Source organism: Myotis nattereri (genome assembly GCF_964212035.1).
Source record: "Myotis nattereri genome assembly, chromosome: 1".
In the NCBI taxonomy this organism is placed as follows: domain Eukaryota; kingdom Metazoa; phylum Chordata; class Mammalia; order Chiroptera; family Vespertilionidae; genus Myotis; species Myotis nattereri.
In genome coordinates, this window is record NC_138075.1 from 21,385,575 (window position 1) to 21,667,217 (window position 281,643).

The window sequence follows — 281,643 nt, forward strand, 5'->3', positions numbered from 1 at the left end:
AGGGCTCTTAGGGGAATAAATGAGCTAATACAAAGAAGCTACTCAGGGTAGTGTCTGGTACATAGTAACTGCTCAATAAACAGAAGTTGTTAACCCAAGGCCTATAGTTCTCTGCCACAGGGTGGGAATTTCTCCCCATATCTCAAATCAGTACCTGGTGATCACCTATTCTCTTAAGAGGTTAAGAGGCCATGGAGAGTGGAAAGCAAAGGATGCCACCTCCACCAGTGGTTTGCTGACTCTGTTTATGCCAGAGCCAACCCGCCTTTCCTTTCCCTCAGTGAGAGGAGCAGACCAATCTGCCAGCCTGCGGTATGAGGCCAGCGCAGGAGTGCTTGGAGACAGGCGAGTCCCCTCATGCCTCTTAATCACATACGTTTTTCCAGAATGGAGGCAAGGCCTCATTTCCGCCGTTTTTTTAACAATTCAAAACCATCAAGGGAACTCTTAGTACCAGCCACCCAATCAACACAGGTTCCAGATATGCACATTTTTTAAATTATGTTTATTTAGCATATGTACACATAAAAGAGAAATTGCCCTCTGATCCCTCCCAGCGGAAAACATGCACAAACCCAAGGTATACGCAAGGGAAAGGGCCCCGGCCCCAAGTTAGTGGTTGGGATGGTGCAATCCTGTGAGTCAAGCCTCAGTCAGGAGAGGGCTGGACTGAAGTGTCAGGCGGGCTGCAGCTCCCGCTGCTGGCTCTAAAACAAGCGTGCGCCGTAGCCAAAGGTCTGTTTGATGCCATCGAAGTAGTAGCGCTGCCAGCCCTGCCGTGTCCTCTCCTCCTCGGGAGCAGGGATGCCTCGGCCTTCCATGCACAGTTCAGTCTCTCCATTCTTATCACGGAAGGTCAGCGTGATGGTGGCAAAGTGCCCTGGAGAAAGACAGGGGAGGGGGGCTTCAGATCCAGGGTTTCCACCTGGGTTTGAGATTAAGGCGAAAATAAAAAGTAAATAAAAATCCTGGGGTTAATGGCAGTAAACAAATATGCTTACTGCCCAGCTGGTGTGGCTCAGTGGTTGAGCACCAACCTATGAACCAGGAGGTCACAGTTCGATGCCCAGGTGGGCACATGCCTGGGTTGCAGGCTCAATCCCAGTAAGGGACGCACAGGAGGCAGCTGATCAATGATTATCTCCCATCATTGATGTTCTATCTCTCTCTCCCTCTCTGAAATCAATAAAAATATATTAAGATAAAACAAATCAAAAAGCACAAATATGCTTGCTTACCTTCTGGCCAAGATTTGAACCTCCACTTCATCGCAATATGTTTCTCAGGGACCTAAAAAACCCAAAGAGATCAGTCTATACTAAGAATTTTCAACACTTCTCATCTCGTGGCATACATAAACTATTACTAAACTTTTGCGGCACACCCAAAAACATATTTTGCCAATCTAACGATAAAAGCAGGTATAATTTTGGTTCATTCACACCAGACAGTTATTGTTGTGTTGGCTGTTGTCATTTTTTAACTTTAAGAATTTTTAAAAGAGAGGAAAGGAGAGTGATAGATAGTAACACTGATGAGCAAAACATCATTGATCAGCTGCCTCCTGCATGTCCCCTTCTGGGAATCAATCCCTCAACTGGAAATCAAACCAAAAAAAAAAAAATCAAACCGAGACCTCTCGGTTCCTGGGTTGACCCTCAACCAATGAGCCACACCAGCCAGGCTGTTGTCATTTTTAAATATGACAATCTAAGGGAAAAGAGGTCAGTGCCCCTCATGAAACAGTCAGGTACATATTGCATGTTTTGAAAATTCTTGTGGCTTACCAGTTGAAAATCGCGGCTATAGACCAATTGAAAATCGCTGCTTTAGACCAATGTGCCCAAGCCTGGCTAGGTTAGCTATCTGCCTTACATACAGAGTCTACCATCAGTGCAATTATACTACTTATGAGGGCAAAGTGGACCACAGAGTTCCTAATATCTCCTCTTAATCCTAAGTGGGATGTGCTCAACTGTGCCCAGGTGAAATTTCAGTGCAGCAAATGGAAAGCCATAGTCACCAATATATACAACCTCTCTTCCATTAGTTCTTCTAGAAAGAACTGATTTTTAACTCCGTTAAGGAAAAAATTCTAGGAAAGCAAGAGAATTGAAATGGCAGCATTATTTTGAAAAACAAAACAAAAGAGGTTACTAACCAAAGAGATAAAAGCCTTAAATTTTACCCACAGAGTGGAAAAAAGGAGAAATAATATTCTTCTGACCAGACAGGGGCTGCATCCTGGGCCTGGGCCAGGAGGTACTCACCAGATCAGTGAATTCCCCAGTGACATTGCCATCTACCAGGTGAAACTTCCCACCTTTGTCTGCTTCTAGCGTCGCAGGAGCATGGGTAAAGGCCTGCACCAGCTGTAGAAAAAACAAAGTAGGGAGAAGATGCATGACTTTCAGTGGGATCCAGGGACAAATGGCAACCAACACCTGCATGCCTCCACGCTTGTTCCAGACACCACTTTGCCCAATGACCGTTCCAGGTTCTATTCTATTCCATTGCAGACCAGGCTTTGACTTGAGTGAGTGGGAATCCATGACATTACTTCAGCCTCACTGTCTAAAATGAATGATTCCTAGTGGTTTCCAATTAGAGGACCCCAAACTAATATATATGAGAACAAAGAGAGCAAACACACTTTGAGGAGTAGGTTGAACAAAAGTGGGTTTTCCTTTGCCTCTGCTTGGAAGAGGAAAGCCTCAAGGCTCTACTCACTGGTACTTCCTCTGATGATGGGGATGCACCCACAACCCAAGTCACCTGGCCTGGCAGGTGCCACGAGGCCGACGGACAGGCTACACTTACCTCCTGGGTGGTGAGCACTCTGTAGAGCTCCTCTGGGGACGTCAGGAAGGTGTCTCGCAGGGTGATCTTACAAGTGGGGATTTTGACACCAACAGGTCTGGTCTGGGTTTTTGAAGGAGCAGATTTAGCCTGTGAAAGTCACAATGAAGTTGTTAGAGTAACGGTGAAACCTCAATTAACATGGCTTCCGGGGCAAATGTGCATTTATTCTCACAAACTTATTCACCTCCAAGGCTAATTGTTCCAAGGGGTTGGAGAGAACTTGATGGGTGTTTCAGTCACAAGGGGAACTTTTCCAGAAAATCCTTAGTTCCCACTGAAAACAACCACTTTAGGTGAGGGAAGACCACTACTGTTTTAAAAACCCATCAGCAGAAGGACATGTTAAATCACTAGGTATTTGCCGAAACCGGTTTGGCTCGGTGGATAGAGTGTCGGCCTGCGGGCTGAAGGGTCCCAGGTTCGATTCCGGTCAAGGGCATGTACCTTGGTTGCGGGCATATCCCCAGTGGGGAGTGTGCGGGAGGCAGCTGATCGATGTTTCTCTCTCATCGATGTTTCTAACTCTCTGTCTCTCTCCCTTCCTCTCTGTAAAAAATCAATAAAATATATATTAAAAAAAAAATTAAAAAAAAAAAATCACTAGGTATTTCTGAAGAGCACACTGTAATTCTCAAACAGAATTTCTATGCTTAAATAGCTCAAAACAGTACCTCCAACCCCACCCCATCTCCAAAATATCCGCCACTGTGCTGACAAAGGGTAATAGGGCTGAAAACTGAGTGCTGAGCCTGAATTATGCAAGTTCCATTTCCAGAAAAAATGTATTTGCTCACCCTGCCAATGGGGTGAAATCAATCAATTCTCTGATAGGTGAAGTTAGTGGCCTAACCCAATACCTTGATGAGACCTCTAATAACGAAGTATGAGATATTAACACCCAGTTAGAAATAATACTGAAGACGTATATGGGTGAAGACCATGCTGTGTCCACAGCGTGCAACCAAGGGTGAGACTCTGAAATCCCTAAGGGCTTACATTTGCTCTAGCAATAGTCATAAATGAATAAAAACCAGGTGAAAGATGGGTAGACAAACAACTACATATTGTGGACTCTTAAAAAGCACCACACTAAACAAAAAACAAAACAAAAAAGAAAGATAAAAAAAAAAAAAAAAAGCACCACAAGCTGCTCTGGCTTAGAGGTTAGTCAGAGAGCAGCAGAAATGTGGCCTCAGGAGGAGGCAGTATCCCACCCCCACCCCCGCCCCGCACACATGTTGGAAAACCGTTTACCTTGCGCTCCTCCGCTTTCGGTGCTGGCTGACCAGCTGGGGCTACTGACTCTCCATTCAGCGTAGGCAAGATCATGCCCTGTGTGAACTCTGAAAAGATAAAAAACCCCGCTCTGGAAAGTTACTTCTTAGTTGAGATTTGGGGTTTCAAGCAGCTTAACAAATATGGCCATCTTAATCCAGAATGAGCTGATGACGAGGACAGGTCTATCTACTTTACATTTTTAGCCCTGGTCTAGGCCAGGCAGGTATCTGAGTATATGTTATATAATGTAGCATGTTCACTGGAATTATTTTAAACCCGACTCAACTGGAAGCATTACAACTTGTTAAATGTACGTGAAGTCTATTATGGAGGGTAGCCAATGAATGTCGTTGTACTTCCAATGACTTCCAGAGTGGGGCAAGTTACCTAAGGATGCGTGTTTACTACCCTTTTCCACTCTGCGTAGGTAGAACGGCCACAACTAGTTTGGCATCAGAGCACAGGTTCCCACCTTGTAGGCTGGTTCCCTCTGATGGTCATTACATGTGCTCCACCAGGATAAAGCCGTACTGGCAGCGCTGGAATTCTAGGGAGAGCTGAGCTGGTTAGTATTCTAGTCACCCCCTAAAGGTCCCTGGAGAATGCATATCAGAGATACTCCAGGACTGCTCAAGCAGTGAGGCTGGGGATGCAAGTCTGTACACCAGCACTGTCCAAGAGAAGTGTAATGCCAGCCTCAGGTGTAATTTACAATTTTCTAGTAGCCACACAAAAAACTTAAACAGGAAAATTAATTTTAAAATATAGTGAACCCAATGTACCCAAACTATCACTTCAATATATTATCAATATAAAAAATTTGATATTTTACATTCTTTTTTGTACCAAGTCTTCAATCCATTGTATTTTATACTCAAAGTACATCTCTATTTGAACTAGTCACATTTCAATTGCTCAACAGCCAGCATATTAGACAATGCACCTCTAGATCTTTTCTTCCTCAGAGTGTATACATTGACTTCAAGATGAAATAAGGCCCCTCCCCCCAAATCTTTACCCATTTGCCAAAGAAAAGACTGTCAAGCCCCTTTATCAGAGTCTGACAGGTGGAAACTACCTCAAGGCATACGTAACTACTCCAGGGATACCTGTTTTGAGGGTGCTGATGTAAATTCCCATTGCTTCTCTGAGAAGTTTCACCCCTTCTTCTTTCATTAAGGCCACGAGATTTGTGTCAGGCTCATCTTTGGCAAGGCTCACACTAATCTGAGTGAAAGATCAGAAGTAGGTGGTAAATCACTTGAGGGGTACCTGCGCTGTGGACTGTGGGTGCTGAGCAATCAGATAATTGACATTTCCAAAGGAAACGGGTGAAGGATGGGGCATTCGTACAATCCCCATGAGTGTCCCTTCTCAGGTTCTCTCTGCCAAGGCAAAGGTGGCCAATGTTAGAACCCACATCACCAGCTAAAGCAAAGCAGCTAAAGAAGCACAGGCTGCTCTGGAGGCTGCCAGTGGCACCACTGACCTAGAAAGTCACCCAAACGGGGGTTCAGAACGTGTGGGCCCAGCTGGCCTTTACTTTTGAGTGACAGCTCATTTTTCTCCTCTGAGAATAAGAGGATGTGGAAGCACAGATGAGGAGTTAGGAAGCACAAACCTCTACTTCATCCACGCTGTTTTCATCAGACAAATTGGGGATCTCCACATGTCCCTTGTACTGCACTCCAGACTTAGAGGTACCTGTCAAAAGCAATGCAGTGTCACTTGTCTCCTCTGCACGAAAAGTCATCTGCTCTGGAGCCCTAACTACTACCCTGCTTACACTCCTTTTGGACAATTGAACTGACCTTCTTTATTCTGAGAAAAATGCGACACGACACACCAGATGCAACTGACCTTCTTCCCTCGTCAAATTTCTTGAACTTGTGTGTTATTACCATGTGGGACCAAGAACTGCCAAATTCTGCCAGGGAGGACTCGAGTCAATAGCCAATACAGTCAGTTCTGCTAGAATGCTTAGTTAGAAAACACAAATTTGTCCCAATGTGACTGATACATTAGGGGACACTGGATCATAACATGAATTTCACATTGGCTCATATGTGATTCCCTCTATGAGAAACACTAGGTGAACATAAAAAACCACACCATTTAATTGAGCGGCACAGGAACACACAAAACACATCTCAAACATCTCCTTGCTAGTGACTTCAGTGCACTATGCCTGTTATAAGCCACGCCATTCACAAATGGTGTTATCCAGTTCCTTCTGATTTTAGATGACCCTCCTCCCATCACTTCACAATAACACCCAAGCCACAATTCTTCTGCCACCCATTTTCACAAGTAAACTTCAGGTCTTTTTCAAGTAAAGCACCATATTTATTGTATTATTTATGTATTTCTTATAATTTAACATGTTTAAAACTGTGCTATCCACATTTACGTTCCTAAAATTTCTTGTTAATCCTCACCCCAAGGATATTTTTCCCATTGATTTTTAGAGAGGAAGGAAGGGAGGGGAGGAGGGAAGGAGAGAGAGAGAGAGAGAGAGAAACATTGATGCGAGAGAGGCAAATTGATTGGTTGTCTCCCACAAGTACCCCAAGCAGCACGGGATTGAACCTGCAACCTAGATATGTGCCCTTGAGTGGGAATTGAACCCCAGGGCCCTTCAGTTGCCTGGGCCAATGCTCTAACCACTTAGCAAACACTGGCCAGGGCTTGTTCTTAAATTTTCAAAAAGAGTCATTGATGAAATTTTTGCATGTTGTATGCCTAATCCTCTCTTCTCCATTAGCCCTGTGGTTTTCCTTGAGCAACTTTGCATAGTGCAGTGACTTTTAGGAATACATTATAGCAGAACTGACTGTATTTTAAAACATTTATTTACTTTCACTTCACGAGGCCTCAGTTTCTCAATCTATGAAAAGAGGATGGGGCAAGATGATACCTAAGGTTCCTTTTAGACCACTATGCTTTAGTAGTTAAATCAAACAAAAAAACCACAAACCTGATACATCTACTTTCCCCCTCTTTATTACCATTCATTTGAGAAATATTTACTGAAGCATAAATTTATTTTATGATTTGCCTCCTACACATAATTCTTTAGCTTTAGGGCCTTTTAAAATTCAGCCTCCCAACTGAAGGACCTTCTAGTAGGGCTTACGCATGGTCCCAATTCTTTGCTAGTATCACCGAAGGGACAGAGGATAAAGCTGCCCCAAAGTAGTCACATGTGAACTTCGCCAGCACAGTGGTTTAACCTGCCAGAATCACACTGAAGGCAATTAATAAGAGCAAGACCAAAAAAAAAAAAAATATATCCCTCTCCCCACTTTCCTATCATCCAAGTGACAGAAGTAGCTACAGCCCAAGCCCCCAAAATATAGGTGCACAGCGGCTTCCCGGTGGCGACTGAGACTCACAGTGAGGAAACCCACTTGGTGTCCCAGCATCCCACACTGCTTCCTGTAGGTCACGAAGCAGCACACCTCCCCTGCAAAGTTCATGACCTCTTAAACCTTGTGCCTGGCTCCTTAACACATCCGCCAGTGCAGCCCAGCACGCTCACCTGTCCAGTTTAGTTTGATGCTCCACTCATAAAAGAAGATCAGTTTGCCTTTGCGATTGTTAATGGACGCCTCCCCATCAAGCTTGTTCACTTCTGTCACCTCACACTTGCCGTCCTCATTGTGCACCCGCACTGCCAGGAGCAGTGTTTTCAGCTTATCCGTGGACCAGTTTGAAGCATCCCGCTCTGTCCTGCAAAACAGAAACAAGGCTATGGACCAGCAGCCAACTGCAGAGCACTCTGCTTGCTCCAGTCAAGGGAATGACAGGCTAGCGGAGGCCTGACAAATGGTTTGAAAACGACAGAAAACCCTCAGTCCCATTCCGGTATGTCCACAAACGTGTCACTCTCTTTTAAGAAGACAAGGAGTCACATACTGTCAATGAGGACAACTGCTGCACAGAACAGTTACAAACTAAATCAGCATAATGGTTCTGGGTGGGTATTTGACAGGGCACCTTCACGCCGCGCACAGTGCCACTTGACCCCGTGGAAATCTGTGCCCATCTTACCGAAGCAAGCGGCACAGAGGAGGCCACAGAATGCATGAAAAGTCCAGGGACGAATAAACCAATCATCTTGACCCGATTAGCACCGTGTTCTGACCTGGCAGGTTCAGGCCGTGCCATACACGCCCTACACGTTGTGAGCCCTCTAGACGGGCCGTGGAAACAATGGAAGCCCAGAGCTTCAAAACAAACAAAAAGGAGGCCAAACACTCCGTGTCCGTTCACAGGAGCGGAGGCCGGGCTGAGATAAGGAGAAGAAAAAGGACTCTCTGCCTGGCAACTTACTAAACGAGCAGAGAGGAACGGCAAAAAGCTGCAACAAAGTGAAAAACAAACAAACAGTGAAGACAGTATGAACAGAGAGTTCAGCGAAGTCGGGAGACAGGAAACTCCCCCCGAAGATTTCATGCAGGAGAGGCGGCTTTGGAAGAGGGGTCAGGATATAAAACCACGCTTGCCCGGCAACCGGGGGCAGCCCCTGCAGTTACAGCACAACCGACCCAACAGTTCCAGGCGAGGCCAAGGCGTCCTCACCGTCCTGAGCTCTGGGCGCCTGGGGAGCACGCTCAAACCGCTCTCGGGACAGAGGCGGTGGTCCCCAGGACTTCCCATTTCATCCCTAGGCCGCGAAACAGGAATCCGAGGCCCCCCCGTCCTGCGCCCGAGCCTTACACGGCGACCTCCCCACGCGATCCGCGCCCGCCGTTTGGCCGCACTGTCTCCTCCGACCACGTGCGGGGACCACCTCTTTGCTCGGGCTGGAAGCAGGAGCCGGGGGGTTTTGCTTTCACCTCTCGGAAACCCCTCCTCTGGGGGCACCCCTCCACGCTGCTCCTCGCCCCCTAAACACTGAGACGGCAGCCGGGGGAGGCTTGGGGCTGGGACCACGGCGTGGAGAAGAGCCCACCCCCAGCCCGGGCAGGGCTGCCTCGGCCCCAGCTTGGTCCCGGCCGAGGTCCCGGGGACCCCGCAGCCCGGCGCGGCGCAGCGCTCCGGCGGCCTGGCCCGCTAGCCCTCACCAGTGCCAGTTGTTGACGTTGGTGGCGTCCGCCCGCTCTTCCACGATCCAGCGTGGGTCACCCTCGCCCCACTTGGCCATCGGCTTTCCAATCGCGCCGTCACCAGGTCTCGAGCAGCCCCAGCAACCACCTCAGTACCGCCTGATCCCGAGCAGCGCCAGCAACCACTTCAATACCGCCTGGTCCGAGCACCCGGCAGCGCCTAGAAACTACTAGAAGCGGCCGCAGAACCTTCTGGCTTGCTTTTCCCTCCACCCCCCACCCCCTCCCCGCCTTAACTTCCGGCTCCTCCTCACTCCCACCCGGTACTTCCGTCCCCCCTCGCCGGACTTGGCTTCCGCCAGTTCTAGGGTTCTTTCAGGCTGCCTTGGGTAATCAAGGGGCCCGAACCGCAACCGCTCATTCGACCTCTCCTAATCCGCAGGGACACAAAGGACACGTCTCATTGTTTTCCTGGACCCCGAGTGGCCTCTGCTGAGCCTCCTGGGAGTTGTAGTCTCGCTAAGTGACCCGCTGGGTAACTACGGAAGGTCGCGCTAGAAGTGAAGGAAACGACCTCAGCACCGTGCTCTGGAAATTCTGGGAGCTGTAGTTAATAAGCCCCGTGGTCCTGCCGAGCATTGCCTGACGCCAGAGCGGGAAGAAACTACAACTTCCAGCATGCCCTGCGCCGCCTTTCTCGCCGCAGGTGCCCTCTAGCCGCCCCTCCGCGACTGTCGCCTTCCGCCCCTATGCTATGCCGCACACCCAGTCTAGAAAGGCTTGTCTAGCAGCCGAAGAGCTTGGCGCGGTCCTGATTGGGAGGGCTCGGTGTGGAAGAGGTGAGGGTGTCCCAAACCCCTTGAGCCGCGGGTCTGGCTGAGTCCAGCCTCTTCGCACCACGATCTTTCCCCCTGTTCTTTGAGGCGTCGCTAGACACCCCCAGGCCTGACTCTTTCTGTCGGAGCTCCCCTGGTTGGGAGACCAGAGTACGCTCAGGGTTGGAGCTGGGACTCAGCCCCGACGTTTGATTTAAACGAGTATTTAGTCAACCAAGGGTCCGCCGGGCTGTGGCAACTGCGGTAGATCCTTGACTTCTTGGACGTTTGTCACTAATTAAACTCACATCCTCTGGTCTCAGTTCATAGCCTCATCCCTGTAGGCCTGGCTTGGCAGAGGATAACCGAATCCGAATCTAACTTCTCCATAGCTGGCTTCTGGGTTGTCCTGGGGCAGGGATGCTTGTTGGTTATGAATTTACTTATTTTATTTTTAATTGATGTTTTAGAGAGAGAAACATTGATTTGTTGTTACACTTATTTATGCATTTATTGTTTGATTTTTGGATATGCCCTGACCAGGGATCCAACCATCGACCTTAGCGTGTTGGGACCACACTTCAACCAACTGAGCTACTCAGCCAGGACCTGGTTTCCGGGTTTTGATCCCCGCACTCCCCATCTTTCTTGGTCATGTTCTTCTCCCCTCGTGGGCTTTTATTAAATAGGTGACCATAAGGACAAGTCTCTTAAGTATTTTTTTTAAATATCGTTTAATTGATTTCGGAGAGGAAGGGAGAGGGAAATAAGAGATAGAGACATCAGTGAGAGAGAATCATTGATCCGCTGCCTGCTGCACGCCTCCTACTGGGGATCAGCCTGCAACCTGAGCTGTGCCCTGACCGGGAATCAAACTGTGATCACCTGGTTCATAGGTCAATGCTCAACCATTGAGCCACGCTGGCTGGGCCTCTGAAGTATTTTAAACGGTGTTAAAACAACCTTTTTCACTCTTAAAATTGTACCTGCTTGCTTTATAAGTTCTTGAGCCATTAAATATTTACCCCTTTACTTGCCAAGTAAATCTAGGTTCTGATTTGGCAATAGACAAATTGATGTCAAGTATCTGTCCAAGTCTAAAATGTGTGGTTAAAAAATTCCAGCCCTGGCCAGTGGCTCAGTTGGTTCTAGTGGTTGAGTATACCAAAAAGTTTCGGGTTCAATTTCCATCAGGGCACATACCTAGGTTGCAATTTGATCCCCAGTGGGGGCGTGTACAGGAAGCAACGGATCAATGTTTCTCTCCCCCCTTTCTGTCTCCCTCTTTTTAAAAAAATTTTTTTTATTGATTTCAGGGAGGAAGGGAGAGGGAGAGAGAAACATCAATGATGAGAGAGAATCATTGATCGGCTGCCTCCTGCACGCCCCCTACTGGGGATTGAACCCAAAACCCCAGCATGTGCTCTTGACCAGAATCGAATCCGGGACCCTTTAGTCCGAAGGCCGATGCTGTATCCACAGAGCCAAACCAGCCCGGGACCCCTTCCTCTCTTACTGAAATCAGTTAAATCATATCCTCTGTGTAGATATTTACAGATTTTATTTACTATAGTGAAAGATGACCTGCCCTAGTTTTTCCTATAGTGAAAAATAGAAGGACCATGCAGGTCAAAGTGGAAATGATCCAGGAGTCAGCAAACCAGGATCATAGGAGCAATTAGCAAGGTGGCTTTGATAGCTAATCCTTTTGTGCCTCATTTCCCTCAACTGTGAAATGGAAAAAAAATCTGCCAGGCCTGCCTTACAGGGTTGTTCTGAGGATGACAAAGTGAGTGCTTTATAAATTGGCACCTGTGCCAGAGACTTTACAGTATATGCTCTATGCATGCCTACAGTGTTTGTGATGGCCACTAAGAATTTTTATATCAAAAAATTTTTTTTATCTCTAGGATTGCTTAAAAATATTTTCTTTCTAGCTTCTTCCAAGGTACCATAATACTTTATTAATAATAAAAGTTAAGGGCTCTGATTGGGTAGGTCAGTTGGTTAGAGCATTGGCTGGATACACCAAGGTTGTGGGTTCAATCTCTGGTCAGGGCACATATAAGAATCAACCAATGAATGCATAAATAAGTGGAATAACAAATGGATCTTTCTCTCTCTTTCTCTAAAAATAAATAAAATTAAATTTAAAAAATACTAAAAGAATACTGAGCATTAATTTTGTGTCAGGCATGTATTAAATGGTTTAAGCCTCACAACAGTCCTATAAGATAGGTTTCTATTATTAATTTCCATTTTACAGATGAGGTAACTGAGGTAGGAAGATGTCGGTAAGAGATCCTATACTAAAAGGAACTAATGTTGAGTGTTTACTTTCTGCTAGGCACTTTGATAGGTGTTTCCTGAGTCCTATATATTCTACACTGCAACCCTGTGTAGGTAGGATATGATTTTCTCCAAGGCTTAGAAGGAAAATTATTACCCAGTTTGCTCAGAATTGGAGAAATAAAGATTTGAACTCAAGGCTACCTGACTACAAAACCTGTGCTTGTACCACTAATGAGGGATGATTTCATTGTTTGCCAGCTTTTTAATTTGGTTTTGACTCCCTGGAGTTAAGTATACAAAAGAACTTTTAAGCACCCTAGCCAGTTTGGCTCAGTGGATAGAGCATTGGCCTGCGGACTAAAGGGTCCTAGGTTCGATTCCAGTCAATGGCATATGCTTCGGTTGCACTGGGGATGTGCAGGAGGCAGCCAATCAATGATTCTCTATCATCATTGATATTTCTATCTCTCTCCCTCTCCTATCATCTCTGAAATCAATAAAACTATAATTACAAAAAAAAATTTTTTTTTAAGGTACATCTGGGCTCAGTAGAATGGGAAGGAATCAGGCAGTAGAAAATTGCCAACCATACCTTTGCCATCCCTATATGCCCTGAAAACAGAAAGGGAAAGTAGAATATGGTAAGGGCCATTGGAAACCACAACAGGGCTGCCAAGATGAGCGTTTCTGAAGGCTCTCTTGAGAAAGGTGCTATTGTAAAGAAAGGAAGGGCACATTGATCCTTCCTTTGACACTGTGGAGCCTTTGGAGTTATTTGTGGTGCTGTGGAAATTTTGGACCTAGTTCTTGGTTTAAACCAGTTTTCACTCTATCCAGTTAGCATTGATAACTTAGTTTGTAATTCTAGGGCAAATATTTTTCAGACCAGCATCTGATTTTAGAGTAGATGAGAGAGGGATTTGTGGTCTTTCGACCAAATGTGTGTGTGTGTGTGTGTGTGTGTGTGTGTGTGTGTGTATAATATACATGTATGTGTGCATATATACACACACATTTTTTTGCTATGCTCTTACTTCCCAAGTTTGGGTAGGTACTTGTTAATAAGTTAATGAAGATTTGAAGATATAGGAAGGAAAGTTCTGCTTTTTAAAATTGCTTTTATTCTTTCAGGCATTTAACAAGCATACATAAGAGCAAGATGTTTGTCAGTTTTATTCACTGTAGTATTCCCAGAGCCTCAGAGCTGGCACTCAATATATATGTGTTGAACAAATGAATGCAGTAATGACCTGCTTGTTTGTGCTTTGATCTTGTGTTCAGCAAAGCTGATAATGAATTCTTAAAATATATATATATTTACTGATTTCAGAGAGAGGTAGGGAGAGGGAGAGAGAGATAGAAACATCAAAGATGAGAGAGAATCATTGATCAGCTGCCTCCTGCATACTTCCCACTGGGGATCGAGCCTGCAACCCAGGCATGTGCCCTGACCAGAACTCTAACCGTGACCTCCTGTTCCATAGGTCAACATTCAACCGCTGAGCCACAATGGCTGGGTGGCAATGCATTGTTAAAACACTTGCCTGCCTTGCACTGTTGCCTCTAAATACCTGTGCCGAATACTCCAGCTCTGTTATTGGGTCCTTCAGGGGATGAACTGTATCTTGCACTTTTAAAATATCCCTTATAATTCCTGAGAGAGTGCCTTGAACAAAGTAGGTATTGTAGGAATGAATGACTACTTGTAGGTAATTAGAGGATCAAAAGTATGGTTTGATCATTTGGATACCCAAGAATCTGATTTGACATGGCAGCTTCAGTATTTGCTTTACCAGATTCTTTTATACATCTCTGATTACTGCGGGGGATTTGTAGTGTTTTGGGGGGGAGTCTAGAAAGGGACATACTGTACATCGGTCTTCCTCTCACTCCAGATGAATCGGACAAAGGTTGATGAGGAGGAATATTGGAACAGCTCCAAGTTCAAGGCTTTCACCTTTGATGATGATGATGATGAGCTCTCTCAGGTAGGTTTCCATGAACAGTTGCTGAAGGTCGCACCCTTCCCTTCAGTGCCTCTAACATTCCTTCCCTTTGTGTGCTTGGTAACCTGATTCACCAGGTCTCCATTAGGCTCAGAAATCATTTGGGTCAAATCTTCAGGAAAATGTTCATGGAGAGGAGCCCTCAGAAAAGAAACAGAAGGATTGTAAAAACCAACTCTCTGCCTGCCGGGAGCCAGTCCATGCTTGCTGTTTCAAGGGACCTGGCATATATGGCATACTGTTCTTAATATGTTCGCTCACCTTCTTGGCACTATGTGTTTTAACCAAGGTCTCTGAGAAAGGTTGTTTCCCCAGGTAGGGATTTTCCCCTGAAGTTAGGGAGGGAATAAAACCTCTTAACTAAGTGCCAGGCGGGTAATTAATCACTTTAACTATGAACAATCATGCTTAAGCTACATAATCTTTACTCCCTGGAATGGAGATAAGAAACGCCCTAACCTTTGTAATAGAGATTGATAGGATTGAATCAACTGGTATAAATACAGATGTAACAAGACAGCAAGAGACAGAGAGAGAGACAGAAATTGGCACAGAACCTACACAGAACGTTCTCTAGAGACAGAAGAACTTCACTGGAGAGAACATGGCAAAAGATCCTGGACAGAAACTGGCCTCAGAACCTAGACACAGAACTTAGGAGACAGAAAGAAGACAGCACCTACACAGAACCTACATACAGAAGAACTTCGCTGGAGAGAACATGGCAAAAGATCCTGGACTGAACCTGACTACAGAAATTGGCAAGAGAACCTGACTAGAACCTGGTGACTGAACCTGGCTGGAGAACCTGGACAGAACCTGGCTGGAGATCCTAAGCAGAACCTCTCTGAAGATCCTGACCAGAACTTGGCTAGAGATCCTGGCTAGGCTGCTGATCAACTGAACGCTGTCTCCATGTCATTCCTTCTTCGCCGACTCCGTCCACACCTCTGGGGACCCCTGGACCCGCTGGGGTTGGACCCCGGCATCTGCCCTTCTTCCTTTATAGTCTTAAGATGATTCATTTCTTTCTGTTTGTTTTAAGAATCCTGTCTTTTATCATGTGATATAATTTATTCTATTTGAAAGATGGACTGGGGTGGAGATTTTGTCCGTTTATTGTGTCTGTTTTATAAATGCAGGAACATATCCTTTTAACACCCGAGAGAGTCGGTGAACTAATTCAGGTTTACACAGCAAGGCATTGCCAGGAGTATGATTAGAACTCAGAGCCCCCCAACTCCTTTGCCACGGGACTGCAGTGTTGGCTAAAAAGCAATTTGTTTTCTTGGCAAATATTTAGCAGACTAGTTTTCTGTTGCAGAAGGTGAAAGTGTTGGCCATTTTCAAGTTCCAGTTCCTCAGCCTTCTTGGTTTTCAAAGAGAAGGGTGGGCATTGCTGATTGCCTAAGTGTCCACCTGATGTTCCTCTGCAGTTAAAGGAATCCAAGCGGGCAGTGAATAGTCTTCGAGACTTTGTGGATGATGACGACGACGATGACCTGGAGAGAGTCAGCTGGACTGGGGAACCTGTGGGAAGTAAGTAGAAAAGGCCCGACGAGGGGCGTGACATTCAGGGTTCTTGTCACCAATGAAGGCCCACTTGTCTGTCTCTTCAGTGCTTGTCAGGAAAGGGAATGAGGGTAGCTATTTTCAGATGCACACATCTGGAAATTTAACCCCAGGAGAAGATCCTTGGGGAAATACAATAGTGTTTCCCATGTGGGTAGGTCTGCTGTCCTAGGGCTAATACTTAACTGGCTATTTTAGACCCATTTGGATGCTTGTTAAAATGAGGTTCCTAGGGTTCACTCCAGAGACTCTGATTCAGCAGGCGATAGGGATGGGGTGGAGGGGGTCTCATTGTATAAAAACCGCTGCAGATACTTCTAATATGAGAACTACTGACTTACATGCTCATAACTATTGGCATAACTGACTTCCTTAGCCACCAAGTCTCGCTGCCTAGTATTTATATAGTACCACTTAATACCTTTGCAGAGTCTATCAGATTTTTAAGGATATTTAAAAAAAAATTTCTTAATAGGAAATACTATCATGTGATTTAAAAATAAAAAAGTGTTGAAGGTATATAGGCAAAGGTTTCCCTCCTACTTAGTTCTTAGTCCCTGTCCTTCCAAGAAATTACTGCGATTGTTTGCTTCCTATGTATGCATCAAAAGATTCGTTTTACATTTATAAATACGTATAGGAATATACTTACCCTTTTTTTATACAAGTGATAGCATACTTTATACCCTGCACGTTTCACTTAATGCTATAGCTTGGAAATGTTTTCATATCAGTACATAAAGAGCTTTCTCATTCTCTGTTTTTTTAAATAGCAGTATGGTATTACTATATATGGATTTTCTGTAATTTATTTAATCAGCTCACTGATGATGAACTTTATATTGTTTCCAATGTTGTGTTGTTTATTTTGCTATCAATAACCTTGTATTCTCAGAGGTGACTATGAACGATCAAGTCCTATAGAGTGAAGTTATTGGCAGAGGGCATTTGCATCTGTATTGGATAGATATTGCCAAATTGTGGGTTGCGTCAATTTATACTCCCACCAGCAATGCAATGTCAGAGGGTTCCTGTGTCCCCCACAGCCTTGCCGACACAGGGTGTTATTAAACCTGGGGATCTTTGCCAGTCTTAGAGGGGACCAGTGGTGTCTCAGTGTACTTTTCATGTATGTAATTATCTTATTAAAAGTGAGGGTGAGCATCTTTTCATGTATTTAATAGCCCTTTGAATATTTTTTCTGTGATCCCTTTATTCATTTCCTTTGCCCATTTTTCTGTTGATTAGTCTATCTGATTCTATCTTTTCTCCCTGCCTTGATTTTTGGAGTCCATGTCAGCCAAAGGACTAGGGCCTCTGGTGAAAAGCCTTTAAGTTTGTTGGAATGCTTGTTATCTAGGATTTATTTGGATGAGAATGACTGATTTAGTTCTTACTTTCTCACAGGTATCTCATGGTCCATCAAAGAGACTGCTGGGAACAGTGGGTTAAACCACGAGGGGCGTGAGCAGCTAAAGAGCCGAAACAGCTTCTCCTCCTATGCGCAGCTACCCAAACCTACTTCTACCTATTCCCTGAGCAACTTTTTTAGAGGTAAAAAAAAATGCTCAGGTTCTAGCTGGTTTGGCTCAGTGGATAGAGCGTCAGCCTTCAGATCAAAAGGTCTCAGGTTTGATTTCAGTTAAGGGCACACACCTTGGTTGCAGGCTCCTCACTGGCCTGGGCCCTGGTCAGGGCTCATGCGGGAGGCAACCAATTGCTGTGTTTCTCTCACATTGATGTTTCTCTCTGTCTTTCCCTCTTTCTTCTCCTCTCCTTAAAAGCCAATGGGAAAATATCCCCAGTTGAGGATTAAAAACAACAACAACAACATCAAAATACTCGGGTTATTCTATTTATTTACTGTGGGAGATGATTATTGAAGGAAAAAGAGTTATCTTTGGAGCTGGCAGTTGGGGATCAAGAGTGGAAGAAATGAGAGAAATTCAGAGGGGTTGGTCTGGGTTTCTAGAATGTGAACACAATTGGCATTAGCCCTTTGACAGGTACTGAAGAAATTTGCCTAGGTCAGAAGTTCTCCCCACCCCTGTGCATTGCTGTTGGGAACCCGTGTGCACTGCTGGTGGGAATGTAGAACGTGTGAGAGACAGTATGCAGTTTTTAAAAAACTTAAAAAGTTAAACACAGTAACCATATGATTAAAAAATCCACTTCTAGGTATATACCCAAAAGAATTGAAAGCAGGAGCTTGAACAAATATTTATTCACCAGTGTTCATAGCAGCAATATTCAGAATAGCCAAAGGTAGAAATAACCCAAATGTCCATTGACTAATGAGTGGATAAGCAAAATGTACATGCAATGGAATATTATTCAGCTAAAAAGGAACAGAATTCTGGTACATACTACCACATGGATGAACCTTGAGAACTTTGTGCTAAGTGAAATAAGCCAGACACAAAAAGATAAACAATGTATGAGTCCACTTATACACGTATGTAGTATCTAGAAAGTCAGATTCATAGAAACAGAGGGTAGAATATGTAGTGGTTACCAGGGCTGGGGGTGAGGGGAACAGGAAGTTATTGTTTAATGGGTACAGAGCCTCATTTTGGGATGATGAAAAAGTTCTGGAGGTGGATAATGGCGATGGTTGTACTTTTGGTGTACTCAGTGGCACTGAACTGTAGGCTCAAAAATAGTTAAAATGGTAAATTTTATTTTATGTGTATTTTATCGCAATTAAAAATTTTTTCCTTCTTGCCTTTTTCCCGCATGGTGTCTTAAATTTCTGAAATTGAATAAAGTTTTTGTTAAGTCTTAAGTTCCCATAATGCATAATAAGGTTTTATACACACTACATCCTTAACCAAGTCAGAATGGGTCTGGCTTAACTGCTCACCTTCTCCCTCATGTGTTCTTTATCTTTAGGGAGAACTAGACTTGGAAGTTTCCAGTCCCTTTCTGATGGTAGGCATTGACCCTCTTTTCTTGATTACTTTGGGAGACGTTACTGATCTGGGGTATAGTCTGGGAAATCATGGAGAAAAGTGGTAATTAGACGATTTAATAAAATTTATTCTGAATCTCTCATCATTATTAGAGAAATTTTCTCATACGGAGTAAGAGGTAGATTCTGATTACAGGGGAATGGGTGACTTCTGGGATACTGGCTTTGGAGAGGTACTGAAAATTACTTTGGGCCCTAAAACATACCTTGGGAGCCTACAAGTCAAGAAGGAGGCATTGAGGAAAGGAATGACAAGAAGGTGGTGTCCTTCTAAAACACCTGCCTGTTCTCTTTCAGCTCTTTCGGACACACCTGCCAAAAGCTATGCTCCAGAGCTGGGGAGACCCAAGGGGGAGTTTAGGGTGAGTAATACCTTACACTGGGTTGACACTGGACACAGTGTAAAGTGCTTTGACATTACCTTGCTTGATCTTCCCAACTTTTTAAGCACCTGTTAATTTAACCCCGTTTTATAGATAAGAACACTGATTTCTAAACATTAGGGCCTGCCTGGGGTCTCACAGCTATGAAATGGTGGAACTTGGACTCAAAAGTATCTATTTTCTGGTTCAGTCCTAGCACACTTTCCTTCCCCGTTGTGCTGCTCTTTGAAGGCTGTACCTTGAAACTTTTGATCATCAATCTGAACTGGAAACTTGGTGAAGCTTGTACTCCCATGAAGCACATAAAAAAGCAAATGGATTCATAAGGAAGAAACTATATCCTAAAGTCTGGAAAAGGAACATGTCTCCCTCTTTCCTTATGCTGGCATAGCTATTATTTAGAGTCTCAAAAATGGGATTGATTGCATCGAGGGGTTGATATCCTAAATCAGTAGGCACAGTGTTACTGATTTTGTCAATTGGTTCATTCTGTTTTTGATTCATCTCTTCCCGTCTGTATTATTCCTGTTCTAGTTCCTTCAGAAATTCAGAACAAGACTATCTCAGTTCATTAATTTTTCTCCATTCCCTCCCACAAAATATGTCCCCCTTTAGGGACTAAGACACTGAGTTTGATGTGGGGAGCTGGCACACTGATAATTCTGATCCCTTAACTTCTTGGGATTCATGTGTTGCTAATATTCCAGGACTACAGCAATGACTGGAGCCCCAGCGACACGGTGCGACGCCTTCGGAAGGGCAAGGTAAGACCACTGGGGAATGAAGTGTTGTGGGATTTTTGGGGGAGGCTGGCACTGTTCCCATACGGAGGATTTCTTGACCCCTCTATTCAATTCGAATTGTTAAATGTTATTTTCAGGAAGAAAATAAATTCACTAAGATGAAAAGTCAGCTGCAAAATTTGAGATTCTCTAGAGCTTAGTGTTACTTTGATAGGGTAATGGGGAAAGAGTGATGGACAAGAGGGAAAAGTGCTTTTAAGAATGAGGGTGGCCATGGCCAGTGTGGCTCAGTTGGTTGGGCATTGTCCTGTACACCAAAAGGTTGCCGGTTCAGCCCGGCCAGCATGGCTCAGTTGTTGAGTGTCGGAGATCACGATTCAGTTCCCCATCAGGGCTGGATCCAGTTGTGCAGGAGGCATCCAATCAATGTTCTGCTCTCATATTGATGTTTCTCTTTCTCTCTCCCTCTCTCTTCCTCTCTAAAAATAAAAAAAATTATATATATATATAAAAGAATGAGTGTGATCTTTTATGTTTAGGGCTGAGATCCATTATGAGTTAACTTTTTTGTTGTTATTGTTAATCCTCACCCAAGAATATTTTTTTCCATTGATTTTTAGAGAGGGTAAAAGACTCGGGGTGGGGGGAGAGAAACAGCAACGTGAGAGAGACACATATGAGCCCTGACTGGGGCTGAGATTGAACCTGTGACCCTTCGGTCTCTCTCTCTCTCTCTCTCTCTCTCTCTCTCTCTCTCTCTCTCTGTCTCTCTCTCTCTCAGTCTCTCTCCATTCTCTCTAAAAATCAATGGAAAAAATATACGTGGGTGAGGATTAACAAAAAACAAACTAAAACATGAAAATATCATTATAGTTGGTAGAAAATATTTTCAAAATATACGTATTATAAAGGATTTTCATACAGAAAATATAAAGAAAGTTATTTTCAGTAATAAGAAATAATCCAATAAAAATTGGCATAAGATTTGACCGGTTATATTACAGAAAACATATATGAATGGCCAATGAGCACTTGAAAAGGTGCTCAACATAGTTATCAAGAAAATGTGAATTAAAACTGTATGATACCACTATGCAGGTACTGGAATGAATGGCTAAACTTTAAAATACTGATCATACCAAATATTAGGAGGATGTGGAACTCTTGTACACTGTCAGCCAGAAGGAAAAATAGTAAAACTGCTTTGGGAAATAGTCTGGCAGTTTCTTACAAAGTTAATCATACACTTAATTTCATTCGTGGACATTTACAGTGCATGTTTTGTATGGACAAAAACATGTCCATACAAAGGCTTATACACAAATGTTCATACAGCTTTACTCATAATAGCCCCCAAAGTGAAAATCCAAATATCCATCCAGAGCTAAATAGGTAAATAAATGGTGGTATATATAATAGACTGGGGATGGGATGGGAAGGTATGGACATTAAAGTAGACAAGGAAACTTACTGGGGTGATGGAAATATTCTGTATCTTGATTGTGTTAGTAGTTACATGGAATTCTATTCTTGTCAAAACTCACCGAACTGTACATTTAAATAGGGTAGATTTTATTGTATGTAATTTATACCTCATTATAAAAAGAGGAAGTGATCTCTACCTGTTGACTTTGGCAAGACTTCATCAGGAAATGACATACAAAGCATAAGGCTGACTAGAGAGGGTTTGGTAGGAAACTACTGTCGATATTGTTCTGGGCACCACAGTGTAAAAATAAAGTGGCTTTCTTTGGAGACATTTCCTTTTATTCTTGCCTGTACTTCGGTGTCCAGCGACAGAGGAATGTAGTGAACAGTCTTCTCCCAGCACACTAATTCTCTTCTTATTCCACCAGGTCTGCTCACTAGAAAGATTCCGCTCCTTACAGGACAAGCTACAACTCTTAGAGGAAGCAGTTAGCATGCATGATGGAAACGTCATTACTGCTGTGAGTGTGGGGGTTTTTTGTTATTTAATTATTTTTTGTTAGTTTCTGAAAATCCAATCAGAATAGACTTTAACATTTTAGGTTAAATGTCAAGTAAAGATCCTGGATTTCCTTTTGATGTGTAGGATTCTCAGTAACACGTGCTTTAAAGCCTGGCTGGTAGGACATGTGTTGTATGTGGAACTCTTGATTATAATCAAGAAGCAGTAGGTTGGTTACTATACTCTGAGGAAGGAGAGGTGTGAGAGCAGGGAGGCATCTCTTGCCAGTACAGGCACGGGCATGTGGTCTCCCAAGACACAGCGCAGTTCCAGGTGTCCACCACCTGTCCTTCCATCACATCAAGAAATGTGTTGTCTGGGCCTGCGAAGGTGCCTACTGAGTTGCTGACCTCATTCCTAGACATTGGTGCTCAGGGTGGGGCTTTGTGTTTGAAAGAATGCACTGGGTAATTAATTTTTTGTTCTCTCTTTTAAAAAAACATATTTTTATTGATTTCAGAGAGGATGGGAGAGGGAGAGAAAGACAGAAACATCAATGGTGAGAGAGAAGCATTGATCGGCTGCCTCCTGCACACCCCCCACTGGGGGCGGAGCCCACAACCCGGGCATGTGCCCTTGACTGGAATCGAACTGGGGACCCTGCAGTCCGCAGGCCAGCACTCCATCCACTGAGCCAAACCAGCTAGGGCTCTTTGTTCTCTTCCTCCAGGTTCTGATATTCCTGAAGAGGACACTGAGCAAAGGTGAGCATGGTTTGAGGGAAATCTTCATTCAGCATGATGTCTGCTGCACTTGAGGGGAGATAGGCATGTGGCTTTATACCAGAATTTACCAGCATCAAGTCTGCTGCAGAGACAGCTGGACTGGCCTGAGACCTCAGAGTTCAGCTCACGTCTCTGAGGGCAGTCGTCATCCGTTAGTGGCAACTGCATTAACTGCAACACCCCTCTATGTACTGGGCACACAGACAGCTGTGTTGGTTTGAGAAAGTCAGAGTTGATGCGAGTACCTTATGTTTGGATTGGTGAGAACTGAAAGCTGACTCAGTGGCATAGAGCTGCCCTAAACCATGGAGTGTGTTGATGGTGGATTGAGCCTTAGGGATGGGTACTGTAAAAAAAATTCCTGATTGGCTTTGAGGAATTAATTTTGTAATGTGTGAGTAGGGAGACCAATTTTACACTTAAGTAATAGCTTTAATCTTTCTCCACCTAACTTCTTCCTGCCTTTCAGAGGTCCTCTTCCGAGAGCTAGAGGTGCGACAGGTTGCCCTGAGACATCTCATTCACTTCCTTAAGGAAATAGGGGATCAAAAGCTGCTTTTAGATCTCTTCAGGTAAGAACCGATCATCTGGTCCAGTAAATAAATTAAGTGTTTTGTTCAAAGAACTCTGGGGAACACAAAGAAGACACTGTCTGTTTGTTCTGGAAATGCTTATTAGACAAGATATTGAAATGTGATGGGATAACTAGCACCACAGGCTGTGATAAGGTGACTGTAGCACGTGGTTCAGAACCAGGTTCTGGAGTCAGACATACCTGCATCGAATACTGGCTCCACCATTAATTCATAGCATGACCTTGAGCAAGTTACCCAGCCTCTCCAAGTATCAGTTTCACATCTGTAAAATGGAGATGGTGATACCTACCCCGCAGGGTCATTATAAAGATAAAGAGTTAGTGTTATGTAAAACACTTCCATAATGCCTAGTCTGTAGTGTTAATAATTAGTAAGCATTTTTAAAATGGAAGATCTATAGTGAAGGTGTCTTCTTTTTTAAATTCTCATTCAAGGAGTGAGGATATTTTTTCCATTGATTCTAGAGCAGCGGTTCTCAACCTGTGGGTCGTGACCCCTTTGGCGGTTGAACGACCCTTTCACAGGGGTTGCCTAAGACCATCCTGCATATCAGATATTTACATTACGATTCATAACAGTAGCAACAGTACAGTTATGAAGTAGCAACGAAAATAATTTTATGGTTGGGTCACAAAATGAGGAAGTGTATTTAAAGGGCCAGAAGGTTGAGAACCACTGTTCTAGAGAGAGTGGAAGGGAGCAAGAAAGGAGAAGATTGGGGGGAGAAAGAGAGAGAAACATCAGTGTGACAGAGACACATTGATTGTTTGCTTCCCACACCCGTCCCAAATGGGGGCGGGGACCGGACCTGCTACCCAGGAGCGTGCCCTTGATTGGTGCACAGGCCAATGCTGTAACCACTGAGCATACCGGCCAGGCCTGAAGGTATCTTTTATTACTGATCCCAGGGCTGAAGGTACCTTAAATTACAGTGTTGGTAACGAGAAGTACAGTGGAAGAGCAGAAGAAGCAAATGTAACTTTTAGTCAGGATACCGGAGGATAGCCTTATGGAAGAGGTTAGGAATTGAGTTGGGCTTATGAGATTAGGCAGGATTCTGATTGGTGGAGAGATAAGAGGTAGGCATATCTGCTGGGGCTGGAGAGTGGGTTGGGAAGGGGGTGTCTTCTATTTTCCTTTCCTATCTCATTCCAATCAGTAGGTTATTTCTTACCTTTAGGTTAAAATGTGTGTATGTTATGTTCTTTCTTCAGTGTCAGAGAAGGGGCTGGAACCTCTCTTGAGGCTGACATGTGGCCTAGGGTAACTCCAGTTACCAGTGACTGCAGCACAGTGATGAGCTCCCCAAAGACTAAGGTGGGGAAAGCAGGTCACCTGGTTAGAGTCAAGATTACAGATGGTTAGCCATGAGTTTTCAGAAGGCACATTGATCGAGGCAAGGTGTTCTCTCCCTCCTTCCCTCCTTCCCAGTCAGCAGGCTTCAGTAAGCCTCACCTCTATGTCAGAGCATGATGTTGAGTATAGTGGACCGTTCAGAGTGAGAAGGGATCAGAACATCAAAGTCCTTGTTCTCCAAGGCCTCACCGCCTTTTGGGAAAGGCAAAGCACACTTCACTCTGCACATGAAAACAAGAGAACAATGTAGAAAACCTGTTCAGGAGTCGGCAGAGAAGGATAGTGCTTGACTCTTCCTCAAAGGGTCCATGGCATTACTGTGGGCTAAGGAGGCTCTGACCTTCCCATGAGCCCAATTAACCCTACAGTTATTAGTGCCCTGCGGTGCCTTCTTGTCCCTGCTTTTTGCTCAGCTAGAAAGATCAGGGGAGCACTGATACCTCGTCCACCATGTGTTTTCAAAGGGTTGCTGTGGTAGAAAGTTTAAGAAGACAAGGGTTTATCTTACATGTGGAGGCAAATGAGTTTGAATTGTGTTCTCTTAGAGCAGTTGTCTTATTTTGTGAGTTATGCTGCCACATGTCAATAGATAAAAATGCTGTGTTCCTTCTGCTTCTTCCCAGGTTCCTAGATAGAACAGAAGAGCTTGCGGTAAGTGTGGCCTTTGTTTCAGTTGGGGACTTACTTAACTGAAATCTAAGCCAAAACCCAGTCGCCAGGATCCCAGAATGATTGAACATACTTATTTTCCATTTGTATTGATTATATTCAGGAGAGACAGACATCTAGGAATCCTGAAAACTTAGTCCAAATGATGTACTGCTTTATTGTTTTTTCTACGTTCTTTTAATTGGGCTGTAAATTTAAAAAAATGAATGAAAATTGGCTCATCAATTTGTAATTTTGTGTGTTTCTTTCTAGTTGTTTTCAATTCCTGGTTTGTAGGAGCTTTTGGATTTTGGCTTCTAATACTAAAGAAGATGCTGGTCCTTGGCTGGATAGCTCCATTGATAAGAGCATTATCCTGATATGCCAAGGTTGAGGGTTTGATCCCCGATCAGGGCACATACAAGAATCAACCGATGAATGCATAAATAAGTGAAACAACAAAATTGATGTTTCTCTCCCTTTCTCTCTCTCTCTAAAATGAATTAAAAGAAAAGAAAAAAAAAAGAAAAGAAAAGACACTATTGAAAGCTAAGAGGGATAAGAAACCAGATATATGTGAAGAAGGAAGATAGGTCAAGCTAGTGGCACACCCAGCACATACTTTGGCTAGAGCTCAGTGACTGAATGTTAAAATAGATTTCTGACAGATTTTCACCATTATAGAGTGAACTTCTGGAATATGAGAATAAATCTGAAATTTAACCAAAAGTTTAATTATATTACTAAAACTTTAGTGATCCATTTTTAAATATATTTTTATTGATTTCAGAGAGAAAAGGAGAGGGAAAGAGAGATAAGAGACATCAATGATGAGAGAGAATAAATGAACAGCTGCCTCCTGCACGTCCCCTACTGGGGATCAAGCCCACAACCTGGGCATGTGCCCTTAACTGGATTCAAACTTAGGACTCTTCAGTCCACAGTCTGACGCTCTATCCACTGAGCCAAATGGCTAGGGCCATTTTTTGAAATTTGTTAAAGTGCGGGGCTCAACTCCCCAGCGCTGTCAGTGGCAGGATTGTTCCTTTAGTCACTGTACAGCACATGTGTGGTGAGAGCAGTGCTCATGTTTGGCTGGCACATTTAATAATGTTGTTAAACTTGTTTACACAACAGAGTATAACTCAGGAAAATCTTTTTTATAATATTTTGTGAAAGGAACATGTACTTGATACTTTAAGTCAGCGTAAAGTCTCAAAAAATGCTTTATCTTATTCTGCTGAAAATGATTGGCAATTTGTAGTAATCATTTTGAAAAGGCTTTTTTTCTATTTTTAATCTCCATAGATTTGAAACTAAGGAATTTTTTCCATACAGCATTTTTATAAAGTTTGTTGTTTCGAAGTTTGATTAGTGAAAATAAATGTGGTTTGGGTAACTCAATTTTATTTAAAACTTTATTTTTTTTTTGCATGTACTTTATTATGTTTGAATTGAAGATGTTTTATTATAGATCAGCATGCCCAATAGAACTTCCTGCAATGATGGGAATATTCTATATCTGTGCTGTTCGATGTGGGAGCCACAGATTACTTGTAGCTGTTGGGCACTTCAAAAATGACTAGTGCAACTAAGGACCTGAATTTATTTCTTTTTAATTAGTTTAAATTTACATATAAACAAACACATGTGTCTACTGGCTACCATATTACATATTGCAATTATAGATAAACCAAAGAGTGACTTTTTTTGTAAAGATTTTTTAAATTGATTTTTAAATATATTTTATTGATTTTTTTTTTTTTTACAGAGAAGAAGGGAGAGGGATAGAGTTAGAAACATCGATGAGAGAGATCGACCAGCTGCCTCCAGCACGCCCCCCAGTGGGGATGTGCCCGCAACCAAGGTACATGCCCTTGACCGGAATTGAACCTGGCACCCTTGAGTCCGCAGGCCAACGCTCTATCCACTGAGCCAAACCGGTTCGGCTTAAATTGATTTTTAGAAAGAGGAAGGGAGAGGGCGAGGGAGGGAGGGAAGGAGAGAGAGAGAAACATGGTTGTGAGAGCAAGAAATGGATTGGTTGCCTCCTGCATGCCCCCTATCTAGGATGTAGCCTGGACATGTGCCCTGACTGGGAATTGAACTGGCAACCTTTTGGAGCATAGGACAATGCCCAAACAACTGAGCCACATTGTCCAGGGCCCAAAGAGTAATTTCAAATCACTCTTTGCTCTCTCCATTCCCACATCCAATCCATACCAAGAAGGAATCTCTGATAATGAAGAATTTACCTCTAAAAATGTGTGTGTGTGTGTGTGTGTGTGTGTGTATTGTTGTTGATTTCAGAGAGGAAGGGAGAGAGAGAAAAAGAGAAACATCAGTGATGAGAGAGAATCATTGATCGGTTGCCTCCTGCACATCTCCTATTGGGGATCAAGTCTGCAACCCAGACATATGCTCTGACCTGGAATCGAGCCGTGACCTCCTGGTTCATAGGTTGACACAACCACTGAGCCACACTGGCTTGGCAAGAATTTAGTTTTTAGGCATGGAAAGTCCGCTTAAGGAGTTACCTCCCCCTTCTAAGGAGACAGACTAGCTCACAGCCTTTCTATGTTTTTTTTCTTAAGCTGTCCCATTATCGAGAGCACTTGAGCATTCAGGACCCTGAGAAACGGAAAGAATTTCTTAAGACCTGCATTGGGTGAGTATGGAGAAGAAATGTTTTTAAGTATAAATTCTCATATGCAGAGGAATTAAGTGACTGAAAGAGGGTGGAATGGATAGATAGTTGAAGGGAAAGCCTAACACAATGGATCATACAAGCATCATTAAAAATTGGCTTACTCAGTGGTTTGAAATACTAGTCCCCAATAGGATTTTCATTGGTGGTAAATTAAGGAAAATAAAGACAGTATAGAGTTTTGTTTTTTTCTTTTGAAAGTTACATTTATTTAATTGAAAGACTGCCTTTTATTCTGGGATCCCCCCCCCCATCACCCCTACCTCCCCCCAACACACAAATTTAAAAAAATGGTCCTTGACTGGATATACACTTTTTGATAATAAAATTGGTTGTAATTATTTATGACAGTCGTTCTCAACCTTCTGGCCCTTCAAATACAGTTCCCATGTTGTGATCCAACCATAAAATTATTTTCGTTGCTACTTTATAACTGTAATGTTGCTACTGTTATGAATTGTAATGAAAATATCTGATATGCAGGATGGTCTTAGACGACCCCTGTGAAGGGGTCGTGACCCACAGGTTGAGAACCACTGATTTATGACCATATGTATCACAGTAACAGTGGGAAACACTTTACCTTATATCAGTGGTTCTCAACCTTCCTAATGCCGTGACCCTTTAATACAGTTCCTCATGTTGTGGTGACCTCCAACCATAAAATTATTTTCGATGCTACTTCATAACTGTAATTTTGCCACTGTTATGAATCGTAATGTAAATATCTGATATGCAGGATGTATTTTCATTGTTACATATTGAACATAATTAAAGCATAGTGATTAATCACAAAAACAATATGTAATTATATATGTGTTTTCCGATGGTCTTAGGCGATCCCTGTGAAAGGGTTGTTTGACCCCCAAAGGGGTCGCGACCCACAGGTTGAGAACCACTGCCTTATATATTATTTTCAATGTTACTAGTCCTTAAAACCCCAAAGTTCAATACAGGCTTTGACCCAGAATATAAGTCCCTGTGAAAACCAGCCCCACACATCACTCTTCCAATGATTGGGCACTTGCTGCTCTTGGAAGTAGCTCATTTTATTGTTGGACAACCTTCATGATTGGAAAGTGCTTCCTTATATTGAGCCAAATCTTGCTTCCCTGAATTTAAGGCAAGTGTAGAGTCTGCCCAGTGAACCTTGCTTCTCCAGGCTCAGTGTTCACAGTGGTTCCAGTCATTCCTCATGTGACGTGATTTTCAGGTTTCACATTCAGAAATTCATTTACGTCAATGCCATCTTCACTTTTAACCTTATCAAATCAAATACTGAGTTATGTCCTATGGCCTCTGGTAAACAAAGAGAAAAGTTAGAGTAGTGAAGTGACTGGAACCTATTTTCATTTCCTCTTACCTCTTTTAAAAATTGGCTGTGGCTCACACTTAATCTGGGATAGTATAATTGAATTTCAGAATTCTTCCTGGAATGAGTGGAGTAGGAGAATAAGGCCACAGTCTCTGAAGAGTAGATCTGTGAACTGGGAGTTTAAAATCTGGCTTCTGTTCCTGGCCTTACCCAGTGACTTGCCATGTGCCTTTTAGGTAAGACACTGTTTGTCCCTCAGCTTCTTCATGTGTAAAAATATAATGTAGTATTGAAGATGGGGCCTTTGACATTTGTGTGAATCTTTGACATCTATACCAGTCTACAAACATACTACCGTGCCGTGTAATTTAATTTTACCTTATTACCCTACAGTAAAACAGTAGCTCACAAATGTAAGTGACCCTGAAGGAGAGTTAAGCGTTGACATTAAGCAATAACATGAACCAAAGTGCTTCACTGGGATGCAGATGAGCAGTTGGCTGGGCTCACTCCTTAGCCAAGTGACTCACCAATCATTACACCTCCCACAGCGAGAGGATTCTAGTTCATTCCTCAACAAAGTCACTAATGGCTACATATATTTTGTCAATTTTCAGGATCCCTCTTTAGTTGGCAAAAACCTTAAATGCAAAATCCCAGCCAAAGGTCTGCTCTATTTTCTGCTTTCTCTCTCTCTGCCTTTTAGGGATGCTCCAGAGGTGAATTGAGATCAGATTTATCAAGCACCATGAACCTCTTATGTTATAGTAGTGATTTGGTTTAGTTGGGTTTGTTTCCTGTTTGAGTAGAGAAAAAGGTACTAACCTTCTGGCTCTTTATCAGTTTGCCATTTTCAGTGGAAGATTCTGCACACATACAAGACCATTACACGCTCCTGGAACGTCAGATCATTATTGAGGTTAGACTCCTCGTATCTGTGTTTTCTGCTTCAGTGCCAAAGCTCAGTGCCATCAGCCTCTGGGACCCATCTGTGCTCTGCCCACATATGTCATCTCCTGTTACAGTCTCTAAGAGCCTTTCATTTTCTCCCTCTCCACCGTAGCCCCTTCCCTCCACTATTCTTAGCATCATTTTCCTTCTCACCTGCAGTTAACCTGGAATTATTTCCTCTTCATCCCAGAATTCCCATTGCATTGCCACTCCTCTGTCTGCCTCCATCCAACTTGGATCTATCATCATTTTAGGGCTTTTAGACTCCCGTGGGTCATTCCAGCCATTTCTTTTTCTCTTCCTTGCCTCTTTCCTAGGGTAGGAAATGCAGCTACTGTAGCATTGTTTCTCTCTGCTTCTACTGCATGGACATAGTTCTTTTTTTCACTTGGCTTGCTCCACTACAGGCAAATGACCGCCATCTAGAATCAGCAGGACAGACTGAGATCTTCCGGAAGCACCCCCGCAAAGCTTCCATCCTCAATATGCCACTAGTGACGACACTCTTCTATTCCTGCTTCTACCACTACACGGAGCCCGAGGTACAGGCAACACGGGAAAGACCCCACACACTCCCACTGCACAGAGGAACCTAGCTCGAAGTCAGTATTTTGATGTACCCTGTTATCAAAGGGTGCCTGTAGTTCTTGGGAATCCACCTGGAGGCTTTCCTGGCCCTCAGGGGTGAGCCAGGAGGGAAGAGGGGTTTGTAAGGCTTGTGTGTTGCCCGGTGAACTGGCCTATAGCGTAGCACGTTCTGTCTCAGCAGTGCTGGTCCCACAGCGGGCTCTGTTCTAAGGCCAATAAATGCACATGGATTGACACAGAAGAGCAGCAGGGTGTCAGGTAACTGGATGTTTGAACACATTTTATAAAATTTAATGATCACAAGTGGACTTTGGATTAGCATAAAATTGGGAAAAATACTGTACTTATTAACCCAGTCTTGTTAAGCTGGGTTGCAGTGATACCTGATTAGACCTGATGGAGCTTTGCTCTCAAAATAATTTCTGGGTTTAATTGGTTACAGAGTAAAATGTAGAAAGTCTAGTCAGTACAAAAGAAGATGGGAGATTGGGTGGTATTTTGGGAAAGTCAGTAACACTAGAGTTTCTTCTCCACTTTCACCCTAGGGGACATTCAGCAGTCCAGTCAACCTGAAGAAGACATTTAAGGTAGATATAAAACGGTCGGTGCTTTGGTAAAAGTAGTATCAGGGTACCTATGTGGAGGGGATGTTGCTTTGTAACCCTGCACAGTAGGTGTCTTATATTCACGGTTAAAGGTGGGAAGGGAAGTGTTTGTGGGGGAGTGAGGTCAGGCTTTAATTGAACGTCCTACCTCAGTGCTGGGGCTTGGAAACTACAGGGTCTTGGGGACCTGAGAGACTTACAGATTTTTAAGAGGCAGAATCAACACTACGGTATATTTTTGCCTGTCTTCCAGAATTCTCAAGTACCTCCTCTGGCACCTTCCTACTTCCCCTTAAATTCCTCTGGTCTCTGCTTTCTAGATCCCAGATAAACAGTATGTGCTGACTGCCTTGGCCGCCCGCGCCAAGCTTCGTGCCTGGCATGATGTAGATGCTCTCTTTACCACAAAGGTGAGTGCCTGGATCTCTCTGTGCTGCTGATGCCTCAGGCACATCCTCTTGTTATCCTAGACCAGTGATGGCGAACCTATGACACCCGTGTCAGAGGTGACACGCCAACTCATTTTTTTGGTTGATTTTTCTTTGTTAAATGGCATTTAAATATATAAAATAAATATCAAAAATATAAATCTTTGTTTTACTATGGTTGCAAATATCAAAAAATTTCTATATGTGACACGGCACCGGAGTTAAGTTAGGGTTTTTCAAAATGCTGACACGCCGAGCTCAAAAGGTTCGCCATCACTGGCCTAGACTCATGGGAATCTTCTGTTCCAGTGACTGGCTTACATCTTTCCTCCAGCTTTTTATTTTCCAAAATTTCAGGCCTAAAGAAAAGTTGAAAGAATATTATAGTGAATACTAATAGTCTTTACCTACTTTACTCATTAACATTCTCGCTATATATGCTTTCTCTTTTTCTGTGCACGTAGAAAGAGAGACAGCAAATAAGCTTTTTTTTCTTTCGCTGAACCATTTGAAGGTAAGTTTTAGACATCATGCTACTTCTCTCTTAAATATTTTTCTCCTTTGTAACTCCTCTCAAGAAATGTAACATTAATCTAATACTATAATCATATATATAGTCTGTAATAAATTAGCTCCTTAGAGCGGTTTCTGTTTGTTCTTGTGTTTGTTTGCTGCCAAGGATCTTGCATTATATTTGGTTGTCATGTCTACTGGTTGACATGTTAAATACTGATTTGTTTTCATTATGGGTTTGAGAATTTTCTGTTTTCCCCCTTTGTTAGTTATTTAATTAGCTACATTAACTACCAAAGCAATACGTGTCTGTGTCCAAATCAAACACTGTATGGAAGTGTAAAGAGTGAAGAGTGACGTTTCTCTTCCACTGACTTCCTGCTCCTAGTCTCATCCACTTCCTCAAGGCAGATGCCATTCAAAGTTTGATGAGTGCTTTCCAGATCTTTCCTCACGAATTTATAAAGAAACCTCTTTGCCCTAGCTGGTTAAGCTCAGCGGATAGAGCGTCGGCCTGCGAACCAAAGGGTCCCGGGTTTGATTCCAGTCAAGGGCATGTACCTTGGTTGCAAGCTCCTCCCCAGCCTGGGCCCTGGTGAGGGCTCATGCAGGAGGCAACCAGTTGAAGTGTTTCTTTCACATTGAAGTTTCTCTCTCTGTCTTTCCCTCTCTCTTCCACTCTCCCTAAAAATTAATGGAAAAAAAAATACAAAGAAACATCTTTATATAAATGTAAGTTTGGCTCAGTGGATAGAGCGTCAGCCTGCAGACTGAGGGGTCCCAGGTTCAATTCCCATCAAGGGCACATGCCCAGATTGCAGGCTTAATCCCCAGTAGGGGTGCAGGAGGCAGCCAATCAATGATTCTCTCTCATTGATGTTTCTATGTCTGTCTCCCTCTCCAATCAATAAAAATATATATTTTTTTAAAAAAGTAGAGATGTAAAGAGTAGGACTTTTCTCCTAGATAAGTTCATACTATAAGTGTGGTTGTGTAAATTACTTACTTCATTTAGCTGTATTTCACACTTTTCTGCATTAGTGCCTATAAACCTAAGAACTTATTTTATACTTCTGACTCTCCCACCCTCTCAAGTTTCTTGACTTTTCTAAAAAACTCATCTATTTCCCTGTTCCCCACCCCAGTCCATCCACTCTCACCATCACATTATTCTAGGCTGACTGTAAAATGCAGGGAGACAGCTCAGGGTGTACTGTTCGTGTCTGGCCTACCTACTACTGCCATCTTCTTTCTCAGAACTGGCTGGGCTACACCAAGAAGAGGGCACCTATTGGCTTCCATCGGGTTGTGGAAATTCTGCACAAGAACAGTGCCCCCGTCCAGGTAATGGCTCCTGAAGAGAGTTGGGGACAGGATCCTCTAGGAGACCTACCTTGTAGCCTCTTACTGGTCAGTGATAGGAGACCTGACCTGTTCTGTTCTCCCCTTAAGGGCAACATGATGGCTGTATTGGTCTTGATGTAGGACAGGTCAGGGAGAGACGTTCTCTGCCCTTTAGAAGTAACCTGCCCTCTCTGAGGAGCACTCACTGTGTTTAGCCCGTGTGGAGTACTGCCATATTGGTGAAATGATACAAAGGAGAACTCACTGAGAAGGGACATCAGGGCACAGTGCAGATCAGGTGTGGAGCATGCCCGTTGCTGGCCTGGGTATCCAGCTCGGGGCTATGGAGGAGCATGCTCTTCCCTGCTTTCCTGGGGAGTGTGGAATGCTGCTTGGGGTCCACCTCATTTCCCACCACAGAACTGGTCCTGTGGTTGCTGATGGGAATTGTAGACATCAGATGTTGTAGATGAACTTGTCCACCTTCTTCCGGATTTTTTTCCTACTTTTCAGAGTTCTGGGAATCATTAATGAGAAGTACCTCTTCCCACAGATATTACAGGAGTATGTCAATCTAGTGGAAGATGTGGACACAAAGTTGAACTTAGCTACCAAGTTCAAGTGCCACGATGTCGTCATTGAGGTGAGTCCCCAGGAAATAAGAACCCTGAGTTAGAGCCTCCGTGGAGAGTGGGGGGTTATGGTAGTCTCTGTCCTGGACCCTGAGATCCTGCTATCAGTTTCAACGTAATGGGCAAAATGGTCTGGCAGGAGTTAGTTTGGAGGCCAGCACTTCTATGCTATTTTCCCAGCCTTCTGACTGGTTTCTCTGTGCTCTTAAAAGTCTGTTGCACTCAGAGAACTCAGAGACCTGAATCAAGTCACATAAGCTCTGTAGACTTCACTCCAGCATGAGGTTCTGAGGGGACTTGGCCCCTGTCACCCAGCCTCTTCTTGAACCTTGGCTCGAAGTGGGAGTAACAAAAAGCAAAAGACCTTCCTGGAGAAGGCTGATTTGGGGCCCACTGCTAGTCTGTTTTGGTGTGCAGACTTGCCGGGACCTGAAGGACCGTCAGCAGTTGCTAGCATACAGGAGTAAGGTGGACAAAGGATCTGCAGAGGAGGAGAAGATCGATGCCATTCTCAGCAGCACGGTGAGCAGGGCAGCTACCCCGCCACAGCCTCGGGAGACAGACAGTTCTCAAAGTAGCATCAAGTGTATAAAAGGGTAACCTGGGGACCTCCAGCTGAGACTTAACTGTAACCGCTCTGAAAATTGTTAAACCTAGCAGGTAGGAGAGACTTACTACTGGCAATACAGGAACGAATGTTAGATTCAGAGCATCCCGGGAATGGATATTACCTACCTGTTGGAAGTAAGAAGAGGGTGAAATCGATTTTAGCAATTTGGGAAATACAGCCTGCTTGTCTCTCATAGCATGAAATTGCTGAGCTTTTTGTTAATGTTGATCTTAGTTCCTTGTTAGATGTTTTGGGACCTACCTGGGGTCATTGAAAGCTAGTGAATCTTTTTTTTAAAAAAAAATTATTGTTCAGCTATTTATTTTTAATCCTCACCCAAGGATATGTTTTTATTGATTTTAGAGAGAGGAAGGTAGGGGGGGGGGTGGAGGGAGAGAGAGAAAGAGAAACATCGAAGTGAGAGAGAAATATCAATAAGTTGCCTCCCGTACACGCCCTAACTGGGGATCAAACCCACGACCTGGGTATGTGCCCTGACTGGGAATTGAGCCATACCAGCCAGCGCAGAAGCTAGTTTAATCTTGGCCCTGAGAAGGTTAGGATCAGAATAAATCCCCAACTCAGGCTTGTGAGAATCAGAATGGGTGTCTAGTTCGTATCTGAATAAATGAACTCCACTACATATTTTAAAAAAATTTCTTCCCCTCCTCCTCCATTCCTCTTGTCCTTACAGTACCTACCTGTGAGTCTTGTTTTATTGCATTTCCACTACCTCTCTGTAGGGATCAGTGCAAAATGATCATTGTTTTTTCCCACAGCAAATTCGGTGGAAGAATTAAGTGGCATCAGCTACCCTGAGACCTGCCTCGTTTCTTCCTTTCCTGCCTTTGAAAAGAGTGTACTCTCTTTTTTTTTTTTGTTTTGTTAATCCTCACCCGAGGATATTTGCCATTGAATTTTAGAGAGAGTGGAAGGAGGGGGAGAGACAGAGAGAGAAACATCGATGTGAGAGAGACACATTGTTTGGTTGCCTCCTACACTTGCCCGACCGGGGTTTGGGATCTGGCCTGCAACCAAAATACGTGCCCTTGACTGGAATTGAACCCAGGACTCTTCAGTCTGAAGCTGACAGAGCGCGCACTCTCCTTTGGGAGAGTTACAGCAGCACATCGCTTGGGCCTGTCATTAACAGGTGGCACCTGCTACTCTTGGGACAGAAACTGGCACCTGAGCACTGATCTTCTGTCTAAGGGCCATTGTCTGAGGGCCGAGATCTAAAGCTTCGACTCAAGGGAAAGATTCCCTCCACTTGGTGCTCACGTGAAAGTGGAGTCATTTCTAGACTGGGCCCGTTTGGGGCAGGATCTCCCTTGGTCTGAGGAAAGTGACTGCTCTGCTAAAGAAGTCTCCTAGACTAGGAGGTGCAGCTGTCATAGAGTGACCACTCAGGTCCTCTCAGCGACTCTGACCCTGGACTTGGTGCTGGACATGGCCAGTTCTGCTGTGAATGGAGTCACAACAGAACCAAAATGGCTCCTCGAGAAGGGTGCCAGTGTTGCAAGACCTCCTGGAGGTGCCCTCACTCCAGACTGCACGGAGCACTCCAAGTTATGACAGATGGCCCAGACGTTGTGTCTTCAGCCAGCGTCCCTCTGCTGCCCCAGTCTAGCCTCTGTTCAAGGACCTCTGGTTCCTCTCTCACCTGCAGACTGAGATGACCTTGTGTAGGTGACGAGAACATCCCCACTGCCTTTCCCTCTAACTCTCCTGCCCCAGACTGCCCACCTGTGTGGAGCTTAGATTTGGCAGTACCGGAGCTCTCCCGGATGCACAGAACTCGCTGTTGCACCAGGAGCCTCCACTAGGGCTGACCTCAGCAGCATTTCTGACTGTTAGGATATTGAGATGGAGTCTTTAGTATCACACTTGGTTTTTAAGAGGATGTTCTGTAATGCTAGATGCCTGCCCTATACAATGTTAGCCTCTCTTCTCTGTGATTGGATTGGGTTTCCCCAGACATGCGTGGACTCCTAATAAAGCTGTTTCTTCCTTGGTGCCTTCTCTTTCCCTCCAGTTGTTTTGTGCAGAACAAAGAAATAATTGCCCAGTCTCTTGGGACAACTACCTGTCTGCCTCAGTGACTGCATTCAGCAGCCTACCAACAGGTGTCAGGGTATGGAGCACTGGTGCTTCGAGAGAGCAGGGCCTTGTGGTTAACAGAAGGAGACCTGAGCCGGGGATCAAAAGACCTGGCTTCTGGTCCCGGCTCTACTGACAGGCTGTGTGATGCTGGGTGAGTCCCTCTCTCTCTGGACTCATGATTCTAATCTGTAATAGGAGAGCACAGTTCTCTCGGAGCTTGTAGGATTCTGTCTCCTGTGACTGCGGAGTGCAGAGGCACACACAGGCTTTAAGGCAATGTGGTCCTCAAGCGGGTGCAATTTTGCCCCCCAAGAGACCTGTGCCAGTGTCTGGAGACACATTTTGTTGCCACAACTGGATGGAACTACTAATGGACAGAGGCAAGCGATACTGCTAAACAGCCTACAATGCACAGGACAGACTCCGCAACACTTACCCAGCCCCAAATATCACTAATGACAATGTTGAGAAATCCGGCTTAAGGGTACTGGACTCCAACTCTCCCCCCCCCCCTTTATTGATTAAGATATTACAAATGTGTCCTTATCCCCCCAATGTGGATTCCAACTCTTGCTCCTCCACTTTGCAGTCCTCTTTGTGATTCCTGGTAACCATGTTTGGCTCCTCCCCTAATCATCTCTCTTGCTGTGAAGGAACAGGAGTTTAATTTGCTAGCTGTGCTAAAGTTATTGGCTGGTCTTCAGACATTCATAGCTTTAGTAACGGGTGTATTCGGGTTCATTTAGAGAAGCAGACTACTGGAGTGTGCACTCTGTGTCTGTCCATCTAACCTCTATGTGAGACTTACCACCGGGCTTTGACCTTATGCAAGAATGGCAGTTATTTCAACGGTCTCAGGAAGGTTGTCTACATGGCTGGCGGTAGAGCTGGGAATCCATGTGGCAGGCAGTGGGGAAGGAGGGATGGGGATACAATGAGGGGCGAGCAAGGACAAGCTGGAGCCCACTGGGCTGGACTGGAACCCGAGTCAGCTCTCACTTTTGATGAAGTGGGGGTCCTGCAAAAGCCCACTGGTGGCCTTTGTCACCGAGCTGAAAACAGCCCCGGCCCGGGTGTGTGAAAAGCTGCAGGGGGATCCAGGGGAAGGTAGCAGTTGCAGGCCCAACTGCTGCCCCATCACCAAGTGGGTCCCCAGCAGACACCAAAATGCCTGCCCCTCCCTCACAGGCATCACCACAAACTGACCACTACTTCACTTCCGCCTTCCGGACCTTGCCCAGAAATCTCTCCTGTGGCACATCTAACGGGAAATGTACGGAGATGGAAAGTCTGGGAAATGTAGGTCACCTAGTCCCTTGACGTGTTACAAAGCCACAACCACTGGCTTCCCATTTTGAGATGAGGGGAAAGAGGGCCCTGGCCTCCGGGCTTGTACAAGTTAACCTGTGCGGCGGTGGTCATGAGGAGCTGGATGTCTGGAGTTCTCTTTCCTTTGGAGCAGGAAAAATCACTCGCAAAGTAAGGATGACTTACCCACTGTTTTGGTCTAAGGAAGTATTTCTTGGACTTGATGAGAACTTCCACACTCTACTTCAAAGTGCTGGAGATTTTGCTTTTAAAGAGATCGGGAGAGTAATATAATAGCCCTCCTATAAAAAGGATTAGAGAAGCCAGATACAGGAGGTCCCCTATTGTGATTCCATTCATGGGAAATATCCAGAAAAGGTCAATCCATAGACAAAAAGCAGATTGGTGGGTGGCAGGGGCCGATGAGAGGGTCGAGTAGGGAGTAACTCCCTGGTAGGTACAGGGTTTCCTTTGTGTGGGAGATGAAAATGTTTTGGGACTAGAGAGGGGTAGAGGGTGCACAATATTGTGAATGTACTGAAATTGTTCACTTTTAAATGTCCAGGTTACGTGAATATCACCTCAATAATAATTTTTTACTTTAAATGCAGATTAGAGATGAGTAGTTTTAAATTCTGGTCTCAATATCAATATTGTTATATAATAGAGTTTGGAATATCATTGATTTTTCCCAGCTTTATTGAGGTATAATTGTCAAAGTTACATATATTTAAGGTATACAACATAATTTGATATTGTGAAATGATTACTACAATATCAAGTTAATTAACATACCCATCATCTCACAGTTACCTTTTATGTGGTGAACACACTTTAAGATCTACTCTTAGCAAACTTCAAGTATACAATACAGTATTATTAACTATAGTCACCATGATGTACATTACATTCCCAGAGCTTACCTTATTCATTGATTTCTTGAAAATAAAAAGAAGGATTTGAAAAATAACTCTGAGTAGTGCTAAGACCTGTATGGTAGCCTAGTCTACAAAAAAATCTAGAAGTCCAGAACAAAGAACTTCTGGAACCTTCTGTTGGGAAAAGCAGGACCCGTAGCCCTGGTGTAGAACTTCTAGAAGTAGTGAAAGGAATTCATGTCCTCGTGTTGCAGATGAGGAAAACCTCTAGGTGAGGCTGGCCCCTTTAAGACTCCAAGGCAAGTAATTTGGTAACTAAGGAGTCATAATGGCAATTTTTCTTGGGTAGTTCTCCCTGGAAATGTAGTTCTTACCCTGAGGACCAGAGTAATGAGGAGCAGAGCCATATCCTCCTAGGTTGGGTTGGTGAGAGGTCTATGTAAATGGGCTTACACTTCTTTGGCTTCCTTTTGTAAAATCTAGATGTCCTTGAACTAGACCAGAGAGCATGGTATTTTGTTTGGGCTCTTTTCTATTCTGTGGGTGAACACAAGGTTTAGTGAAATGGAAAGACTTTCTATGACATATGGTTTAAGTGTTCAGTCCTGTTTCTGAAACAGGAGGGAATGGGAAGGAGAAAGTCTTACCCCAAAGGCACCTGTGAGCCCCATTGCTAATGTTAATGCATCTGCTGAGAGAAGTGCCTATGGAGGAACATCGCTCTGGATTTTTGTTCAGGTTTTTCATGAATCCAGGTGTTCTCGATTAACGGGCAGTCAGTGCTTAGGACTTCTCACGCTGAAACAGAAGTGGATGAGAGCTGTGAGTTCAGGACCTGGAGGAGAGGGGCTGAAGCCCACCGCCATGAGAACTTAGGACTTGGGCGCACACACCGTCCTTCATAGACTCCCTCTTCTTCCAGGATAGGGAGCCAAATTGATCCGTCGGCTTAGAGATGGACATGCTAAAGGACCTTACGTCCATGCAGTTTGAATATGGGATTGAAGAGGAAGACCGCTGCTGGCTGTATTTGCAGGGTCGTTATCAGGGGCGGATGATCGAGGCTTGTGCCCACGCAACCTTCTTCTGCAAGGTTCTCCATAATATGAGGTGAGCAAGGTCTCCAGGGTCAGACAGATGGAGAAGAATCTCACTGCAAAGACGCCCAGTGGCTTTAACTTTTTATATTGGAGAATAACTTTGGTGTCTTCCTACCTTTTCCAACCCACAATCTATTATTCCTGGTCTGAAAACACCAGAGAAATGCATACTGAGGTCCCTTGGCTGTGGTTCTGTCATAAAGCATGGATCAGTGGTGATTTCCTTTCAGTGGGTGGATTGATTAAATAATAAATTCATTCATCCCTCCATTCATTCATTCACTCATGGAGATGACCAATGACTTGTCATCCCATGAAGATGGCATCATTGAGTTCCTTTTTATGGGGCTAATAGTGGAATGCTCCCTCATAGGAAAGCCATTTTAGACTTCAGGGTCCCTATGACCAGATGACTTGCTTGAAACCAGGAACACTGATTTACAGAGAAGCTCTCAGACCAGTCCTGGCTTCTGCTATCTTTGTACAATGTGGCTTCAGACACTTAAATAGAAGTCATGTGAGCGCCAGGTACCTAGGTCTAAGCTCTCGGGTTCTGTAACTCTAGGGTTACTCTTGGTGTATTTGAAAGCACCCCCCCCCCCCTCAGTCCACTTCTCAGTCTACTTGCATTGAAATTAGATTGACTCCTTGTTGATGGAACTAGACCTGAAATGAACTTGTTATAGATACAGCATATACCCAAGGAGGCAGGCTGCTCAAGGAGTTTGCTGATTTGTTGACTGATAAGAAGCATAAACCTATTGTTTAATTCAAGATGAGTGGGGAGAAACTGATATGTGAAACTTCCGGGAAGGATTTTATATTTGGAAGGGTCAGGCACTGAGAGAAAATGCTCTCCTGTCAGCCAAGAGAGAAGCCTGAAATAGAATGTGGCTTGTGATGCTTATATGGAAACTCCAGAACTTTGATTTTTATTCTTTTATTTTTTTGAGCTTTAATTTTTCAAAAACTAAATACGGAACAAATATAAGGCTGTCATGTAACAACATAGAACAATGCCTGCTGATTTCTGAGGTCAGACGGTTTATCTTGGGCCAAGGAAATACACCCAGAACCAACAGTAAGTGAAGTGAGCCTCTGGACAGAGAGGGCGCCAGTCCTTGACCCTCACTCAGTTTCTCAGGTCTGTTTTCCCTCATGATAAACCATTTTCTCCTATAAATCATAGGTTTAAAAAAAAACTAAGTTACCTGGTTTCCTGGATCTGTGTGAAACTGAAACAGCAAACTAGAAAGAATAGGTGTGTGGCCAGAGACGGGTGCGCTCGCCCTGGGGGCAATGGAAATGGACTGCTGTCTGCACAGAAAACAAGAACAGGCCCATGTTCCCGGGTGATGTACAACAGTGGCTGCTCACAACGATGGTCCTGAGTCAAAAAATGGTTTAACATTCAGACCTCGTGTTTAAAGCACTCAAGCAACAATGATAAATACTTTAGTGTGATTATAAATATGCATCACCAGCTCAAAACCTGGCATCTTATTCAGTGGGGTAAAACCAGAGGCATTCCCATGAAAACAGGAACAATAGACATGAAAATCCACTATTCCTACCACACATTTCACCAAGAAAAAGTTCACTTAAAAATGTTTTAAACCGGCCGCGGGCTTCTGTGCAGAGATGGCCAAGTCCAAGAACCACACCATGCACAACCAGTCACGAAAATGGCACAGAAATAGCATCAAGAAACCCCGGTCACAAAGATACGAATCTCTTAAGGAGGTAGACCCCAAGTTCCTAAGGAACATGTGCTTTGCCAAGAAGCACAACAAGAAGGGCCCGAAGAAGATGCAGGCTAACAACACCAAGGCCATGAGCGCACGTGCTGAGGCCATCAAGGCCCTGGTCAAGCCCAAGGAGCCCAGGCCCAATATCCTAAAGGGCTGCAGCCACAAACTCAGTCGACTTGCCTACATCTCTCACCTCAAGCTTGGGAAACGTGTTCGTGCCCGCATTGCCAAGGGGCTCAGGCTCTGCCGGCCAAAGGCCAAGGCCAAGGCGGAAACCAAGCCCTAGGCTGCGGGTGCGGCTGCAGCTCAGGCTCCCAAAGGGGCTCAGGCTCCCGCTCCCAAAGGTGCCCAGCCCCCCCACGAAGCCTCCACAGTAGAGGCCTCTGTCTGCCTGAGGACGGAAGGACTGGTGGGCCCCCTGGGCTGCTGTCTGTGGCGCGCTGGTGTCCTCCTGTGCTGTTTGTACAAATAAACCTGCGGCAGGAAAAAAAAAAAAGTTTTAAACCAGTGTTGGTCCTTTGAAGGGGTATGTTTTACTTTCTGGAAAATTCACTCAGGGAGCACATTTCATTCCCTAGTGATGCAGCACAAGTGCTTCTCTCGCCTCCTTAAGGTGCCCCAGGCTGCCATCTGAGGAAGTCAGAGCAGGGAATATCAGAGGTTGACAGGCAAGAAGAGCGCCAGGGTGAGCGTGGATTTATGCATGTATCTGTGTGTTCATTTTCCAGAGAATCAATACGTAAGTGGCAAACTTGCAGATATCGCTCCATTGGATCGCACGCCAGCGTTCCTAAAGATGAGTTAAAGGTGGGCATCATTGGAGGCGGCCACCTTGGGAAGCAACTGGCTCACGTACTGCTTGATCTTGTCCCCATCCCTCCTGAGAGGCTGTGGATCTCTACTCGGAGGCCAGAGGCCCTGGGTGAGGAGGAGGATACGGTAGAAAGGGGGCTTGGTGTGCCCTAGAGGTGTTGACCAGGCTGTTGATGAAAGGGGAATCCTCATGTGCAGCATGCTGAGTTCTCAGCTTTCTAGTCTGAGAAGAGCTAGAAAGATTGTTTTTAACTTGTTCCTAAAAACAATTTTCTTCTCCACTAAGATGTTTTATAACCATCTCTCTTCCTTGTGCCCTTGGTGATGAGATATCTTTCTGGATCTTGATGTAGAGCTTTCCAAATAGAGTTGAGCCCAGCTAGTGTGCTCAGTGGTTAAGCATCAACCTATGAACCAGGAGGTCAGGATTTGATTCCCTGTCAGGGCACATGCCCGGGTTGTAGACTTGATCCCCAGCAGGGAACCTGTAGGAGGCAGACAATCAATGTTTCTCATCTTTGATGTTTCTATCCTTCTCTCCCTCTCCCACCTCTCTGAAATCAATAAAAACTTAATAAAAATAAGAGTTCAAATCTAACTGGACCAGTTAGAGTCTGGTGTGTGTTAACCAGTTCCAAACATGTGGCCTTGTATTTTTATAAATAACATTTCCTGAATTTTTAAAATTATTCTCTATTGATTCCATTCACTCTGGCGATAGAAATCAGAGTGGTTGCTTCTGGGGAGACTGACTGAGAAGAGGCCTGAGGAGACTTTCTGAGGTGATGGAAATGTTCTAGTTCAAGGTGGGGAACCTTTCTTCTGCCATTTGGATATTTATAATACCATTCTTGGGCCATACAAAATTATCAACTTAAAAATAAGCCTGTTCTATTTGGTCAAACATTTAATTAACTCACCCCTAATGCCTTGGCAGAGCCAGACCAAATGATTTTGTGGGCCTTATATGGGCAGTGGGCTGGATGTTCCCCATCCTTTTGTAGATCTTGAAAGAGGAGTGAGTTACATGGGTGTATGCATATGACAAAAGTGATCAAACTGTATTTTCTTTCTTTCTCTCTCTCTCTCTCTCTCTCTCTCTCTCTCTCTCTCTCTCTCTCTCTCTCTCTCTCTTCTCCTTACCTGTGGATATTATCCCCGCTGAGTTCTAGAGAGAGTAGAAGGAGAAGGAGAGAGAGAGAGAGAGAGATCGATTGGTTGCTTCCCACACACACCCCTACCAGGACTGGGGAACCTACATCCAAGGCAAGTGCCCTTACCAGGAATCGAACCTGAGACACTTTGGTTTGTGAGCTGACACTATAACCACAGAGGCAAACTGGCCAGGGCCAAACTGTATACTTTAGACCTGCATGTTGCACTGTTTGTAAATTATACTTGAATAATTTCTATAAATGTAAAATATTATATGCATATTTTATAAAATTTTGAAAGTTACTCTACAGGAAAATAAATAATAACTACCTATAATCCCCTTACCAGGGATATTACTTCCTGTTTTCTTCTCTGATTAGATTAGATTAGATCAGGAATTGAGACTGTACAAAGTTATTTGTATTCTGCTTTTTCACTTAATATAAGCATATTCTTATTTTAGTTAACATTCTTCAAAATCATGATTTTAAGGTTGTATGGTATTACAAAGTACGGTTGTATGATAATTTATGTAACTGTGGCTTATTGGATTTCCTTGTACATGTTTTTAAAAGTAAAATTACTAGGTCAAAGAAGAGGTACAGCTTTATTAAAATACTAGAAGCCAAGCCTGCAGGGATTGGACCAAAACAAACTCTCCGACATCCCCCAAGGGGTCCCGGATTGCGAGAGGGTGCAGGCCAGGCCGAGGAACCCCACCAGTGCACGATCGGGGCCGGAGAGGGACCGTGGGAGTGCTTCAGGGCATGTTCGGCCTGTCTCACCCAGTCCTGATCAGCCAGACCCCAGCAGCAAGCTAACCTACCGGTCAGAGAGTCTGCCCCTTGGTGGTCAGCATGTGTCATAGCAACTGGTTGAATGAATGGCTGGGCACTTAGCATATTAGGCTTTTATTATATAGGATAATTTGCATATAGTAAACTGAACATTTCTTACATCACCATAAACTACACATTTTAAAGTGTAAAATTTGATGTTTTGCACAGGTGTGTATTTGAAACCATCAACACAGAATGAACTTACCCATCATCCCCCAAAGTTTCCTTGTAATTCCTATCTCTCTACCTCTCTGCAGTCCCCTACCTAGGAAACCACTGATCTGATTTCTGTCATCATCAATTATTTGCATATTCTAAAACATTACACAAATGGAATCATATAGTTTGTACTGTTGCTTGGTCTGATTTCTTTCACTTTGTATAATTACTTTAAGATATAGTTTGTTTCATGTATTGATAGTCTCTTTATTTCTGAGTAGTATTTCATTGTGTTAATATTCCAGTTCATCTAGTCTTTTGTTGATGGACATTCCAGTTGTTTCTGTTTGGGGCTATTACAAATAAAGCTGCTATGAATATTTGTGTACAAATACTAGTGTGGAAAAATGTTTTAATTTTTCTTTGGTACATACTTGGGAGTGAAATGGTGGGTCATATGGTAGGAATATTTAATTTTTAAAGTAACTTCTAATACATTTTTTTCAAACTGACTTCCAAAAAAGGTTGTTCAGATATAAACTTTCACCGGTCTTGTGTAAGAACACCCATTTCACTACATTTTTTTTTTTTTTCAATTCTGGGCCTCTTGTTGTTATTCCACTTACTTATGCATTTATTGGTTGATTCTTGTATGTGTCCTGACTGGGGATTGAATCCATAATCTTGGTGTATGGGGTTGACGCTCTAACCAACTGAGCTACCCGGCCAGGGCCTGAGCCTCTTTTATTTTTTTTTTTTTATCACTATTTTACTATGCCTTTAAAATTTTTCTTATTTTAATATGTCTTTTACTGACCACTAGAATAGTTGGATATTTTTATATGTTTATTGCTATTTTTGTCTTTTTTGAGTTCTTTTGGTCCAGTTTTTCTGTTGGCATGCCTGTTTTTTTCTTATTTGTAAATGTTCTTTCTAATTAAGGAAATCTTAACATTTTATCACTCAAGGCAAATTTTGAAAAATCTCATCGATAGGACTAGTATGTATGGTATTTCAACAAACTACATATATTTTTTGGAAGCGATATGTTTATTAATAACTAGAGGCCTGCCCTGGCTGGCTTGGCTCAGTGGATAGAGCGTCAGCCTGAGGACTGAAGGGTCCCAGGTTCGGTTCTGGCCAAGGGCACATGCCTGGATTGCGGGCTTGATCCCCAGTAGGGGGTGTGCAAGCGGCAGCCCATCAGTGATTCTCTTTCATCATTGATGTTTCTCTCTCTCTCTCCCTTTCCCTTCCTCTCTGAAATCAATAAAGAAATAAAAATTAAAAAAAAATAACTAGAGGCCTGGTGCACAAAATTTGCACACTCAGAGAGGGGTCCCTCAACCTGGCCTGTGCCCTCTTGCAGTCTGGGAGCCCTCAGGGGATGTCCGTCAGTCAGACATCCTTAGTGCTGCTGTGGAGGCAGGAGAGGCTCCTGCCACCGCTGCTGCGCTCACCAGCTGTGAGCCCAGCTTCTGGCTAAGCAGTGTTCCCCCTGTGGCAGCGCACTGACCATCAGGGGGCAGCTCCTACATTGAGTGTCTGCCTCCTGGTGGTCAGTTCTCGTCATAGCGACCGGTCATCCCGCCATTCAGTTGATTTCATATTATCCTTTTATTACATAGGATAAAGTTACAGTTTTAGAATATCACTGTCTATTGAGTAAGAAAGCAAGAATTCAACATGCTCAGCATCAGCCTCTATGTACTTTTGAGAACATAGAAGAAGGGAGGTGCCTGTTTTCTAAACTTACTACCTGGAAGCACCTGAGTACCTCAATGATCTCAGCATCAGATTTATCATGTATTCTTGCTGGTTGAGATAAGGAGTGACCTCTCCAGTGTCTAATGCTCTCTTTTCTTTTTTAAAAATATATTTTTATTGATTTCAGAGAGGAAGGGAGAGGGAGAGAGAGATAGAAACATCAATGATGAAAGAGAATCATTGATTGGCTGCCTCCTGCACACCCCCCACTGGGAATTGAACCCACAACCCAAGCATGTGCCCTTGGCTGGAATCGAACCTGGGACCCTTCAATCCACAGGCTGACACTCCATCTACTCAGCCAAACCAGCTAGGGCTCTAATACTCTCTTTTCAATACCATTTAAAACATAGGACCATGTGTGACTTTATGCTTTTACTTTTGAAAATACATATAAGGACAACCTAATGATCAAATACCAAGAGGTGTTTTTATACAACTACATGATTTATCACATTTCTCTCTACATTTATAAATATCTTAACATTAAATTGTGTATCCTTTATAGAAACTGTAAGCTTATTTCCCCCAAATCTTCCCAGCTTCTGCCCTAGACTCTTCCATTCTCTTAGTCTTTCCTACTAACTCAAGCCAGTTATCTGTGTAATTTTAGCCCAGTTATATAACTTCTTGAAGACTCAGTTTCCTCATCTATAATATATGAATAATACTAGTCTCTGACTTACCCTGGCTGGTGTGGCTGTTGGCTGACCATGGTCCTGTCCACTGAAAAGTCACAGTGCAATTCCCAGTTAGGGCACAGGCCCGGGTTGTGGGCTCGATCCCTGTTCAGGGTACATGTGAGAGACAGCTAATCGATGTTTCTCTTACACATCGATGCTTCTCTAAAATCAAGAAGAAGTATTAAAAAATACTAGTTTCTGCCTCATAAGGTCCTTATGAGAACTTCCTTCGATAATACATATAAAGTACTTTGTGTATTATCTGACACATAATAAACCTTCAGTAAATTGGAGCAGAAGGCGTCTGAAAACCTCCAGCATTTGAGGTAAGCATTTGAGAAATTGTCTCATAATCTCAAATGCTGCCGCTGTGGCTGCCAGCGCTGCTGGCAGGGCATTGCTGCATGGCTCCTAGATGGCATGAGCACATCTCTTTTGATTAATGTGACAAGAGTTGAGATAAAATAATTGTCTTCCTCTCCCTACAGTTGATGTTCAGGCCCAACTCTCCTCTGTACTGTGCTTTTTCTGTCTTCTGTCCCTCCCAGAGGAGCTGCAGAACCTGGGGGTCCGGTGCTTTTACCATAATGCCTATCTGGTGGGCTGGGCCGACGTGATATTCCTCTGCTGCCTGCCATCTCAGCTGCCTAATATCTGCGCAGAAATAAACACCAGCTTTAAAAAAGACGGCATTGTGTACAGCTTTGTAGCTGCCATCCCAATACCCAGGTACCTTGCTAGGGGGAGCCCAGAGCTGGCAGACCTGCTCTGTTGTCCTCCGCCCTGGCTTCTGCTCCCACCTCCACCCAGCTCCTACCTGTGGGAGGTGGTCATTCCCAGGAGTAAGGTGGAAACCGCTTCACCTGCAGGGCCCAGCCAGGCTTTCTTTTTTTTTTTTTAATATATATTTTATTGATTTTTTACAGAGAGGAAGGGAGAAGAATAGAGAGTTAGAAACATCGATGAGAGAGAAACACAGATCAGCTGCCTCCTGCACAACCCCCACTGGGGATGTGCCCGCAACCAAGGTACATGCCCTTGACTGGGATTGAACCTGGGACCCTTGAGTCCGCAGGCCGACGCTCTTTCCACTGAGCCAAACCCGTCAGGGCCCAGCCAGGCTTTCTAATTGTGTCTTTCCCCATGTCTCTGCAAACCGCCCCTGAGGGTGGGTCATTTTCTTTGATGTGCAAAAGGCTGGAACTGCAATAGAGCATTGCCTCTCACTGCTTGCAGCTGACTCATGTTCCCCTTGTGCATCAGTGAGAGGGGAAACCTTCAGTCCACAGGATGAAGAATGTTCGAGAGCATGTCAGGTGTTATTTTTCTACCCCTAGTGTCTAGGCCAGTGCCAGGCAAGTGATAACATTCAGTGAGTGTTTGTTAGGCAGACGGCTAAATAATCCAACTAGGTAGTGTCCTCAGCGCTGACCCGCACCTGTGCTGTGGGGGGCTGGGGAGTGGAGGTGGGGATATCTGTTGTTGGGGTTGGCTGTTAACTCTGTGGATCATGTGGTTTATTCTAGTCCTGGCCTGCACTCCCTGACTTTGTGGCTTTACTTTCAGGTTGAAAAGGCTGCTGGACCACACCAGTATCTTGCGGCCTCACTATCAATGTGTTGAAGGTTTTGCTAATATCTGGCAGTCCAACAGGGAAATCACAGCTGCTCTCCAAGATCCAGAGATTCTTCAGGCTACCTGCCCCTACAACCCTGCTGGTAATGACTCACCCTAGTTTTGGCACTCTTTTAAAAATTACTTTCCTCCTGGCCTGTTACTATCTTATTAGATCCAAGCGTGTGTGTGTGTGTGTGTGTGAGTGTGTGTGTGTGTGTGTGTGTGTGTGTGTGTGTCTGTGTTGGGGAGTACTGTATAACTAGATGCATTTTATACAGGAACAACTTTGGTGGCAAAAAAAACCCCCACAAAAACAAAAAAAAACCGGTCCTAATTAGGGAAAGCTGAGAAGTCTGAATATTTGGATCCTTTAAGAATGAACTGGAAACAACCTGAGGGGAGAGTCTATTTAAACAGGAGGATGTAGTGTCTGGGACTAAATGGGGTTTTTTGTGCTTTTCTTTTATCCTCACCTGAGGATGTGCGTATTGATTTGAGAGGAGAGAGAGAAAGAGATGACAGAGAGAACATAGACTGGTTGCTCTCACGTGCACCCCAACCTGGTTTGGAACCACAACCCAGGTATGTGCCCTGACTGGGACTCGAACCTGCAACCCTTTGAACATGGGATGATGCTCCAACCAACTGGGCCACACTGGCTGGGCTGGGATTAAGGGGTTTTTCCCTGCTCTAATCTTTTCCCTAGCTCCTTCTTAATTGGTAAGGTCTGATGTAGAAATTCCTAGAGATGCTTTTGCCATTAGAAATGTCCACAGTAGCCCAGCTGAGGTGGCTTAGTGGTTGAGCATTGACCTATGAGCTAGGAGGTAATGGTTCAATTCCTGGTCAAGGCACATGCCAAAGTTGCAGGTTCCATCCCCAGTGTGGGGCCTGCAGAAGGCAGCCAATCAATGATTCTCATCATTGATGTTTCTCTCCCTCTCCCTTCCTCTCTAAAATCAATGAGAACATATATTTTAAAAAATGTCCGCATTAGTCATACTTGTCCTACCGTGGCAGGGTCAACAGGATGTGTTATCAAGGTCACAAGCAGGGCTCTTGGCCAGGGAGGGGGAGTGTTTGCTTATCTTGAGGTTCATATGACCAACTTGTCTTTGAAAAAAGGTGGTTATTCACTGTCTGGGTTGGTCCTAGGGTCCCTGCAAACGTTTTTGGTGGCGCTAACTGGTCTTTCCTTTGTCATTGATTTGTAGGCGGGATAATCCTCAATATCAAGTGGTTGGAAGGAGTGTTCTACGCAGCCTTGAACACCTGCACAGCAAAGGACCTGCCCCACCCACTAACACTGCAGCTTATAAATGAGCTGTTCCTCTCTGTGCACACCGATGACTGTGGGGAATGTAAAGAATCGTGCCCAAAACTCCAACTACAAGACTTTGTCAGCCAGGTCTATGCCAAGGGCCTGACTCAGAGAAGGTAAGGTATGGCGGCTGGCTGTTCTAATTCCTCCCACACTGTTGTCTTAGCAGGCACCTTGTTCTTCCCCTTTTATGTTATCTTTGAAAACTTAAAGAATACATTCTTGTAAAAAATCCGGCTAGTAGAAGAAGGAAAGCCTTCCTTTGCTTCCCAAGTACCATTTCTTTTTTTTTTTAAAAAAATATATTTTATTGATTTTTTACAGAGAGGAAGGGAGAGAGATAGAGAGTTAGAAACATCGATGAGAGAGAAACATCGATCAGCTGCCTCCTGCACACCTCCTACTGGGGATGTGCCCGCAACCCAGGTACATGCCCTTGACCGGAATCGAACCTGGGACCCTTCAGTCCACAGGCCGACGCTCTATCCACTGAGCCAAACCGGTTCCGGCCCAAGTACCATTTCATAGACTTTACATCTAATGGATTTTAGATTTCTTTTCATTATATTTAAGTGTGGACATCTATATCAATATACACATTTTAGAAACATGGGAACTATATGTACTGCATTTTCACTTACTATGTCATGGATACAATCGTATTTGTTTCATGTATGAGCAACTGCATAGGCATCCATTAATACATTTGAATTTATTTATCCTATTTCCTCTTGATGGTGTTGTAGTCCTCCCTGCCCCAAACTTGACATCAAGGGCTACATTGAACATTCTTGTACTTGTTTTGCATACTTGTATCAGTATTTCTGTTGGATGAATAGTTAGAGTAATATTTCTGGGTTTGAGATGAGATATATATATATATAGTGTGTCCCAAAAAATGTATACACACTTTGAATAATTATTAATTCCAGAGGGTTAAAAGAAAGAAACATTAATTGAGCTATCAGCTGTAAAGTGTGTATACATCTTGGAGGGACACCCTGTGTTTTGTGTGTGGGCGTTTGTAAATTGCTTATCGAAAACATGGTGCTTATTTTTATTTCCACCGATAGTGTAAGAGAGTGCCATTTCCTATGGCTTCATAACTTTAAAATCAATCTGTTTAACCTTTGATAATCTAATGGGGAAAAAATGCTGCTCTTATTACAATGGCCTCTTGTCACTAAATTCACTGGACACATTTAAATCCTCTTCTTCCTTGACTATTGAAATGCCATTCTTTTTGGTGCAATCTCCTCTTTTGGCTTTCCTGATACCCTCCCGTTCTCCTCATTTTCTTTCTGTCTTTCCGGCCCTTCCTTGGCCAACTTCTCTTCTGCCCCATCCTTAAATCTGGGAGTTTTCAGGGCTCGGTCATAGGCCTTCCTTTTCTTTCTACACTTGGTTTCTGGGTGATCTTTTTCCACTTTGGGAACTTAGGTTGCCAACTTTACAGGGACACCACCAAGCCTATATCTCTACCAGGGGTCCTCAAACTACGGTCCACGGGCCACATGCAAATACAAATATTGTATTTGTTCCCCTTTTGTTTTTTTACTTCAAAATAAGATATCTGCAGTGTGCATAGGAATTTGTTCATAGTATTTTTTTAAAAATTATAGTCTGGCCCTCCAACAGTCTGAGGGACAGTGAACTGGCCCCCTGTTTAAAAAGTTTGAGGACCCCTGTGTCTGTTTCATGCCCAGGTAGTTCACATTATCTGTCTCCACTCAGACTTGGTGTGTCCAAAGCAGACCTGCTCTTCCTGGGTTTCTTATCTAGTTACAAGCTTCTTCACCAGTTGTTCAAGCCAGACCTCTGGAAGTAATCCTTGATTCTTCCCTCTTTTGTATTCTAATCAATCACCAATGGCCTGCCTTACACTTCCAGTTTCGGGATTTCCCTCCCCCATTTTCCTGGAATTCCCTCCACGGCTCTCTTATTGTGGATCTTGTTCTGGATCTCTCTTCCTCTGGCATGGCTTACTCCTTCATTGGGGATCAGGTCCTCCTCCAGGGGCTTCCTTAGGAAAGGATGCCTTGGAAGTAATTGTTAGAGACTATGTCTGAAAATGTTTTTATTCTAACCTAATATTTTTATTGGGAACATAGCCAGGCATAGAATTCTGGCTTAGAAATAATTTTCCCTCAGAAGTTTGAAGGCATTGCTCCATTGTCTTTCAGTCGTTAGAGTTACTATTGAGAGAGAGGCCCAGGGTACCTCTAATTTTTGAATTCATCCTTTCTCTGAAACCTGAGTCTTTTGTGGGTAAATGGACTGTGCCTTGGCTCATGTTATTGTCCATATTCTTTCCAGCTTCCAAACTCATTGCTCTTGTGTTCTCTCTCATCATTTTATGTTCTTGGACTCTTTTTTATTTGGATTGTTTACTTTTTATTTATTGTTTTACAGGGGTTTTCAATAGGGATATGCTTTAAGTATCCTATATAATAAAAGGGTAATATGCAAATAGACTGAACGGCAGAACAACTGAACAACCAATCTAAGTGTAATATGCTAATGATATGCTAAGGCTGCTCAACCACTTGCTATGATGTACACTGACCACGAGGGGGCAGACAGTCGACCAGTCACTATGACGTGCACTGACCACCAGGGGGCAGATCCTCTGACCAGTAGGTTAGCTTGCTGCTGGGGTCTGGCTGATCCGGACTGAGCCAGATGGGCTGGACACATCCTGGAGCCCTTCCGTGGTCCCTCCCTGGCCCGATTGTGCACCAGTGGGGTCCCTCAGCCTGGCCTGCGCCCTCTCACAATTCAGGACCCCTTGGGGGATGTAGGAGAGCTGGTTTCAGCCCAATCCTGCAGGCTACTCCCCTTGGGAGGGTGCCAGACACAGGGCTCATGGCTGGCGAATGCTGCTGTGGCAGCGCGAGCCTCTCCTGATCGGGACTGATTGGGCACAAGCCTGTGGCAGGCACAGTGGGGCCAGGATGAGTGGGAGCAGCAGGTAGGAGCTGCAGGCAGCATTGGACCCTGGGTTTCAGCTTTATCACTGCAGGCCACCCTGAGGGACCCCACCCGTGCACAAATTCATGCACTGGGCCACTAGTTAGAAATATTTTTCATATTCTTTTTGGTATCTTTTGCTGTACAGAGCTTCTAATTTTTACAGTCAAAATTTTCAAGTTACTTCTTTATGGTTTCAAGTCATACTTATAAAGACCTTCTTTATCCCAAAATGTTCTAAATCTTCTTCTAGGATTTTATTTTTTAAATATTTAAGTCTTTAATAAATTTAGGGTTTTTATTCATTTTTGAAAGCCAGTTGTCTTAACACGATAGAGTAGCCAATCCTTTTCCTACCAATTTGAAATGTGATTTTTATCATTTGGTAAACTGCAGGATATTAACGGGCATGCTAACTTCTACTCTTTCCCTAAAGAGTTGAAGAGGATGCCTTTTTTTTAAAAGAGGATATTTGAAATATTTTTCATTCCTAATGTTCATGATCCTTTGATGTAGTCTCTTTCTAAATTCAAGAAAAATACACTGAAAAGGATGTCAGTGTCACTATCATAATCATTCTCTAACTATGAATTCCTCCCAAGATGCACTTAGAGAAATGTATGTAAGTACAAGTAAATCTACATATTGGGTAGTTTTAGCTGAATTTTTTTATTTAATTGTGAATTTGAATTAGTTTGATATAGAAAAATGAAGAACCTTATTTCCAAGTGGAGGAACACATTTTTTTTTTTAATTAAAGGGGGTGGGGGGAAGAGAGAGAAAAAGAGAGAGAGGAGAAACATCCATTGGTTGCTTCCCACACAGGGTGGTGCTCCAACCAATGGAGCCCCCATTTGTCAGGGCACAAAACATTCTTTAAAGGAAATGTGTACAGCTAAATCATTTGTTTTGAGCAGACCTAAAGGTAACAGTTGTTTTTTTTTTTTGTTTTTCCCACCCAGGCCTCTACCCTGGTTTGATCTGGCTTCTGTGCAACTCAGGGAAACTCCCTTTACCAGGAAGCTCTTAACCTGTACTAGTCTCCAGGACCACATTATCCATTTCTACTGTAATGAATTTGGCCTCTCCTTTACCAAAGAACAACAGCCAATGGTTTCCAGAAACTGTCTGTTCTAATAAGAGAAGATACCTCAGGACTCAGGATTCTTTCTCTCACTACAATGGTCATATTCAGATCATCACAACTGACAGCGGGGACTCATGGGACTGTTTGCAAAAGTTAGGCAATCAGGAATTAGAAAATGGTACTGATGGCTCTTTATAATATAGATTAAAATGAGAGGTCCTTTACATTGGTATATGTGTGTATCTGTGAAACTACATAACCCAACACACTTAAGTAAGCTGCTTCCCCATGAAAGCCTTGCTAATACAAATTATCTCTTCTAAAAGCTGAATTTAAGAAGGTATAATGTCATTATTAGCTTCTTTTCCTGTAGTGGTATATAGCTGACAAATGATATAGCTTCACTTTCCTACCATTTTAGATAGAGAAGAAAAATGTGTGGTAAACAACTTAACTGTGACTCATTTCATGCTTATTTTAGCTATATGTGACTTGGTACTATCTTATTTAAAAAGCTATTCCCATTTAAAGCATTTTTAACCATACAAACATTTTTTTTAAATAGCTGGCATTTTTATTAAGTGGCTAAAAGTACTTTTGTAAAATAGAGACCTTGTTTCTATAGTGCAAGTTTATTTCCTTTATGTTGTAAATACTTTATGCCAATTATAACACAGCAGGAAAGAGCAGCAGTGACCACTAAGTGGAGAAAGAGGAACAAAACCTTGTGTGTCAACTGCTAAAGTGCTTTTGAACAAAGCCATTCGCTCCATAAGTAAACCACCATGGCCCTACCTTAATCATTCACACTTTTCTTTTCTGCATAATTATGACTTAGGCAAATTCAATGGTATTGAATGATTTGAGATAAAAATGTTAGTCCAATTTAAGGGAAAATCAGGCTCATCACTAAATATATATGTTTTTAAAATGTATTTTTATTGATTTCAGAGAGGAAGGGAGAGGGAGAGAGTGATAGAAACATCAATGATGATAGAGAATCATCGCTTGCCTGCCTCCTACACGCCCCACACTGGGGACCAAGCCCGCAACCCCGGCATGTGCCCTTTTCTGGAATCGAACCTGGGACCTTTCAGTCCACAGGTTGATGCTCTATCCACTGAGCCAAACTGGCTAGGGCTCATCACTAAATATTAACATTCTGTGTGAATGCTAATTTGAGGCACTGTTCCTTCTCTCAGTAGAAAAAAAAAGAAATGTATTCCTTTGACTATTCATTCAGGTGTGGGGAACTGGACAGGATACATCTTTGCCCTTCTGGATTATGGTGGCCCTTTAGTGGTTTTTAGGATTAAGAAGTGAGACTGGGGGGGGGGGAAGAGGGGGGAAAGAGCAGTTAAATCTATAAAAGTAGAGAGGAACTGGAGTTATTCGAGTGACAAAAAGTATTTTGTAATTTCTTTTGAGCAGTACAGTCATGGGTAGACTCTGGCCTGAATTTTATTTTATAAAGGTCTAGCAGGTACCACATAAGAGCCTTTAAACAAACCTCAGCCCCTAGTTCATAAGGGTACTTCCATAGCCATGCTATTTGTAAGGATAAATACAAATCTAAAAACAGATTTAAAAAATATTTCTCTGATGCTGAAATATTTCTTTAGAAACTTGTAATATAAATCCCTTTTCTCTGTTTTTGAGATGTATATAAATATTTTAAAAAGCTGAATAAGCCTTCTGACAATTTTATATCCCAGGACTGATTTTCTGGGGGGCCTTGGAGCCATCTCTGAAATGTGAACACCCGGTCTCCCTGAATCTGTGGGAGTTTAGCCTCGTGCCTGACTCCAAATAATAACTTCTTGTTTGTCATGGAGATGTGAGAAACAGACAGTTAACATGTATGCAATATGTGCCTGGCTATATAAAGGGGTCATATTTCTTTGTCTTTTCAATCTCTTTAGCAGCTTGCTTGTGATGTGCATCACAGTCTGATTTAATACTCATTCAATAATAAAATAATTTTTTTTAAAAAAATACATTTTTTATTGATTTCAGAGAGGAAAGGAGAGGGAGAAGGTGAGAGAAACATCAATGATAAGAATCATGGATTGGCTGCCTCCTGCATTCCCCCACCTGGGGGTTGAGCCTGTAACCTGGGCATGTGCCCTGACTGGGAATTGAACCATGACTTCTTGATTCATGGGTCCATGCTCAACCAGGGAGCCATGCCAGCGGGGCAAAATTGTGCTTTTTTTAATTGATTTTTTTTTTTTTTTTTTTTTTTTTTTTTAGAGAGTGAGGAAGGGGTGGGGGCGCAGAGAGGGACATCGATTTGTTTATACATTCATTGGTTGATTCTTGAATGAACCCTGACTGGGAAACAAACCGATAACCTTGGTGTATTGGGACTAAGTTCTGACCAACTGGCCTACCCGGCCAGGGCATTATCTTTATTCTAATGACAGTCTAAATTAAAACAAATACAGGAATGTGCTGCGAATTGGCGACAGATCTAGGAATAGTGCCAGGAGTTCTACTCTGATTCTTAATGAGGAGGAGAAAAAGAAAACCCAAAAAGACCACACTTCTTCCACCAAGTAATTTAGTTTGATCTTTCAAGCTAAGTGAAATGGCTTTTCTCTGTGGCTCAGTAAAATAGAATGCCTAATAATCGTCAGGGGCAGTTATTTTCGGCTCATAATCTTGTAATCCTGCTGTTTGCACAAATTCAGAATAGGTCAAGGAATCAGATGTTTCCCCAGTATGACCTTTTTGTTCTAAAAATAAGCCAATATTGTCCCTACGGGGAAGACGGATGGAGCGTTTAAATAATGGTTCTTCAAATCCCAGTAGTTCCCGCGTGTGCCGAGAAATTGCCTGAAATACAAGGATAATTTTTTAATGGGACTAACCTGAAAATACAACTAAATCAAAGCAGTTCTACTTACTGTCATAGGCCTTTTGAATGCTAACCTCTTAAGCTATTTCTATGGGAAATTTAAATAATGAAATAACACTTTGAAAGGCTTACTAGCCTGACCTTCTCAAACAAAGATCTTGAGAAACATAACATGATTTCTCTTTTTAAGAGTCCTATTTAAAGGTGTTTCTAGGCCCTTGCATGGCCACGGATGGGTTAATTTATTTTCTTTTGAGCAATCTGACCAATCATCTGAGCAAATAATATGTTCAGATTAGGAGCCCTGACTATCTCTGGGAAGTTTAATAAATAACTTGTCTATAGGGAGCTCAGTTAATCTACAGTTATAAGACTGTAAAATTCATGCCACAGACCACTCTAAACCTCATACAAAACTGCCCATTAGCCATATATTTCAGATAGGAAAGATAATTTTCTTCTCAAATCTTACTTGAATTGGTTTTGTTTACATTCTAGAGATGGTCTGTGGGTAAAAGAGTTGCCTTGCATTTCCAGTGGGACTACTAATTAAGGTCTGTGGCAAGGGGTTTCTAAGAGTTCAGATCCACATTACTACAGGTGGCTTTTAAGAATTCTCATTTATAACGGATGTTGCTACATTGAGCACCTTGCTTGGTCAGCACCTCACCCTGACTCTCCTTTTGAATGTCCCTTAGCAGAAGGAGTTATTTCACAAATTCATTGAGGTTTACAGAAATGTGCCTATTGTAGGCCAAGAGGGTCCAGTATTGTTTAATACTCTAATGTAGAAATGAAGTGTGTTGTAAAGCAATTAGTTACATGTGGAATCAAGAAATATAATCTGATCATTTCTCTAATTCAATGATTCTTAAAGTATATCTGAGGTGTACTGATGGACCATGAGGGCTACAAACTTATCTAAAACTGTGAGTTCTTTCTTTAATTTTTATTAATAACAAACAATAGACTTTATTTTTGCCTAAGAGTTAGAGCAATTTACTAGTAACTTGAGTTAGGAAGGATTATTAAAACTATGTATTCAGGAAGATTAATATTAGAGTTTTCCAAGGATTCTTAATTCCATATTCTAGGATGGTGGCCCATACTCGATGCTTGCAGAGCACCTACTTCACATGGTCTCAAGTAGGAATTTGTATCACCTACAGTTTTCAAGAAGATTCTAATTATTCCTATATCATCATTGTATTGTGTGTTGATCATGATTTTCAAAGGATGCTATTTTTGCTTTTATTTGTAAACTACTGATAGTTTTGCATCATCATTATCAATTTATTAGATACTGCTTAGTTACCTTATAGTAGCAGTGCTCACTTGCTTAATAGAAACCTATGATTTATTTTTTTTGTTGTTGTTAATCCTCACCTGAGGATATTTTCTCCACTGATTTTTTAGAGAGAATAGAAGGGTGGGGGAAGAGACAGAAAGAGAGAAACGACGATATATAAGAGACACATTGATTGGTTGCCCCTCGTACATGCCCCAACTAGGGCCAGGGATCGAGTCTTCAGCCCGTGGGCTGACACTCCAACCACTGAGCAAAACGGCTAGGCCCCTGTGAGTTATCTTAATTAAACCTAAAGACATGATTGTTGTGGTTCAAATATGAATCATCTATACTACCATTATTAGAAAACATGTATAATTTCTTAAAATCTGCTTGTTGATTCATATAACAATGTGGATTAATTAAATGCATTTTGCTAGAGGAAAGAAGCCAAAGTTAAAGGCTACGTACTATTTGATTCCATTTATGTGACATCCTAGAAAATTCAAAAAGTGATAAAAAACAGATTAGTGGTTGCCAGGGACAGGAGGGATGGGCTGTCTACAGAGGGTACATGGGAAATATTAGGGAGATAGAACTATTCTGGATACATGACTCTGTGTATTTGTCAAAACCCACAGAACTGTACACTATAAAAGGTGACTTTATGCAAGGTTTTTTTAAAGTACATTTTTATTGATTTCACACAGAGAGGAAGGGAGAGGGAGAGAGAGAGGGGGAAACATCAGTGATGAGAGAGAATCATGGACCAGCTGCCTCCTGCATGCTCCCTCCTGGGGATCGAGCCCGCAACCCAGGCATGTGCCCTTAACTGGCATCAAACCCGGGACCCTTCAGTCCACAGGCCAACGCTTTATCCACTGAGCCAAACTGGCTAGGGCTATGCAAGTTTTTAAGGAGCCAGGATGTTGTGGTAACCCTGATAGCATATATGAATCAAATGAATCTAACTGTACTACAACGTAAGACATAATGTCATTGAAGGAGGTAGGGAAGAAAGGAGATGACTTTGAAAAAACATTGCTTTGTCTAGGTAGTGTAAAGCTAAGGACAAAAACCACTGCACACAACACTGTGCTCTATCTGATAAATGTGTTTCTCATAGATACATATTTACAGATAAGGAGAGCCAACTTCTCACTGTCAGAGAAAGAAGTTATAAAAAGCAAAGGGGAATAGGGAATACAAAGGATGGGAAGGCTGGAATGAACCCTGTGGTGCCAGACTAGAGTCAGAGATATTAATCAGTATGAACTCATAGTGCCAAAAAGTACCAAAAAATGCAAATAAAAATAGGGGAGCATGCAAACAGGACACAGAGAGCCAATGATAGAGTCCCAAATGGGGGAGAAGGGACAATTAAGCATTGGAGAGAGTTCTTTTTTATTTAAATTTTTATTTATTGATTTTAGAGAGAGAGAGAGAAAGGGAGGGAGAGAGAGGAACATTGATTTGTTATTCCACTTGTTTATGCATTCATGGATTGCTTCTTGTATGTGCCCTGACTGGGATCAAAACCATAACCTTGGCGTATCAGGACAATGCTCTAACCAGCCAAGCTACCCGGGCAGGGCTTACAGAAGAGTTCCCTAAGAAGAGTTCCAATTAAACATGGAAGGGCTCTAGCTGGTTTGGCTCAGTGGATAGAGCGTTGGCCTGTGGCCATGGAAAGGTCCCGGGTTCGATTCTGGTCAGGGTTGCTGACTTGATCCCCAGTAGGGGGTATGCAGGAGGCAGCCGATCAATGATTCTCATCACTGATGTTTATATCTCTCTCCCTCTCCCTTTCTCTCTGAAATCAATAAAAGTATATTTTAAAAAAAAAAGGAAGGAATGAGGGAAATAGAAAATCATCATTAGAGAGACACCTTCTCTACTGCAGCTCTCGGAGCTGCCATCCCATGTCACCTCATGAACTCTCAGCACCGTGGGGAACACCATCGCCCTCACTCGAAAAATGAGGAGACATGATTCAGGTGACCCCAGATCACAACAAGTCTGCCTAACTAAAAAACTCACCCTGTTCCACTAGCTGGGAAAAGCACTGTGTCTCATCGTGGCTACACCTTAAAGTAGCTTTATGCCCAGGCCTGTGCTTCTTCATAGAAATACTCAGCTCTGGAACCAAGATGGCGGCATAGGTTAACGCCTGCTATGAACAACTACTTCAAAAGTGAAACCAGAAAACGGAAGGGACATCACCCAGAACCACAGGAACGCTGGCTGAGTGGAAGTCCTACAACTAGGAGGAAAGAGAAACGCATATGGACACTCAGAGGAGGCGCAGTGCTCAAGTCAAATTCTGAGGTGCGGAGTGCGCTGAGCGGGCTGGCGGCGGAGGGCGCGGTTGGCGTTTTCAATCGGGAGGGAGTCGCAGACTCTGAGCTCCAGATACGGGCGAGTCTTTAGGGACCCAGACTCAAACGGGAGAAGCGGGACTGTCTGGCTTCGGTCAGAGCGAGTGCAGCTTTCTCTCCAAGGTTTGCAGCGGGTGCTGGGACTCAGAGAGGCAGAGCCCCTGGGGACAGGACTGAGAGCCGCCATAACTGCTCTCTCTGGCCCACCCTATTGATCCTGTTCGACCCGCCCCGCCCAAGCCCTCCCTGCACAGAGGCATTGCCGGATAGCCTCAGGCAAAGGCTAGATTAGCACCTCCCTAGAGGACAGAAGTTCTCTCACTGCAGACACAGCTCATTCTCATAGCCACTTGGCCTGGAGGTCAAACCCTCCCTGGTATTAGCTACAGCAATCAAGGTTTAACTATAAGACTGCGCACAAAGACCACTAGGGGGTGCACCAAGGAAGCATAACAAAATGCGGAGACAAAGAAACAGGACAAAATTGACAATGGAAGATATAGAGTTCAGAACCACACTTTTAAGGTCTCTCAAGAACTGTTTAGAAGCCGCCGATAAACTTAATGAGATCTACAAGAAAACTAATGAGACCCTCGATCTTATATTGGGGAACCACCTAGAAATTAAGCATACACGGACTGAAATAACGAATATTATACAGACTCCCGACAGCAGGCCAGAGGAGCGCAAGAATCAAGTCAATGATTTGAAATGCGAGGAAGCAAAAAACACCCAACCGGAAAAGCAAAATGAAAAAAGAATCCAAAAATGCGAGGATAGTGTAAGGAGCCTCTGGGACAGCTTCAAGCGTACCAACATCAGAATTATAGGGGTTCCAGAAGATGAGAGAGAGCAAGATATTGAAAACCTATTTGAAGAAATAATGACAGAAAACTTCCCCCACCTGGTGAAAGAAATGGACTTACAGGTCCAAGAAGCGCGGAGAACCCCAAACAAAAGGAATCCAAAGAGGACCACACCAAGACACATCATCATTAAAATACCAAGAGCAAAAGATAAAGAGAGAATCTTAAAAACAGCAAGAGAAAGAAACTCAGTTACCTACAAGGGAATACCCATACGACTGTCAGCTGATTTCTCAACAGAAACTTTGCAGGCCAGAAGGGAATGGCAAGAAATATTCAAAGTGATGAATACCAAGAACCTACAACCAAGATTACTTTATCCAGCAAAGCTATCATTCAGAATTGAAGGCCAGATAAAGTGCTTCACAGATAAGGAAAAGCTAAAGGAGTTCATCACCACCAAACCAGGATTATATGAAATGCTGAAAGGTATCCTTTAAGAAGAGGAAGAGGAAGAAAAAGGTAAAGATACAAATTATGAACAACAAATATGCATCTATCAACAAGTGAATCTAAGAATCAAGTGAATAAATAATCTGATGAACAGAATGAACTGGTGATTATAATAGAATCAGGGACATAGAAAGGGGATGGACTGACTATTCTTGGGGGGGAAAGGGGTGTGGGAGATGTGGGAAGAGACTGGACAAAAATCGTGCACCTATGGATGAGGACAGTGGGTGGGGAGTGAGGGCGGAGGGTGGGGCAGGAACTGGGAGGAGGGGAGTTATGGGGGGGAAAAAAAGAGGAACAAATGTAATAATCTGAACAATAAAGATTTAATTAAAAGAAAAAAAAAAGAAAAAAAGAAAATCATCATTAGAACAACATAGTAATAACTGCTGCAGGCAAGATCCATTGATGAATGCTAAGATTAGTAAGTACAACTTGAAGGAGAAACAGGATATTGCCACAATCTCAAACTATCTCCTCCAATCTATTTATTACAGTGGTAGTTTCACTCTATGTCCATAAACTCTTTGATACTCTTCCCTTCAGGAGGTGAAGCTTATTTCTCTTCTCTTTGAGTGTGGGCTGGGTTTAGTAACTCACTTCTAATGAACAGAATATGAAAGGGAAACACAGTAACTTTACAGTGAAGAAACCTGGCAGATACCACCTGAACCAACTGATCAAGATAAACATCTCCAATGATGAGTTGTGTTGATGTTATGGGCTGCCTGAACTTAGGAGATGAGAAGGGCTCTTCACCTCTGTGATAGTCTTCCCCCCCAAAGCATGGGAAACATGGTTCAAACTAAAATGCCTGACTGCTACTCTTCAAAGTGTCACGATCATGTAAGACAACGATCGATCAAGAAGCTGCCACCTATTGGAGGAGACCAAGGAAGCATGACAGCTAAATGCAAGGTAGTATCCCTGATTGGACTGTGGAACAACAACAAAAGGGCATCAGTGGAAAAACTGCAGAAATCTTAATAAAGTCTGTAGTTTGTTTAATCATGCTGTACCGATGTTAGTTTTGACAGACCATGGTTACCTACTGCAAGAAGTTAATATTGAAGAGTATGCAGAAACTCTCTGCATTATCTTTGCAACTCTTTGGTAAAACTAAAACTATTTGAAAATTAAAAGTTAAGAAACTATTTTTGTCTAGGGATAATTTAGGACATGTGATGAATTTGTGCTATTTAAATAGTTTGCAACAAGGAAATTGCTGAAATCTTATAAAGCTTATACAGCTATACTTTGTAATATGAAATCATGCATACAAGGAATAAGCAATCCATCTACATCCTACAAATATTTATCGTAGAGTTCTTTTGTTCACTTGTTGGAGAGAATAGTTAAAAATATTTTGAGAATTATATTCTAAGAGAGAAAGCTGAAATAAGTCTGATGCTATCTTGTCTAGCTCATCCCTAGAATAGGATTGGCTTCCTTATCCCCATTACCAAGGCAATGCATTGCTACAAAAGGGAAAGACTGGACAATGGTTTCTAGAGCTCGTCTGGCCAGGTGAAGAGTTGGTGCTTCTTTCCTCCTGCACTCTTCACCAATCTCATTTACACATTTACCTTTTCTCTGTCATCCAAGTGTGTTGTAGGAAGGGCAAAGGGAAAGGTGAGTTATTTCTGCAGGTGAAGCATGAGTAATTGCCAAATTAAGGAAGTTGAAGAGAACAGAAACTGCCATTATGAACTGTAAGGCTTGTGAATGTGGTACATAGTTCAAATGTGGTCCCATTTCTCAGCAGCATGTTCAGAATTCTTTACTCTCAAGCAACCTGCTCTCCCCTCACTCCCCACCTCTCCCAAAGCCCACGAGTGGGGGAGAGAGCATGAAAAAGATAACTTCATTGCTTGGGCATTGTTATGGGATAAACTGTGGATGTACTTGGTACTATAATTACAACAGTGGGAATAAATATGCTTAGTATATCTATAAGGAAGGGAACTATGGCATAACTAAGTTCAGGTGTGATCTGTAAAAAGTTACCTGTGTCAGACTGTATAATTAGCTTTTCTATGTGGATCTAAGTGTCAAGCAAAGCTTATCCAACATATCTTTGAATGCCTTGATCTTTACGTTACTCTAGTGACGTTAAGGAGCAGCCACATTTGTCTGGTGATTTTGATAATAAATATTCCTAAGTTTGCTTATTCAAACTTCTTAGGATATTAGACCACTGGGGTCATCATTTACTCAAGGATTTCAGAAGATTTTAAAGACCTCTTCTTACAAGACCAGAAAAAACACAATTGGAATTTTCATCATTGCATGTTGATATTGTACTTTTGGAATCAAAATGTCAAGGCGGCAAGATGAATCAGCAGACTCTTAAATAAGCTTTCTATATATAGGAAACCCTAAGTGACCAGTCGACCAAACAACCGAAGACCATATGACCATTTGACCGGTTGCTATGACGCGCACTGACTATCAGGGGGCAGACACTCAACACAGGAGTTTCCCCCTGGTGGTCAGTGTGCTCCCACAGTGGGAGCGCAGCTCAGCTGACCAATGGGCGCCAGGCGCTGGGCTCATGGCTGGTGAGTACCACTGCAGCTGCGCAAGTAGCAGCGCTACTGAGCTGTGGTGGCAGCAGGCACAGCAGAGCTGGGATGAGTGGGAGTGGTGCAGTACCCACTGGGGCTTGGGCTCCTCCTCGGCTGCCTGCCATTTGTACTACTACATCCCTTGGGGGATGTCAGACTGGTTTCGGCCTACGGGGATAGGGCCGAAACTGGCAACCAAGGGGTCTGGATTATGAGAGGCCACAGGCCAGGCTGAGGGACTCCACCAGTGCACAAATCTGTACACTGGGCCTCTAGTTTTATGATAAAAAGGTAAAATTCTTGGTACTTAATGTTTCAGAAATTTGGATTACAAGTTACTATTTTGATAATTTTGTTCTTTACTTTTATTTAGAAAATTTAGTATACTAAAAACACAAGTGGGAATTAGAGCTCATAAATACAGTCACATCACCTTTGAACATAAAAAAAACCAGGATGTATCTGGTAGCACTTGTAGCTGTGTGAGGGCATGGTTGGAAATACCAATTTGTCATAAGTAGTCCTTTTCTACATCATGAACATGAGGTTCAGGTTATAAAATTGCTCCTTTCGATAGGCAATATAGGATTGTGGTTTAAGTAGAGTATGGTATGGGAAGTCACACAAAATAGATTTGAATCCTGGCTCTTAAATTTACTATCTAGATAATCTTGTGTAAGTTGCTTCACTCTTCGGGGCCTCACTTCTATAAAATGGGGATTAAGTAATATAATACATACATGGTACCCAACACACAGTAAGCACTTAGAGAGGATAATTATTCGTAGAGTTCAAGAGATTAAATGTTCAGTTAGAGCTATGTTTTTAATAATTTAAAGGGTTTCTTTATATCTTGTTGGAAAAGGGGTTAGGGTATTAACAAGTATTAATTTTCTTATTTTCTAAATCATGTGGCTGATGGAATTATATGGTTCTAAGGCCTGATCAAAAGTCACCTAGGGAACAGAGTCCAGGGTTTACCTTAGATGTAAAGAATCAAAATCTCTGGAGTGTGGAGCCTAGGAATCTTTTTATAAAAATCTCACTTGATTTCGAAGACTGTCTGAGTTTGAGAATTACCGAGGCAGAACCATTTACAGGCAATAGTGTACTGAATGAAACCACGGGCATGTTGGGGAATATTAAAGGAAAGGGTATAAATGATATTATATGTGTGAGGCTTTGTAAACTATCAAGCACTAAAAATGAAGGGTACTGTTATGCAAAGAAGCATGATCATGGACTGTTGGTGCTAGAAAGATCTTAGGAAATTGAGGTCCAGGGAGGTGAATGTAAGTTGTTTTTCAAGTTAGGTAGCAAAGGAGGCAAAACACATTTGGTGTTACGAAAGTGCCAAATGGATGTCAGAGACATAAAATGTATAGCTTGGGAGGAGAGGTTACTGTGACCTGGGAAGGTCAGGAAAGACTTCTTAGGGAAATGGAAATTGAGCTGGGTCCTAAGGATGATTAAGATTCATATTAGTCTAACAGGGGAAGAGGGAACCAAGCAAGCTGCAGAGGGAAGAATGCAAAGGCCAGGTTTGTGAGGGTGTGAGTTAGACCTGTGAGGCTGGAGCAGAAGATTCATGTGGAAGAGTGGTAGGGAGAGAATGGCGGTTGGAGAAAACTTGTGGAGGACCTCGAATCCTAAACTAAGGAGTTGAAACTATATTGTAGGCAGAGGGGATCCAAAGAAGGTTTCTGAGTAGTATATAAATGGTTGGAAGGCGAGAGTTTAAAAGTTGTGCCTTTGAGTCCAAAGGGCCTACAGACAGAGGCTAAAAGCAAGAATATTCTAGTCATAAGGCAATAAAGATCTTAACAAGTGGGAATAGAGAAAAACAGATGCTATAGGAGGAACTGACGTTCATGGGAACTTTGTGGTGATCAAAGGAGAGAGAAGAAGAAACCACGGTGAGCCTGGGGGACTGGGAGTATAATACTACTACTGACAGAAATAGGAGGCCAGGGGAGAAGAAAAGGAGGTTGGTTAGAAGATAGACAGTAGCATTGTCACAGTGCTCTATGGGGAAACTTGATACACCACTCACCTTCATGTCTTCAAAATCTGTTATCCCTATCTGAGGGAGGTTTGAGCAGTTTACATGAATGAGTTTTCGGCCACTGATGAAGTTTGTGATAAAACACTCCTGTCAGTACAATGAGAACATCACTCAAAAGATGTACAACAAATGGAAAGAATGAAGGAAGGGAAGAAGAGAGGGAGGGAGGAAGAGAAAAGGGGGGAAGGTAGGAGGAGATAGAGAGAGAGAGATGGAGGAGGGAGGGAGGAAGGTAGGGAGGAAAGGAGGAGAGAAGGAAGGTAAGGAATAAATCATGTTTGTCTCCCATTATACACTGAGAAATTTTTTTTTAAATACATATTTTAAATACATATTTTATTGATTTTTTACAGAGAGGAAGGGAGAGAGATAGAGAGTTAGAAACATCGATGAGATAGAAACATCAATCAGCTGCCTCCTGCACATCTCCCACTGGGGATGTGCCCGCAACCCAGGTACATGCCCTTGACCGGAATTGAACCTGGGACCTTTCAGTCCGCAGGCCGACGCTCTATCCACTGAGCCAAACCGGTTTCGGCAACTGAGAAAATTTTAAGTGTAAATTTACCCTACCAGACTGCTGTACCAATTTTTCAGTAATTTCTGAATCTGCTGCTATACCACTGTACCTAATTTTCGGTACTTTGCCTAGACCTATTTTCTACAGTGTCTCCAAGTTCCATCTTATTCTAACCACTTGTTTGCATGTAACTAACATTTTTCTATAGCATGTTGATTTTTTCTCTTTAATGCTCAGGAGCCCAGGTATAGGGGACAGTTAGGTTCAGGGCCTCAGGTCTGGTATGGTTTAGTAATAATCCTAATAATCCCACATATTTTCCATCTAAATTTTTGATAAAATTTCATACTCCTTAATTTTTTTTGGCATGATACAACCAGTAGTTCTTTCATGCCTCAATTACATTAAGTACAGGGTTACAAAAGATTCTAGATCTTGTATTGTTTTATTGTAGCCTAAGAACATAGTTGGCATCAATGAAATGAGGATTCACTCTATCTTTTAGATAAAACTAATTTTGATTAATTGGCTATTTAAATTAGTACTGCTAGGTGCTCATGATATATATAACATATTTGGGATACTTAAGATCAATAATACAAGTTCAAGTTAGGGAGCTAAAATAACTTCACAAAGAACCAAAACGTCTACCTTGAGTTAAGTCTATTAAAAAATACAATTTTTCTATCAAAAGAGGCCTATATAAATTTCTTAGTCTTTATTCAAGGATTGCAGAGAAATAAAGTAACTGTAATGAATAGAAAAAAACATACAAATGTGACTCTCCCTTCCTGTCCCAAAATATACATCAGTGGAAAGGCCAAAATTAAAATTCAAGTTATCGCTACCATAGTCCAGGACATTTCTATAATCCTTCTAGTAAGGCAGAGGCAAGAACTCAGGTAAGGTAGAGGAATGAGAGGTAGACAGATGAGAGTATGATTTCAAAAAATGTTATTTTTGTATACCTTGTATTGAGGGAAGCCTAATTCACTAATCCACTCTGCAACTTTTTCTGGGCTCCAGTTAAGATACTCAAATTGTAGCTCAGTCCTTTCATTTTGCTGGGTTTCTTTTTCATCCTCCAACATTTGGAACAAATCTAAAACTTCTTCACTCAAGGACTCACTTAAATCCCTCTGAGAGTCTGAGGAATATAAGTCCTTACTGGTAAGCTCATACTCTATTAGGTGTTCTTTTGAAAAATCATCATCGATATTTACTGACTCTACTTCTCTTACTGTGAAAGAGCTTATGTCTTTAATAAGTTTTTTAGTTCCTTTTACTAACGACTTTAGATATTCAGACTCCTCCAGATCATCTTCATCTACAAAATGCTTAAAACTGGTTGGTTTTGGCCTATCTTCCTTGGTAAATTTATCATGTGTCTCTCGTCCAAATAGTGGTTTGGCTTTATCTGGTAACTCTAAATCTTTATCCTTAGTTGGCTCTCTTTGTGTCTTCTTTTGAAGCTTTGATTTGGTGTTCTGTAGTGGCAACTGAGGAGTTGATTTACTTGGGGTTTCTGGTTCTTTCTTTAGAAACCATGGTGTAGTCTGTTCTGGAGGCTCTAGACCTTTCTTTTCAGTTGACTCACTCAGTACATCCTTTGATTTGGACTTCGGTGGTGGTGCTAGTCCTATCTCAATTGATTTTCTTTGCTTATTTTTTATAACTGTTGGTTCAGTATCTTCTGGTGGTTCAAGAACTTTCTCCACAGTTGACTTCCTTTGTGTCTCCTCTTGAATTTCTGGTTTGGTCTTTTCTGTTGACTCCAGACCTGTTTTTTCAATTAGTGTTCTTGATTTTTCCTCAGGAAACTCTGATTTTATCTCTTCTAGTGGCTCTGGAACCTTCCCCTCAGTTAACTTCCTTTGTGTCTCAGTGGCCTCAATTGGTTTCTGGTCTGGAAACTCTGGTTTAGTCTGCTCAGTCCCTTTTTCCTCAGGTGGTTTTCTTCCTGTGTCCTCTGCAACCTCTGGCTTAGTCTCTTCTGGAGGCTCTAGACCTGCCTCCTTAGTAGACTTTATTGGTTTCTCTTCTGTAAACTCCAGTTTGGTCAGTTCAGATGGTTCTGTGCTTTTCTCCTCAGATAACTTTCTTTGTGTCTCTTCTGGAAATTCTGGAGTGGTCATCTCTGGTGACTGTAGATCTCTATCTTCAATTACTTTTCTTGGTTTCTCACTTGGAAATTCAGGTTTGATCTGTTCTGAAGGTTCTTCATTTTGCTCTCTAAGCAATTGCTCTGGAACCCCTAGTTTGGTCTCCTCTAGTAACTCTACTCTTGTCTCATTGATTATGGCTTGGGGAACCTCAGACTCTGTTTCCTTTGGGAGCTCTAGATTTGTTTCCTGAGCTGACTCTATGAACACACCTTCTGTAACATCTGGTTTGGTCTCCTCTGCTGACTTTAGATCTGGCTGCTCCTGTTTTTCATCCATAGGGACCTCCAAATCCTTGAAAAGCTCTCTTCTCATCTCTCTGGATGTCTCCAACATTACCTCTTGGGAGATCCCTATCTCAGTCCCATTAGAAAGACCTATCTCTGACTCCTTGAGAATCTCTTCCTCTGATATCTTGGTTGATTTTGGGTGTGGGTGTATAGTCTTGGCACTTTCTGGCGTCCGGTCTTTCAACTTCTCTTCCTCCGTCTCTGGCTGTGGTTCTTGGTGGATCTCTTCAAGTAGCTTCGGGGCTGTCTTTGCTGTGATGTCTGGTTCAGCATCTTCATCTATTTTAGGAGGCCTAGGTTGTTTTGGTCTCTCAAACTCCAGGTCTTCATTTTCATCGGGGCCAGAATCATAATCTTCTGGGACTTCAGCCATGGCGCAGATTAGCCAATGCGCCCAGGCCTCCTAGCAACCCCAACTTCCGATAACGTCTCTATGGATACTATGACTTCCGGCCGGGTCTTCCCGGGTCTTCCCCAGGTTCTGTTTGTTCTCACAGTCCGGGACTTTAAAAACCTGCCATCAAAAGCACGCCGTAATCCTCCCCACGTCCGCGTTGCCGGCCCCCTCTGGCCAGAGCTCCCGCGACCGCTCGGGGCGGGCGCGCTGCCCCTTCCGGCCTCGGGCTCCGCTCGGCTCTTCCCGGCGCGTCGCGGCCGCGGGCGCTCTGCCTTCGGCTCTTTCCGGAGCCACTCGGGCGGCGGAGGCACTGGCGGCGGCTGCAGATGTCGGACTCCCGAGCGGCTGAGGGGCCGGGCTTCTGGGGCGCCGCAGCGGGTCGAGAGCCGGCAGGCGGCATCGGGGACGTCCCGGGAGTGGAGGGGAGCCAGGCGGCCGCCTCAGGTACGCAAGGCCCGGGAGCCGGCGGGTGGGCGCCGCCCGGCCTCAGGGCCCGCACCTCGGCTCCGGGCTCGGCCGCGCTCTGCCCCCCTGGGCAGCCCCTTCGCGCGCGGAGCCCCAGCCTTGGCTTCTGTTGGCGCCACGCTTTTGGGGGCCGCGACCGCCGACCCCGCCACCCTCTCCCCGGCGGTGGTCTGCGCTCGAGGTTATTTTCTACTCCTGTTTCGAAATGTCTTGGTTCCTGCCCCGCTTCCTTTCTCCGATCAGCCCGGATGGTGCTGACAGGGCTGCTCCGTCCGGCATCTCTTCAGCTTCTGCACACCCGCCGCCGAGCGCTCCTTGGCCGCGGACCCCAGCCCCCCTGGCCTCGCTGTCCCCAGGCCTGGCTCCCCACCCGGTCCCACCGCTGTACCCCGCCTTTCCACGCGCCTCTCTGCCCCCACCCGGGTAGGCAGCCTCGTCTTCCGTGCAGAATCCCGCTTGGCTCTGGCCTCCCTGCCCGAGGGCCCCCGCCTCGCCTCCATCCTCTCCATCGCTAGTGGGCAAGATGAAAGGAGAATTGGAATAGGTTAGCTCGGGGAGGGGGGGTGGGGTGGGCGTCGGGGGTCTTTGGAATGGACATAGGGACCAGGAAATAGGGGCTGAAATAGGAACTTGGGCGACCTCCCTCATGCTCCAGGACCCTCACCATCTTGTTCGGGGGACCTGTCTCGATTTCTAACCATACAAGTTCCTCCGTGTGAATTATTAGGGAGTCCAAAGGCAAAACGGCCCATCTATGCCCAGCCTAACCGGTTTGGCTCAGTGGATAGAGCGTCGGCCTGCGGACTGAGAGGTCCCAGGTTTGATTCCGGTCAAGGACATGGACCTTGGTTGCGGGCACATCCCCAGTGGGGGGTGTGCAGAAGGCAGCTGATTGATGTTTCTGACTCTCTCTCTCCCCCTTCCTCTCTGTAAAAAAAAAATCAATAAAATATATTTTTAAAAACAAAACAAAAAAAACCCAAAAAGAAGCAACGGTCCATCTATCACATTTTTACCCGTCCGGCCTGTGTGATCACCACACAGGTCACAACTGAAAGGATGCGCTTTTGAAATGCAGAAGGATAGGGAGAGAGAACTGGTCTCGCCAAGTAGCAAGTAGAAATGAACTTCCCAGGTCTGAAATGAAAATAGACACCTTCGTATAGCGGGAGCGGTGGTGCCACGGTGCCTGGGCTGGAATCGGACTTTCCCAGTTACAAATGAAGTGACCTTGAGTAAGTCACTTCTCTCTGTCTCAGGTTCCTCCTCTGCCAGCGGGGGTCCCTGCCTCATAAGATTGCTGAGTTACATGAGCTACTCTGCACAAGGCACTTGCTGCCTCGCCCAGCGCACAGCATGTGTGTTGTCCATTATTATGAGACTACGATCTGGTTTTGCTCATCTAAACTCCGCGGGCTGGCAGCAGTGTTCCTGTCTGCGTGTGTCCCAGCATGGTGACTTTTCCTGTCTTTCACTTCTGTCCCCAGTAGCTCCCATCTCCTAAAGCTGCTTGGGTCAAACACACACATATCTTTGAGTCACCTAGCTTTCCCCCACGACTTGATGTTCTGTCCTCTTGCTTTTAAACAGGTAACAGTTTTTGTTTTGTTTTTCCTTCTTACGAACGCCATGCCTTCTAGTAAATTCAAAACTGACGGCATGTATTTAACTTGATAGCAGTAGAAATGTGAAGCACCATTTCTGAAAGATTAAGCAAAGAAACACCCAGAAAGTCTCATAAACATCTGTCCCTTGCATGTGTCAACATTTATAAAATAAGGATTTTTTTTTTTTTTTACTTCCCCTTGACATTCATGTGTGGTTATGGCAAACACACCCAAGCATTTAAAATAGAAAGGGCTTGGCTGCCAGAGTGTCTCAGTAGGTTGAGCATTGTCCTGTGCACCGAAGGGTTCAATTCCTGGTCAGGCCACATATTTAGATTGTGGTTGGATCCCTGGTTGGGGCATGTGTGAAGGGCAGGTGAGAATTAAAATAATAAAATAAAATAAAATAATAAAATTAAATGAAGTAGAAAGGTCTTAAGTATAGTTCAAGGCCCTGGCCAGGTAGCTCAGTTGGTTAGAGTGTCCTGATTCACCAAGGTTCGATCTCCCATCAGGGCACATACAAGAAGCAACTAATTCATTCTCTCTCTTCCTCTCTCTCTCTCTCTCCCTCTCTCCCTCCCTCCCTCCCTCCCTCCTGTCTCCTTTCCTCTCTCTCTAAAAAAAAAAAAAAAAGGAATTGTTCAAGATATATTGGAGGATAATGGGTTTGTTTTTGAACCCCGCTATATCCCCAATTGATTCCTGCATTCACTTTTTCCTCCCAGGACACTGACAGAAATACTTAGGGTTACTTTCTCCCTCTTGCCCTTAAAAAGGGTGAGTGTTGATTTCTTTTTATTTCATGTAGGAACTTGTTAATGTATCCCAGAGCAGCATTTTCTCCTTAGGGTATGATTTGTTGCTAATAAAATAGCTAATAAAATAATAGTAATGATAGCTTATATTGCTTGCTTTGTGCCAGAATGTGGAAAAAGATTTACTTGTATTATCTGACTTCCTGTCAGCAATCATTTTCTCTGAGAGATGAATTTATTGCCCAAGTTACCCGTGGAGTTTTTACTGACCATTTGAAATTGCCACCTTGTTATGATGAAATTTACAATAGCATATTATAATTTTTATCGGCCAAAAATCAAGTATTAGTACTCCAGGGTAGGTATGGTGTTTGCTCTCAAGGTGGTTTTATTTTGGTAAGATGAGAATACCTACCTACAGGAACAAAAACAAAAAAATTCAAAACATATAAGTGGATGTCTTTTATTACAGTTCTTGATGTACTTACCCCGCTTCCCCACCCCCAAAGAAACCTGTTTGAGGGACAGACTCTATCTTGTGTATCTCCTAGAGCCCTTAATGTTGTGTCGTAGAGGTTCTGAAAATATTTGCTGGATTGTGAGACAAAATCTCAATACAGATTTGGAGGAGCATCAAGTGATTAGGAGGAATTAGGGTTGAGATATACAGGAACGTTCTTTGGGTGAAAGCAGTGGTTCTCAATCAGGAGTGATTTTGCCTCCCCCAGGGACTTTTTAGTTGTCACAATTCTGGGCTGGGAGGAGGAGAAGGGCTGTTGCTCACATCTAGTGGGGTAGAGGCCAGAGATGCTGGCAAACATCTTGTGATGCACAGGTCCGCCCCAAAGCACAGTTATCTGGCCCCAAATATCGGTAGTGCTACTACTGAGAAACCTTGAATTAGAGTTAAGCTGGGTTTGCAAAGCATTATGGAAATTATGCATTTGGCTTGGCTCAGAGTTGCATAGACTTGGGGTAACTCAATAAACTGCTTCAAATTAGGAATTTGATTGGATCCTTCTACCACCTTCCTTTGGAAAATGATCCATGAGTAAGCAATAGAGACCTAAGAAAGAATGAAATTGAAGGAGGTTTCTGTCATCCTTTCTTAGAAGGAAAACAGCAATAAGAAATGAGATTGGGCCCTGGCTTATTTGGCTCAGTGGTTAGAATGTAGGCCCATGGACCAAAGGGTCTTGGGTTGCATTCTTGGTCAAGGGCACATACCTGGGGTGCAGGTTCGATCCTCGGCCCTGGTCTAGGTGCACGTGGGAGGCAATTGATGGATGTGTTTCTCTGAAATTGATCTCTCTCCCCCCCCACCCCCCCACCCTCCCTTCCACTCTCTCTAAAAAAATCAATGGAAAAAATATCCTTGGATGAGGATTAACAACAACAAAAAAGAGGTTAGACATTGCAATTTTTATTGAATTAAGGGTGTTGATTTTCCATGTACATTCCTTCAAAAGCAGGATTTGTAATCAGGATAATAACTTGTTTTTAAAAAATATTCTCTGCAGAGAATACCTTTTGAAGGTCTTTGTGTTTGTTAGCTGAGGTTTTTGTGATAAAGAAGGAAAAGTGTTTTCATGTTCTTCTAATCTAACACTATGATCTCTCCAGTGGTCATAGTGTTCTTATTGTTTATGAACTGTAATTGTCTTTTAAGAGTCTTTTATTTGGGGCACCTGGGTCCTTCAGTCCCCAAGAGGAGAAAGATATCACTCTTTATGAGTAAAACTCTCTGAGGCATACATACTGTATCACTTAGAGCAGGCTTTTTTTTTTACCATTAGAGAGCTTTGGGAAAAATAAAGAGCAAAGTCTGTTATGACCCTAGAATCAACAGTAGACTTGGTTTGGTGTATATGACCTGAGAGCTATCAGTGCATTTAGACATTAAGGACTAGAAACAGGTCAAGTAAACTTGTTCATGGTTCAGTGCAGTAAGTCTTTCTGCATTGATGAAAGTGTTGCATTTGTGTGGCTATTTCAATTTAAATTTTAAATTTAAAAATTGGTAGGTACCATATTGGATGGAACAAAAGAACAGAAGTCTATGCCAAAGAGTCCTCTGTTACAGTTTTATGTCAAAATGCCCTATAAATTTGTTTGCCTGTGGGTTATTTTTTTTTTCTTACAGCGGTTGAGTTTTTATGGTATTGAGATAGCCAATTTGTCCTGTCATAATTTAATCCATAATATACAACCTAAGATATATAATCCAACAGTCAGGAGCATGTCCCACACATAAGGACTGAGGAGAAATTGGATTACATGGTCTCTGGATTTGGTTGGAATATAAATTTAGTCAATTTCTTTTTGTTTGAACCTCTCAAGTCTGTAACCACATAACCTGCTTTTGGTTGCTCTGCTCTTAAATGTAAAGGCCAAGACTATACTTTCAGGGATCATTTCTATAGTTCGTTAAATGTAAAGCCCAGGCTAATTATCTCTTTGCAGCCTGTTTAGTGAAAGAGAAGTCCTAGGAGACCTGTTCTAAAGAACTCTGACCTGATATTCAAATACTTTAGAAAACCTACTTTTTGGTTCTCTTTGCAGAGGAAGTATAAGTGCAAAGTAAATTTAAATCTGTAGCATGACCAGAATGCCTGAAACCATACTCTGGTAACATGGAAAGAAAACTCATATTTTAAAAAATAGTAAAGAAATCATTTTGAGGAAGAGTCGTTTTTCCCCTTTCTCCTGTGGCCGTTAGTTATAAATTGAGTTATTCTTGAGCTTCCATTTGTCCTTGGTTCACTGTTTTTAAGACCTTGGCCATTCAGATAGCACAATCATGATTTTTGCCACATTAGAGAATACATTCCAATATTGTTTTTTTTCTTTATTTTTTTTAAAGGTATTTTACATTTTATTTTATTTATTTATTTTTTTATATATATTTTATTGATTTTTTACAGAGAGGAAGGGAGAGAGATAGAGAGTTAGAAACATCGATGAGAGAGAAACATCGATCAGCCACCTCCTGCACATCTCCTACTGGGGATGTGCCCGCAACCAAGGTACATGCCCTTGACCGGAATCGAACCTGGGACCCTTGAGTCCGCAGGCCGACGCTCTATCCACCGAGCCAAACCGGTTTCGGCTGTTTTTTTTCTTTAAATAGACATTTAACATTTTGTTTTATTCTAAATAATATCTGTGATATTACTAGTTTGATGTATCAGTTTTTCCTAATACATATTAAAATAAATACATGCCCATTATAATAAAATAAAAACATTTTCCCATTTACCACCTAAATTTGCAAAACTTGTCCTGGTTTCTCTGGTCTTCTAGGGATACTTATAGAATTGGTCTATATTTGGTTGACATATTAAAAGTTATGCTATAGAAAAATTGGCTTTTGCTTCTTTATAGTAGGTCTAAATTTCCCTAAATAAATTTAGGAAACCTAACAAGCTGTGTTTGTAATTGCTTTCTCTTTAAAACAAGATTCCATCTTGCACACTTTATACTTCTGGAAATAAGCTTATGTATTTCTTTTGTTGTTATTAATCTTCACACAAGGATATTTTTTCTATTGATTTTTAGAGAGTGGAAGGGAAGGGGAGAAACAGAGAGAGAAACATCGATATCACTTGGTTGCCTCCTGCATGTACCCTAACCGGGCCAGGGATTGAGCCTGCAACTGAGGTGCGTGCCCTGTACCAGAATCGAACCACAACCCTTCAGTCCCTGTGCCAACACTCTAACCACTGCTCAGCTATGGCACCTTATGTATTTCTTTCTCCTTTTCTTACTTCCTGCCTCTTTGAATCTAATTACAAGTTGTTCTGTCAGCAGTTCTTACATAATTTAGCATGTATCTTTAACCTTAAAAATTTTAAAGCAATATCTTTTCACTTTTTTTAGGCATACATCAAGCTGTTAAGATGCTATAAGCAATGGCTCTTAACATATGAAAAATGCTCAACCTAACTCATGATAAGCGAAAAAAATCATAACTACAATGGGTATGGTTTGATATCTCGCTATGTTGGTAAATATGTGTAGAAACAAGCACTTCCATGCATTGCTGATGGAAATGTAAATTGGTACAAATGCTATGAGGGTAATTTATCAATATCTATCAAAATTATAATATATGCCCTCATCAATACATTCCTTCCAGGAATTTATCCTTTAGATGTATTCATGTGCCTGTTTAATGATACAGGTACAAGGTTATTATTTTTTTAAAAATATATTTTATTGATTTTTTACAGAGAGGAAGGGAGAGAGATAGAGAGTCAGAAACATCGATGAGAGAGAAACATTGATCAGCTGCCTTCTGCATACCCCTTACTGGGGATGTGCCCGCAACCCAGGTACATGCCCTTGACCGGAATCGAACCTGGGACCCTTGAGTCCGCAGGCCGACGCTCTATCCACTGAGCCAAACCGGTTTCGGCCAGGTACAAGGTTATTATAGTATTATTTGTAATGGTAAAAGATTAGAAAGAACATAAATGTGCATCAATAGAGAACTGGTTAAATAAATTATGGAATATACAATGAATAAATTATTAATAAGCTGTAGAAAAGAATGAGGAAGCTTTTCATATATAGTTGTGGAGAGGTCTAAGATGTAAGTGGGAAAAACAGAAGGCATAGTAGTATGCCTAGTATTTTCATTATTTGTGTAAAAAAGAATATATATGTGTGTGTATCCACATACACACCTTTTTATATGCATAAAGTATCTCTGGAAGACTATACAAAACCTAATAACATTTGTTGCCTTTGAAGGTGGGGACTGAGATAGGAGAAAGTTTTCACTGTATATGTTTACCTTTTTGAATTTTGAATAATATAAATATATTACCAACTCAGAAAAAATACAAATGTATTACAAGGTTTTTACTATGTTTATATTGTAAGAGCCATTCTGTACATCTCTATTGCCTTTCTGGTCATCAGGAATTGACCTTTTATGGGCCTTTTTCTCTCAGATGAATTTTTTATGAAATACAGGTTGTAAATCTCCTTAGGGATTAATTTTTTTTGTTATTTTTTAAACCCACTACTATCTTCCATTATTTTTGTGCTAATTTTACTTCTGTCTGAACATTCAACCTTATTGAAGTCTTCATTATGATCTAAGCGACATGATAAGTCAAAGGGAGATAGAACAATTACTTAGATAAGCTCATACTGTTAGCCAGTGACAGAAAGAAGGAAGACTCTTAAAATTTCTATTTGTTTCCATTTTATTTGCTAAGGTACCTTTAAACTGAAAAAGGTAAAGAGACAATGTAGATTTCTGTTCTGAATAATGGCAGACTAAGTGGTTAAGATTAGTTCTCCCACTGAAGACAATTAGGAAATAATTGTCAAAATATAAACATCTGCTTGAAGATACTGGAGAGCCAGCCACATAATGAAAAATTACCAGGCTATGAGAGTCCACTGTGGTGTTCCTTTCTCCTCTGAGGGCATATGCTGGATTTCTGGGTGGGGAGTCTGAATGGCAATGCTGTAGAAGTGCCTTTCTGGACTAAAGCAACAGGGATTAATGTTCAGGACCAGACAAGCAGGGGAAATCTTGGGGAATCCCCTTTCCTTTGGGTTAGGACCATGAAAGGCCATGTTCTAGAATTAAGGGAAGATTAGAAGTAGGCCATTGCAGGGACTACAGCTCAGCTCAGATACAACTAAGTTCATGTAATTGGATTAAGGTGACTGCAGGGTACTTGTGCCCCTAAGTACATGGAAGAAGTAAGGCAAATCTCTGAATGATCGTTGTAGGCTTCAAATTATTTCTACAAATAGTTTTGCAAGGACAATTTCTGCCACATATCAAAATGACTAGATGCACGAGAAGAGATATGTGAACAACAAACAGTAAAAGTGGATTAATACAGGTACCAGATTTTGGAGTTACCACATACAGACTTAAAAATAGTTATATTTATTATGTTCAAGGAGAGAAAACTTTGAGAAATTTGTCAGAGAATTGAAATTTATAAAAATAGAACCAAATAGAAATTCAATAACTGAATAAAAATGAAGAACTTCAAGTGAGTTTAGCAACAAGCTATTACACTTGAAGAGAGAATAGTGAACTGGAAGAAAGGTCAGAACAACATATCCAGAAGGAAATATATAAAAATGAAATCATTGAAAATTCAGGAGAGAGATAAGAGATAGAGAATGTGAGAAGGTCTAATATATGTATAATTGAAATCCTAGAAGGTGAGAACTCAGAGCAAGAATGGATAGAAGCAATGTTTGGTGAGAATAGCTGCGAATTTTCCAAAACTAATGCAATCTACAGATTCAAGGAGCTCTATGTACCTCAAGCAGTATCAGTACAATGAAATATACAGTAGATATTCATTAAGTAAAACTGCTGTAAAACCAAAGAGAAAATATTAAAAGTAGCCAGAGAAAAATTTCAGTTTACCTTTTTTTAAAAAAAATCTTTATTGTTCAGATAATTACAGATGTCCCTCAGTTTACCTTTAAAGGAATAGTGATTGCACTGAAAGCTGATTTCTGTACAGAGCAGTGAGAGCTAGATTATCTTTAAAATAGTGAAAGAAAAAAACTATTGATATAGAACTTTTTTCCCCTGGTAAAGTGAAAAGTCTTCAAGAATGAAGATGAACCTGACTGGCATGGCTCAGTGGTTTAGTGTAAACCTATGAGCCAGGAGGTCACAGTTTGATTCCAAGTTAGGGCATATGTCCAGATTGTGGGCTCGTCCCCAGTATGGGGTGTGCAGGAGGCAGCTGATAGATGATTTTCTCTCATCATTGATGTTTCTATCTCTCCCTCTCTGAAATCAATAAAAACATATATTTTTTTAAAAGAATGAAGATGAAATATATTTTCAGACAATCAAATACAGGTTTTATCACCTTCATACCTGTACCAGAGGAATAACTAACTCAGGCAGCATCAAAATTATCCCAGATGAGATCCCAGTTTAATCTCACTCATTAACATAGATGCAAAAAGTCATCAATAAAATATTAACTTTGAATCCAACATTATATAAGACCCAGTTGGGTTTTTCCAGGAATGAAAAGTTATTTTAACATTTTTTTAAAGCCTGTAAATCACCATTTTAATACACCAGAGTATAAAAATGATCAGTTTAATAGATGCAGAAAAAGTGTTTGGTAAAATTTAACCTCTATTTATGATTCAAAACTTTTATCAAACTAGTAATAAAAGGAAATTTCATTATATGCTGGATTAAGCATATCTACAAATAGCCTACAAGCAACATAAAACTTAATGGTGAAATTTGAGAGTTTTCTTCTTAAGATTGGGTATAAGATAAGGGTAACCACTCTCACCACTTACTATTTATTATTTTACTGGATATTCTAACTAGTATAGTCAGGCAAGAAAAATAAAATATATGAGGATTAGAAAGAAATCCTGTTAAATCTGTTGTTTTCAGATGATGACTATGTACATGGAGAATCCAAAAGAACCTACAGATAAGTTATTTGAATTAATGTTTGGCCAGACTGCTAGATAGAGCCAGTATGCAAAATTCCATTGCATTTATATATATCAGCAACAAAGTAAATAAAATGTTATTTACCACAGAGTAAAAATATGAGGAATAAATATCACAAGTTGTATTCAAAGTCTTTCTGCAGAAGATTATAATATACTAGAGGCCCGGTGCATGGATTTGTGCATCGGTGGGGGTCCCTCGGCCTGGCCTGTGCCCTCTCGCAATCCACAGGAGGTTATCTGGCTGGGGAGGGACTGCAGGAGGGCTCCAGGGCATATCTGGCCTATCTCTCCCAGTCCCCATCGGCAGGACCACAGCAGCAAGCTAACCTATTGGTTGATGTGCCTGCTCCCTGGTGGTCAGAGCACCTCATAGTGACTGGTGGAACGGTTGAATGAATGGTCTCATGAATGGTCGGACACTTAGCATATTACGCTTTTATTATAAGGGATTATTGAGAGATAATAAAGAATATCTAACAGAATGGAAGGATATAACATATTCTTAGATTGAAATACCCAGTATTGAAAAGATGTCAATTCTCCCTGACTTTATAGGTAAAATTTAATCCCAATAAAAATCCCAGCAGGGTTTTGGCCTTTTTGGAATTTGACAAGCTGGTCCTAAAACATGTAGAAGCGAAGGCCACAAATAGCAAAGACACTAGTAAGAACAAGATGGAAAGATTAGCTCTATCAGGTATCAAGACTTATTTTGAAGCTTTCCACAACAGTGTCATAGGTCCTAGGAATAGGATAAAGCTTTGATTTGCAACGAAGATTGTACTGTAGAGTAGTGGGGGGAGAATGGTGAATGTTGCTGGGGCAACTGGATATCCTAAGAGAAAAGAGAAGGAAAGAAAAAAATCTAGAGAAACTAAGATGGCGGCATAGATAAACACCAGGAAATAGTCGCCTCCCACAGCAATTGAAAATTATCCCAAAGGACGGAGCAAACATCGTCCAGAAAAACAGGAAGGCTGGCTGAGTGTAATTTCTACAACTAGAAGAAAAGAAAAGCACGCTGAGAGCCAGAGGAGCTGCGGAGGCTGAGTGCAGAGGTACGGCGGCGGCTGGCGCGCGCGGAAAGGGGGTGGCACCTGAGGACGCGGCTGTCTTTTTGAATCACAAGTTCCCGACTGCTCTGATCTCCGGTTCTGGGAAGTCTCTGGGGACCCAGGACACATACGGGGAGAGGCTGCTCTGTCAGGCGGCAGCGGGCGAACTTGAGGGCGGATTTCCCTCAGAGGTGCTTGCAGCCATTACCAGGACACTGAGACGCGCGACTCCGGGCGTGGAGAATCAGCCATTGCTTCTTTCTCCGGCCTTTTGACTCCCTGAGACCCCGCCCCACCCAGGCTGCGGCAGAGGCTTTTGCATGTGAATGCCCCGGCCCTTTGCAACCTGATAATTACCTAACTGCAGCCGGGCCAGCCAGACCCGGAACTTCCAAGAGAAGGCCCAAGGCCCCGCAGCGGCTTGCATTGCTTCACAGCTGAGCCTCTTCGTGGCTCCTCCGGCTGTGTGGCCTCAGGCAGGGGCTGAATTAGCACCTCCTTAGATCCAGGAGCCACTGTACCCAGTGGTCAGAGGGGGACCATTCTCCCACTTCAGACACAGCTGTTTCCCACAGCCAATTGGCCTGGAGGTCAATTCCTCCCAGTGATCCTACATCAACCAAGGCACCAAGAGTGCACCAAGAGTGTCCACCCCAGGTAACTGGGGAGGCTGAGCTACTGGGCCCTACAGGACACCTGGCGCGCAGGGCCACTCTATCAACACAGGGAAGCAGCCAAAATGCGGAGACAGAGAAACAGGTCACAATTGTCAGAAACGGAGGAGGACAGACGACTGGATATAGAGTTCAAGGCCACGTTTATAAGGTTTTTCAAGAATTTTATGGAAACCGCCGATAAATTTAATGAATCCCTCAAGGAGTATAGTGAGACCATGGAGGACATGAAAAAGGACCAACTAGAAATTAAGCATACACTGACTGAAATAAAGAATATTTTACAGAGATCCAACAGCAGACAAGAGGATCCCAAGAATCAAGTCAAAGATTTGAAATACAAAGAAACAAAAAATACCCAACCGAAAAAGAAAAAAGAAAAGAGATTCAAAAAGTATGAAGATAGTGTAAGGAGCCTCTGGGACAACTTCAAGTGTACCAACATCAGAATTATAGGGGTACCAGAAGGAGAGAGAGGGCAAGATATTGAAAACCTTTTTGAAGAAATAATGACAGAAAACTTCCCCCACCTGGTGAAAGAAATGGACCTACAAGTCCAAGAAGCACAGAGAACCCCAAACAAAAGGAATCCAAAGAGGACCACACCAAGACACATCATAATTAAAATGCCAAGAGCAAAAGATAAAGAGAGAACTTAAAAGCAGCAAGAGAAAGACAGTCAGTTACCTACAAGGGAGTACCCATCCGACTGTCAGCTGATTTCTCAACAGAAACCATGCAGGCCAGAAGAGAGTGGCAAGAAATATTCAAAGTGATGAATACCAAGAACCTACAACCAAGATTACTTTATCCAGCAAAGTTATCATTCAGAATTGAAGGTCAGATAAAGAGCTTCACAGATAAGGAAAAGCTAAAGGAGTTCATCACCACCAAACCAGCATTATATGAAATGCTGAAAGGTATTCTTTAAGAAGAGGAAGAAGAAAAAGGAACTCTTACCATTTGCCACAGCATCGATGGAACTGGAGAACGGATAAATACCACAAGATCTCACTTATTTGTGGAATATAATGAACAACATAAACTGATGAACAAGGACTGATCCAGAGACAGAGAGGCTTTGATTGGACTGTCGGGCCTTGGAGGGAAGGTAGGGGAGGGTGGGGGCAAGGGGGAAGGATCAACCAAAGGACTTATATGCAAGCATATAGGACTAACCAATGGACACGGACAACGGGGGGGTGAGGGGATGAGCGGGGGGCGGGGGTAGAGGGTACACATATGTAATACCTTAATCAATAAAAAAAAAAATAATAAAAACAACAACAACAACAACAAAAAAATCTAGTTGGACTGTAGATCAAAATGAGAAAGTTGCTAATGTGGTTCAGTGGTTGAGCGTCGAGCTATGAACCAGGAGGTCATGGTCAATTTCTGGTCAGGGCACACTCCTGGGTTTCGGGCTCAATCTCCAGTGCTGCAGGAGGTAGCCGATCAATGATTCTCTCTCATCATTGATGTTTCTATCTCCTCTCCCTCTCCCTCTCCCTCTTTCTGAAGTCAATAAAAACATATTTTTTAAAAATGTGAAAGGCAATACAATAAGCTCCTAAATAGAGATAATAGAGGATACTATTCTTTTTTTGTTGTTAATCTGAGGAGACTTTTTTTCATTGATTTTTAGAGAGAGTGAAGGGAGAGAAGGAGAGAGAGAGAGAGAGAGAGAGAGAGAGAGAGAGAGAGAGAGAAAAGAATATCAATTGGTTGCCTCCCCCATGTTCCCCGACTGGGGCAGAACAAACCTGCAACTGAGGTGAGGTACATGCCCTTGATCGGGAATTCAACCTGAGGCCCTTTGGTGCGTGGGCCCCCATCCAGGAGCCCACCAAGCGTCACCTCATTAGAACAAAAGACACTACGATCACCCAGCCTAGGGATTTAGGAACTCAGTGTCAGCAACTGGGATCAGAGACCAAATATTAGAACAAAAGATGTTCCCAGTGCTTTTGTCACTTAAGAAATTATAAGGGTTTTGGGAATTCTGTGTTAGGAACCAGGGGCAGAGACTAATATATATTTCCTATTATCTTACAAGAGGAAAATTGCGTGGCATAAGCTCTAAGGTTTTTCTATCAATGAGAGTGGGGATTGATGAAAAGAAAACCAGGTCTTATTTACATAGAAAAATTGAGACTAGATTAAAATTGAATCACAAATATATGCTTGTCATTTGCACTTTTATGTTATCCCCTAAACTCTGAAACTTTCAGGGTTTGAGGTTTGATTTAGTAAATTGAATTTTGAATTGAGAAGTGAACTTTAGACTTCAGTCTTAGCCAGAAGAGGTTAAACCAAGGGTTATTTAATATCTGAGTGCTCAAGGAAAGGCTAAATGAATAAACCACAAAACCAAGTATCACCTAATGGTTAGGAGCATGACTGCCTGGCTTTGAATCTTGTCTCTATGCCTTCTTTTCCTTACCTGAAAATGGCAATGATAATACCAGCCATAGGCTTGTTGTGAGCTTGGGACCATAACCTTTATTATGCACTTCACTATACTCCTTGAAGGTGTCTAACAGTATTCAGTAAGTTATTGGTGAATGAGCGAGTTAGTAAATGAATGAAATTACAAAAAATCTTTTACCTGATCTTGGATACAGTGATCTGAGTTTATTGAATGCTAGACGCCTGGTGCATGAAGTTCGTGCAGGGTAGGGTCCCTAGGCCTGGCCTCCCCGCCGCCTCCTTTCCTCGCTCCCTCAGCATCCTGCCACTCCCGCTGGTTACCCACCATATTCTGTGCTGCCCCTGGTGGTCAGAGCACATCATAGCGAGTGATTGAACTCGCGCCCTCCAAGTTGAACTCCCGAGTGGACAGTTTGCATGTTAGCCTTTTATATATATAGATAGAGGTGGCACTGTATACTTTGGCACTGAATTACAATTCATTTCATCCTACATCTCACTGTGCACTATATTTCTTGCCTAATTTTAACCATCTGCTTTCTGAGAAATAGTGGTTCTTGAATTAGAATTAATTCTGTGGGTACTTATTTTGGAAATAGACTTACTTTTTTATAAATGGGTTATGACTATGTGAAAATACTTGGATGTGATGACTTGAATAATTTATGTACTGAGCCTCCCAGAGTATAAAGTTTATGCCCAGAATATTTTTGGAAATGGAAAGTTGTTTGAAACTGCCAGATTTTAAAAAAAGATACAAGATAATTATGGTTGTGTTCCCTCTTAGATATTGTTTTTCTTTCCATAATTTTCTAGAGAATGAAGATCTAGAAAACACCAAGGACATCTCTCCAGTGGCTTCTGCCTCTGATCCAGAGCCCCATTCCTCACCCTACAGGTAGGGACAGCAACTGCTCTGGATAAATGCTTCTAGAGATTTTCTCTTCTGAGATAAGGAATTGATGAAAGAAGTGGACAGTGACATCAAGGGAGAAGACAAGTGAATGGTTTTGCCATTAATAAATCAACCCTTAAGTGTATTTAGGGCAATGCCAGATCTATTTCAAGTTATAAAATGTTCTTTTACTCTCAGAAAATAAAACTGTAATGAACAGTGTAGTGTCTTTATTTATGTTCTCTTGAAGACTATGTTCAAATGTGAAAACATTTGAAATGGATCCCAGGGGGACTTTCAAGAAAATATGTGTTTGGATGTGAGGGCGATCTGGCTGCGACATCTGTCACCCCATTGATCGCCAGGGTTGATTCGGCTGATCTGGCTGGCTAGGCGGGTGTCCCCCTCCTCCCTCACTGATCCATGAGTGTCCCTCCCGAAGCTGCGCGCTTGGTCGAAGAGAATGACCTCCCCCCGCCCCCCCCCCCGCCCCCCCAGGAAGGACTGGTCTTCGGTGAAGGGTATACGAGTAGCTGCGCTCCCCTGCTAGAACCTCCAAACAAGCTCTCAAGAAAATATGTGTTTGGTTTTCATTCATAAAATGCACACACATACACATACACTATTGGAAGCAGTGTTTTATTATGTAATTTTCAGATTCAACCATTATGATCACCTTCAAGTTATCAGTCTTAATTTCCCTCTCTGTCCATCTCATCCCCCCACCATCAGTGATATTAGAATATATAGCAGCAAGTTGTACTGAGCCCTAGAATGAGTGGACACACGAAATATTAATGGAATAGTTAATGAAAAACTGTATCTTGGAGAACTTTCGCTAGTGGATATCATAGTCCCACGATCAGGGAATAGCACAGTGTTGTCAAGCAGAATGGGATGATGCTCAACCAATTGAGCTACACCAGCTGGGCAAAATTCTATGACTTCTTGAGTAGAAGTTCTTTCTTCTCACCTTTGTATATGAAATAAAACTCTTCCCCCCAGAATTTAGATGATGAAAGATAATGATTAATATAGTTGCTGATAATAATAGCCACACTTCATTGAATCTTTTTCTGTAATAATGATAAAATTGCCACTTTTTATTGAATATTTATATTTGCTCAGTACTATTCCAGGTGTTAAAATGTGTGATCTCATTTAATCCTCATAGCAACTCTCATTAAATAAGTATACCTATTGTTTATTTTCAGATTAGGAAAATCAAACAGTGAATTCAGTAACTTGCTCCAATTTACCTAGCTTTAGTTTTGTTTGATTCTAAGGATTAGTCTCATAAATACGGATAGAAGGGTTTTGAGTTCTATGCTTAGAGCTACTAGGTTACTGTATATAACACTCCTTTTAGAAGATACAGCCTCCTCAGGCTTTGATTATTTGAGATATTTCATGTTCTCATCAAATCCCCTGAGGAGAACTTTCCATCCTGCCACCACCCTTTTTCTGTTGAGTTGAAGGATCTTTGGGGGATGGGTTTTGGCACAGAACTGATTTTTCTTCCTAAGAATAAATACATTTTTTTGAGTGAGGAATATAGAACATTCTAAGAAAAAAGAAAATTTAATTTTAAAGTTTTTTTCTAAAATCTAGTGTATGAAGAAAAAAACCTCCGCAATCATGATAATTAGCGCCTGAAGTTTAGTGTTTGTGTTTTGTGTGTACTGGGAACGGAAACGGCAGAACGCTCTATCTTCTCTAGTGAGGCTGGCCCTGGGCTGGCCCTGCTGGCCCCTCCCTTTGGAATGGCCTGCCTGTTCCGGGTCAGCACAGCCAGAGGCTTACAGTGGGAGTGTTTTCTTTACGTGGTTTATCACTGGCATCAAGTGATTTGCAATTCATCTTTCCCAAAATACCCTTCACTGATATTCTTCAGAGCATAAAATGCTAATGTGAATGTTAAATTCATGTGGCTGGTGCATGTCCTGTGTAAAAGATATATTTTTAAATAAACAGAACCGTATTTGTGCAAAGTAGTATGCACAAAGGCAAAGGCACTAAATTTTAGATGCCACATACCATAAGGGCAGGCTAATGGTCAGATTAACTCTCATCTCCTCACATTCCAAATATTCCTCCTTTGTTCCCAAACAAAAATTAACATTCATTCAACAAATAATAATTGGGGGGGGGGGCTGCTGTTTATTCATGCAACAGATATTTATTGAGAGCCTGCTGTGTACCTGGCACTGTCCTAGGCCCTGAAGATGCCACAAATGAACAAGCAGTCCAAGTCCCTGGTCTCATGGAGCTTATATTTTAGTGAGGGAGGCAGGCAGAAAACAAGTATACCACAGAATTAAGAATCTATTTCATGGAATCTAAGTTGCCATCAGCTGTAAGATGAACTGCTACTTTATGTACCAGCAAGAAAGAAAAAATGCCCGATAGTGAGTCTAATAAGAGACCCCCCCCCCCCCCACCGAGCTCTGGCTCAACAAAAGCCTGCACCTTCCGTCAAAAGACAAATGAGGGGGAAATTGCCTACACAGCAAAGGACAACAGGGAACCGTGAAAGTCTCAGCCTTGGCACTGATGAGGGCAGGGCAAAATATGTCCCCCGAATATACGAGCCACAAGTTTGTAGTCACCAGTTTGTTTCCTAAATTCACTCTGCCCGTCTGGTCTAAACAAACCCTTAAACAGAACCTCAAGGCAACTCCGACTCCGTTGGTAGTGCTCCCGGGCTCCCGCACCCTGGCAGAGCAGATGCACATCTTCTGTGGAGGGACTCATGCCAGCCCAGGCCCCAGGCAGTTTGAAGACATCACCAGTTTTTAGGGCAGCCCATATTTCAGTTGTGTTAAAATCTGAAAACAAATATGCATCTTACAATCAACAAAATATGGTACATAATATGTCAGGCAGTAATGAGTGCAGCGAGAAAAAGTGAAGCGGGGGAGAGGGGGCAAAGCGTGATGGGCCAAGGAGGGGAGAGCCATTTTATACTCAGACATCTGGGAGGACTCCCGAAAGTCATGGCTGAGCAGGAACCTGAGGAAGAAGCCAGAAGGTAACTAGGGGGAGGGGATTCTAGGCAGAGGTGACAGCAGGTGAAAACCCTCAAGTGGGAGAGTGCTTGAACTGATGGGGATTCTCAAGACATTTGGAGGCCCTTGTGACTGGAGTGGATTGGGCAAGGCGAGAGGGGGTCATTCTAGGAGAGATAGGGTCAGAGTGCAACTCCTAGGGTCAGAGTGCAAAGGGCCTTAGGGTTCCATGTGACAGGCTTGGGAGCAGACACTGTGCACACAAGAGGGAGTAAGACCAGTCCTTGTTACCAAGCTCACCTAATAGTGTCAAGAAATAAGAAATGGACTGTAATTTCTGGGTTTAAGAGGATAAAATAGATTCACACATAGGTCAATTTACAATTCACACAGGATTACTCAAGCCAATCCATAAAAATCAACAGTATCCATAGCTAATTTTCATAATAACTACTTCTTGTTTATTCTGAAGGAGGTTGGAGTGACTAGGATATTTCAAAAGATGGCTCTGTTTTATCTAAAGAAGAGATAGTTTATAAGCTAGGAGTAGGTTTTCTTGTTTGCATTGAAAGGAAGAAAGAAAATGAAAAAAAGAAAGAAAAAAGAAACTGACAAGCTCCAAAACAAGCCCTCTCTTTCCCATGTGGTTAAAAGTACTGTTCCCCAGTCATTTACTCAGAGGAAATGATGCCCTAAAGCAGCAGTTCTCAAACCTTTACGCCCCAAAGAATTTTTATTTATGTGGGTTGTATCTATCAATGTTTACTATATTAGAAATTAAAACTGAAAAATTAAAAAAATTATTACTGATTCATTTAAAAAGAACAATAACAAACTCATTACATATTAATATAAATAACATGTTTTTAATGAAAAACAACTGTTTTCCAAAGCAAAAATAATTTAGTGGGAAGAGAGTTGCCGTAAGTCTCTGTAATGTCTGCATAACAAAAGACAGTTGGGTTCTCAGATCTGCTTCTGCATTCATTCTGTGGCAATATCACATGTAGCCTCCAGGAAACTCCACTGTCTGCTCTTGAGAAGATGACAATGAAAAAAGACATCATATTTTAGAATTTTTATGAAGAAGTTTTGACTTCACAGATTCCCATGAAAGAGTTTTAAGGACCCAGGGATTCCGCAAGATACTTTGATAACTGCTGCTCTGAAGAATCCATGCCTCCTCTTGTCAGAAACGGATCATTCCCAAGAGACCTGGATGTTGTGCTGCAGCCCTGGCGCTTCACGCACTCTCTGGTCTCTCTGGAAGCCAGGGAAGATGGAAGCGAGCATAATTATTTTCTTGCTTCTTTGAAATAACTATTCAAATATATATAGTTCAAGCCATCAGGATAAGAGATTAAAAAGAAAAGAAAGCGATTGATTACCTATTCTTAGTACCCTGTGAGTTGGGTGCAATATGGAGATCTGTGACAGGGTTGCAAAAGGTAGGCTGTGTGATGGCAATGCTGAAACCCTGCTCCTGGGATAACTGTGGACAGGGATTGCCTTGCTAATCAGTTTGCATTTTCTTTGTCTTAAGGATCAATTCATTTTTTTGCTTTTAACCGGTGACTTTATGTGTACTGAGATTCTATCTCTGGTTGAAATTCTATGTGGAACAAATAGCATGGGTCCCAGAGAGAGGAATAAAACCAGACCTGCAGTCCATCTCAGATGACTGAGCTATGTATTTACCATGGCTCCTGGAGCCTGGGGTGTGGCTTTGTCCGTCTGTGGGCCCTCATGTACTGTCACCACTTTACTGTGGCCTCGTGCAGCCCTGGGCAGCGGTCAGCTAAATTGATAGGAGACCTGAATGCCAGAGGAAAGCAGGGGGTGTGGGTGTGTCCTTTGAAGTGTGTTTTATTGCTGAATTTCTCCAGAGCTAGTGTGGCTTTTAAAAGAGTTTTTGAATAACATGTTGTCTTCCTCTGAGAGGCCGCAGATGGTACCTCCAGTGAGTGAGGATGCCGCGGAAGATCTTCGGAAAGCAGCCAGTGCCTTGGAGGCTCAGGCCTTGGTGGAACAGAAATTGCGGCCTACAGACCAGGGCCAGGTCCTCAACAAGGTAGGAAGCTCATTCTCACTCTCTCTTTCAAAAGGAGGAGTTTACAGCACCAGAACCTAGGTATATCTGGATGGGCCGGAATTAGAAAGCACTGTGGGTGGCTCCCAGAATTCTCTTTGCTCTTTTTGGGCATCGCATTTTTAGTTACTTGGCGATTGATCATGTGTTATCTTCCACAGGGCCCATCAGTGCATCAGTAGGCACCTATTTAAAAAATGAAGCGTTAGAAAGAATGTTTACATGTTGTCTAGAATCTCCTCAATGTGAGGAGCCTAAACCATTGGACTGTGTTTCACTCTCACTTATCTTGTGGTGGATCTACGGTAAAGATTCTATAGAAATGGCATTGATAGCAGTGGTGTTCTGCCATGGAATAATGGGTTGCTTATATCATTACTAACATCTGTATATATAAAAGACTAAGCGACCATCCAACCATCCGACCGGTAGCTGTGACACGCACTGACCACCAGGGGGAAGATGCTAAATGCAGGAGCTGCTGAGCTGCAGTGACTTGGCAGTGGCGGTTCTTGGGTGACGCACCCTGGAACCAGAGAGAAGGGAGCCTGATTCCAGGGTATGTCACCCAAGTACCGCCTTCTCGTAATCTGGGACCCGTTGGGGAATGCTGGAGAGCTGGTTTCGGCCTGATCACCGCAGGCCAGGCCAAGGGACCCCACCTGCCGGAGGGACCCTGCTCACTAGCAGGCTGCCTTCTGACGCCCTTTGAGCTGTGGTGCTGCCCTTTGAGCTGTGGTGCCACCCCATGTGTAGCCAGCCAGAGAGGGACCACAGGAGGTTGACTCCAGGGCATGTCCAGCCCATCTCGCCCAGTCCTACCCCATGGGCCACCTTCTAATTAATTTCCTTTCAGTGTGCACGATTCCATGCACCGGGCACGAGTGTATATTATAATAACAAATGGTATTAGTGTCAGTAAAGACAATGGCAAACATTATAATTACATTTGTATAATGCATTAGATTTTATAAAGCATTTTATTCACAATGCTTCATTTACCCCTGAGAACCACCCTGTGAGATAGGTACCATATATCCCCACTTTACAGATGAGTAAACTGAGGCTAAGAGCTATTAGTGACTTTACTAAGGCTTTGTAGCTAATCAGTTTCAAGCTAAATCCTTTGTTTAGCCTTCTGGAAAAGGAAGGACTCATTTAAGCAAGTTAGCCACAGTCTGATTCACTTCATTTAGTAATAGAGTTAAGAACTGAAAGACTATTCCCCAGAAATGGGTAGTATGAGAATATAGTTTGGGAGGTTACAAAATTTATTTATTTATTGCACATATAATTCTGGTCTCTTAACTGGATCGCTGTCTCACTGATGTGTTCTCCCATGTTGGCAGTAGGTACTGGTACACTACTTGTGTTACCTGCCGACTGCTTGTAAAAGGAACAGGAAATTCAGGCGTAATAGCATGAAACAGAGGAACCCTAATCTGAGTGATTTGAAGTGAGACCCAGTCAGGAGAGAGTGCAGGCTCCTGCATGGGTTGTCGAGGGCTTTGAGTATCAAGTGACATTTGCACTCTTCCATGCAAGTTAGATGTCTGACAGCAAATACATCGTGTAAATGCAAATTCTGGGGCTGGTCTAAGGGGAAGTTATAATTATTTATAGAACACTGATGCTGGATGAGACAACCGATAGGATAAGATAGACGGACAGAAAGAGACAACAAACTGGATTCTCTCTGCAGTGCTTTAGCGAATTGATTGACAGTGGCCTGGAAGGGACACTTGAATGGGAACTGTAGCAGGAGGACTGTGTGGTGGAATGAGAGTTGAGCTAAACCCTGGGTGCAAGAGCTGTCATGAGTGACGCTGTAGGGAGGTACTGTGCAGACCAAGCTGAGACCGAGGCATGGCCCAGAGAAGCTGCTGATGCACAAGTCAGGAGCAAGCTCTGAGGATGTTTGTGGGCAAGGATTCTATAAAGTGTCTTGAGTGGGTAAGTTCCAAAGGGTAGGAGAGAACACATCTTTAAATTAGGGAACACTTTGGTGGCATTAAAGTAATTAGAATTTATTAACAACCTGTAGCTGGAAGAAAGAGAAGGAATGGTGACTAGCACATTAAGCTCAGAGTTGGGAGAGTGTAATTGGGATCTGCCACTCTAACATGTCCTCTAACTGGAATTGTTGTGCAGATGGCCAAATATCAAGCTCCACAGAGGTCTGGGGACATTGTTATGATCCAGTCTGAGCACACAGGAGCTATAGATATTCTTTCAGCTGACTTGGAATCTGCAGATCTTCTGGGGGATCACAGGAAAGGTAAGACCTTTGGGAGGTGGTTTCTCTGATTCCAGCGGGTACTTAAAAGAAAGGCAGGCAGACAGATGAGTCGGAAGGGAAGAAAGCAAGTAACTTGTGAAAGGAAGTAAAAAAAAGCCAGTAGAAAGAATGCCTTTGACTATGACAACCTCCCTAAGCAAATGCCAGGCGTGGCAGCATTTCCTCCTGGTTCCTCTGTAGTAAGCTGCCTGTCCTTTCAGTCTCCCCACCGCTGATGGCTCCTCCCTGCATCTGGACCTTTGCCAAGATGAAGGAATTCAAAAGCAAGCTGGGCAAGGAGAAGAACAGCTGCCTGGTGGTGAAGCGGGGTGAGGTGGTGACCATCCGGGTTCCTACCCATCCAGAGGGGAAGCGTGTCTGCTGGGAGTTTGCCACTGATGACTATGACATTGGCTTTGGAGTTTATTTTGACTGGACCCCTGTAACCAGCACTGACATAACTGTGCAGGTCAGTGATTCGAGTGAGGATGAGGATGAAGACGAGGAAGAGGAGGAGGGGCTTGAAGGTAAATGTAACTTGAACATAGTTGGCAGTTTCCTTTCCAGGCTTAGCCTCCTATCTAGTGACCACTTCCTGTGTTGTGCCAGTCCTCCTCTTCCTCAGCATGTGGGCGAGGAATCCCTCCCAGCATCACCTGCTAAGCTGAGTGACGCGGGCCGAAGTCAGACCCCCAGAGAGCATTCGGGTGGGATTGGATAGATGCCTTAGTGGAAGCATCTTTTCCTTTTAATCAGTACCTGCTGTTTCCCCAACATCTCCCTGGGGACAGGGAAGGGACAGGGGCAGGGAAAAGGGTGGGTCATTGCTATTGTGTATAGAGGCAGTGTTATTCAGATCACACATAAACCTGAGATTATTTTTCACTTATCACTTAGTTTTACGATATTTGCATTTATTCTTGGCCTAGAACTATACTGAGTGATTATGATTTGCTAAATGTACCCATAGTCTCCCTCCTTCCCCCAACAGATGGCCACAGCTGGCTGACTACTGTTTGTTTTTTTTATTTTTATTTATTTATTTATTTTCTATTTTTTTATATATATTTTATTGATTTTTTACAGAGAGGAAGGGAGAAAAATAGAGAGTTAGAAATATCGATGAGAGAGAAACCTCGATCAGCTGCCTCCTGCACACCCGCTACTGGGGATGTGCCCGCAACCAAGGTACATGCCCTTCACCAGAATCTAACCTGGGACCCTTGAGTCCGCAGGCTGAAGCTCTATCCACTGAGCCAAACCGGTTAGGGCTACTGTTTGCTTTTTTATTTTACGCCTGGAGCAGTTTTAAAAGTAGTCTCTGTGCTCCATTCTAGTTGTTACTTGCAATACCTTCTCAGGATGGTCCTGGGGCACTTTGGGGGGTGGGGACTATAATATAAATCTAAGCATTAGTTTTATTCCTCGATTTTCCTGTATCATCTTAAAATCAATTCTTTAACTTGCTTCTTTGTGAACAAGCAAGTCTGCAGGGAAGTCGTAAGTTATTCAGGGAAGAGGAGAACCTCATATCTTATTTGCTGCTCTTTAGGAGGCCAGCTGGAAGGTCTAGGTCACTCCTTGCAGCGTGTTTGTCTGCTTTTCCTACCTCCATTAGCTAGTTCGTTCCCTGGTTGAGTGGAGGACGTGAGAATCATCCCTTCTAAATATCTTCCTCTCCCTTGTTAATGTCTGGACACTTTGGGAGCTAGGTAGGTTCCATAAGGCTAAATCCTCGTTTCTCAGTGGAGGCGTTATTGGCATTTGGGGGGGATGCTTGTTTGTGAGGCAGGTGCTGTCCTCATGTTTAGCACTCCTGGACCCTTGGATCATCCAGATATTTCTACATTCCTGTTGGAGGGCAAGAGCATCCCCCTGGGGTTAAAGCCACTAGTTCACCTGGTCCATTCTCTTACCTTCATGTAGAACTTACCTGTGTTCTCTGAACTCATGTCCAGACACTCTGCCGTTTTGCTCATGCAGACCCTGTCCCAGCCGGAGATGTGGAGAGAGGCTCCAGGAGCTCCCTGCGGGGTCGCTACGGGGAGGTCATGCCTGTGTACCGGCGGGACAGCCACCGAGACGTGCAGGCTGGCAGCCACGACTACCCCGGGGAGGGCATCTACCTGCTCAAGTTTGACAACTCCTACTCCCTGCTTCGCAACAAGACTCTCTACTTCCACGTCTACTACACTAGCTGAAGGCCCGGGGGACCGGGCAGGCGGTGTTTGCTGGCTGAGCAGGCTGCCAGCTGGTGCCTCTTCTTTCCGACAGGCAAGAGCTCGAAGTGGAGCATGAGGCTTCTGACCCTCATGCCCCGCCTGGCATGCCTGACCGTTGACCCCACGTAGCTTTGCCCACTCCTCGGCTTCTGCAGGTGGTGGTGTAGTGCCCCTGTTCTGTGGTCCATGACTCACACTCTTGCTTCAGACTCCAGCAGAATCCCTCTATGAAGGCGCCCATCAGGCAAAAGCCTAAAAGCAAGTTGGGTGTTGCCTTCTAAAAATAGGTATTTGGTACAGGATTGCTGCTTTCTCCTCTCCCAGAGCCTTTATTGCAGATGTGTTTGGTGGTACCCACTCTCTTTTTGCAAGTGCTGAGAGAGGGAAAGCACACTGTCCATGAAGGAGCCCAGTTCCCTGGCTGGAGAAGGCTCTGTCCAGCCGCTCACCACTGCCATATTCCTGCCTGCCAGTTCTTCATGGTCGCTAGCACAGGCTGGGAGCCCTCACGGCCTATGAGGGGCGTTATTAGTCCTGAGGGCTCGCCTCTGCCTCTTTGCCTCCTCTTTTTCCTTTCCTACGCCTGTGTGTTCACCATCACAGCAAGGACTTCTGTGCAATCCAAAGGGATGGTCACTGTAACTTTTCTGGGAAGAAAAGCTGCCCCCATTACTTCCTGTTTCAGGAGGCAGTGACCCATACCAAGGGTACCCGTGGTTGAAGGGCAAAAGGTGCCAATTAGGTACTAGATTGATGCCAGAGCCCACATCTTTGAAAGGCAAGTGTTACTAATGTTTGTTTGTTTTTTGTATAATCAAAGACTGGGTATTATCTTAGAAAGAACGTTAAAAAAAAACAAAACACCATCCAGATTCTCACCACTTTTTTCTTTCTTTGGAGTAAGAATGTTATTTAGAAACCAATCAGACTTCCAGAGTTTCTGTGTTTAGGTGTCTTGCATCGAGGGCTTAAAGCTTTTGATGTTCAGAGTCTCTTAGGAAGGGTGGTAATGAGCTTCACTGTTGCTGCTGATTGGATGTGTTCTTCACCAGGCCAGACCTTGCGTTTCCCTGGTGGCTTCTCCCACTCTGACCCTGAGGCCCAGGAGTGCCGCAGGCTGCTGCAGCCAGCGGTCACCACAGCGGGAGGGTGGCAGGGCCTCTGGCAGAGAAGGGACCACTGTGGTTGTCAGTACCTCCTTGTTCGTATTCCTGTGTCACGTCTGTTACTGCCTTAGACTTTTGAAGAAAAATTAGATTTATTTATTACTTTATTTATTTTTTTTTTAGCACATTTCATTTTGTCTTTGAAGCAGTTTCCATCTGTTTCTTAGAAGACTTACATCTGCTCTGAGCCATTGCGGCCGCCTCCTCTATGGAGTTGATGATGATTTTAGGAGAAGCTGGAAAGTGATGAGTGCCCATTCCTGCACTCCAGTCCTGTGATGCTTTGGGAGGAATCTTCCCCCTTCTGAGCTGGATGACCTACCCCAGCATCCCCTCTGAGGAAGTCTAGGTTGTGAGGAAATCTGCCCATTTGCCCCGGGTTGAGTACAGAGGACCTGACTAGCCAGTCAGAGTTGTCCTGTGATTCCCAAATATTAAAGTCTTTTTCTGCAATGAGGAGTCACCTTCAAGATGATTTCTCTGGCTCATTCCTTCCTTGTGTGGGTGCTTTGCACCAGGCCTCCCCTCCCTGTTAGAGCAGGAAATGGAAGACCAGGGCTCCTCACAATAGGTGTGTAGTAGCATCCGCTACTACATGGACAAGGAGCGGTACAGCCTGCACCCTCTGTTCCCCTGGGAGCAAAGCCCAGAGTAGGGTGGGATTAGTGGACTGCCATAGCATCCCCGTCCTCTGAGCAGCATCCTGCCACCATTATTTTATATATGAGTGCATTTTGTAGAGGATTACACTGGCCAAAATTGATATACCTTGTAAGAAATTAGAAATTATTTTAGTGACTGTCTATTTGGGCAGCGAAAAGCCAACTTGCTGTGCATCATCCCATCAGATAGCTGAGTGACCACTCTTTGATCACTAAAGCTGAATCATGCCTTTGCTAACATAATCTTTACAAAATAATTTTCTACTGAGCTGTTCTCCAGTCAGCCAAAGCCTTGCTTATTTTTCTTGCTTATTATTAACTTCTGACTGTCTCTTAAAATGGAGCTGCCAGGCCATAGCAAGCTCCCTGGATAAACTTACTGTGTATTTTTGCCGTGAGAGTCTCTGTACTTATTTTCTTTGGGATCTTAGTTCTGTTGCTTCAGGGAAGCCTGAGGGACTTGTTCCCATAGCCTCTGTGTGCCTCTTACTGTCTGGTCACTTTTGAGGTCCTGGATATTGTTATATTTCACTCTACACTGGTGTTTCCCTGACAGTCAGGGCTTCTTTGTTCCATTTGCACATATAGCTGAGAGAAGGTATTTTTTAAATTCATTCACTATTCTCATATTAAATTTCTGAAATTATTGTACTGTAGGAACAAAATATTATGTACTGAAGCAAAGGTAATTACTGAGAATTTCATAGCCCAGCAAATCCTAAGAGGTAGTTATTTCCTTAGTCTCACCCTGTCCAAGTTTACAGAACCAAACAATGAAAAGAAAATCCTTTGTTTTAACCCTCACCCTGTCCTCCAGAGCACAGATAAATATTAACAAACAATCGAAAGAAAGTACTTCATCATAGGAGAGAGCCTAGAATTCTCTACACGGAGTGGCCGAGTCCTTAAATTTCTTCATTTTGTTTGGTTTTGCTACTTTGTTGAGAGATGGGGCTTCTAGATAGGAAGACATGTTTAAAGGGTTAATTTCCCCCAACATTTTACAATGAAAAATTTTCAGCAAAAATTTAAAAAGAAAGATATAGTAAACATCCTTATGTATACCCCACCACATGGATTTAAAAATTATAACCTGCTAATCTTTAGGCAAAGATGATTTTACCATTCTGTTCCTTTTGACAAGTGTCCAGTTAGCCTGTGTTCCCTGCACAGACACCAACTCTCCTATGTCAGGGAGTTCCTGGATCTTTGCAGACTTGTTTCATGCAACATGAGTTACCCGGGAGGCAGTCTTCATAAAAGTGTTCCCTGGTCTCCCCCTCTCAGACTCACACTGTATTGCCCCTCTCCCTCGGTCATTTCTAATGTCTTCTTCTCCAGTGTGCCAGCATTGGAGTGAGGTAGTTGTGAAGCTGCTATGGAAGGACTTTACTGTAATCTCTCTTGCTCTATGAGACATCCTCAGGACTCTGACATTTAACCTCAATCCTCAGACAGCCTGTAGCTTTATAATGGAAGTAGGTAGCAACTTGAAATGAGGCCATTGTTATTTTTTTCTTAATTGACTCATGCACTTTAAAAATATTGTTATCTGTTACTTAGGAAATAAAACCTCAGACTTTGAAAATGTATATACTGTCCCCTATATTATATTTGTGGAAGAATTAAATCTGAAAGCTCTCTGCCTTATATTAATCATTGGGATTAGATATTAATGTAAAATTTATAGGAAATATCTGAATTGATGTGTTTTTGATGAGCCTTCCCAGTCCCCCTTTGAAAGAATTAGGTGAAACCCAAAAGTCTGTATTTTTATATTTATTATTTAAGACCACTTCTCTGCAAAAGTTTGACCTTTAATCCCAAAGTATGTGGTTTAAGGTACATTGTTGGGTGACCCTAATATTTCCCTAAAAGACTTGTTTTAGGGAAAGTGGCCTGAGTGAGACAGTTGTGTACACCTTGAGAACTGCCTTTTTAAATTGATAGTAAGAAATGAAAACAATAAAATGAGGGGAACAAAGAAAGCTATCAAATATATATCCTAGAATTTTGCTCATATCTGTTTTTTAGTTCTTTTAAATTTTGTTTTGATGAGAGAGAGAGAGAGAGAGAGAGAGAGAGAGAGAGAGAGAGAGAGAGAAACACTGATATGAAAGAAATACTGATCGGTTGCCTCTCGCACGTGCCCTGACTGGGGATTGAGCCTGCAACCTGGGTATGTGCCCTGACTAGGAATTGAACCCACCACCTTTTTGGTGTATGGCATGATGTTCCAACTGAGTCACACCAGTCAAGGCCCGATTTTGTTTAGTTCTTAGTTTGTGGTTCATTAGTTGGAACTGTTCTTTAAGCCAGAAGCCTCACTGGTTCTCACTGTGCCTGTTGAAGAAATCCCAAACCCACTTTGCTGTCTTTTCCAGCAGGACTGACTTTAGACATATTTTTGAGAAGGTCTTCTTTGCTTAGTGTACTCCTGGCCTGAGGCCTTAGTTCATCTCTGTCTTCTCTGGGACTTACAAGTCAAGTGCCACGAAAAAAGATGGTAGGTTTAGAAAGAAGCCAGGCGGACTTCCAGCTGTGCCACTGTGGCCCCAGTTAGTTTTGATTCTGGCTAAGAAAGGGATGAAATAGGTTAATTTTGACCAACACCATAGGAGAGTCTCAAGCCATAAGAGTATGTCTCAAGCCACACTCCTCGTGAGGTGTAGGAATCAGATCTTCTTTAACCTGGGTGGGCTAAGGACACATAGTAGGAAATGGAACAGACCCACGGAACCTGCAGCTAGAGCTTCCCTTTAGATTTTCTCCTGCGTCTGAAAGATCCACACGGACCTGTAGCTAGTCTCTTTGCACCTGGCTCCAAGTGCAGAACTCCTGAAGCTGCTGGAAAGGGCAGAGCATCATCGTGGGCATCGCAGTGGTTGGAAAGAGTTGGAAAGTGAGTTTCAGTCCGAAGGAAGGTGGTTTCTGTTGTTGTGAGGGGAGCTTGTTAAGGGATTTATGGTCTTTAGAGGGCAAGTCATTCTGTTCATTGTACTTGTGCTCAGGGAGCTGTGATGCATGATTCTTTGGGGAGGAAGTAGGAAATGGGTGTCTAAATCCAGTCACAAGCCGGCGCTTTCCAGCAGTCAGTGCAGTGTGTGGTGAGTGTCCACATGGCCAAAGTCCCAGTCTTCACGCACATGGGATCCTATCCCTGGCCCTCATTTCCACACAGCTGAGAGACAGAAAGGGACGAGCCCCTTGCGTTTCGTTCTGCTGTCCTGGGTATTTCTGGTATTGTTTAGCACTGCCAGCATGATAGCCACGGCCTCAGTTTAGCCAGTTAACCAGAATTAAATAATAGGAGTCATAGAGTTGAGTAGATAAAGCAATCAGTCAGGGTTCGAAGTAGAGCTTTGAGCCAGAGGCCTCCCTGGAAGGAGGGATTGTGACTCATGGTCCCACATTTGGACAGCTGGGTGACTGTGCAACCAGAACTCTTGTTAACCTCACCAAGTGCGTGAAGAGGATGTGACAGTGCTGTACTGATGAGGACGACAAAGTAGTTGAGTTGGCTAATAAGTGGAGCGAGCCCTCCATCTGTGGGAACTATTCTCTTTCTGGCTCTAAGTGTAATATCAGTGGAGTGTTCTTAGAGTCTGGCCTCAGGGCCCACTGAAGGAGCCAGGTCTCCTGTGGGCAGTGACTCTGGTATTCTGCAAAGGAGAACCCTGGGAGCTAGTTTCTGGCGTCTTCTTGGAATAGGGGAGGCCCTTGGGTAAGAACTGCCTTGGCTCTCTTGGTGCCTGGTTATGGTCAGTGTCGCCCCTTCGCTCTGTCTAACCAGTCCAGCCCCTGTGGACACTTCTCTGACATCTATCCAGTTATTTACGTAATGAGCTTAGGGCAAGATTTGGGACTCAAAGGCTGAGAAACACTTTGCTGTGGGGCCAGATTTCAGAAATCACTGCTCCCTCTGGAGCGCTGCATTGTCCCTGCCTGAACCAGGAAGGCCCCTCCTGTTGGAATCTCTCCTCACCAAGCTAAGGAACCCCAATTAATTGCCTAAAGCCTTGAGTGTGGGATTCATTTACAAATAGTCATTCCCTCAAAAACTAAGTCCAAAAGCAAGACTCTTCATTAGAGTCCTGATACTGCTTTGAGCTTGGTTTCTGTTCCATGTGCTTTGATTTCTCATAGGCCCCAGGCATGTGGATGAATTTCATGGCTCTTCACTCTCAGCGACGAGGAAAAGGTGCCCAGCAATCTAGAGATACAGACTTTCTAGATTAAATTCCAGTTGCATGTCACTTGAAGCAGGTAGTTTGGGCTTGTCCAGGGGTAAAATATTATGTGTGAAATCTTTTCAGGGACAAAGTATATTTTCTAGAAGTTCTGATATAGGGTCAGGAACAATTCTAAAGTTTTGGCTTGAACTATTACAGTACATAGGGTTACGGAGGAGCTCGTCACTGGCATCACTTTAAGGAGCTCTTCTCCTGAACTCTCATCCTCACTTAGGGTTCACCTGCCTTGCCTGTGATGTTCCTTGTGATTGGTTGTTACTGTTGCTTTTTAGGTTCAGGCAAGCGTTATCTGGAATACATTATCTTAATTCCTTTTCTTATGTCTTAAACAGTACATTTAATTAGGAAATCACATATTAAAAACTCTACTAACATCCCTTTCTGAGATGATTGTCCCATTTTTGTTCGTTTGTTTAATCAAGCTGAATTATTTCCACTTAGCCTTGTTCAAGAGCAAGTCCAAGCCTATAACCCATGACTGGTGTACCCATCCATGCTCCCTTCATATGGGAAGTGTTTTGAAATTCCCAGGAGAAAGCTGCTTTGTAATCAGAGTGATGGGTTATAAGAAAGCCAGGCTTTGGATGAGGGTAATTGGTATCGAGGGAGGTGCTTGAAGATTTCCTAAACCACATTGTGCCATTTTGCTCATTTCTGAAAGGCCTGCTGTGGTGCCACACACTGAGCTCTGTCCGTTGATGGAAAGATGATCACACTTTCTTGGTAAATATTTAGCAATTGGCGACCACAAAGGTATTCTCTCATTCTATATCATGTGCTGATTCTGACATTACAAAGAGGGGTCTGAAAGGGGAACAGCCTTTTATTTAAAATACAAAAGTATCTCATTGCAATTGGTTTTACATGTTCTCTATCCTGAGAAATGCTGTCACCCCCTCCTATGATTTCTAAATTGAGAGCTCTGTACCAAATTGTTATTTAATCATGTCCTCTGAGTGGTTTTTCCTTTAAAATGCCATATTTCCCACCCTGTGGCACTGAATGTGTTGCTGTGACACACAAATGATCCTGAGCTACGGTTCTCTAAGTACTCAGTCCTGTGTTTTTATATTATGTAACAGTTTTGTGATGCTTTTGTGCATTCTTTGTCTTCTCTTCCGAGTTTTGAAATCTGTCATAAATAAACTTTTCACTATGCACCTGAAACATTTGAGTTATATCTTAATGAACCTGATTTACATTAAATTTTTTTTATTAATCTCTCCTTTGCATCTTAAATGAAAGGTATTCTGTAAACTTAATCTATTGAGGCTATACAAATTAAGAAAATTGACAATTAAGAAAATATTGAGAATGAGGTTAATGATAGATCTTTCATTTGCATTTAAATTTATAGCGGAGTATTATGAATTGGGAGCTAGGTTTGGCCCAAGAGTGAAAAAAACTGGTTTAGAGTAATGATTACTAAATAGAACATTATCAGGTTTTGTCAGTATTTGGTCCCCAGTGATGTTCATTTTCCAGTGAATTTACTTATTTACTCTGTTCAAATTTGGAACCAGTACTTCAAACACCAGGGTAATCATTAACTCAGCCAGGGCAGTATTAATTTAGCCTATTTTCACTTGCAAAATTGACACTATAAGCTGTCGTTGGAATCTCTTACAATGCTGCACATCCTTGCTGTCTATTTCAGAATTTGAAGGACTCACATCTGAGCAGAGAGGGGTGCCGTTTAAATATTGCCTTTAGTGATATCTGTGGTTCCAAGATGAGCTTGTTCCATCTTTCCTTTGCTACATATTTTATAGGCTGTTGTATCAGGAGGCAGAGATCCTAAATAATTGTGAGTTAAATGATATAATCTCACCACCAAACTACTCTGCAACCAATAATAAGAAGCCCAGGCAGACTGTATGTACGAAGGATCTTGAATGCGTTATGTTTGGGTATGTTGAATATGTCACTGAGTGAAGATTTTTTGTTTTTAATCCTCACCCAAGGATATTTTTCCCATTAAAAAATTTTTTAGAGAGAGTAGAAGGGAGAGAGGGAAAGAGAGAGAGAGAAAAAAAAACACTGACATGAGAGAGATACATCAATTTGGTTGCCTTGCACGTGCCCTGACCAGGGCCAGGGATCGAACCTGCAACCAAGATACATGCCCTTGACCAGGAATTGAACCTGTGACCGTTTGGTCCATGGGCTGACGCTCTAATCTGAGCCAAACCGGCCAGGGCTGAAGATTATTTCTTAATTTTTAATGGCACTCATCTCTGTCATATCATTGACCCTGACATAGTTCAGGCTTATATAAGGAAGCTCACAGACTGCAACTCGACCTTCAGCTGATGTTTTTTAACCCGTGAGGTTCTGGCTGTACTCGGCAGCTTAGTCAGGTATCCTCACAAAGGGGAACGAAGCCTGCTGTGACCTTGGAATCAAAAGGTAAATAAGTTGTGTTTAAAGTTAGGAGGAGCCAGTAAAATGAATACTTATCTTATGAATGTGTGTCTCCACCTGTTTGCCCAGTCAGTGTACTATTTTCCTTAATGGATATGTAAAAATTCCTTTGGAACAAAAATCCTGTATTTTTGGCTTTGTTCTCAAGTCCTCGCTGCTTTCATCCTTCTAAAGTATTTGCCAGGACTTAACTACTTCCATCTAATTGCCAGTATCAGGCCACCCCAACATCTGTTGTTCGTCCCGTGGCCACACACACTGTGGGAAGACTGCAGATCAGTCTCCCTGTGGCCTCCCAGGCCAGGATCAGGTGCCTGCTGATTGCTCTCCACAGATCTAACAACATGTAGACTTTGACCACTCACTCGGCCTTTGGAAAGAAGCCCCTTAGAGGGGTGATAGTTTTGGATCGAGAAACGCATTCACCCCCTGAAAATTAGAATTTATCTGCAGACCGGAAGGAGTCGAAGAGGAGGTAATAATCTTCAAAACACTTTATAGAAGCATAATTATCGCTAAGTCTTGGAGCCGTTTGGTCTGACCTCTAGACAAAAGTCTATGCACTTGGGGAAATATTTGTTCCTTCATGACCTTCTAGGGCCCGAAGGAGAGAGACCTGCAGGGAGGCCACCCATGGTTGCACAGGAAGGATATCTTTCCTTGAACAGACATTTATGGAGCAAAGCTACACCTTGCTTGGCACTTGGGTAACAGAAGGGAGACAGGAGTGCAGCCCTAGAGGAGCTTGGGGGAACGCCACCCTCCTGCAGGGGAGATGGTGCAGAAATGCTTTCTTGTACCCCTAAAGCACAGCTAAGTTCTCTAGGGGCAGAGAGGTTTCTCTCTCCCATGAAGCCAGCCCCAGGTTCCTGAGGATGGCTCCCTATGAGGAGGGCTGGAGCCAGCGAAATCTCAGATCTCCAGCCGAGCAGCTAACCATGCTGATGGCCTGGACTCCATGGAAGCCCCAGGGCTGGCAACACATGATAATCTCACTCTGCCTCAGAACTGCAGGCCCGGAAGTCAGGCAGACTGCTTTTCTTTCTCATGTGGTCATTCGGTGAGGCCACAACCTGGACTCATCCCATTGGTCCCCTTCTTCCCCCAACACACACTGCTTTTCCATCCTTTAGTTGATCCTGAGCTGGCGGCTGCCCTGGGCCTGCCTTCTGTTTGCAGCCCTCCCAATTCCATCTCCCCAGATGCCCTCACTTCTCACAGCCCTCGTCCCTGAAACCCACAGGAGACATCAGAAAAGTTGTTGCAGGCCCCTGAGAACTGAGCTGGTCCTGGGTTGGTTCTCTCCTTGGTTCTAGGTGAAAAAGGCAGCAAGGGTGGTCCCAGTGCTGGCCTTGAGACCAGCTTGTATTGCTACGAACTGGGGGAGAGCTGCCCCTACCAGGACAAACTCATCTCGGGAACTAGAGTGGCCCACTTGGGTCATTCTGAAGTCTGGAACCCAGGTTGTCCAAGAGAGAAGGAGGAGCCCCAAGGGAGCCCAGGATGAGAGAGAAGAATAGATCCCTGGGGTTAAGGCTGAAGAAAAGGGACTCATGGCTGAGAAAGGTGGCTTCCATTTGAACCAGACACATATATCTTAGTTCCCTATTTAAACCTCAGCCATGCAGGGGAGATGCAGTCGCAGGTATGGGACCCCAATTTCTATACAACATCTCTGCCAGGTGGTGATCCTGGTTGTGGTTGAACATTGCTCGGCATGGGAACCGAAGGCACACTGTTACCTGCCTGGTCTCCTGAGCTAGTCTGGTCGGTAACTGTTCACACTGCCCATGGAGGAGGCTGCCTCCAGTTCTCAGACCATCCATTCATGACTGGATTTACCCTCAGTGCCTGATCCGGGATTGGTCCAGAGAATGCTCCCTCTAAAGGTGAGGGACTGGGCTGGAGGGCACTTCCCTGTCAGTGCTGGAGTGGAACCCTTAAGGGTTACTCAGCTGGTCACAAGTGCCTTCTTTCCTGCTGCTTCTTTTTGTAAAATATATTTTTATTGATTTCAGAGAGGAAGGGAGAGGGAAAGAGAGGAACATCAATGGTGAGAGAGAATCATTGATCGGCTGCCTCCTGCCTGCCCCCGACTAGGGATCAAGCCTGCAACCTGGGCATGTGCCCTGACCGGGAACCAAACCGTAGCCTCCTGGTTCATAGGTCGACAATCAACCACTGAGCCATACTGGCCGGGCTTTCCTGCTTATTATCTCTCTTCTCCTCGGGATCTTGTCTGACTCTCTCAGGCAATCTTTTGGGCTTAGGTCCCAGGGGCCACAGGGTGGGCAAGGGGCTGCTGACTTCCTCTCCTGGTCCAGGCACGGGAATTCCAGCTAGAAAGAATGTTCATCTTCGGGAACTGCCTTAACCAAAACCTGAACATCTCAGTCTTAATGAACAACCAGGAGCCCTGGGCTTCAGTTAAATGATCAAATTGCAGGGTGGGCATTCTTTGGAGTCAGGTACAGTAGAGGGTTTGGGAGGTGGCACACAGACTTCCTATGGCTCTCCGGTAAACTTGCCAGGCAGTTCAGTCTGCATTCTCACTTCACCTTAATGACTGCACCGTGACTTAGGGAGCAGGTAATGTTCCTGCCTCCCTCCCTCCCTTCCTCCCTTCCTCCCTCCCAGAGTCCTCCCAGCCTATCCTGACTGCATTTGACAGATGAGGGGATGAAGGCAGAATGAGGTTTAGTGTTAAGGCAGATCCACAGCTACAGTTTAATTTCAAGGGCTAGGAGTGCAAGTCTTCTGCTTCTCCAGTTAGGGCTTGCTCATTTTCAGGCCTGTTCAGCCCACCCAGCTTCTGCTCCTGCACCAGTGGGCATGGTTTGAGAGCTAGGCCCTCAGCTCCGGGGGCGTGTCTGGCTGCCGGCAGGGGTGAGACACTTGGAAGGCCTCCAGGGCCAGCAGTGCCTTGTTGATACGGCTGATGGTAGGGTAGGGAGTGAGATCCACCTTGTACCTGTGGCAGAGAAACACCCACCTCAGGCAAGGTCAGCAGGGGTAGGGGAGACTGCCCTGTGGGCGATGAGGGCAGCACAGAGGCAGGGCTGGAGGAGGCCCCCGGGGCTGGCCAGGGAAGGGCTGGGAAGGTGACCCTGCAGGTGGAAGGCTTATTCACAGACAGCTCTCTGGGGAGGGCTAGCTCTTATGCAGTACTGTCTGATGTCTCTGTTGCCTACCAACAATGGCTATTTATTTGGAACCTACTATGTGTAAGACACAGTGCTAGGCATTTATAAATGGAGACTGTCTCTCCACCTGAGTCATAAGCTTCCAGGGGGTAGGGAATGGATCATACATTTCCGAATTCCTAAGGGTCCCTAACTCAGTGCCTTCCACAAAGAGATTCCCATTCATGCTTTCCTGAGGGTTGATGCAGGAAACAGAGGTGGAGCTCACACAGACACAGCATGTCTGGGATAGCAGGCTCTGGGGGTTTCCTCTAGGGGTATCCACCAGGTGAGCCGCCGCCTCTTAGAAGGAGGGGCTGGCTATGCAGGATCACCTGGACTGCAGCTGGGCCTGAGAGAGGATGCTCCACCGAAGACCTCTGCCTGTCTCTCCCAGGCCACAGTGGCTCGTGTGGCCTGGCACAGGGGCCAGCCAGGAGGGTCCCTGCGTGAGATGCTACCTCAGTAGCTGAAGTGGGGGTGGAGGGGCTGACTATGGGAGGAGGCTGGGCACTTGGAGGGGAAGAGCCAGGAGGAAGAGGGAGGGTGGCAGAGTCCTCGCCTACCTTTCAGCATTTGCCACCTGAGGCACTAAGCAGAGGTCAGCCATGGACACCTGAAAGAGAGTGGGGTGGGTCTGCATCAGGGTGTGCACCCCAGACTCACAGGCTGGGAGGGTGTGTCTATTGGTGACAGTGCTGGGGTGTCAGCCCTGAGGTTCCCATTTGCTTCTGGCTCTTCCATCCATCCCCACTGCCCCCTCCCCCTCCTTGTCTTCCCTGGGCCTGTTTGTGGTCTGTCTCCAGAGCTGAGGGCCTTGCTCCAGTTGCCCTGACAACCAATTCTGTGGGTGGCCAGAGAAGTTCTGATCGCCTTAGTGGATGTGCTGTGCTTGTTAAGGGCCATCGTTGGCCCTTAGTGAGGGCTTCCAGAATGGAGGCGATGCCTCGGGGGGAAGAGGGGCTGCTAGAACGAGAATTATCACAGGCCAGGGCCTTAGCAGTAGGAGTCAATGGCACTGAGCCCTAGAGTCTCAGGATTGGGAGGGAAGGGAGACATCATCTACTAGTAGTTTAATCCCTCATTTGCTGCCTAGGCCACCTCCTTATCTCAGACATGAGATCTTCAGCGTGAAGACCTGCAGGAATGAGACTCCCTTCCTGCTGAGGCAGCTGGCTAGGAATGAGCAGAGCTCCCTTCTGCTTGGCACAGGGAGGACCACCTCGCCCTCTACTCCTCTCCATCACCCCCCACCCCTTGCTGAGCCTGCCCTGGGGTGGAGGGATGGCTTAGTCTAAGTGGGAGAGGGTCGACATGAGGCAGGAGGCCGCTGTGGGCAGGCCTGGGGGTGCTCACCTCGTCTCCCACGCAGTATTTCCCCGCTGTGCTCTGCAGGATCTGCTCCAAGGCTGTGGGGGGCGGGGGGACACAAATAAGCTTACTCTGGCACAGAAAGGGGAGACTGGCCTTTCTGGGCCTTGGCCTCCAAAGTTCTGAAATGGGTGGGATCTGAGTGACCGGCTGGGGCACATGTGCTGGAGGGAATTTGGCAGCCATGTCTAGAGTGAGTTGGTAGGGACATGGGGATGAGATGTTTCCCAGCTACTGTTCCCCGGGGTGAAAGGCCTGCCACTGGCCCAGGCAGCAGCTCTTACACTCATGGGCTGGCACTCTGCTGGCCTTGGTTTCCTGAAGCAGAGGTTGGGCCATCTAGCTCCAAAGGGCCTCAAGTTCTGAGCTTCCCAGAGGTGGAGGCCAGGTTTGGATGCTGCCCAGCCCACTGCCTCCTCAGCCCTGCCCCCCACCCTCATCTATGCCATTGTCAAGACCAAGGAGCCTGGAAAGCTGTTTCAGATGCTCAGGACCGTGGGCATGAGGGCCGTTTCTCTGAGAGGAGTAAGGACTCACCGTTAAAGCCAGAACTGATGTGCTTCTGGGCCCAGGCCAGCTGGTTCTCCTGTCCTACTTGCTTCAGGATAGACAGGTTCTGTGCAGCCCAAGGAAAGTCTGTGATTGGTTTTGGGAGCCAGGCTGGCCTGCTCAGCCAAGCCCCCCAGGAAAGCTTAGTTCCCAAGTGTCCCTGGCTGTACCTGTTCTTCTTTGCCCCAAGACTCTCTGAGCCCTATTCTGCTATCAGGGCCCCAAGGTTAAAGGGGTTGGGGTGGGGGCAGTGATCTCAGTAACCACCTTCTCAGGCTGCCCCAGTGGTCCCTGTGGTCTGGAAGCCTGTGACTCTGGCAGAGATGTGCAAGGGTGGGGACCTAGGACACAGCCATGGCTGTGATGGGTGTGGCTATAACCCCAGCATATCTCCCTTGCATCCCTTCTCCCATACATGGTCCCTTGTGAGGAGTGGAAGTAAGATATGGAGGTGGGGTGGGGAAGGCACATAGGACTGGCTGTCAGGAGATGTGGACTCTGGTTCCGTCCTCACACCCCTGGAGCCATTCCACTTCTGGGCTTCAGTTTCCGCATCTATAAAATGAGGATGACTGTCTGCTACAACCTCCTTTGTTACAAAAAACAAAGGGACATGGGGGTGGGGGCACAGGTGCACAGCCATGGTCCTGGGCTCCAGTCCTTGCTCTGTCACACTTAACTGACTGCAAAGTCACTCCGCCTTTCTGGGGCTATTGCCTATTTGCAAAGTCAGGGGTTAGCACAGATGAATTGTTGTATTACCTTTTTAAAAAATCAGTGATGACTTCACAAAATAAAAATCTTATGGGAATCCCAATCTATTTTACCAAACAGACGAAAGGGAGGCTGCTCTGGTTAAAGGCAGGCAGCCTGGGCTCTGCTGCTCAGACTCTCTTCCCCTCCCCCCCCCCCAACGGCCCCTCCCCTTCCACACCTCTGGATGCCCAGGGCTTCTTACAGTGCGGGTGGGGACCCAGCAGAGTGGGGGGTTTCTGGGATCCCTCCCATGCCCCTGCCCCACCGTGTGATCTAGTCTAAGTTCTCGAGAATCCCTCCCTGTCCGGCCACCTCACGCCCAAGCTGGGCCCCTAGTGGGCCGGCCAGGCAGCGAGGGAGTGCGGAGACACCAGTGCCGCACCTGCAGGGGCTGGATGCCGCCAGCGATGAGGTCGGAAATCATGCGCACAAGGACCCTCTTCTTTGGGTCCTGAGGCAGGAGCCGCGGAGTGGGCCGAGTTTCCTCCAGGTACTCGATGATGGCGAGCTGTCCAGAGGGAGCAGTGAGGGGACAGGAGAGGGCCCAGGGCCCCTGGACCAGAGGGGCAGGGCCTGCAAACTCCTCCCCCTCCCCCTCTCCCCTCCCCTCTCCTCCTCCTCCCCCTCTCCCTCCTCCCCCTCTCCCCTCTCCCTCCTCCTCTCCCTCCTCTTCCCCCTCCCCCTCTCCCCTCTCCCTTCTCCTCTCCCTCCTCTTCCCCCTCCCCCTCTCCCCTCTCCCTCCTCCTCTCCCTCCTCCTCACCCTACTCAGCTTGAAGCCTGTAAAGCCAAGAGGCTCCCTGGGGGGAATGAGCTCTTTTTGGACCCTCATCCTGCAGAATTGTTCTCCCTATGCTTGAGTCTCCCTTCTCGTCCCAAAGCAACCAGCCAACCTTCCTCCCTTTAACAAAGATTTATGGCTGTGGCGTTCCTACTAAGAGCTGGGTGCTGTGGCCACACACAGGCAAGGATGAGCTGTGAGGCCCTCTCTTTCGGGGTACCACTCCCTGGAGGGGCCTCCCAAGCCCTGGACTCACCGACTGGCCAATGGTGATGCCATCGATCTTCAGGGCTGGCACCTGCTTCATGGGGTTAAGTGCCTGGAATTCTTTGGAGAACTGTGGAGAGAGGGTCCTGGTGGGCTGGGTGGCCTGGCCTGAGTTGGCTAAAGCAGAAAGGCCCCAGGCCTGCTGCCCACCCCCGCACCTCCCTCCCCTGGGGAAGGCCCTGGCTCGAAGGCTGGAGGTGATGCCTAGCTGATCTGTGCAGTATCCCAGCCTCCAGTGGCTGCCGAGCTCCAGGCTTCATCCCAATGGCCTGTACATGAGCCCCTCACACACTGGCCACCTAGGTACATGCGGAGGGCCCAGCATGGGACAAGGGCACACTTGCTACCCACCCTCCTGGGGTCAGGCACTGAGAGGCCGGGCTGTGGTATGGAGCCCTAAAGCCTGGGTCCTTCCCATGGCTCCTCTTGTTGCACAGCTTGCCAGCCATTCCCATGAGAGAGAGCCAGCAGCCTCCTCTGCCAGGGGGCCTCTGCACCCCCTGCTGGGTTCTCCAAGGCCTCCAACTCCCACATTGTGGCCAGGGGCAGCCTCCTTACCTGCTGGCCCCCATCCTTTATGAGGTTGACGGGCACTGTTTCATAGTCGATGCTCTTCAAGGCCAGAGCTAGGAGAGACAGCCGACAGTAGAGTCAGGGGACAGCCTCTGGCTCCCAGGGCGACATGAGGCTGCAGGGGGAGGCTCCTTTCTCCATATTGCTAGGCAGTCCGGCTTTCTTGAGCACCACCCACTGCCCCAACCCAGGTCCATGACACTCTGCCTCTTGCCCTGGCACAGTGGGCGCTAGAGGACAGCAGGGAAGTGTCCTCCTCGCCTCTTCCCCCTCCAGGGCCTCTGACAGCGCGAGTAGGGCTTTGTGTTGGAGACACGCAGTTATTCCCTCATGAAGACCTCTCAGGGCCAAGGGAAGGGGCTCATGTGACCACAGAGCACACACACAGGCAGAGGACAGTGTTTAGAGAAGAAGCATTTTGCAATCCATTTTCTCTGCTCTGTTTACTGCGGATTGCAAGCAGAGCATCTGCTGTGACCCCCAGTGACCAGGTTTCCTCTTCATCCCCTCTGATGATTCCCCCTGGCGAGGCCAGGGTAGGAACCCTGTCGGTGCTAGTGTGTAGGTGTGTCCATGCACACTAGTGCATTAAATATGGTGATGGCCGGTCTCAGGCAAGGGCAGAGGAACTAGGAGCCTGGGAGACAAGGGGCTCCTCCTCAGCACTGGTCAGCTCCATTCTGGAGCGTGAACGTGGTTGAGACCGAATGGGAGAGACCATGTCTGCAGGCCCTTCAGCCAGGGCAGAAGCTCTGGGCCCAGGGAAGGCATCTTCTTGGAGAAATGTGCCCTCTGGCCTTCCAGTGCCCTTGCCTACTGACTCCAGCAAATACCAAATGCCTGTGGGATGGGGGCGGGGTCATGGAGGGTGGCTTCCCAGTCAGGGCCAGCTTCAGATTTCATCACATTCATTTGCTGCTTGTGAAGCTCTGGGCAAGTAACTTCCTGAGCCTCAGGTTCCTCATCTGTACCATGGGGACAATAATAGTACCTCCCTCCTAGGGTTGTCAGGTTTAAATGGAATTATGCACACAAAAGCACTCGGCACATTCTCCCTCAGCAGGAGCTGCTAGGACTCTGACCTTTGCCAAGGGCTGTGTTAAACTGCGGGAGGGAAGGATTAAGCTGGGGTGGACAATGGCCAGTTCTGTTTAATTGGCCAGATCAAATAAGATAAGACCTGAGGAAGGCCAGCTGTTTCCTGCCAGTTACCAAGGTCCTCTAGATGTGTGAGCCTGCTTTAAGCATGGTTGCTAAGGAGCTTTGGAGGGCAGGGTGGGAGAGGCACGGCCCAAGAGAAAAAAAACCCTCCAGGCCTTGTACCCCGCCCCCCTCCCTCCTCTGGTTGGACTTCCTAGGTGGAGGTGCCATTCAGTGCTGAGGGCTCCAGGACTGGGATGCTGGTTGCTGGAGGGGAGGAGGAGAAGACCTGTCCGGTAGAGTACCCCTCTGTCCCAGGCCATCTTTTTTTTTTTTTTTTTGTCTGTTAATTCTCACCCAAGGATATATTTCCATTGATTATTAGAGAGAGTGGAAGGGAGAGGGAGAGACAGAGAAAAATAGATATGAGAGAGACACATCCATTGGTTGCCTCCTACATGCATCCCAACCAGGGCCTGGGAACCTTCAACCAATGTGCCCTTGACTGGAATCGAACCCAGGACCCTTCAGTCCATGAGCCGATGCTGTATCCACTGAGCCAAACCGGCGAGGGCCCAGGTCATCATCTTCACCTGGGGCTTCCTCCACCCCATCCCGCCCCAACGAGGCTTGCGGTGGAGGCGCAGCTCTTACCGATTCGAACTCTCCAGGAGCACGAGCTTCGGAAGTAGGAATAGAGGATGGGCTGAGGAACGAGAGGACAAGGGGTGCATTAACCCATGCGGTGGGTCCCAGCCCAGGAGCCCACTGGAGAGGAGGCCCCAGCCCCGGCCAGGGGTCCACGCCAGCACTGTGCCTCCCGACCCCGCCAGGCCTCCTCCCTCAGGCCAGAGGCAGAGCATCTGGGTCAGAGGCCTCAGGAGTCCTGTGTAGTCCCTCGGCTCCAAACTGTGCTGTCGTGCATTCCTGAGGTCTGACCAGAACCCCCAAAAGGACAGCCAGCTTGCACGGGCTCTCCTTACCTTGCCAGACTCAGTCATGGTGCCGTGGTGACCCTTGGCCTCCTGAGGAATGTCCCCTGTCACAGAGCAGCAGGGCAGGGGGAGGGATCCAGAAGGGGCAGATCCCATGAGCCAATGGGGAAGCTGCGCTCAGCAGGCGGCAGGGGGACTTTGACTCAGGTCTGAAGGGGCACCTTTTCCCAAACTTTGGGAGGTGTCTTACGCTCCTGGTGGAGCTAGGCTTGGTGTCCTGGGCAGACAGGGTAGCCTGGCTTTGAGGTAAGTAGTTCAGGGGGTGCAGTAGGCTGGGAGCTGGCATATGGGGGTCTGATCCCCATGCAGGAACCAGCTCTGTATGACCCTGGACAAAAATTAGTAAACCCCTGCCTTCTCTATTCTGTAAAATTAAGAGCTGCCCTAAAATGATGGCTTAGATTCCTTCCAGCAGTAGCAGAAAGACCAGGAATTCTAATTATTTTTTATCTTTTATTTCTGACAGTATTACAGATGTCTCCCATTTCCCCCCCTTTTGCTCCCTAGGAATTCTAATTCTTGTTACTTTTGTGTCCATTGCTTCCAAACCCCCGACCCACCAGCCCTCCAGGCTATCAGCTGGTCTCATAAAAATAGCTGGGGTCTATGCCCATTCACCCCAAAGCGGAGGTCGCAAACTGGCAGCCCAAGGTTCTGTTTGGTCTTCACAGTTTTTAAAAATGTTTTGATTACACTTATCTCCCCCCTTATCTGAAGGTGTGGATTCAACCAAGTACAGTTGGAAAATATTCAGAAGAAAACATTACATTGTTATTGGCGTGTACTATGTAGTCAAGCCTATGATGGTTGCCTTGGTTGGGTCTATACTGAATAGCTACAGACCTTTTCTCTTGTCATTATTCCCTAAACAATACAGTAGGGCAAGTACTTACATAGCAGTTACGCTATGCTAGGGATTATACATAATCTAGAAGTGATTTAAAACATACCATGCTATTCTATATAGGGGACGTGGGCATCCTCAGATTTTGGTATCTGTGGGGGACGGGACTTCTGGAACCAATACCCCGTGGATATCGAGGGATGACTGTAGTTGCCAACATTAAAAAATCAGGATGTTTCATATACAAATCCTGTTGTCTGTTTTTTCGTTATAAAATCTGGAGGCAGTGGACTTGGCTTCCTGAGCAACAATTTATTGGAGCTAGTTAGTGGCCCCCTTAAGTCAGGGCACGCCTTCTCCCGTCTGCCATGGCCCCACTTCTTTCTTGTTGCCCTCGGGCCTCTGCAGCTGAGTATGTGACCTCTCCTCTAAAGTTTAAGAGACTCAAAGATAATCCCTCTGGTGCTTCTTGGGTAACCTGCATTTCAGAGCAGGACCCAGGACAGTAATTAGCACTCACGAATGTCCCGGCAGACACATGTATCCACATGGATGAGGGAGAAAATAGAATTTTTCTACTATTCCTCTGACTACCGACATTTCACCCAAGTTCCCTCTCCCTTTTGCATCCCCCAGCACACCAAGCTTCGATCTGAACCCGCTGGCATCATCCCTGAACTACCAGTTCTGTCCTCTAGGTGGGCAAGGGCACCTGTCATAACCCAGGCCTGCCCACGTTGGTTCCTGAGCCAGGAAGTTCCAACCTGTACTGAAGGCACCTTTTGTCTTGGCACAGAGGGCAGGTGATGGGCAGCGGGTGTCCTCAGAAGGGCCAGAGTTGGGTGGCTACAGCTGGGTGTACCTTATTCGGAGGTGCATCATTTTCCTTACTGAGCCAGACTAGAGAGGCCCCTGGGGCCAGGATAGGGACTGCTGGCGAGGGAAGGACCCCTAGAGAGTGGCGGGCGTCAGCTCAAGAACCCTTTAAGAAATGCCCTCCTGACTCCTAAATGCTACACCTTTGACCTGTACTAAGGGTGACCAGAGTCACTGTAAACTCCACTCTTTCTTTTACCAACAATTACACAGACCATCCCGTGTTCCTTTTCACACTTGCAGAGCTGAATTTTAAGCCCAAGTATCCCTCCCACCACCACTCTGGGAGGAATTCTGTTTCCAATTCTAGTATAGATTCTGACCACTCTAGCAGATTTTATTTATTTTTTAAATCCTCACCCGAGGATATGGTTTTCATCGATTTTTTAAACCATCATGACTTCAGAGAAAGACCCCTAAAATCCCATTTGGGACTGGGCGAGCTCTGCAGTATGGAAGCGATATCCCACCTGATGTGCCTGCCACCCTCCTTCGAGCTACGACAGCAGTTCTACGGGGGCGCGTATGAAAACCTGCAGATTCTCGGGCCCATTCCTCCAGAGATTGACACAGGCAGCTCCTCAGGGGACTGGGGAGCGCCACCGCCGCCCCTCGCCCCTGATGTGCTCTCAAAATGCAAGCAACCCTGGAAGCCGTATGTTAACTGCTCTCTCGCGCCGACACGCAGGGCTCTGCCGACCCAGCTGGCGAGGGACGATGTTGGGAGACTTGGTAGAGGGGCGGGGAATCAGGCGACGTGCGTGGGACGGGCTGCCGACCGCACGGCAGGGCCCCACGAGGGTGCGCCGTCGCGGACCCCAGCCCCCCGGGACCACAGCCCCCCCATCAGGCAGCGCGCAGGCGCGAAGAGGGACCAGCGCAGCGCACTGCAAGCTGGGAGTCGTGGCTGGAACTGTGGGCGGGGCCGACGCCCCTTGACCCCGCCCCCAGGTCCTCAGTGTTGGAGTAGCGCCCCTCTCCCCGGATGCGCGGCACAGACCTTCCCCACTTGCATCTCGCACTTCCGGCGACCCCTCGTTCAGGAAATCGTGCCTAGGACTCCCCGACTCGTCGGCGCCTGAGGCCCGTGGGACACCGACACCTCGGAATCCAGGCTTCCGTCTGGGGAAAGCGCGGGGTTGGACTAGAATGATCTTCATGGTCCCTCCTAGCTCGCCACGCCCCAGGCCCGGCGCTGCTGGGAATTGCAGTTCCTGGAGCCCGTTTTCTGCCGGCCCGGCCCGCATGGCCCTCTGGTCCGTCATGCTCTGCGCCACTGGCCGCCTCCTAGCGGCCGAGTTCACCGCGCTCCCCGCCCAGCCCAGAGGCCGAGGTCCGCGCCCCGCTGCCGGCGCAGGGAACTACATTTCCCAGGGCACCCCGAGCTGCCCCTTTGTGGCTTCTAGGCAGGACGGCCAGCGTGCCCACGGGCCGAGGGCGATCCGGAGGAGGGGAAGGATGCCGTCGGCGGTATGCGAAGGCCTGGCAGGGTCCGAGCTACGTCCTCGGAGGGGCCGCTGTGGGCCCCAGGCGGCTAGGGCTGCGGTCCCGGAGGAGGCCGCTGAGGCTGCAGCGCAGAGCCCCAAACGGCCTGCTCCGGGCTCACGGCCCTCCGAGGCGGCCTGCCGGTGGGTCCTGCTGGCCCTGGTGACTCTGCTGGCCTTCGCCACCCGCTTCTATCGTCTGGACCAGCCACCTCACGTCTGGTGAGTGACGGGCGGGACTCGGCGGGCCACCATGGTAACCTGGAAGGAGGGACGCGTCCTCTGATTGGTCGTGGAGCACGGAGGGGGCGGGATCCACAGGGAGAGGGGCGGGGTCGCGCTGGAAGGGAAACTGAGGTTTCCGGTGTTTGCCCCTGGCTAATAGCACTCTGAACCTTTGCTCCGGTGGGTGGCAGTGGGATTCTTGGGATCTCAGGAAGCAGCCTGGATGCCTTCCAGGTTATGCTGCAGGGTCTCACCTGGCTCTCAAATTGTGGCTCTTAAAGGTGCTTTGAACTTTCCAAGGAGAACCGGAAATCCTTAGTACTGAATTTCCTAAGGTCTGAGTTCCTGATCTGCAGAATTTCCAAGCGTCAGTGGAGGGGGGAATTCTTAACTGGGTACCTTGATCCTTGGGAGCAGGGACAACTTGGGTGTCCCGGGTTGGTGACAGGGGTTCTAGGAAGCAGGTCTGGGGCCCATCCTGTGAGGAGATAGTTATTTTCTGAAAGATTTTAGTTTGTAGAGTCAGTTGCAGGACTGAGGTATGGTCAGATTTCATTAGATGAGCTTAAAAAGTCGCCAGCTGGGAGGAGGAAAAGTTTTATACAATCTGAAGATGGTTCACTTGTTTGACCAACAAGTGATACCATATTTTCTCATTATCACCGAGGAGAAAGTTAGTGTTGGGGATGTTAGCAATGGAACTCCTAAAAAAGCAAGCACACTAACAAACTGCTAGCTTGTAAGTTAATAAATTAGCTTGTTTCATGAGTTTTGGCAGAAGACATGAGATTCCTGGGTCAGAGACAAAGGACATTTTACCACCACACAGGAAGCAGGATGAATAGTGGCATGTTGGAGTCCGTTTCCCTTGTCCCTGCAAGTCCCACTGGGTCATGCTCTGGGCCCAGATGGATGATTGCACACAAGTGGTTTTCTTTGCAGCTTTGAGGAACAACAGCTTGGGGAATGTACTATTTTATAGCAAGCAGTAAGCAAGCTTACTTTTTGTCCTGGTGAGTGACATCACCTCTTTAGTCAAGGTTGCTTGGTGTAAACACAGCTCTGAGAAATGGCCCAGGTAAAGCGCAGTCAGGGCCTTGCATTCTTGGCATACCCAGCAAGACGTGTGGACGTACAAGAGACTCATGGAGGATTGTATCTCCCAATAGTCTCACCCCTCCATCCTACACTGTCTTGGTTTCTAGCAAATTCTCACATGAATATGCAACTCCATTGGCTACTCTGATTAACTTGGCTGACAGAGGCAGGAACCAAATCTGTTCAATTTGTTCATTTAATGAAGGCTGCTTTCATTTCTAAGCAGCAGGATGAGGCCAACTTGTGCTAATCTCAACCATGTTCCCCAGGGTTCTAGATCCAACCACCTGAGAATAATTAAGTGTACATATCAGGGGGTGAGGAAAGGACCAGTAGGTCTTATTTTAGATAGCTGGGATATAGTCTAATGGTTCAGTGGTTGAGTGTCGACCTAGGAACCAAGAGGTCACAGTTCAATTCCCGGTCAGGGCACATGTGTGGGTTGTGGGCTTTGTCCCCAGTGGGGGCATTCAGGAGGCATCTGATCGATGATGCTTCTCTTATTGGTGTTTCTATCTATCCCTCTCCTTCCTCTCTAAAAATCAATAAAAACACATATATATTTTAAAAAGTCTGAGACCAGTATGTTATCCATTATGATCTCTGTACAGGTATTTAGACTGACTTCTAAACTTTGGTGTCATTGTCAATAATTACAGTGGGTCTCCATTAAAAAAAGAAAGCAACTTTCATGCCCAATGGGAAGACATTCTGTGGCCCACTCTTCCTAATATATCACCTGAAAGGGTACAGACCACTCCAATTCAGGACTTTTTGTAAATTTTATTTGGATCATCATGAAATTTGATTTAGATTGCATTACAGTAGTTTGGTTAAGCCACATGGGCAGTGAGTGTCACTGAGTTGTTGCAGCCTCAGTTGTTATACAAGGCATAACCTAGGGCCCCTAGAGTGTCAGGAGGAGCATATGAATTTGTATTAGATTGAGAGAAGGTTGTTCCAGTTTGTGTGTTTGCACACATATGGTGTCTGTGTTTGGGAGTTGATGCTATCAGGCACGTCAGAATAGTTCAAGATAGGCCACATCTACGTGAGTTTTTCTGATTTCATAGCACACTGACAAACTCAGTAGGAAGTCAGATTGCCAGCTACAGCTGCCACCTGATGTAGATGGACCATATGGATGTTTACCAGGCATTGGTTCTGGACCTCGAGGAGAAAGGATCATTAACTGTTTCCCTTTTCTTTACGTTTCCTGAGGCCTAAGATGTTACCTTCCCAGCTTCCAAAATTGTTTCTTTTCTTCCTCTGCCATCATATAATTATATTAGGGTGTATCACTTTAGTACCTGTAACTTCACCTTTTCTCCAGGTATCCCTTATAATATCCAGACCTTTTTTTGCCAAGACCATTACTAGAAAATTGGCAGAGACCAGATGAGTCACTGTAGGGGGCTTGACAAGCAGTGCACTCAACCAAGTGGTCATTATCTTTATACTCTAGGACCATGTCTCTCCAGCTTCCGGTGCCTGAGCTAGAATTAAGTTTGTATCCCATAGCTGTCCCCAGGCTGATCTGGGGTTGCTCTTAGGGAATCACGCCCACGAATGGTTTGGGAAGAATCTCAAGTTTTCAAAATAGGGTTGCAACCCTGTACCCCTTTTATCCTTGCCATTACCCAATTGGAGGCCAAGAGGAGGCGAACCGTTCCTGGTGCGAACCGTTAGGTGACAGAGCTGTTTTACTAAGGTGTGTGAACCAGGAGAGAGTAGAGTCAGAAATCTTTTTGAGAGGACTGTTCAGTCCTTGACAATATCAGGTGCCTGTGGGTGCTAGGGAGTGTGGAATGTTATCAGATATCTTGAATATTGGCCCATTATTGGGTGGCCATTGCAAAAAACAAAAAAAGGCACCATTGTCAGACTGTGGATGCTTTGGAAAGCTGGAAACATGACTTGGTTTAGTTTAAAGGAACATAGAGTCCTTTACTTAGCACCCAGTCCACGATAGTAGATGTGTTTCCAGGCCTGGTGCAATGGCAGCAGTCTGTGGCACAAGTTTGATCAGCAGCTTAATTCCAGTCAGTCTGATCAGATGTACCAGCCCTTACCATGGTCATCCATGTGAGTGATCCAGGTTGTCCTATCAGTAGGCAGCATGATTTTTTCCTGCAGTTCTTGGCTCCGAAGAGGGATGTTTTAATCTCTCAATACATAGTCTTCCAAGTGGCATAACAGATGGCTAGGCCAATGGCAAGTGCCCAAGAATAAATATAACTTGTCCGTTCCTTAGGAGTATTGCCCAAGACAAAGGTTGTGAAATCTTCCAATTCAGCCCATTATGCCCATCACCCCTTATTTCAGGCAGCCATCCGGAGTTGTCACGGGGGCAGGATGACTGCTGCCGCCGGTGGACTCCATCAGCTTTTAGTTTAGTCTAACCATCAGTGAACCAGGCACAAGCATTGAGAAGAGCCTCTGCATCAAGGGCTCCACTGAGACAGCGGCTTTGCTTTAGGTGGTGGAGGGAAAGGTAGTTTTTCCCAAAGGAAGAGCTACCATCTCTTCATGTGAAATCAAAATGTCTAAGGCCGGGTCAGCTATACTCTTCAATATACCATTTCCATTTGACCAGTGAGGCTTGTTGAGCCCTTTCCTTATTAGGCATAGATTCCAAGTTGGCCCACCCCAAAGTGGCAGGGGTCCTAAGGCCTTCATGGCAGGCACTCAATTTCGACAAGAGCTTAATTAGTATGGTAGTAGGTTGATAGCTGCCCCTTTAAAAAAGTATGTACTTGGTGCCTGCGTCCAGCAGGGGGTGCTATTATCATGGAGAATTGCCCCTGGGTGCTCCAGCTGCCCATTCCGTCTTTAAAGCTGTGCTTTCCCTTTCTCTTCTTGGGATTTATATTTTTTTTTTTTCCTGGACCAAGGAGGGGATAGTATCAGCTCAGTATGTGGCAGTCCCTGAATGGGATAATCCTCCTTGACACTTACGGGATCAATACCAGTTATACATTCAGCAAGCCACAATAATGGTGAAGAGCACTACCCACAAGGTCACATTATCTTCACTTTCCCACTGGGAACTTGGTTCAAACCTTCCAATTGAATTGGGCATCAGTAGCAATAGTGACAGCCACACAGAGATCACACCATTCCCCAGTAGTGAGTATGGGGAGTGCTGGATGCAACGGGTGGAGGAAGTTTTTTCCTTCTTTAGTCCCTTGATAGGCTTAGCACCACCTCCTCCCCAATGTACTGCCATGTGCCTGGTGAGCCCCGGGCTTAGGGGCCCTTTTCTTTCAGTCCCTGTACACACTGCTGTGGCTCTCCATGCATTCCTCAGCACCTTTGGTAACCCCTGCACCCAGCAAATCCTCCTCTCATGGGATTGAGTAGGGGGGTGGAGATGTGGGCCCCTGATTCCAATAGAGTCTTGAGTGCCTCTCCTCCCTGGAGTTGCCCAGCATGGTAGGATGGGTGTGTATGGCCTTCAGCCCCCTTTGGGGGCAGTGAGACCTTGGCCTACCTTTAATCATCTTACTTTTTAAAGCAGCTGAGGTTATGGTAGAGGGGGAGGGATCATGGGACACTGAGGGAGAAAATGGCTCTGAACATCTAAGCAAGGAGCATTTACGTTTGGCTTGAGTACACAGCTCACCCAAAGTTTTCATTTCACCTAAAGTTCTACAGTGAATATTAAGGTCCTTACTGCTGGCACCATTGATGTAAGCTTCAGAGACTTCTTGATTCAGCAGCCACATCCATATTGCCTTTGGGCAGGGGCTCCTAGGTTTGCTGCCCATGGACATGATCGCATCTCTTCCTCCTCCCACCCAGAGGAGAGTGAGCAGTAACCAAGGCTTAGGCGGTTGGTTTCAATCTTGCCTCTCTCTCTGCTCAGCCTCATGCACAGGTAGGACAGTGAGGACTTTTACTACCTTCCCTGCCTATCACTGGGCAAGAGCATTCACTACCAGATTCTGGGGAGTCTTCTCATATCCTCTAAACCGGCCTGTGGGGGGTCCTTGTCCTTTCTCTTATAGAAAGCTATCTCTCAGTATCCTATGCTTGTCGCCAAATACTGTCAGGATCTGGGATTTTATTTTACCCTGCTTGCAAGCTAAGAAGTTAGCCTGTCACGGTTCTGTGGATGCTGGCAGAAGACAAAGTCGTAGGTCAGAGACAAAGGACTTATTTTTTGTGGCACAGCAAGCAGGATGAACATCAGCACATTAGCATTGGTTCCCTTTATCCCCAATTCCATGTGATGCCATGGGCGGATGAATGCCTGCATGTTCACTGGGCTGCATCAGCTGAGGAAGACTGAGCTTGGGGACTCCGCTGTGTTATAACACGCAGGAAACAGACTGCTTCTGTTACAGAGGGAGACGCTAACTTCCCTCAAGGTTGCTTGCTTAACCATAGCCCTGAGCAGTGGCCCGAGTAAAGAGTGGTCAGGGCCTTGCATCCTTGGGACACCCTGCAAGGTCTGTGGGAGCAAGAGATCCAAGGAGGACTGTTTCTTTCAACAAAGCATGCAATAAAAGCCGAGAAGATATGTGAATACTGCAATAGCAGGTCCTCTATTAACATTGATTGACATAGTCTCGTTTATCGTAGTTTTGTTGTAATATCGAGATGCCATAGGGATTTAACTCTTGTTTATATCAATTATCCTATGGTAAAATTGTTTTTGTTATACATCATTTTGCTTAAAGTCACAGAACCTATTGACAATGTTAAGTGTGGACTTACTGTACTAGTTTTACCTGGGACATTTTTGAAATGAAAAATCTCATACCCTTTTGTCAGTAGGTTTCCAAACAGACTTCATAGCTAACCACAAATGCTGGTTCAGTTTAAATCGTGTCCAGCATGTGTGAGACTTTTTAGTCCATAGAGTTTTTTCATGTGTGTCATCTGAATTGAGCCCTAAAACCTCCCTGTGAGAGATCATGGCAGATGCTGTTACTGTCTTCATTGTGTAGATGCGAATGGATCTGGAGAAGGTGAGTGATTTCGCTAGGCCATGCTGTTAGGGAGGGCTGGCGCTGGACTGGATCTCTCTTGCTGCAGATTTGTTTTGTCACAATGCTTGGAAGTTATTTCTCCCTTGGACATCACCATTTTTGGGAAAAGCATCTTTTGCCTGTTATGTTGCAGGTCAGTAATGAATAGTTACGGAAGCTGGCCTGGAGATGGGATAGTCACCAGAAAGCAACCATATCTGAGCTGCAGAGAGAGACTGACAAACAGAAATGGCCAGGCTCTGCTGGGTAATTGGGCTGCCACTGCAAAGCCCTCATGTGGGGTGTAAAAAGTTTGATGTGGTTTTCTTCCAAGGCTGTACCCTTGTATAGAAGAATAAGACTTTGCATTGTGTTCAAAAGGTAATGTTTTACCCGGCCAGTGTGGCTCAGTACTTGAGCGTTGACCTATGAACCAGGAGGTCACATTTGATTACTGATCAGGGCACATGCCTGGGTTGCTGGCTCAATCCCCAGTATGGGGTGTGCAGGAGGCAGCCGATTAAGGATTCTCTCTCATCATTGATGTTTCTCTCTCCCTCTCCCTTCCCCCCTGAAATCAATAAAAATATATTTAAAAAAAAGTTTTATGTCGTTGTATAGAAGAACAAGACTGCAATGTGTTTAAAAGATAATGTGTTAGAATCACTTATAGCCTTGCAAAATTATTTGTGCAGTGAGAATATATTTTAGACTCTTAACTTAGTAAGAAAACCCTCAACTTTTACATAATAGTTCATTGTAATAAGACCAGCAAGTTCATAGTCAGCAGGTTAATTACCACAGGTTGATAAACAAAATCGGACTTCTGTAACACCATGGTTTCTAGGCTCTCTCTGATCAGTAGCCCACAATGTAGGTTGTGATTATAGTAATGTAATTTCTAGTAGCAAACATAGTCTCAGATTTTGAAGTTTAACAGCCTTGGAAGAAAACCCTTACTACAAACCTTTCTATATTATAAGAAAATTCTGCTTCTTTAAAATAAATAGAAACTCAAGATACAGAATAAATATAGATTCAACTTAAATTTATGATAAATGGTTGGTAAATATTTGCTAACTTTTAAAAATTTATCTAAATGAAGTTTAATGACCAACTTGATGTCTTGCTTCCTCAAATCACTATGTCAAAAACTTTTTTTTAAATTCACATTTTCTCATTAATTGCTTGAAACTCATAGTCTTTGGTTTTAACTGTAATTTTAATCATGCTCTATTAAGGCTATTTGGGTTGTATGATAACTTAAAAATTCTCATTTCTCTTTGTTTTTCCTTTAGTTGGGATGAGACTCACTTTGGAAAAATGGGAAGTTACTATATCAACCGTACCTTTTTCTTTGATGTGCACCCTCCTCTGGGAAAGGTAAGCAGTGGTGAACAACAGCCAAGTCTTGGTTTTGGATTTAATTCTTGGCCTCGTAGAAAGAATTCCCTGACATTCCAGACCAGTTGCTTTCATCAAAAATCTTTGGTATTTTTAGGGGTCCTCTGGGCTCAGAAATGGAGAGAGAGTCCATCAACTGATGGATGGATAAGCAAAATGTGTTATATCTATACAGTGGAATATTATTCAGCTATAAAAATGAAATGAAGTATTGATACATGCTACAACGTGGATGAACTTATAAACAGTGTGCTAAGTGAAAGAAGCCAGACACAAAAGGCCACATATTGTATAAGTCCATTCATATGAAATGTCCAGAATTGTCAAATCCATAGAGACAGAAAGAAGATTAGTAGTTGCCAGGGTGTCGGGGGGAGGGGGATTGAGGAGTGACTGCAGATGGGTGCGGAGTTTCTTTTTGGGGTGATGAAATGTTCTGGAATTAGGTAGTGGTAATGGATGCACAGTCTTGTGAATAAACTAAAACCTCAGTATGCTTTAACATGGTGAATTTTACAGTACATGACTTTTATCTCAATTGAAAATAAAAAATAAATGGAGAGAAAGAATAAAGCCTGGGAACTGGACCTCTGGAGAGGAGGCTCTTTGTAGGAAATCCAGCTTAGTCTTTCAGCCTGTGGCTTTTGGAGTCCCCTTGTGATTGGCACAGTGACGATGGAAAACACTGGCTGATTTGTTTTTCCTGAGCCTTCCCTTCCTCACTCTGGCCCTGTGTGGAGGGAGACACGTGAGGCTTCGTTCTAAGCCTGCCTCCAGGGAGTGCAGTCCACCTGCTCCGCTCACTTACCTCCTAGTGGTCCTGTGCTCTACTTGGCTGAAAGACAGTGATGAGCAAATTAGAAAACCGTGAAAGAGAGCAGAGTAGCTTCCATAGGTTCCGAGGCTAAGCCAGTCAAAGCCCCTTTAAGGAGTGAGTAGGGTGTTTTCTCTTCCAGTACTGAAGCCCATACCTGACACTTCACACAGATCCCAGCCCTGGGCACCTGGGCTCCAGTCAAATAGGTACTATTAAAGAAATAAAAATGCCTGCACATAGTAAAAAACGTGATCGGTACAGAAGGAAATAGAAGGCCAAAAGCTACCTTCCCTCACATTTCGATTCTTCAGAGGTTACTCTATGGTCACCTTTGTTAAATTTCTTATATATCCTCTCAGAAACTTTTTATACAAATACTAGAGGCCCAGTGCACGAAATTCATGCGGGGGGGTGGGGGGGCGGGCATGTACCTCAGCCGGGCCTGCACCCTCTCACAATCCAGGACCTTTCAGGGGATGTCCAACTGCTGGTTTAGGCCCGATCCTGCAAGGATCCCTGCAGATTGGGCCTAAACTGGCAGTCAGACATTTCTCTCGCAATCTGGGACCGCTGGCTCCTAACTTCTCGCCTGCCTGCCTGATCACCCCTAACCACTTGCCTGCCTGCCTGATTCCCCTAAACACTCTGCCTGCCTGCCTTCCTGCCTGCCTGAGTGCCCCTAACTGCTCCCTGGGGTGTGGGGCAAGCCGGGGCAAGGGGCAGTGGTGTTCTGGTCTCTGGTCATTCTGGTCATTCCACCATTTCGGTCACTGGGCTTTTATTATATAGGATAAGTGTGTACGTATTTATAAACATAAATATTAGTTCATATGAACAGCACATTATGCAAACCGGATCAGACTAAAATTGTTCAGCAACTTGTATTTAAAAAAAAAATAGTTTTTTGATTTTTTTTTTTTAGAGAGAGGGAGAGAGAAAAACATTAATATGAGAACAAAACATAAATCGGCTGCCTCCTGTACACCCCCCCCCCCCCCTCCCCACAGGGATCAAGCCTGCAACCTGGGCATGTGCTCTGACCAGGAATCAAACTGGCAATCTTTCATTGTACAGGACAGTGCCCATCCAACTGAGCCATACCGGTCAGGGTAACAACTTGTGTTTTAAACATGATGTTTCTTCAATTCTTTCCACATTAGCACATAAAAATGTACTCCATTCTTTTTAATGACTATATTATTCCATTATATAGATGTGCTATAAATTATTTTACCTCTCTTCAATTCATGGGCATTTATGTTATTTCCAACTTTTAGTCATAGCAAAAGATATTGCATGAACATCCTTGTACCTATATATTTTCATAGTTGTACAAATGTATCTGAAAGATTCTCAGGGGGCAAACTAGAGAGTTAAAGGGACATTTAAATTTGTGTTAGAGATTGCTAGGTTTTCCTGAAAATTTTTGCAATAATATATAGTCCCACCAACAGTGTATGAGGGTGTTTGCTTCCCACACCATTGTCAGCACTGGTGTGATTATACTGTCAAAACTTCCAACTTGAAAGTAAAAAGTGGTACATCACTGTTTTCATTTGCATCTTTCTGAGTTAGGTTGGACATTTCTTTTTCATATGTTTTTGTTGTTGTTGTTGTTGTTTTTGTTTTTTTTAAAATATATTTTATTGATTTTTTTACAGAGAGGAAGGGAGAGGGATAGAGAGTTAGAAACATCGATGAGAGAGAAACATCCATCAGCTGCCTCCTGCACACCCCCTATTGGGGATGTGCCCGCAACCAAGGTACATGCCCTTGACCGGAATCGAACCTGGGACCCTTAAGTCCACAGGCCAACGCTCTATCCACTGAGCCAAACCGGTTAGGGCTCTTTTTCATATGTTTATTAGTGATTTGTATTTTCTCTTCTATGAACTTGCCCATTTTTCTAGTAGGTTGTTCCTTTTCTTATTGATTTGAGTGAGTCTCTTAGTTAGGAAATTAGCTCAGGGCTACTTTTAATCTTGAGGGAACTGAGAAGGAACAGCCTGACCAGCCAAGCAATCTGGGAATGTAGACCAGCACCAGGCAGCTTGTCCTCTGAGACCCCAGATAGGTAGGAGCATCTGCTGTGATGGTCACCTGCCAGTTTTAGTTCATCTGGGTATTTGGATGACTCTGTCTTTCTAATACCTTACATTACTTTGTATTAAATTAATTATATTAAATTAACCTCTGGACCCTGGGATTCCTTCTTTTTATTTTTTTATTTTTAAACAAGGCTTTGTAATCACTGCTGAACTTGGAGTTCTATACTTCGACATGGAACTATAGATAGCAACTCTGTTTGGAACTACTTAGAGAAAAGAGTGAGCTGGTTTAGTGGTCCAAATCCAGGCCCCCACAAGCAGTGCTGCTGGGAGAGGTTTTCCCTCCACACAGCCTAACCCAGTGGTCGTCAAACCATGGCTCTCGAGCCACATGCGGCTCTTTGGCCCCTTGAATGTGGCTCTTCCACAAAATACCATGTGCGGGCGTGCACGTACAGTGCGAAGTTGACTTAAAACTTTAAGTAAACTTCATTAAGTTAATTTTAGGGAACGTTGTGAAGTGAAAGAAGATGTAGTGTCGAGGGTTAGAAAGGAATGTTGAGATGGTTTGGACATATAGAGAGGATGAACGAAAGGAGATAGACGAAACAAGTATACAAGACGAGTGTGGATGGGAGAGTTGGGAGGGGTCGACCTCAGCGAACGTACCTCCATCAGATTGAGGACGTTTTTAACAAAGGCCAGCTTAGGAGTACCCTAATTAAGTTAATAACAATGTACCTATCTATATAGTTTAAGTTTAAAAAATTTGGCTCTCAAAAGAAATTTCAATCGTTGTCCTGTTGATATTTGGCTCTGTTGACTAATGAGTTTGCCGACCACTGGGCTAACCGAACACTGGTTGGGCTGGGCAGCCTGGGGCTGTTACAGATGCTTGGCGTTTGCTGGCAGTTTTTATGTTTTCGCTGCTTCTGATTGCTTGTGTGAAAAGAATTTTACACTGTTGATGGCCAAGGAAAGATAGAAAGAGGCTGACCCTCCTGAATGTTTTGAAGGATTCTCATCATAGTTTATGGTTGATTTGTTCTGGTTTGGGATGTGCCAAGGTTGCCACTCTTTGGAATACTGGAAAAAGGAGAAGCCAGTCTCTGGCCTTTTGGCATTTTTTCCGCTGGGACTTTTCTGTTCCCCTCTGGGGAAATGCAGCTGTCTTTACTCTTTTCTATTCCCCCGCCCCCCACCCCCCCACACTTCCCTTCTCTATTCCTGATGTGTAGAAACTTGGCCACTTTTCTGCCTCCTCATTCTGAGTTGGAACCTCATTTTCCGGTCTCTCCAGGAATCAGCCCCTCTCCTTCCCCTCCCCCACAATGAGCTATCAGCTTTTATTTCATAGCAAATAAAAGAAGACTGACGAGCGAGCCCCTCACTGGCCCTGCCCTTCAAATTGTGGGATTTTTTCTTTCTAAGTGTCCAGTCTGCACTGTTCTCAAGAACTTGTCCTTAACACAAGAGAGGATTTGTTTCAAGCAATGAGCTCTATAGACAAAAGGTTCTTGCTTTGAACAGCTGCAGGAGAAAATGTCACATTGTCAACTCCTTCTATGGACAGTTGTCAAGGGAGACCAAAGTCTGGGTGCTGCTGGAGGGAAGTTTAGGGCATGAAGGAATCTCCTCTCAAACGTTTCTCATTGTTTCTGTTTGTTCTTTCTGTCAGATGCTGATAGGTCTTGCTGGCTACCTGAGTGGATATGATGGCACCTTTATGTTCCAGAAGCCTGGGGACAGATACGAGCATCACAACTACATGGGAATGAGAGGAGTAAGGCTTCATGACTTGAAAGACCCTCACTGCGCCCTGTAGCCACACTCACAAATGTTACAGTTGGAAATCCTGGGGTGGTGGCAGGTGTACACAACGGACTTTGGGGTCGGGGGAGGATGACTGGATCCATGCCCTGTAGTAGAAATTCAGGCATAGAGACTCGGAACTGGTGTGGGTAAGAAGGGAAGGGGAGGCCACAGATAATGGAGATTACACAGATAGGAGCAAGCCCACCCTGTCATCTATTATGCCCATGTGAGGCATAGACTGCAGGTTGGAGAGCAGCCTGGGACCCAGGCAGCCAGGCAGCCAGGAGTCTCCTGTAGTCCCAGCATTGGCCTCAGCACCTTGGCAAGCTACATGCTCTTCCTCTCTCAGACCACACTTGCTGGAGTATTGCTTATCTCTGAGAGCCCTTTCTTAAGACTTCAGCATCCCCACACTCCGGTCACCAGGTTCCTACTTCTTTCCCATGAAGGTTTCAGGCACACACAAGGGGTGTGCCAGTCTTTGGAGGGAGGCCATGTGTCCGCTTCCTCTGTTCCCTGTGTCCCAGCAGCAGTCTTGATGGAGCATGGCAGGGCCTTAACACCCAACTCTGGGTACTCCATACCTGTAGCTGAATGAGACCTGAAGAAACTGACCTTCAACGTAGAGCTCTCAAAGCAAGTTACATTTACAAACCCCTTTCATTGAGGAGCTCAAACACTTTAGATAAATACAAAGTGCTTATTTGGACAAATTGTTGGATAATTTGCATGGTCATATGATACCATATTAAACAAGAAGTGTCCCATACCCTCAAGTTCATATTCTAAGTGATCCTGTGTCTTCTTAATGACTTTTGAATACCATATAGCATGCATAATTGGATATAGGCCTGACTCACTGTGAACTTGTTATGGGAATTGAGAAGGCAAATATGACAGCGGTGTTCCCTTTCACACTAGGGCACATTGCTTTCTGTTAACAAAAGGCGACAGCCCAAATGTGAGAATTTCCACTTCCTTGGGCTTGCCTGTTTACTCTTGATGGATGAGGTGGAGAGGTACAGAGAAGGCTTGTGGTTGAAAACAAAACAAAAACACCCTCCAGTTACTGAAGCGCAAAGCATTCTTTTTGCTAAAATAAGAATACCACCTGTAGATTAAAGAGTGGTTCCTGGTATGACTGAAGAAAAGGGCTAAGGGAGAAATAACAGAATTCTCTACAATATTAAAACACCTCAGAGAGGTCTTAACTTGTGTCCCTAATTTTGTAATAGAAGCTAATGTTTATCAAGTACTTCCTGTGTGTTAACAAACTTTAGGTCATTTAATCTTCAGAGTATAAACCCTTTGAGGTAAGAACTCTGATTCTTCACATTACACAGAAGGGGAGGCTGAGTAAAGAGACATGTGACTTCCTCAGGGTCACAGCTAATAGTGATAGGCAGTCTAACCGGCATCCCCCACTTGAGACCAGTGTGCCATCCTGCTCACGCCTCCCTGGCTGAACTTTGCTGATTTCGTGTCAGTGCACAAGTTGGTGCTCAGTGGGAACTAAATGCTGCTTGATTTGATGCCTCACGGTTACACCACCCCTTTCTCGTTCATACATGTGCCAGCTGGTTTTAGGTCACCGTGTCCTCATTGGGGTCTTCCATCTTAGACCTGAGCTTGTAGGTCTCTGAGCCTTAGCTAATCTGGTTATTTGACTGCTTCTCTTTTCCTTCTGTAGTTGTGTGCGTTCCTCGGTTCCTTGCTGATCCCCTTTGCCTACCTCACTGTACTGGAGCTGTCCAAGTCCCTCCCCGCAGCACTGCTCAGCGCTGCCCTCCTCACCTTTGGTAAGTTGTCTTCTACCACGTTTCTTGGGAAATTGTCTGCTACACTGTGAATGTAGCTGGAAATCAACACATTTACAGGTCTGTCTATGGGCCCAGTTGTTAAGTAACTTTAGGATTGAGTAAATGTATTACATTTACATTATTTTATTCACTGGTAATACTTACTATATGTATACTTGTATGTAGCAAGCCTTTACATTATTGGAAGGGAGAGTTGGCATAGATGATCTCCAGTTGTCCACATTTAAGATTTAAGTTTGGATTGGATAAGAAGATAGCTGTGTGTGTGTGTGTGTGTGTGTGTGTGTGTGTGTGTGTGTGTAGGCCTATAATTCTAATTCTGCTTCTCTTAGGTTACTATCAAGATTAGTTTGTACTCCTTAAACTAATTTTAGCTGAATGCAAGGGCGATGCCTCAAAGTAGCTCGGCAGCAGGGGGTAGTAAAATGGGAACTTACATGTTTTCTGTGGATAATCCTCCCATGGCTAAATGAGAGCTGATCCATGGAAACCGATCTTGTTGCTAGCCTTGTTCTTCTGAAAGTGCATTCATGACCTTACAGAGCTTAACATTTAGGAAGTCCAGACCACTGTAGGTGGGTATTTTAGGGGTGATTCTATCCTTGTTTTGATCGATATGTTGCAAGATTATAGGGCTTCTTGGTAGAGGATTGGTGGCTTTTTCTTTGTGTCTTTAATTTCCTTTTCAGTTATTTATTGTCATTTATTTATTTTCTCAGTCAATACTATTTTTAAAGCATCTCCTCTTTCTAGGCCACTTTTATCGGCCTCAGAGGATGAGGAGCTTACTCCCTAGTGGGGCAGATGATAAGTAAGCCAGTAAATTACTAAGTCTATAGTGTAACATTCTATGCAAAAATGCAATGTAGAAAATAGAGTCGGGTGAAGAATAAAGTCATGAGGAATGATCCTGTTTTAGGTAGGGTAGTCAGTGAGGACCTGCTTAAGGAGGTGGCCTTGAGCAGAGACCTGTGTGAAGCAAAAGATTAAGCCATGCAGAGATGGGAGGGAAGAGTGTTCAGGCAGTGGGAACAGCATGTGCGTGGTCCTGGTCTAAGGTGGCACTTAGTGGATTCAAGGAACAGCAAGAAGGCCAGTGGGGCGGGAGTGGAGTGAGCCAGGAAGAGGGTGTTGGGATAGGAGGTTGGATAGGAGGGAGACCGTGCAGGCTTTGGCATCGCCACGAGGAGCCTGTTAGTCTGGGTGAGATGGGAAGACATTGGAGAGTGTAAGCAGGGGCATGATGTACTGAAATCGTGTTTCACTTTGGCACCTACCTGGAGAATCAGCTCCCAATATAGACTTTCTACAAAATGGTCAGACTGCCTTCGGTGTGGGCCATTTGTGGCTATATGAGCGGGCGGCGGAACTCACTTTGTAAGGCTGGAAATGAGCAAGAGCCCTCACCTCGGGACTGCTCTATCTGAATGAGTCACATGATCCTTTCTTGAGTTAAGGGCCTGGAAGACGTGGGATACTATTTCGTATCATTGGGCTTTGGTGTACCCCCAAGCTGTGACCTTCCACCTCCCCAATGACTCAGTGGCCCATCTAGTCTTGACTGCAATTAAGCGCAAGGGGGACTTATTGCTGGGGTGTTTGGTTCTTGGGGGCCTATCTCTGATCTCATTTTTTGACCACTTGAGCTCATGTTTTTCAGACACAGGATGCCTCACTCTGTCCCAGTACATCCTCCTTGACCCCATCTTGATGTTCTTCATCATGGCTGCCATGCTGAGCATGGTCAAGTACAACTCCTGTGCTGACAGGTCAGAAACTCCGTCTTTGGGAGTGTGTGTGTGTGTGTGTGTGTGTGTGTGTGTGTGTGGCGGGGGGTGGTTGGGAGGGGGCGAGCAGGGGAGTGAGGTGGTCCAGAGGCTACGGCAGCTCCAGAATTTCTATAATAGCCAGGGACAGGGTAAGTGCCTAGAGGACTTGTCTTGAGGCTGAGTTTAAGGCAATCCAACTTTTTAAAAAACTTAGATTACCCATTTTAGATCATGAAAATAGATTTGAAAAGGTTTTCTATAGATTTATTTTTGCTTTACATAAGACTAAGAAAATGTCGATTGTATTTTTCAAGAATATTATCATTTTTACAGTGGTGGACTTAGATAGGGGCTTGTGGATATTATAGAGCGTCCTAATGCCTTCCCACCAACTTATAAGCCACCCCTTGGCACCAGTGCTGGTTAGGAGATCCCAGGACAACTTTATCTTTCACATTCTCCATCCTAGAGGGGAGGGAACCAGGGTAGATAATGCTTGGGAGTGTTTGTCTCCTTGCCCTCGGTGGTTGTTACATCCAGCCCTGACCTAACGGTGGGAATAGTGTACATAAAGGTTGGCTTGAATGGTCCATAGTAGTCAAGAGGATCCCTGCAGGCCCTGCAAAGTTCTGAAGCTGTACTAGAGGGCCTCGTCTTCCCCAGGGTAGTCTTTTCCAGATCATCCTTCTACCTCTGAGAGAGTAGAATACATTCATTCTATTCAAACCAAAGAGCTGGCTCATCTGGGCTTTTCTAGAAGTCAACTTGGTTTCACCATGACAACGCTCATTAAATGATGTTATCTCATTAAATGATGTTATGCTAATAAAGCCTGATCCAGGTCTCTCTGGCTTTGGGTTATCTTCTGTCTCTGCCACATTCACTTCCACCTGCCGTTTCTGGAATGCATACTCTGTGCCAGGTACTGTGCTAGGAGCTGGAGGTACAGCGGGACTTAGGTCTGGCTGTTAAGGAGCGTTCGCTCTGGCAGGGGAGGCCACCAGAAAGTGAGAAAATTGCAGCACAGTGTGTTGGGAGCTGTAAGTACAGCAAACCTTGGCACTGACTGCCCTGGCTGGAACCATGCTCCACCGCTTGCTAGCTGTATTACCTAACCTCTCTGTCCTTTGCCTTCCCCATGTGCACTAGTAAAAGAGGATAGCAATAGGATCTACCTCATGGGGTTAGCGAAGTTGAAGAGTTAATTGTGTAGAGACTTGGAACAGTGCCTGACACATGGTAAGCACTTGACAAATGCTGGCTTTGACAGGTCCAGAGGTGGCAAAAGAGAGGGCTGACTCAATCCAGTGGCTTCTCTGGATTTCCCTTTGACATCCACGTGATTGGTTATCCCTTGAAGAAAAGCTTCTTGCTTACTTATCCAGGAAAGCATTGATCCCTCTCACAGAAAAAGCTCCTCCTCACTCCCACCCACACTGTGCTTCCTGCAGTTTCAAGTTTCACAAACCATGCTGTTCTTGGAGCCTCATGGTCCCCTGAGGTTAGGAGCCCTCGCATAGAGGGCACAGCACAGCCCCTCAGAGTCAGAGAACCTGTGCCCTTGCCCACTGATGCTCTTGCTTTTGAGTTTGGTTCCAGCTGCCAAACTGAACTCTGTGTCTTGTTGGTTTTCAGGCCCTTCTCTGCCCCCTGGTGGTTCTGGCTCAGCCTGACTGGCATTAATCTGGCTGGTGCTATAGGGGTCAAGTTTGTTGGCCTCTTTATCATCCTGCACGTGGGGTGGAACACCGTATCAGACCTTTGGCACCTGTTTGGAGACCTCAGTCTTTCATTGGTGAGAACCAAGTGCTTGTAGAAATGTCTTTGCTCCCCAGTATTGCTCAGCAGAGCCAGTGGCCTACCTCTGCCTCTGCTGCAGGCACGGAGTGGCTGTGTTCTGGGCCCAGGCAAGCTGGACCAGCTGCTCTCTGTAGGCAGCAGGACGGGGGAGGGGGCAATGGCTGAGAGGCTGGAGTGGTATAAAGGGCGAGGATAGACTCACATTCCTGGAATTCATTTTTGGCATTTGTTTCTGAAATGTTTTAAAAATGCTCTGCAAACTACCCAGCTAGAGGATTCTGTCCAGTTGGTCTCATGCCAAATACTGGTATATGTCAGGCGCTGACGCAGGGGACCTTGGGTGAAATGGTCAGGGAGACTTTCTGAACTCACAGTTTTCTTTTCCCGATCCAGGCTTTTCAGATTTGGAAGCCAGTAAGGTTTATTACAATATTGTTTATTAAGGGCTCATTCTGTGCTGGGCACTATGCAATATGCGTTACCTTCATTATCTCATTTTCTTTTCATAACAATCTTATGTGGTAGGTAGCTACTACCCTCTCTTTACAAATGAGGAAATCAAGACCTAGAGAGGTAATAATGTGCCCCAGGTCATACAGGCAATAGGGGCAGATCTAGGGTTTAAACCGAGGGAAGGCAGACTGCTTACTAAAGGCTGCTCCATTGCCTCTGAACCGAGTCCCAACAAGTTTATTTATTCAGAAAATACAGACATGCTATCCTCTAAGTGTGAGATAGAACATGCAGATGAATAAAACAATGATCCCTGCCCTCTAGAGACAATGGAGAGAGAGAGAAATAAGTGAGCAGGCAATTATAGTTTAGCCAACAAGTTCTGTGAGAGCGCAGAGGAGGGTGTGACCCTGTCTCAGGTGATGCAGGAGGACTTCTGGGAAAACACTGAGGCTTGAAGTTAAATTAAGGAGCAGTCGTCCTTGTGATGGGTGGGGCTGGCCAGTACAGGAAGCTCGGGGAAAGTGCAGGGGATCAGTGTGACTGGGATGTACAGGGGACTGATGAGTGACGATGCTGAAGATGTAGGCAGCGCTTTGTTGGTGGTGCAGTGACAGTCTGGGGTCCAGGGTGAGGGCTCGGACAGCCAGCAGGGGGCTGGCTCCTGTTCAGCCCCCGGCATTGTTTCAGTGGTGGGTGTTATGGAAAGCATTTCCACATAGTTTTTCTTTATGGCTGTTAGTTTTTCAATTTTATTATGACTGTGACTTATACATGAAAACATATATAATGCACATGTAAGGTATAAGGAATAACATTGGCTCTGTCTACAGGTGACTGTGGGAAAACACCTGACTGCGCGCATCCTGTGCCTCATAGTGCTGCCGCTGGCTCTCTACACAGCCATCTATGCTGTTCACTTCGCGGTGCTGAGTCAGAGGTACAGCAGAGCCTTTCTAGCTGCTCAGTCTGTCTTCCTCCTGCCTCTAAGCCCGCCGATGGGCCGTGTGATTTCCTGGGTCTGTGGTTGGGATGACAGGAGGGGACCCAGGGTGTTTTCCTGTTGGTGTTCTCCTGTGTTCTATCTTTTGGGTATCCAAAATGCTCAGAAAGGCCAACACCCTTAGTAAAGAATTTCCTAACAGCCAAAAGCCCCTTCTCCCTAAACAAAGCCCCTTGTGTTTAACAGGGATGAGCCACCATAAGGTGTGCAGTTGGGATGAGGATAGTAATAACAGTAGCACCAGCAGCAGCTCCCATTTAACAAGTAGCTACTGAGTGTCAGGAATGTTCAGCATTTTGTACCCATTTTCTCATTTAATCGTAATTACTTTGAAATCTTTAAACCCCTGTTTATAAATGAGGAGCAGAGGCTAAGCCAAGTTAGGTATCTTCAGAAGGCTCCCTAGCTAGTAAGTGGCTGAGTTGGGATTTGGACCCAGTTTCTCCTCCTCCATCACCCATGTCTGTCTCCTGATGCCTCACTGCCACTCTGGTTGTCCTTAAAGGAGCCGAGCAGGGCTCTTTCTAGGCTCCTGGGAAGTCATGATTTCACTGCACTCACTGGGCTCTGCCCTGCTCCTGCTCTCCCACAGTGGTCCCGGCGATGGCTTCTTCAGCTCCGCCTTCCAGGCCCGGCTCTCAGGAAACAGCCTTCACAACGCTTCCATCCCTGAGTGTGAGTGTCTCCTGGGCCTGATGCAGGGCAGAGGGTTTTCTGGGAGTTGAATTAGAAAAGACGACTATGATAGTTTGAGTTATTTCGGTCTGCAGAGGGCAAAGTGGGAGAAAGATCCAGCTATTTCCAGTACGAGTACTCAAGAGAGGGGGTCGGGACACAGGAAGTGCAGAGGTAGACTTCCTGAGCAGCAAACTCTTTGTCCCTAAAGAGAGACTTCTCCATTGCGGCTGTGAAAACATCCAAGCCAGCTCTGTGGGAAGGCCAACCAGAGAGACTCTGTTTGGACCTTCAGGGCCACTGGCCAGTTTCCACCGTGGAGTGCGGTGGCTCGCGTGTGTTGTTATGCACAGGTAGTTACTGAGCAAGCCTTAGCCACGTTGGCAGTGGTAGGTGGATGCCCTCCAGCGTAGAGTCTGAAGTGCAGAGTCTATGCCTGATATGACTGTCGGGTTCAGTACATAAAGTGGGGACACAGGGTGTGAGAGATAGAGTGAGTGGTCTGGGAGTCAGGCCCTGGCAGAATGTGTAGGTTTCAACAGATGGAGAGGGCATATTGGGCAGAAGGGACAGCATGGTCAAGGCCAAGGACAGGGCAAAACTCAAGGCACAGATTATATGCAGAAAAGTACCTGAAAATAAGTTTGAAAAGATAGGTTGGGCCAGATAGTGAGGGTTTGAAATGTCTGGATGAGGTGTTTGGCTTCATTACCCAGGCATTGGAGACCCAGTGGAGGTATTGGGCAGGGCGGAGGCCAGGAAGGCTGCGCCTTAGGGAGATGACTCTGGTGGTTAAGTATAGGATGGCATGGGAGTGGAGGCAGGAGATGTCCTCTGGGAAGCTGTTGCAGGCATTGAGCTGGGCACAGAGGTAAGGCAACCGGGCATAGACACGGGAGGTTAGATACGGAAAGGGGGGAACAAGATGTCACTAAGGACCTGAGCCCAGGTGATGGTTTCCTGGGGCAAAGACTGTCTTTTAGTCTCCCCAGTGCCTTGTACAGTGCCCAGAGCCCTGGGCTCTCCCAGACAGTGGAAAGAATGAGAAAGAGGAAAGGCTAAGAAGTTGGTTTGGAAAGGCAGATATTGAGTTCTACATCAGAGACTTTGAGGTACTTGGGGAAATCGTGCAATGGGGCCAGCGGGCTTGGAGCTGAAGCTTTCAAAGGAGGAGTCAGCCAGATAAAGGGGTGACTAATGCGGTGGCAGTGCTATGACCCATAAGGAAACTGCAGAGAGAGGAAGAGAAAAAGGGTGAGGTCAGGTCATTGGGGATGGCAGGAGGAAGGGGACCTAGGAAGGAGCTGCAGAGGAGCCATTCATGAGGGAGTATGGGGCTCAGAAGGAGGAACAGAGAGCGTTTCAAAAAGCAAAGGTGGTCAGCAGTGTGCAAATTCCTGTTCGTCATTTATAAAGCCGAGCTCAACTGTGATCTCTTCCAACAAGCCATCCTCCTCTTACTCCTGGGGCGAGAAGTCATCCTACCCTGTCTGGGCTCCCCCATGTCACACGTTGTCACACCTTTGCCAAAGCACTTGCCCACTGTCATGTGCTCGTCAATGCATGAAGCCCTTTTCCCCAAGACTGGGCTCGCGTGGGTGCAGCCAGGCCTGCTCCACCTCGGATCCAAGTGTAATCGGCACAGTCTGCTGACCTAGTGAGTGGACAGAGGAAGACAGGGTGGGCCATCTCTGGTGGAGTGAGACCTCTTTCGGTGGAGTGGGGAATGGCAGGGTGGCCACAGTTTGAGGGATTGAGAAAAGAGGGACAGTAAAAAGGAAATGAGGTTTACTCTGCTCGTTTTGTTGTTGTTTTTAATTTGGAGTAAAGAAAAAGCCCAAATACCATTAAATAGTTACTCCATATGGTACTGGATTCAGAAGCACAGAAGTCTGTCTTAACCGTCTATCATACCATCATATCTTGGGGAACATTCCAGATAACGACAGAGAATGCTTCTTCCTTTATTCCATTGAATGTATGTCCAGACCTTGACTGAAGGACACGTGGGTCTAATCTTTCACTATTACAAACAGTGCTCTAATCACACTGTTACTACCCAGGTTCTTCCGAAGTGCTTAGTGGGGAGGGAAGAAGGGCACCCTGGAGTGAACTCCCTCTTAAGTTGACCCTATAGGAGTGTGAAGGCAGTGGCACACCTGCTTTGGGTATCCTCAGCCCAGTGGGGTTTGTAAGAGGGTTATGAGCCCTAGGGCTTGGGAGGCCCCTCCCAGTCAGCGGTGGCTTCTAGCACTGTGCTACTCACCCCCCCCCCCTTCCCTTCCCCCTAGACCTGGCCTTCGGCTCTGTGATCACTGTGAAGAACCTGCGGATGGCCATCGGCTATCTCCACTCCCACAGGCACCTCTATCCTGAGGGCATTGGCGCCCGCCAGCAGCAGGTCCGTGAGCCTCTTCTGCACCGAACCTGCCATTCCTGTTCCTGCCGCCCGCCCTTTGCTTGCGCTGTTTCCCCTGCTTCCTGCGCTCTCTTCCTCTTTGCCGTGGCTAACTCGGCTTCTTTAGGCTTCAACTTAGGCTTCAGTGTTCCCCTCTGACCACCATGATACTGGATTCCCTGGTACTGGATTAGGCGCCAGGGCCAGGGTTTGAAGCTGCATCCCAGGTACATGCTCTTGACCAGGAATCAAACCTGAGACCCTTTGGTGCATGGGCTGACACTCTTAACTACTGAGCACACCGGCCATGGCTTAATTCCTTTTTAAAATGCACTAAATCCTCTCTGTTACACAAGGTATCATGGTGCTTCCTTCTTGTGGGAAAAGTCCTCTCAATGCAGAAGGAAGGAGAGAATCTCACTTAGTGCTGCTTCTGAGTCCTGCTGGGAAACGTGGTCCCTTGGGTTGGTGGCTGGGGTTCAGAAAGGCTTAAGCAATGTTGGTTTGCTGTTGATTGTCCTGTGGCTGGTTGTGCTGATAGTGATGGTCTCCTCCCTCCTCCTTCCTCCCCCTCCCTGCCACCTTCACCCAGGTCACCACCTATCTGCACAAGGACTACAACAACCTGTGGATTATCAAGAAGCAGAATACAGACTCAGGTAATGTGGGGAACTGATGCTTCTTGTGTGATTACTTACTCTCAGTCCTCCACATTTCTCATGCCTCCAGAGAAGGGTAACAAGATGGGCTTTCCTGAGCATTCTTTGACAATGTGTTTACTATCTCAGTTATCCTTTCAACAGTTATTTATTGAGCACCTGCTAGTTCAAAGTGCTATTGTCACCTTAGGGGATTAGCAGTGAGCAAGACATATATGATCTCGCTCTCAGAGCTGCATTTTGAAGACAACAGAACCAAAGCTCAGACTTGATCCAGACGATTACCTGGGCATGCCACCAGGGGCTGGTGAATAGCCCCAACTGGGGCACATGCTGGCTGCTCTCATTTCTAATTTAGAACACGCCACGCATTGCAGACCCTAGCGTATGGTGCAGCTCCAGTTGTCTTGATATGATAGTGTTGCTGCCTACTGGTCATCCTTGGACTGGGCAGTGAGTTGGAAATCTGAGGGCCTGCCAGCCCTGTGCTGGGCCTGTCTAGGCTGCTGTCTGGTACCTCACTCAGTGCCTGCTAGTCTGCTTCTGCCTCACCGGACAAAGCTGCTCTGAGGCACACCTGTTGGGCTCTCAGGGCCTATGAAATGGGCTGTATCTGGATCTTGCTTTTTTGGTCAGGCAGCTAGCTCTCTGCAGGCTATGCCTTCTGCTGCAGCTGCGAGAGAACAGAGGGCATCTCCCACTCACCTGAGCCCCTGCAGATTGTCCTGTGCCACAGGCATCCTCTGTGACTCCCCAGCAAACACCACCTGGCTCAGCCTGTCTCAAGTCAGCTGCCCCTGAGCCTTTGTGGGGGAAGGGGCAGATGATCATCTGAATTCACCTTCTTTGTTCCTTTCCCCACTCCTCTTCTTGCTGTGGTTTTTGGATCAGAATATGGCATACACAGTCACTGTCTTTGCATCCTATTCCTCAGTAATATGAATTATGATACTCTTGGGCAGGATCTATGTCTATACCTTTTTAGTACTGGTATTGATTGGGTTTTTATTCAACAGGCCAAACTTAATAAGTGGTCTATCACAATGAGGTGTTAGTGAGGGGAGACCACCTTTACTTTGAAAGTCATGTGGGCCTAACTGAATCTTTGAACATCCCTGGTCTGTTATTTCGTTGTGGCTTGTAGGTTAAAGTAGCTGCATTTCACCCGGGCAACTAAGATCTTGTGAGAAGGCAGTGTCTGCAAGCACTGTGGGCGGTGGGCATGTGGCACTGAGGTCGTTGAGACCTTGATGGCTATAAATTTATATGAAGTAAGAAAACTTCCCTCCCATTGACTTTTTTTAATGTCATCTTGCTAGTTAATTTTTTAAAATTTATTTTTTAAAAAAATATTTTTATTGACATCAGAGAGGAAGGGAGAGGGAGAGAGAGAAACATCAATGATGAGAGAATCATTGATCGGCTGCCTCCCACACGCCCCTACTGGGGATCGAGCCTGCAACTGGGGCACATGCCCTTGATCAGAATCGAATCCGGGACCCTTCAGTCCGCAAGCCAGTGCTCTATCCGCTGAGCCAAACTGGCTAGGGCTAAACTTTTAAATTGAAAGAGACCTTAAGAGTCCACATAGGAGTGGGAATCTCTGTAGTTAAGTTCTCTGATTCACTTGAGAGCCATGATTTGTGCTAGTAAATTTGTCTTCTTGACCTGGAGTGTTCGTGTCTCACTGTTTGGGATGGAAATTTGCAAGAATTCCTCTGTGTTGCTGTGATTACTGATGATTCCTTTTCCATCGTCATCACCTTTCTAGATCCCGATCAGTTTTGACTTCTAGATGATACTGAAGTACAGCTGACTCCTGAACAATGCAGGGCTTAGGGGCACTGGCCTCTTGCGCAGTCAGAAAGCCATGTATAACTTTTGACTCCCCCAAAACTTAACTATCAATAGCCTACTATTGACCAGAAGCCTCACCAGTAACATACTCAGTTGGTTAACACATACGTTATATGCTATATATGTTATAGACTGTATTCTTAGAGTAAAGTAAACTAGAGAAAAGAAAATTATTGAGAAAATCATAAGGAAGAGGAAATACATTTGTAGTATTTATTTTAAAAATCCATATATAAGGACCTGCTCATTTTAAACCTATGTTGTTCAAGTGTCAACTGTAGTCCCTTTTTTCATCATTTCATCATTATCTTTACCTAAGACTTAGCAAGTATATTGCCAGGAACAAGATAATTACTGGCAAAATGTGCAGGGTTTAACATTTGATTTTTGAGGAGAGCTTGGAAATGGTAATTTGCATGGAATTAATTTTTGGAAGACTATTTTTTTACTACTAAAAGGAAAATCGTAGTACTACTTGCCTTCCCAGCTTAAAAATCTTCCAGTGGGGGCTTCAGTGCCTGTCAGAGATGGCCATATTTCTCGCCTGGCCCCACTGTTCACACACTCGTCCATTCCCACCCTTCCTGCCTGCTCCCTTAACCACAGGAGACCATCAAATGAGTTTTGCTCTTTCACACTTCTGTGACTTTCCCCCACTTGTTCTCCTAGCAAAATTCTCCCTCTCCTTTAAGAGTCTTTCAAACGTTATTTTGGGACACACCCTTATCCAGTCCTCTGAAACAGTCGGGACCTTTCTCTCTGGGCTCTCTGTCTCCTGACAGCATCTCTAGCACCTGCCAGGCACTGTAACTCCCAGTGGGCCCTCAGTCAGTACTGGCCCGGTGAGCGAATGGTTTCAAGTAACAGTGCTTGTTTCTTCTTGGCAGATCCCCTAGACCCCTCATTCCCAGTGGAGTTTGTAAGACATGGAGACATCATTCGACTAGAACATAAAGAGTAAGTAAGTTTGCTCTTTGGGATAAATGAGTGGTATGGGCACCAAAGGTAAGGAGTTGTTTTTAAGCTGGAAATGAACAGAAGTCAGGTCTGAACAAGGCTCTGGCAAATGGAACAAGCTGCTGGGGGAGGACGTAGAGCCGCATTAGGAAGGTCCGTGAAATAAGCAGGTGAGCCTGTGCCTACCTAGTTTGGCTCTGAGGAGCTTTGAAGTTTGAAGGTATCTTTCAGCTTCCCTTTTCTTAGAGGACAAAAGAAAAAACTTCAGTTGCCCAAGCTGCTTCTTTTTTTTTTTTTTTAAATTAAATCTTTATTGTTCAGATTATTACATTTGTTCCTCTTTTCCCCCCCCATAACTCCCCTCCTCCCAGTTCCCACCCCACCCTCCGCCCTCACTCCCCACCCGCTGTCCTCATCCATAGGTGTACAATTTTTGTCCAGTCTCTTTCCGAATCTCCCACACCCCTTTCCCCCTGAGAATAGTCAGTCCATTCCCTTTCTATGTCCCTGATTCTATTATAATTACCAGTTCATTCTGTTCATCAGATTATTTATTCACTTGATTCTTAGATTCACTTGTTGATAGATGCATATTTGTTCATAATTTGTATCTTTACCTTTTTCTTCTTCTTCCTCTTCTTAAAGGATACCTTTCAGCATTTCATATAATACTGGTTTGGTGGTGATGAACTCCTTTAGCTTTTCCTTATCTGTGAAGCTCTTTATCTGACCTTCAGTTCTGAATGATAGCTTTGCTGGATAAAGTAATCTTGGTTGTAGGTTCTTGGTATTCATCACTTTGAATATTTCTTGCCACTCCCTTCTGGCCTGCAAAGTTTCTGTTGAGAAATCAGCTGACAGTCGTATGGGTATTCCCTTGTAGGTAACTGAGTTTCTTTCTCTTGCTGTTTTTAAGATTCTCTCTTTGTCTTTTGCTCTTGGCATTTTAATGATGATGTGTCTTGGTGTGGTCCTCTTTGGATTCCTTTTGTTTGGGGTTCTCTGCGCTTCCTGGACTTGTAAGTCTATTTCTTTCACCAGGTAGGGGAAGTTTTCTATCATTATTTCTTCAAATAGGTTTTCGATATCTTGCCCTCTCTCATCTTCTGGCACCCCTATAATTCGGATGTTGGTATGCTTGAAGCTGTCCCAGAGGCTCCTTACACTATCTTCGTATTTTCGGATTCTTTTTTCATTTTGCTTTTCCGGTTGGGTGTTTTTTGCTTCTTTGCATTTCAAATCTTTGACTTGATTCTTGCGCTCCTCTGGTCTGCTGTTGGGTGTCTGTATAATATTCTTTATTTCAGTCAGTGTATGCTTAATTTCTAGTTGGTCCTTTATCACAACATCGAGGGTCTCATTAGATTTCTTGAGGATCTCACTATATTTATCGGCGGTCTCACCAGTCTTTTCGAGGGCCTTACTAAATATATCGGTGGCTTCTAGACAGTTCTTGAGAGACCTTAAAAGTGTGGTTTTGAACTCTATATCCAGCATTCTGCTTTCCTTCATTTCTGTCATTTGTGTCCTGTTTCTTTGTCTCTGCATTTTTTATGCTTTCTTGGTGCACCCCCTTGTGGTCTTTGTGTGCAGTCTTGTTGTAGTTAAGCCTTGATTGTTGTAGGTAACACTGGGGGGGATTTGACCTCCAGGCCAACTGGCTGTGAGAATCAGCTGTGTCTGCAGTGGGAGAACTTCTGTCCTCTAGGGAGGTGCTAATCTAGCCTTTGCCTGAGGCTATCCAGCAAATGCCTCTGTGCAGGGCTTGGGCAGGGCGGGTCCCAGGGGATCAACAGGGCGGGTGGAGCGAGCAGTTATGGCTGCTCTTAGTCCCGTCCCCAGAGGCTCTGCCTCTCAGTGTCCCAGCAACCGCTGTAAACCTCGGAGAGAAAGCTGCCCTTGAGTTCTGATCGATGCCAGACAGTCCCGCTTCTCCTGTTTGAGTCTGAATCCCCAGAGACTCGCCCGGAACTGGAGCTCAGAGCCTGAGACTCCCTCCTGATTGAAACAGACAACTGCGCCCTCAGCCGCCAGCCCGCTCCGCACACACCTCCACACCTTAGTATTTTACTTCCGCACTGCGCCTCCTCTGAGTCTCGGTACGCTTTTCTCTTTCCTTCTAGTTGTAGAATTTCCCCTCAGCCAGCCTTCCTGTGGTTCTGGGTGATGTCCATTCCATCTTTTAGTTGTATTTTTGAAGTGGTTGTGCGAGGCAGCAATCTCTGGTGTTTACCTATGCCGCCATCTTGGTTTCTCCCAAGCTGCTTCTTAAGTGACTACCTTTAGAAAGATGTAAATGTGTTTCCAAGAATATGGCAAATTAGTTTATTTACCCAACGTTATCCTTGAAAATGACTAATATGAAAACTGGAATAAAAATATAAAACTGGAATAATATAAGAGCATCTTCTAGAAAGCATCAAAGAGCTGTTAAGATAGTAAGGAGTTACCAAGCCAAAATCTAAATGAAAGGGAGGATCTGAGAAAAAAGGGGGACACTGTAGCCACTTCTGCCATGATCCCACAATCTTGAGTGTTGAACTTTGGTTTGGACTGCCTCTTAACAGAGGGAGTTTTAAAGTCAAAGTTCTAGGTTCACCCAAAGTGGTAAGTTTACTAAGTGATCCTTCCCCCAAATTGGGAGCCCCAAAAGGGTTAGGGCTGGGTAAATTTGCTGTGTCCACGTGTACTCTGGAAAAGTTACTGTGGTGCTGAGCAGAGTGTGCTTGGGAGGGGTGAAGCGGGGGTTGGGAGGCTCTGTCTCTGGTGCCTGAGATGTTGTAACTACCAGTTGATCCTCACATGGGTTTGCAGCCCAACGTTATTTCACCCAGATGGTCTCAAGATCTTCAAGCCAGGAATTTAAATGCACATAATCCTAGATTGGCAATGTTTCCTAGCAGCCTGGTGAAAGGCAAATTAAGACAGTTGTGCCTTAAGACAATTCTCTCTTCTAACTTCTAAATCTTTTTGGAAAAAACATTGTTACCTATTCTTATCAATGGTTTTTTGGTGACAGTGAATAATAATTAAATAGTATAAATAACTAAACACACAAGGAATAGGACCCCACATGCAAGAATAAGCAGGAACAATACATAGCAGAAGCAGCCCTCAGAAGTTTCATATACTAGAATTATTAGATACAGATTTTTTTTAAAAATCAGAATTTTATACATATAGAAAAGCTATGAGAGTTTTTTTTTCTGGTATGATCATGGATACTTAAAATTTTAATTTCATTATTAAATAATTTTTATTTTTTAATAAATTAAAATTTATTAAATTTATTTTTGAGAATTTCCAGAATTTTTATAATGAACATTTATTTCTTATTATGGATTAAAATAAGCACAAAGTAAATAAAAGCTAAATTAAACTCCTATTTTCCCTATAGATCCCCACTTTATAAAACTGGTGGTGGGAATAGAAAATAGATAGAGAGAGAGGTTTCTATCTCTGGGATATGCAGATTATAGATTTTAATACTCTTCTACCCACACCTGCAAGCTAAGTGCTTCAAAGCCACCAAATGTGTTGTCACTACCTCCACCCGCACCTTCCACCTGAAGGTAGCCCCTTTCTTGGCACACAGGCCGGTACTCCTACCATTTGTCCCTCCTGGTTTGAGCAGTTCTCCAGTTCTCTAGGTATTTCTTGTGAGTAAATAGTCAAGGAGTTCCTGACACACTGAATTTCCTATTCAGGTTTTTTTTAAGATCTGAACAGGTGACTCTAAGTATCCTTTGGTAAAGAAGAAGCGACACATCTCTTTTCTTTCAGATAATGGAACTTCTCTCTTCTAACTTCTAGGACCTCTCGGAACTTGCACAGTCACTATCATGAGGCCCCCCTGACCCGGAAGCACTACCAGGTCACTGGCTATGGCATAGTAAGTGAGCAACTGGAGTGTGCACAGCCTGACTCGGCCATATGGCAGAACACATCCTCCCCAGAATTCTGGCATTTTCCTAAGGATGGAGGCTGTACAGGGACTCAGCATTTGGGAAAAGCAGCCTATGAAGTCTATCTGTTTCCATCTCTCTCCTCCCATAATAACCACGCCACTTTATGTTCTGACACTTAATAAATGTCAGATATGAATACTGTGTGGGTCCCTTTTAAATCTACATTGGATGTAAACGCCACAGACCCACAATGTGACCCCAGATGACTGTGGACATTTATCCTTTGCCAGGTCCCAAATCCCTGTTTGCCTTGTTTTTAAGGATTACTTCCCTCTGCAGGGGGATATTCACCACATTGCTTTTGGATTTTTACTACCTTGGGTGATGCCGTTCATAGAGGAAGCTCAATGAGTACTTATGGCTTGGACAGTAATTTGAAAACAAAAACAAGAGGGTAACTAGACTTATAACTATCAGTTACGTTCCCCTCCAAGGGCTTTGGTGCATCAGTAAAAATTCTGGGTTTCATAAAATGGATTTTCCAACCCTGTTTTCTCATCCCAGTGTGTGCTAGAGCCAAGACTCTGAGCGTCACCTTTTTCTTGTGGGCATCTCCCGAGGAGAATTAGGCACAACTGTCTTAATTTCCAAGTACAGTGTCCAGGCCAGACCTTGCTGGCTTAGCTGAATGGGTGTCCACATGGCCAAGGTCATGGATGCAAATGGCCCAAATCGATTTCTGTTGGCTCAGGGTGATGTCTTTAGTTTGGTTTAAGGGCAGAAACATCTATTTGGAATTTAAACTCTTGTCCTATGAAGTGCAGGCTTGGACATCAGGTTCCAGGAGTTATACTAACTTTCTTGGTTGGGATAGTGAGTGCTGAAGCAGTATCCATCACTTGAAATATTTCCAGGCCCTTTTGTTCCCTTCCCCACCTCAATCATTGAGGTCAGTTTAGTCTTTGACCTTTGTAACATGGGGCATCTGAAATGTCTTCTCTAAAGTCATATTATTTTCTTTGCATTTTTTCCTTGCCTTATGTGTTAGAATGGGACAGGGGACTCAAATGATTTCTGGCGGATTGAGGTTATAAACAGAAAATTTGGAAACCGGATCAAAGTGCTGAGAAGTCGAATTCGCTTCATTCATCTGGTCACAGGCTGTGTCCTGGGCTCCTTGGGAAAGGTTCTGCCCAAGTGGTGAGTCTCTGGGGTTTTGATGTTCCAGTTGAGGCTCATGCTGTTCCTTTCTCACTCCCAGCATTCCAGAAGATTCAGTCTCCCAGTTGTCAGTGTTCACCTAATGTTTGCTTATTTTGAGTGGTAGGTGGAGGGAGAAAAGCATCAGGTGTGTTGTAGAGCACAGAGTTCCAGAGTTCCCCTGGTGTTTTATGTGCTCTGATAGTTGAAGGTTTGTACATGTGCAAATGTTTGTACTCTCTGGATCTATCTGTCTTTCTAAAATGGGAATACTGTGTGCTAGAATACTCCTAGGATAGCTCAAGGTTGAAAAAAGCATGGCCACTGGGTTGAAAAGAGAGGGGTTCCATGGACGTAAGGGCAGTTAACAGTGCTCTCTGGTGAGTTTCAGGTCTTCTGGGAGACACCTGTGACTGTTTTTCACAGGGGCTGGGAGCAGCTGGAAGTTACTTGCACTCCGTACCTAAAGGAAACCCTCAACTCCATCTGGAATGTGGAGGACCACATCAATCCCAAGTGTGAGTGAGGTTACTTCCTGGGCTGCCTCTTACAGGAAACAAACCTTTTAAACTGCTGTTGCTTTATCTTATTGTTTCCACTTTCTTCCTTTTTAAACCTAATTTCTTCATATGAGTCGTCTAGAGAGGCGGCTCCTTTTGCTTCCCATCCACTTACACTTTCTCTCCTTGAAATGACCAGTGACCTCACTCGAGGCCAGAGCTACTTGTCTCTTCTCATTTTCCTTGTCTTTCACCAGATTGGACTCTTTTCTCCTTGGCCTCTGTAATGCAGGTCTGTCTGTCTCATCTCCTTCTGGACTCTTCTCCCTCCTGCACCATGGGCACCTCCCACCCTCAAGGCTTAGAGTAGGCTGGTGCTTTCCCTCTATGCCCCTGTGTAGAGCTCCTCCGCTCCCCACATCCAGCCAACACGTTTACAGAAAGTGACAGCCACAGCCCTGGCCTGGGCCCTGTATCTATACTCCCAGGCTCCACTGTGACATTTCCACATCAGTGTCATCTTCAACTCAGCGAATCTTTGGATTCACTGCCAGTTCTCTTAGACTGCCCTCTTCTTGCCTGATTTCTTTTCTCACTGCTTCCCATTTCATTCTTTTTTTTTTTTTAATATATTTTATTGATTTTTTACAGAGAGGAAGGGAGAGGGATAGAGAGTTAGAAACATCGATGAGAGAGAAACATAGATCAGCTGCCTCCTGCACACTCCCTACTGGGGATGTGCCCGCAACCAAGGTACCTGCCCTTGATAAGAATCGAACCTGGGACCCTTGAGTCCGCAGGCTGATGCTCTATCCACTGAGCCAAACTGGTTAGGGCCCCATTTCATTCTTTTACCACCTAATTTAACCAACCAGCTAATTAATTACCTAAATAAACTCTTTTTTTAAATTTTTTTAATTCTCACCCAAGGTTTTTTCTCATTGATTTTTTAGAGAGAGTGGAAGGGAGAGGGAGAGATGGAGAAAAACATCCATGTGAGAAAGACAAGACACATTGATTGGTTGCCTCACCAGGTTGGGGATTGAGCTCCCAAATGAGGTATGTGCCCTTGACTGGAATCGAACCCGGGATCCTTCAGTTTGTGGACCAGTACTCTGTCCACTGAGCCAAATCAGCTAGGGCTTAGCAACTCTTTATTGAGTATGACAGAACCATGTGGGGCCCTGGGGAGATATTGGTGAACGAGATAGACTTGGTCCCTATCCTTGCAGCCCTTCTGCCTAGCAGGGAGGGCAGCTGTGCCAGTACCGAAATGAAGGGTGACTGTGCCGAGAGCTGCCAGAGCACCCAGGCCTTGTCGTCTGTTGCCTTTGTATTTCTCAGAATGCATGATGAGTGCTCAATACAAGCTGAAGGAATAATCAAGAATTGGGCCAAGTTTTCTTCCATCTCCCCAACACTTTCACCTACTTGATAGTCCGCTTGTCAGGAAAGCTGCACTCAGACTCTGGCAGCTGTGTGGATGCATGGACAGCTGTGAGAGCGAAGGTGTGACAAACGTTTCCTACTCGGTCATTTCTTTTTCTAGTGCCGAACATCAGCCTGGACGTGCTGCAGCCCAGCTTTCCTGAGATCTTGCTGGAGTCCCACATGGTGATGATCCGGGTAAGAGGGCCCCCTCCCATTTGGTGTCTTCTCGAAGACCTCAGGGCCATCCACAAATTCAGATCACAAACCAGTAGCATGGTTTAGATCCACTGCCCCCTTGTGGAGGACTTTGAAAGTGTCTTCACTTACTGGTTGAGTTGGTCTTTAAAGGCATTTATTTCTGTTGATCACAGAGTGATGGTGGTGATGAAGATGATGACAGTAATGATGACACCAGTGAAAACTTATGTAGCTCTTATGTGCCAGGCGCTACTCTAAGGGCTGTACACATACTAACTCATTTAATACTAACTACAATCCTATGGAGATTATTGTTCCTGGTTTACAGAGGAGGGGACTGAGGTACAGAGATGAATACCTTGCTTAGAGCCACACAGCTAAATGTGGGAGGCAGATCCAGGCTTCAAAGCCAGGCTGGCAGGCTCTCCGAGTCAGTGCTAGTCCCACTACCTTCCTCTGGCTCAAAGTGATTCTCCAGGCTGTTCAAGTGGCAGAGCCCTGAAAACCAGTGTCCTTGGTTGAAGAGTGACAGTACATTCCATCATAGGAAGTTATGATTAATTAAAATGAAGAGCTAATTTGAGTGTGTTGTTTACACGCAGCATAAAATCCCAACCATGACCCACTCCTGTTGCAGACAAAGACAAACCATTAGGGTACATGGCCGATTCTTTTGAAGGTTTTTAAGACTCATTGCTTGTGCTCTGTATCATTAGTAACTGACAGCAGTTGTAGCATCAGAGGTTTAAAAACAATTGAGAGAGGAAATCCTTAAATTGAGCAATTCTACCCACTAGCTTAAATTCTCCCCTGTGGTTGGAAAGACCCTGCTGCAGTTTTGATGTTCAGGGGAAACCCCTTTACTCTGGTTTAGGGAGAACCGGTATTCTGTAGGAATGGTGTTGAAGAATCACTGTTTCTCAGCCCACAGGGTTGCAGAGAGGTGTAGCAGTTGTTATTCCCCCTATGAGCCGATGGCAAGTGGACTTTCCTGGAAGTGATTATGGAAGCAGTGTCAGTAAATACAGTTGACTTAAACCACCAGATTAAATTTAAAAATTCAAATTTTGTCATTTCTGCACTTTGGCAGGTGATGAGTTGACAGCAAGCAATCTCTGGGTCACTTCCTCTCTGCCTCTCTGCTTGTAGCTGTCACTTTGGCTTGATGACATAGTTGTTTTCAATACGTGTCTGTCAGTCCAAGTATCATTCTGGGTCTAGGTAGAATTTTAAGACTAAGTCTAACTAGTCTTATTTCCTCTTTCATCATTGAAGAGTTAGAGTCCAACAAGAAAAGGGACATTTATTTTATTATTGAAGAGGAAGAGTCCAAGAAGAAAAGGGATATAGGGGACTTACTCAGCCAATGTAGAGTCAGAACAGGGAGAGAGACCACAATAGTCTAGAAAGTGCAGGGGAGAGGGGGGAGGACCTAAGGCTGGCAGGAAAGGCTGCTGTGCATGGTGAGGTTAGCTGGATCAAGCCTGCTCTAGGTTTTAAGCAAAGAGAATAATGTACAAATGTATATGCCTATACTGGTTACAGATTTTTCCTTCCTTCAGTTTCTTGGTTTAGTAAAGGAGCACATTTCTCAGAGTTTAATTTAGTGAGTAGGATGCCCTTGGATTATTATGGTTCTGGCTGAAGTCCCTGCATTTGGGGCTGGACTGGACTGGTTTGAAGGAATTGTGTTCCCGCAGCAGATGCTCTAGGGTTCAGAATGATTCATTCTTCATTCTTCATTCAGAGGCCCTTCACCTGGCTATGGTGGTTCACTGGTGGGGCAGCTGGGCCCTTTGACCCTGGAAGAGCAACCTAGCTACCACGTGGAGGCCTGCAAATGACCCCAACTCCTCAAGTAGCTGGATGAGTGAGCACTGGGTGGTGGTTCACTGAATCAGACCTTCTGGACCTTTCTTGGGCTAGACCAGTGGTTCTCAACAGAGGGTGATTTTGCCTCCCAGGGAATAATTGGCAATGTCTGCAGACATTTTTGGTTGGCATAGCTGAGGGGTAGGGCTGCTTCTGGCATCTAGTGGGCAGAGGTCAGGGATGCTAAGCATCCTACACTGCACAGGACAGCCCATACCAAAGACTTCTCCAGCCCCAGAGGCGGTAGTGCTGAGGTGGAGAAACCCTGACCTGGCCCAGGGCACCTGACCCCTCCTCAGGAAATGCCTTCTCAGCGGGCCCTGATGATGAGGCCGATGCCAGTCCTGGTGGTTAGCACCCAGGATCCTGACCTTTTCCTTCCTGTTTAGTAAAGGCCGGGTTTTACCATGTAGACACAGGCTGTTGGATATTCTTGGCTATTGATTAAAGGAGCGGAGTCCCTCGGGTTAAATGTGCATTCTCAACCACAGTAATATCACTTCCAGTGGGTAAATGTGTTCTTGAGGGCAAACCTCCCTTAACTTTGTAATGTATAAAGCACAGGTATTCATCTATAATAATAAAAGCGTAATATACTAATTAGACCGGACAGCCGAACGACCTTCCGGACATCATTCCAGATGTTCTTCTGGACGAAGCTGTGGTGGCGGAGGCCAAGGCAGAGGCGGTTAGGGGTGATCAGGCAGGCAGGCCAGCGCGGTTAGGAGCCAGCGGTCCCAGATTGTGAGAGTGAACAGGCCAGGCTGAGGGACACCACCCCCCCACACACACTCCATGCATGAATTTTATGCACTGGGCCTCTAGTATAATATATAAACAGATTTATAGTATAGCTGTGATATTATAATGTCATGGTGGGAGGTGTTTAGAAAAAAGTCTGAAAAGTCTGGGAGGGGCAATAATTTAAAAAGTTGAGAACACTGGTCTAAAGTAAAAATTTCAAAGTCCAGGAACTCATCAGCATTCCTGGGTTTGTGTTTGAAGTTGGTCTTCCGAGGGGACAAGTAAGTCAGCCCTGATTTTATATGCCCCCTCCACACCCTCTTGACACCTTTGGCCTGAAGATGGGTCTATGTTTTGTGCCCATAGGAAACAAGTCCCTTATTCCTCTCTCTCTCAAGCAGGGAGGTCTGACTGGGCTGTCTCAGGAGGGAGTTGGAGGCTTCCTGTTGGGAGAAGTGAGGTGATGGCATAGGCAGGTAGACAGTGACCCAGAGTGAGCACCTGGTTCTTCCTCAAGGGAGAGAGGAGGGAGGGCTTCTCCTGACTCTCGGCCATTACCAGAGAACCTGGTCTGCACACCTCTGTCCGCCCTCGATCTGTCTTGACCAGCTTTCCTCTGCCACTTTCCTGCAGGGGAACAATGGCCTCAAACCCAAGGACAATGAATTCACATCCAAACCCTGGCACTGGCCTATCAACTACCAGGTAGGCCAGAGGCTAGAGCTCCTCCCAGGACATGGAGCCAAGAAAGAGACTTGGTGGAGGTGGGGTGTGCTGGGTGACTGGGTGAGGCCTCACACCTGGCATGGGGTGGCCAGGACGGGGCTCTGTTCTGCCCTGGTTCTGCCCTGCCTTCCCAGAGAGCTCACATTCTGAGCCTCCCGCCCAGGCTCCGTGTCTGTGAAAGGTGACCAGTCCCCTCGTCCTGGAACCTGTGCAGCGGGGATGAGCCGGGCCCCAGATCAGCAGTGTGTCCTCTGCTCCGCAGGGCCTGCGCTTCTCAGGGATCAATGACACGGACTTCCGAGTGTACCTGCTCGGCAACCCGGTGAGTGCCGCACGTGCACCGTACACCCTCGGGCCGGGCCTGTGAGAGCGCAGCTCTCCATTCACCCTCTTGTCTCACTTCCGTGCAGGTGGTTTGGTGGCTGAATCTGCTGAGCATTGCCCTCTACCTCCTCTCAGGGAGCGTCATTGCCGTCGCTGTGCAGAGAGGGGCGCATCTGCCTGGGGAGGTTGAAGGTCAGGTCCCTGGGCCTCTCCCTCCCTGACCTGGCAGCTGGCAGGGAGCTTGCAGTCAGGGGAAGGCCTGCCTGCGGATGGGCCCCTCTTCCCCTTCTCCTTTGCTTTTTAAAGCTCACAGTCACCGAATGCCTGGTGCCGTGTTCAACACACATCCTCCCAAAAACCCTACAGGGTAGGGATCACTGCCCCATCCTATGGACTAGGAAACCAGGGCACAGGGGTTAAGGAACTTGTCCCAGGACATATGCTGATAGGTGACAGAGCTGAGGTTCAGACCCAAGCAGCCCGAGTTCAGAGTCTTCACTTTTAACCTCTGTGCTCTGTACAGAGCTGCTGTCTTTTCTCTTCTGCCCCCCCTTGTTCCGTGGCCCTGCCTTCTAGTGGGGAGAGAGGAGCCCCCAGGGCATGGTCTGTGGGTTCCCATCCTAGTGCTGGTCCTGGTAACTTTAGCTGCCAGGCCACGGACCACAGCATCTAAGACATTCACCTGGGCTGCTTCGGCCTCTGCAGCTCCCTGTCTGAACACCAAGAATCCCAGACTCCCTTCTATCCCACCTCCATCCTCCCCTCTGACTCACCTTGGCCCTGTCTGCCGCTGCAAACATTTGTGTGGCAGCAAAGATGTGGGCAATGGAGGTGGGGGAAGCTGTCTGTGGGGTGTGTAGGATTTTGGTTTCTTTAGGGACGGTGCTGCCTCTGCTGGTGTTTGGCACCCCTGCTGTGGGTGCTGAGGCCTCACTGGGCTGCGTGGGTGGCGGGCTGGCTGGGTGGCGAGCAGGGCTCTTGAGAGCCAGCTGCTCCTCTCCTCTGCCAGCTGCTGGAGGTGTTGGGCTTGGTCCAGGAGAGGGAAGGAAGCCCAGTAGGTGATGTGGCCTATTCATGACACACAGCAAGGATGGGGCAGAGCTGGGCTGGAGCCCAGGATCTCCGCCCCTCCCTGCGCTGACTGGGGCTGTGCTCCTTGGGCAGGGCTGTCCCAGGTCCTGCTGCGAGGAGGCGGTCAGCTGTTGCTGGGCTGGGCGCTCCACTACTTCCCCTTCTTCCTCATGGGCCGGGTCCTCTATTTCCACCACTACTTCCCAGCCATGCTCTTCTCCAGCATGCTCACAGGTCAGACTGCCACCTGGACTGGGTGGAGGGCGGGCAGGGTGGGGAGGAGGCCGCCATGGAGCAGCAGGGCCATCCGACAGGCTGTGCCAGGTGTCTGTCCTCTCACTAGGCATTCTGTGGGATACGCTCCTGCGGCTCTGTGCCTGCGGCCTGGCTGCCTCTTCGCTGGCCAGCGGTGTCCACATGGGGGGAGTCCTGAGCCTGCTCCTGGGAACTGCCTACAGGTGAGCCTCCCCTGCAGATCGCATTGCTGCTCCCCGGCCCCACCCCGATGCCTCAGCCCTGGATGCATTTTAGAATCCCCTGGGTACTCCCCACGGGTGCTGGTGCCTGTGCCCATCTTCAGACGTTTGATTCACTTGAGCCCAGTTTGGGCCTGTCAGTTTTCAAAGCTGCCAGGTGATCCTAGCGTGCAGCCACGTAGGGGAAGCATGGGGCTATCCTTTGCATTCTTTACTATGCCATTGGTTCCCAGCCTGGTACCACAGGCACACCTGGAGGGTACCCCTCTTCCATCCCAGTGGCTCCCTCCTGGAGCAGTGCTCAGTGGGGTGAGGGTGGGTCCAGGGGTACAGGGTGTGTGTGGCTCAGAATAACTGGAAGGAGGGTGTTGTTTGGAAAGCCATGCCTCTATCCACCTTGCAAGTCTCACAGATCCCCTGTTGAGAGGCATAGGCCTGTAGGGGGCCGGGGGCAGCATGAAAACGTGAACAGGGAACGGTGACCTGTGACTTGAGAGCATTTCCATGTTTTGACAAATACTCAGGCCAGACAGCCCACGAGCAGACCCCCTGACTGGTCTCTGTCCTTGGCCTCTGGGGGAAGAGCCCTTTTCTGTACTGTCACTAAGTCAGCATCTATAAGGTCACAGGCTACAGCCGCCCGAGGGCGGGTGAACTCAGGCAAAGCTGGGCCTGGCAGGGAATGGCTGTTGTAGGTGAGAAGATCTAAGGAGGCCGGCAGGAGGAGATGCATTTCAAAGATCTGTAGGGCAGTTGGCTGCTTGTCTCCACAAATGCCAACTGCCTCCTTCTGATTCTCTCTCACAGCTTCTACCTCTTCCATCCTCTCGCTTACGGGATGGTTGGTCCCCTAGCCCAGGACCCCCAAAGTCCGATGGCAGGACTAAGGTGGCTAGAATCATGGGACTTTTGAAGCCACAGCCTTAGTCCTGGAACTTCCTGGGGACAGCCAGCTGTGGAGCCAGTCCCTGAGCCCTCCCAACTGTGGAGGAAGCTGCCCGAGGAGCCTGAGGAATTCTCTCGCCTGCAGGACCAAGCTCTAGGAGCAGACCTGGACTCGAACCCAACACTAGAGAGCCACGGCTGTGTCTGCAGATTCCACTGCTGGGGATGGCTCAGCACCGAGGATGTCTCTCAGGCCGCTGCCCCACATGTGCAACATGAGGAAGCATGAGTGTGCGAGAGTGGTGGGAGTGCGAGGTGAGGGCACGTTTGTCCAGGCACCTGTGGAATGTGGACTGTGGCTGCGGACAGCTGTGTCATAAACTCTAAGAGAGTCCAGGGCTACAGTAGTTTTTTCTGGTAATTTTTTCACACTGGATTTGGTTTGTAAGTAAGACCCAGCAACAATTCTCTGACCTCCAAGAGGGATGAGAGCCTGGCCCCATCTTGGGACATCAGCAGTGGCGGAGCAGAAGGGACTGGTGGGCGGCCCGCAGCTGCTTCCCCGCGTGGCTGCTGTTGGGACAGCTCCTGTGTGGCAGCAGGTGGCTGGACTTCCTGTCTGCGGTGGCCACAGCGAGGCAGCTGAGGACTCGCCACATCTGAAAATGTCACCCGATGAGATTGGCGGGAGGAATGGCGTCCCATCCTTGGCTACTCTGTGTTCCAATGCCCTGGGGCTTAGAGGTGGTTTCTTGCTACCCATCCTTCCCTCTGCATCCAGCTGTGACAACAGGACAGATGCGTTCTCCTGGTGGCTGGCAGAGCCATTGGGCCCCTTGCTGAGCAGCCAAGGCAGATGTGTGGCAGGGCAGGGGTCTGTGTGGTGCTGGGCGGGGGTCACTCACTAAGTGCTCCCTACTTTTACTTCTCAGTTCTCCCCTGCTGACACCCTCTACACTCCTTTTCATTTCCCTTTCTCTGTGTCTTGGTGTCATCAATCTCTTTTTCTCCCCAAAGACCCAGAGCACCTAGAAATGCATTAAAGCTTCACCTCTCTTACTTTGAACCCAAGCAGGAAGCTCAGAGCTGTTCCTTTCACTTTCTCCCCAAATGAAAGGGATTAAGAAAGCCCTGGGGTCCCAACTGAACCAGCCCGAGGCCAGCCTTCTGCCTGCCTCCCTCCTCCCAGTGCATGACAGAGTATTTATTTGGTCTCAGAGGACTGTGATGCTTCAAGGTTAATGCCCAATCTGCCACACTCCATCTTCCCTCCTCTGTAGCCCCTACCAACTCTGACAGGGTCAGAGCTCTTTAGAGCATCTTCGGAGGCGGTTGCCACGGAGACTGGAAATTGGTCCTGGGGACAGGCTGTGCTACCTACTGGGTGATGGGAAGGGAAGCTTCTGGCCATGCTTGGACCTTGAGACCAACCATCATTAATGCTAATAGAGGAAATATAGCAACATCAAAAGCAAGGCAGGTTTGTTAATTAGATCTGGGGCCTGATGACCTCCCTCTCCCAGGGCTGCAGCCCTTTTGACTTCCCCCAGCAGGAAACACTGCCTGTGTGCTGAGTCTGGGCTGCTTGCTTAATTGTATTTCTGGAAGGGAAGGAGAACAGGATGGAGAAACCTCTGCTTGCCCTCCATCCTCCCCTCGCCCTCCCCTCTTCCCATCGGTGGAGTTGGTTTCTTCTGAGCTGGGTGAGGGCAGCCATGTGGGGGGCTCTCCTGGAGGTAGAATGCAGGAGTCGGCGCTTGGCTCTTCGTGAAGAACAGGGGCCCACAGTGCCATCCAGGAGGTGGCTGGTGTTCCCTGTGCCTTGTGTTTCCCAGTGGGGACTCGTTGGAAGGGGGGACTCTGAAGGAGTCAGCGGCGCAGCCACTCTGAGTGAGGGTGAGGGAGGAGGAATCGCAGGCAGCTCCCTGCCCATCTCTCCTGCTGATTTGGCCACACTGGGGACAAGGCTTCCTCTCTCTCTCCCACTGCTTTGCAAGGGTGGGAGAAGGAGACTTGTCTGCTCATTCCCTCTTCTCTTGCCCAGACTGGCAGACACTTCTCTGGGGACAAGGCCACATGGCTCGATGCAGCTTCAAGTGCTAGGGTTCTGTTGCTGGGAGATGCGGGGAGAGGGGCTGTGGGGTGGTGCTTTGAAATGGCCTCCAGCCCCCCAGGAATTGGCAGAAATGTGTCCCACACACTTGCTGGTGGAGGAAGAAGACATTGGTTAGAAGATAACCTCCAGCCAGCTTCTTGAGCCACATTTTTTTAAAAAAAAGTTTCCACAGGTAATCAGAGGTCATTTACTTTTGTAATAAATAGCTGTTATTTTGAATGCCATTGTTCTTGTTGCACTTAATTGAACCTGACTTGCCCTCTGGCTCCTGGAAAGAGGAGAAGAATGTTTTTTATTTTCTTTTTTATTTCTTATGGTTGACAGTATTACAGATGTCTCCCACTTTCTCCCATTTTGCCCCCCTTCACCGCCCCCCCCCCTTGCCCCTACCCAGGCCTTCCCCAAACTATTATGTTTTCAGTGTGAGAACCATTCTATTGTGTATCGTGTCTGGTCTGAGGCCATTCTAATTCCAGCAGAGGCCCTGGGCTGGGCAGGGGAGCCTGATTTTACCCTGGGGGGCATTTGGGCCCTCCCATTAAGAAGGTTACCTGAGTAATGTTGGTTATTTTGTTTTATATAAATTTATTTCAAAGTAACTAGGAAGCTGGACCTGATTTTTTTTCCTTTTAACTTTCCCACACCAATGTAGAAAAGAGGGAGAAAAGCAACAGTCCACGACTTCTGAGACAGCTGAGTGGCCCAGCATTGTAGCAAGTTCCATTCCGCCCCCATCTTGACAGGGGTTGTCTGTTTTCAGGGGTGATATTAAGGGTCCAAAGCAGGTGAGAGCTGATGTGTTGGACAGCAGATCGGGGGTGAGATGGAGAGGAGTAGCACTGTACTGTGAAGTTGGGGGCTTCTGGGCTAACTAACCACCCCCCTCTTAGGACCACCCTCCTCTTAGCTGGAGGCGGGGATGGCGGGCCATGCAGACCCTCAGGAGATGGGAAATGCTGAGGGCAGGTAGGTTAGAAGAGACCGAACACTTCCTGGCTGGCACAGCTTAGTTTACCAAGTCCCGACATCTGTGACCCTTGTCCCCATAAAGGTCCAGTGAAGTCATTGCTGGTTTTGTCCCCATTCTACCCATGAGAGATTAAACTACTGGCCTAAGGTCCCACGATGAGTGATTAGTGGAACTTGGCCTAGTCACCAAGGTGGGCTTTTTCTGCTTCTCCAGCCTGGTCCTGGGGCTAGAAGCACCTTCCCAGAACAAGCTGGCAGACCTGGGTCCCTGGGGAGAAGGCCTGGGCCCAGCTCGGAGGTGTGCAGAGTCCGCCTGCTTCTTCGCACATTCTGCTTAACACATTGACAGCTCATCTGGGGCCCGGTGTTTCCTGGTGCACCCAGCCTCTGGTTTCCGGGAGGGAAAAAGCCCTGATTTGTAGCATTTGCCAATTTTCATGGTGTAAATACTCCTACCATGTCCTGCCTCAGGTTACCAACCTGATGCCACTGTAGGAGTTGGAAAGGTGCAGACACTGGGCTCTCACAAGCCATCTAAGGAGCCAGTTCCAATACAACCTTGACCCAGACCCAGTGACCTTGGCTTGGTCTGAACTATGGAGATACCTTTTGGTCACAGTCCACTAAAGTGAGGGAGGCCATGTAGCATGGAGGCCTAAAGGATGGGCCAGAGTGAGACCTGAGGCCAAATCCTGGGCCTGCCACTTACTATGATCTCGGGTTAGTTACTTAACCTTTTTGCCCCATTTCCTCAATGGTAAAAAGAGAGTATAATAAATAGTACCTACTTCATAGAGTTACTGTGAGGATGAAAAGAGCTCATGATGAAAAAAAGATGCAAAGTGCCTTGTTCAGTGTCTGGACATAAATGCTCAATAATGCTAGCTCTTTGTTATTGGTGGTGACTGATCCCAGTGACAGCACTGGCTCCAGAACAGTATCTGACTTCCTTGATTAGAACCTCCTGCCCCGATCATGGGCAGATGCCGGGCAGGGAGGGGAGCTCCTATGACTTTTCCCTAGTCACTCAAGTATGGATTCAGACCCTCCATCTCTGGTGAGAATGTTTGGGCCCAGCCAGGTCCCTGGACCTTTTCTCCAGGGGAACAGAGGTTAGAGTGCACTCAGCCCCCCCCCCCCCCCCCCCCCCCCGCCTCCTCCTGGTTCAAGAAAGGCAGAGGGAGTGCTGACTTCACCACCTACGTGCTAAGGCCATTAACGCATCAGACCCCAGGCCCTGTCCCACGGAGGAAGGAGGCCAGAGGGTGCCAGTGTAGACCATTGCCAGGACATGTAAACTGGGTGGAGTGGGAAACCTCCGAGGAGCCAGCTGGCCTGCAGGGAGCACTGGGCATCTGGTCACTGAAAGAAGGTAAAGGTCGCTTGAGACTTGACTTTCCCTGTGACCTGCTGTATCTGGCTGCAGGGCCAGGGGGTGCCATTCTGGAAGACTAGTCCCTGAGCACCCTGGCCTTCTCCCCTCAGCCTCCCGTCCCTTTGTGCTCCTACCTGGGGCTCTCAGACTCTAGGACACAAGCCAGGCTGCCTTACAGCCTTGTTCTCCCTGCCCCAGCCCAGAGGGCCGAGCTGTGTGGAGAGATGGGGGAGAGATGACTAGGGGTACTCAAACTCCTGGGTCCTTGGAAGAGGGAGAGCAGCTGGACGGGTTCATCAGGCTCAGTTGGATGCAGGAAAGGCGAGTTCTGCTGAGGCGCTTCATCCGGATTCAGGGCCAGAAGGAGAAGTTCTAGAAGGCAGGGACTCAGCACTCCATGCCTAGCACAGGGCCGGCCGTGGAGCTGCAGCCTGACCATAACTGATGGCCCCAGAGCACCCGCCCCTCCTTCGTGTCTGTGAAAATAAAGGCGGTGGACTGAGAGGCTGGGTATGGAGACCCAGCCCAGCTGTACACTGGACACAGCTGAGGACACAGAGAAGTGGACAGCCTGAGGGGAGATGGGCTCTGACACTCCCAAATAAGAAATGGTGAGCAATGTGCCTGCTCTCCCAAACCTGGGCCCCTAGAACTTGGTGGGGCTTGAGGAACCTTCATGACTGAAACAGGAAAGTTTGGGTCTAATTGACAGGTGGCCAACTTTACACCCTGAATGGCAAGCCTGAGATTCTGGGCCTGAGCTTCTATTTAATAACATACATAGTACTTCTATTTAATCTTTTAAAAAATCTATTAAAAATTGTGGGATGACCCAGCCGGCATGGTTCAGTGGTTGAGTATCTACCTATGAACCAGGAGGTTACGGTTCAGTTCCTGGTCAGGGCACATGCCGGGATTGTGGGCTCCATCCCCAGTGTGGAGCATGCAGGAGGCAGCCGATCAATGATTCTCTCATTGATGTTACTCTCTCTCCCTCTCCCCTCCTCTCTGTAATCAATAAAAATATATTTTAAAAATCATGGGATGGTGGACTGTTCGCGCTTAACTCCCTCAAAGTCCACATAGGGCGATGCTCACAGCTGCTGCGGCTGCGACCCCACCCTGCCACGCAGAACTGGGGCTGGAGTTGGAGCCCACAGGTCTCTACGCATGGAGTCGCGGGAAACCCAGCCTGGCGGAAATGGCTGCGGTCGGGCCCTGTCCCTAGGGTGAGTGCCCCTGAGGAGTGGGGGTGTCTCAGATCCAGAACCAGGGCAGAGGGCACCCCTAACCTCAGCCTAGTCGTACAGGTAGCGGCCCTGGCATCCCCCGGCCTGACCCTGGGAAGGAGGGGAGGAGACCCTGTGCCAGGGGGGTGACAACTCAAACGCTTCAGGAAATGTTTGAGAGGCTTGTGGAAAGGTGGCTCATGCAGAGCCTACCTGAGACAATCAAATTCAGTGCAGGCTCCATGATTTCTGTGCAGCTCTGAAGCCGGCACTGCCCGTGCCACCAGGTCTGGGCCAGAGCCTTGCCCAGAGACGTGCGCTTTGATGGCCGGCGGGGGCGGGGCCGTGGTTGCTTTAAAGCGCCGGGTCGGTCGGCTCGGGCTGTGCAGCGTGGGGCACTCTCGGAGCCGCGGGGCGCAGGGAGCTGTGGCCGGAGCAGGGTCCCCAGAAGCGCCAGAGGGGCCGGCAGGATTGGGGCGCCTCCACTAGGGCAGGGCTGCCAGGGGTGCGGAGTGGCCTTGTCGCTTCGGAGATGGCGCGGCACCTGCGGTGACGGTCTCGCGCCCCGAGGCTTCCAGCCTTGCGCCCCGCGTCCCTGGTGAGCATGGAGCGCCCCGAGCCGGAGCTGATCCGGCAGAGCTGGCAAGCGGTGAGCCGCAGCCCACTGGAGCACGGCACCGTCCTGTTCACCAGGTGAGGGTGCCCCCGAGCCAGGGCGGGCAGGGGACCTGGCCAGGAATGGGTTCCAGGTGGCTGGCGGCTCCAGAGGAGGGAAAGCTGACCGCTGCCTCTGCACCGGGCGCCTCCAGGTGTGCGCCTCCAGATGTGCGCACAGGAGCCGGCCCAGGACCCCTTCTTGCTTCCCGCGCGGCACATCCGGCCCAACGAGGCTCTCTGGGGGCGGAGTGGGGCCTCTCCGGAATCTCCTTACACTGGGGCCAGCAGACACCATCCCAGGTGCTGGCCTCCTCCCTGGCTCTGCACCTCCTGAGTTTGTTCCTGGGATAGTAACTCCAGGGGTGCCCGCCGCTGCCAGTAAGGGGAAACCGCCCGTGTGGGGAGGGGGCGCTGGGTGCCTGGCTGGCAGAGCACGGGGTTCAGGTCCCAGGAAAGTGCACTTCCACCAACTAACAGGGGGATCAACCTTTCCCAGGAAAAGACCAGGCTAGGACAGAGAACCCCCAGGCGGGGGAGGACAGATGCCCGAGTCTCACTGCCTGGAAGAGGGGTAAGGGGGTGCCAGCCCCTCAGGGGGAGGAGGAGGCAAATCTTCAACCTCAGCCGGAGGGTCTCTAACCACTCGACCATCACAATGAGGCACAGTTTCCTTCCACCAGAGTTTTTCCTAAGCCAGCACAGAACTTCTGAGGAAGCTTTTGCAAACCCCCCACCCCCAACCCCCCAGCCCTCCCCCACTGCCTCCCCCCAAAATGGAAATAAATTCACAGTTACCCAGAACCCAGATGCTCCCTCTCAGATGTGGCTGAGAGCTTCTGCTTTGTGTCTCCTGGCTTTCCCTGGCTTACTCAAGCCCCCTCTGTGGTTCTGAACTGTGTGGCCCTAGGGAAGCCCCTTAACCTCTCTGGGCTTTTGTTTCCTCCATAAAATAGGTAAGGAGTTCTTAACCATTATTATCATCCTGGCCAGAGCCCCCTCAGACACGATGAGACTAGGAGATTCTGACCCCAAAATGGGAAGGGTTGGGGGAAGAGAGAGAGAGAGAGCGAGCCTTTTCCCAGGCTTTCTGTGTGAGAATCCCTTCTTGCCCCAGTCCCCTCAACATGCTGGGTCCTGGGGTGGCCTGGGGACCCATGTTCTTTCTAGGAAGGGGTTTCGGCAAAGCTGGTGAAGGGGTCAGTACCAGGTTGGAGGGTACGCTGTCGTTTACAGCCAAACCTCCGGCCCACCCCCACTCCCACTGTGGCAGCCAGGGCTCGTGGGCTAGCTGGGGCTAACACCCGGGGCTGACGCGGGCCTCCCCCTGCAGGCTGTTTGACCTGGAGCCCGACCTGCTGCCCCTCTTCCAGTACAACTGCCGCCAGTACTCCAGCCCCGAGGACTGCCTCTCCTCCCCCGAGTTCCTGGACCACATCAGGAAGGTGAGGGGAAGGATGAGCTGGGGTGGCCTCCAGGATCCAGCAGGCGCCTTCCTGGGAGAGAATGAGGGACATGGGGTAGTGAAAATGACTGGTTTTCTGCCCCAGGCCTGGGCTTACTGCCCTGCTCCTTGCCCTCTGCACTGAGCTGGACCCAGTCTGGGCCAGTCAGCCTTCTCCCCACCCTGTGTTCAGCCAGCTGGTGCCAGCTCTGTCATTGCCCTGGGCCTCGTCCCTGGCTCCTTTGGGTGGTGCTGGCGCTCATCTACTAGGGGCCGTCCGTCTGCCTGTGAAAACCAAGCTGGGTTTTCTTAGAGGCTCTCCCAGGGCCTCGGTTTCCCCTCGTCCCAGGCAAACAACACTGTCCCGCAGGCATGCTTAGAGCTTTGAGCCCCTCAGAGGCTTCTCTCACCATGTCGGCCATCACACATTGAACACCTACTGTATACAGACACAGGTTGCTTTCCATTTCTCATGACTCTCTTACCTCTAGTCGGGACCCCCAGGCTCTGGACTGTGGGTGTGAGCAGGAAGATGGCTCTGCCTGTCTCACGGCTACCTTGGCCTTGACAGGTGATGCTCGTGATCGATGCTGCGGTGACCAATGTGGAGGACCTGTCCTCGCTGGAGGAGTACCTGGCCGGCCTGGGCCGGAAGCACCGTGCAGTGGGTGTGAAGCTCAGCTCCTTCTCGGTGGGTAGAGGGGCTCCTCTCTCTCCTGAGCTCCTGACCTGAGGCCACCACTCTCTCCTGGTCCTCTCTTACCTCCCCCTTCCTACTCCCTCACACGACTGGGCGAGGGACCTGCATCTGTTACACACGTGCTGTGTGATCCTGGTGCTGCCTTGACCTCTCTGAGCCTCCAACTTTTCTTCTCTGGAGTGACTTCTCTTAGAACCATAGATCGTTCAGGAGCCTGTGTGATTAGCCGGTCTGCTCAGTTTTCTGTTCCCGTGTATAAGACCATCTCAAACCAACAACGATGCCTAATTTCTCTGGGCTCTCGTCTGTTCCATGTGGTGTGGCTAGAGCCACTCATGCAGTGCACGCAGCTGGAGCTCGGCTGGGGGTGGAATGTCCAGGGTGGCCTGGCATCCTCGGGGTCTCTCTCCCTGTGGCCTCATCACTCGGTGGTCTGGCCCAGCGTCTGTCCAGCGCAGCAGCTGAGTTCTAAGAGGGAGTGTCCGAAGAGGTCAAGCCCGTTGTGCAAGTGCTTTCCCAGACTCTGCTTGCACTACTCTTGCTAATGCCTCATCTGGCTAACAGCCCATGGGCCAAAGCCAGTCACACAGCTGAGCCCAGTGTCAAGGGGGAGGATCCCTACTCAAGGTGGGGTTCACTGGGGCACTGACGTGGCCGTCTACCACATAGACCAGTCATCCTGCCAGATGGTAGGCACTGGAGGACGGGGCCGAGTTTGTCTGGCGCTCTTCATCTCCCATGCTAGCACAGTGCCTGGTCGCCAGTGGACAGTCAGTAAATATTAGTGGAATAAATAAATCGTATTTTATTATGACTAAACATGAGAGCCATTATTATTGTTGAAGGCTTACTGTGCGCAGATGCTATACTAAGCTTTTTATAGATGACCTCATTTAATCATTTCAACAACCCAATGAATCAGAACTTTTTTTTTGGTTTTACTTTCTTGGTTTAACGGGTGAAGCAACGGAGGCTCAGAGAGGTGACATGACCTGCTCAAGGTCGCAGAAAGTGAACCGAGGCCCAGCTGGTTCCAGAGCCCCCGGGCTCTTCACACCGCGAGTGCTGCCTTGCAGAGGAGGAAACAGGCCTGTGGGGATGGCTCTGCTTGGTCTGAGCTGGGAGTCCCAGGCAATGCCTCTGCCTCACTCCTTGGGTGGTTTCAAGGCTGGGAGTGGGGTGAAAGGCTTTGTTCACTATAAAGGCTCACTCTAAGGGGGAAAGTGGGTGCAGTGTGGTACCCAAGGATTGGGGCAGAATCCTGCTCAGAAAGCATGAACCCTGTGCAGGAGAGAGGAAAGGCCCAGGAGCCCGTCCCAGCCCCAGGCCTCGGGTTTCTCACCCGTGGAATGGAGTGATGCCTTCCTGCCTTGGGAATGACAAGGTGCTCCTTGCCTCTGCAGACGGTGGGCGAGGCCCTGCTCTACATGCTGGAGAAGTGCCTGGGCCCTGCCTTCACACCAGCCGTGCGAGCAGCCTGGCGCCAGCTCTACGGGGCCGTGGTACAGGCCATGAGTCGAGGCTGGGATGGCGAGTAAGAGGCATTTTCTGCCCAGCAGCCTCCACCTGGTGGCCTTCATCTGTCTGTGTCTGTCTGTTGGTCTGTGTCTGGTGTAGCCTTGTCCCCTTGACCATACTGCAGGGGTGATGGAGCAGGGCTGGGTCCCCGTCCCACCCCCACTCAAGTACAGAGGGGTGTGCCTTTCCTCTAGGAAAGGGCTTCTGGATTTCCCTGCACCCCAGTGGCTTCTTCCCTGCCTCCTTCTCTCCCTCTGGTGTCCCCTCTTCTTCCATGAGGAGGAGCAGCATTTTGGGGGCATTGGCGTCCTGGGTCCAGGGAGGTATTGGGCTTTGAGAGAAGGGGCTCTTCCATCAACCACCGTTCTGGGGTGAGCCTGAGTCCAGTCGGGGTGGGGGGTGGGACGGCCGAACTCCAGGCACCTTTTGAATGCTTTCCTCTCCCAGGGTGTTTGCTTTTCACAAGGAAAGGGAGGGACAGCTTTAGCCTTCATGGTGGAGTCACAGGCAGGTCATCAGGAGAACTGCTGAAGGGACAGGTGACCTGGCTCATGAGGGGCTCCCTGGGGTCTCAGGGGCCTACTGAGATGTCACTGCAGTCTCTCCCCTCCCCTCACTCAGCACTGTGGTGGCAGCTCCCTTACCATCTCTCTGTAGGAACCAGCTAGCCAGCCAGGGTGGGGTGGGGCTGCGGAAGGCCAAGGAAGGAGGGGCCCCTTCATTCGGAGAGACCTGAGTTCGGGCAGCTCTTCCTCACCACCCACCCCAGTAGGGCCCCGGTCTCATCTCCTGACCCTCCTTTCTGCCTCTGCCAGCACCCAACGGTGGGCCCACAACTCCCCAGCTTTCATGCCCGGTGTGTGCCCTACTCAGGTGGGTGGATAGATGGGAAGGCAGTGTGAGAGGCCCTCTACCCTCGCCCTGAGCTGTCTGCACTTTATCTTTTGTTCTGTGCTGTGGTTGTGTAAACTCATGAGGAATAAACCTCTTCTGTGTGCCTCTCTGACCCTCTGGGACTGGTCTTTTCTTGGGTGTCAGCTTGTACAGGATGAAGCTGCAGAGTGACGGATGTAGGACAGGGCAGGAGTTTGGGGTCAGGAGGGCCAACGTGAGAACAGGTAAAAAGAAGGGAGGGACCTGGAGAAGCCAGTGGTGGAGATGGAGCTAGGGGTCTGTGGTGGAAACTGCCTGGCAGGGCACCAAATCCAGTTCTTCCTCCACCTGGGCATAGAGCTGGACTACATTTCCCAGCCTCCCTTGCAATTTGATGGGTCATATGACCAAGTTCTGGCCCATAGAATGTGTGGACATGTATGCTATTCCCAGACCTGGCCCCCTAAAACTCCTGCATGCTCCTCTGCTGTCATTTGTCTGCTGGCTTGATGCAGACCTCACAGCGACCTTGAGGACCATGTGTTGAATATGGCAGAGCCACTAGGTGAAAGGAGCCTGGGTCCCTGAATCACTGCTTGGAGGAGAGAACCCACTATTCACAAGTGCCTGGTGGGGCCAGGTACTTCTCCAGGAGGAAGAGCAGGCACTCGCCCATTTTGAATTTTACAGGAAAGAGACATACACTACTATTGTGTTTGTACCATGACACATTTTGGGGTTGGTCTGTTACAACACATGCCCATGCTAATTCAGATCTGAAGTAGGTCATTGGTCAGGGACCTGGGAGCGCCCACCTGCTGGTGGACAAGGTGAGGCCAGGGAGAGGAATGGGTCAGATGCCAAGACAGCAGCAAAGGGCACCAAAGACTCTGAGGATGTCTTGTAGATCCTACTTGGAGGGGAAGGTACCAATCCCAGGGCAAGGATTTTAAGGACAGTAAATGAGTTAACCTGGAATATATATATACTGGAGTTGAAGAGCAGGTGTGTGTGTGTGTGTGTGTGTGTGTGTTCGGGAGGCTCAGGCAGATAGGGGTAGAGAGTTAGCCAGGGCCTGGGGAGGGAGCAGCATTAAGAGTGGGCATATCATGAGTCAGAGAAAGACAAATACCATATGGTCTCGTTTATATGTGGAATCTAATGAACAAAATAAAATGACAAATAAAATAGAAACAGAGGCATGGATACATGAAACAGGCTGATAGCTGTCAGACAGGAGGCTGGATGAAAGAAGACGAAGTGATTAAGCAAATATGACACAGACACAGACAACAGTATGGTGATAGCCGGGGGATAGGGGAGTGGAGGTGGGCAAAAGTGTGGGGGGGTATGATTGGGACAAAAAAAGACTTTATTTGGGGAGATGACTGCATGATGCAATGTGTGCAGATGATGTTTTGTTGAGTTGTACACTTGAAGCCCATATGGTTTTGTGAACTGTCACCCCAATAAATTCAATAAAAAGGAGTAGGTATCATATCAACAGGTTTGGGGTTAACCCCAGACATGCTCCTGGCCTCCAAGGTGTGGGGTCCTAGAGCTGGGCTGTGAGTGGCTGCAAGGGCTGTACCCGGGCCACTGTCCTCACCCTGAGGCTTCAGTTTTCTCAGCCAGGACCATGTGGCTGGTGCCAGCAGACCCCCAGCTCCCAGCCAGGCTCAGGTGGCCAGGCCTGCCAGGCGGGGTGACTATAGACAGTGGGTCTGGAGCATGTTAGGGATGCTTTTCCCACTGTGGCACCAAAAGCATTTTTTCCTCGAGCCCCACTCTCCAGGGAGAGAGGGCCTCTTCCACCGTGAGATCTGGTAACAGCTTAGACTCAGGCCCACGGTTCCCGAGTGTTTGACACCCACTCAGGCGACCGGGGTGACCTGGCTTCGGCAAGACCAAGCACTCTCCTCTGACCTGTGTCTTGAGCCACCCCAAGCATGACTGCTTTCCTCCTGTCCTAAAGGCTACCCTTCTGCCTGTGCACGTGTGTGTGTGCATGTGCATGTGTGTGTTTGGGGGGGCGGGGGAGTAGTTCCTTCCCTCTCTTAGCCCTGTAATCCCCCACCCCCTCCTTTATTCCTCCTCAGTTTTTTTTAGAAAATATATATTTCATTGATTTTTTACAGAGAGGAAGGGGAGTCAGAAACATCGATGAGAGAGAAACATCAATCAGCTGCCTCCTGCACACCCCCTACTGGGGATGTGCCCACAACCGAGGTACATGCCCTTGACTGGAATCGAACCTTGGACCCTTCAGACCGCAGGCCGACGCTCTACCCACCGAGCCAAAAACGGTTAGGGCCCTCCTCAGTTTATCCATTCACGTGCCCCATCTTATGCAGAGAACTGCCTCACCTACACGCCTCTTCTCTCCCCAGCTCCCACCTTGTTACTTCCTTTGTAGCAAAACTCCTTAAAAGAGTTGTCTTACTTGGCAGTTTTTCATCTCCTCCCTCGTATGAGCACATGGGAACCTATTTCAACCAGGCTTTCATCCCCACCCTAATCTGTTCCTGGCAAGGTCACCAACAACATTGATCCTGGGAAATTCAGGGTCATGTCTCCATCCTTATCTTGCTCTTCTGCTCAGCAGCACTGGGAAGAGTTGATCACTCTTTTCTTTATTTTTAAACGTTTTATTATGGAAAAATGTTCACATACACAAAAATCAGAGCCTCATGAATCTCCACATACCCTTCACCCAGCATCAGTGGTGAGTGCTCAAGAGCTCCCCACCCCTTTTATTTGGATGGAGAGTCTTAAAGCAAATCCCACCTTCCTGGTCTTTCGCCAGTAGCGTCTTCCATATGATCTTCTAGCTGATACCTTGTTCACCTCTTAACCCATTCCATCAACACACCTACCCAGATGAACAGACTCTCCTCAACCTCACCTAATGCCCGGTGCATATTTGAAATCCCCGATGTCTTTCTGCAGCTGGTTTGTTCAACCCAGGTGCAACCAAGGGCCACCGATTGCATCTGGTTGTGTCAAACCTTTCATTCTCTACAGCAGTGGTTCTCAACCTTGGCTGCACATTAGAATCACCTGGGAATCTTTTTAAAATCCTGATTTCTGGGCCTCATCCTCTGGAAATTCTGTTTCTTTGTTATGGGGTGGGGCCACAACATTAGTAACAAAGAAACAGAATTTCCGGAGGATGATCCAGTTTATCCCTACCTGACACCCACAATATATATTCTTTTTTTAATCCTCACCCGAGGATATTTTTCCATTGATTTTTACTTTTTTTAAAAAAATATATTTTATTAATTTTTTACAGAGAGAAAGGGAGAGGGATAGAAAGTTAGAAATATCAATGAGAGAGAAACATTGATCAGCTGCCCTTGCACACCCCCTACTGGGGGTGTGCCCGCAACCAAGGTACATGCCCTTGACCGGATTCGAATCTGGGACCCTTCAGTCTGCAGGCCGATGCTCTATCCACTGAACCAAACCAGTTAGGGCTCCATTGATTTTTAGAGAGAGTGGAAGAGAGAAGGAAAGACAGAGAGAAACATCGAGGTGAGAGAAACACATAGATTGGTTACCTCCTGCTGGCACCCCGATCAGGGCCCTGGCCAGGGAGGAGCCTGTAACCGATGTAACATGCCCTTAACCAGAATCGAACCTGGGACCCTTTGGTCCACAGGCCAACTCTCTATCCACTTAGCCAAACTGGCTAGGGCCGCACTATATACATTTATCGTGCTGATGTTGGTTGCATTTGAAAAGGGTAGGCTGACAGTTCAGTTCGGCCACTTTGAGCTCTGCGCTTGGAGGGGAGGGAAGACGTAGCCAGAAGTGACCCTGAGGCCTGGTGTGTGTGTGTGGCCCACACAGGAGTACTTACTGCCAAGTAAGATTACAGAGGAGTTGTGCTGGGTACTAATCCTTCATAAGCCAGAGAGCAAACGTTTGTTTGGGCCTAACCTTTGATTACCTACTAGGTACTCCCTGGAGGCAGAGTGCAGGAGGGTTCCCGGCCTGAGGGCTGTAATTATTTCCAGGCTGCAGGGCCACACCCTCCCCAGGTGAGACACAGTGTGCGGTGCTGAGACCAGCTTCCCCCATTCCAGGGACTCAATTCTCCTGGCTCAGGAGTCACCTGGGGGGCTTGTGTAAACTAGGCGTGCCCAGGCCCCACCTCAGAAAGTTTAGTTTGTCCTGGACCTGGGGTTGTTGAAATCTCCAGGAGGCTCATTTGCAGCCAGGATGGAGAGCCCAGCTTTGGCGGCTTGAGAGGAGCCGGGCTGGTTGTCAAGGCTGGGGGATAGTCAAGTGTCCAGGAAACATCCTCTGCCGAGAAAACCTGCGGACCACCGTCCCACAAACAGGCTCCCCCATGCCTGCCACGGAGCGGACTGAGACACCTGGAGACGGGCCCACACGGAGGCCACTGGACGGACCTGAGTCTCCCCGCACCCCCCCCCCCCCCAACAGCTTTGGGAGAGTGCTGGCCCTGGAGGGCCTCCCGGAGCCCAGGCTCTCCTGCCTCCTTCCCAGCCCCAGGGAGCTCCAGGGCCCTCTTAGGCAGAAGCCACCAACCCAGTGTCCTGGGCCTCCCTCTTGACCTGTCCCCAAGTTCCACCCCCTGCCCAGCCCCACCTTCCAGGCCTCCAGTCTCCACGGCTGCTGAGGACAGAGGAGACTGACCGACCCCGCTCTCCCTTCAGGACTTCGCGCGTGAGGGAGCACAGCCTCCCTCTCCAGCTTCTCTGTCTCTACGCCTGTCTCTGCCTGAGCAGAGTCCCCTGAGAGGTCTGCCGGACCAAGGAACGGCCCGGGGCGCCAGGGGGGACCCTGAGCCTGCCGGTCCCTGGAAGGAGACCCTGAGAGGCAGCTGTTGGGGTGGGAGTTCACGGGTCCCAGGAGAAGGCCCTTGTTCCCACAGCAGCCGTCAGCCCCACCCCGTTCCCAGGCAGCCAGGTGGCCGTCATACTTCTCCGTCCCCTGAGGCAGCCCTCGTGCATGTCATCTGATCGATGTGGAAAAGATGACTCTGAGGGGAGAAGGGCCAAGGGCATGGGCCCTGCCGCGAGGGGCTGTGAGCCCAGGCCCGCTGGCGGACTGACAGGTGCAGGAGAGGGCCCAGGGAGGCCGGCGACAGCCCTGTGCCCGCCCGGGAGGCTGCCTCGGTCCCTGGCTGGACCTGCTGTGTTCAGTCATGAGGCCGAGCAGCCAGCCTCCTCCTCCTGCCCCTCCTTCCTGGATGAGATGACCATCCCAGGGTCATCAAGCGGCGAGAGGAAGGCCAGAACCCTGGTGTCCTTGGCCAGGACGCACGGTACAGGGCAGGACACTTCTCTCCTCTTTTCCTTGGTACAACAGCAGACAGAGCTAGCACTGGCTAGAGCAGGGGTGGGCAAACTTTTTGACTCGAGGGCCACAATGGGTTCTTAAACTGGACCGGAGGGCCGGAACAAAAGCATGGATGGAGTGTTTGTGTGAACTAATATAAATTCAAAGTAAACATCATTACATAAAAGGGTACGGTCTTTTTTTTTTTTTAGTTTTATTCATTTCAAACGGGCCGGATCCGGCCTGCGGGCAGTAGTTTGCCCACAGCTGGTCTAGAGGGTATTTCTTAGCCTGTTCAGGCCTGACCTGCCAGCCAACACACCTCCTAACACCCAACCTCTCCACCCCGCCCCGGGTGCAGACCCGAGCCCTCCTGCCTCGCTTTCTGGGGGCTTCCATCTGAAATCCTCATCTTGTCACATCCGGTTTCTAGTCTGGCCAACAGCCTCTCAGGGCCCAGCATGCACCCCGGGGCTCCTGCTGCCCAGGGAGGCTGCCGAGGGCTTGCTGGGTAGTCACAGAGCAGAGTTCTTTATTGCTCAGAGAGCTCTCAGGGGACCCCAGCAGAAAGAATGGGCAGATTCACGTCCCCTCTCTCCAGCAGACCAGGCGCACTTGTCAGGCCTTGCCTGGGAGGACAGGGGCCACCAAAGGCCTCGGGGGGAAGGGGTCCCCAGGGGCCAGAGCCATGAAGGTGTGGTGCTCCATCCCCGTGAGCTCATCCCTTCCAGGTGGAGGGAAGCCTCTGGCGGGGTGGGGCAGAGGCAGAGGCACAGGCAGCAGAGGTTGGGAGCACTATTTATTCAAGGCACGGTCACAGCATTGATAACAAGAAGGTTCGGCATTCTGGCACATTCCTTCAGTGGTGGTGGCCAAGGGAAGTCATAGCCCTCACGTGGGTCCCCAGAGGTGGCAATGCTGCTGATAGGCACTTGGCTTCCAGGAGCGTCTGAGGAAGGGGCCGGCAGGCGTGGAGCTGCTCTAGGCTGAGTGGGGCACTTCTTGAAGGCTCTATCCCGGGTCCCCCACCCCAGAGCCAGCTCCCTCCAGAATGGGTCAGGTCTGAGAGGGGTGCTTCGGTGGACAGATAGGGGTGGGACAGCTGGGAAGTGGGCCAGTGGGGTAGGTGGAGGCCAATGCGTGAGGCAGGAGTGGGCTGAGAGCAAGCTGGTGGGGGGAGGTGCCTGGATGTGGGGGGTCAGGAGCCAAAGCACACCCACACCCCACACAGTGATGGAGGGAGGTTGAGCAGCTGTGGTGGGGCCTTGCCAGTTGCCCTGGGTCTCTAGGAAGGCTAGCGAAGTGAGGATTCTGGAACTTTCCTAACATTTGCATGGCCTTCTCTCAGAACCAGTCTGCACTTGACCCCAATTCAGAGGGGGAAGCCCCCCCCCCTCTGGACATACTGTCCTGTCATCTGCTGTGACCCTTTGCATATGCAGCTTCCACAGGCTGCCAGGTGGGCAGGGGAGGAGAGAAGAGAGGTAGGTGCTCAGTGAAGGCGAGCCCACAGGCCAGCTTCTGGCAGGATCCCCCCTTCCCCCCAAAAAAACAACACAAAAAACCACTCTGGGGGTCAGGCAGTGCCTGGAGCTCTCTGCTGGGGCCCTGACCACCCTGCTCTGGAAAGGACCTATGGTCTGGTGGCTGGTGGAATGCTCGGGGGAGGGGCCTTGGGTTTTGAGGGACTGACTGGGTATAATTCCCTCCTTTTCTGAGCTGGAGTAGGAGGGGGAAGCCTGCCTCCTCCCTGGCAGACTCAAGCTCTCTGGAAAGATTTCTCAAGCCAAAGTCTGGGCCAAGGAGAATCTCTGGGTGAAGCTTGAAACTTCTGGAGCTGGGATGTGGGCAAGGATGAAGCAAGGACATAGTTCAGGGTCACCCATGAGCCTGGGACGCAGTGAGGGCCCGGGCTCTGGAGGAGGGAGCTCTAGAGCATGCAGACCCCATTCGACTTGGCTCGCTGCGGTCCACGGAGGCCCCTGCTGGCCCTTCTCTGTGTGTGCACCTGCTGGGCCGCCTGGTAGTCCTGGTGGAGACCTGTCCCCGGGGGCAGAGGCCGCACCCCTGTCTGGGGCTAAGGTCCTGGGTGTCCCCAGCATGGGTTCTGCTCAGCATTTGGCTCCAGGCCTCAGGAGGTGGCAGCTCTGGGAGGCAGCTTTCCTCTGCCAGAAGGAGCTTCTCTGTGGAGGTCCCAGCCCCACCCCAACCCACTCTTTGCTGGGACTCAGCAGTGTCACAGCCAGGACCACCCTGGAGACCACTTGAGTCTTCCGTCCAAGAACAGAGGCAAGGTCTTACCTGGAGGGCGGGGAGTGGCCAGAGCTTCAGGGTGAAGCAAGGGCTCCTTACCCCAAGCTGCTGCCCACCTCGGCCACACGGGGCCCAGGCACTGAGGCGGGCATGAGGCAGGAGCAGTTCTCAGGGGCCACCTCCTTGGCCTGTGGGGTCCTCTGATTAGGCCCTGGGGCTTGGGGAGCTGTACCTGGTTTCCCATCCCCCGACGTGTTGGGAGAAGACCCCCACTCTGTGAATTCTGCCTCTGCCCCTCCCCCCTTAGAGAACAGCCGAGGTTTGCCTTTATCAAAATGCACACAGGTCCTGTTTAATGAGTCCTGAGTGATCGTGTCCCAGCGACTCTTACAGGAATAGAAAGGGGAGGGTCTCTGCCCTGCTGCCCCGGGGACTTCTGTCGGGGGCAGAGGAACAGGAGGGCCTCATCACCTTCTCTCTAGTCTTGGGTCTCAGCTGCCCCTTGCCCGGTGGAGGCAGAAATGTCCTCTTTACAGAACCCCCTGCAGGGGAGGAAGCGGGGTGAGGTGGTCTCTGTCTTGTCCATGAGGCCCAGCACACATACCTTTGCCTCCTCAGAGGGAGGTGCCGGGAGTGGGGCAGGGTGGGTGGGAGCAGCAGCAGAAGCTCCTTGGCAGGGCAGCGAAGACCCCAGGGAGTCGTCAGTGGGCTTCTTTCCGCCTCTTCCCTTATGCACACGTTTCTCCATCTTGACCCCAGGAAGGTCCCGAGCCTTCCGGCTCTGTGTCCAGGGCTTCAGCCACCTCTCCCAAGGCATGGCCCTTGCCTGTGTCCTCTACCTCATCCTGGGGTCCCTGTGCACTGCCCAGCACCTCCCATTCTAGCTGGTCAGCAGGCCGGGGCCCTCCACGTGGCCAATGGCCAGATGGGCAGACGTCTTCCTCAGGCCTTTCCGAAGTCTGCAGGAAGTCGTGGGGAGGTCCGGGCTGCCCTCTGCCTCCCCCTGCCTGGCCCTCCCCTGGCTGCCACTCCCGGCTGGAGCTGCCAGGGCGAGGCCTCGGGTCCTGGTCAGTGGTACTGGCTCGGGCCCTCCAATTCCAGGCCTTCCTGGAACTGGGCCGAGTCCAGCTCCCTCGCAAAGCCCCTCACACCACTCTCCTCTTCTCCCTCTTCTGGCGCTCTGTTCATGGTGCCGTAGGTGTGCTGGGCGGGCGAAGAGGCTGGGGTCAGGTTCATCTCTGGCTCTTGCAGCACGGTGGCCACATACAGCTGCTCAGGACAGAGAGGGGGAGATCGAAGTGAGGTCACATTTGGGGCAAGATCCCGGACACACCCTTTACCTTACGCCCTACCCTCAAAGCCTCTGGCCCCTCGAGCCACGGTCCTTCTTCACCAGCTACCCAAGTCCTGGCCATCCCCCTGCCCGGTTGCTCTTGGTCATTGAATGGGCATCTACGAGCTCCCAGGCCTAGTCAGTGCACTGTTCCTCCAGCGCCTGTGCCATTCATTCTGGGTGCCGGGCCAGGCTGGACCCGGAGGGAGATGCCAGTAGGCTGGCCTGTGCTGCGGTCTGGGGAGACCCTCCCCCCGTCCCTGAGCTAGTGACTTTCTAATACAATTTCAAAGGCGCATCCACAACTCCCTCAGGCTGGGTCATTGGCTGGGAATCAGGATTTGAAACCGAGACTGTTAACTGAGGTCTTGGTCATATGACCTGTCAAACCCAGGAAGACACACAGGAAGTACTAGGGATAGCACTTGGAACGGCTTTCAAACCAACTCCTTATTTTAAAAGTAGGTAATTATGGGATAGAATTAAGCCTTTCCTGTAGGAATTCATTTCAGTGAAACCAAGCAGCCCTCGCTGATGCGGGAACAATTTCCCTACAGAAGAGTCTAGACATCTGCTTAACGCCAAAGCAAACCCCACAGATGACCTGTTGGCGGTAAGTGGGGAAATTGTAACCGAACAATAGAAGAAGCCGGCTGTCACCTCTGATCAGGGAGTCACCTCAGCACCATGAATGGGAATAAGAGGGACATGACACATCTGGTGTGAGGCACAGCATGCCTGGAATGTGGTCTGGCACCCAGTGTCAAACTGGTATCTATCAAGCCTTTGGAACTAACTTCTAGTTTTTAGGAAGTACAGGAGACAGTGGAATTTGCTGTAAGAAACAGAAAAACCCAGAAGGTAGGACATTCTGCAGAACTACTGGCTTGGTTTTTCCAACGAGCATTAAAAAGGGAAGGTGCTAGAATTAAAGGGACATGCATAAGGGCCGGATTTATGGGGCACAGAGAATGGATTCTTTTGGACAAGCTGTGAAAGATATTTCTGGACCATGGAGGACAATTTGAATATGGACTGAGTGTTTGAAGAGGTAAAAATTTATATGGAAAGATGGAGATCGTTAACGAAAACATGAGTTATATATCGGTATACAGTATTATTTCACTTTAGCAAAAATTTTATATATGGAAGATTATAACTTAGGTATCAGTGCTCATCTCTGGGTGGTGACAATATGGGCTTTTTGTTTTCTTATTTTTGCTTAGCTGTTTTCCCCCTTAATATCTGCATATACCACTGTTGCAATGACGAAAGATTAGAAAAATCAATTCCAGTAATTTTTATTTTTAAGCTCCTGCTTTAGAGTCAGCCCTGGCTCAGTCTTTGCTATGCCTTTCCCTGCCTTGCAGCACCCTGGGGTCTAAAGTAATTGGCCTTTTTGAGCCTCAGTTTTGAGGATAAAAACCCTTCCTGTGTGGGTTTATCATAAAGATCGAGAGCGAGAATGGCAGAGTTTCCTGCACGTCCACCTGCTCTGCCAGGACTAAAGAGCCTGCTCTCCACCGGGCCCTGCCGCCCACTCTGAGTTTCCAGCAGGCTGTCTTCAGTTCCCCACATGTTCCCGATCGTCTCTTCCAGGCCTTTGCATAGGCTGATCCTCTTCCTCGAATGCTCTTCCCCCACACCCTATTCCACCTGGCAACCCTGACTCCCATCCCGGGAGTGAGATTAGATGTCCCCTCCTCCTCCGGGAAGCCTTCCCTGAGTGCCCTCTTCAGTGTTCCTCCAAGGTGCCCGGGCCTTGGCCTCGGTGGCCCTGCATCCATACTTGTGGCTGGGAGGTGGGTGAGTGCTCATGTCCCTCTAGGCTGAGCCGCCGTGCGGGAGCCAATGCCCAGCCTGCTGGACCCCTGCACTCTGAGTCCGGCTCGTCTCTTCACATGCCTCTGGGCCCGCTCATCTGGCGCTGCCCCGACCTTACCATTCCATCCAGACCTGCAATAGCTCCCTGTAGCTCTGTCTGCGCACCTGTGCCCTTGGAGGCAGCCTTCGCTCCTGAGGCCGAGCCCCAGCACGTCCCTGCGTCTACACGACTGAGCTCTCTGCGGATGTGTCCGAGTTCACCCTGACCTCTCTCTTCCTCTTTGACTTCCTTCTAGGGATTGCTGATTTAAACGTGGCTCTTCCATCTTTCCTGCTCTTCAGCCAGGGCCACGGCAGCATTTGGACCTGGGCCAAGTCCTGCTGCATCAGAGGAGGGAGCCCAGGGAGGGGGCCCGTCTCCTCCCCAATACCCAGGGCAGGCACTAAATGCTGGTGCCCCCACAGTGCCACTGGAGTAGCCCCCCTCTAGGCATCCCCTTCTGACCTGTCCCCCGGGGAGAAGGCATTGACTCACAAGGGAGGTGGGTGTGGAGGAGGTGCTGCTTGGCTCCATGTCAAACACGGTCTCCATCTCCTCCTCCGGCTGCAGCAGTGGGGAGAAACGTGGAGGGTCACAGAATGGGGGTATCTGCCCTTTGCCCTCTCCCTCCCCACGTCCAGAGGAGCCTGACCCTGGACCTGGGCCCATTGCTCCCTTTGAACTCAACTGATCTGCTTTCCCAGACCTGCAGCTCAGCTGAAGCCAGGGGAACAGAGAGGCGACTGGGATGCTAGGGCGACCCTCCAGGATGCGCCATTCCCAAGGGCCACACTGGGGGAAGAACGTAGGTTTGGGATCGGGGTTCAAAGATGATTCTGCTTTGAGTCTAGGAAATGCCTTTATTTCAAATCTCTCTTCTCCCCCCGAGAATTTCCCCCTGTAGCTGGAACGCATCCTAAACCGCTATGGTCTAGGTCCCCTGCCGCCTTCCTTCTCCAGAGGGGACACTCAGACAACACGATCACGTGGCATCGTTGTATTGGGAAGACAGAGCCAGAGGTGTCATTCGCTAGCCTGGCACTCGGGCCAGGGGATGGAGGAGGGGGCCAGGAAGGGAGGGCAGTGAGGGCTTGTGCCCAGGGTCCCAGATACGGCAGATCCACTAGAAGCAAGAGGCTCCTCTTCCCAGAGGCTCCCTCCTCGGACTCCACTGGTGCCAGCACTTCAGATCAACTTACTTCTTTTCGTTACATAAGTGCATTTTAAAAGGAAACACTTCACTAGTATAAACAGAAAACTTGTGTCAGTTGCTATAAGCAGAAGAAGAAATAAATAGGAACCCACAGAAAAATAAACGTGTAACCACGAAAAAGCATGTCAGGGCCCACTGGAAGTCCTTCCAGCGCGTACACAGATGCCTCCCTTTGGGAAATGCTGGTGAGAGCGCACAGCGTTGCTGGCAGGGCCCTCGGTGGGCAGGGGTTGGCTCCCTGCTCTACTGACTAGGCTGGGCCCCACTGGCAGAGCGCGGAAGGAGTCACGGGGCCCAGAGAGCCAGGCGCCCCTCCAGACACCCTCAAGGCCAATATGGCGGAACTCCTAAAAGTGACGACTACCCCGTGCCCAGGCCACTGTCCTTCACTACCCCTGCCCTTCTGCTTTACTCCATCCTCTTTTAGCTCGCCAGCCCCTGGGGTGGTGCTCCCGGCTCAGTGCTGAGCAGCTCGCACTGTAGCAGGGATGGGCCAGAGGCCTGCTGTTGGGAGGAGGTGTCAGAGGGGAGAAGGGGAGAGGACAGCTGTCTTCTAAACATCCCACCCTGTGAGGGGAGCAGTGCCAGGGACACACACACACACACACACACTGAGTTTGTGCACCCCATAATCAGAGAGAAAGGCAAGAGCCTTTCATCTATGTGGTGCTGTGGGTGCCCAGGTCGGGAGGGTGTCCTAGGGCTCTGTCCCCCAGGGGCTGGGGAGAACCAGTGAAGGAAAGGCAGGCGGGCAACTCACCTCATAGTCTTCTGCCCTCGGAAGCCTCCCTATTAGAGTGCCCAGGAAGGCGATCACCACGGAAACGATAAGGGAGGTAAGGGAGAAGATGGTGATGCTGTGGAATGAACCTGCCAAGGAGAAGAGAAGGGGTTGGTCCTTGAGGAACGGAGCTGTGCCCATTAAACATGCCCCTCTCCACCCGTCAGTCACCTCCTCTCTCACAGTCCCTGGGAAGTACCTTGGAGTTACTCGCTTGCGCCACTGCCCCCACTTATGGTCTGTGACCCACACCTTTCCTGTGAGCCCTTTCCAAGTGTGCACGCACAGTGATCTGTGCTAAGGGCTCTGAAAAGCAACCCAGAACTCAAAAGTCACTTCTGTTGCCCTGGCTGGTGGGGCTCAGTTGGTTGGGGCATCGTCTCATGCACCAAAAGGCTGCAGGTTTGAGCCCCAGTAGGAGCACCTGCGGGAGGCACCCGATCCATGTTTCTCACATCGATGTTTCTTTCTCTCTCTCCTTCTCCCTCCCTCTCTCTATTTAAAATCAATTTTAAAAAGGGAACTATTTATAAAAACAAAAAAACAAAAGTAAAATAAGTAAAAGTCATCTATGTTTCGCTTGGGGCTATTTGGTAACTTTTTTAGGGTAGCAGTGAGTAACTAGGTAAATATTAAAGATCAGTCTTTACGTCACTGCTGCATAGGGCTAATACCTATGTGTTTATAATAGCAAAAAATGGTAAACAGCATGGCTCTCCAACAACGGAGAACTGACTAAAAACTGCTGGTTTAATGCAGCCAGCAAGAGGCATGAGCTCAAACAGTATTTTAATAACACAGGAGGTTGCTCAGAACATAATGTTCAGTGAAGAAACTGGGGATACAGGACTGAATGTTATAAAGAGAATTTCAAAATTTCAAAAAGCAGCAATAAATCTATAAACTCCCTCCCACTTTGGCCCTTCCCGCCCACCCGCCCCCCCCAAAAATAAACCAAACACGTGTGCACAGAATGAGGCCTGGGAGCAGCTGCCCTCAGGCTCCAGAGGATTCAAATGATGACCTTTCTGATTTTGATCATAAACATGCAGTCCTTCCTACTTAGAAAAGGGCATTATAAAAGCGAAATCTGCGAGGTGGCAGGGGAAGGCGAGGGGGATATGAAACTGGGGGTGCCTGAGAGCTGCGTGTTTACGGATGCCATGGAGGCGGGGGAGGAAGGACCCATGTTTGTGATTCTCCCTTCTCCGTGCCTCTGAGACGGTGAAGGGCAAGTGTCCCCGAGGGAAGGCCCGTGTCTGGGGAGGCAGAACACAGTATGGGGCCCGAGGAGGAAGGAGGAGAGGAGGTCAGCGTGACCCTTCTTGCCGCAGAGCGGATTTCCAGTCTCTGGCCCGTGGGAACAGGGACAGCAGCTGCGTGGAGCCAAGAGGAGGCAAAAGCTGGCTGCCGGGGGGCAGACTCGGAATCCTCCTCCGGGTTTTGGGCAACTCATAAGACCAGCCATCCTATAGGCTCCCAGAGGGAATGTCATGGGAACTGAGCCTGAGGGCTAATATCTTATTTTCTGCCAGCCCTGAGTGAGAAGGAAGGAATACATGTTTCTTCCCTGAGGGTGGTAAACCAAAATGCAAAGGGTTTGGATGGCGGAGGTCCAAGCCCTCGCCTTATCTTAAAGGCTCTACTAGAAGCCCCGAGGCCTCGAGAAGCCACTGGGCTTGGCTGTGCTCAATGAGCAGTGCCTGCTCCCCTCGCCTTTCCTGTTCTAGCAGAGCTGTGGGGAGGGGAGCGGGGCAGGCAGAGGGGGAGTAGCTGGGCAGGCCTGGTACCAACCTAATCGTAGGATGGAGAAGAAGAGCATCCAGAACAGACCCAGCAGCGGCGCGAAGATGGCCTGGTTGACGCCGGCCATGTGGATCTGCTCGTTGAGCTTGGTGGGCACGTAGGAGTAGTACATGTTATAGCGGTCCGTGATGTGCTTCATGCACAGGTACAGCAGTCCTGGGGCCGGAAGACAGAGCCACACTCAGTGGCTGTGGCCCCCGCCCCCCCCCCAACGGGGCTCATGCTATCCAAAGGCCCCCACTCAACTGAGAAGTCAGAGCAGCAAGGGCCAAGGACAGGCTGTGGCAGCCCCGTGGTGCCAACCTCTGGAACCAGCATCTTCCCGTGAGCCCCAGAACCTATTCTGCCAACTCGGTGAAGAGTCATTCACTCACGTATTCACTTAACAAACGTCCTATGTCAATAGCCGTGCCACCTCCACCTCCTGACCCGGCCCTGGCCCTGATACCCCTGCCCAGCTGACAGGCCATCCCATCCCGGTTTCCTCCTGTTCCCAAGCGTGGCCTGATGTTGTGGGGCTCGACTCCTCCTCTTTCCAGACACTGAGGGTGTGCAGCCCTGGGTGTGACTCACCGAAAGGGACAATGATGGGGCAGGTGATGCTGTACGCCACCACCACACTGAAGACGTTTAACATCCACGCGTACTCACGCCCATACTGGAACTCCATGGCCTGGTCCTGGGCAGGAAACAGGGGTCACCGGAGGTGGCCCGGCTGCTCCTGGGGCTCCTTATCAGTCTGGGAGCCTGCCTTCCAAGCCCCAGAAGCACCCCTCCACCACGCCCCCCACACTTGGGGCTTCCAGGGGGCCCCCTTCCTGACACCCTCCCAAGGGCCACTCTGAGGGCTGTGCTTAGGGGAGAGCTGGCCCTCACCTTCCTGATGTGGACTCTCGCTGGCTCCGACTGGGAGAAGAAGAGGCGGGTGGTGTACAGGAAGAGGGACCCCGGGCGCAACAGCTCCATGCCCGTGCCAAGCAGAGCTGATGTAATCACGTAGTTGATGAAGAAGGCGCCGTTGTCCGGCAGGAACACACACCTGGGCATGGCGAGGGTGGGAGACAGCAGCAGAGCCAGGGGAGAGAGAAAGGCAGAGGTGTGAGAGGGAGGAGGAGAGGGAGCGAAGAAAGGAACCAAAGGGGTGGGGATTACATATTTGAAAACCGGGACTCTCAACGTTTGTAACCCTAAACATAAAAAAAACAAAATCGAAATTGGCTGGACGTCCAACATGACCTGCCTGTTGCCTTGACAAGCTGGGGAGAACTAGTTTCCTACACGTGTTCCCAGCCCTGTTTACGTTAGCAAGGGCCCTTTGGAGCAGGGATGGGGATGGTGTCCATAAAATGTGGATATGTTGGGAGATACATGTGCTGGCTTTATCTAAAGCAGGCTGTTTGTCCTGGACCCACACACCCTGGAGAGTCCACAAGTAGAATTTGAGGGGGAGGTGGGAGTTTCTGTGGCTTTAAGTGGGGAAAAAATAGCCCTAGCCGGTTTGGCTTGGTGGATAGAGTGTCAGCCTGTGGACTGAAGGGTCACAGGTTCAATTCCGATCAAGGGCACATACCTAGGTTGCTGGCTCGATCCCCAGTAGGGGGCGTGCAGGAGGCAACCAATTAATGATTCTCTCTCGTCATTGATGTTTCTATCTCTCTCTCCCTCTCCTTCTCCCTTCCTCTCTGAAATCAATAAAAATACATTAAATGGAGAAAAATTACACCTTTATTTCCACTAACTTCTAACTGCAATTCAGCATTTCCTCCCATTAAGAATGTGAGCAAAGAACCACCACCATGTCAGCCATGGCTGTGGGTCTGTCAGCCACTGAAATCACCTTGGTTTATATGACGCTGCAGTCATTGCTGACATCTTACAGTATCATCTGTGCTGGTCCCCACTTCAAAATGATGCGCGTTATCCGGCATGTCACCAGACCCTTCCCGATTGAAAATTTCCTCTCTGCCGACGTGTATTTGAGATAACTAGCCAACTTCTACTAGGAGTCACTCAGTCACCTAATGGCCAAGCTGCCTGGTCTCACACTGGTGTCCCCATCTACACAGTTCTGCCACCTTCCTTGAAGAGAGAAGTCAGTGAGCCCTGGACATATTTCAGAACTCCTTCTAAAGCTGTCCTTCCATGGCATCGGAGTTGTCATGAACTCCCAGTGCTTTTCTTTCTCATATATAAACCGTGTTCACGATGTAAAATAGCCAAAGATGAACTCATTCATCTTGGGAAAACACTTACAACTTATTGCAATTAGGGTTTGCAGAAAGTACAGAAACCTTGGAGAATTCTGGTGCTTGCTCTACAGAGCAAGCTATGGTAGCATGGGTGTCATTAGCAACATTACGTCTTTGAAAATTGGGCTTTTCAACATTGGCAATCTTAAAAATAAAACATAAAATTGAAATTGGCTGGAGGTCCAACACGACCTGCCTGTTGCCTTGTCAGAGATCTCCCCCAACCCCATTTAATATTCTTCTCCCAGCTGAGTCACATCAGCATTCACACTGATGCCTCTAAGACAATAAAGCGTATCGTTAGCGTGCCTACATTTCAAACGCATTGTCCTGCCATTAAATGTGTTACAAAGATCGTGTTACAAGTTTGATTTTTAAATTACTTGATAACTAGACTTCAGTGCAGTTGCTATTCTTTGTAACCCAGGTATGTTGTGTATTTAAAGACATCTACTTGGAGTATATGTAAAACTGGCCAAACCTGAATAAGCTCTGTGAGTTGTTTCAATGTCAATTTCCTGGGTATGATATTGTGCTAGAGTCATGCAAGATATTACCATTGCGAGACCCTGGATGAAGGGAACACAGGGCACTTTGCGGGGGAGGGACAATTTCCTATGAATCTACAATTATTTCAAAAAATTCAGAGAAGGGGCCCTGGCTTTACCAGATTGCCCCGGGAGCCCACAGCACAGGAACGGTTAAGAGGCTGCCTCATGAGGTGCCTGCGTGCATTCGTCTCTCCCCGTGTGAACAAGTAAAGGGTGCACACACCCACATCCTGGTGCGAACCCAGAGAGCCCCAGGGCACACTGGGAGTGCACCTGCAACGTGCACTCGAGTACTCACTGGAACCTGATGGAGGCCTCCTCCAGGTAATAGATGTCAAAGAGCCAGCGTAAAAAGACATCCAAGCTAGAAGCAAGAACAAGGCAGGCCCTTTAGTTAATGCATTTATGAACTAAGGTCTTAGGTTCAATTCCTCTTGGACTGACTTCCCTTTCCCAAGTCCCAAAGAGTCTTGAACCCTAATGTTCTAGCTGCCTCTCTTCCTTCCTGATGTTGGGCCATCCTGCCCCTAGCCCTTGGCCTTTCAGCTCAAGGCCACCTCCTTTAGCAAAATTTCTCCCACAACCATTTCCCCCATAGGGCTCTCTCCTTCTGAATTTCTACTGCGTGGTTCCCAGTTTGGCTTTCAGTTAGCTGGTAGGCATGACTTGTCACCCCAGCTCGATGGTAAGCTCTGTGAGGGCAGCGTTCATGGCTGACACCTTAGAGTTAGCATGATACCTGGGACATGCTAGGCTCATGACAGGCCCCCTGGACTGCCAATCGAGGAATGGATTTGCAGCAACTACAGATAGACCTACAGTATCCGAAAGAGGAGGTCCCAACGCTAGGCTGAGCCTGACTGAGAAAGGAGAAATAATTAGAGGTGAGATACCTGGTCAGTCCCATAGAGGGCAGAATGATCACCATGAACACGAGAAAGATGTAGCACTTATGCACGATGACCAGGTTCTGATTTGATCTGGAAGGGAACAGAGATTCATCAGTGAGTGAGATGTGATAAGAACCAAACGCTTAAAACTACAGAATGAAGAGACAGAGAGACAGACCGCTACCTGGCCTAGAAAATGGATTTACTAGCGCGTACCAGTGCCTTCTCCATGGAGGACTGTGAGGCGTGCTGTGCCTGGCAGCAGCAGGAAAGCATCGCATGATCAACTAGTGCTACCTACCCTGGGCACAGGAAGGGGAGGCATCTGTGCCACATAGTTAAAGGGACATTACCAATGATATTCAAAATACCTTTGGCGTTTTAATGATCAACACAAGCCCTGCTCTTGGCCACAGGAGACACCAGGAAGGATTTGTTAGGACAAACCTCCTGGCTTGCTGCCGGGAGGATGGTAGGAACGTTGGTGCAGGAAATAACTTTTGAGACCCATGTAGCCCTCAGACCAGAGCAGGTCCACCTGCCCAGGATATAATAAATACTTTCCATCCAATTAGCCACCATAGAACTACTAGGGCTCACCCATGGGAAATGGTTCCTGATTGCTTAAAATGTGGGCCCTGTATGGGCTAGATGGGTCCACAGTCAGTTTGAATTCACGGGCTCCTCTGCGCTGGCCATAGCAGCCTTCTGGACATTCTCCAAACCAGTCCTGCTCTCTCCTCTCTGCCCACAGCTCCACCCCCTCAGTGCACAGCTGGACGCTCTCGCCCAAGGACACCTGGTTTTGGCCCCACATCTCTTATACAGTGGCCCTGTCTCAGCATTCCTGAGGCCAGAGACCCAGAGACGATGCAGCCCTCCCCTTACCCTTTTGGGATGGCTTTGGGTATCCAATTCCTTTCCTTAGGCCAGATGGGAGGACAGAGCACCAGGCTAGTGGGTGGTGGGGGGAGGACAGGGGAAGGGCTGGGAAGAACAGGTCTTGGAGAGGAGGCCCCAGCTCACCTGGTCCAGTGGGCCTCCAGGAAGACAGAGAAGAAGACGATCAGAGGCAATATCACTGTAAAGGCCCAGAGCATCAGGGAGGGGAAGAACTGGGTTATGATCGGGTTCTGCAGGGGCGGGGCAGGAGAGGGAGAGAGACATCAGTGCAAGAAGGCCCCTTCTCCTTCCAGGCTTCCTCTGCCTTCTTCCGCACACCTGGCCTCTTCTCCAGCTTGGTCCCAGCGCAGGCCTGGTTTCCCTGAGGTGCACAGTGGGCCTGATCCTTCTCACTTGCCTTCCTGGCCAGGGGTCGGCTTGGCTGGTGGCACACAGAGGCTCCCATCCTAAGGTCAAGTGGCATCCAAGGGGCATAGACCTTCTATGCTAAGGTCGCTGGAGGGACAGCCTGGACCAGAACCAGCTGCTGTCACTCATGTCTCATACCTCAGGGAAATGACACTGTGTTTAATGTGATGCTGTGTGAGAAGTGGCAAAAAGGGGGAGGATGTGAATAAAGAATCCCCAGGGAGGCCAGCCTGCATGGCTCAGTGATGAACCAGGAGGTCACAGTTCAATTCCAGGTCAAGGCACATGCCCGGGTTGCGGGCTCGATTCCTGGTGTGGGGTGTGCAGGAGGCAGCAGATCGGTGATTCTCATCATTGATGGTTCTCTCTCGCTCCCTCTCCATTCCTCTCTGAGATCAATAATATATATAACGAATCCCCAGGGAGAGCTGTGGAGCTCCTGCCTGGAGCCTATCGTGAAGATGACAAAGGAGGGCCCAAGTAAGCGAGAGAGAGAGAGAGAGAGAGAGAGAGAGAGAGAGAGAGAGAGAGAGAGAAAGTGTGTGTGAGGATAATCTGAAAAGAGGCCTTCTAGGCCTGTGACAACAGCCTGAGGCTATAGAATTTGGAATGGGCCAGCTTGGTTCCTGGACCCCCTGTCAGTATGGAGCATCTTCTGACTCAGGAATGGCTCCTGTGGGCCCAGCACTCCCATCTTGGAAGTGAGGGATTCAACACAGATCTGGGGTGTTCCTTCTACCAGAAGGCTGTGCTGGAGCTTACCGCACTCTTCCCACCCTCAACCCTATCCCTCACACACGGGCCCCGCTCTAGAACGTGGGGGACCAGAGCTGCCACACCTGCCATGCCTTCCGCTGCCCTTTCTGCACCGTTAGGCCTGGACGGTGGATCTAAAAAAGCTCTCTGAGCCCACGAGTGACTAGACCAGCGGTTCTCAACCTGTGGGTCGCGACCCCTTTGGGGGTCGAATGACCCTTCTACAGGGGTCGCCTAAGACTATCGGAAAACACATATATAATTACATATTGTTTTTGTGATTAATCACTGTGCTTTAATTAGTTCAATTTGTAACAATGAAATTGGGGGTCACCACAACATGAGGAACTGCATGAAAGGGTCGCGGCATTAGGAAGGCTGAGAACCACTGGACTAGACCATCCTTTTCCTCCAAACTCACCCCAGAACCTCTCTGCAGCTCCCCCACTCTCCCTTTGCTTCCCAGTCCCAGTCCCTAAGATGGGCAGCAACGAGTATTCGTCCCCTTTAGAACAAAGGAAACTCCATCCACCATTTACCCTGATGCCACCTCCACCAAAGTGTTGGTGCATGGGCTCTGCATCCATGTCCTCGTGGGCCCCCCATTCCATCCTCCTCTAAGTTCTTCCTTCCCCTCCCTGGCGCCCCAGGCTGGCCTGAGCAGAGGAGGTACCTGTAGCTTCTCGAGGGGGCGAGTGACGTTATACATGTCGATGGTGTTGATGATGATGGCGGGAGTGGTGAGGAAGAAGAAGAGGAAGAAGAGGAGGGTGTTGATTACGATGAAGCGGGCCCACCATTTGAAGCGGCGGACAGACAGGTGTTTCCTGGGAGGGATGGATGAAAGAGATGCACTTAGGACCCCAGGTCCCAGCCCTTCGACAGAGCCCACATGTCATTTCCTGCATGCCAGCTCTGGGCCAGGCTGCCCTGGTCTCATTCAGCCTCTTGGACCTAGACCTGCATGCCACTGGCTCTGGACCTTTCCCTCAATCATAGCCTTTGTAAAAGCTCTCAATATATCACACAGGTGAGCCAAAAAAATAGATGAGTTCTCTCTACAGGAGAAACCTTTCCCCCAGGAGTTGGTGCCGTCCTCACCTGTGGTGGGGTGGGCTTGGGGGTGGCAGAGGCTGGGGTCCTCAGGAGAGGATATGGCCCAGTCCAGAGGGGGCCGTAAATGGGCAAGAAAGTGGGCCCGATTCATCTTCCGTCCTCTTGCCCGTTGCCTTCTTCAGTCTCAAAGGGGAGGGGGCGGAAGAGGGGGCTTACCAAATAATGTCTTTGGGGTGCGGGGCAAAGGCAACCCTCCAGCGGTGGGATTTGATGATGGTGGTCACCGAGGACTGCTGGGGGCGCACCCCACACTGGACGAACTTGTAGTCCCTCAGGATGCTGCCGAGATGGGGGAAGGAGACAGAAGTCTAGGGGTGAAGATGACAGGCTTGGGGGGTCTCATGCCAGGGTTCCCCAGGTGGGGGCTCATACACTTCCTGGGGCCTCTTGAAGCCTTCGATATGTCTCCCAGGCCCTTAGAAGTGGGAAGATCCTGAGGTCTAGTCGCTGGAGGAAAGGGGTGTTAGAGGGAGGGACTGCCCAGGAAGGGGGGAGACCACATGGCTCTCAGTTAATGTCTTGGCCCCTTGACAGCAGAGATAACACCAAGACATTTTCTTTCTCACAGCTTGACAGGGGAGGTACTAATTTCACCCTCATCCAATTAGCAATATCTGCCAATCACGGAGTTCTTTCTGTGCGTCCAGCACTGTGCTTGTTGGTGATTAACATAATCCCAATGGCACAGATTACTAAATTGAGGTGCCTGAAGACACACACATAAAGGACCCCATCTTGGCCTTCTCCTCCACACTTCCGCCGTAATTAACCATGTCTCAGAACATAAGAAGCACAGTCTTATGTAGACGCAGTGTTTCATAGAACACGCACACTAATTAGAACATATATCCTTTCTTAAGCCTCTGGGAGCTGGACAGGGAAGATCTAAATAAGCAAATTTGACAGATAAGAAATTTGAGATTTGCAAAGTTGCACACAATTATTCGTGACTAATTGCTAGGCTATCCCACTGCTCCTTTGTAGGGCTGGGTGGGCGAGGACAGTGTTGTCCATGATCAGGCTCCTCAGGGAGAGGTGGGCCCCCGCGACCCTCAAGAGGCTGATTCTGGGGCTCTTGCCTATTTGATCCAGTCCTAAGGATCTAAGGATCCGTCCAGAACATTCTAGAGTGGACATAATCCACTCCTTATTAAGGTGGGGCTGCCAGAGGCTGGGGTCCGGGAGAGAGGAGGCTGAAGGCCAGGAGTGGGGAGGCCTGCAGCAGGAGAGGAGAAATGCAAGCTGGTCTTCTCTACCCTGACTGTCACTTGTGGTGAGGAGCGGATGATGAGTGATGAGGGAGAAAATGGGTATCGTTCTTGTCCCAGAAGAGGAACCAAGAGTTCAAAGGCTACTCTGACCACTCCTGTGATTGCGGCAAGGAAATAGGGGAGTGAGGCGCTCAGGACCTGGTGTAACCAGAGACAAGCTGAGCTGGCCCCTGGGGGAAAGGGTGTGGCCCTGCTCTGGGCAGGAGATGGCGCTGCCTGTGAGGACATGCAGGGGCTGGGGAGGGCAGGATATTGCAAACTGGAGAGAGGCTCTCTCATCCTCCCCTTGGCTGAAATTCAGGGAAGGAGGTAGCTTCAGAGAAGCAGAGGCCCACTCCTGGCATGGGACATTCACCGCGTCGCCATCCTGGTGTCCTGGAAGGTGACAAAGATCAGGTCCAGACGCTTCAGCGGAACGCGGCTGAGCTCAGCGTTGAATTCATCGGTCAGCTGCTCCTCCAGCTCACTGTAATATTGCTCTGCGTCTACCTGGGAGAGAGGGGCCCTCAGAGCTGGGGGCAGAGCTCCGGGAAGGCCTTGCCTGGACACAGGGCAGTGGGCCCGAGGCCTCCGTTCATTCCCAGCTCCCAGGGAAGCCTGGCTCAGGACCCAGGTGGGCTCAAAGCACCCAACTCTAGAACAGGAAGAGGCTTCAACTCTAAAACTAGCTCCCTGCTTCTAGGTCTGGGGAAAGTGAGGCACAGCTGGGGGTTAGGGGTGCTTTTGGATTTTGAGTGGACTCCAGAGGAGTGAAAGGGTATGTTTGCAGCATTTTCAGGAAAGGGGGTTGATTCTTTCTCTGACTAGAGCTCAGTGCTGCCCTGAAGCAAGTGTTCGAGTCTCGAGGCTGCCTTCCAGCCACAATGGGTGGGTGATAAGACGAAGCCCACTGCCTTCAAGTGTTCCTGTCCTATCTCTTCGAAGGCCCGAGGCCTGGCAGGCTACTGCAGCCCAGTGTTTTCTCTCTGGTCCTCCCATCCAAGACTAGAAGTGGGACAAAGCAAGCCTCCCTGGTCCCTCCTCTACATTCTCCACGGAGGCAGGAGGGGTGGGGAGGAAGGCAGGGCCTGGGGTCTGAGGGTGCAGGCTGGGCCACTTCCTGAGCCCTGGACAGAGCCTGGAGACCCAGGGCCCCAGCCCTTCCTCTGTTGTGTCCCCGGATACCTGTGCCACTTACCTCTTTGAAGCAGGTCCAACATTTGCAAAAGCACAAGCGGGAACAGGGGTGGATCCTGATCATCACTCTCCCATGCCTCTTGGCCTTGGCCGTGTAGTAGAGCCGGCCCCGCATCGCATGGCGCCTGTCAGCGGCAGGCAATGGGGAGCGGGAGGGTCTTGTAGTCAGGAGTCAGCGGAGCCACACCCTCCCATTTTACCCCCATCCCAGAGGCAGATGGCCCCGCTGCAGCCTCACCTTTGATCGTCCAAGTCAATGAGGGTCCTGACGTTATAGCAGAAGTGGACTCTGGTCACTACGCACCCTGGATAGGCCTCGCTGCAGCCACAAACATGGATGCTGAGCCAGCTGTGGAGCTGAGGATGTGCCACACCACCCTGGGCCCAGAGCTACAGCCCACAGAGCTGGGGGCTCAGCTGCCTATGGTTCCTGAGTCTTGGATGGAGAATCCAGCTCTTGCTCTTAAAGCCAAACTTTGGGGTTGATCCCTGTAATCTGAGATTTGCCACATCCTTCCCAGATGACCCAGAACAGGGCCCAGGGGCAGAGCTAGAATGACTGCTCATGGAGAGAGAGAGAGAGAGAGAGAGAGAGAGCTCCTGGGGCTGGACACTTGGGTGACAACAGATGCCCCAAGATGACTTATCCTAGGTGACTGTGGCCCAGGAACACCCTGGGCTCGTAGTTGGAGTGACGAGGGAAAGGAAAACTAGCTCCCCCACAATACCCATGCTATGCAGGGAACCCCTGACTTTAGAAGACCTGCTGTGGCTCTAGGACTCCCCCATTCTGAAAGGCTGATCTTTAGCCCAGTCCAGGGTGAGCTACCACCTGGGGTGTCTCTCACCTCACCCTCCTGTGCTGACTCACTACCCACAGAAGAATCCAGGCAGGGTTACTGGGAGGAGGCCATCCATGCTTAGTCCATCCAACCCACTTACTGAAAATGCTTTATGATGATATCAGGGTCTTGGATGCTTCTGGGGACATAGGTGATCATCAGTGTCCTTGTGACCTAGGTGGGGAGGGTACATGGAGAAGGAAGACTGCTTACTCGGGACCTGGATGTCTGGGGCTTTGGGGGGCCCTGCAGCATCTAGAGCAGGCCTGCTACTTGCCAGGCCTGGAAGGCAGAAGCCTTTGGGGTGCTCTTTCAGGGGTTTGTGGATTGGGGTTCTGGGGTGAGGTCAAGTCAATCAGCTCATCAGGATGGATGGCCTCGAAGGAGCGGATTCCACTCCATTGAACCTTTGAAAGGCTGAGGGCAGGAGCCAGGGATGTTCCTCTGAGCTGGTTCCCTTCCCCACCAGAGCCGCACCACGCACGCCCCTCCCCTTGCGGTGCCTGCCCACAGCCCCTGGGCGCTCCCCTCACACCCCAAAGACGCCCAAGCACTTCAAACACGGGGCCTCTTTCCTGACCTTGGCAGCTTGCCCAGCCCACATGCAGAGCAAGGAGTGAAGAAGAGTTAAAGCTCCAAACACAGCCCTCAGCCAGCGATGGAGAGGGAGTAGGTGACTCTCCCCACTAGCTTCAGCAGCTCTAGGGCACACACTCTACTCCGATTCTCAGCGTTTCCCATGGGATTAGAGGCCAATTCTCAGCGTTTCTCATGGGACTAGGGGCTGGCTCCCACAGTGGTGAATTGCCTCTTCCGGCCCCTTTATCAGAGGTCTTTCCTCCTAGTCCTACTGCCCTCCCCCCGCCCCCCAGGGTCCAGTGGTCTTTCCTGGGAATCACCTCCCAAATAAACCAATGCCACTCAAATCCTTGTCTCGGGGTCTGAATGGGAGATGGGATAAGGGTAACCCAAACCAAGACAGTGGGGAGACACAGGGGCAAGACATGGGGTTGCTGAATTTAGGAAGACTTTGGAAGGCCAAGGAGGTTGGGCATGGTTGGAGTGGGCCAGGCTAGTGAAAATATTTACGGTACCCAGTGGTTCAGCAGGAGACACTGGCCACTGAGGATGCAGAGCCCTGCTGGGCTAGGGGTTTCTTAACTTTTGAGTTTTCAGACGGTGAGGAGGTCCAGGGATCTCTAGAGAGGGGACGGGGCAGCAAGAGTGCAGGGGTAGGAGGCACCAGGGAGCAGCTAATTACCAACCAGTTTGGAAGTGAGTCAGTGGTTTCACGACTGGGATGGCTGTGCAGTTCAGAGGGCTAAGGAGAGACTTCTCCCTACAGGGCTGCAGAATGTGCCCCACTGAGAAGCCTCTGAGGCTGGGAGTGGGGAGGTCCAGCTGGGGAGGGGCTCCAGCTGGGAGGGAGCAGTTCTGGCAGCTCCTTTCACTTACCTTGGAGTTCCTCCTGGGCACAAACCCTAAGCAGTGATGAGCCATGAAGAGGAGGTTGGTGATGAAGTACAAGAAGGCAAAGGAGGTGTGCAGCCACAGGATCTTATTACTGCCAGGGGCAAGACACAGGAGGTGAGACCCCTCTCCCACCCACAGTCTCCCAGGACCCCCTCTCCCACCCACACAGCCCCCCCAGAACCCCCTCTCCCACCCACACAGCCCTGCCAGGACCCCCTCTCCCACCCACACAGTCTCCCCAGGACCCCCTCTCCCACCCACAATCTCCCAGGACCCCCTCTCCCACCCACACAGTCTCCCCAGGACCCCCTCTCCCACCCACAGTCCCCCCAGGACCCCGTCTCCCACCCACACAGTCTCCCCAGGACCCCCTCTCCCACCCACACAGTCTCCCCAGGACCCCCTCTCCCACCCACACAGTCTCTCCAGGACCCCCTCTCCCACCCACACAGTTCCCCCAGGACCCCCTCTCCCACCCACACAATCTCCCCAGGACCCCCTCTCCCACCCACACAGTCTCCACAGGACCCCCTCTCCCACCCACACAGTCTCCCCAGATTCCCTTCTCCCACCCACACAGAATCCCCAGATTCCCTTCTCCCACCCACACAGAATCCCCAGGACCCCCTCTCCCACCCACACAGAATCCCCAGGACCCCCTCTCCCACCCACACAGAATCCCCAGGACCCCCTCTCCCACCCACACAGAATCCCCAGGACCCCCTCTCCCACCCACACAGAATCCCCAGGACCCCCTCTCTCACCCACACAGAATCCCCAGGACCCCCTCTCCCACCCACACAGTCCCACCAGGACCCCTTCTCCCACCCACACAGAATCCCCAGGACCCCCTCTCCCACCCACACAGAATCCCCAGGATGCCCCTCTGTTGCTTCCAGACACTCGGGGTCTTTGGAAGGGATGGCGAGGGCGAGATGGGGGTATCCCGCCCGCTAATGAAGCTAACATTCATTGAGTGCTTACTATATGCCAGACCCACAGTCTCCCCTCAGGGTGGGACTATCAGGGGTGGGCAAACTTTTTGACTCGAGGGCCACAATGGGTTCTTAAACTGGACCGGAGGGCCGGAACAAAAGCATGGATGGAGTGTTTGTGTGAACTAATATAAATTCAAGGTAAACATCATTACATAAAAGGGTACGGTCTTTTTTTTTTTTTAGTTTTATTCATTTCAAAAGGGCTGGATCCGGCCTGCGGGCCGTAGTTTGCCCACGGCTGCACTAGACTCTCACACTAGGTGACTATCTTCGTGTCACCCTGAGGGTCAGGGTGGTAGGTGATCTCCCTAGGTCCCTCCTAGCCATAGCAGCAGCCCTTGGACTCTTCACTACTATGTCGTGCTGCCAGTGGCTGTGGCTCAGATCCCCACAGCTAACCGACCTCTGGGATGAGGGAATCTGGGGTCATACTCAGGCCTGGAGGAAGGAGGGCCCACCGATTCATGACACCTCCCCTGGGGCAGGAAGAGTGGGGGCACTTGAGCTTTGGGCCCAAGTGATGCTGGCCCCAGGCATCTGGCCAGGATGAGTGTTCAGAAATAGGGCCCACCTTATTTGGGGCGGTTGGAGGAGAAAAAGGCTGCCTTGTCTCAAAATACCTCCTCACCACTCGTCCTGGTGCCTGACATTCACCTAACATTCCTCATCTAGTGTCGACCCTCAGGTTCCTCAGAGGGGGCAAGGTTATGTGATCTCTAAGGAACACTCTGGCTCTCTGCCAATATGGATTTATGGATGTTGAAGACTCTACTGCCTTATATAGAATTGCCAGGAAGGTGTAGGTTCCTCACAAGAGTGATGGCCCGGGGAGAAGCTGGTAAGCTCTGCTCTGGGGTTGGCGGCACCCCAGGAGGAGATGGCTGAAAGGGAGGTGAAAGGAGACCATGACCCCATTCTGCTGATTGGGGAGTTTGGTGCATTGCAGGGGTGTGGAGGCAGAGGCAGAGGGGTGGGGGAGGGGAGGCGGGGCAGGAGTGTATGAACCCCCACTCACACCTGCTGGAACTGCTGCTTCTGCTTTCTCAGGAAGTTGGCCCCACCTGGCCAAGGCACCTAGTGCATCTATTTTCTCAGCATGACCAGCAGGGCTCCACTGGGCTCAGTACAAATTGATTTGACCACCCTTTGGTTTGGCTGAGGTTAAAACCCATGGTTCCTGGACCATGAGGGCTGGAGGGGGCTTAGAGATCATGTCCAACAGTCCTTCGCCCACCACAAACTAGGGATGAAGCTCAGAGGGGTGGGTGCACTGTCCCAGACCCAGGGCACCTAGTGGCAGAGGTGGGGCCTGAACCCAGGTTCCTCCATCCCTCCACTGTGGGAATCAGGCCTATGCTTCACTCGACTACCTGGCCCTATTTTGGGGCAGGGAAGCAATACCTTAATTATTGGCTATTATGGGGTCTTTGCCTGTTGGGAACTGACTAAGCAAATAGGGACATCTTTCCAAGTCTTCAGGAATGGCTGGTTTGGGTAGTTCCGCCCTTTATAGGGAACACTGGGACACCATGAGTTCTGCCCCACAAAGAGAATATAACTACTGGCATCTCACTGAGGGCCTGGGTTCCCAAGGAAATCAGGCCTTTCTTATCAGCAAAATGGTGCCCACGCTATGTACCTCACGTTGAACCTTCTCTCCCCACCAACACTCCCAGCCCGTAGAATGGGAGGTAAGAGGATCAGGTACCTACTCTGTGGAGATATTGACAATGGTGGTCCGACCAAAGTGACTGTGCCAGTCTGCAAGAGAAGAAAGTTGCTGTCCTCAAGCCCGGCTCCTCGATTGCCATGGGGAGCCAGTATTCAAGGCTCTCGAATGAGTGCCCAGGGATGCTGGCCTGCGACCTGCTCTTCCTTCTAGCTCCCCAGAGCTTCTCCCCAGCTCCCAACAGAAACGGCAGACGCCTCTTCTTTCCCCTGGGCCTGCTGATGGGGGCTCCTTGGCCATCAGGCAAGACCGAGTCTTGGTGTGGCGTCCCCAGAGCACGACTGACACATAACTGACGCCCGTTAATGCTTGTTGAGGGAACCAGGCCATGAGTGGAATAATGAAATTAGCAGCACTGTTACCACTGGCAACAATGACAAGGACCCGAAACTCCAGAAAATGTGATGCTCCCTCTTTCGGACAGAGAAAAATCCTTCTGGCTAAGTGTGTTTGTCCGTGGAGACAGCTCCATGTTTTGTGAGATCCCGTGTTATACTGACATTGCCAACGCACTAGCTTAGGATGAGACTCTGGAAAGACAGGATCAGCAGTTTGCTCGGGTGGTGGTATCTAAAGGCATGCAGACTGTGCTATGTTGAGTTCACTGAGGCCTACCTGTGGCCTGAGGAAAAATAAGTAGAAACCTGAGCAATTAGAGTAAAACTGGCCACCACCGGGGCATTGAAGGTGCTATTCTAGACGACCTCGCTGTACAGCCTTCCTACAGCTCTGTCCATCTTCCTGTTTCTAAATGAAACACTGGCTGTTATTCACCGAGCACCTACTGCATCAGGCATTGTGCCAGGCACTCAACACGCATCATCTCCCAATCCTCATGACAGTCCAGGAAACGGAGCCCTGGGGAAATGGACTTACCAAAGACAAGATTAAATAATTTGCTAGATTGGGCAAAGGTATTTTCTGGGAAGGAGATGTGGGTCAAAGTTGGGGAATCAAGGTTTTTCTGTCTTTGAAGCCCAAGCCTTCACCCACGATGCTATTTTGTCAAAAGGATTTACTCTGTTTTATAACAAGTGTGGGGAGACGCCTTATGAGACAAATTCTGCACTTATGATCTGTCCATCAGAGTGGATACAGGAAGAACTCAGGTTCAGGGACTTTACATCATAAAAGGGCTTCCAGGAACACCTGGCCAGGTGAGGTATGGGGTGGCAGCATTCAGTTCTAGACTGAATTATTCCTGGGTGTCTGCTAGGTGCCAGGCTCTGGGTTAAACTTGTGACAAAGGAGGTATCATTTCCAGTCTCCAGGTGAGAAGACTGAAGGATAGGCTGCTAGGTCACATAACTAATTCTGAGAAGTGGAATTAAAATGTAGATTTCTAGACTCCCAGGACCTAAGTTCTGTCCTGCCTACCAGGCTGCCTCTCAGGTCTAGGGGCCCAGGCCCAGGGCCTGCTGAGCGCTGCCTACCCAGCACATTCCCGCTGTAGTTGATGGGCAGAATAATGCCCAAGGAGGGGATGCAGAGGATGAGCACGTAGATGATGAGATGATACTGGAACGTGATGTAAATGCGGGCATCATCTCCACATTTGCTGATCAGATCTCTGTTCCTGGAAGAGACATAGACAAGGACACTCCTCAGGAGCCAATGTGGCCACAGCTTAAGTCAGGGGTGGGGAGAGGGAGGGAGAGGAAAGGGAGAGAAGATTACCACCTTAACCTGAAGTTTGAATTTTTTTGAAATATCACCCTTCTTTTTAAGGCCTCTGTTATGCCTGAAACGTATTTCACTGAATTCCACAGGCATAGCAAAGTTAGAGGCTCTGCCACACTTAATACAGAACACTCTTGAAATCAGGCATTCATTTGGTCTTTTTCTTGCGTCTTCAAGCATTTTAAGTGCTTGCTAAGGTGCAGGCAACTGACAAACCACTAGGTGCATCAAGATGCATCCTACTTTTAACAAATTATTTATTTTAATTCTTTACATTAAAAAGGAGCACTTAAAATCACAACGAGATATCACTTCATACTGCCAGATTGGCCAAAGTTAGAAACTGAATATACGCCCATCCTATGACCTAGCAATTCCATTCCTAGGTTTATATCCAACAGAAATGCATGCACCTGTGCATCAAAAGACATGCATAAGGATTCCATAGATGCATTATTTGTAATAGTCCCAAACTGGAAACAACCTAAACGTCTATTAAAGGTGGAATGGATATAGAATTGTGAGATATACAGTGTCGAAAAAGATGTATACATACTTTAAGAGCTGATAGCTGTTAAATGAAATGTATTTTAATAAATACTTCCTTTATAATTATTCAAAGCGTTTGCATACATTTTTAGGGATACCCTATATATGCATCTGTGTGAGCAGCTGCTCACCTCACCTTTGAACTTTCCCAGCTGCCATTCACCAATCCCCCACCCCACACTCCTATCTATAAACAGACACCATCCTGAGTTTCCTGCTCAGAAATAGGGATTAGCTCGCTACTGCCTCTAGATCTCCATCACGCTGAGATTCTCAGTATGGTAGCCAAGATCCCAGCTGACCCTTCCAGCCCAAACAGTGAGCTCCTCTCTTGCCATGTACCCTTGCTTCTAGCCACATCCAAAGAATCACCATTCGGGACATTCCCTGCCCATCTCTGCCCCAAACCTTTGCTCACACAAGTCTTTATTTTGATGGGCTTTCACATCACAGTGGTGAAATTCTTCCCATCCTTCAAGGCCTAGCTCAAAACTCTGCTTCTCCTGATCCTCCTAGAATTTCTTGCTCTCCTAAATGCCCTTTGCACAGCAATTCTTAGGTCTTTGTAGTAAGTCCTGTTAACCCTTTGCTTCTCCAACTAGACTGCATGGCCTTTATGCACTGGGCCTCTGGCCTCCTTGTCCCTGCTCAGTAAGTGTATTGAGCTGTCTTCTAGACATTGCTCTCAAAGTCAGCAGGATGCACAGTGCACTGCCCAGCCCTCCTCCCCTCCCAGGTCATGTGTTCATGTGTTTCTGATGGAGGGGCCTTTGGGTGCCGTGGGGGCAGCGGGAAGAGGATTCTCACACAGACACACCCTCCCCCCTCCGCCCATACACACTGACTTCCCACTGACCTCCAGGTCCAGGTGTGCACACACGAACAGCTGTACATACTGATTTGACCAACGTAGTGACCTGCATCTTTTATTTCACACTCACATGCACATCACACAGACACCTACTACATAAGCTTTATGTTTTGCATGTATGTTCCCCTCTCCCAACACAGACACTTTCTCCCCTGCCCTGTGTATATCCACTGACATGTCAGCAAACAGCAGAGAGAATCCAGAAAGTCGGCCTCAAACTAACCTTTGCTCCCAGACCTGAGGATGTGGTCAGCATGGGCAGGCCCATTCATCCAGTTTTTCCTCCCTCTTTCCCATGCAAAGGGCTGCCTGATTTGCCATCATGCCCTGCCCATCATTCATGAATTTGCTAACCCAGGAGCCTAGAGCCAGCCCATACAGACTCTGAATGTTCAGATGCATTATCGGTTGTTTTTAAAATGCAAAAATAGTAAATGCTGGTTGGAAAGAAAAGAAAATTCCCCGGAAACTGTTGACAGGGTTTGCCTCTGCGGAGGGGTTCGCGAAGAGGGGCGTGAGAGACTGAAGGCGGACATGTATGTTTCTCTTAATGAAATGTATTTATGTGAGCTTGTGCATGCTTTAAAAGTTAACAAAGCAAAACTAGAGGAGGCGCCAAGAAATAAAAGTCTCCTCTCTGCTTCCTCCCACATGGGGCTAAGCTTCCTGAACCACACACCCATTTGCCACATCGCTTTCTGGGGACTCGGAGGAATCATGAAAGAAGACTGGACGCCAAGGCCCTGGGGAACTCCCCATCAGTGGGGTTGGGGCTCAACACCAGAGGCTGTTGGTCGTAAGCCTGGCTTGGATTCCCAAGGCCCAGCCAGGCTGCCCTGTGCTCCCACAGTTCCTGGGCCCTTCAACAGTCTGGGGAAAGAGAGCCGCCCTGGTGTGGCTCACCCAGTTGGGGGCTTGGGACAATGTGCGGATGCTCCCAGCAAAGCCCTTGAATGGTGGGTGTGGAGGCCCACGAGAAAGAAGTCCTCCGAGTCTTTGCAAAGAAGCAAATTAGCAGGCCTCCCTTGTGTAGGTGGCCTGGGGGTGGGGGTGGGGTGCGGGGACAGTGAGGTTACAGCCCAGGGCAGGCATCACCAGGCAGGAAAGGAACCTGGAGGAGGAGTTTGAAGGACAAGCAGGGCAGGATGAATGGGGATATTTAGAGCGCGCCCAGGAGCGTGCAGGGCTCTGAGGTGGAGTCAGAGCTGTGTGCATGTGTGCATGTGTGCACGTGTGCATGCGTGTGGGCGCATATGTATACACACGCAGTGGGCCACAGAGCTCTGGAAAGTATTTGCTTGACTGAAGTGTTTGGCTGGATGGGAGGATCGGGACAACAGTCACTAGGGGTCTGACTCCTCACCAGATGGGTCTGGCACTAAGGAGGTCCCGAAGGTGAGGAGGGCGAGGGGCTGTCCCTCAGGCGCCGAGGTTGAGAGAGAAAGCCCACCCTTCTGCCCAGTGGGTTTCCCCCCCATTTTGACAAACAGCACTGGGGTGTCCTTTTCCTGGTGCGGAGTTCCTGAAAGCATGTTTATGAGCATGTGGACGTGGCCCTTTCTTGAGGGCTGGGGCAGAGATAAAGTGGGCTGTGGGCCACATCCAGGTCCCATGTCACCAACTGCAACCCCGGAGAGCGTCCTCTGCCTGAGCCACAAGGAGGGGGGAGGGGGGATGGGGACACAGAGATCAGGCCCAGGCCAGCATGCAGGTAGGAGGCTCCGCCCACCCTCCCCCAAGAAGGCCGCTCTGCTGTCACAAGCTCAGAAAGCTCAGGCACTTACTTCATGGTGATGGTGTTGATGAACCAGGCATAGGAGCCCTGGGGGGAAAGGAGAGGAAGTGTGAGAAAATCCAGGCCTGGGCCAGCCCCACCCAGCTCTGGGAACCCAGGCAGCCACATCATCCCAGGCAGCAGGCAGCGTCCATGCGGCTCTCCTTCCCAGGCAAGAGAAAGAGCCCGAGACCTGGGAGGAGGCCGATTCGGGCTGGACCGGTGGTGACTGCTGAGAAAGATGTCTCCCCGTGAGGGAGTTGATATTCCTGCCGTCTGGCATCCTGTTACAGGAAATGATGCTTGGGCCGGAGAGAGAGACGGGACTCTTTCTGGGGTGCACATCAGTTGCTTTCCATCTGCCTCTGAATGCTTCCTTCTGGGAAATGGCCCTCCCCCATGCAGGTAGCCCAGTGCCCAGGCTGTCCATCAAGTAGGCAGCTGCCAACATGGTCAGGTGACCATCAGGAGCATGACCCAACTAGGGCCAGTCAGGATTCTCCTAAGGGGATTGATATGGGTGTTGGGAGAGAGGGTTCCTGCACTTTGGTAAATGCCACGCAGCCTGGAGTGGCTTGGCGCCCTCTTCCATGCCACATGCAGGATCTTGTCTGAGAAAAAGCCGGTTCAGAAGAGAGAGGACCAGAGAGGGGATCCTGGTGACAACACTAGACTTGCTGGATCCAGCTGTACCTGAGGCAGCTGCTTCTCTTGGACCTCCCCACCTCAAAGCCACACATTAGCCTTTGTTGTAACACTAGTGTGAGTTGGGTTTCTTCTCTTGCATCTGAGGGTCCCGTTCGTATGCCTTTCTCTGGGGCTCTGGCTGTCTGGAGTGTCTGCGTGGTGGAGAAAGGTAGCCTGGGCCTTGGGGGCGGGGCTGGGAGGGCCTAGAGTGGGAGGCTGCTTGGGAAGAGCATGATGAGGGCTGACTGGGGCCCAGTGCTGTAAGAGCTGCCAGGTCTGGCAGCTGGGTAAGTTACCCTGGTGCATGCTTCCTTCTGGGCCCCCAGGGGGTTTGACAAAACCTTGGAAAAGGTTGTCCTCATTTGGGGGGAAGCACATCAGTGAACCAGGCAGGCCCATTGGCTGACGGTCCCTGGAGCCACACAGATTGGGAAGGGGGGTGTCCCCAAAGGAAACAATGAGGGGCAGGCAAACAAGGAATGAAGGATGTTCCTTGCTCCCTTCGGCATAAGGCCCACCTTCTAAGTCCCTGTTCCTGTGTTGAGTTGGTTGACAGTGGGAATGTCCACGGGGACAGTGCACCTCAGGGGGGACCATTCCCCAGGGCATAGCTGGGGAACTAAAGTAAGGTCAGATGCCCAGGAATGAGTCAGCACCACAGTAAGGAATAGCAGGATGAGGGCAGCAGCGAATGGGAAGGTCCCCAGGGAGCGGGGAACAGCTAGATGAGAGTGGGGCTGAGTCCTGCGGCCACTCCTCACTGCATGGAGTCTCTCTACAGCTCAGCCCTGGGCAGACAGGGCTGTGGTTTACTACAGGACAAGTAGGTTTGCTGACAGCCCCTCCTGGTTACGCACACACCTTCCCGGAACCACGTCACAGGGTACAGCACAGGGCAGAGCTGGGAAGGAGAAGCGTGGCCTATGTACCCATGAAAATCACTTCGACACAGATGGGTGAGCACGTGTGGACCCATCTCTCTCTCTCTCTCTCTCTCTCTCTCTCTCTCTCTCTCTCTCTCTCTCTCACACACACACACACACACACACATGCGCACATACATCCATACACACCTGCATACACATCGCAGCTCTGAGAGGCATTCATAGAACTTAACAGCTGAACACTGGGCCCGAGAACCGCCTCTCGTCTTCTCCCCACCCCATGCAGGAAATGGCCACAAGTTCCAGGGGCCAGCTTAGCTGGCAAGACCCAGTGACAGTGGCCAGTTCACCGCACCCCTCTTGGTGGCCACATCCTCCCCACTCTGCCATATGGGGTAATGCCCGCTGCCCTGACAGGCTCGGGCACCTGGCGAGACGGTTTGCTTCCCACACCCCTCAGCCCGGCTCAGTCCCTCACCCAGGCTGGGGCACTCGCCCTCCTTGTGGAACGAACTTCTACTCTCTTCAGTTTGACCGCCCTTTAGCTGCCATGATTTTTCTCTTAATACTTTAAAAATAAAATGATTTTTGTCACTGTACAAAAATTAAAAATACCAACCAAAGTGTTGTTTCTAAAAATAAACCCAAGAGCCACCTCAAGAGGCAGGAGTGACTTTCCTTGCTCTGCGGAGGAGGAACCTGCCTGAGGCTCCCACTCCCATCGAGAGATCCTGGCAGGTAAAGGGACCCGCTCTCTTGGAGGGATGACCAGAAGGAATATGGTTCTACTTACTCCTTGCACCCAACAGCTAGAGCTGTGTCAAGTCCTAATACCCCACAGGCTGGGCTGGTGCTGGGACAGCAGTGAGCTAGCCCAGGTCAGCACTGGCTCTCACTGGGAAGCGCCCACACTGGGCTGCGGGGTGGGTGTATCATTACAGGCCGCGTTAGGGGCGCTGAAGAAAAGGGATGCTTTCCCTGTGAGTAGATAGCAAAGGATCTGGACCCCGATGGGGTGGGGAAGTGGTGCTTGAGCTGGAGTCTAACAAGGGTGGGTGTGTTGGCTCAGAGAGGGCCAGTGGGGGAGGTGGAGAGGGAAGAGCAGGGGAGGGAGGTGGCACTTTTGAGGCTCTAAAACAGGGGTGGGGAAGCTTTTTCCTCCCAAGGGCCATATGTAATTTTTTTTAACATCATTCTCAGGCCATACAAAATTATCAACTTAAAAATCAGCCTGCTACCTTTGGTCAAACACTTAATTAACTCACCCCTAATTAATGCCTTGGCAGGGCCTGGCCAAATGATTCCACAGGCCTTATACAGCCCACTGGCTGGACGTTCCCACCCCTGATCCAAAAGATGGCCAGGGGTCAGGGGTGAAGGAGTTGGAAGGAGATAGACTGACAAGTGGGCAAGAGGCCAAACCACGAGATAAAGGTGCACTAGGAATTTACACCAAGAGCATTAGGAAGCCACGGAAGTTTTAGCAGGGGAATGGGTGTCCCCACTCATGTGGATCACTCTGGATGGGGTCCGGGGTCGGTGTGGACCTAGAAATCAGTTACAGCCACTGCAGTCATCCAAGCAAGAGACTGACAGGGGCCTGGACAGGGATGGGGCAGAGGTGGAGGGAAACAAAGCCGAGAAGGTCAAAGCCACACAACGGGGTCATGAGCTGGTCGTGCCCAGGGGCCTGGGCAAGAGCACAGGAGGCGCGCCTGGTGGATGGTGGGAAGAGCCTGAGAGCAGGGAGCCAGGGAGGGAGATCATGGCCTGTGTGGACATATTCAATGCAAGTGCCTTTACAGTATTCATGTGGATGTAGTTTTTAAACTAATTTGTTGGTTTTTAGAGAGAGAGGAATGGAGAAGGACACACAGAGAGAAACAGCAATGTGAGGACAGCATCAACTGGCTGCCTCCTGCACGCCCCCACCGGGATCCAGCCCACAACCCGGGCATGTACCCTTGACTGGGAATCAAACTGATAGCCTTTGGTGCCCGGGACGACGCCCCATCCTCTGAGCCACACCGGCCAGGGCATGTGGAGATGTGTTGAGGCCATTGGATAAAGGGGGCAGGAGCCCAGAGGAAGGCTTAGCTGGAGATGGAGACGTAGGAGGGATCCGTGTAGAGGTGGCAACTGAAGTCACGAGTGGGATGACATTGCCGTGAGGGGGAGGAGGCGAGGGTCTGGGGTCAGCTGTGGGGGCTCCCGGCGTGGGGGGAACAGACAGAGGTAGAAGGAAAACTCAGAAAGCATGAAGTCGACCGAAGCAACCAGAAGTGCCTTCTCAAGACGGGGAGGATGGACTACAGGGTCAGCTGCTCTGAGAGATGAGACGAGAGCTGAGGAACGTCCCCTGGGTCACCCGGCCTGGGACCACGATGACCTTGGGGCTGTCTGGACCAGGGAACCAGGGAGGGGGATTAACCATCTGTGGAGTGTGGGGGGGGGGGGGGGTGGAAGCCACATTGGAGGGAGCTGAGGAGTGTATGGGAGGTGAGAAAATATAGCACACACGGCGGCTATGGCAGGGCAGGGGGAGACCGGCTGTTTTGGGGGTTTTGGGGGGGCAAGGGAAGTTTTCACGGCTCCCTCCCTCTCTACCTTTCAGTCCTGCTCAAATGTCATCTTAGGGCCCACATCATCCCTGACCACTGTCTGTGGTACCTCAGCTCCGTTCCATCCTTCGGACTGCCTTCCTTGTCCCTTTTTCCTTCACACACTTACCACTGCCCTGTATGCCTCTGTCTGTGTCTCACCCAGGGAGAAAGTGCCAGGAGGCAAGACTGGCTCCATTTTACTCCCTGCCCAGTGCCCAGCCTCCAGACCATTGGCTGGCCCACGGCAGGTGCTCCCAGCAACTGGCTGAATGAACAAACAGGCCCCAGCGGAGGAGTGGCATTCGACAGGAAAGAGAAGGAAGGACGGGCGGGTTGGGAGGTCCTGCCTGATATCTCGAATCTTCTATGTGAAGAAGAAGGTGAGTCCTCGGCTCAGAGTGGGAGCTTGGGGCAGGATTGTGGCTGCGAGAAGGGCTGGAGAGTTGGGAAGAGTAGACATATTAGTTTCTAAAGCCCCTTTACAGCATGAGAACCACCTCAGGCTTCCTTGGCACCCTAGGAGGCAGGTACAGCTGCGATCTCCATTTTTCCGATCGGGAAACAGGCTTGGCAAAGCTGAGGAATGTGTCCACGGTCACATTGCCAGAAGTGGGTGGGTCTGGCTGACTTCAAAGCCCTTAATTAGGACCATGGTCCTTCCTGCACACAGTAGGGCTACTGCTGAGCCAGGACCCCCACCCCGCCCGGCCGGGCCTACCTAGCACTCACCTTGTCCTTGTGCTCCATCTCCAGGGGAATATCCGAGGGAGACGTCTTCTCACTCTGCTCCCCGTAGATCAGCGAGGCCAGGCTGCCGGAGGAAAAGGAGAGCAGAGGCCTCAGGTGCCCGCCTTGCTTCCCGCCTGCCCCCTGGGCCGAGGGCTGCAGTCACCTCCTGCCCAGTAGCAGACACCCCGAGCTCGTTTGCTGAGCACACAGCTTTGGATACACAGGTGATCACCCCTGTTTCCAGGTGCCCAACACCTCTTGGGAGTCACGGGATCCAGAAAGCCTGAGTCTGGGGAAAAAGCGGCCTGTGCCCAGAGATGGCTGCCCTCCAAGTCACCTTCGTGTCAGCAGGGGCAGGGCAGGGCAGGGGAGGGGATGGGGGATGAGATGCCACCCGCTGACGTGACCCTAATGACTGCTTGGGCACGGGTCAGAGCACATTCTCCAGGGAGCAAGCAGCTCTGGGCATGACCCCAGCGCCTCCTCACCTGTCATTGTGTATCAGCAGACCCAGGCGCCCATAGTCCCACGCGGCTTTCCGGAGGAAGGAGTAAATGAAAATGACGAGCTGCAGGCCAGGAAGGGAGAGATGGGGCAAGAAGCTTGTGATGCCTTCCCTGGCCGGGCCCAGGACTTCCCTGCAGAGACCCTGTCCTGAGGTCCTGGGACTCCCCCACGAGGTCGCCAGCTGTCGGGGAGGCCCGCCTTTCCAACTCTGGAAGCCCAGTGCCCAGCAGCTTCAGGGTGCAGAGTGGATGCTCAGCGTTTGTTGAATGAAGGCACTGCGGCATGTTTAGGACTATCGAGCAAGACTCCCCTTGAAGAAATCAGCAAGGGGAGGGTGCCGGGAGGCCCCAGGGCACTGCCAGGGGGGCCTCTGGACAATGGCACATGGAGGGCAGCCTGTGCTTCGAGCCCCTCCTCCCCAAGGCCCACCAGGGCCACCCTGGGTGGGACTGTCATTCAGGGAGTCCCCACACTGTGGCTGGTGTCCATTGAACAGCTGGGGCCCCTGTGGCATCACTTGTGAAAGTTCGACTGTCTGCCCCCAGAAGACACCTCCCGTCTGCCCATGGCCCTGCCCAGGACTCACCACCCACAGGATGATGTTGATGACCAGCACGGTGGGGATGCCCCCGAAGGGCTGCCCCTGTAGGACGGTGCTCCGAGAGCGAAAGCAGTCATCCTCCGTCAGGTTCTTCGCCTTTTCCACCACATTCAGGTTGCCCGACGAGGCAGCCATCCTGTGAGGCTCCCTGGGGAACAGAGGGGTGTCTGGGTCAGACACAGGAATCTCTCTGCAAGACGCAGGAGCCTGCTGGGGAGTTGGGGGAGGTGCACCGAGCACCCAGTGCCCGCTTGGAACTGATGGAGGCAGGAGGGTTGCCCTGAGATGGCACGCAGCCCCTCCCTGTAAGAGAACAACCTCCTCGAACCCAGGGCCATGATGGCAGAATATCCCAGCTCGCTGGGGAGCGAGTACATTTTGCACCACTTGATCCCTTTACAAAGAGAATTGTAAAATGCACATCTCAATGTTCTTAGTTCTACCTCTGTGAAGCTTTTCCTGGATATAAGTGAGCAAACTTCATAAAGGTGGATCAGATCTGAGTGGAAATATGAGGTGCAGAGGATGGAGCCACTGCATTCACGGGACACCCACACAGACAGGGCTCCCTGGTGCTCACCTCTAAAGTCCTACAATTCTCAGGCCCAGTTCCTAGAAGAGGCAATGGCTCCAAAGACTAAATTGGGTGAGAAAGAGCACAAAAATTAGGTAAGAAATGCTCAGTAAACGTCACTGTCTGTTGACCTCGAACCCGGGAGATCAGCACCTGCCAATCCAGGGAGCCTGAGCATTTTGGGAAGACTTGGTTGTAGGGTTCATGGTCACTGGATCCGTGTTCTTCAGGCAGGGATGGGAGTGGAAGGCGTGGGTAAAAACTGGAGGCCACTGATAACAGCTTGGGCTTATCTGCAACGTTGTCCTGATTTTAAAAGATCATTTGTTTGGGCTCCAGACCTCATCTCACCCTAGAAACTCTTTGTTTTCATTCAAGAAAAGTAGGCTTTTCTACTGAATTTTCTAATGAATTCATTCATTCATTCATTCATTCATTCATTCAACAAATACTTAGTGAACAACTAACTGCCTTGTGCCAGACTAATGCTGGTGATTACCAGTGAACAAGACAAATAAAACCCCTCCCTTGTGGGATTCTGGTGGGAAGAAGCAGTGCAGGGGGGAGGGTGAGGTAGGAACTGGAAAGAGTGTAATTGGGGCAGGCCACACTGAGAGGGTGACATTTGAGCAAAGACTTGAAGAGAGCGAGCAAACCATGCAGCTACAGGGGACAGGGCACTGCAGGCAGAGCCGATGTTGCCTGGGTGCTGAGGAGCAGCAAATAGCCCAGGTGGCTGGACAGGGGAGAATGAGAGCACAGATGGCGGGGCGGGAGAGGGGGGCGGGGGGGGGGGGGGAGAGGTGAGCCAGGGAGTGACATGAAATGAGTTATGTATTAACAGATTCACTTTTTTTCCTCTCACCTGAGGACATTTTTTCCATTGATTTTTTTTTAAAGAGAGAGTGGAAGGGAGGGAGAGACAGAGAAACATCAATGTGAGAGAGGCACATCGATTGGTTGCCTCCTGCACTTGCCCTGACCAACCAGGGCCGGGGATTGAGCCTGCAACTGAGGTACGTGACCTTGACCAGAATCGAACCCACGGCCCTCTAGTCCATGGTCTGATTCTCTATCCTCTGAGGCAAATGGCTAGGGCAACAGGTTCACTTGGATCCTTGACTTGGGAATAAATGAGGTGGGGGCAAGCAGAGAAGTGGAAGCAGAGGGGTCCGTTCGAGGAAACTGTAGTAACCCAGGCAGAAGGTAAAGGCAGCTCGGACCAGGATGGAAGCCGTAGAGGCAGTGAGATGTGGGCAGGTTTTGGAGCTATTCTGGAGGTGAAGCCAACAAGTGCGCAGACAGGTTGGATGGGGAGCGTTCCAATGCCTGGAGCACAGGGAGCACCACGGAGGTGTTTGTGAAATGAAAAGTGGGCACAGAGTTCCAGGGGACAGAGTGGACTGGTTTCAGGAGCCAGGGAGAGTTAGGAGGTGGGGATGGAGGGGGACTAAAGGTGAAGGGCCTGGCATGCAGGAGGTGGGCGGTAGCCTGGGCGTCTGGGCTTACTGTGCTAACTCACAGAAATAGGGAAGAAAGGCACAGTGAGAAAAAGGAAAAAGAGCACAAAAGTCACCCTCCTCCCCTCCAAGTCAGCCTCTAACAGGAGCAGGGAGCCTCTTGCTTATCTTACGTTTCCCTACTTTCTGCTCCCCTCTCCTTCTGCCTAGGCTGCCCACTGTTTTATTATAACCGGGCCACTGGTTAACTCGTTTACGCGAACACAGTTAGTAAAATGTAAACTTAAGTAGTTTATGTGGAACGTGGTACGTTTTAGCAGCCTCTGCCCGAGGGTCGGAGTGGCGGGGATGGCATTTCTGGGGTCTCTTGGTGGATGTGGCAGGCATCCATCCAGCTTTCTTACTGTGCTGGTCACCTGCGGCAGAAGCGACAGTTCTGCTGGTGGCCACTGGGGGGAGCCGCGCTGAGGAAGCAGATGGGGAAAGAGGCGGGGAGGCGACTCTGGTGCGTCTGAAGGCCTTGGTGAGAATTCTTACCTGGGTCAGTTCTCCAGCGAGGGGCCAACTCAGGCCTGGAGGCTCCACTCAGCTACCCGGCTGCTGCAAAGGAATAAATACAGTGGGGAGACCAGCAGGCTCAGTTACCCAGGCCTCCTCTCTGGCAGCGACATCCCTCAGGGCCCCTTTCCTCATCTCCATGCTCTGGAAGCTCGTCCTTTATCACATGTGTGTTTTACATATAGTCCTTCCCAGTCTGTTCATTTTCATCACAGTGTCTTTTGAAGCATCAAGATTTTGAATTTTGACACAGTCCAATTCATCCAATTTTCTTTTATGGACCATACATTTGGTAACATATCTAAGAAATCTTTGCCTGACTCAAGGTCTTAAAGATTTTGCGCCTTAAAATATTATAATGTTAGTGGGGCAGGAAAGGGGTGGTGGGATGAATGGGGGGAGAAGGAGGGATGTCTGTAATACTTTCAAAATAAGGATAAGTTTTAAAAAAAATCCTATAATGTTAGCTCTTACATTGAAGTCTATGACCCATTTTGAGTTAATTTTTACATATGATGTGATATAAGAGTCCAAGTTCATCTTTTTCCATGTGGCTATCCAATGGTCCCAGCTCCATTTGTTGAATCTTCACCTTTAAAAGAGGCCAGTGGCTTATGAGCCTGTCTCGGGTCTGTCTGGGGACTGGACCCAGGCCAGGATGGGAGAGCACTGGGTGAACTGCTACACAACCGTAAGGACTGCTGTTATTATTTGCTTAATACTATGCATGCGGAGGGGGGAGGGGTCCTGGGCTGAGAAGAGCTCTGGGCACCCATCTGGCTCTGAGAAGGAGGTTTGCCTTCTGGATGCTGCTCTTTTCCACTCAACTCCCACTCCCTCATCCTCTCCCATCCCAAAAGCATCCCTCCCTCTCTTCCTCCCCCTTTCATCCCTTTCTCCTTTCCTTCCTCCCACAAGGAAGGGTTGAGTACCTACCCCAAGCCAGCATCATGCCAGGCTCTGGGGGCCTGGAAGGCTGGTCCCCACCCACATGAGGCTGTGAGCCTCGCTGAGGAGACATGCAAGCCAGGAGGCAAAGGCTACCACATGCCCCCCTAGCCAATCACCGGGGGTAAAGGGAGCTATGGGAGGAGTCAGAGGAGCCTTCTGCAAGGATGTGACCTCCAGAGGGAGCCGTGAGCAGGTGCAGGAACCAGCACAGTGCGGTGGGGAAGTGTGGGCAGAGCCCAGAGGGGAGACTGAGCGTGGTGTGGTAGGAAAATGGAAATGAAGACTCAGGGGCTAGCGTGGGGGATGGCTCCCTGGCTCGTTCTTTCATTTGCTCATTTAACCCTTAACAAGAATTCACTGAGTAGCTACTCTTGCCAGGCCTTGTATAGACCCTGGAGGTATAAACAAGAGGTCCTCTTTGTGGGGTTCACAGCCTTTGGGATTTGGGAAGAGGGCTGCTGTTGGGAGGTCTGGCCTGGGTTCCTGTTCTGCCTGGAGGCCCCCCATTACAAGCTCCCAGCATCTAAGCTTGGAGTGGTGGAGTCCATCTGGCAGGCTGGGTCGGGCACAGGCGTCCACTCCCCTGGCCACCCAGCCTGAAGGGGAGGGAGGAAGGAGAAGAGAGAAGAGAACTCACCCCCATCTTACCACCCTCCCCAAGCTGCAAGTGGAGACAGTAATGAGGGAGACTGTTGCCATGGAAACCTAGTACAGCACCCCACCTTTTCTCACCATCCCTAAACCATGCCTGGACCGTCTTCCCTTCTGGAGGGAAAGTTAGCTTTTGAGTGTGAAGAAGAGGGACATGAAGCTTTCTGGAGATCAAAGCACCACACTGGACAGAGCAAAGCTTGAAATCTGAGTCGGTTAAAGGAACATGGAGCAGAGGCACCGATCTGCCTGTTGTGGGGGTGAGGTGGAGGTGGGAGTGGAAAGAGGGGGGCATCAGGGAACGCCTCTCTTTGGCCGTGAATTTCATTCAAATCAGAGCTCAGGGAGGCTGTTCAGGGTGTCAGGGAGATATGGGCTCTCTGGAGCAGACTGACTGGGTTTAAATCCCAGATCCATTCTTGCTAGCTCTGTGTGACCATGGGCCATCAGACCTCCTGAGCCTCAGTTTCCACCTCTGGAAAGTGGGGATAATAACAGTATTTCCTCACAGGTCATTGTAAACAGGAAATAAAACAATTCCTATAAAGCCCTCTGCACTGTCCTTGAGAACTGTATGTGTTCGATATTAGCCCAGACGGGACCATCCCTGGTAACCCTCCACCTACTCTGTTCTGGAACCAGCAGAGGAAGGATGTGGAGTATGGGAAGAATCGTCCCGTACCCCACAGACTGCAGCCGGTAGGGGACTGCTGCCTCTGTTCTTGCTGTGCTTGGAGAGCAAATGGGAGGGGTGCGGAGGGCATACCACACCTACCTTCTCCCTTAACCCTGACCCCCGGGGTTCACAAAGCCAGAGCAATGCATCCACCCACCCCCTGCTGCCATCTGACCTTCTCAGTCTCTTCAATAATTCATCACCATTTTGTTACCCACAGCAAAGATTATTTCCCATGGTTCTGGACCTGGTGAACATAAACTGGAGCTCCTGGCCGTGCGCACCCCCTCCCAGCTCCCCTTCTGCTCTGGGCTGCTGCTCCCATCCGCTTCCATGCCCACTGCTCTCAGGTCGGCCACCCCAGCCCCCTTTCAGGACAGCAGCTCGGTGGCCCAGGTTCGCAGGTCCTTTGGAGGAGTGGAGTGTCACTGTAATGAGGGTTCCACTTAATGTCCTTCCCCGCCCACCATGCCGGCTGGCCGTGCATCTTCTCCTAAGTAACAGTAAGCTCTCCCTTGCTCTTAACTGCCCTGGGGCCCCAATCTCCTCATATCTTCACACCAGGGAATGGTTTGCCCAACTTCATATATGCAGAAACTGGGTTGCCAGTAGGCTAAGAGATTTGCCTAAGGCTGGGGTAAGTATTTGAATTTGAATTTATGGCTGGCTCCACATTCAGTGCTCTTGGGCTTGGATCAGTGAGTCCTCGGTGTGGGGTGGGATTGTGTGGGGGAGGGCACTGGAATGACCTGGAAGGTGTTTAGTAGATCCAGATACTCACACCTGACTCTGGACTCTAAGAATGAAAATCTCCAGTCAGTTCTTAGGTACAGACAACATAGAGAAACACCAGCTTAACGTTATGAGGGTTACTGGCATCTGAATCAGGAGTTCTTGACCATCCAAAATGTTTTCTAACTCCCCCTAAATAAGGAGGGAGAATAAAGAGATTTGGGGGTAAAGGATGGTAGCTCAGTGTCCTTTAAACCAGCGGTCGCCAACCTTTCGGACCTCACGGGCCATCAGTAGTCCGTGGACCACCGGTTGGCGACTGCTGCTTTAAACCATGTTGCAATGGGGCATGAGACCTGCCCTCTTTATAGCCTCCTCTCAGGAGCTCTCCCCTCCCCCACCCCCAGCTGAGTCTGAGGAAATCTGGCTGGAGACCTACAGGGGCCACACCCTCTCTTCACTTGAATCCGCAAACTCTTGCATTTCTCCCTGTGCCAGAGGTCACCGGCATGGCCTCTTCTTCATGGGGCACCATGCCTGCCGTCTGTCCTGTCCTCATGTCTCAGTGGCTGAGCTTGAGCCACTTCCACTTGGGCTACCCTGGACCCTTGGTCTCCTCAGCATTTACAGCCCGAGCCCAGCTCAAATCCTATTCCCTGAAACCTCCTCCGCTGAGCAGCCCAGTCTGTGCCTTGTCCCCACCCTCTTTACACAGTTGGCCTTTGCTACCAGTGCCTGGCACTATTCTCTCATTTTTGCAGGCACACGAACAGCCAGTTCCCCAGCAAATCTGTGGACTCCTTGATGGCAGGCCCCTTGTCATTGTGGTCCTCCCACAACAACCAGCATGTTGGTGGCCTCAATGAAAGATAGATGCTCCTTTATCCAGGGCTACACTCAGGAGCAAGTCTTGCTCTCCAGCTCACAGCATGGAGTAGAGGGAGTGTATGATTTGGGGTCAGGAGATTGGGTGTAAATCTGGATCTATTGTTTATTAACTGCACTTTAACCTGCTGCTGCACAGTTTTCTCTTCTGTAAAATGGATATGATGCCCTAGTCAATTTGGCTCAGTGGATAGAGCGTCGATCTGAAGACTAAAGGGTCACAGGCTCGAATCTGATCCAGGGCACATGCCCAGGTTGCGGGCTCGATCCCCAGTGGGAAGCATGCAGGAGGCAGCCAATCAATAATTCTCTGTTATCATTGATGTTTCTATCTCTTTCTCCCTCTTCCTTCCTCTCTGAAATTAATAAAAATATATTTAAAAAATAAAATAAAATGGATATGATTATGTCCATCCTGCCTACATCAGGGTGGCTGTGAGAGTTAAAGGAGAGGGTATGTGGAGACATTTCTGTAAACTAGGAGTACCACAAATGTTGAATGTTGCCTTTGCTATCTTCTTCCTAGGACTGAGGTAAGACTTCCTTCAGAAGCCCCAAATGGCCCCCTCAGGTGAGTGGACTAGGGTTCCACCTTGCCATCCAGCCCACTACAATAATACGCCAGGCAGCCAGCCAGCATCCGGGAGCAGCAGAAGGGCGCTCAGCACCATGGACAGCGCCACGTACCCGCTGCAGTTGCTGCTGCTGCTTTTCTTTGCCAGGGTTCTGTGGGTAGCGGCCCAGCAGTTCCTGCGGACGCCCCTGGCCTAACAACAACATTCACCGCTAACATCTACTGAAAGGTTTCTATGTGCCAGGCAGTGTGCCAGCTTTCTTAATGCACCTATCAGATGACATGTTGGATCTAGTCAATGGCCTTTAGCATCCATTCCCCCCTCTTTCTAATGTGCCTTGCTATACTGCAGAAGCTAGAAAGTTAAAACTACATTTCCAGCACTCCCTTGCAGCGGGGGTTCTGACTGCAGAGTGGGTTCCATCAATTACATGTGCTGGGGGTAGATGTATAAGGCGGAAGGGGGGAGGGGCCCTCCTTCCTGCTGCTTGGGCTGTGCTCTGCTGACAAGCAAGGCTGAGGAGAGGAAGCAATTCTCTGCAGCAGGCCAATGCCCAGCCTCTGGGTCCTGGAGGGTGAGGGGTGGATGAGGAGCGAGAGGCTGCAGGGGCTCCCTGACCCTGGCTTGCAGGTGAGGCTCCAGGAGTCCCGTCCTGGCTGTGGCTGAGGCGCTGTCTGGTGCGGCAATTCTGCCCGGTTCTGAAGACCCATATTTTAACTCTTCCGATGATTTTGTGAGCACAGAATTCCCTGTATTAACTTCTGCTTTGCTTAAAGTTCTTAGAGTGGTTTTTGCTTCCTAAACAGAGAACAGGTAGGTTCTGCTAATATCCTATTGTATAGATGAGGAATCATGGGCCCAGAGAGGGCAAGTAACTAGTCCAGGTCAGGCAGCCGGTGAGCAGTGGGATCTCAACCCAGGACACCTGACTCCCCAACCCCCTCCAGAACAGAGCCCCCAGGCTGAAGACAGAAGCTAAATGGAGAAGAGTAAACGCTGACAGGAAGTGTTGGGAACACATTCCAGGCCAGAGTGGGCACAGCCCCTGAGAAAGCCTCAGAACAAGGGGGAGAAGACATGGGCATTGGCATGGGCCAGGCATGGGTGCCTCCTTATGGTTATCTCACTGACCATCAATGACGCCTCACGAGCAAGCTAATAGGTAGCAGCCTAAGAGGTGAGCATCAGTATCCCCCCTTTACAGGTAGAGAAACTGAGGCTTGCAGAGGTTAAATAATGGGCCTAAAGTCACACAACTGGAGAGAGACAGAGGCAGGACTGGGATCTAAGTGTCTGGCTCCACTGCATCCTGGGGCCTCTGAGGCACCATTGGGGATGAAATTGCTTTGCCCAACCCAGGAGGGCTGTATTTCTGGGGTACAGATCTGTACTACCTCTAAGGGCCTCTCCACTAAGAGGGAGGAAATGCTGGGGGGCTGAGGAAGCTGGAGCGCAGCAAGGGGAGATAGTGGCCATCTGGCCCTGGGCTGGAAGCTGAGAGTGCGGGCTTCCCCTTCACCCACCTCACCTCTGGGACCCCTCTCCTTGCCAGGAAGGTTCCCTTTCTTCCCCTCAAGACCCTGCACCCCCATTCAGGGGCCCATGCCTTTCTGCCGATGGCCCTGAGTCAGCAAGTAGCCATAATAGTTGCCAAATGGGGCCAGAGGCAGGAGGAGGAGGCAGCTGTGGGGAAGTCATCCATGTCCACACCCCTGGGAGCTGGGCAGTGACTCAGAGACACCGGAGGAGGGGCGACTCCCTGCTGGTGCTAAAAAGACAAGAAAGTAACAACAACAAGATATGATGCTGTTAAACTAGACGCTCTCGATTCTAAAAATGAAAAAGGGAAAGAAAGAGTAAAAAATAAAAATTATACCTGTAGGGAAAAAAGACCATTTATCTCTGGGTGGTGGAAATGTGGGTTTTTTAAAACTTTTTTCTGAATTTGACAAATGATTTAACAGGAACATGCGTTACTGTTTATCATTAGAAAAAGTCATATTTAGAAAGGAAGGCTTGATACTTCCAGGCATGCACACATTCATCTTTCCTTCATTCTTTTGCATCAAATTTTTCTTCCCTCTTCAAGTGCCCTATTTTTACCAGCTCCTGCTCAAGCTTGTCGATGGGTGGAGGGAGTGCAGGGGCCCGGGGGTTCTGTACAGGCTGCCTACTCAGAAAGATTCAGGCCTAAATCTGATGCCACCGCCTCCTCCCTCCCCTCAGGGTCTGGCTGAGCCTGGTGCAGGAGGATCAAGGCTTAAACCTGCATCACGTGGGCCACGGTAACCACCAGACCCCTGGGGTTCTGCTAGGAAGCCAGTGGTCCCTCCCCATCCCTCTCTCCCCAGATGTGGCATGGTGCTGGCTGGCCACAGCATTAAGACTCAGGGGCAGTGATCAAGTGATCAGGGAGGGGGTTCTGTCCCCCCAGTACAGCCCTCAGTTGGGCAAGTGGGGGCCAGCCTGCCATAATGTAGCATTTAAGTCTGGGTTCCTAGGGGGACCTCGGCTCTTTGGGTCCAAACCCTGCCTCTGCTATTTACTAGCGCCATGTCTTTGGGCAAGTTTCTTAACCTGAGCCTCAGTGTCCTTATCTGTAAAATGGAGATGTTAACAGCATCTATGGGGTGCATGTGAGGACAGCATGAACCAATTCACACGAGGCAGAACAGTGCTTAGCGCCCGGCAATGCCTCACTGCAGTTAGGTATTATTTTCCTTGTGAGGACCTAGAACTGTGCTGTTTATTTATGGGATGATGTAGCCAATGGCTGACTCCTCCAGTGGATGGAAAGCTCCTCGATGACAGGGCCCATGGCTGTGTCTGCTCATTTTTTCTGCTGTGCTGGGCAGAGCTCAGTGCTTTGTAAATATTGATTGGAGAAAGGAATGATGGGCAGTGGGGCTAAGGGGGCTCATTTGGCCCCATGATCTCAAACTCAGAGCGTTGTGGCAGGAGGGGCCCTTTCAAATCCTTTAACCGAAGCCCCTCCTGCCACAGATGAGCAGAGGGTGCTGCTGGCGAACGCTGCCTCGGCTTCCCATCGCGCAGGGCTGGCAGCCCCTGCCCAGCGCTGTCTCCACCTTCCCCTGGTGCTCTGCTCCATCAGGACATGGAGGACATGGTGAAATCCTGGGCAGAGGTAGCATTTCTGTCTTGATACAGAAAAAATGTGGCACATCTCCTATCTGCGTGTTGTGGAGCAAATACATTCCCCCCAGAACCGGTGAAGCTGCAGCCTCCAGTTCAACCCTGAGTTATTGCAGTAATTCCCGTCTCCGTGGTAACAAGTCCAGACTAAGCCTTCAGCTAGCAAAGGCCTCTGGGCAAAGGGGTCCACAGCAGCCGCACTCCCCGCCCCTCACAGGGCTGTTCTCTTTCCTGCCACCCCCTGCCCTTCAGGAGTCCTGAGTGGACTGAGAAGGGGCAAGGAGAGGAGTGCAGCCATGGCAGACGCCCCACGGATCTCAGAGCCAGCCCCAGCTAGAGCCTCGAGCCGGGATGAAGGCGCTCAGCCGCAGGAGCAAACAGGCAGGATGCTGCTGGGCGCCACCCACCCAGCAACGCCGGCTGCCAGGACGGGCTCTGGTGGATGGTGCCACAAGCCGGGGGAGACAGAGAGACCTCTGGAGCCAGGAGGCTGAGCCCCAGCCCACACAGACCCAACCAGCTACTGATGACTCGTCGATGTGTAGAGAGAACCAGCCTTAAATGAACACTTGCTCTGTGTGGGCACTGAGCTAGGATGTGCGGAGGAAAGACAAATCGCAGACGGCTCTGCCCTCAGTGAGAGCACAGTAAGGTGGGGAGTTGGGGGGGGGGGGCGGGATGACCCAAACAATGTGAAAGCAGCCAATCAGAAAAAAGAGTAACAGATGCCTGTTCAGCGAAGCAAGCAGGAAGCAGGCGGCACACAGAGAACAGTCTGCAAGCCTGCCCGCGCCTGGGTTTCTCTGGAAGGAGACCCAGGAAACGCGACAGTGCTGCCTTCTGGGAGAGACACTGGGCACAGGCTGAGGCAGGGAGAGGACGGCTTGCGTTCATTATATTCCCCTTTTCACTTTTTGAGTTTCGTACTGTGTGTAGATCTAACCAAACAAAACAACAGCAGGAAGCAAAGCCAACATGAAAAGCATCACCATGGGACAGACACTATCATAGGGTGCGACCCACTTTGTGCTGGGCCCCGAGGAACGGGCAGCTCTGGCACTGGGGGGCTCGCCCCGCCTCAGGGTCTGAGAGCTCGCCCCCGCCGGGGCTGGGTGTGTCGGTCCCTCTGTCTCTGTCCCTGTCCCTCTGTCTGTCTCTGTACCTGTGTCATTTGGGACGTGTAGAGGTACTGGGTTGAATAGTGTTCCTCCCGCAGTCATGTCCATCTAGAGCAGCCGTGGGCAAACTACGGCCCGTTTGAAATGAATAAAACTATTGAAAAAAAAGACCATACCCTTTTATGTAATGATGTTTACTTTGAATTTATATTAGTTCACACAAACACTCCATCCATGCTTTTGTTCCGGCCCTCCGGTCCAGTTTAAGAACCCATTGTGGCCCTCGAGTCAAAAAGTTTGCCCACCCCTGGTCTAGAGCCACAGAATATGACCTTGCAGCTGTAACTATGCATGGTGATGGATGTCACTATGGTGCTCATTCCGCAATATATGTAAATATCAAATCATTATGCTGTACACCTGAAATGGGGGGACTAGCCAGGTTGGAGCAGCAACCCCTCAGTCCTGGGCCGCCTGGGGAAGGGGAGGTCTATGTGGAGAGTGTCCCCCATTACCCCTGTCCTATTAGCAAAAGGGTCTCAAGCTCAGGAGTGTGGGTCCAGCAGGAGCCAGTCCCTGGGGGCCCAGCCGACGGCCTTCCTGAAAGCCCTCAGCAGAGCAGAGACCCCGAGAGGGGCTCCACCTCCTCTGAATCTGCGTTCCTATGAAACATCAGAGCCACGTTGCGTGGGCATTGTCTGGGGGGCTTGTTAAACAGGTGGCTGGGCCCGCCCCAGAGTCTCTGATGCAGGTCTGGGGTGGAGCCTGAGAAACTGCACCTCTAACAAGTTCCCGGGTGAGGTGAACATTGCTCAGCGTGGGCGTGTGGTCTTCCAGGACAGGCCGTGGAAAGTCAGTCCTGGCAGCTCAGTCTGTCTCTCCCAGCTGCCCACATGCCACTCATGAAATCATTTGTTCAGCAAAATAATGGGCCAGATTCTGGTGTCCGCTCTCAAGGCACTTAGAGACCAGGCATAAGATTCTAGTGACCCCCCACCCCCCCAAAGAAACCATGACAGGCATGCATAAGTAGACCCCAGAGGCCTGGTGAAAGAGTGTGGGGAGCACAAAGGAGGAGCACTTGCCTGAGCCCTGGCAATCTGGAAAGGCTGCCTGGAGGAGGTGCTAGCCAAGGGAGCTCTTAGAGGATGGATAGCAGCAGTCACATTAACTGAAGGATTACGGCTGGCACTGTGATAGGACGCTGCAGGTATGCGTTCTCTTAATCCTCACAACAACCCCAAGATGGGAGCTATTGCGGCTGAACAGAGATTTGAGCTCAGACAGTTTGCGTTCAGCAACCACATTCTCAGCTCTGAGTGCATGTGGGGCTTTCCCCCTGAAGAGGAGTTGCCCTGTGGAGGCCAGGGGCAGGGCATTCCAGGAGGAGACCATGCCTGCACCAAAATAGAGGGGGAGCTGGACTCAGACTGTGTTAAGGTTTTCCCCTGAGGGAGCTGGGGTCCCCAGATGGGAACACACCACCCCTTGGGGCAGCAGAGATGGGAGGGACACCAGGCTCTGGCCCCATCTGTCTAAATAGGAAAGGAGATGCTGGCTGCCAAGGGTCTGGGTGGGGAATTGGAGAGCGGTGGAGGGGCTCTCTCTCTGTGAGCTCAGCTGCTCCAGCGATCAGCGCCGGGTGATGGGCAATGGGGGGGAGCCAGAGGGCAGAGGCTGGGAGTCTGGCTCACATGGCTTCATAGAGTCTGCAGGGCAGAGAGCCCAGGGCACCAGGGGCTGAGAATCCCAGGGCTCCTGTGGTGGGGGCTCTGTTTATGGATTTGCTTGTACGGAGGGTCAGCTCTGAGAGAGGCTGGGGGGGCGACTGGCTGGCACAGCCTCTGTGACCCGTGGTGGCCCCCACGCTTTGGCCCCCAGGGAGTCTCTGTGTGGCCTCCTCAACTAAAGCACAAGCCCCAGGCCAGGGGTCGGCCTCGTGATGGCCTTGCTATGCCCCTTGGGCTTGCAGCGGTTCTCAACCTGCGGGTGGCGAACAATGAAAATACAGCCTGCATTTCAGATATTTACATGACGATTCATAACAGCAGCAACATTACAGTTATGAAGTAGCAACGAAAATAATGTTATGGTTGGGGGTCACCACAACCTGAGGAACTGTGTTAAAGGGTCGCGGCATTAGGAAGGTTGAGAACGACTGGGGGGTCCGGAAAGCCACTCTGATCCATGCTGAATGAAGATTCAAAGAGCAGCCTGAACCCAGAGGATGGAACCAGAGGAAACGAGCTCCAGCTGCAGCAGAAGGCATGCTAGTTAGACACAAGGAAGCACTGGCCTGAGGTGCTGGGGGGAGGGAGCAGTAGCTGTGTCCGGGGAGACTCACCCATCTGTCTCGCAGTCTGCCTCTCCGGAGGGCACTTGGTGCGGACTTCTCCCTCCCCTTCCTTCACTAGCTCCTTCGTTTCAGTTCCCTCTCTCCTTTCCTGCTGGCCTCCGCCTGCCTCTTTGTCTGAGGAGACCAGAGGCTCCCCCACCCTTCTTGTCCCAGTGTCGCTGGGGGCCTTGGAGCTCCCCGCACACTCAGTTCAGCCAATGCTGGCGGAGGCCCCCACCTGCAGGAGGGGAAAGACCTCCAGGCCCTGCCCAGGGCACTTCTCGCCCAGCAGAGAGCTCAGACAGTTAAGCCAATGCCTACACCCAGAGGAAGGGCCCGGCTCTAGAAAGGTACACGCCAAGGTGATGGGGCTCAGAGACCACAGCCCCAGGGGGGCCGGGGAAGGCTTCAGAGAGGTGGCAGATGGGATGTCTGGGCTGACAGACACCAGCGGGAGCAGGCAAAGGGGACAAATGAGTGGAGGAGGGAAGCAGAGGGTGGAATATTGCAGAAATGGCCGGGTTGACTGGCTTGGCTGCAAAGGTAGGGTGAGAAGGATCTGCTAAGAAAACAGACACACTGGGGCTAGACCGCGAGGTCCTGCATCTCAGGCTGAATGATCTGCACGTCATTTGTAGGGTTTTGGAGGAAGGGCGTGCCATCCGGGCTGGGACCAGGCCTTCTGGATTTTGCTCCTTTCCTAGGACCTCATGAAAGGCACTGGCCCTGATTCTGAGCCCACAGGCTTCCCAGGGGTTCCTCAGGGGGGCAGGTGATTGGCATCTCAAATGACCCCTTTCTGTGAGGCCTGTCCTGATGACCCTATTATTGACACGAGTCCCTGGCACTGCCAATCCCTCTTTCCTTCGGTTCCATTGCTTGTACCTCCTTCTAACGTACTTCACCCATACTTTATGCCGTTTATCGCCTCCACCCGCATTAGAACGAAGGCCCCATGAGGGCAGAGCCTGTGTCTGTTCTACTGGCTGCTGAATGTCCCAGTGCCAAGCGTGGTGCCTGGAATCCCAACAAATCCATTCATTTGTTGAATGAATCAAGAGAAAAACACCACCCTGCCTGAACCAGCAGCAGGGTCTGTCGCTTTACTTCTGGCTTCCTGAGCTTGGCATCACCCGAGTGGAAAAATCTCTGGGAAAACCAGACAGAACTACTTCTCCCCTGCTGCGCCTCTCACGCTTGCCAGGAATCTGGGAAGATCTGGACTGTTCCTCCTCTCCTCCTCTGCCAAAACACCACCCCTTTCCTTCATTTTGGGGTGCAGGCCAGGCGAGGAAAATTTCTGCTACAGAGAACAAGAGGCTGGCAGTCTGGAAGAACAACTGTGATGGACCGAGCAGGACATCTGCAAGTTACTGAGTGCCCATGCGGGCACTGTACAGGTGCTCTGGCATTTGTTCCATTCCTACAAAATGGGTATTATCTTCCCATTTTACAGATGGAAAAACAGAGGCTCAGAGAAGCTCATTGACACGGACACGTTCTCCCCACCAGGTGAAGAGAATGGTTTTTAACACGGGCTTCCCTACTCCAACCCAGTGCCCCTTCCTCCATACACTGGCCTGCCTTCTGCCAGCTGAGATGCAGGGTGTGATGCTTGCTGTGTTCTCTGTCCAGGGCTCCAGATCAGGGGCGGGGGCAGGGGGTGGGGTGGTGGTGGTGTCTCTGCTGCCTTAGGCTTCCCACCTGAGCTATAGGAGCTGAGGTTTGGGCCACCTTCAAGGGCTGAATGAGAACAATGATGTCACATCTGCCACCTGGCCTGAGCTCATCGCTGAGTGTGAGTTATAACTGCAGTGACTGCCTGTTCTGGCCTGTGGCCAGACATCCTGTCCTCACCTTCAGGTGGGGGCTGCAGGTGGCCGCATTTCCGTTCCTGAGGGTCTCAGTTCTCCTACCTTGAGGGTGGGTACTCCCCCAGCAAATGTGAATGACTTCTTATTATGTTCAAGGAAAACGATAGAGTTTCTGCCTCTGAGGCTCTTAGAGGGCAGGTCAGAGAACAGTCACTAACCGTGCAGTGGGAGCCACGGGGGATTTTCGAGCAGGGGTGTGAGATGTGGGCTTTAGGGAGGTTAATCGGGCAGCAGGTGTGGATGGGGAGAAGAGGCTTTTATAACGATCAGAACTAACATGTTAAGCACGTAGTAAGTGCTAGATGTGGTTTCAAACACTTTACAGTTACTAATTTCAATCTTCACTGGCATTATCTCCATTTTACAGATGAGAAGACTGACGTACATAGAGATGACACGGCTCGTAGGTGATGAGCTGGGAATCAGGCCCACCTGACTCCCGAGCCTGAGCTCTTTACTTCTATTTGATGCTGCTTCTCCCAGGAACCTAGGCTGGATGGACAAGGGTTCAGCACCGGGTTGGGGAGTGACAGAAGTGACAGAAGGGACAAGGGACAGAAGTGACATACCGCCTGCAGCTAAGCCTCCTTGCCCTGGAGAGCTCTCACAAGCCAGGCCAAGAAATTATAAGGAAGTGTGAACATCGTCCACTTTGATCTGCACAGAGAAGAACAATACCTAAGATTACTTTTCTTGATAACAATGATGGCAATGTTCTTGGCCAACAGCCCACACAGGATAACTTCTTTCATGGAAAAGAGATTTTAGAGACACTCTCAAATAAAGAAACCTTATCACCATTATAGCTTCTCTTGACAAACCAATCCTTTCTGGATGTTATTAACTTGTCTACTTAATAGGGAAGAAAGCCTCACTTAGATGCTAACCTGGCTTTATACCTTCCAGCTTTGGAGGTTTAATCACCTCCTGTCTCTCTCACAAGGGGCGGGGCGGGGGTGTTGCTAGGAGTCACCAGATGGGTGGAAAGATAGGAAAGGAGAGAGGGGCAGAGGCTGTGTGTGTGTGTGTGTGTGTGTGTGTGTGTGTGTGTGTGTGTAGGAGCTGGCGGAGGCAGGGCAGGGAGGAGGCAGCTGAACCGAGCAGGGCTGCCTGAGACCCCGGCTTCCTGTGCTGTTCTGACCAGCTTATACCTGAGTCCTCTGAGCTCTTCAGTTACAACCTTTAAAAATTTTTTTTGAATGTTTTAATTGATTTTATTTTTTGAATATATTTTTATTGATTTCAGAGAGGAAGGGAGAGGGAGAGAGAGACAGAAACATCAGTGATGAGAGAGAATCATTGATCAGTTGCCTCTTCCACACCCCCTACTGGGGATCAAGCCCACAATCCCAGGCATGTGCCCTGACCAGGGATCGGACCATGACCTCCTAGTTCATAGGTCCACACTCAACCACTGAGCCACATCGGCCAGGGCATTTTAAATGACACTAATGCTTGAGAAGTCAAACGAGATTGAAGATGACTGTACCACTAATATCCCTCCCAGCTCTAACGGTCTATGAAGATATCATTTGTCATAACCCTTTCTCAAGGGAAGGGGGTGAGAGGCAGGGAACTCTCAGAACAGCCATGTCTGGCTGGGCTCTGCGCCTGTCCCAAACCAGGGCCAGCTGGGCAAGAGCCATTCCGGGGACCCAGCTGGCAGCCCTGTGGGGGGCATTTCTGTGGAGTAGGGGGCGTCCTAACCAGAGCCAGAGAGCCTTTGCCCCCCACCCCCCGCCTCCCCACCCGCCAGGCCTTGGGAGTCAGGGTCCTTTGGAATAGTGTTCTTTGGAGATGAGATGGGCCCATCCTGCACCCCCTCCCCATCAGGTTGTGGGTTTGGGGGCTTAGGGATGGCCTTTGCCCAGCACTGACAGGAGAGCCTCAGGCCACATTTCCCAGGCTGAGGAAGGAGCTGGCGCGAGGGGCTTAGCCCTGCTGAGTGGGAGAATGGTAACAGCACCTACCTGGACAGCAGGTGAGGTTTGGGGCTCAGGCAGATGGGCTGTCACCAGCCTTCCCTCCTCTCGATCTGTCGTCAGGGGCTTCCAAGGGGCCCAGCCACCGCCCAGCTGGACTCCTAACCAGGAAGGTGGCTGGCGCAAGGCTCTGTGGCACAGGGACAATGAAGCACCGTCAGTGCCGGCGGGCATGGATCCCAGGCCTCCCCTGGCCTCCGTGGGCTCCTCCCCCGCCCAAGCAGGCCAGGCCCCTCCCAGGTCCAATATGCTGGTCAGCATCTTTCCCCAAGGCCTGCTTCAGGGGAGCCCTGACAGGGTGAGGGGCACCCCAGATGCAGCTCTGACTCTCAGTCTGCCCCCCACCCTGGGGTGAGTGAGTAAGGGCCATCCTTCATCTCAGCCGAAGGGGGGACCAGAGGGGAGGGGGACCATGGATGGAGCACTGCCGTGGGGGTCCAAGTACTTCCACTGGAGCACCCTACTTTCCTCGCTGGGGTGGGGGGCTTCAGCCTAGATACAGACACTACCAGCAGGACTGCCCGGGGGAGGTCAGAGGGGCCCAGAGACATCGGGTGACTTCAAGTGGGACTTCAGAATCATTTGGTGGGGACATTGCTAACAGCAGGTTTAAAGGCCCTGCCCTAGCCCACTGAGTCAGGCTCTTCAGGAAGGCGCCCGGGACTCTGCACTGTAATAGGCTCCCCACGTCGATGCACATGGAGTAAGACTCGCTGGACTATGTGCTGGGAAAAGTCCAAGGACGGAGCTTTGGTCACGTGCATAAAGGGGCCATCGGTCCCTCTCCTGAGAGCAGCATCAGAGCAGCCCAGTCTCTGCCGATAGACTGGCCAGGGGCCTGGGCTGCCTGCTGAAACCTCTCTAGGCCTCCCTTTCCTCATGGACAGAATGAAGGTTGGAAACAGTCTCTTGGGCCCTTCCAGATGTAAAATTTTAGTGTCAAAACTGGTGAACCACCCTAGCTGGTTTGGCTCAGTGGATAGAGTGTCAGCCTGTGGACTGAAGGGTCCCAGGTTCGATTCCAGTCAAGGGCACATTCCCGGGATTGCCAGCTTGATCCCCAGTGGGGGGCATGCAGGAGGCAGCCGATCAATGATTCCCTTTCATCATTGATGTTTCTCTCTCTCTCTCCCCTCTTCCTTCCTCTCTGAAGTAAATAAAAATATATTTTTTTAACAAACAACAAAACAAACAAAAAAACCTGGTGAACCCACTGAGGAAAGAATTTGAAAAGAAAGTTCAGAGTGAAGCATCTTAAATAGTATTCTTCCTTATAATTGGTTCCTTTATAAATACTCTTTTTAAATTCAGAAAATAATGTGCTTATGGGGGAAAAAAAAGAAAACCGCTAAAAATAATACCCAGACCTCTGTTCCACCCCAAATATAAACACGGTCAAGTTCCTTAAGGTTTCTCCCAAAAGTTTTTCCATAAATATTGACAAATACATATCTATGCCTGTGCTTTATTTTAAACCCAACCAGGGACACATTCCTGGTACTCTGTGTTAGTTAACATACATCACACATCTAGCCATAGCAACATAGATCATTCATGTAGCAGCTCACAGAGTTCCCATGAAGGAGGCTATAATTTACACGAATCTATCCTGTCAATGGACGTTTCCATCGCTTCTACATTTTTGCTGCACAATCAAAGCTGCAATGACCGCCTATGATTACAGATCTTTACGCATATGTGTGAGGTTAGCTGTAGAATAAATCCCGGGGTTAGGAGTTAAAATTTAGGTGTATCTAAGATTCTGATAGATATTGTCAAATCGCCTTCAAAGAGGATGAACCAGTTTGCACTGCCCAGCGGTGCATGGGAGTGCCTCTGCCCTCCACCCTCGACAGCACAGTGCATTATCCAATTTCCAACATTCCCAATATGAGAGATGAAAAGTGATATCATGTTTCAATGTGTAATTCTTTTTTTAAAAAAGTGTTTTTATTGATTTCAGAGAGGAAGGGAGAGGGAGAGAGCAATAGAAACATCAATGATGGGAGAGAATCACTGATCAGCTGCCTCCTGCAAGCCCCACACTGAGGACTGAGCCCACAACTGGGGCATGTGCCCTGAGCAGGAATCGAACCATGATTTCCTGGTTCATAGGTCGATGCTCAACCACTGAGCCATGCTGGCCGTGCTCAATGTGTAATTCTTAATCATTAGAAAGGCAGACATTCTTTTTGTGTTTATTGATTGATTGGCCTTTGCATTTATTTTTCTGTGAAGTGTCTGTATCTTTCCTAATTTATCTCACTGATTGTTAAGAGGTTTTTCTGAGTGAAGGCAACTAACTTTCTGTCATGTGTATTGCAAATTGTTATTTGTCTCTTTTTAAACATTACTTATGGCATCTTTTGCTTACATGAATTTCAGATTTTTCTGTAGTCAAAAGTATTTCCTACTAGAGGATCCTAAAAATATTTGCTTGTGTTTTTCATGAGTATTGTTAGGGTTTTCTTTCTTTCTTTTTAATCTTTCCTTCCTTTTAATCTTTTCCTTCTAGAATTTACTAGTGCTTTGGTGTAAGAAGTGTGACAGGGCCCAGTTTTATTTTTTCCCCAAGAGGCGAGATAGTTGTTTCAAAATCATGTTTGAATAATCCATTTCCTTCCCCCACCATCACCCTCCCTCTAGATTAAAAATCTCAATTTATCTGTGCAGTAGGATGGGTACAGAGAGCATGACCTCTGAGTCAAGTGCTGGTTCAAATTCCAATTTCATGAGATCTAGAAGTTTCCTAACCTTCCTGTGTGTCAGTTTCCTCATCTAAAAGTGGGGACCACAATAGCACCCTCGGCAGAGGGTTACTGTGACGAGTAAATGAGTTATTTCAGATAAAGGGTGGAGAGAGATGCAACCACGTGCTGTCTACAGGAGACTCGCCTCAGCTGTGAAGTCACACATAGGCTGCAAGAGAAAGGATGGAAGAAGACATTCCATGCAAATGGTAACAAAAAGAGAGCAGGGACGGCCATACTTATACTACAAAATAGATTTTAAGTCAAATACTGCCATGAAGACAAAGAGGGGTACTATCCTATATAATAGAGAGGTAATACGCAAATTGACCCTCACCCTGTCGTGCCATCACAAAATGGCTGCACCCACAGCGGAGGCGGGGTTGCTGTAACGAGCGATCAGCAGGGACCTGAGGCTGCGTGGCGCTGGGCCGGGGCGGGGGACCTCAGGCCACGCCCCACCCCCACCCAATGCGGGTGGAGCCGGCCAGGTCTGGGTCTCACCTCGAAATCACATGAGACCTAGATCTGGCCAGCCCCACCTACATTGGTCAAGATCCAGACCCAGCCGGCCCCACCCCCGTCAAGCCCTGCCGGCAGGGGGTGCATAGTGAACGACTGGTTGCTATGACGCACACTGACCACCAGGGGGCAGATGCTCAACGCAGGAGCTGCCCCTCGTGGTCAGTGCACTCCCACAGCCAACCTCCCCTGGCTAGCCAACCTTCTGCGGTCCCTCCCCCTGGCCAGCAGGCCCCAGGATGAGACAGGGAACTAGGGGTATGTGGCAGTGGATGCAGCCCCTTTCCCAGGGGGGCCAAGGGTCAACTCCCTCCTGGGGCTGGCGGCCAACCTCCTGCAGTCCCTCTGCGTACACCCCCCCCCCACCCCGTCCTTCCCCTGGCTGGCAGGCCACGATTGGCCCGGCCCCAATTGGCCTGGCCCCAATTGGCCCTGATCACTGATCAGGCCTAGGGACCTCACCCATGCACAAATTTTGTGCACCAGGCCTCTAGTATAATTATAAAAGATCAATTCTCCAGGAATATATAGCAATTATGAATATATATGCACCTAACAGCAGAGTACCCAGATATATGAAGCAAACATTGACAGAGGTGAAGGGAGAAATAGTGGTGCAAAAATAGATTTCAATAAACCACTTTGAATAATGGGTAGAACAATCAGATTGAATATCAATAAGGAAACAGAGGACTTAAATATCTTCAACACTATAGACCAACTGGACCCAACGTGTTAGGCTATAGGTGAGGGGTGCAGAACAGTGCCTGGCACATGGGAATCACTGTAAGTTGGCAATTACTTTGATCACCGCTGCATAGCAAATGTGCTTTGTCTTTAACTAAATACACTTTTCTGTTCCATTGATCTGTGAGCCAGTTCCGCCACTGGGCCAATATCTATAGGGTGGGGCAAAAGTAGACTTACAGTTGCTCCTATGGAAAACAATATAATAATTAACAAATAATAATACAAGAATAAACTGTTTTATGTACTCACAACTGTGAACCTACTTTTGCTCCACACTATATATTTTTTTAAAATATATTTTATTGACTTTTTACAGAGAGGAAGGGAGAGAGATAGAGAGTTAGAAACATCGATGAGAGAGAAACATCGATCAGCTGCCTCCTGCACATCTCCTACTGGGGATGTGCCCGCAACCCAGGTACATGCCCTTGACCGGAATCGAACCTGGGATCTTTCAGTCCGCAGGCCGACGCTCTATCCACTGAGCCAAACCGGTTTCGGCACACACTGTATTTTTAAAAAGATATATTTTATTGATTTTTTTTACAGAGAGGAAGGGAGAGGGATAGAGAGTTAGAAACATCGATGAGAGAGAAACATCGATCAGCTGCCTCCTGCACATCTCCTACTGGGGATGTGCCCGAAACCAAGGTACATGCCCTTGACCAGAATCAAACCTGGGAACCTTCAGTCCCCAGGCCGACGCTCTATCCACTGAGCCAAACTGGTCAGGGCCACACTGTATTTTTAACAAAATTTTTTTTTGGTTAATCCTCACCCAAGTATATTTTTTCCATTGATTTTTAGAGAGAGTGAAAGGGAAGGGGAGAGAGAGAGATTGATTGGTTTCCTCCCACACGCAGGCTGGGGTTTGAACCTGCAACCCAGGTACATGCCCTTGACCAGGGATTGAACCTGAGACCCTTCGGTCTGGTCCGCAGGCCGATGCTCTCATCAACTGAGCCACACCAGCCAGGGCTGCCCCACACTGTATTAGGTCTCAGGGCTGCGGAACAAGGAGCAAACAGCATTAATAAGAGCTGTTCTTGCCAATGCTGGTTAGACTTTCCGTATGTTTAGCACTTTTACAGATATTGCAAATGTTTCCTCCCATTATATTTTAAGAGGCCAACACGTATGCATAGAAAAGCTATACAATTTTTGTTTTAATATTTATTAGCGGTCATCTTAGTATATTTTTATTATTTCTAAAACACTGTTTTCAATGGACTGTCTTGTTCTTTTTTATTCCAGGAGATCAATCTTATCTGCAATTTTAATTGATAAATTGGCCTCCTTTTATAACTTCTATTTTCAAAATTTGTATTTACTTGCATTTCTAGAGAAGTGTTAAAGAATAAACAGAACGGTGGTAATTTTTTCCTTGTATGTATGTATATCTGTATACCACACGTATACACATACGTGCATAAAACCATGTTCGACAATATCCATCTATTTCTGCTAACTATTATAGACATATGTTCAAGTTTATCAAATGCCTTTTAGGCATTTTTAACACTTATGGAGCTGTTTATATGATTTTTGTATCTCTTTTTAACTATTACTTTGTTCAATTATATGAATAATTGTCCTAATACTGAATCTGTATTTCTGGAATATAGCCTCACTTGCTTGTGGTGTATTCATTTTTTAACATAATGCTGTGTGATTCTATTTGTTCTTATTAATTCATAAAATGTGCACCAATATTCATAAGTAAGATTTTTAAGAGTAATTTTTGTGTGTGTTTTGTGTGATCTTTGTCAGTGTTGTGCTGGCTTTATAAAATAATTTGGAATCTTTCCTTACCTGTGATCTGGTACCGTTGGTACAGTTTAAATGACATTGGAATTATCTCTTCCTTGAAGGTTTGATAGAAATTAAAACAGCCAAACCTGAATTTTTTTGGAGAGGAATTTGATGAACACTCAATTTCTTCCATGATTATTGGCCTGTTGGGGTTTTCTAATTAGTTCTTCTGGAGCCAAACTAATGATTTATATTTTCTCAGAAAACTATCAGTTTCAGTTGGTTTTCAACTGAATTTACACGTGGTCGAGCATGGTATCCTCTATGGATTCTATTTTTCCTGTATCAGTGGCTGTTCCCATTTTTTAATGTTCAGTTTCATATATTTGGCTATTAGATTATCTAGACTTAAAAAATCATCACATGACAGGTCATCCCCACGCCCCTACGAGCTGCCGGAGCCTATGCACTATGTTCACAGCCCAGAAGTCGAGGAGCTGGAACCAGGGACGAGGGTGAGGAAGGTGGCGAGGGAGGGGCAGCCTGACAAACACAAGTCATTCATCCAACGCGGAAAAGGGCAAGAGCCTGCTCCTGAGTCCCTGGCCTTGAACCCCTGCATCTCCTTTCCAGCTCCCCGCACCCAGTTCAACGTCAGCTCCCATCCTGCCTTCAACACCCAGCTGGCACCTCCTTCCCAACCTCCCCTGACTTCCCAGGGAAAAGTTGGCACCTTTCCTCTGATGTCCCAGGCTACTTTTTTGTTTAATTTTGAAATAATTTCAACATAAAACAGGTAAAAGTATAAAGCCAACGAAACTGACCAATGGTAACATTCTGTCATTTGTGCTTCAGATCTTTTTTGTTAAAAGTGTTGCTGACAAATGAGAAGGCCTTCCTTTCTCCCTGTCCCAGCTCCCTTCCCTCTCTGAAGATAACTAGAAGCATAACCTCGGTAGGAATGCAACACGGCAACATGTCTGCATCCATAAATCACAGATAGTATTGTTTTGTGATTGTTATTAACATTGAATTTTCGCTAATGGCATTATTCTGCATTTCCCTTTTTTTTTGCAATATTGTTTTTGAGATTTATTCATGTTAATACAGAAATGTGTATGTATATACCAGCTTTATTAAGGTACTAGAGGCCCGGTGCATGGATTCGTGCACCAGTGGGATCCCTTGGCCTGGCCTGCAGGGATGAGGCTGAAACTGGCTCTCTGACATCCCCAACGGGGCCCAGATTGTGAGAGAGCAGTTCTTGGGTGACTCACACCAGAATCGGGCTCACTCCTCTCTGGTTCCGGGTGTGTCACCCGAGAACAACATCTGCCACGTCACCACAGCTCAGCAACTCCTGCATTAAGCGTCTGCCCCTGGTGGTCATTGCACATCATAGCTACTGGTCAGATGGTCGGACAGTCTGACAGTTGCTTAGGCTTTTATATATATAAACTAGAGGCTCGGTGCACAAAAATTTGTGCACTGGGGGGGGGTCCCTCAGCCCGGCCTGTGCCCTCTTGCAGTCTGAGACCCCTCGGGGGATGACCACCTGCTGGCTTAGGCCCACTCCCCGGGGAGATTGGGCCTAAGCTGGCAGTCAGACATCCCTCTGGCAGCCCGGGAGCCCTTGGGGGATGCCCACTTGTCAGTGGGGAGCAGGCCTAAGCTGCAGTCAGACATCCTTAGCGCTGGTGAGGAGGCGGGAGAGGCTCTCACCACCACCGCTGTAGTGGCAGCCATCAGCCTGGCTTGTGACTAAGCAGAGCTCCCCCTGTGGGAGCGCACTGACCACCAGAGGGCAGCTCCTGCATTGAGCGTCTGCCCCCTAGTGGTCAGTGTGTGTCATAGTGACCAGTCATTCCCAGTCATTCTGCTGTTAGGGTGAATTTGCATATTACCCTTTTATTATATAGGATAGAGGCCTGGTGCACGGGTGGGGGCCGGCTGGTTTGCCCTGAAGGGTGTTCCGGATCAGGGTGGGGGTCCTGCTTGGGTGCCTGGCCAGCCTGGGTGAGGGGCTGATGGCTGTTTGCAGCTGGTCACACCCCCTTCAGGGTGGGGGTCCTCACTGGGGTGACTGGCCAGCCTGGGTGAGGGGCTGATGGCTGTTTGCAGGCTGGACATGGCCCCAGCCACCCAAGTTCCCAGTGGAGGCTGGATGGAAGCAGGTATCTGGGGTTTATTTATCTTCTATAATTGAAACTTTGTTGCCTTCAGTGGAGGCCAGAGCCAGCGGGAAGCTTGGCTTCCTCCCTCACCGGGGCAATCAAGCCTCCTGCTTGCTCCCGCTTTGTGGCTGCTGGCTGCCATCTTGGTTCGGTTAATTTGCATATAGTCGCTCTGATTGGCTGGTAGGCATGGCTTGGCGGTGTAGCAAAGGTACGGTCAATTTGCATGTTTCTCTTTTATTAGATTAGATGATTACAAAACACAAAATTCCCCAATCTCATATATATATATATATATATATATATATATATATATATATACAGACTTCTGCACATGGGCCATGAAGTTTCAATCACACTGTACATGTGCGTCCACATGGGGTATTTTGTGGAAGAGCCACACTCAAGGGGCCAAAGAGCCGCATGTGGCTCACAAGCTGCAGTTTGCCGACCACTGGTCTAGTAGAAGAGACAGGTTAAAATGGGAAAAGTACATTCAAGGCTATAAGACCTCCTCTGGTTGCCATCCAAGAAAGGCTTCATGGAGGAGGTGGCATTCAAATTGGGATTGAAGGGCAATGAGACTGAACAGATGAGGATGGGGATGAGGACAAGGACTGGGCTGGGGGAGGAGGTGGATGAGACAGTTTGGACATGTTTGATTTGACAGAGTAGTGGTTCTTAGCCAAGCAGGAAGTGGGCAGGGTAGAAAAGCAGGGTGTGTGTATTTTGTAAAAACTTCAAGTTGATCTGATCCATCCTGCCCACCCAGGAGAGCCCCTGAGCCAGAGCAGAGGGTGAGGGAAGGGCCAGGAAGCAGGAGGGCAGGCTAGAAAAGATAGTTTGTGCTTAATCCCAGATGAGTCTTCCACAGCAGGCTCCAGGGAGCCAGTGAGAATTGACCGGGTCAGAGCTGGGCTCAAAGATGATTCATCCAATAAGCAGGCAGACAGTCAAAATAGCCAGCCCTGGAATAAGGCCTAGACCCGGAGCCTGCTCTTCAGGCTCTGCCGGGAACAGATCTGAGCTGCCTGGGCTGGGTGTCCCCCCTGGACCCACAGGAGAGCTCTGGGACCTGGGTCCTCCTGCTCCTCCACTTTGCAGCTCTATGAGCCCAGGGCCAGGGGCTTGCACATTGCTTCTTGTCCCCTCCATCCCCAAAGCTCACAGCTCCATGCAGGTGCCTGAGCCAGGGCTCCAAGGAGCCCCTCCATGAAGCATGGAGCCAGGGTCTGGCTGTACTGCGTCTCCTCCCCCTGCCTCGGCTCAGGCTGGGCCCCCTAAACACACCTTCAATGTGTCCCAGGGCATGGAGTGGGGGTAAGTGAATCAATCTTTCCATTGCCTGCTGTCCTTCAGCAGAACTCAGCTCTGGGCACCCTGCCCAGAGTGGAGGGGAAGGGGAGAAATGCACGACCTTCACTTCCAAGTCCTTTTGCCTTAAGCAACTTCAGCAAAACCACCAGCAGAGCAATAGCAGGTGAGCTGGGGGGTGCCCGCTGGGCTCAGGGGGAGGAACACTCCACTGGGGTCAGACTGCTGTGGCGGGGGGTGGGGTGGGGGTGAGGGGTGAGGGAGACAGTTGGGTTCTGCCACTTCTATGCATCTGTGTGGTTGTGGCTATGTGGCTATTACTACTTCCCTGAGCCTCAGCTTTCACATTTATCAAGTGGGCTACTCACATCCACTCTGCCTTCCCCTGGGGTGTGCAAAGGATTAAAAAGGAGGGAGAAGGAATGTGAGGTGGCTGAGTGGCACCAGGACTCAGGCCAGTGACACTGTACAGGCTATTGTTCTTCTGGTGCCCAGGAGGGTCTCCCCAAAGCCTGGCCTAATTCCCAGGCCTGAGCACCCGAAATCCCAGCCCAGGGATTCCTCATTCCCAACACTTGTGTGCTGTACCCCCATGCTTGTCAATTCCCCCAACACCCTCTGGTTCTGAGATGTCCCCCTCTGCCAGGTCTCCGGGCATCTGAAGTTCTTTTGAAGGGAACGGCTCAAAGAGTGCCTAGAGCAATCAACATTGTTGGTCCGCACTACCAACCCAGAGACCCCTGGGCAGCCCGCCACTGAGCAGGGAAAGCGGAGAGCAACTAGAAAGAAGGGGGCTCTCAGTCACTAGGCACATGCTGGGCACCTTTCTGCTTCCTCCCATTCACCCTCGATGGCCCTGTGCTGGGATTACTTCCCCATGTTGTGAAGAAAAGATTCACAGGAGAGAAGTGAGCAGGTGTGAACGCAGCTCCTCAGTGCCTCCCAGGACTTGCCTTGTCCTCCATGCTCCCATGACCCCTCCAAAGCACAGCTGGCCTCCCACGGAGCCCAGGGCGAGTTTCCAGTACCTTCTGTGGCATTTCCAGCCTATTATCAGTCACTACCACTCAAGACACCCCAGGTGATGAGGCTTCCACATCAAAAACTCAACACAGCCATATCCCAGGCCAACTGGCCATATGTCTCTCTCCAAAGACCTCAGGATGCCTTGCTCTTTGCCAAGACCCTGTGGCCTGAGGCCAGTGTCTCTCTGATTGGACGCAATTGTGAAAAGACTCAGCCAGTTTTGGGGGGAGACTCCTGTCCCCAGGGCCGCTTTCTTTAGTGAGACCACTCAGTGATGGGGAGGAAAGGCTTGGCTTTCCGCTGGAAGCTGCCTGCCTCTGAGGATGACAGAGGCCCTGACTTGGCATGAACAAGGGTCTGCAGACCCAGGGTGGTGTTGTATCTCCACCACCCCCAGGCCAGCTCTTCTGAGCGCATTGTGAGGTTGCTGGTGGAAAACCGCAGAGTCGAAGGGTGGGAAAAGCAGAAGGCGAGAGTCTAGGACACCTGGATCCTGGTTTTCTAAGTAGGTTCAGGCTCCATTCCCTTTTGGAACATTACCAATCACCAGGAGGAGGCGGGAGGTAACAAGAAGGCACCCCCTCTTCTCTCACCCAGGCTCTATATGTTTCAGTGCCAGCCCCAAGGGTGCTGGGAAGTAACATGGCAGCTCAGGTGCCAACCCTCCCCTGGAAACATAGGATGCAGAGTTCTGGTCACAACTGCTCTTCTTCTAAAGAGCCACCCTCGGTTGGGCCAGAGCCATCCAGACAGATCTAGAACAAGAACACATCATACCTCTAGAGCTGCCCCCCACCCTCCCACACCCCCCGTTCTCATCTCAGCTCCCTCTGTGATCCTATTTTGCATGAGTTGCACCAGCCAACTCATGGGCAAGAACAGGAATCTGATCGACACCACTCACGCAGGTAGGTGTGTAAGCTGCGAAAACCATGCTCTCCCAGGACAGGGAAGAGGCGTGAGTGCCGAGCCCACCTCGGGCAAACAATGCACTAAAAGCTGCTGATCTCACTGGAAGCTGAGCACTTCCCCTAAGCACTTCTGTTCCCACTCACGGCCCTGAATGCCCTGTGCCTGTCATCCTGGACCATCTGTGCAAAGAGCTCCCAGAACTTTGTGCCCATTATCTCTATGGCTCTCCCACCAGCTGCTCTTCAGGAAGAGAGTCCATGGGATCTGAGAATCAATGGGGAGGATATCAGCCTGTAGCAGTGATGGTGAACCTTTTGAGCTCGGCGTGTCAACATTTTGAAAAACCCTAACTTAACTCTGGTGCCGTGTCACATATAGACATTTTTGATATTTGCAACCATCGTAAAACAAAGATTTATATTTTTGATATTTATTTTATATATTTAAATGCCATTTAACAAAGAAAAATCAACCAAAAAAATGAGTTCGTGTGTCACCTCTGACATGCGTGTCATAGGTTTGCCATCACTGGCCTATAGGAAGGTCTGCTGTGCTGCCAGTCACCAGCACTTTATGGAAATCCTATTAAATATCACAGGCAGTGGGGGAGGGGGGAGGTCCTCGGGGCCAAGATACAACTTGAAGTGGGTTGCGGGGGAGAGCCTGCCTTCCAAGCCTAGAAGGGTGCTCTGGACTGGCCCTGGGGGTAGAGGGAACAGCCACTGTTCCCCCGCGGAGGCCGGGAACAGATGGCTTCAAATGAGCCCAAAGTCTCCAGGAATAACACTTCCCATCTCTAATAAACACCTGACAGGTTTCCAAAGCCCGCCCATCCATCTGGGTGTGGTGTTTGCATGCCCAGCTGTCAGGTAGGGAAACTGAGGGCAGAGTGCCAGCCTATAGGGGCTCTGGTCCAGAACGAGGTGCTATGTTCTGCAAGAGGCTCTCTTCCCACGGCCCAGAGGCCTCTCCGAGGCCTGCCTCTGCCTCTGCTCGCTGGGAGGGACATGCCACCACTTTCTCGGACTGTGAGGCAGTGGCCTTCCTCCTGGAGAAGAGCCGGCAGGGACCCTACTGGCAGCCCAGCAGAGGAGCCCGACACATGGTGGATCCTCTCCCCTCTCTGGCAGCCCGGTCTCATCTGGTTTCCTGGGAACCCCAACCTCTACCACAGGTCACCCCAGTGATTACTGGGGATCCTCATGCAGCCAGGGCATGCCTGGTCCCCAGGAGCCAGCTTCCGAGCTCTGTGCTCAGAGGGTGTGTCTGAAACACACACAAGGTAACTCCCTTCGACTCAGAATAACAGGCTGTCATAGAGATCGCTCTGCCGTGGGCCCCTCCTGCTGTGGTCACCGCTGCGGGCACCCAGGCAGGAGAGATAGCTGCTCTTGGCTCTGAGAACCCCTAGAAATTGTGTGTCCGCTGTGGGTGCACAACGAGAAGATGACCCAGTCACTTTGGCCCCCTGTTCCATTTGCTTCTTTCCCACGTAACTTGAAAACGTATCTTAAAGGGAGAAGAGAAAAGGCTGGGGCTGTCATTGTCACTGACACCCCCTCCACCTACCAGGAGGCACTCAGAGCCTCCTCTTACCAGGGCTGGGGACTGTGGGGGGAGAGAGGAGAGAGGAGGAGGCCTTGTCCAGTCTGCCCTGAGGTGGGCAGGGCGTCAGGAGGCCTGTATGTAGGTAAGAGACCTGGAGAAACTTGCCTCATTTTCCCCATCCACCCAATGATGCTGGCTGGCTCCAGCTCGAAAATATCACTGTCTCCCCACGTCAATTTTCCTCCAAAGAAAGGCACCTGCCCCGTGGAGTAGGAGGATGAGGTGATTCGGGAAAAGTTCCCCTCCAGGGCAAAATCTCAAGCCCATTTCTCCTGGGGACAGGAGTTGGGAGAGAGCAGGGATGAGGGGATACACCACGAGGGTGATGCTGAGAGAAGGCAGACTGGCCAATGTGGTCCTCCTGCCTCTTCGCCTGCAGGCGTGGGCTGTCCCCCATCCTTCCCCCAGCAGCCTGGGAACTGCCACTTGGCTTCCATCAAGGCTGGAATAGGAGCCTGACGCCTGGGAACTGGGCACCCTCTCCCCAAGGCCCATATACCCTCTGCTCAGATGAGCATTTTTCATGAGCAATTTTTTCCTGTCCCAGACAATTCAGATCCCCACAGTGTTCCCATGACACCCTGGAGCCCCAGGCGGAAGTTGTAACTCCCTCTGTCTTCAGGGATGAGGAAAGGGGCGCTGGGTGGGGAAGTCCACTCCAGATTGGACTGGAGGTCTAGATAGCAAGACTGGCCCCTGTCCCTCCCGAGAGCATCTTTCACGGCACTGCCTGGGAGGCCAGCTCGGTAGGACCTGCTAAGTGGTCTCCCCGAAATCACAGCCCCCCTGGAGCTCAGGTTGCCCAGGTCGATCATCCAAATGCAAACTTTCTCTCTCTCGGCCAAGGCGAGGATGAAGGCAGGAAGCCTTCTTTGAAAGCATGGGAGAAAAGGCAGCATCCGTTGCCCCTGGGGGCCCGGGAGCCCAGCCCACCCGGCATAGAATGCGACCCCATCCGGCAGCAGCTCAGTAGTGATGCTGTGGTACCTCCTCACGGTGGAGAAGATCGCAGAGGCAGCGCGCACCCCTCCCAGCTCAGCACCCCTCCCAGCTCAGCCCGAGAGTGGGCGGCACAGCCCGGGGGAATCCCTGGGTGGGGGTGGTCTAGGGAGGCAACTCCCAGCTGGCTGTCAGCAGGCGGCCGGGGACCCCCAGGCAAGCCTCCCGCCCACCCTCCTCCCCCACCACCCAGTGAAGACGGTCGACCCAGACACGGCCCTCCGCCCTCCCCAGTCGGCGGCTCATTCCATCCACCCTCCCCTGGGTCCAGCCGGGCCACAGCCAGCGAGGCAAAGGAGTGTGGCGCAGTCGCCCCCACCCCCACCCCTCCCACTCAGAGGACCCTGACAGCACAGAGAGCGCAGCCTCCCCCCCGCCCCCCACCTCGTATAAGACCCGGATTCTGCGCTCCTCCTCCCACCCCGATGCGGGGCTCAAACCACCCGCGTGCTCACCACTTCTGCGCCCTCCGTGCCACGGCCCAGCCCCAGGCAAGGTGTTCAGGCCTCGGAGATGAGGTGACAGGCACTCGCTCCGGATCTGGGAGGAGACTGCCAGCGGTCCTCCTCCTCATCGGGTGGGTGAAGCCAGCCCCGCTGCCAAGGGACAGTCGGCAAATTCCCCCCGGCAGCACCGCGGGAGCGGAGCGGCACCCGGCTCCTCCCGGCTGGAGCCGACCTTGGCCCCGCCCCAGGCTGCCCTGACCAGCCGCTGGGGAAACCCGGGCGGGACCATCTCGGAGAGGCCCAGGCTCCGCCTCAGACACCTAGACCAGGAACTGTCTGCAAATTACCATCGCAAACGCACCAGGCTACGGGTCCCTGACTGCCTGCTGTCTTGCTCCTCTCTGCCTACCCTCCAGCACTCACCCCACCCAAGCTGTCCACGGAGGCATGTTCCTTACCGACCTCCCCAACCCTGCCAGCCAAAGCACAGAACACCCCCAAACGCACAACCCCACAAAGGTAGCAGCGCTCGGGCCCCACCCAGGAACCAGCTCCTGGCACCGGCCCAGTGGCTGTTTCCGCCTCCTTCTTCCCCAGCGAAGGAAAGATCCACACACTGGCCATCGCCCCGCTAGCTCGCTCGGGAAGTCCAAGGGAGTGGGCTGGGTCGGGTCCAGTTTGCTGTGGGGCCCAGTCTGCAGGTCGAACTCCTGGCCACTCTGCTAGAGGGGACTAGTTTGGAGGCAGGAGCCAGTGTCTGAACCCCCAAAGGTCGGTGTGAAAGGTAAGGGGCAGTAGTCAACAGCCACCCTCGCTCTCTCCCAGGGAGGGGCCTAGGTGCTTATCTAATAGACATTATCCAGGACTTGCTGTACAAAAGCTAATGGGAGAGGAGGGCTGCTAAACAGGATGTGCACGTGGCTCTCAATAGTGTTATAATGGGAAGAAATTGTTAGAGATGTTAGCAATATACTAAGAAAGTGATAGAGGCAGCAGTGTGAACACAGGGTTAAGGGGGCGGGGCTCAAAGGGTAGCTATGCTTTCATGGGTTGGTTCCCCATACCCAGCAGCACAGTGCCCCCTCCAGGTGGGCACACCCTGATTATGTCTCTCCTTCCTAGCACCTGCCTCCCACCCCCAATCCCTACCCTCTGGTTCTTCTCATCCAGCCGCTCTATGAAAATTCAAAGTGAGCCACAAGACACATTCTGTCTGTCCAGTTCTTCTCTCACTCACCCATTCATTAGTTTTTATTCTTTCATGGGACAGTAAGGCTTTTGGCCATCTACTGTACAGGAGCAAGAGGGCATCATTGTCTGGTTCTAGCCCTGGCTCAGCTGTTAGTGTGCTGTGCAATCTTGGGTAACTTGCTTGATCTCTCTGTTTTCCCTCTCATCTATTATACAGAAAGCATTGGGCTAGTCCGGGTCTAAGGTCCCTCTGGTCCAAACATTTCTATCACTCTCTTTTAGGATAACAAAGATAAGCCAGATACATATAAGAGCAGTGTTTAAGAACTCTAGCTGCCTTGATTTGAATCACATCTGGGCCACTTAAATACAGGACTTGACCTCTCTGAGCTTCAGTCTTTGCATCTATAAAATGGGGGAAATAATAATAACAACCTTAAATCGTGGTTGTGAGGGTTAAATGAGAGATTGTATACAAAGTGGGTGATGCTCAGTAAACATTAGTTGCTGCTGTGATGGTACTGGGGGAAGAGAAGAACCTGGACAGAAGCAGTTTGTCCTCTGTCAGCTTCCTCGTGACAAGTGTCTGACCCCAGGGAGGAAGAACCAAGGGTCTTGTGCATGGAGGTAATGGCTGCTCCTTTAGAAAGGCTCTGTGTTACGTGGGGAGAGCATGGTCTTTGGATACAGTTGAACCTTGATTTAAATCTGGGCTCTGCCTCCTACTTGCTGTGTGACCTTGTACTAGTTCCTTAACCACTCTGAGATTAATTTTCACGTTTGTAAAATGGGCACCGTAGGCAACTGAATGAGCCCAATCATAGTACCTACCTCAGTGAGTGACTGTGACTAATACAACTAAGTTCTAGCCAAACGAATGTGAATGGAAGGGATATGTTTGCTTCTGGGACACATTCTTTACTCTTTTATTTTTATTTTTTTAAAATATATTTTATTGATTTTTTTACAGAGAGGAAGGGAGAGGGATAGAAAGTTAGAAACATCGATGAGAGAGAAACATCGATCAGCTGCCTCCTGCATACCCCCCAACCAAGTTACATGCCCTTGGCCGGAATTGAACCTGGGACCTTTCAGTCTGCAGGCCAATGCTCTATCCACCGAGCCAAACCAGTTAGGGCTACTCTTTTATTTTTAATCCTCACCCGAGGACATGCTTAGAGAGAGGAGGGAGGGAAGGATGGAGGGAGGAGGAGGAGGAGGAGGAGGAGGAGGAGGAGGAGGAGGAGGAGGAGGAGAGATGAGAGTGAAACATCGATTGGTTGCCTTCCATACAGTCCCCAACTGGGGATCAAACCTGAAACCCAGGTATGTGCCTTGATGGGGAATCAGACGTGCAACCTTTTGGTGCACGGGACAATGCTCAACCAAGCGAGCCACCCGGCTGGGCTGGCCACATTCTTAAAAAGAAGCTGCATGCTGTCCACTTCCCCTTGTGCAAACTGGACTGTGGGCATGGGGATGGAGGCGATGGGCAGCTCTGATGATGCCAACAAGGTCAACACCCTAAGGTTGGCCAATCAACAAGACATTAAGAACCTGAGTTCACGCTGACCTGGAGGAGAAGAGCCCTGGACTGCTGACCACCCTGGTCTCTATGACAGCAGCTGAACCAGTAACCTCACTGATAAACCCAGCCTCCTGATTTTCAAGTCCACAGCGGATGAGCAGGGGCATACTGGAAGGAGAAAGGACATTATAAAAAAAAAAAAAAAAAAGCAAGCGCCATGAAATCAGCAAAAGTCAAGAGCAAGAGGAAATAGGACAACTGTGAAAACTCAGACGTTTGGGGCCATTTGGTTCAGAGTCGCTCCTTGAGGCTTGGGGACATCATTGTATTACAGGGTGACATTGGAAATATGCTACTGACAACAACCCTGAGTCATTAGGAGAAATATAATGTTCTGATTGAAATTTTATTTTAAAAGGAAAGCAATTATATGATATATTTAGAAAGCATTTTTGAACAAAAATGGTTAACATAAAATAAAACTTGTGCCCTAACTGGTTTGGCTCAGTGGATAAAGCATTGACCTGCGGACTGAAAGGTCCCAGGTTCGATTCCGGTCAAGGGCATGTACCTTTGTTGCCGGCACATCCCCAGTAGGAGGTGTGCAGGAGGCAGCTGATCGATGTTTCTCTCTCATTGATGTTTCTAACTCTCTCTCTCCCTTCCTTTCTGTAAAAAATCAATAAAATATATTTAAAAAAAATAAAACTTGTATGCTTATGGGTAAAAATCTTCGGCATCCAAAAAACTCAGCCATTTAAGATGATACTTTTCCTCAAGGGGCAGAAAGATTTTGATTCACTGATATTTATTTTTATCTTCCACTAGATTATAAGTCCTGTGAAGGTCAGATTGTTTCTCCTTTTTCTTTTTATTCTTAGTATCCAGCACAGATACTTCTTAATGGCTATGGGAGTCAAGTCTGTGTTACCTTGGATGCCAGCACTTAGCAGAGGCCTGCTAGCGGATTTGAAATACTGATTAATGAAACTGCTGGGGGTCCTAGACCATTCTAATGAAGAGCTGCAAAGGCACAGCCTCGCTGCCGAGAGTGTGATGCGTCCACAGTGGTCCTAGGGCCTCACCCCTGTTGTCTGGAAGTCATTTCATTGGGAACTCTCCCCTGAGCTCAGAAAGACCTGCACACGAAACTATTCATTGCAGAACGGATTGTAACTGCTTAAAACAAACACAGCTGTGCACAATCTACACCACTGCACGTGGCCTTTCTGCACTGCCCACACCTGATGATCAGGAAAACTCAAAGTGAGAGGGAAGAAAGAGATGGGAGGCTCAGGAAAGAGTCCGCAAGGTGTGTTCTCTGTTTCTCGCCAGTTCAACTCCAGTGATTTATTTTATTTTTAATGTTTTTATTGATTTCGGAGAGATGAAGGGAGAGGGAGAGAGGGATAGAAACATCAATGATGAGAGAGAACCATTGATTGGCTGCCTCCTGTACGCTCCCAACAGGCATGTAATGAAAGGACCAAGGCCGCTGAAACCTCCACTCCCCCTCCTTAACTAAATCTTCCAGCAAATACAAGGTTGAGAGGAAAGCCTCTCCTTCCTCCTGTGTTCCAGCTGACCTTCTCCGTAAACCCTGGTGCTCAGGTTTAGTCACAGCAAAGTTATGTTATCTCCTCCCGGGGTCGGTTAATGCAAGACAGACCACCCGAGCCCCCCCCCCCCCCCCAGGAAAGTGAGTCAGCTAGAGTCAGCTACGAAACCAAGCCTGTCCTTGTAAGAGATAAGTTATGGGTTAACTGATAGCTCGGATTCCTGCTGTCCTTGGGAAATGAGTCGATTACAAACATAGGTTGTCCTTGTGAGAAATGAATTATGAGGTGATTGTTAAACCAAATTCCTGCTTTCCAGGCCACCTGCGTGTGGTTTTTGCCTTTATAAGCTCATGCTTTGCCCTTGCTCAGGACTCCGGTCAGCCAGCACTTCCCTCGGGTTGCTGCCTGTCTGGCTGCGAGTCCCTGCGCCGCGCTTGTAATAAAAGAAACCTCTTGCTTTTGCATCAAGTTCTGGTCTCCGCGCTTGACTTGGGGCTGTCGCCTCTTCCGTCGGATACACCGGGGGTCTTGGGACCCTACAGTACCCTGACCAGGAATCGAACTGCGACCTCCTGGTTCATGGGTCAATGCTCAGCCCCAGAACCACACCGGCCGGGCCAACTCCAGTGATTTTAGGCTTTGGGGCAGGAGAGCCACACTCATGTCCCGTCACTCCAGGGCCTGGTGCTTTGTGAGACTGACAGGCAGGGAGTAAGTAGGATGAGGTGGGGGTTCGTACGGGGGATGGGAATGAAACGCGGCAGGTTTTGCTGTAGGAGTCAGAATGCAAACTATGTTACTGACGGAGACAGTATTTTCAAAGTAGAGCCACATCACTGTTCACACATGAAGTGACAATCCAGATACTCTGCAGTGGTTCTCAACCTTCTGGCCCTTTAAATACAGTTCCTCATGTTGTGACCCAACCATAAAATTATTTTCGTTGCTACTTCATAACTGTAATGTTGCTACTGTTATGAATCGTCATGTAAATATCTGATATGCAGGATGGTCTTAGGCGACCCCTGTGAAAGGGTCGTTCGACCGCCAAAGGGGTCGCGACCCACAGGTTGAGAACCGCTGCTCTAGGGTATCCCCTGTCCCCAAGAGCCAGATCGAGACTCTCCAAGACAGTGGACCCCCTGGGAAGCTCAGGCTTCTATCACACACTCTAACCTGCCTTTCCAAAGGGTAGAGGATTCGACTTCCGGTACAGAAGGGAGGGGAGCAATGTATTGAAGTGGAAAACTACTTTCTAGCCTCCTCTGATGAACCACACTTTGGGCTTAGGCCAGACCTCAACTTTAGGTCCAGAACACAGCACAGACCCCTGATTAGAAACTGGCATTCCCCCAGGTCGGTGGGGCCAGAGTGAAGAAAGCAGGGCCCTCTAACCTCCTGGCCCTCCACGGCAGAGAACCGGGGCCTCTCCTCTGCTGGCACAGCCCGGCCTCCTGTCCCCCTTCCCTCTGGCCTCGGGCAGGGCCCCACTCACCAAGACCCCAGGAGGCAGGCGCTCTTCGCTAGCAGAAGTCCCTTTTACTAGTACTTCTCTCCTGGAAGAGGGGAAAGCCGCGATTGGTGCGAAGTCATTGTCAGCCGCTCCCAACAGCTACCAGCAGTTATCAATATTGGAAACTTCTGATGGGCCAGGTCAGAGGCAAATGTTGATGACATCACAAAGGAAGTTCCATTGTTGTGCTGGAATCCTGATGACATCTGAGGGGGAGGGTTTCCCAGGCAGAATTTGCCTAAACAGCATTTCCAGGTAGATGTGAGGTGGGAAGCCTGTGCCACCTCACTTCAATTCCCTCTTGACCCTGGCTGATGCCCTGCAGGATTAGGTCCTTAAAACACACTTGGGTCCAGCCCGGCCGGTGTGGCTCAGTGGTTGAGCATCAACCTATGAACCAGGAGGTCACGATGCCCAAATCAGGGCACATGCCCAGGTTGCAGGCTTGATCCCCAGTAGGGGGCGTGCAGGGGAGGGCGACCTATGATTCTCTCACGTCACTGATGTTTCTATCTTTCTCCTCCTTTTCCTTTCTCTCTGAAATCGGTATGTATATACTGGGTCCCTGTGTTGATATTTTATTGAGGTTAAAGACCCTCCCCAGCAGATCCTCCTGGGACAGAACATGCCTTTCCTATTGGGTTTCCTCTGAGCTCCCTGGCCAGGCTCCTGAAGGTAGCTTTGTTGTGCTCATCACTGGGCGTTGGCAGCTGCTTTCCGTAATGAACCCTGTCTTTGTTTATAAACGATTAACTCTATGAAATATAATACACATACAGAGAAGTGTATAGAAAATGAGCACTATAATGAATACTCAGAAAGCAAGCACTTGGGTAGCCACTACCCGATGCAAGAAATGGAACATCATCACCAGGTACTACCTTGTTTCCAATCACACCCCTTTCTCCTCCACCTGTCTCCCACCAGCGCTAACCCTCTCCTGACCTTATGGTAATTTTTCCTTCTTTTTCTTTATCATGTTATCACCCCTCATCAATATAGTTTGTTTTGGTCTGTGTGTCTTATTAATATGTTTTTATTTATTTCAGAGAGAGGAAGGGAGAGAGAGAGAGAGAGAGAGAGAGAGAGAGAGAGAGAGAGAGACATCAGTGATGAGAGAGAATCATTGATCAGCTGCCTCCTGGTTCATGGGTCAATGCTTAGCCACTGAGCCATGCCGGCTGGGCGGTTTGGTCTGTTTTTTAAGCGGACATTCATGGGAACAGTCTCTCTATACTTCATCTTGGGCTTCTTTCACTCAGCATTAACTGTTAAAGATCCGGTCACGCTGTAGTATGCAGTTGTTGTGTATTCATTGCTGTTGCTGCGTGGTGCACCCCAAGCTCCCTCCTGTGCCTGGCCTCTGTCTCCTTCCACTATTGGGATTGATTCCTGGTGCCAGCAGAAGGCGAGCATGAAGGCACCGTTGTAAGCTGCCTGCCGGAGGTTTGCAGGCATGCCCCGACACAAACACAGAGCCATCGGCACGGATGAGGAGAGATTTTTTCTGTTCCGGATATTTAAAGAAATCTCTATCAAATCACTAGCTGCCCTCAAAGCGAATGGAATAGGGCTGTCGGTGGCCACATACAACCAAAAGTGTAGATTGTACAAAATTAGCTCAGAAAAGACTTTCAACACACAACACCTGCTACTACAACAAGCAGCAACAGCAAACCCCTGAGAGGGGAAGAATCTGATTCCCAGAGTTGCCACATTATAATAGTCAAAGTTTCTAGTTTTTAACAAAAAAAAATTATGAGGCATTGAAAGAAACAAAAAAATATGGCCCATATACAAGAAAAGAAATGATGAGAAGAAATTGTTCCTGAGAAGCCCAGACATTGGACTTCCTTAAAAGGATTTTAAATCAACCATTTTAAATATGCTTAAAGAGCTCAAGAAAGCCAGGAGAATGGTGTCTCACCAAACAGAACAGCAATAAAGAGATAGAAACCAAAACAACAAAAAGGCCGGCCAGCATGGCTCAGTGGTTGAGCATCGGCCTATGAACCAGGTCAGGGTTCGATTCCTGGTCAGGGCACATGCCCAGGTTGCAGGCTCCATTCCCAGTAGGGGACATGCAGGAGGCAGCCAAGCAATGAATCTCTCTCTCATTAGTGTTTCTATTTCTCCCTCTCCCTTCCTCTCTGAAATCAATTATATATATATATATATATATATATATATATATATATATATTTATATATTTAAAAAACAACAACAAATAGACATTCTGAAGTTGAAAAGTATAATAACTGAAATTAAAATTTCACTACATAGGTTCGACAGCAGAATGGGAGGACCAGGGGTGTCGGGCAGCCCTCAGCTAAAGAGAGGTGGGGATCACTGTGGAGTGAGGCTCTTCCTGGGGCATTTGCAGTTCCAGAACCATAATTTGGGAGGAGGGGGCATGGAAATAAAAATGAGAGAGCCCTTGTTCAAACATGATGAAGAATTTCAAGACAGCAGAGCATTAGGCCATTAGCGCGGGGTGCTTCTGGGCATGGGGCCCTGTATAACTGGCTACACAGGTCAGAGGTTCCCAGGCTAGGACAAGTGGGGGAAGGGCTCCTAGAAACTTAGTCACAGAGAGTGGGGTGCCTGTGAGGGGTGGGGCTGGCATCTCATCTCTCAGCTTGGTACCTGAGGACAGGCCCACCAGTCCTGTGTCTTATAGGAAGGAGGTTGGGAAGGAGAATGGGTAGAGCAGGGACAGTGGAGGTGACCTGCGTGCCTCCATGTGTCATTTGTCCAGGGCAGGGTGCAGGAGTCTCCTGAGGCTCAGGTAAACACTGGGGAGGTAGCTGGGCAGGGGATGACAGTGGTGGGCCTCTGGGGTTCACATTGCCAGGGTGTGTTGGGAAAAGTCTAGCCGGAGAAGCCCTTTCCTGAGAACTCAACCCCTCACCCCACTTGGAAGCCTGTCCCCCAAGAGGCACTAATCACAGGAAGGGTTGGCCAAGAGTCTAGGCCTGTGGCTGCTCCCCTCTAGCTCTCATTTCCCTCTTACCCCACGCCCCACGCCCACGGGTCAAAGCACTCTGATGGGGGAGGGAGAGGATCCAGCCCCCTTCCCAGACTTGCGGGCACTGGGGGCAGAGGGGACTTGCCCTGCATTTGCATATGATGTTTAACTTTTAAATGGGACTGGACTGGTCTGAATTCTTAATAACCGGAAAAAAAAAACTGGGAAATCTGATCAGAAAACTAAGAATCTACCAGGAGTATTGTTCAGGGCCAGGAGAAGAGATTTAACCACGCATAGTCGAAGGCTGAGATAAGAGACAGAGCAAAAACATTTCCTGTTTGAATCCTGTCAGATTCAGCCTTTTCCATAAACAGGTCCATGTGAATAGAAACATGTCCAGAAGGGTGTAAAGCCGGGTGTTAGACAACAGTCAGGTGCTGGAGTTTTGTTTTAAGACAAAAGGGACTTTAGTGGACGGACTCATGATGTCCCCCATGCAGCCTGCCCTCTGAGTCTCTAGCCCATCCAGAGCCCTGTCACTCACAGGTGTCACAGGCAGACCCACCCCGTCACCCAGCACCCACCCAGCTCTGGCAGACAACCCTGTCCTCAGCCTCTCCACGCTGTACCCCCAGAGTATAAGCCTCTCTGGGCACCGGGACCCAGCCTCTCCCATCTCTGTACCCCACAGCACTAGTCTCATCAAAGTCGAAGCACCCCTCAGAGCCAGGAAGCTTCTGTCACCCCCAGGGGTCATGCTGGGGTGATGAAAGGGGAACTGGACCAGGGGGCAGGTGCAGGATGAGGAGGGAAATGGAGAAGGGCAAGTAGGGTGGCCAGCTTGTCCCCGGGACTGTCTGTCATCCTGGGCCGTACAAGATGGTGGTCCTAGGGGCAGGGGCAGGACTGGAAAGTGGGTAAGAAATGGCAGCTGGGGGAGGGGGCATTTGGGAGAGGGGGCAGCAGGAGCAGCCTTCCCTTTGTTTCCGTGCCTTTTACATTTGATAGAGAACAAAGCCTCAGTCTGCTGGGAGGGGCTCCTTTTCCTCATGCTGGGAGGGTGGTGTGTGTGTGTGTGTGTGTGTGTGTGTGTGTGTGTGTTGCAAGTAAGTCTCTCTCCTCTCTCTCTCTCTCTCTCTCTCTCTCTCTCTCTCTCTCTCTCTCTCTCTCTTTCTCAGCAGGCCTGCTCCCTCCTTCAAAGCCCCATGGGAATGACTCAGCAGGAAAGCCAGGCCTGCTCCTCACTCTGCTCCAGTGCAGCTGCTGGGCCCCCTAATACCCCCTAACGCACTCCCCTCTCTCCTCCCTGTGGCAGCCACACTGCTGGCCAGGGGCACAGATCTCTCTGGCCCAATCACAGGGGTGTGGACTTCCCAGGCTGAGGCCCTGCGATCCAACCTGGGTGGCCTTGAGCAGGGGAGCTGGCAGCCTCCTGCCAGGCAGCTGGGCCCTCACTGACCCGGTTCCTGGGCTCCTCCCCTCAGGAGCTGACATTTACGGTTGGTTGTGTGTGCTGGGCACTGTGCTAGCGCCTCCTCACCCTTTGCGGTCCATGCTCTGACCGTCTCCATCTACGGATTCAGAAGGCGAGGTACCAGAGGCCGAATAACCGCCCAGGCCACACCTTCACACCCACTGCTGGCGGGTGTGCACGCCCACGTGGGCTACCGTGTACACACAGACACTCCCAAAGAGCAGCACACTCCCAAAGGACACAGGGAGCAGCAGGTAAAGCACACAAGCGGCTGAAACAGTCGGCTCACCCGGTCAGGCACAGTGAATACCGCGAGGTGCGCCTGCATGATGGGACACCGGGCCGCCACCAAAAGGCCGAGGCGCTCTGTGTGCGCATGGACACGAGCGGGTGCCGCGTGGTACCGCAATGGGGCTGGGAAAGGGTTTCCGGCAAACTTTCAGCAGCCTGAGCCTGGCAGACGGGCACCAGCGCTGCAGATGGCCCGGAGGACGCGTTCGCACAAACAGGAACTAGAGCAGAGTGCAGAGCATGTGCCAGTGGCCTGCCGTGTGTGCGTGTGAGTAAGCATGGCCTGAAATAGAGGCTGTCAACTGAGACCAGCTCTGGAAGGAGACACAATGAAGTGGTGACAACAGTTGCCGCGGGGGAGGGAACAAGAGACGGGGCGCAGGGGGTGGGAAGCTGACCCTGCACTGACTGCATCCCCGCGTTGTTCAGATCTCCTGCTGCCTTCTGAAACGAGAAACCATGGTTTAAAAAGCTTTATTGCAGTGTGGGAAGCACACGTCTGATCTCAGAGCTCAGGCTCTGGACCACAAGCGTGTACTGCCTTAGAAGAATTTGAACTAAGGTGCATGTGTGTGTGTGTGTGTGTGTGTGTGTGTGTGTGTGTATTTGTGAATGTTTGGGTGTGTGAGTACAAGCATGCTGACGTGTGTGTGAGGATGTATTTGTATGTAGGAGCAGACGTATCTATATAAGCTTTCAGAACTTCCAGCTCCTGCTCCCCAAGTCCTAATTCAGGATGTAGGCTGAGCTGGCCTTAGCCCCTAACTGCCCTCCCAGCCCCCCACCTGCTTCTCTCCCTCCTAGATTGATGAATGGAGCTGTGCGGGAGGTGAGCATGCTGCCCAGACAGGCCTCCAGGTGCAGGACTCTCTGGGGAACTGGCCCTTGCAGAGGGGAGAAGTTCCCAGCATCACCCTGATCTAGAAGCTCTGGGACTGGGGAGTAGGGAGGGAGGAGCCAAGTGGTGGAATAGGGAACTAAGGGTAGGGGTATGAGCCTCCCTTGCTAAGGGGAGGAATGACTGGGGGGGTGTGGGGAGTGGGAGAGATGGCGGAGCCAGTGTCCCTGAAGATCAGGGGTTGGAGCTGGGGAAGCAGGCCAGGGAGCATGGGGCAGGCATCTCAGGGGGGCACTTCTCTCAAGTGTCCCCCCAATGGCAGGCCAGTTACGTGGCTTAATGCTAACATCACAGCAAGGTCGTGTTTTCCTCCCCGCTCCAAGCTTGTCACTGAAAAGCAGAGAGTGGGGGGGAGGACAGTCACTGCTGCAAACACTTTCTTTTTTAAAACTTATTAGGGTGACATTGATTAATAACACTGTATACACTTCTCAGGTGTACAATTGTATAACACATCATCTGGGTACTGTATTGTGTGTTCACCACCCCAAGTCAAGTCTCCTTCCACCACCATTTATGCCCTCTTTACCCTCTTCTACCTCCCCCACCCCGCTTTCCCTCTGGTAACCACCACACTGCTGCTTGTGTCTATGAGTTTTTTTCTTTTCTTAATCCCTTCACTTTTTGTAAACATTCTCTTGCCCCAGACATCTCCTCTGCCATCTGGCAGCCTGCTTGAAATTCTGCCATAAGAATCTTACCTGGGACAGAGAACTCATGGAGGTGTTGTGGGCTTCACGGTCAGAGAGCTATTTCCATTCCCAGAGCTGCCACCTAAGAGCAAGGGGAGCAGGGCCAACGGGCTGACAGCTCTCGGGCTCCGTGGCTTCATCTGTCAAATGGGGATGAAGTACCTGAGGTGCAGGGCTGGTGTGAGGATGCAGTGGGAAACAGTGTCAACATGCAGTCCTCCCTCACACCCTAGAGTCCCTGGGGGCTTGAGGTCCCCTTCTTCCAGGAATGGGTAATGATCAGAGAAATGAGTGTTTTAAAAGTGGGAGAGGAGAGACAAGGTGGGACTGAAAGGCCTCAGCCCCCAAGAGATGTCTCCTAAGCAAGAAAGAGAAGACCCGTCAGGAAAATACATTTAACAGCATCCGAGGCCTCTTTGCCCAACTCACCAAGGCAACCGCCTCCTGATCCCGCTGTGCAGCAGCTGCTGTCGCTGGGCCTCCCCCTCACTGCTCCCCTGGATTTCATTCCAGAAAGGAAGGAGGGGACAGTGCTGGGTGCATGGGGGAGGGGGGGGGTTGTGTCAGGGGTGACAGAGTGGATACTGTGGACCAGCAGGACCAGGCCTGTGGGCAGCTGAAAGCATGGGGGTTGACAGTACTGAATGTTGGAAATGATGATAATCACAGCCAAACACGAATGTCATTTATACTCGGAGAGCAAATTACCTCATTACTGTCTTTGCATAATTATTGTTTTGTGATCTTATGGTTATTAGGTTATTTTCCTGGCTAATTTAGTCTGAGGAGACTGCTAGGTAGAGGCACCCTCTGTAGGCAGATGGAACCTCATAGGCAAGATGTGGCAGAGAATTCTCATGGTTGCTCAATAACCATTCTCCTTTCCTTCCCCAGAATTGGACCTACCTGGAATAAAGACTAATTTCTCAGCCTTCTTTCTTCTATACATAGTCATATAACTAAGTTCTAACCAATGGAAGTATCATGAGTAACTCCCAGGGAGTGTTCTTAAGCAGAGAGATTACGCCCTTGCTCAGCCTTCTTTCCTGTCTATGCTGCTGGAAGGTTGACCTGATGGCTGGAGCTTGAGCAGCCATTTTGGACCATGAGGTGGAAGCTGCGTGCTAAGAATGATGGGGAAATGATACAGAAGGAGGCTCAGTCCTGATATCACGAAGGGCTTTGCCAGCCCTACACTGCCACCTCCACCATGTGATGAGAACTAACCGAGGGATGACAGCACGGGGTACTAGAAAGGGTTTGGGTCCTTCCTGAGACTGTAGAGTGACAGTACTGGCTCTGGACTTCATTTCCTTGAGAGGGCAATACATGTCTACCTAATTCAAGCCACCACCACTATTGGGTTTCTTGCCCCTTCACAGCCAAACCGAATTCTAGGTGAACCCATAGTGAGTTTGTTCTCTGCTTCCCTGACTTGGGCTTCCCTGAGTAGGAGAGGGGCAGGGAAGACCCCAGCTAAGCCTCTCTAGACCTTAGAGGATGTGTATAGTGGTGGGGGTCAAAGATAATATCGTCATTAAGTGGCCTGGGAAGTAGGAAGGAAGGGGACTGGGCAGGGCCTCTTTCTCCTTAGAGTCCCATAAGAATGGGATGAGGTCTGAAGATTCAGAAAGAAGATGGTGACTATGCTGACTGTATTGCCCCACCTGGGACTATAAGCAACCGGAGGACACTGGCTCAGCCCCCAGCACATAGTAGAGGCTCACTGAATATTGGTTGACTGGCTGACTTACTCTACTGGACTAAGGAGTTTGGAGCAGAGACTGAAGGGGGCCAGAGCAACCCCTGGGGATGGGGGAATGGTGGAGACCAGAAGAGAGATCCCCTAGGAGAAGATGGCTGGAGGTGGCAGATGAAAAAACTGGAGTCACATGATCTGCAGTACGCCCCTGCCCCAATAGTGCAGAATGCCCTCCCAGGGTCACCTGGGAAGTCCTGGGCAGAGGTGCTTTACAGCCAGCGGTGCATGGCCACGTTCAGGGCAGGGATTATTCCTGCACTCTTTCCAGAACAGGAAGCTAGTTCCAGAATTACAAGGCCATTTGCCCAAGACCATGCACTAGGACACGCTGGACTTGAACCCAGGGCTTCTGATCATAAACATTACCTTCTTTGGGACAAAGGATGTAGTTGGAGATTTCTGGCTCTAATGGCTCTTTCCCTTGAAGTTCCTAGGCCAACACTAAGACCCTGGGCATCATTTAGAAAAGCCTTGAAGTGAAGAGGAGGTGGGACAAGTCTGGGGACGGGGTATTGGGCAACCTTTCAACAGACTGGAGGGTGGCAGACAGATGCACCCAGCACTGCAGATAGCCCAGATAGTGCATTTGCGTGGAAAAAAGTGCCCCAACCCAAGATGCTTTACCGCCATCTACTGGAAAATTGACATAAGTACTATACAAATTTGTGATTACTGAAGTTTGAAAACAATGCCCCCAGGAACTGTAAAGTACAGAGCCTGACCAACTGGGTAGGCAGCCCTAAATGCATCTTCTCTTACTTGAGAGAATAAAAAATGACAGGGTCCCTGCTGCCATGTCAGCTCAAGTCCTGCCCTCATCTTTCTTGCCTGTGGCTCGTACAGAGGATCGGTAGCAATCTGTCTCCCATAGTTTTGTCACCCAGGCCCCTGAAGAGTCCATTCATTCTTCGTTCCACTCTGTGCACATACCCTGAATAGCTTCTACGGGCTAGGTTACATGCTGGATAGTGTGGGTACCACATGGACAGAGCCTAGTCCCTACTCTTCCTGAGGTCACAGTCCAATGGAGGTCAGGGGTTATAGAAATGAAGTAGGGTATACTTGCCTGTCTGGGTCAAGTAGAGTATGTCTATCTGTCCTGGATGATTCGGGTCCTTCACCATTTACTAGCTGTCAGCTCTTAAACATTTTCCTAAGCCTCTGGCTCCTGCCCAGTAGGATGTGGCTAATGAACCATGAGGCAACATGCTTAGTATGATGGAGCAACAAGATGGAAAGGGTCTGGGTCCCTCATTATCGTGAAGCCTCTACAGTAGTCCCAGACTGGTGCCTTGAAACTTCTTTAATGTGAGAGTGAAGTAAGCTTCTATCTCCTTCTGCTCCTTTCCATCCTCTGGCCCCACCTGACACTTTTGCAGGTCTATTTATGTTAACTCTACTTCCCATCCTATCCCGCTCCTAGTCTCCAGCAAAAAGCCCTTCCTGTCTTTGCCCCTCTTCACTGAGAAAAGGTTCTGACTGGCTAATTCATGCTAAAGTGTAAAAGATCAACAACAGCATGATACGTTACCTCTCCATAAGGAAAATGGGCTCTTTATTTCTATGTCCATGTGAGGGTTGACGGGTGAGAGACACAGAAGGAAAAACATTGGGTGAGACGTGGGCACTGAAAGCAAGTGGCCTGGATTTTGTTTCTACTGCCAACAAGCTTTACAATCTTGGCCTGTCTTGTAGCCACTCTGGGCCTCCACTTCCCCCTCCATAAAACAGGAGGAGTCAGGCTCTCATTGCGCAGAGCTGTTGTAAGGGTTAAATACAGCAGCCAATGCGAAGGCACCTGGCCCTCTAGCAACCTGGCACATAACGGGTGTCAGTAAACATGAATCTTTGTTTGGTTGAATTCTGTTTAGCATGAATTCTGTTTATCCACTGCTCCCTCGAGCCTATTTAGAGGTCAGATATTGAAGTCTAATTTACATACAGTAACATCCACCCTTTTGAGGGGTGCAGTTCTACAATTTGGCAAACATAGTCATGTAATCACCATCACAATCAAGGTATAGATTTCCAAATAGTTCCCTCATGCCCCTTTGTCCCCCCAAACGGTTTCTTGTTTATTCTAATATTTATTACTGAACACTCACTGTATGCCAAGCTCTGGGCTGGGTCTAGATTACAAAAATGAAGATGACAGGTAAATCTGTGTCCTTGGGGGTTTAGAGTCTATCAGATACAAAGGGGCAATAAACAGGCCAACAGAGGTACCGACAAACAAAATCATCATAGAGGCAGTAAGTGCTATGCGACAAGCAGGGTTATTTGGCAGCTGGTAGCCGGGGGACATTTCAGTGGAAAAGGCAGGTGCTATTGAGATGGTATCTTTGTCATTTAAAATTCATGACAAATTCTATAACTTATAGCTCCAATTAATTAATTGATTGATTAATTACATAGATAGGGAATTTGAGGCTCAGAGAGGCTAAGGAAGTTGCTCAAGGTCACACAGCAAATGAATGGGAAAACAGGTCAAAGCTTATGCCAAAAGCTCATGCTTTTTTCATCACGCCACACTGCCTCTCTCCTGGGCCTCGGTCACCTCTGCTGGAACAGGGCAGGAGATGGAGGCAGGGCTGTGAGCTCTGTGTGGCCTGCTGTTCTATGACCATAACACCATTTTAAAGAGTCCTCTAAACAGCCAAGGGCACTGCAGTGACCTCATTCTCCTGGCCTCACGTCCCTCCTCCTCTAATTGAGATGTTACCCTTCTGGCTCATTCCCTCCCATCCAGGACACCTGGCATTATAGGATTCTCAAGGAGACGGCTGATCACCCCCTGCACTTCCTATGACCTTCGACCTTGGTCATGAAGACATAAACCGAGGTTGTGTCAGATGAGCGTGTATTCTTGCAGCCTCCCTTTTCTTTTCTTTCCTCTCTTCATTTCCCTCTCCTCCCGTCTGCTCCCCATCTTTTCCCTCCCCATACCTCTTCTTTCTCCCTCCTGCGTGCTTTGAGACAAAAGGGCCTGTTAATCTTGCTGCCACCACCTCTGCTGAGCTGCGCCCTGGTCCACAGGCACAGGCCTCCCCACCAGGACTGCCTGCGAGCTCCCTGGAAACCAGTGCTAATTGGTAAAGGATCACATTCATTCTTCCACAGCCTGAATGCTCCAAAGGAGGCTCTGCCAAGCCGAGCCAAGGTTTTCACCCTGAGGCATCCGTCACCAGGGAGACCGCTGGGGTTACCTGTCACCCAGTGCTGACATTCAGACCGGCTGTTTCTCCCGTGACATGTGGGTTTGGATGATGAGTGAGCACCACTGCTCCCATCACATACACACTCTAGCGCCACAGCCACAAAGTGCTTGAGAGCGTTTGATTAATGTGCTGCAGGCTTACTTATTTATATAATTTTACATAAAGATCTTACATAAAGAGAGATCTTGCAGGTCGTTTACCCTGAGGGAGTAGATTATATACCTGCTTCCTTTATGCAAGTGCCATGCTCTAGAAAATGTAAGTATCAATAGGATGTTTGCATGTGAAATCACATTTTAATTTGAATGTGGGCAAGGCTTGCAAATTAATGTGCAGCAAATCTTTGAACCTCAGTTTCCTCATAAGAAAAATGGGTTTAATCATTTTTGCCCCAGCTAGTTTATGGGGCTACTGAGAGGCTCATGGAATGAAATTTTAATTTTTGTGGATGTACTTCGTAAGGTTACTAAGCACTTTATTACATCAAAGTAATGTTATTGTTAAAATGAAGACATAGTTGGCCAAGTAAATTATCACCTCCAAATAGAAAATCTCTGATAATCCAATTCTCATGTACTCGATTGGCTAAGATGAAAATTACACTGATATGTTTTCCAAGTCCAGGCAGGCCAGACAGCATCTCACTAAGCCTTCTGAGACTTGGGGAGCACTTGGTGGTTGCCTCTGACTTGCTATTGGCAGTAAAGAATATCCTGTCCAAGGATGCCTATTAAAACCTTAATTTCAGGACACTGGTTAACCTGGAGACCCCATTCAGCCTTTATCCTCCACTCCCCCTGATCAATCTGAAATAAGAGCATGAGAATGAAGGAAAATCCCCAGAGCCTTCTTGGGTGTGGCCCCTTGCATCTTGGAATGTTCTCCACCCCAAACTCTTGGGAAGTTATAGGGCCAGACAGACATGTGTGGGCGGCTCCCCACCCAGGCAGACGTGGCTTGCTGCACGGAGCTCCTCTCTTTGTGTACAACATTTCGAGACAAAATGGAATGATTGCCACTTGGGAGAGAACTCATTTTATTCAAATAACACCACCAAATAGCAAGATTTATGGCACATATTTCTGGGAAAGCGCTCGACAGCAATCAGATGCCTGTCTGTGTTACCGCCCCCTTGGGACAGCCTGCAGGTAGAGCCAGAGCCTAACTACGAATATATGACAAAGGCAATGGAGACTGAGGTTTATAAATTATTTTCTGGCGCTGTTTGTGAAGGATGAAACTACAGTTGGTGTGGGTGGCAGCGGACTGCAAGATCAATGGCAAATGTGTCCTCACCAGACATTTCAAAGACCTCATAACACAGCTTTTCCTCTCGGACAGAGACCAGTATCAACTCATCCGTCAAGACACTTGAACTCTTCTGGGTAAATCATCAGGCTAGGAGATATGAAGGAGACCTCCCCCCCCCCCCCAAAAAAAAAAAACCAACAACATTTCCAACATAGACCAAAAGCTCTCGTTTCAGTTGGAAAGAGGAGACTTTCTTGTGGATAAAGATAAGGGCCAGAAGAGAGAGAGGAAGAGAAAGAAGCTAACACTATCCAATCTCCTGCTGGGCCCGTGGCACTTAGATTACATCATCCCATCCGATCATCATCATCACAAGGTGACATCGTCATCCCCTTCTATGGATGAGCAAACTGAGAACAGAGAGTGAAGTGACTTGCTCAGGTCTCACAGCTGGTAAGTGGCAAGAAAGTGTTCGTTCTTAGGCTGCCTCATTCTGATGGGGCCAGAATCAAAGTGAAGTTTTAAAACTGACCTCCCTATCGATTTTGTCAGGGGTAAGCACCAAATTTTGAAAACCAAATAACATTTGGCCATGCTTCCTCTTACTCAATTCACTCAAGGGGTGAGGGCTACTAACTCCAGCTCTGAAGCTTTAATGCCCCTTTCTGTTGATCAACTATATTTCTAAATAAATCATCGTTCCTGTCCACCCTTCAGCCAGATCTCTGGCTCTTCCCTGGCTGAATGTTCCCTTCCCCCACTGACATCTTCCCACATTCATTTAGCTTCTCTCTCTCTCTCTCCCGCCCCTCACACACACACCAATTCAGACACACACCTTCCCACCACACACCCATATGCAAAATAAAATTAGAAATACCACCGGAATTTCAAGGTTTTTAGGGAACAGAGATCTTCAATCAATACAGCCCAAACCAAGCCCTCCCGGCTCCTCGCCTCCAGGGCCAGGTTGAGAGGCAGGCAGAGCTTGTGAAAGGGCGCAGGCAGCCATGATCTGACACAAAGCGGCTCTCAAGGAAGAAATGCCACTGTGCTTCCCCATGAACGCCCTGTGGCCGCTGGAACTCACAGGGCTACCAGAGCCTCAGAGGCCATCACCTGGCAAACGTGTCCAAGCTGAGTATTTTTTGCGTTTGTTTGTTTTTGCTTATACATAAGGTTTCCTGCCCCCCCCCTTTTTATTGTAATGTACACTGATAAAATACAGAGAAAACAGTATCTGATGATTCAAAACTATAGGTTGGGCTGATAAGCACATGGCCCTCATTTTAAGGGATTGCTCTTGTTTTAATCAACCGGTTGAGAAAGCAAGAAACAATTATTTATTATGTTTGCCTTCACCCAGAGGAGTGGAACAGGGTGAGGGTAAGGGGAGGTGAGACATGACAGCCCGGGAAACTGAAGTAATCGTGGTGGCTCCAATATGCGTGCTGTCTTTCTAAAAGCCTCTGCGTCCCTCACCCCCGCCCCCATTTGACACACACTGGCCAAGTGCACCCACCCTCTTGGTGTCCCTCAGCACCCACCTCAGGATAGTGAAGTTGGGAGGGGAAGGAATGGGAACAGGGAGATGGGACAGGATGCCAGGCAGACCACCTGGTTCAAGCTCTGTTGTCCCCCCTTCTCCCAAATGAGACCCCCCCGGGTCTCAGAGTGATGTTGGGGTGTGTAGAGGCGGAGAGAGGGTGCATTCGTTCAAATCCAGGCTCTGCCACTTACCTGCTGTGTGGCTCTGGGCATGTGGCTTAGCATCTCTGTGTCTCAACCTCCTCATCCACACAGTGGGGATCATTGAGCTTCTGCTGAGAAGGTTAACAAAGCTGCTTTATGCTAAAAGCTTAGCACAGTGCCTGGTTCTAGAGCCCAGTAAATAGTGACACTAACTAGGCACTACTGCTTAACTAGTGCTTACCATGGGCAGGCCCTGTTTAAGGGCTTTGCGTGTATTGTCATAGAATCCTCACATCTCTGTTTTACAGATGAGGAAGTGGAATCTGACGATCACACAGTAGTGAATGGTGGCTATTCAGACCCAGGGGGACAGGCTTCAGAGTCGGGGTCTCAACCCCCCTGTGACAATGACGCTGGTCTTTATGGGTGTTGCCCCTGGCAGGCTGAATTCTAAAACCCCCAGGCTCCTCTCTGTCCCAGAGTGGAGAGCAGGGAGGGTTGTCAGCCACAGCGGAAAGGCAAGAGCAGATGATGGTGAGAGCATCCACATCAGGGCTGAATCCAGATCCCAGTTGTCACCGGTGGCTGAAGTCAGGCAGGGCGCCCCAGCCCACTGCAAGGGAACCAGGGGAGGGGTGGGGGGCAAGTCCCCGATGCTGAGAGGGGTGGTCAGGGAGCCGCCCCCAGAAGGGGAAGAGGGGGTTGCAGGACTGGGGGTACTCAGCTGCCATCCCCGCCGCTTCCTGGCCCCCACTCGCTGGCGCCCAAGTGGGAGGACCGCAGCTGCCCGCTCCCTCCTCCCCACACCCCCGCTACCTGCCCAGTCCCCGAAGCGAATCGTGAGAAGGCTGCGAGCCAGCGGGGCCGAGCCCACAAGTTTGCAGCCTCGGAGAGGAGGAGAGCCGGCGTCCAGGGCTCCTCTTATCGGCGACCGGAGCTCGGTGAGTTCATTCCTCACCCCTCTGCGGCGGTGCGGCGGCGGCGGCCGCACAGGGGGCGGCTTCCCGGGCGCCCGGCAGGCGCTGGCCGGGAAGCCGGCGGCCGCCTCGCTGGGGCTCCGGCTGTGCCGCCCTCCGCTGCGGGCGAGGCAGGCTCCAGTGCTGAACGGACAGCTCCCCGAGTCCCCGGGCGGCTCGGGCGGTCTCCGCCGTCCTCTCTCCGCGTAGGGCCCCGGCTGCGGCCGCCCGCCCAACGCCCCCCACTCCCCCAGCCCCAGTCCTTCGCCTTCCAGGCGCCGCGGCGCATCTGGAGGCTGCTCCCGCGCCCCCCTGGCGACCGGCGTGGGGAAGACACTTGCTTCACCGGAGCCCGGGGCCGAGGGCTCTGTCTGGGGTGGGCAGCGCCGCGGCAGCTCCCGGAAGCGCATGGCCAGAGGCAGTACCGAGCCCCCAGCGACCACCCTTGGGCGTGCCTGGCGCTGGAACCCTGCCGGAGAGAGACTCGCGCTCCCCGTGCGGCCGCGGGTCCCCGGGGCACTGGCACCTTCAGAGGGGACTCCAAGGTGATCAGTCGCCCAAAGGGATGGGACAGCCTGGATGGTGGCCTCCTGGCACTCGCCCATCCCGGGTGCAGCTGCCTTCCCAGAACTTTTCTCGCGCCTCGGCCTCCCGACTCCTTAGCCCTTGGAAAAGTTCTCTCGGGCGCCCAGATTCCATGCACCGGTGGCCTCCGAAGCTGGGCAGGAACCCGGGCTGCGGGTGAGGGAGGTGGAGTGGGGATGCGGCGGGGGCTGCGCTCGGCGGCCGGGGTCGATCAGCCGAAAGGCTGGCCAAGCATCCGCTCCTGCGCCCAGGGCGAGCTTGTTGGTACCGAAAGGGTTTCGGCGCCATCGGCGTTGTTTGGATTTCTCGCTCCAGGAGGGCGGGAGGCGGGCGGGAAAGGGGGATATCGTCGCCTCAAATGAAAACGCTTTTTGCAAAGAAATAGCCAGGGCTGCCAGCGTGGAGAGGTGGGCTGACCAAGACCGGCTGACACAGGTATTCCGGCTGCCCCCGCCTCACCCCACTAGATGCCTCAGCGCCTGTGTGAATGGATCGATTGTTTTAATCGATTTTTTTAAAAGCCAGGTGGCAGCGGCTGCGTGTGTGTACACAGATATACCCAAACACAGACACCCAGGCACACACAGATTACACGTACAGAGTCACACACAGACCCTCCCTCCCTACACACACACACACACACACACACACACACCAAATATCACAGACCCCCAAGCACACATACCTCCAAAGAGTCAGATGACCTGTGAGGTCCCTGAGTGTTGCCCAAGGTGGGGTGGGGGCGGGGGCTGAGAAAGGGGAGGTGATGCAAGGCTCCCATAATTTCCCTCAGCCCCACCCCAAGCCTCTGCCTTCTCCTCCTGGGAGGTGTGAAGGAGAAACCCCAAACCTGGGCTCTTTTCCACAGCCATAACGGAGCCCAACCCCTTGCCCCTCCTTTCCTTACAAACAAGCCCCAATCTCGCTCTCCTTGTGTCTGACTCCGGGGTGCCAGGGCGTCGAAGTCCCTCGGAAACCATGGAGCCAGCACGGGGAAGTAGAGTCTGACCCTCAGAGGCCTTGGCGGTGGGTCTCGGGGTCTCATGCCTGCTCCACCCGGGTTAGGAAAGAGAGGAGGGGCGGTGGAGGGACAAGGATGGGGAGCATGGACTGGTGTGAAGCTGGGCCCACGGAGGACGCCTGGGGAGCGCCCTAGGGCGCCCCCTGGACACCGCAGTAAGTTTTCCTCTCTCCCCGGGCCCCTTAGGAATGTAATGGAAGATGCTGGCGCTGAGGCTGCTCAACGTGGTGGCCCCCGCCTATTTCCTGTGCATCTCCCTGGTGACCTTCGCGCTCCAGCTCTTCCTCTTCCTGCCCAGCATGCGCGAGGACCCGGCGGCCGCGCGGCTCTGCTCCCCGGCGCTGCTCCACGGGGCACTCTTCCTGTTCCTCTCGACCAACGCCCTGGGCAACTACGTCCTGGTCATCCAGAACTCGCCTGACGACCTGGATGCCTGCCAGGGGGCCTCGGCCAGGAAGGCTCTGTGCCCCCCGCCCAGCACCCACTTCTGCCGAGTGTGCGCCAGAGTCACCCTGAGGCACGACCACCACTGTTTCTTCACCGGCAACTGCATTGGCAGCAGGAACATGCGCAACTTCGTCCTGTTCTGCCTCTACACCTCCCTGGCCTGCCTCTACTCCATGGTGGCGGGCGTGGCCTACATCTCGGCAGTCCTTTCCATCTCCTTCGCGCACCCACTGGCCTTCCTCACGCTCCTTCCCACCTCCATCAGCCAGTTCTTCTCTGGTGAGTGGGTCTTGACAGGCAGGTTGGGCCCTACACAAAGACCCCACCCCAACCCCAACCCCAACCCCAAGTTTGCCAGATTTTGCAAAAATAAATAAATAAAAATAAACCCCCCCACAACAAGATGCCCAATTAAATTATAATTTTGGATAAACAATGCATAACTTTTAAGTGTATAAGTAACTCCTAAATATTGCATGAGACATACTTATACTAAAAAAAAAAAAATGTTCTGTTACCTATCTGAAATTCAGTTTAACTGAGCATGCTGTATTTTATCTGGCAACCTCTCTCCCTACCCCAACCTCATTCATCATCTCCTTTTTGCTCACCATGGTCCATTTGCTCGTAGAGAAGTGGTGATCCAGGCAATACACCTGCTCTGTGCCAGGCGGGCTGGGTGCTGGCTCCCCTTCCATGCAGCCTGTGAGGGGCACCCATGTTTTGACCTTTCCTCTGCCTGGACCCCAATGCTGCTCACGCATTCCCTTAAGGACTTTGCCTTCCAAACATCTTGCCAACCAACCACAGTAAGATCAACAGGGTGCCAGCCAGCTCCAGCAAGAGACTAAGTTCTGCCCTCCTGCCCATTATGTTTGACCCCACCAGGTGGTCCCAGCCTGCAGATGCCTCAGAGCAGGGGGCACCTGGTTGGAGATGCAGCCGTGTTTAATGGTTGCATCCTCACAGCACAGTGATGGGACTGGTGTGGGAACTGATCCTCCAGGAGGCTCGTACACCTGCAGGAGCCAGACATGTGGGCCTTGGAAGTGGCACTCAGCTGGGCACCCTGGTGAGGACTGTGTATAGAGTGCCCTGCGAACAGCTCCCGGGTACTTGGCCCAGAGGGACCTGTGGCAGTTCTTACCACTTTACCTGGCCTTGCAACGTGTCCCTACCTCACTTCCTTCCTCTCCATCCTCCCTTGGCCTTTGACTCTGACTGACCTGGTTTTTACAATTGATAGTGTGCACACATGTGTGTCTGATATCAATATCTCTATTTCTCAGATGAACAAACTGAGGCGCAAATGGATTAAATGGCTTTCCCACAGCAGCACAGGGAACACAGCATGTTTCCTCAGCCACTGACCTTTCAGGGACAAAGAAAGGCGGAGTGCAGCTGCTTCCACTGAGAAGCCAACATTGTCTTGATGTGCCTGGGCTGGACATGGATAACAATTTTGCTCCTCTCTGGGGGCGGGGGAGCCATTATTTCAGCCTTTGTTGGGGCAGCAGCCTAGAACTGTTGTGCCATTTGGCAGAGGGAACACGGAGACCCAGGAAGGACCCAGATAGGGGAGATGCCTTGAGGGCTGCTGGCTGAGCTGGGCCCAGAACTCAGAGCTCTCAGGCCTTCTGGGACCTGGCGCTGGCATAGGAGGCTGCTGGGACTGAAATAACCAGGAGGAGGGAGGGTAGGTGGGCGAGCTAGGGGGTGGAGTGTGAGCACAGGCAGGTGGAGAGATGAGGGGAGCCAGAGAACCTAATTACACTTTCTTTTGCAAGTAGTTTCCTCACATAAAAATGGATGTTTCCAAAGGGAGGATCTTGAAATGGTTTGATTTGAGATAAGCCAGGCTTAGAGGCCTATCCATATGTGCTAGGTTTGGGAGGCAGGAAAGAAAAAAGAGGGATCTATGTATTTGCTCTGGTGGGAGAACAGAACCAGTAAGTGCCTACCTTGGAGACCAGATCCCATTCCAGCAGAGAGATGAGTGCCACTATCTTTTACCTCCTCACCATACCCACTAGGAAAAGAAAGGCCAAGATTTGTAATCTCAAACTCTCCCATCTCTCTTACTCCTTTGCCAACCTTTCATCGTTCCCCTTGCACGTCCTTCTCCCACTCCCCAGTACACTCCTCAGTGCCTTCCTCCCTATCTCTCCTCCCCCTATTCTCAACCCAAGTGGTTGAGGACACTACCTACCTCATTGCTCAGGAGGACAGGAGGGAGTTGGAAGGCCCAAGGTGTCTGATTGAGCAGTTATTTTCCAGCGGTGGTACTTGTCCTCAACTGTGGTACTGTCCCTGACTTATATCGGCATGAGCATGAGATGGCTGGGAGTGTGGGCCCTGTGAGCTAGAAGTAGAAGAGGTCTTCTGGTGGCTGCTGCCCATGGGTCTTTAGCTGATGCTCAAGAGGTAGGAGGCTGGCCAGGTGGGTTTTAGAAGTTGTCTTTTCTTGCGGCTTCATGGGATCAGCGTAAATTGTGTCACCTCTCTGAGCCTCATTCTTCTCACCTAGGAAATGGAGATGATGCCATCTGATCTGTGTCATGACATTTGTATAAGTACACCAGTGTGGTGGATGCCTCCAGAAAGTCCAGTGAAAGGGAAAGGGGATTAACGTTTGTTGAGCACCTATTATGTGCTACCCACTGTGCAGGTCTCATTTCATTCAGTCCTCGCCACAATTCTGTGAGGTAGGTATTATCATATCCATCTTAAAGGCTCAGGAACAAAACAGTCAGCAAGGTTAAGTTGCTTCGAAGCCACATAACTAGTTATGATTCCAACCCAAGATTTGGACTCAGGGTTGCTAGCCTCCAGAGCTCATATTCCTTCCACCACACCACACTGCCTCTCTGAAGCTGCTTCTTGATGAATGAGCCTCTTTGGGAGGAAGGGAGCCCCTTGTCCCTGAATGTATGTCAAAGATGCCAGGCAATGATCTGTCAAAGGTGTTATAAATGCTTGGTGGGAAGCAGGGAGGGAGAGATTGGGTGGTGTGACCATTCAGGCCTTTAGAAAAACTCTGATTTTTTTCTAAAAGAAGCAGAACTATTATTAGATAGTTCAGAGAGCTGAGGCAGCCAGGTTAGCCAACTTCAAACATTTCAAGAAAAAGCAGGTCACCAGAAGAGCCTTTTGTAGTTGCCACAAGGGGCCAGGAGAAGGCCACAAGGTCTTTTCCACATACCTTGATTTAGTGCCAGAAATAAAGCCCCTGAAAAACAGCTTCCATCAGCTCAGGCTTGTCCCCGAGGCTGAGATGCAAGGCAGGCCCGCACTTGACAGCTCTGATGTTCTCAGGTCCCCGCTCGAGGGTCATCTCTCCCTGTCAGCATTCCCGGAGCCCAACGGGAACCCCGGTCCCTGGATCCTTCATCCTCCATGTGCTTCCTGAGCTAACCTGTGCTGACAAGAAGAAGTGGGTCAGAGGGAGGGCTGGCCCAGTGTGAGCCCCGTCCCGCTGCTGCCCCCAGCTAGCTGAGGGGCTCCTCAAAATGCCAGCTGGAACGAGCCCTCCCTCCCCTGGGCAGATGGACTTATTGTCACCAACTTCACAAATAGAAACCTGCTATCAAGCTCCCAGGGGCTGAGGGCAAGAGGAAGCTGCTAATGAGCAAACCCAAATCCTCCTGGTGGCTGAGTCCATCACTGCTGAGACTGGACAAGTTGTAAGAGCCCAACCCTCAGGGGTCTGGAAACTGGAGCCTGGGGAGACCGGGGAAGAGCTAGACCGGGGCCAGGGGAAGCTGGAGAAGGGAGGGATATGGTTGTGATTTGCAGAGTTCAAATAGGTTGTGAGGGGGGGTCTGGAGCAGGTACCCTCATCTCACTGGAGGAGGTGGTAGTGGGCTTGTTCTGCAGGAAGAGCAGCTGAGGGGGGCTTTCGAGTTCTCTCCTGGGTTTATTGCCCTGGCTGCTGGGCAGGTAAAGGTGGGTGTCTCTACCATGGCTGCCAAAGAGGCAGCCCAGCTAGGACTGCAAGCCCTGGGAAGAAGGAGAAAGCTTGATGATCTAGAAGGAGTTAATGCTGAGATCTTTTTGGGTCAAGTCTCCTCAGCAGGGAGCGCTGTGCTGTGTGGGAACCAGAAAGCTGACCACTTTGCACACAATTTTTCCTGGATCGTGCAAACCTATGGAACCATTTTACAGATGAGCAAACTGCAACTCAGAGAGGTTAAGAAACGTGTGCGAGACCACAGAGCTGGGAGATTCAAACTTAGCGTGGACTGCCCACCCCTACTCTGAAGAAGAGTGTGGGATCTCTTAATCAGATGACATTTAATAGAGAGCTTTACAGGAGGTCGGCCCAAGGCAGGAGGCTGGACTAGTGACCTGGGGAGGCGAGGGGGGGGGGGGGCGGAGAGGAGGGCGGGGGCCTTTCCAGGCTTAGCAAGTTCTGACTGACAGGAGAGCTCTGGCCAAGTGTTCTGGTGGCCACACTGTCCTCTTGTTAACACTAATGACGGGTTTATTCTCTCGGTTGGAGCTCTGTGCTGCCCTGGGAACTGGTTCCTTATTCTTCTCGATGACTAGGCCCTGCTTCCCGTCACGCTGTCACCTTCCTGAGCCCTCCTGCTGATGCTTCCGGCTCCATGGGAGCAGGTGCTTCAGTCTAGACAGCTGCCCAGGCGCCAGCTCCCCCTCTAGCATCCTCAGCTCACCCCTCGCTCCTCCTAGAAAAAGCCCTCTCCCTGTTTCCAGACCAGAAAGAGAAGGCAGAGAAAGACCGGTATCTACGACTCAGGGATGCTAATATCTAGGCGCCGCGGGCAGAGCAGCTTCCTTCCCTTCTCCCGGACATCCCCAGTTCTCCCCTGGCCGTCAGCACTAAGAAAAAGTTAGGGCAACTAGTTTATCCTTCCTCGCCGTCGCTGCGGCGCTGAGACTGCTGTAAAATATCGCTTCAATCTCATTAATCTCCCTCCCTTCCGAGCGGAAAGCGCCTGCAGGGATGGCAGGTCCGGACGTGGCCTGGGTGTAAAGCGATGCTGGTGTTTCCCCGCCCCCACCCCTGCAGGAGCTGTCCTCGGTTCTGAAATGTTCGTCATCCTCATGCTGTACCTCTGGTTTGCCGTCGGCCTGGCCTGCGCCGGCTTCTGCTGCCATCAGCTGCTGTTGATCCTCCGGGGGCAGACCCGCCACCAGGTGCGGAAGGGGGGAGCGGTGAGGGCCGGGCCCTGGCGCAAGAACTTGCAGGAGGTGTTCGGGAAGCGGTGGCTGCTGGGCCTGCTGGTCCCCATGTTCAACGTCGGAGGTGAGAGCTCCAAGCAGCGGGACAAGTAGGCACGCCCATCATTTCTCTCGGTGTCTTGACTCCTCCTGAACACGAGACCATGGCACCCTTGTCCCCACCCATGACCCACTGCAACCTGGATGGGTAATGTCCTAGCACCCACCCCTGGTCTGTGACACAGAAAACAGCATTGGCTGGTGGATCAACGGCAAGGAGGAAAAAATGGCCACCCAGGCATTGTTCCACTCTCCATGGGCCGGCCAGGCGGGTGTCAGGAGGCCTCTGCGTTTGTTTCTTTTCCTTGGGGCCCCTCTTTGCCCCTCTGCCCACTTGATCCATGCCCTCTGCCATGTCTCATGTCGTCACTGCCATCTGCGGGATCCTGTCCTCTAAGCCCCATGTTGGGAGTAGGGAATGAATTCTTGCTGCTGATAGGATGCTCCCTGGGACCTGAAGTCTGGCAAAACTGTTGAAAATTACAAAGTGTTTAAAATTACCAAGTCTGCTCTGCCAACTGCCAGGGAGCTTGGGAAAGGAGGGGGAGTGTCCTCGTCCCCTCTGAGGAATTGTGGGCAGTGAGAGGGGGAAAAGAACTCAGTAGCTTGCTGCCCACCTCACCCCCAAGTTGCAAGGCCCTTTCTTTGGGATGCAGCAGCCCATGGTCTGGGATTTCTTTTCCAGCTGCTGTCCCCTGTGCAACCTACTCCAGCTGGCCACCCAGCCCAGTCCAGGGCCTGGCTGGATGTTTTCTTTCCCTGGCACTCTTCCAGCCTTGGCTAGATGCTGGGAAAGGAAGGAGAAGGGAGAAGGGAACGGGACATACTTATAAATGAGAGGCATGTGACTACATAACCATATAGGAGAGCGAGAGTGAGAGCGAGAGAGAGAACTTAGGGGAGAAGGAAGAGGGTGGCACAGAGGCTGAGTGCTGGGATATTTGAAGAATGAGAATGAGAGAAGGAAATGGGTTCATTTTTTCCCCGTATAAAGGACATTCTGGCAGCTAAAGCTGTTCAACGTTAGGATGGCTTCCTGGGGAGGTAGTGAGGGCCCCAAACCAGAGGTATTCCAGCAGGGACTAGGCAGTCATCTAGCAGGTGCGCCGGGAAAGAATCCCTGCACAGGCTTAGGGAAGGGAACATCTCTCCCACCCAGGATTCTGGTGTCCGCTTTGTGATCGCCAGGTCCAGATGATCTGTAGAGAGTTATTTGTTTTCATGGAGGTGGTATGGGCACGGAGGAGTCTTAAAATGATGATGCAAACATTTAGGATCCCACCCAGCCACCGAGGAGAGAGTCTCTGGAGAGACAGTTCTACCCGGGCGCTAATGCTAGTTAAGGCGGTTGGCATTTGAGGACAGGGAGACGGAACAGTTCAGGGTCAGGTGGGGACAGTGGTGGGGAGAGCAGAGCTTGAAGGTCATGCTCAACTCGGAAGGGGAAGATTGGGAGCGTTGAGGCTGTGGAATGGAGAGACCAGAATATAGGGGTGCAATTGCCAGACCAGCGCTGTTATCTGACTGGCTCTGAATAAGGGCATGGCTGTGTGTTTTAGAACCCAGAGGACCAGATCCCTGGGGCATATGAGGGAGTGGGGACAACACATGTGCCCCCTCCTGACTGGGTCCCAAGGCCAGTCTGCCATCCATGCAGGCAGCAGGGCTGAAACCCACACCCTACAGTGCCCAGCTGGTGGCCATGGCAACCCCAATTGTTACTACACAACACCCTGAGTTCTTGGGTGGAGCTTGGAAGGACTTTACCTTGGTACTGCCTTCAATGCCCCTAGAGGGCTGATGTACTAATGGCTCCATCTGCTTATACTTCCTCCCATATCCCTTCGTTCATGCATCCTACATGTATTTATTTAGTGCCAAGTATGTACAGTAGTGACCAAGATCATGAGATTCCTGCCACCAGGGGCAACTTGTTGCTGTCATCCAGGCACTGACTCCCACCCCAGAAAAATGGTCACTCTGCCATCTTGGTGGTCAGCAGGGCAGGTCACTGGAGAGGAAAGACATGGCAGAGAGAGCTGAAGGAGAGCCCGGCTGCCGGATGGAGAAGTCATTGGGGGGCATCCTCACCCTCGTTCTGGCCATACTTAGGTGGTGGGAATGGAAGGGTAGGGGGAGAGGCCTGGGTGACCCAGGCCCTGGTTCTCTCTTGACCCCCAGCTCAAGCTTGGAAGCCAGTCCAGCCATTTGCAGCCTCCCGGAGCCTCGCCTCGGCGCTGTGAGGCTGGACATTGGGGGAGGAAGCCAAAGGGACACCTGCAGGAGGTCGGCTCCTGGCAGATTGGACAGTGTGTGTGGGGGTAGGGGGGGGCGGCGTGTAGCGGTGGGGAAGTTGCCAGTTGTGGGACTTGAGTAGCATTTGTATACATGACCCTGCATTGTCGATGAAGAACATCAATAAAATATGTGGTTTTAAATTGGATTTGATGTGATCATATGGGTACTGTGGTTGGTAGCAGGGCTGGAATGTACCGACGCAGTCAAACTGGCTATTAAAATATTTAAGGTCAGGATCAAAAATACTTCTGTTCAAGTGGGTACATCATCTTTGTCTAGACTGCTGCTGCCCCAGATGCTCCTGCTCCTCCCCTAGGGCCCTGGTTCACCGCACAACCCAGCGATTAAAAGGGCATCTATGAGGGACCCCCAGGACCCTGCCCCACTCTTTCAGCCAGAACCCACTGTGATTGGTCAGGGTTATGGGTGTGGTTGGTAGCAGGTCCACAATGCTGGGGTCTATGAACCCATGGGACCAGGGATGGACTATCTAACCTGGGACTTACTTCCTCTTCTCCCACTCCTCCTCTCCTCCTACCTCTTTCCACATCAGAGGACAGGTGGAGGGAGAATGAAGAATCCACCTGATCCTCCAACACAACCAGGGCTGACCACTCCTGAGGATCAGCCAGGGCCCCCTGCTCTCCCAGCCCCTACTGACAACACTTGGAGACCTTGGGCTGCCCAGCCCTGGAGACAGCAGGAAGGGGGCTGAGCCCTCAGGAGTGGTCCCTGAGCAGGTGAATGGGCATGACCTCTGATGCATCTTAAAGATGTGTAGGCCTGGGTTGATAGAGACACAGCTGCAAGGTGCTGATTTTACTTGGGCTGTTGAACAACCTTCAGCCTAGGCTGGAGCCTGCATTGCCTGAACACACACCAATGGGCGGCAGCTCCCTGATATGCAGGGGCAGGTGGTGGGAGATGAATGGAGCTGTGGCTAATCCCTAACGCTCAGCTAGTGCTCAGCGCATTCTAGAGCATGGGCTGTCTACACTCCACAGGGCAGACACCTGCCTTGTTCACCATTGTATCCTGGATGCCTAGCAGGGGGTAGGCATCTAGTAGGTGTTCAATAAATACTGACCAGATGAATACACAGCTCAGTCTCTCACTCCACATCTCTCATTCCCCTCATGTGCCCAGCATTGTGCTTTGCACATTGTGGGGCTAGAAATGGATGAGACAACTCTGTACTCGAGGGGCTTACAGTGCCTCAGTATTCCCATCTGGAAAGTGGGCACTCTGCTTTGGCCCAGGCCCTAGTGTCGGACTAGGCAAAAGATGAACTGCCATATGAGAGAAGGACAAACTGAAAGAGACCTGAACCACATTCCCTTCCACTATAATGAGGAAGCCAGTCCTTAGGTCCCTGGGGCCATCTTTTAGCCAACCTCCTTCCTAAGAATATGGTTGTCTTTGTTACTTTATACATTTGGTCCTCTAAGTGCCCTGGCTCCTCTCTGAACCCTCTGTCTTCCAACTGGCCTCATTGTCCCCCGCCCCTGGCCCCCCTCCTGCCCTGTCTCTGGGCATGCTCTCAGGGAGGCAGCCCCTCCCGATGGGGAGAAAAGGAGGGGATGTGTAGGGAGCAAGGATGACTTGTCCTGCCCTGTCTGAGAGGAGTTAGAAGTGAGCCAGAACCTTGGACCTGGACACTAGCCAGGGTGAGCCTACTGGTGGGGCTGGGGATGTCTGGGGTAGCTCAGCTGCCTTGGTGTTGGCCTCTGCCTCTGCCCTCATTCCTCACTCTGTGGGTGGTGCTGGCCCAGCTCCTCAATTCATTCCTCAAACATTCATTGATGCCGGGCATGAGGCCAAGAACCAGGAATTCAAAGATGAATGAGACCTATTACCTGACTTCGTGGGGGAAAGGACCAATTGTAGAGGATTAAGCTTCAGTGGCTGATGGGAGGGAGAAGGACAGGGTGCTATGGAAGCCCAGAGGGGAGCACTCACTTGGCCGTGAGTAGGCTGGAAGACTTCCCAGAGGAGGAGACTCACACTCATGCAGGATGAATAGGAGTTGGCCAGGCAGAAAAGCAGGGCCATGGGTGGGAGTGGGGGTAGGAGGGACTGTGCAGAGGCAGGGATGGCTGGTGATTTCTGGGATTGTGAGTCTCCTTTTAGGAGTGTTGGGGACATGAGTATACATGCTGCAGGCACATTGCCCGTGGACCCTGCCTCCTTCTTCTTCTAAAACCCGGACTCACCCTCATTTGAGGTTGTTCCTCTTGTGTGAGTCAAGCATAGATTGTCATCTACTTTTTCTACCGGTCAGTGGAGTTCTCCAGAGTGGAGATCACAGGGAGAGGGTCACGTTCATTCCCCCAGGGAATCAGCCTGGGAACATCAGAGACCCCTAGACCTCTCTCTGGGCCCCGAGAGGGGCCTCCGGGAGCTCCCCACCAATCGTTTATGCTCATACAGCTTCAGAAAATGGGGTTGGAAGGAAACTTTCTACCAACATGGCTTCCAGGCGTAGAGCAGAACTGAAAGGCTGAAGACTGAAACATAGGGATAAAGTTTCACAATGTACAATCCCCCCATCCTGACTGGCGAGGCCCTCTGCACCCAGGTGGACAGCTCCAGCCCACAACCTGGTGGCCCCAACATACTTCCTCCTTCAGCCTCGGCCTCTCCCAGCCCCTCTCTGTCCCCCATCTCCACAGGACCTTTCCTCACCAGGTCCAGCCCCTGGGGGAGTCTTCCCCTACATGCAGCAGCAATCCATGGCTCTGACTCCCTCCTGTGTGGGTTCCATCTCTCTGCTCTACTGTAAACCTTGGAAGGCAGGGAAGGTGATGGTGGAATCCTCTGGTTTCCCCCATACCTAGCACATAACATAGAACACGATGTTGATGCTGTAATTCAATCACGAGTAGTAATGACCAACATTTACTGAACTCACTCCATGCCAGGCCCTTGTCATACACACACTTCACCTGTATTAATTATTACTTATTATTATTTACTAGAGGCCCGGTGCACAAAAATTTGTGCACTTGCGGGGGGGGGGGGGGGGGGAGTCCCTCAGCCCGGCCTGTGCCCTCTCAGGGGATGACCACCTGCTGGCTTAGGCCTGCTCCCTGGAGGATCGGGCCTAAGCTGGCAATCAGACATCCCTCTGGCAGCCCGGCAGCCCTCGGGGGATGTCCACTTGCCAGCAGGGAGCAGACCTAAGCTGCAGTCGGACATCCTTAGCGCTGCTGAGGAGGTAGGAGAGGCTCCCGCCACCACCGCTGTACTGGCAGCCATCAGCCTGGCTTGTGACTGAGCAGAGCTCGCCCATGTGGGAGCTCACTGACCACCAGAGGGCAGCTCCTGCATTGAGTGTCTGGCCCCTGGTGGTCAATGTGTGTCATAGTGACCAGTCATTCCCAGTCACTCTGCTGTTAGGGTCAGTTTGCATATTACCCTTTTACTATATAGGATAGAGGCCTGGTGCACGGGTGGGGGCTGGCTGGTTTGCCCTGAAGGGTGTCCCGGATCAGGGTGGGGGTCCCGCTTGGGTGCCTGGCCAGCCTGGGTGAGGGGCTGATGGCTGTTTGCAGCTGGTCACATCCCCTTCAGGGTGGGGGTCCCCACTCGGGTGCCTGGCCAACCTGGATGAGGGGCTGATGGCTGTTTTCAGGCTGCCGGCACCTCCTTCAGGGTGGGGGTCCCCACTGGGGTGCCTGGCCAGTCTGGATGAGGGGCTGGGGGTTTTCAGGCTGGCCAAGCCCGCTGGCAACTGAAGCTCCCAGCCTCTTGTCTTTTTCTTTCTTTTTTATTCTGGGATTTATTTACCTTCTATAATTGAAACTTTGTTGCCGCTCCAGCTCCAAGGCCACAGCCTGCTGAAAGCAGGTATCTGGGGTTTGTTTAGCTTCTATAATTGCAACTTTGTTGCTTAGAGTGGAGCTCAGGGCCCAGCCACAGTAGGGAGGAAGCTTGGCTTCCTCCATCACTAGAACAAGCAAGTCTCCTGCTCGCTTCAGTTGCATGGCTGCTGGCCGCCATCTTTGTTGGCGGTTAATTTGCATATCTCGCTGATTAGCCAATGGGAAGCATAGCGGAGGTATGGTTAATTTCAATCTTTGTCTATTATTAGATAGGATTTTTTCTTTACCTGTATTAAGTATTTATTCTCATAGCAACACTTGAGGTATGTTTTGTTTTCACTACTTTTATTTTCCAGGTGAAGGAACTGAGACACAGAGATGTTATATAACTTGCCCAAAGACTCATGGCTAGTAATTGGCAGAGCTGGGATTCAAACCCAGGCTGTCTGCTCCTGGGTTTACCATGTGAATCCAGATACTAGACTATCTTTCTTTCTTTTTTTTTTAAACATATTTTATTGATTTTTTACAGATAGGAAGAGAGAGAGAGATAGTTAGAAATATCGATGAGAGAGAAACATCGATCAGCTGCCTCCTGCACATCTCCCACTGGGAATGTGCCAACAACCCAGATACATGCCCTTGACCGGAATCGAACCTGGGACCCTTCAGTCCGCAGGCCGACGCTCTATCCACTGAGCCAAACCAGTTTCGGCAATCTTTCTTTTAAAAAATTTTTAGATCCTCACTCAAGGATATTTTTAAAAATGTATTTTAGAGAGAGGAATGGGGGGGGGAGAGAAAGAGAGAGAGAGAGAGAGAGAGAGAGAGAGAGAGAGAGAGAGAGAAACATTGATGTGAGAAACAAACTGATTGGTTGCCCCAAATGGGGATTGAACCCCTAGGTATGTCCCCTGATTGGGAATCAAACCCTCAACCCTTGAGTGCACAGAATGACGCTCAACCAACTGAGCCACACCAGCCAGGGATAGACTATCTTTCTATTGTGGGCTATTGTAGGCACCCAATTAATGCCCTGCTGAAAAGTAACAAGGACTCAAGTTTTCATTCATCAACTCATTGACTGATTCATTCATTCAATCCCACCATCCTGATACGTTTATTGAGCACCTACTATGCAGTAGGCACGGGCGGGTACAGAGAAAGGAACGAGGCTCAGCCTCTGCAGCCTTCACAGAGCTGACAGTCAGCTGCTTCAGTGACTGACTCTGCAGATGCAAGCAGGCTGGCTTCAGGGTTTGCAGGATGTATCTGGTCCCTCCCAGGCTGATGATAGTGGGCAGGTTGCCTTGCATGAAGCAGTTTCTTCAGAGGTTGACTGTGGAGGCCCGAGGACAGTCCAGGCTGGAGACCCTCCCCCAGGGCTCAAGGGAGATGCCTGGCCAGGGGGAAAGAGCTGAGCTATTTTGGGGCTGCTTCCCTCCCAGGCAGGGTAAGAGTGCCTGCAGAAGGGGACCGGACACTGCCAGAGAGCTGAGCACAGCCACCTGCCAGAAACCAGGACACGGGAGGCACCCAAGACCCTAAAATGGAGTGGGCTCAGAGGGGAAGAATATCTGCCAAAGCTCCTCTAGGACATGTGAGAAAAGAGAGGCCTCTGGAGGGGCCAGAGAGCTGGCTGGTGCAGCGGGATCCGTGTTAGTGTCCTCCCCACTGACAGCAGCCTCAGCACAAAGCTCTGCAGGCTGGGAGCAGGGCACTGACCTGGAACCCTGAGCCAAGAGCAGCGGAGAGGAGTGCGAGCGCTGTGAGGCCTCCAGAGAGGAGGCAGACTTCTGTGGGCTCCTCCCCAGACTCCCTGTCCCTGAATGCCCCCTTTCTGTCTTGCTTATGATGCCTGAAATCCCCACCATTAATATCTCTTTAAAAATAGCATTGCTCCCCTCCCCCAAACTCCTCCTTTCAAATTCTGGGAGGGATTTGCTTGAGCTGCCACTTTTTCTGCCTGACAGCTGAGGGTTGGACCAGAAGTGGTCTGAATGGGAAGGTTTAGGTAGAGAAGCCCCTCTGGGGGGACCTGAGGGGACTCTGAGGGGAATGGGGGCCCTGCATGACTGGTGGGAGGGGGACCAGCATGGGTAACTCCCCCAGCACGGGGTAAAACTAGCCTCTGATGGGAAGAACTGAAGGTGGAGGGGGGTCACATATCCTCCTCTATGAGGTGTCATTCTGGAAAGATCACCACACTGCGAGTCCAGAGTGTCCAGTGGTTCGGCCATTGAGTCCCTGCGTGACCCTGGACAAGCCATTACCATACTAGACTCCCTCTTAGACTTACCAAGAATTGGACACTCTTGGCCTTCAATGGGGCACATTGTTGGAGTAACTCCCCACAGGGGAAGTTCTGTTTTGTTCTACGTTGCCACAGACTCCACCCCTCCCCATTGCCTACAAAGAGCGACTCCCAGTTTGGTCCCTGGAGGCGTCTGAGTTGGTGATCCTGAGAGACTGAGCTTCGGGAGGTCTGAGCTCTAGCCCCCACGATGCCCTAGAAAGGCTGTGTGACCTTCCGTAGCCACTGGGTCCAGTCTGGCAAACCGGCTGCGAGCACTGTGCTGTGGCCATAGGAGGGAAGGGTATGATTGGAGAGCTGGGGAGGCAGAGGAGGTGAAAGGCAGAGGTCTCCAGCAGTGGGGGAAGGGGTGTTCCGCTCTTGCTTAGCCTTGGAGGCTTGCCCGCCGGGTTCAGGTGCAGAGAGCTCCGAGACCCAAGCCAGGACGGCAGCCAGGGGAGCGGGCAGCGAGGCCCATCCACCCGAGCCAGCCTGGCAGCAGCCGAGGAGTCGCCTCGCACGTGCTGCGTAATTAATAAACAGGAGGGGGGACGCGGCTCACCGGAGAAAGGATTTAATTAGCATCGCTTTCAGGAGAAAATTAAATTACAGGAAGCAATGGTGCCCTCGGAGGAACACGAACCCGGCAAACCGATTCCTCAGGCCCCCGCGTGGCCCCTGGCCGCAATTCCACTGCCAGGCCCCACCCCGCGGGACCAGGGCCGCGCGCGCGGGGCTGCGGCTCAGCCGCCTCTCCGGGTGCGTTTCCGTGTCTCGCGTGGCACCCGGCGCCCTCCAGGGCCCGCTGCCGTGGCTCGCTCCGCCGGAAGGGGGCGCCGCCGGGCCGCGCGCCCGGCTCTCCTGGCGCCCGCGCTCCCCCTGCAAAGGTTGGGGCGCCGGGAGGACTCACGGGGAACCAAGCTCCGATTGAAGGGGCTGCTGGGCTTATTGTCCCACCGAGCCACAAAGGCCTTCAGGGGACAAAGGTGAGATCTGGGTTCAGTCTCATGCTGCTAATAGTGGTCTCACCCCAGACTCATCTACGCTTCAGAAAAGTGGGGCGAACCAGCCGGATTCGGGGAGATGGGGTCAGGAAGTGCGAGAACAGAGCAGCCTTGTCCACACCCCGGTTCCCCCAGAGGCTCCCGTGCATCACCTCCTTAGCACTCACCTCACTCTCATCCCCGCCCCTCCCTCTCCACCTCTTCCCTATCACCTGGGAGTTTTTTTATTTATAACAACAGCGACCATTCCTGAGCTCTCGCTAGATCCAGGCCGTGGGGAGATGCTTAGCCCAGGGAAGTCACGAAGCCCTGTGCGTGTGACTAGATCTGCAGACGAGGAAACTGGCGGTCCCAGAGGCCACGGCGGGCGCCCAGCAGCACGGAGCTGGTAAGAGCTGATGCTGACACTCACACCCCCTTGGCCTCTGAGCTCTTCTCCAGCGGGGAGCTTCCCCCCACCCCCAGCCTCCAGCACGGAGCCTCTCTCAGGTGCTCAGTAAGGATTTGTCAATGAATGGCAGGCGCTTCCTTGTATGTCAGAGGGGGTGCTAATAGCTGAGAGGCTGTGAGGATGGAAGGAGACGTGTGTGTAAAACACCAGGCACCGCACTTGGACTACTGCGAGCATCGAGTAAAAGCTGGTGCCAGTGCTTCTCAAACTTGACAGTGTGTGGGAGTCGCCGAGGGTCTGGTAAAACACAGGCTCCAATCAGGCGAGCCTTCGAACAAGCTCCAGGGGGGATGGTGGTGCTGCTGATCGCAATCATTGTGTTGTGCTGGCTAGTCCCTCCTCGTAACCACCCAATCCCAGTCCCAATAGGGAGCCATTGCAGTGGTTGCCAGCGTTGTCCACACGTTGCAATCACCTGCAGAGCTTTAAAAACCACTGACGGGAGTGGGGGAGGGCGAGGTCCTCCCTCCCAGAGAATGAGAGTTGGTCTGGGTGTGGCCTGGACATGGGTGTGGGATTTTACAGGTCCCCGAGGCTTCCACTGTGCAGCCAAGGCTAGAACATGGGTAGCAGAGGTGCCTGAGGCAGGAGGTAACATGAGCACGAGGGGATTAATAAAGTTCATCTGCTACAGCTGTGGAGGACGGGTTGTATGGGCAGGAGACTGGGCAAGGAGTGACATTAAGGATCCTGGTTTGGGGTTGGGGGGGGGAGCTGACAATCAATACCGTTGATCCTCAATAGCTCCCCACCCCTTGGCTGTAGAGCCCTGAAGAGGGGTGGGGCCTGGGACAGGCTGGGAGAGCATGCTGGCCAAGTACTCCACCAGGTGTGTTCCAAGGAGGGGCTCTGTTCTGGGTACAGCAGGGTGTGGGAGGCAGGGTGGGAACTGCGCTGGTTTGCTGCTCACTGCCTGGAAGTACAAAGTGAAAGGTTGACCTTGGACTGAGGCCAGCTCAGCCAGCCCATCCTCGCTCCTTCAACGGCTACAGTAACAATCTTTTTCTTTTTTTTAAAAAAAAAATATGCTTATTGATTTCAGAGTAGAAGGGAGAGGGAGACTGAGACAGAAACTTCAATGATGAGAGAGGGGCATTGATCGGCTGCCTCCTGCACGCCCCCTACTGGGGATCAAGCCCACACCCCAGGTATGTGCCCTGATCAGGAATCGAACCCTGACCTCCTGGTTCATAGGTAGACGCTCAACCACCGAGCCATGCTGGCTGGGCCGCAGTAACAATCTTGGAGCACCCCCCATGTGAGGCCACTGTTCTAGACACTTTACACATTATGGCTAAATCAGTAACCTAACAAATGAGGAAACAAGGCCCAGACCCAAAGCCATGATATTCCCATCTCACCCTGATGCCTCTATGCACGTTTCCTTTGGTGAAAACACTGTTCCCATCATCTCAACTTGCCTCGAGTTCCTTTCAAGGCTTTGGAGTGCTCTCCACTCCGGTCTGAGGTTGGCCTTGGGCACCAGGCCATACTGCCTTGAGTTTCTACTCTCCCTGTGAGTCATGTCCTCCGGCTCAGCTGTGAGGGCTCCCAGGCTGGGACCACGTGTGATCTTCTGTAGGTCCTGGGCCTCAGTAAGGGTTGGTGCTGCCAGGGACAGGATTAGCATGAGACAAGCAAGGTGCCTACTGCAAAACTTGGGAAGGTGCTTATGCTTGGGTTGTGCGCATGCTTCTGCTGGCAGCGGCTGGGCGAAGGCCGAGGAAAGCAGACACAGGTGCCGTTGTGGATGAGCTCACGAGTCTGAAGGTGAGTCACCCAACAGGATAGTTCACTTCCGAGAACTCTCTCCTAGCGTGTTTGGGTGTGGCGGTGAATCTACCAACTGATTAATATATTGTACCTTTATCAACACTTCTGTTCTCAGCTACTAGACATTATGGTACATTCTGGGGTGATTAGGAGTCCTTTAATGAAGTACTCTTGCACTAATCAAAGGATGTTAAACCCAAAGGTTATCAAAGTGTTATGTTAATCTTTGAAATACAAGTAGGGGCAGAACATATCACTTTAACCAGGCTTACATGCCCAACTTTGGATGTATTAGACCCAGTGAAATCCAAACTATCAAAGGGTTGACTAATTGATGGTCATTGCTACCCTCCCACTAGAATATCAGCAGGGGCCACCTCTGTTTCTTTTCCCAGTTTATACCCTACAACCAGGTCAGCATCGGCGACATAAATGTGTTGATGACTTCATGTATTTATTACCCTGAAGTAACAACTACAGTGACAATGTTGGATCAGGTGAGCTTCAGGGGATCATGAAAACTTTCACGAATGGAAATGATCAGGATTTGAGAATATACAAATTTGAAGGGTGTGTGTTGAAAACAGTAGTGAGGACCACATATTTGAGGAAGTTTAAAGGTTTCTAAGGTGGGATCTACCCTGAGGCTGAGTCAAGTGCCTGCTCATCTCTGACCCTATGTGTTCCAAAGCCCTTTTTCCTCACGACTAAAAAAAATTGTATGATAGAGACATTCACCACCCACTCAGTGCATGCGCTCCCTCATTTCCTAATCCCCTGCAGCTGGCGGGCCAACCTGATTAATGCAACCAGCAGCATTAGGAACTTACTAGCTAACTACTAACTAGTTAGAGTCTTCACAGTGTAACTGAGGCTGAGAAAATGCTTCAAGAATGAAAGCAATGCATTCTTCCAAATACATCCTGACTAGACAAGCATCAGCTTGGAGGCTTTAAAAAGAGACTTTCACCGTAGCTCTCCTGGCCCCCTCGGCCTGCCGAGCCGGGACCCTTAGTGAAAGCAGGCTGCCTAAACCACACCTGTGACTTTGCTGGCGGCTGTGGGTACCCTGGGCTGTGCTTTGGGCAGTTCCCGGCCCTTCCTCTCCTGTGGGGTCTGTGTAAGCCAGTGGTTCTCAACCTTCTGGCCCTTTAAACACAGTTCCTCATGTTGTGACCCAACCATAAAATTATTTTCGTTGCTACTTCATAACTGTCATGTTGCTACTGTTATGAATCGTCATGTAAATATCTGATATGCAGGATGGTCTTAGGCGACCCCTGTGAAAGGGTCGTTCGACCGCCAAAGGGGTCGTGGCCCACAGGTTGAGAACCGCTGGTGTAAGTGAACACTCCCTTGCCTCTCCGGGGCAGCAGTGACACTCAGGAGAAGCCCAGAAGGCTCACTGGGGAGCAGAGGGCTCAGACTTGACCGTGCACTAGGAGGACCACACCTCAGAACCAGGCTCTCCTGTGTTTGTTCAATACGAGGCAGCGCCGGCTGAGGGAGCACCTGAAAAAGCAAAACCTGCACCTATACCAAGATAGTAAAAGCATATCCGACAGGGAGCTGGGCTGACATCACCATTTCTGCTTCCTCCTTATACAAATGAATAAACTGCCCCAAAGGCAGGGGAAGAGAGGAGGCTTAAAGATGCCCAAGGGCAGGTTCCAGGCCAAGCTCTCCCATCTGCCCACCCAGTGGTGGAAGTAGGGGAGCCCCCCGGAGACGAGAGACCCAGGCCGCCTCTGTTACAGAGACGTTTACCAGAACTATCGAGCACTCCCCCAGAACCACTGGATTCCTGACTCTTTAGGAAAATCAGAGGTGGCTATTTTTACTCTCAGGCTCTCGAGCAGCTCTGAAGGCCTGGGGCTCGCTAATCACGCAACCTGGCAGGGGCCCTCGCGCAGGCGGGCAGGGTCCTGCTTTCCGTTTTTATTCCCCTCCTCTCCTCGCAGCTCCCACCCACTTGCTGGGTTGACTTCAGACTCCACAGGCTTCTCTCTCTCTTGCTCATCTCCTCCAGCTGCTGCAATCTGAGGCAGTAACCATCCAGGCTGTTCTTGCAAGCAGCTCTCTAATGTCTTGCATAACCACCCTTCAGAAAGACAGGAAAGCCACGTGTTCTAAGAAAAAAGGAGGAATTCTGAGAAGAAAACGCCAAAGTGGTTGGACCCACAGACGAACTCCTTCCAAGAAATCAGACAGAGGATGAGTTGAGATTTGCTCTCTTCCCATTAGTTGTAAATAAGGTTTTGGTAAAAGTCTCAATTGTCCCAAGCAAATGACAACCCTAAAGGATGAGGAGCCTGCCTTGCTCTGTGGAGCAGCTTAAAAACCTATCAGAGTCATTGTTTCGCACTTCACCATGACCCTGGATGTCACGTGACATCCTATGACAAAGAACACGCGGGACCATCCTTCCTGGCTGTGGGAGAGAAATCAGGAAGGAAAGAAAAGCTAAATGACATACTCTCTGAAACATAAAACCAGGTCTGTCCTTCATCTCAGATGAGAGGAAAGAGCTTTTGCAGATGACTGACTAGGAAAGACCATGATTTGATTTAACCCCAAGCTATTCTCCTTTGGGGCTAATAAGTCTTTGGGAGTAGTCTTTTATATGGGAATTAGTGAATCCATGTTAGCTGCAAGGAAGGCAAAACCAATGAATACAGACTAGCAAAAAGGTTCTTCCAGAGTCACCTGCAGTAAAAGTCTGACAGCTAAAAGTCACCTGCAGTAAAAGTCTGACTGTAATATAAAGCTATCCTAACAAAGCACTAGGAGCCTACATTGTAGGTAAAAAATAAATAAATATAAAAATAAATTAATCTATTAATTTTATGGCTCAGCTGTAACCTAGGTAGAGGTCTTACAAATGGTTAGAGCTGAAAACTATGGAGAGACCCAGGTCCAATACTTTATTATTCAGTGAGAGGAGTGACACCTAGGCAGGCCCAGTGACTGAGCCAAAGTCACCTAGCTAATGAGTAACACGTGACAGGCATGTGCAGGTCTGTTGACCCCAGCACACCAGGCTGCTATCTGCAGTGCTGCCATGAAAGATGAGGACTAAACAGACATGTTCACGAACAGGCGTCTAGGTGGAATTATTTCCATGCGCAGGAATCATGCCGAGGGGGCCAGGGGTTTACACACTCAAACAACGGTGCTCTCCTCCGTCTCGCAGGGTCCGCTCTGGGTGCTCTCCCTTGTCTGGATTCTAAGTGACAGAAAATTGTGTTGGAGAGAAATAGGGCTGTAAGCATTAAAACCATGGCATCTCTGTAGGCCTTTAAATGAGGACAAGCTTTTAATTTTTCCAATGTCTTAAAAATCCCAGGAGGGGTATCCTGACTGGCCTTAGGGGGCACCACACCCTTTTGGGATTCTCTAGGTGAAGCCTGAGGAGGAACAGAGCATCAGGAATCAACTCCGAAAGCGAGGAGAAGGGCTTGGAGATGC

The 281,643-nt window shown here is 48.7% G+C and overlaps 11 protein-coding genes across 16 annotated transcripts; 7 read left to right on the forward strand and 4 right to left on the reverse strand.

Annotated features, from left to right (window-relative positions):
• Nucleotides 1-488: 488 nt before the first annotated feature.
• On the reverse strand, nucleotides 489-9,670 carry AHSA1 (activator of HSP90 ATPase activity 1). 2 transcript variants are annotated; one of them, XM_081083884.1, is made up of 9 exons: nucleotides 9,210-9,670; nucleotides 7,682-7,872; nucleotides 5,762-5,844; nucleotides 5,250-5,367; nucleotides 4,117-4,205; nucleotides 2,821-2,949; nucleotides 2,271-2,372; nucleotides 1,239-1,290; nucleotides 489-880 (listed from the first exon to the last, which is right to left on the reverse strand). In XM_081083884.1, exons 1-9 carry the CDS (start codon nucleotides 9,287-9,289, stop codon nucleotides 708-710), a joined length of 1,017 nt encoding a protein of 338 aa, XP_080940010.1. In that variant the 5' UTR covers nucleotides 9,290-9,670; the 3' UTR covers nucleotides 489-707. The 2 variants fall into 2 exon arrangements, with proteins under 2 accessions (XP_080940010.1, XP_080940011.1); XM_081083885.1 differs by having other exon boundaries at nucleotides 7,682-7,867; nucleotides 9,210-9,230.
• Nucleotides 9,671-9,934: 264 nt separating this feature from the next.
• VIPAS39 (VPS33B interacting protein, apical-basolateral polarity regulator, spe-39 homolog) lies at nucleotides 9,935-36,995 on the forward strand. Its single transcript, XM_081083893.1, has 20 exons — nucleotides 9,935-10,030; nucleotides 14,194-14,286; nucleotides 15,741-15,843; nucleotides 17,284-17,430; nucleotides 18,769-18,807; nucleotides 19,145-19,209; nucleotides 19,938-19,994; nucleotides 21,830-21,922; nucleotides 22,634-22,667; nucleotides 23,158-23,260; nucleotides 25,264-25,291; nucleotides 27,883-27,956; nucleotides 30,154-30,229; nucleotides 30,669-30,803; nucleotides 31,395-31,436; nucleotides 31,775-31,864; nucleotides 33,653-33,739; nucleotides 34,293-34,382; nucleotides 34,789-34,893; nucleotides 35,761-36,995. Exons 2-20 carry the CDS (start codon nucleotides 14,194-14,196, stop codon nucleotides 35,779-35,781), a joined length of 1,482 nt encoding a protein of 493 aa, XP_080940019.1. The 5' UTR covers nucleotides 9,935-10,030; the 3' UTR covers nucleotides 35,782-36,995.
• Nucleotides 36,996-40,222: 3,227 nt separating this feature from the next.
• On the forward strand, nucleotides 40,223-50,595 carry NOXRED1 (NADP dependent oxidoreductase domain containing 1; the record flags this gene model as incomplete). Its single annotated transcript, XM_081085451.1, has 5 exons — nucleotides 40,223-40,380; nucleotides 42,850-43,043; nucleotides 48,086-48,266; nucleotides 49,104-49,255; nucleotides 50,369-50,595. The coding sequence occupies exons 1-5, from the start codon at nucleotides 40,226-40,228 to the stop codon at nucleotides 50,593-50,595; spliced, it is 909 nt and encodes a 302-aa protein (XP_080941577.1). The 5' UTR covers nucleotides 40,223-40,225.
• On the forward strand, nucleotides 42,012-42,454 carry LOC308513749 (large ribosomal subunit protein eL29-like; the record flags this gene model as incomplete). Its single annotated transcript, XM_081083895.1, has 1 exon — nucleotides 42,012-42,454. The coding sequence occupies one exon, from the start codon at nucleotides 42,012-42,014 to the stop codon at nucleotides 42,405-42,407; it is 396 nt and encodes a 131-aa protein (XP_080940021.1). The 3' UTR covers nucleotides 42,408-42,454.
• Nucleotides 50,596-56,784: 6,189 nt separating the features above from the next.
• Nucleotides 56,785-70,596, reverse strand: SAMD15 (sterile alpha motif domain containing 15). Its single transcript, XM_081083902.1, has 3 exons — nucleotides 68,498-70,596; nucleotides 66,998-67,096; nucleotides 56,785-57,370 (listed from the first exon to the last, which is right to left on the reverse strand). The coding sequence occupies exons 1-3, from the start codon at nucleotides 70,352-70,354 to the stop codon at nucleotides 57,158-57,160; spliced, it is 2,169 nt and encodes a 722-aa protein (XP_080940028.1). The 5' UTR covers nucleotides 70,355-70,596; the 3' UTR covers nucleotides 56,785-57,157.
• Nucleotides 70,477-97,998, forward strand: TMED8 (transmembrane p24 trafficking protein family member 8). The gene is made up of 6 exons (XM_081083907.1): nucleotides 70,477-70,822; nucleotides 85,669-85,750; nucleotides 90,697-90,826; nucleotides 92,996-93,122; nucleotides 93,344-93,649; nucleotides 95,106-97,998. The coding sequence occupies exons 1-6, from the start codon at nucleotides 70,705-70,707 to the stop codon at nucleotides 95,321-95,323; spliced, it is 981 nt and encodes a 326-aa protein (XP_080940033.1). The 5' UTR covers nucleotides 70,477-70,704; the 3' UTR covers nucleotides 95,324-97,998.
• A 7,410-nt stretch (nucleotides 97,999-105,408) lies between these two features.
• On the reverse strand, nucleotides 105,409-116,886 carry GSTZ1 (glutathione S-transferase zeta 1). 2 transcript variants are annotated; one of them, XM_081105059.1, is made up of 9 exons: nucleotides 116,182-116,886; nucleotides 113,121-113,172; nucleotides 111,312-111,379; nucleotides 110,743-110,823; nucleotides 110,090-110,215; nucleotides 108,940-109,018; nucleotides 108,388-108,440; nucleotides 107,598-107,647; nucleotides 105,409-106,820 (listed from the first exon to the last, which is right to left on the reverse strand). In XM_081105059.1, the coding sequence occupies exons 1-9, from the start codon at nucleotides 116,194-116,196 to the stop codon at nucleotides 106,694-106,696; spliced, it is 651 nt and encodes a 216-aa protein (XP_080961185.1). In that variant the 5' UTR covers nucleotides 116,197-116,886; the 3' UTR covers nucleotides 105,409-106,693. The 2 variants fall into 2 exon arrangements, with proteins under 2 accessions (XP_080961185.1, XP_080961186.1); XM_081105060.1 differs by lacking the exon at nucleotides 116,182-116,886 and adding an exon at nucleotides 113,450-113,482.
• On the forward strand, nucleotides 116,445-158,109 carry POMT2 (protein O-mannosyltransferase 2; the record flags this gene model as incomplete). The annotated part of the gene is given in 24 exon segments (XM_081105046.1): nucleotides 116,445-116,517; nucleotides 116,520-116,582; nucleotides 116,585-116,611; nucleotides 116,614-116,887; nucleotides 124,263-124,347; nucleotides 128,912-129,016; nucleotides 130,739-130,847; nucleotides 132,529-132,637; nucleotides 134,273-134,432; nucleotides 135,724-135,830; nucleotides 136,486-136,568; nucleotides 138,860-138,969; nucleotides 139,559-139,625; nucleotides 142,370-142,439; nucleotides 146,253-146,331; nucleotides 147,396-147,547; nucleotides 147,974-148,065; nucleotides 149,597-149,673; nucleotides 152,926-152,997; nucleotides 153,281-153,340; nucleotides 153,429-153,534; nucleotides 154,507-154,647; nucleotides 154,757-154,871; nucleotides 155,697-158,109. Coding segments are annotated over 24 exon segments (2,442 nt in total). The 3' UTR covers nucleotides 155,803-158,109.
• A 3,958-nt stretch (nucleotides 158,110-162,067) lies between these two features.
• NGB (neuroglobin) lies at nucleotides 162,068-166,784 on the forward strand (the record flags this gene model as incomplete). The annotated part of the gene is made up of 4 exons (XM_081085579.1): nucleotides 162,068-162,156; nucleotides 163,451-163,562; nucleotides 164,133-164,252; nucleotides 165,665-166,784. 4 exons carry the CDS (start codon nucleotides 162,068-162,070, stop codon nucleotides 165,797-165,799), a joined length of 456 nt encoding a protein of 151 aa, XP_080941705.1. The 3' UTR covers nucleotides 165,800-166,784.
• Nucleotides 166,785-174,544: 7,760 nt separating this feature from the next.
• TMEM63C (transmembrane protein 63C) lies at nucleotides 174,545-238,480 on the reverse strand. The gene is made up of 25 exons (XM_081098165.1): nucleotides 238,249-238,480; nucleotides 223,975-224,116; nucleotides 209,034-209,096; nucleotides 206,448-206,610; nucleotides 205,843-205,922; nucleotides 205,355-205,436; nucleotides 200,462-200,499; nucleotides 197,011-197,153; nucleotides 195,561-195,609; nucleotides 192,833-192,941; nucleotides 191,478-191,551; nucleotides 190,774-190,854; nucleotides 190,537-190,660; nucleotides 189,715-189,848; nucleotides 188,245-188,367; nucleotides 187,646-187,799; nucleotides 185,932-186,038; nucleotides 184,909-184,995; nucleotides 184,314-184,379; nucleotides 182,092-182,254; nucleotides 181,789-181,894; nucleotides 181,204-181,371; nucleotides 179,389-179,498; nucleotides 177,911-177,979; nucleotides 174,545-175,487 (listed from the first exon to the last, which is right to left on the reverse strand). The coding sequence occupies exons 4-25, from the start codon at nucleotides 206,595-206,597 to the stop codon at nucleotides 175,287-175,289; spliced, it is 2,418 nt and encodes an 805-aa protein (XP_080954291.1). The 5' UTR covers nucleotides 206,598-206,610; nucleotides 209,034-209,096; nucleotides 223,975-224,116; nucleotides 238,249-238,480; the 3' UTR covers nucleotides 174,545-175,286.
• Nucleotides 238,481-258,548: 20,068 nt separating this feature from the next.
• On the forward strand, nucleotides 258,549-268,969 carry ZDHHC22 (zDHHC palmitoyltransferase 22). 4 transcript variants are annotated; one of them, XM_081082658.1, is made up of 4 exons: nucleotides 258,549-259,220; nucleotides 261,028-261,567; nucleotides 266,321-266,557; nucleotides 268,714-268,969. In XM_081082658.1, exons 2-4 carry the CDS (start codon nucleotides 261,042-261,044, stop codon nucleotides 268,773-268,775), a joined length of 825 nt encoding a protein of 274 aa, XP_080938784.1. In that variant the 5' UTR covers nucleotides 258,549-259,220; nucleotides 261,028-261,041; the 3' UTR covers nucleotides 268,776-268,969. The 4 variants fall into 4 exon arrangements, with proteins under 4 accessions (XP_080938784.1, XP_080938786.1, XP_080938787.1 ...); XM_081082660.1 differs by having other exon boundaries at nucleotides 266,321-266,448; XM_081082659.1 differs by having other exon boundaries at nucleotides 258,787-258,813.
• Nucleotides 268,970-281,643: the final 12,674 nt, after the last annotated feature.

Excerpts from the sequence above, each read along its gene's own strand:
- AHSA1 (XM_081083884.1), bottom strand. The coding sequence starts at position 9,289 with ATGGCCAAGTGGGGCGAGGGTGACCCACGCTGGATCGTGGAAGAGCGG. Across the intron at positions 5,368-5,761 it reads ACAGCGTGGATGAAGTAGAG|ATTAGTGTGAGCCTTGCCAA; the intron begins GTTTGTGCTTCC and ends TCTTTCACTCAG. Across the intron at positions 1,291-2,270 it reads CTGGGGAATTCACTGATCTG|GTCCCTGAGAAACATATTGC; the intron begins GTGAGTACCTCC and ends TGGGTTTTTTAG.
- VIPAS39 (XM_081083893.1), top strand. The coding sequence starts at position 14,194 with ATGAATCGGACAAAGGTTGATGAGGAGGAATATTGGAACAGCTCCAAG. Across the intron at positions 21,923-22,633 it reads ATGGAAACGTCATTACTGCT|GTTCTGATATTCCTGAAGAG; the intron begins GTGAGTGTGGGG and ends CTCTTCCTCCAG. Across the intron at positions 27,957-30,153 it reads TTTCTTAAGACCTGCATTGG|TTTGCCATTTTCAGTGGAAG; the intron begins GTGAGTATGGAG and ends GCTCTTTATCAG.
- SAMD15 (XM_081083902.1), bottom strand. The coding sequence starts at position 70,354 with ATGGCTGAAGTCCCAGAAGATTATGATTCTGGCCCCGATGAAAATGAA. Across the intron at positions 67,097-68,497 it reads TAGGCTTCCCTCAATACAAG|GAGTGTTTTATCACAAACTT; the intron begins GTATACAAAAAT and ends TTGTACTGACAG. Across the intron at positions 57,371-66,997 it reads CAGATTTTGAAGACATGAAG|GCAATTTCTCGGCACACGCG; the intron begins GTGAGTGGTGTA and ends CTTGTATTTCAG.
- TMED8 (XM_081083907.1), top strand. The coding sequence starts at position 70,705 with ATGTCGGACTCCCGAGCGGCTGAGGGGCCGGGCTTCTGGGGCGCCGCA. Across the intron at positions 70,823-85,668 it reads GAGCCAGGCGGCCGCCTCAG|AGAATGAAGATCTAGAAAAC; the intron begins GTACGCAAGGCC and ends ATAATTTTCTAG. Across the intron at positions 93,123-93,343 it reads TCTGGGGGATCACAGGAAAG|TCTCCCCACCGCTGATGGCT; the intron begins GTAAGACCTTTG and ends CTGTCCTTTCAG.
- GSTZ1 (XM_081105060.1), bottom strand. Across the intron at positions 111,380-113,120 it reads CTCCTGGAGAGTTCGAATCG|CTCTGGCCTTGAAGAGCATC; the intron begins GTAAGAGCTGCG and ends TGTCTCTCCTAG. Across the intron at positions 110,216-110,742 it reads GCATCACCATTGGCCAGTCG|CTCGCCATCATCGAGTACCT; the intron begins GTGAGTCCAGGG and ends CCCTCTGGACAG.
- TMEM63C (XM_081098165.1), bottom strand. The coding sequence starts at position 206,597 with ATGGCTGCCTCGTCGGGCAACCTGAATGTGGTGGAAAAGGCGAAGAAC. Across the intron at positions 186,039-187,645 it reads GCCCCCTCGAGAAGCTACAG|AACCCGATCATAACCCAGTT; the intron begins GTACCTCCTCTG and ends CCGCCCCTGCAG. Across the intron at positions 184,996-185,931 it reads CTGGAGGCCCACTGGACCAG|ATCAAATCAGAACCTGGTCA; the intron begins GTGAGCTGGGGC and ends GTTCCCTTCCAG.
- ZDHHC22 (XM_081082658.1), top strand. The coding sequence starts at position 261,042 with ATGCTGGCGCTGAGGCTGCTCAACGTGGTGGCCCCCGCCTATTTCCTG. Across the intron at positions 261,568-266,320 it reads CATCAGCCAGTTCTTCTCTG|GAGCTGTCCTCGGTTCTGAA; the intron begins GTGAGTGGGTCT and ends CCACCCCTGCAG. Across the intron at positions 266,558-268,713 it reads CCCCATGTTCAACGTCGGAG|CTCAAGCTTGGAAGCCAGTC; the intron begins GTGAGAGCTCCA and ends CTTGACCCCCAG.